This window comes from Manacus candei, unplaced genomic scaffold (genome assembly GCF_025592945.1).
Source record: "Manacus candei isolate 608988 ecotype Guabito, Panama unplaced genomic scaffold, ASM2559294v1 h1tg000084l, whole genome shotgun sequence".
Classification (NCBI taxonomy): domain Eukaryota; kingdom Metazoa; phylum Chordata; class Aves; order Passeriformes; family Pipridae; genus Manacus; species Manacus candei.
The window spans coordinates 1,590,110-1,857,738 of record NW_026138132.1 but is presented as its reverse complement, the minus strand read 5'-3'; the positions used below and the strand labels follow the sequence as shown (position 1 = coordinate 1,857,738).

General features: G+C 60.1%; 19 protein-coding genes across 34 annotated transcripts in view; 8 read left to right on the top strand and 11 right to left on the bottom strand.

Annotated features, from left to right (window-relative positions):
* PIWIL2 (piwi like RNA-mediated gene silencing 2) overlaps positions 1–1,709 on the bottom strand; it is a 10,416-nt gene extending 8,707 nt beyond the window's left edge. For both annotated transcript variants that reach the window (XM_051811814.1, XM_051811815.1), the window contains exons 1-4: positions 1,436–1,709; positions 1,224–1,338; positions 403–513; positions 223–324 (exon numbers count right to left, since the gene is read on the bottom strand). In XM_051811814.1, the coding sequence (XP_051667774.1) occupies positions 223–324; positions 403–513; positions 1,224–1,338; positions 1,436–1,655 (548 nt within the window). In that variant the 5' untranslated portion in view covers positions 1,656–1,709. The remainder of the gene's footprint in view (positions 1–222; positions 325–402; positions 514–1,223; positions 1,339–1,435) is intronic.
* A 599-nt stretch (positions 1,710–2,308) lies between these two features.
* POLR3D (RNA polymerase III subunit D) lies at positions 2,309–5,381 on the bottom strand. The gene is given in 9 exon segments (XM_051811882.1): positions 2,309–2,747; positions 3,010–3,162; positions 3,816–4,063; positions 4,151–4,322; positions 4,398–4,522; positions 4,605–4,750; positions 5,016–5,059; positions 5,207–5,278; positions 5,280–5,381. Coding segments are annotated over 9 exon segments (1,185 nt in total). The 3' UTR covers positions 2,309–2,624.
* A 1,347-nt stretch (positions 5,382–6,728) lies between these two features.
* PHYHIP (phytanoyl-CoA 2-hydroxylase interacting protein) lies at positions 6,729–11,833 on the top strand. The gene is made up of 5 exons (XM_051811865.1): positions 6,729–7,234; positions 8,326–8,509; positions 9,212–9,386; positions 10,228–10,345; positions 10,459–11,833. Exons 1-5 carry the CDS (start codon positions 6,744–6,746, stop codon positions 10,991–10,993), a joined length of 1,503 nt encoding a protein of 500 aa, XP_051667825.1. The 5' UTR covers positions 6,729–6,743; the 3' UTR covers positions 10,994–11,833.
* Positions 11,834–12,954: 1,121 nt separating this feature from the next.
* Positions 12,955–33,083, bottom strand: BMP1 (bone morphogenetic protein 1). Of its 7 annotated transcripts, XM_051811807.1 has the most exons (20): positions 32,851–33,083; positions 24,408–24,521; positions 24,180–24,320; positions 23,968–24,085; positions 23,181–23,359; positions 22,929–23,034; positions 22,476–22,600; positions 20,509–20,624; positions 20,210–20,312; positions 19,241–19,357; positions 19,019–19,164; positions 18,601–18,796; positions 18,396–18,521; positions 18,127–18,287; positions 17,822–18,002; positions 14,549–14,674; positions 14,344–14,471; positions 14,045–14,258; positions 13,714–13,964; positions 12,955–13,458 (listed from the first exon to the last, which is right to left on the bottom strand). In XM_051811807.1, exons 1-20 carry the CDS (start codon positions 32,990–32,992, stop codon positions 13,324–13,326), a joined length of 2,925 nt encoding a protein of 974 aa, XP_051667767.1. In that variant the 5' UTR covers positions 32,993–33,083; the 3' UTR covers positions 12,955–13,323. The 7 variants fall into 7 exon arrangements, with proteins under 7 accessions (XP_051667767.1, XP_051667766.1, XP_051667768.1 ...); XM_051811806.1 differs by having other exon boundaries at positions 24,180–24,521; XM_051811808.1 differs by lacking the exons at positions 24,408–24,521; positions 32,851–33,083 and having other exon boundaries at positions 23,968–24,059; positions 24,180–24,242.
* LOC127481984 (collagen alpha-2(I) chain-like) lies at positions 15,415–17,811 on the bottom strand. Its single transcript, XM_051811906.1, has 3 exons — positions 16,803–17,811; positions 16,309–16,656; positions 15,415–16,064 (listed from the first exon to the last, which is right to left on the bottom strand). The coding sequence occupies exons 1-3, from the start codon at positions 17,198–17,200 to the stop codon at positions 15,740–15,742; spliced, it is 1,071 nt and encodes a 356-aa protein (XP_051667866.1). The 5' UTR covers positions 17,201–17,811; the 3' UTR covers positions 15,415–15,739.
* Positions 33,084–36,655: 3,572 nt separating the features above from the next.
* SFTPC (surfactant protein C) lies at positions 36,656–41,195 on the bottom strand. Its single transcript, XM_051811965.1, has 10 exons — positions 40,992–41,195; positions 40,757–40,903; positions 40,513–40,653; positions 40,324–40,434; positions 40,074–40,169; positions 38,181–38,312; positions 37,522–37,866; positions 37,305–37,415; positions 37,111–37,221; positions 36,656–36,994 (listed from the first exon to the last, which is right to left on the bottom strand). The coding sequence occupies exons 1-10, from the start codon at positions 41,034–41,036 to the stop codon at positions 36,899–36,901; spliced, it is 1,335 nt and encodes a 444-aa protein (XP_051667925.1). The 5' UTR covers positions 41,037–41,195; the 3' UTR covers positions 36,656–36,898.
* A 379-nt stretch (positions 41,196–41,574) lies between these two features.
* Positions 41,575–46,671, top strand: LGI3 (leucine rich repeat LGI family member 3). Its single transcript, XM_051811855.1, has 9 exons — positions 41,575–41,692; positions 41,793–42,192; positions 42,920–42,991; positions 43,076–43,147; positions 43,260–43,331; positions 43,415–43,486; positions 43,674–43,843; positions 43,917–44,081; positions 44,172–46,671. Exons 2-9 carry the CDS (start codon positions 41,978–41,980, stop codon positions 44,987–44,989), a joined length of 1,656 nt encoding a protein of 551 aa, XP_051667815.1. The 5' UTR covers positions 41,575–41,692; positions 41,793–41,977; the 3' UTR covers positions 44,990–46,671.
* Positions 46,672–47,366: 695 nt separating this feature from the next.
* Positions 47,367–52,189, top strand: REEP4 (receptor accessory protein 4). 2 transcript variants are annotated; one of them, XM_051811926.1, is made up of 8 exons: positions 47,369–47,580; positions 48,757–48,829; positions 49,427–49,503; positions 49,641–49,761; positions 50,736–50,849; positions 50,955–51,081; positions 51,196–51,368; positions 51,452–52,184. In XM_051811926.1, exons 1-8 carry the CDS (start codon positions 47,549–47,551, stop codon positions 51,515–51,517), a joined length of 783 nt encoding a protein of 260 aa, XP_051667886.1. In that variant the 5' UTR covers positions 47,369–47,548; the 3' UTR covers positions 51,518–52,184. The 2 variants fall into 2 exon arrangements, with proteins under 2 accessions (XP_051667885.1, XP_051667886.1); XM_051811925.1 differs by having other exon boundaries at positions 47,367–47,580; positions 50,955–51,368; positions 51,452–52,189.
* A 4,724-nt stretch (positions 52,190–56,913) lies between these two features.
* HR (HR lysine demethylase and nuclear receptor corepressor) lies at positions 56,914–69,506 on the top strand. Its single transcript, XM_051811964.1, is given in 20 exon segments — positions 56,914–57,078; positions 62,148–62,648; positions 62,650–63,009; positions 63,600–64,449; positions 65,095–65,272; positions 65,708–65,931; positions 66,014–66,163; positions 66,255–66,341; positions 66,421–66,539; positions 66,655–66,733; positions 66,893–67,056; positions 67,176–67,391; positions 67,471–67,642; positions 67,814–67,889; positions 68,017–68,147; positions 68,241–68,339; positions 68,420–68,559; positions 68,763–68,951; positions 69,047–69,166; positions 69,255–69,506. Coding segments are annotated over 19 exon segments (3,867 nt in total). The 5' UTR covers positions 56,914–57,078; positions 62,148–62,198; the 3' UTR covers positions 69,318–69,506.
* A 962-nt stretch (positions 69,507–70,468) lies between these two features.
* On the top strand, positions 70,469–74,185 carry NUDT18 (nudix hydrolase 18). Its single transcript, XM_051811920.1, has 4 exons — positions 70,469–70,514; positions 72,284–72,469; positions 72,556–72,769; positions 73,375–74,185. The coding sequence occupies exons 2-4, from the start codon at positions 72,314–72,316 to the stop codon at positions 73,971–73,973; spliced, it is 969 nt and encodes a 322-aa protein (XP_051667880.1). The 5' UTR covers positions 70,469–70,514; positions 72,284–72,313; the 3' UTR covers positions 73,974–74,185.
* Positions 74,186–74,262: 77 nt separating this feature from the next.
* Positions 74,263–81,490, bottom strand: FHIP2B (FHF complex subunit HOOK interacting protein 2B). Of its 2 annotated transcripts, XM_051811817.1 has the most exons (18): positions 80,705–81,490; positions 80,347–80,670; positions 80,176–80,254; positions 79,018–79,187; positions 78,160–78,264; positions 77,916–78,038; positions 77,618–77,788; positions 77,334–77,530; positions 77,144–77,252; positions 76,767–76,843; positions 76,500–76,689; positions 76,261–76,415; positions 76,043–76,165; positions 75,867–75,957; positions 75,553–75,696; positions 75,139–75,279; positions 74,961–75,061; positions 74,263–74,864 (listed from the first exon to the last, which is right to left on the bottom strand). In XM_051811817.1, exons 1-18 carry the CDS (start codon positions 80,867–80,869, stop codon positions 74,759–74,761), a joined length of 2,571 nt encoding a protein of 856 aa, XP_051667777.1. In that variant the 5' UTR covers positions 80,870–81,490; the 3' UTR covers positions 74,263–74,758. The 2 variants fall into 2 exon arrangements, with proteins under 2 accessions (XP_051667777.1, XP_051667776.1); XM_051811816.1 differs by having other exon boundaries at positions 77,334–77,788.
* An 86-nt stretch (positions 81,491–81,576) lies between these two features.
* LOC127482032 (actin filament-associated protein 1-like 2) lies at positions 81,577–88,750 on the bottom strand. The gene is made up of 15 exons (XM_051811963.1): positions 88,435–88,750; positions 85,679–85,807; positions 85,502–85,576; positions 85,319–85,395; positions 85,041–85,122; positions 84,751–84,968; positions 84,053–84,232; positions 83,780–83,863; positions 83,503–83,590; positions 83,207–83,424; positions 82,989–83,119; positions 82,583–82,896; positions 82,081–82,230; positions 81,807–81,967; positions 81,577–81,729 (listed from the first exon to the last, which is right to left on the bottom strand). Exons 1-15 carry the CDS (start codon positions 88,748–88,750, stop codon positions 81,577–81,579), a joined length of 2,376 nt encoding a protein of 791 aa, XP_051667923.1.
* Positions 88,742–100,650, bottom strand: DMTN (dematin actin binding protein). 6 transcript variants are annotated; one of them, XM_051811914.1, is made up of 17 exons: positions 100,533–100,650; positions 94,755–94,818; positions 94,450–94,506; positions 93,863–93,937; positions 93,556–93,711; positions 93,368–93,412; positions 93,115–93,226; positions 92,951–93,007; positions 92,712–92,864; positions 92,518–92,627; positions 92,325–92,430; positions 91,700–91,761; positions 91,530–91,578; positions 90,805–90,812; positions 90,502–90,561; positions 90,323–90,403; positions 88,742–90,232 (listed from the first exon to the last, which is right to left on the bottom strand). In XM_051811914.1, the coding sequence occupies exons 3-17, from the start codon at positions 94,465–94,467 to the stop codon at positions 90,119–90,121; spliced, it is 1,206 nt and encodes a 401-aa protein (XP_051667874.1). In that variant the 5' UTR covers positions 94,468–94,506; positions 94,755–94,818; positions 100,533–100,650; the 3' UTR covers positions 88,742–90,118. The 6 variants fall into 6 exon arrangements, with proteins under 6 accessions (XP_051667874.1, XP_051667873.1, XP_051667872.1 ...); XM_051811913.1 differs by lacking the exons at positions 88,742–90,232; positions 90,323–90,403; positions 90,502–90,561 and having other exon boundaries at positions 90,708–90,812; positions 93,863–93,934; XM_051811912.1 differs by lacking the exons at positions 88,742–90,232; positions 90,323–90,403; positions 90,502–90,561; positions 100,533–100,650 and adding an exon at positions 98,567–98,768 and having other exon boundaries at positions 90,710–90,812; positions 94,450–94,525.
* Positions 100,651–104,115: 3,465 nt separating this feature from the next.
* FGF17 (fibroblast growth factor 17) lies at positions 104,116–108,590 on the bottom strand. Its single transcript, XM_051811962.1, has 5 exons — positions 108,559–108,590; positions 108,386–108,422; positions 106,124–106,301; positions 105,120–105,226; positions 104,116–104,403 (listed from the first exon to the last, which is right to left on the bottom strand). Exons 1-5 carry the CDS (start codon positions 108,588–108,590, stop codon positions 104,116–104,118), a joined length of 642 nt encoding a protein of 213 aa, XP_051667922.1.
* Positions 108,591–110,476: 1,886 nt separating this feature from the next.
* NPM2 (nucleophosmin/nucleoplasmin 2) lies at positions 110,477–112,898 on the bottom strand. The gene is made up of 10 exons (XM_051811947.1): positions 112,873–112,898; positions 112,422–112,498; positions 112,164–112,249; positions 111,666–111,782; positions 111,478–111,571; positions 111,273–111,385; positions 111,055–111,083; positions 110,928–110,967; positions 110,697–110,756; positions 110,477–110,541 (listed from the first exon to the last, which is right to left on the bottom strand). Exons 2-9 carry the CDS (start codon positions 112,477–112,479, stop codon positions 110,712–110,714), a joined length of 582 nt encoding a protein of 193 aa, XP_051667907.1. The 5' UTR covers positions 112,480–112,498; positions 112,873–112,898; the 3' UTR covers positions 110,477–110,541; positions 110,697–110,711.
* Positions 112,899–113,680: 782 nt separating this feature from the next.
* On the top strand, positions 113,681–115,692 carry PBDC1 (polysaccharide biosynthesis domain containing 1). The gene is made up of 6 exons (XM_051811948.1): positions 113,681–113,727; positions 113,844–113,909; positions 114,830–114,889; positions 114,982–115,122; positions 115,222–115,333; positions 115,417–115,692. Exons 1-6 carry the CDS (start codon positions 113,701–113,703, stop codon positions 115,515–115,517), a joined length of 507 nt encoding a protein of 168 aa, XP_051667908.1. The 5' UTR covers positions 113,681–113,700; the 3' UTR covers positions 115,518–115,692.
* An 840-nt stretch (positions 115,693–116,532) lies between these two features.
* Positions 116,533–158,659, bottom strand: XPO7 (exportin 7). 2 transcript variants are annotated; one of them, XM_051811797.1, is made up of 28 exons: positions 158,534–158,659; positions 148,590–148,736; positions 146,882–146,975; positions 145,785–145,951; positions 144,827–144,892; positions 141,247–141,351; positions 139,819–139,984; positions 139,229–139,302; positions 137,537–137,656; positions 136,932–137,078; positions 135,756–135,928; positions 134,976–135,169; positions 132,377–132,482; positions 131,245–131,380; positions 130,359–130,432; positions 129,227–129,307; positions 128,714–128,777; positions 127,436–127,544; positions 126,933–127,039; positions 126,357–126,445; positions 124,947–125,054; positions 123,412–123,494; positions 122,504–122,718; positions 121,707–121,845; positions 120,846–121,006; positions 119,668–119,766; positions 119,272–119,399; positions 116,533–118,247 (listed from the first exon to the last, which is right to left on the bottom strand). In XM_051811797.1, exons 1-28 carry the CDS (start codon positions 158,549–158,551, stop codon positions 118,154–118,156), a joined length of 3,264 nt encoding a protein of 1,087 aa, XP_051667757.1. In that variant the 5' UTR covers positions 158,552–158,659; the 3' UTR covers positions 116,533–118,153. The 2 variants fall into 2 exon arrangements, with proteins under 2 accessions (XP_051667757.1, XP_051667756.1); XM_051811796.1 differs by having other exon boundaries at positions 144,800–144,892; positions 158,534–158,640.
* A 1,544-nt stretch (positions 158,660–160,203) lies between these two features.
* Positions 160,204–168,624, top strand: DOK2 (docking protein 2). The gene is made up of 6 exons (XM_051811866.1): positions 160,204–160,594; positions 162,148–162,438; positions 163,649–163,757; positions 164,108–164,289; positions 164,754–165,611; positions 168,613–168,624. The coding sequence occupies exons 1-5, from the start codon at positions 160,532–160,534 to the stop codon at positions 165,609–165,611; spliced, it is 1,503 nt and encodes a 500-aa protein (XP_051667826.1). The 5' UTR covers positions 160,204–160,531; the 3' UTR covers positions 168,613–168,624.
* A 21,061-nt stretch (positions 168,625–189,685) lies between these two features.
* Positions 189,686–211,801, top strand: GFRA2 (GDNF family receptor alpha 2). The gene is made up of 9 exons (XM_051811869.1): positions 189,686–190,023; positions 196,705–197,025; positions 199,540–199,623; positions 202,158–202,506; positions 209,474–209,583; positions 209,694–209,834; positions 209,924–210,099; positions 210,585–210,638; positions 211,416–211,801. Exons 1-9 carry the CDS (start codon positions 189,984–189,986, stop codon positions 211,551–211,553), a joined length of 1,413 nt encoding a protein of 470 aa, XP_051667829.1. The 5' UTR covers positions 189,686–189,983; the 3' UTR covers positions 211,554–211,801.
* The last annotated feature ends 55,828 nt before the right edge of the window (positions 211,802–267,629 follow it).

Genomic DNA, 267,629 nt, shown 5'->3' with positions numbered 1-267,629 from the left:
ACAGGGGCTTTTCTCCCTCCCCTGTCCCCACCCCAGACCCCGCTAAGCCCCCCCTGGAATCCCCCCTGAGGGGGAAAACCCGGAGCTCTTTGCATTGCTGCACCGGGCGCCCCGTCTCGTGGCACTTGGGACACGGAGGGCTCTGCCTGGGGACACCCCCTTCTCGAGGGGCTGTGGGGGACCCCCGAGGGGCTGCGGGGCCCCCCCTGAACCCCCCAGTACCTGAAGGTCACATGGTACTGGTAGACAACTTCGTTCTGGCAGTGGATCCTCACCAAGTTCAGCCCCAGGGCAACAGCGGGTCCCTTTGCCCCTGGGGGGGCCCTGGGGAGGGACACAGGGTCAGGGGTGACCCAGCAGCACCTGGACCCCCCAAAACGCGGGGCTGGGGTCGCCACTCACGGCTGGGGGCTCCTGGGGGGGCGCAGGGGGCCGAGCGAGCTCAGGGTGGGCACAGTGGTGGCTCCTCCAGGGCGGGTGGGCGGCGCGTCCCCTCGGCCTTGCCATCGGATCCTGCGACCCCGAGGAGGGCAGGGGTGAGCCCTGGCACGCTGGGGACACGCTGGGGGTGCCCAGGTGTCCCCCGAAATTCCCCCCTACTCCTGACCCACACCAGCCTGAGAGGGGGGGGGGCTCAAAAGACCCGGTTTTGGGGTCAAAACACAAGAGGTGGCCCTGGCAATGTGGCAGCGAGGGAGTGGGGCAGGAAGGGGTGTGATCAGGCCAGGGGGGTCACTGGTAGAGGGTCCCCCAGCCCCTGTGACCAGGGTGGGTGATGGAGCCACTGGAAGGGCTCAGGGAAAGGGCAGGAGGGGGGATAGAGGGGAACAGGGGAACACAAGGGGATAAAGGGGACAGAGAGGATGAGGGAATAGGGGGGATAAAGGGATAGTGGTGATGGGGTGGGCAGGGGGGATAGAGGGAATAAGGGGCATAAGGGAATAGGGGGGATAAAGGGGATGGGGGACAGAGGGGGATAAGGGAATGAGGGATAGAATGGATGGGGGAGACCGGGAAATAAGGGAATAAAAGTATAGGGGGATGGATGGGATAAGGCAATGGGGGGATAGAAGGGACAGAGGGGATGGCGGGGCTGGAAGACAGAAGGGGACAGAGGGGATAGGGAAGACAGAGGGGGACAAAGGGATAGAGGGGGCCGGGGGGAGTCCAGGAGAAGGTGGGTATTGAGGTTTTAGGGGTTTGGGGTGCCGGGAGGGACTCACTGCCCGCGCGTGGGGAGCGCCACCAGCGCTGCCCCCTTTTCCTTCTCCTCCTCCTCCTTCTCCCGTGCCGGGCTGGGCTGCGCCAGAGCCTTCCCATCGCCCGCGCCGCCACGACCTGCGGGACGAGCGGGCACGGCGGGCTGGGGAAGGGACGGGGGGGGGGCGGGCAGCTCCTAAAGCCCCTCCACGCTCCCCTCACCCCCGCTCCCTACCCAGGGGCCGCTCGCGGGGCCGCTCGTCCAAGCCCAGCCCGCGGAACAGCGCCGGGAGCGGCGACGGCGCGGCGGGGGCGGCGGCGGGCACGGAGGGGCGCTGGGCGAAGGCCGCGATGCCGCGGAGCCCCCGAGCCCGGCCGGGGAGGGCCGCGGGGCCGGGGAGGGCGGCGGGGGCCGGGCAGGGCCCGGGGCCGCGGGAGGGGTGCGGGGGGGCCATGGCCGAGCCCGTTCCCGTGCCCGTTCCCGCGCCCGTTCCCGTGCCCGCTCCCGCTCCCGCCCTGTCCGGGCGCGCCCCTCGCGCGCGCGCGGGCACGCCACGCCCCCCCCGGAGCGGACGCGTCGCTGATTGGGCGGTGGTGGGGGGCGGAGCATAATGAGGGGGCGTGGTCATAGGTGGGTGGGCGGGGGCATGGGGAAGGGGCGTTGCCAGACGGGAGGGGCGGGGTCACACGAGGAGGGGGCGTGGCCAGTGAGGGAGGGGCGTGGCCAGAGAGGTGGAGGGGAGGGTGGGATGGGATAACATGGAATTGGGGGGGTGGGATGGGATGGGATAGGAAAGGAAAGGGGGTAATACGTTATTGGGGGGTAAAAATGGGATGGGAAAGGGGGTAATATGGAATTGGGGAGTAAAATGGGATGGGGTGGGAAAGGGGATAATATGGAATTGGGGGGTAAAATGGGATGGGGTGGGAAGCAGGGATGGGATGGGGTGAGATGCGATGGGACAGATGGGATGGGATGGGAGGTAAAATGGATAGGGCAGGAGGGGGGTAAGATGGAATTGGGGGGTAAAATGGGTGCAGGTTAAGATGGGATGGGGTGGGAGCAGGGGGCAGAGGTGGCAGAACAAACCCAAGCAGCTCCACACAGGGGGAAAAGACGTTTTATTCCATGTTTTATTCCACATTCCTCCCCCCTTGACGTGTGTCCCGCCCCCACCAACGCATCCACAGCCACCAGGGAGCTGAAGGGGGGGACACCCCACGGTCCCACATGCCCAAAAACCCCCCTTTGGCACAGGGGGGGGGAAGCAGCAGCTTTGGGGGGACGCCTCTAACCCCCCACGGGGCTGGGAGGAGGTCGGAGCTGCACAAGACCCCTCCCCACAGCCCAAAGGCACATCTGGGGGGGGCTGAGGGTGTGCAGGGACTGTCCCCACAGGCCGGGGGGGCTGAGAATCCCTCGGCTACCGGTGCCTGTGCTCCAGGAGAGCCTCGAAATCCGGGGAACACACCAGCTTGTGCCTCACGTGGCCCAGGACGATCATCTCGCCCGTCCGGTTGTCCCCGATGCCGACGGACACCAGCTCCTGTCCCAGAGGGGAGAGACACCCCTGAGCGGCCCAGTCCCATGGGAATCCCCTGGGAGAAGGGTGGGGGGGTCTCTGCTGAAGGGGGAAGAGCCTGGAGGTGTCCCCAGGGGGGACCAGCAGGACCCTTCCCCGCTGCTGTCATGGAGAGAGGCAGCACGACCCTCCCCAGGGCACCAAACGGGGTGCCCCCCATACCTGTAGGAAGGAGCAGGGGGTGCCCCCCATACCTGTAGGAAGGAGCAGGGGGTGCCCCCCATACCTGTAGGAAGGAGCAGGGGGTGCCCATGGTCACGTCCAGGGTCACCTTGCCCAGCACCAGCTGCACCTTCCCCGACTTTCGGATGAGCAGCTTCCCCACCTGCCCCTCGGGGAGGTCGGCCAGGGTGCACGTGTTCTCCGCCTGCTTCGCCTCCTGGCACGGCCACCAGGGGAAAGGACAGCGTGGGATACGGGGGAATGGCACCACGGGATGGGGGGGATGTCCCCATGGGATGGGGGGACAGCACGGGATTGGAGGGGAAAGGACAGCATGGGATGGGGGATGTAATGGCACCAAGGGATGGAGGAACAGCAGCACGGGACTGGGGGAGAAAGGACACCAGGGAATTGGTGGAGATGACATCATGGGATGGAGGAATACCAGTGTGGGATGAGGGGGAAAAGAGCACCATGGGATGGGGGAAGATGACACCACAGGATGGAGTGACATCATTATGGGATGGGGAAGAAAGGACACCATGGGATGGGGCGGAAAGGACACCATGGGATGGGGGGGAAAGGACACCAGGGTGGGGATAATGACACCATGGGATGGGAGGGAATCACACCACGGGATGGGAGGGAAGTCACCATGGGACGAAGGAGAATGACACCAATGATTGGAGGGGAAATGACACCTCAGGATGGGGGGGGATAACAACACCATGAGAGGGAAGGACACCACTAAGGGATGGGGGGGCATCCTTATGGGATGGGGGAGAACATCACCACAGGATGGGGGGATGACACCATGGGATTGGGGGGACACGTCACCCCCATCCCACCCCTCCCTCTCCAAGCCCCCACCTGGCTCTTCTCCTGCTTCACCACCACCACCTGCCCGTCCTCGTTGTGCAGCTCGGATTTGATGGGTTTGGAGTCGTGGGTGGGGGGCTGCCCGGGCAGGGTGTCGGGCAGCTGCAGGAACAGCAGCTCCTCCTCGGCCTGCAGGCTCAGCCTCTGCAGCAGCTCCGCCACCGGCACATCCCGCGGGAATCCGGGCGGGCCCTTGGGCTGGGACACCTTGGGCTCCTCGTCACACGGCTCCTCTTTCACTGCAGAGAGGGTGGGTGGGCACGGGGGGGCAACGGGGGGGCTCCCCCAGCCTGTCCCCACTGCGTGTCCCCCCAGTCCCAGCCCACCTTTCACTGCTGGTGGGTCCAGCTCCATCTTCTCCTCCTTGGATCCCGGGAGCCACGGCTGGGGGTCCTCCTGCTCCGCCCCCTCCTCCTTGAAGAGCCACCCCGAGTGGGCCAGCGGGAGCTGCACCGGCTTGTTCCTGATGTCGTTCTTCAGCCCCGGGTCGTCCAGGAACTGCGGGAATGGCAGAGGGGACACTCAGTGCCAGCCCGGGGGGGCACCACGGCCGCCCCCTCCGCGCCCACGCACGTCGTCCTTCTGCAGCATCCGCAGGATCTGCTTCGTCTCCTCGTCCGTCTCCCTCTTCTCCTTCTTGATGTTGATGATGTGGGAAGGGCCGAAGTCGGACACGTCCACGGCCTTGTCCCAGGAGCCTGCTGGGAGAGGGGAGCAGCCCTGGGTGACCCCCTGGCACACCCCCAGACCCCCCAAAGGAGCGGGGGCGGCTCCCCTTACCCTTCTTCTTCATCATCTCAGCAGGTCCCTGCTCGAAGATGGAGTGGGACTGGATGACCTCGGGCCGGCCCCGGCCCCGGCCGTGCCCGTCCCGCTGCCGGTCCCGCTCCTTCTTCTCCTTCTTGACAGAAACATCCTCCCGGGGCCTGTGGAACAGAGATATTTCTGTGGATATTTGTATGGATATTTGCACGGATTTATGAGATATTTCCATGGATATTTGATATTTCTACAGACTGACAAGATCCCCTCTCACTTCCCTCTCCAGACTAACCAGGCCCAGCTCCCACAGTCTCTCATCAGGGAGATGCTCCAGACCCCAAACCACCCTTGTGCCCCCTGTTTTGCCCAGGGGTGGACCCCCTCCAGTCCACCCCTATCATCCCCAAAAACGCTTCCCGGGCTACTCACTCCTCCTTGATCTTCCTGCTGATTATGTTGGGGGTGAAGGTTTTCTGCAGGCAAGAGCAGAGGGAGGGACGAGTCACACAAAACAGCTCCCCCTGCACCCCAAATCCCCCCCCCAGGAGTCCCCAAACCCCTTGTTGGGGAAGGGCACAAAGTGAGACCCCGATTTGGGGAGGGGTGTGGGGGGGACTCACCTTCTTGACACCCCCCAGGGTGAGGTCCCGGGAGCGGATGGAGGGCAGGCGGCCCGGGGTGAGGGGGGGGGGCAGCGGGACGTCTGCCCAGCACCCCCCGAGCCCCCGGGACCCCCGAGACCCCCGGGCGGAGGCTGCCGGGGGAGCCGGAGCTGCCAGAGCTCCCCTCGGCCATCCTGTGGGGAGGGGGCACGGTCAGGGGGGTCAGACCACCCTCCTGCACTCGTTTCAGGAGGGTAGGGGAGTCCTGCACCCCTAAACGGGGCTCAATCATATCCCCCACCCCAACAATGTGCCCTCCCCTCCGCCCCAGGACCCCTTTCCCAAAGGGCTCAGCCCCCCCAGACACCCCCAGACAGGGATTGCTTGTATCCCCCTCCCCAGGGGGGAGTCGTTTGCCCCCTGCACCCCCCAGGACCCACTTGCAACCCCCTCCCCAGCTGTCTCACCCCCCTACTGCCCCCGGACCCCCCCAAACAAGCCCCACTCGTCCCCCCCTCCTCAGGGGTCTCAGACCCCCAAAATCCACTCGCACCTCCCTCCCCAGGGGTCTCAGACCCCCAAAATCAGCTCGCAGCCCCCTCCCCAGGGGTCTCAGACCCCCAAAATCCACTCGCACCCCACTCCCCAGGGGTCTCAGACCCCCCCCCGCACCCCCCAGGACTCCCTTGCCCCCCTTCCCCAGTGGTCTCAGACACCCAGGACCCCCCTTCACCCCCTCCCCAAGGTTCTCAGCCCCCCCCGCTCCCCCAGGATCCCCCTTTCCCACCCCCCCAGGGGTCTCAGTCCCCACCATTACCCGCTATTATCCCCCTCTGCAGCTTTCTCACCCCCCCCGATACACCCCCAACCAGGACTCCCTCGCCCCGCTCTCCCCAGGGGTCTCATTCCCCCTCTCCCACCCCTCCGGACCCCCCTGGACCCCCCAAAAGCCGCCCCCCCTCCGGCCACGCCGCCCCTTACCCTGCCCGGGCAGCCACGGGCTCGCCGCCCCCCACCGCGCATGCGTGGCGCACGACGCGCCCTTCCCCGGGGCGACGCCGCTACCGCCATGTTTGTTGAGGGCGCGCGGGCCTTGCCAGCGAGCCGCCATCTTTGTGGTTGGCGTGTCCCGACCCGGCGTGACGCCGGCGGCGCCATCTTTGTGGCGGGCAGTGCCCAGTTCTCGGGACCGCAGACGGGGGGCAGCGCAGGGGGGATTTTTTTTTAGGGGTGGGGAGGGGTCACTCACCCCGTCATTTAACACCCCCACGGCTTTCTGGGGTGCAGCCACTCCCTCAGAGTCCTCTAAAGCCCTCCAGCCGCCTGTCCCCCCTTCGAGGTGGGCACCCCCCACTGAGAAATTTGGGAGGACGATGAGTTTTTTGGGGTGCTCGCCCCCACTCCGAAAAACGTGTGTCCCCTAAAAAGCGTGTTCACTAAGTGCAAAACACACACCACCCCCCCCTCGGGCTTTGCACCCCCTTTCCCACGGGGGTCCTGAGTGGGTTCCAACATCCCCACTCACCTCATCCATCACATTTTTGGGGATGGATGGATGGATGGGGGGGTGCGGCACAACCGGGACACCCCCCGCATCCCCCAGCCCCAAAAGCGGGAGGGTACAGGCAGAACCTGCCCACCACCCACCCCCAATGTGCACCCACATCCCGCTCTGCCTCCATCACCTGACGCCGCACGCGTCCCTCCATCCCATTGGCAGAACCGGGAGGCTTTTCCTTCCTCCCCCTTTTTCTCCCAGCTCCTTGGATATCTATTTTTCCCTTTTTTTTTTTTTTTCCCCCCCTCTTCTCTCCCTCCTCTGGAGGGTGTTTGCTATTTCCGAGCTGGCTGGGAGGATCCCAGTCGCATCAGCCGCAGGCAGCGACGCGGCACCGCCGGGTACCACCGCGATCCCACCGGCATCCTCCGTCCTTCCCGCCTGGATCAGCCCCGCCGGGGCTCCCTGTCCTGCCGCCCCTTCCATTCTCTCACCCTGCCGCTCCACCGGCATCCCACCGCGTCCCGGCAGCCCCCCGGCACGGCCAGGTAAGGGCCCCACCGGCACCGGGACACCCGGAGCAGCCGCCAGATCCCGGTGGCGTCGGGACAACATCCCAATGGCATCGCTGAGGGATGCCCGGGGGGCACAGGGATATGGGGGGCAGGTGGGGCGTGGGGCCATGGAAGGCTTGCTGAGGGCTTTTTGAGGGGCACGGGGTGTTGGGGACACGGGGACGCGGTGACACGATCCGGCTGGAGCAATCCCGGTGCGGAATTCCTGCGCCACCGCCGGGCACGGGAATGGGGCAGCGAGGTGGCACCTTGTCCCCAGCGCGGTGACCTTCTGCCGTGCCCGAGGGTTTGGCGGGGGGGCGGATTTGTTGGGTGACACCCTGCTTGGGGTGGCTGGGGGGTGTTCAGTGGGGCTGGGGGTGACCCCCGGCTCTGCGCAGATGGAGGGGGGGGGACGCTGGGTGGCCGTGGGTGGCCGTGGGTGGCCGAGTGACAGGGACACTCACGGATGAGCCCGGCGTGGGTGGCCGTGGGCACGCGGGGAGCAGGGGGCTCTGGGTACGTCGGGCACGGCTGCCCCCGCACCAATACGGGGGTACCGGGGCGCAGGGTGGGGGGCACCCACCCCCTCAACCCCCTCTGCGCATCACCCCCTTCCCGCGTCACGGGTGTCACCGCGTGTCCTCCACCCCTCAGAGCGGCTCCCTGGGGGGGGCGCAGCGAAGGGAGGGGAAACTGAGGCACGGGCCAGGGCAAAAAGGCGGATCCAGCTTTTCCAGTGCCCGCGTCCAACCCTCCCCTCTCTCCCAGCACTCCCTCGGCTCCCCTTGTTTTTCTTTCCCCACCCCGGGTGTTGAGCAAACCCCGAAACAGCCGCTGGCGTCGCGCCGGGGCCCCGCGGCACCCGGGGGAGCGGCCGGGGCCCCCGCACCCGACCGGGCTTGTTCCCCGGCGTCCCGCTGCCTGCTCCTGCCTGCGCGCTGCCTATTCCTGGCTGCCGGCCGCTTTTCCACCCCCCCCGGTGCCATCTGCTCCGCCGCGGGGGGAGCGGCCCCGGCAGCTGCCGACGTGGGCAGCTCGGGGGGCTGTTCGGCACCCCCCCAAAACCCGCGCCGTGCCCGCAGGAGCTCAGCCCCTCCGGCCATGGAGCTGCTCTCCACCCCCAAGAACATCGAGATCAACAACATCACCTGCGACTCCTTCCGCATCTCCTGGGCCATGGAGAAGGGGGACCTGGAGAGGGTCACTCACTACTTCATCGACCTCAACAAGAAGGAGAACAAGAATTCCAACAAGTTCAAACACCGGGTGAGCCCGGAGCGGGGAGGGGGGATGTGGGACCCCCTGTCCGGGGTGAGGAGATGGGGTTGGTGAGAGGGAACTGGCTTTTAACCCACTCCCACCCTGATTGGGGTCATTCCCCACTCTGGATACGCTGGTGGAGGGCACTGGGATGGGGATCGGGGGCTGACAGACCCCCTTCCCAAGCCCCCGCGGGGGAGCAGAGCCACAAACCTCTCCCACTCCCCCTCCCCGTGCAGCGAGTCACTAATTCGGGGCCGTTTTTAGCAGCGCCGTTGCCACGGTGATGCTATTTAATGTTTAACATTATTTTTTTCTCTCCTCCCCAATAATAAGGAGTGGGGGGGTGGGATATTTTCTTTCCCCCTCCGTCTCCCGACTTCAGCATCCGCCGTTGCCACAGAAACGGCTCTGCACTGCGGAGCTGCTCCGTGGCCTATTGACACCGCGAGATGCCACCGGGAGCGGGGGGTCCCCGAGACCCCCGCCCTCCGGGGGGGACCCTGCGCCCCCATCGCTGTGTGGGGACGGGGAGGGAGGGACAGAGCTGGGGGGGAGCAGCAGGAGACGTGTCAGCGCGGTGTTTTGGGTGCCCCGAGGTGGATGTTTGGGGGGGGGTCGGTCCCTGGCACCATCCCCTGGGCGCGGGGGGGGGGGAATTTGGGGCGGTGCGATGCTGTCCCGCCTGACCCCCGCCCCCCGGCACAGGATGTCCCCACCAAGCTGGTGGCCAAGGCGGTGCCGCTGCCCATGACGGTGCGGGGGCACTGGTTCCTGAGCCCCCGCACCGAGTACAGCGTGGCCGTGCAAACGGCCGTCAAACAGAGCGACGGGGAGTACCTGGTGTCCGGCTGGAGCGAAACCGTGGAGTTCTGCACCGGGGGTGAGCGGGACACGGGTGGCCCGGGGCTGGGAGGGAGGATGGGGGCGATCCCCGGAGCCGGGAGGGAGGATGGGGGACCTCCCGGGAGCCAGGAGGAGAACGGGGACAGTGCTGGGAGCTGGGAGGAGGAGGAGGAGGAGGACACAGGCAATGCCCGGAGCTGGGAGGAGGATGGGGGCCACCCGAGAGCTGGGAGGAGGATGGGGGTGATCCCAGGAGCCAGGAGGGAGGATGGGGGCGATCCCAGGAGCCAGGAGCTTGGAGGAGAACAGGGGCAATTCTGAGAGCCGGGAGCCAGGAGGGAGGATGGGGGAGGCTCGGAATTGGGAAGATGAGGAGGACTGGGACCACACTGGGAGCTGGGAGGAGGATGGAGGCAATGCTGGGAGCCAGAAGTGAGGAGGGAGTAAAGGAGCAATGCTGGGAGCCAGGAGAGAGGAGGGGATTAATGCCTGGAGCTGGGAGCCAGGACAGAGAATGGGGACCTTCCCAGGAGCCGGGACAGAGGATGGGGTCAATGCTGCAGGTCAGGAGCCGAGAAGGAGGACGGGGATGATCCTGGGAGCTGGGAGCTCGGAGGAGAGTGGGGTCAATACAGAGAACCTGGAGCTGGGAAGAGGATGGGGTTGATGCTGGGAGCTGGGAGGCAGGAGGAGGACGGGGGCAGTGCCGGGATGCAGGAGCCCGGAGGAGGACGGGGGCGATGCCGGGAGCTGGCACAAGCCGGGCCGGTTGGAGCGGCAGCTGATGAGTGGGAGGCGGGAGGTGTGGGGAGCTGCGGGCAGGGAAGGGCTGCCGGAGGGGGATGGAGACGCCCTGATGTCCCCATCGCTGCCCCCAGACTATGCCAAGGAGCACCTGGCCCAGCTGCAGGAGAAGGCAGAGCTGATCGCCGGCCGCATGCTGCGCTTCTCTGTCTTCTACCGCAACCAGCACAAGGAGTATTTCCAGCACGTCAGGTACCCCCAGCCCCCATTCCCCGCTCCCCCCGCTCCCAGGACGCACCCCTTGACCCTGCCTGTGCCTGTCTGTGTGTCCCTCCTCCTCCTCCTCCTCCTCCTCCTCGCGCCAGGATGCACTGCGGGAACGTGATGAAGCCGTCTCTGAAGGACAACAGCGGGAGCCACGGCTCCCCCACCAGCGGGATGCTGCACGGCATCTTCTTCAGCTGCAACACCGAGTTCAACACCGGGCAGCCCCCCCAGGACTCGCCCTACGGCCGGTACCGCTTCCAAATCCCGGCCCAGCGCCTCTTCAACCCCAACACCAACCTCTACTTCGCGGACTTCTACTGCATGTACACCGCCTACCACTACGTCGTGCTGGTCCTGGCGCCCAAGGGCTCCTCCGGGGATCTCTTCTGCCGGGAGCGCCTCCCCCAGCTGGACATTTCCTCCAACAAGTTCCTGACGTGCTGCGTGGAGGAGGGCGAGCTGGTGTACCGCCATGCCCAGGACAGCATCCTGGAGGTCATATACACGGAGCCCGTGGACCTCGCCCTGGGCGTGCTGGGGGAGATCAGCGGCCACCAGCTCATGAGCCTCTCCACCGCCAACGCCAAAAAGGACCCCAGCTGCAAGACGTGCAACATCAGCGTGGGGCGTTAAAGGGGGGAGGAGGAGGAGGAGGAGGAGGAGGAGGAGGCGGGCAGGGCCGGGCAGGGGGACGGGCGCCCGCCCTGGGGGCTTCTCCCACGGACACTGGTGGGCGGAGGACGCGGGTGGGCACGAGGAAGGAGCCGGCGGGATACTCGCCCGGCAGGGAGGCAGAGCCCACCACGCTGCTCTGCGCCCCGAGGGAAGAAGCCTTCATCTCCTGGACTGGCCGACCGGCATCACCCTCGCTGGCGTGAGCCCCGCGCTCTGCCCTTCTCCGCGCAGCCGCTGCGGGACCCCCTTCCCCTCCGGTGTCCCCTGCATCCCCCCGACCCCGGGTCTGCGCAGCTCCCGGGGAGCCCCGGTCCTGCCAGCCGGGACTGGGGCTCCCTGGCCACCCCAGGGGGTTCAGTGGAGAGGCTGGAAGCGCCCCCGGCTTTAGGCTGCTCCTGGGGACAGCGGGGTGCTCAGACAGGGACCCCCCCCCCCCTCCTGCAGTGGGGGCTGCAGCGGTGTGGGGGACCCCTCGTGCTGTCCCTCTCTGCTCTGCCACCCTGTGCTGCCCAAACCGTGGCCCCGGAGGCAGCCGGAGGAGCTGGGGAATAGGGGAGTGGAGCTGAGCCCCCCCACCCCGTGCCCCCCACCCCGCCGCCCCCCGCATGAGCCGTCGGCAGCATGGCACTTGCGTGCGGCCCCCCCCGGGGCGCCCACCCCTTCCCCCCCCCGCGGGGTGCCCACCCCCCCCCCGTCTCTGTGTACCCCCTGCACGCTGTAGAACAACAACTCCCCCCGTCCCCCCGAGCATCCCTGTGCTGTGCTGGAGGTGTTTCAATAAACTCTGTGCGGTCGCCACCGGCCGTGTCGCGCGCCTCTGTGCCCCGCCGGGACCCCGGGCAGTGGCTCCAGACCCCCCACAAAGTCCAGCTCAGGGAAAGGAGGGATGGGACTGGGAGGGGACAAGGTGCTGAGGCGGCCACGGGCAACCCTCCTGCCCTCGCCAGCTCACAGATCCACAGGAAAGTTTGGGATGGAAGGAGATCATCCAGTCCAACCCCCCTGCCCAGGCGGGGTCACCCGGAGCAGGTGGGGGCACATCCAGGTGGGTTTGGAATGTCTCCAGAGAGAGGGACTCCACCCTCTCCTTGGGCAGCTGTTCCAGGGCTCTGCCACCCTCAAGGGAAAGAAGCTTTTCCTCACGTTGTGGTTCGGTTTGTGGCCTTGTCCCATCGCTGGGCACCACTGGGAAGAGTCTGGCACCATCCTCTGGCATCCCTTGGAGAGATATTTGTGGTTAAGTTTATGGGCCATCACTCCTTGTCCTGCCGCTGAAAGGCTGAAACACTCCCGAATTCGGTGCCCTCTTTCCATCATCGGGACCGAAAACCCCTCTGGATGCAAAACCCCGGTGCCCGCCGCCATTCCTCCTGGAAACAGCTGCTCCAGAGCATCCCAGCCCCATCCTGACACCCTCACACCCACACTCTGCGCCGGCAGAGAGCTCGGGATGGAGGGGAGGCACGAGGGAGCACGCGGTGGGCGCGGGGGCCGTGTCACAGCCCACCCGCCATCTGCCACCGGCACGGGGACGCGCCGGAGGGAGCACGCGGTGGGCACGGCACGCGGTGGGCACGGCACACCGTGGGCACGGCACGTGGCACCCACCCACCCACACCAGGGTGCTGCTGGAGGGGTGAGATACAGCGCGTGTGTGTGTGGGGATGAGCTCTCGCCCGCAGAGTCCTGGGGGAATGGGGGGCTCTGACAGACCCCATCGCCCGTCACGGTGATCCCACCATCCCTGGGACACGGTCCGGCTGCTCCTTCAGAGTTGTTGGCTCTGCTCCATCAGAGCCCTGAGGATGGGGGTCCACCCCGAGGATGGGGGTCCATGCAGGGTGCTGGGGGCTCTCCCCCCAGTATTCCAGGCCCATTTTTTGGATGCCGTGGAAGCAAAGAGGCCGGGGCTGCCCCGCTCCAAGTACAAGGGTATTTATTTCATGGGTACAAGAGAGAGACAGCACCTTGTGTGTGTTTTGGGCTCTTCCCGGTTACTGGTTTGTACATTCAGAGCTTCGGCCGGGGCAGGGAAGGGCAGCAGGTCCCACTCGGCCCCCCCCAGCACCGGGGTGGGTGGTTGCCAGTGGGGACCCCCCCAGTGCCCCCCGTGCCGTGGGCGCCCGAGCCCCGGCGCCCCGTGCGAGCGTGTCTTGAGTGCTGAGGTTGGCTGTGTGCTCCTCCTCCGTGCAGTCTGTGCGGGGCAGCAGCGCTCCCCGCCTTCCTCCCTGCCCTCCTCCTCCTCCTCCTCCTCCCCTGCCCGCGGGGGGGGCCGGGACCCCCGGCCCTCATTTCCTCGTGTGCAGCGTGTCCTGGAACTTGGTGCTGGTGTAGCGAAGGTGGAAACCCTTCTTGTTGATGGTGTCGTCCGAGTGGAAGCGGATCATCACGGAGTCTCCGGCCGAGTAGATCTCCTCGGGGGGCTGCGAGGGCAAAGGAAGGGGTGCTCGGATCCGTGGGCATTCCCGGGATGTGTGGGCACGGTGGGAGGGAAGGGGTTTGCAGTGGGGAGGGTGCAAATCATTGCACCATCCTGAATTCCGACGGGGATTTCTCCGCGCTGCTCTGGCTCGGCCTCACCCATCACCCTACACCCTCACACCGCCCTAACCTTCCCTAATCCCAACCCTAACGCTGATCCAACCCCACATCACGTTCCCCCTTCCTCCCCAGCTCACCCCGGAGCCGCAGAAGCGGCCGAGGCGCGGGGCCGTCCCGTCGTAGCCGTCGAAGAGCTCCATGTAGTCGTATCCGCAGTCGGCTTCCTCCTCGATCTCAAAGGTCTGGAAGATGAGCTCCACGCCGAACCCCTCCTCCGCCATGATCACCCACTCGCAGTCCGAGCCCCCCGGGTAGTTGTTGTCCCCGAATTGTGCGTGGGAATACAAGTCCTTGGTCTTCACCTCGGCACGGACCTGGCCCCCGCACACTGGGGGAGAAGCCGGGGTTTAGGGGCAGCCACGCTCTCCCCACGCCCCACGGCCACATTTCCCAGCCCCACGGCGCTACCTGTGGTGTGGGTGGCCTCGAATCCCTTCTTCTGGACGGAGTTGTCGGAGACAAACTTGAGGAACATCTTGTTGCCCGAGGAGACGATGGGCTCGGGCTCCTTGGCCCCGCAGAAGCGGCCGAGCGCCGGGGCCTTGGCGTCCTTCCCGTCGTAGATCTCCAGGTGGTCGTAGGCGCATTCCTGCTGCGCCTCCACGTCCAGCTCCGAGAAGGTCTGTGGAAGGTGACGGATGGAGTTGCTGGCGCTCAGTGGGGCTCGGTGGAGGGCACCCCAGCGCTTCCCACCCCCCAGTCCCTACCAGCTTGACGCGGTGCCCCGGCGTGGTGCTGATGGCCCAGGTACACTCCTTCTTACTGGGGTATTTGTCGGGCCAGTTGGGGCTGGTGATGGTCCCGGAGATGGATGTCACCTTGTGGTCACAGCCGGCTGGCAGGACAACGGAAAGGGTCACAGATGCATGGAATGGGGGCGTCCCACAGGGACGGGGTGCGGGCTGGACCCACCTTCCTTGCAGTCATGCTTGTTGTCGTGCAGCACGAAGCCGCTGCGGCACTGGCACTCGTAGCTGCCGAAGGAGTTGAGGCACTCGTGCTGGCAGCCCCCGTTGTTCTTGGAGCACTCATCCTTGTCTGGGAGAGAGCAGAGGCATCACTGAGCGGGGTGGGAAAACCCTGGAATGGGGTATTCCAGCCTGGCACGGCACCCCGGCCCCCCAGCCCCACGCCCTCCGCCGAGCACCCAGCCAAGCAAGCGCCCACGGCCAGCAGCAAGCAGAGCTCCAGCGTCCTGCTCCCCAATCCAGCCCCATGCAGGGATGGGATGGGTCCTCCTCTCCCGTGGGCTCACCCATGGGTGCCACCATTACCTGCTGCTGGGACGGACGGGGTGAGGGGGGAGGCAGAAAAACACACAGTGACAACCAAAGGTGCACAAGAAAAGACCAGGACGCGGGAGGTCCCTCTTTACTCATCGATAGGAGATGTCACAGACACGGTAAAAATCGGAGGGGTGGGGTGGGGGGGAAGGAAAAAAAAAAAAAAACCAAGGTCAGCCGGTAAACGACAAAAAAAACAAGGGGACGGGGTGCTTGGAAATTAAAAAAAAAAAAAAATTAAAAAAAGTAAAAAAAAAAAAAATTAAAAATAAGGTCAACAACCAGTTCTGTCAAGCAAAAGGCTGCCGGGGGGCCGGCGGCACGGCTCGGCTCGGTCCCGCCGTGCTCCCGCACGGCTCCGGGGCCGCGGCGTTCCTGAGAAAGATGGAGAGGAGGGAGCGGCTCAGGACGGGCCCCGCAGCCGCTTCTGCAGGCGGAACTTCAGGCCGGGCGGGCGAGATTTCGGGGGCTGCAGCTGCTGCTTCTTCTCTGCAAAGAGAGAGGGAGAGAAGGGGGGGAGCGATGGGGGCGTGGGGGCGGCGGGGTCGCGGGGAGGGGGGGGCATGCGGAGCGGCAGCCGGGGAAGCAGCAGCGAGGGGGACACCCCGGGAGCCCCCTCGGCAGCCCGGGGCGAGCGGCTCTGCGGGGAGGAAGAGGAGGAGGAGGAGGAGGAGGCGCGGGGCTGGCTCCGGGAGGATGAGGGTGGGCTTTGTGGGGGTTCCTGGGGGTGTCCAGTCTGGGAATGGCAGTGGAGGGGTCCGGGGTCACCCCTTGCTGGCCGAGCTGACCTCCCATCCCACCACAGTTCCCAGGGTCCCTGTCACCGATGTCTCAGCATCCCCCCCTCCCGAGATGCTCCACATCCCATTTTTTCTCCCCCTCGCTCCCCCTCCCCGCAGGGTGGTGGTTTGGGGAGTGGGAACCAGCAGCAAGCGGCACCAGCCCCCCCCAGCATCCCACTGTGCCAGACAGGAGCATCCCTCCTGGAGCCAGCAGCGAGGGGGGCCCTGCCCCAGCCCCCCCCGGAGGCCGTAACCTGACAGTCTCCTACGTCTGAGGGAGGAAGCGAGGCGGGAAGGCCCGTTTGGGGATGGGAAGGGGCTTCTGGGCTCAGAGCAGCTCCAGCACCGGGGGAGGGAGGGAGCCTGGGCGGGCGAGACAAGAGCAGAGGAGAGTTGGCAGCGGAAAGAAGCCCATCGGGTCGGTGTCTTTAGCCATCCTTTATTCCAACCAGCTTGCTCGCCCGGCATCCACCCGTGCGCTCACCACCGCTCTCCCCCGCGGGCATCCCACGGCCCCTGGCTGATCCTGCAGCCCCCCCGGCGCCTCTCCCCCCGCTGCTGAGACCCCCCCTGTGCCGGGGCTGGGCCGAGAGCCGGGGGCACTCACCTGGGTGCCGACACCGTGGCGGATTCCCGGGCGGACACATCCTTACGCGCGGAGCCCACGGAGCCGGCTCCTGCCTCCTGGAGCCCCGGCCCGCGAGGAGGAGGAGGAGGAGGAGAAGGAGGAAGGGGCCATGTCTTCACCGGGGGAAAACAGGCACCCAGGCTGCCCTTGGCACCGAGGGATGAGGCTCGTCCGGAGCGCAGGGACCCTCCGCGGCTAAAAAGGCGCCGCACGGGAGATGTTTTGCCCCGGGGACGGCCGGGAGCGACCCCGGGGGGGGGACCAGAGGAGGGGCCTCTGTGTGGCAGAGTCCTCCAGGGTGGTCCTGCTGCCGGGAAAGCCCGAGACCTGGGTGTGGAGAGGTGGAGGAGAGGGTTTGGTGGGCTGGGGTTGGGGCAGCCCCTACAGGATCACCGCACATCCCGGTGGGATGAGGAGAAGGAGGGAAAAGGGGAGAGGGGACGAGCCCGGAGCGTGGTGCAGGGGACACTCACCCGGCTGTCCCGTGGTCCCGCTCGGCCACCGGGCTTCCCCAGGGAATCACTTTGTGGAGGGTGCCGGCTCCCGACGGCTGGGCCCCCTGGGCCGCCCTACTTGCCTTGGTTTTAATTAAACAAATAAAGCAAAGACACTCGACCCCCGCTCCGGGGAGCCCCCCCGGGGACTTCAGGGGATGCCAGTCCCGCTGCTCCTGCAGCCAGGTGGCCACAATGCCCCACAAAAACGGCCTTGACGGGGCCAAAATGCAGCAGGAGGGGTCTGGGAGGTGCTGCCAGTCGCTCAAGGTCGGGATGGTGCCCAGGGCACTGTGCCACACCGAGGGGACCCTCTCTTGCACGAGGGCCCCGTGGCAGCCCCCAGCCCCGGGGTCCAGCCCTGGGTGATGCTGCATCCAGCGTTATATTCCAGGTGCCCATCCCTACCCCCCTGAGACCCATCCAAAGGCGACACCACCTCCTGGAGGGGTGGCCCGGGAGAGGAGGGCGGACCGTGGAGCAGACAGGGATAGGCAGGTAATGGTTTTTGGGAGGAGGGAATTGCCCCGGAGGGCTGAGAGGCGGCCGGATGCCGATCCCGGGGAGCGGAGGAAGCCGGTGCCGTGCAGCGTAGCGGGGAGCAGCAGCGCAGCAGAGCGGGGTGTCACCGTCCCCCCACCCCAGCAGCGCCACCTGAGGGGTGCAGCACCCGGGGCCCAGCACATCCCTGTACCCAGCTGGCCCCCCAGCACCCCCTGGAAATCTGGGGGCCTCCCGAGAGCACCCCCGCCGCTGAACTAGGACCCAGTTATCCCCCCAAAAAGAAGGGAAAACTTCCCAAAATGTGCCGCCAGGCAGGCTGACCGAGGCTGGGAGGGTTCAGACCCCACAGGGGTCACCCCACCACCGGGCTGGGACCGGGGGGCTGCACCCCCAGCGCGGGCGAGGGGAGCGTTAGCGGCGGTTTGGGGGCGCGGGGAGGGTCTGCGGGGTGAGGGAGGGCACGGGACGCCCGTGCCGGGGCCGGGCGGCTCTACCTGAGAAGAAATGGGCTTTGAAGCCCTTTTTGGAGACGGTGTTGTCGGACTTGAACTCGATCCTCATGTTGTTGTACTGCGAGGTGATCACGTCGGGCTTCTCGGCGCCGCAGAACTTGCCGTGCAGTTTGGAGTCGGCCGTCAGCCCGCTGCGCACCTCCACGAAGTCGTACTTGCACACCTGGGGGGGCACAAAGCCGTGTCTGCACCCCCTGGGAGGGCGGCACAGGCGTGGAACACGGGGCTGGGGACACGGCAGTGCCACCCCGGGGGTGGTTCCCCAGCAGCGCCCGCCGCCGACTCACGTCGTTGCCCTCGGTCTCGAAGAAGTCGAACTGGAGGGAGATGCGGTACTGGGTGGGGGCCACCAGCTGCCAGATGCAGTTCTTGTTGGGGGGGTATTCCTTGGGCCACCCCGGGCTGGTGATGGAGCCGTTGAGCTTGGTGAGGAAACCTCCGCAGGCGGCTGCAGGGCGGGAGGCACCCGGCGCCCGTCACCTCCCCGGGCTCCGCGGGGTTAGGGACGCTGCGAGGGGCGTCGGGGGGCGTTGGGGTGTTTTAGGGGGTCACTCACCCTCGCAGCGGCGCTTGTCGGTTGCCAGCTCATAGCCAGGGTCACAGGCACACTTGTAGCTGCCCAGGGTGTTGACGCAGCGCTGCTCGCAGCCGCCGTTGTTGGGCCGGGAGCACTCGTCCATCTCTGGGCAGGGCGGGGCGGGATGAGCAGGAAAAGGGGCCGTGACCCCTCTCAGCAAACCCCCCCGGAGCGTCCCCCGCACCTTTGAAGAAGTTGACGGCGAAACCCGCCTTGTTGATGGAGCCGTCGGAGACGAATTTCATCCAGAGCTTGTTGGAGGTGCTCTTGATGTCGTCGGGCTTGTCGTAGCCGCAGTAGCGGCCGATGAGGCTGCTCGACTCAGTGCTGCCATCCCGGATCTCCAGGTAGTCGTAGGCACAGCTGTCGTGCCGCTCGATCTGGTGGGAGGGGTGTTAGGCAGGGGAGGGTCTCGGCCCCAGCACCCCCGAACCCTCCCCGCTGCCCACGCACCGAGGGAAGGAGCTGCGTGGGGAAACTGAGGCAGGGAGGCAGCACGGGGGGATGTGGAGCCAGGAAGGGCAGCCCCCGGCCTGTCCTGGGGGGAGCACCGGGCTGGGGAGACCTCCCCCTGTCCCAGTCTGGGGGAAATGCTGACCCACCTCGAAGGACTGGAAGGTCAATCCCACGTGGAAGCCCTCGGAGACGGTGATTTTCCAGACGCACACCTTGCTGGGCCGATAGTCGTCGGGGTAGTTGGGGGACTGGATGTGCCCGTTGTCCTTCTTCACGTCCCCCCCACAGATGGCTGGAAGGGAGGAGCAGCGGCCTGAGCCCCCCCCGGCCCTCGCACTGACCCCCTGCCCCCCCCTGCTCCCCCCTACCTTCGTAGACAGCGAAGAATCCTTTGCCCACCCAGTTGCTGCTGCTCCGGAACTCGACCCAGAGGCGGCTGTCGGTGGAGATGATGGGCTCGGGCAGCTTGTTCCCGCAGAACCTGCCTGGGGAGGAAGGCGTGCTGGGCTTCTGCTGGCCAGGAACCCTCCTCTTCCTCACCACTCCCTCCTCTTCCTCCCAGCCATCCCCTCCTGGTGCCCCCCGTGCCCCTTTCCAGCCTAAAGCCAAAGCGCTGCTTCTCCCTCTCCAGCTTTTCTGGCAGTTTCACTTCGACTGGTTGTTCCAGGCTCAGCTGGGATTTGGGGAACATCCAGCTCATGGGGACGGGACCGGGATCCTGGAATCTCCCTGGGGAACATCCAGCTCATGGGGATGGGACCGGGATCTTGGAATCTCCCTGGGGAACATCATGGGGATGGGACTGGGATATTGGCAACTCTTGGGAACATTACAGGGACGGGACCAGGATCCTGGAATCTCCCTGGGGAATATCCAGCTCATGGGGATGGGACTGGGATCCTGGAATCTCCCCAGGGAACATCCAGCTCATGGGGATGGGACTGGGATCCTGGAATCTCCCCAGGGAACATCCAGCTTATAGGGATGGGACTGGGATCCTGGAATCTCCCCAGGGAACATCCAGCTTATAGGGATGGGACTGGGATCCTGGAATCTCCCTGGGGAACATCCAGTTCATGGGGATGGGACTGGGATCCTGGAATCTCCCTGGGCAGAGCTGTGCCAGCCAGCTGGATCACCCAGGCTGGTTTCACTGGTGTGGGGGCCAAACTGGGAGCTCCGTTCACCCCAGTAACCCCTCTGGGGGTTAGTTCTCCCCACCCCAGGACTCTGGAACATCAGTCAGGCAGGGATAGGGGCCGAGGGGAGCCCCTGGTCCCGGTGCTGGAGCGTTCCCGGTGGGCAGGAGGAGCAGGCAGGAGGCCCCGGGTTGTTACCTCGCAGCGTGGCCTTTCTCCAGAACCCGTCTCTCACCTCCACGTAGTCGTACCAGCACAGCCGGCTTCGGTACAGGTCCAGGGTGGTGAAATTCAGGATGATCTGAGGTTGGGAAGGAGCAGGAAGAGCGTGGGGTGAGCCCCCCCCGCGCCCCCTCTGCTGGGAGCCGGCGGGAGCCCCCGGACCTGCTCTGCCCGGAGCATCCCGGCCCACAGAGGGATGCTGGGATTAGGGACACCGGGAAAAAAGGGTGGGAGATGTGGGGAGGAGGGAGAGGAGGGCTGGGAGGAGGTGGTACCTTCTCTCCGGGGGTGACCGAGATCCTCCAGACGCAGTGCATGTGGGCAGAGTATCCATTGGGGAATTCCGGGGAGGAGAAGTTGCCCTGGCTGTCCTGGAGTGTCTCCCCGCAGGCTACGAAGGAGAAAAAGTGAAAGTCAGACCCCCGGGGGAAGCCTCCCAGCCCCGCTGTGCCCTTTTCCCATTCAGACTCCCAGCCCTGAGGACTCAAAAAACAACCCCCACATCAGCACCTCGCCGGTGCATCCCCGAAACCTCCGGGGCTCCTGGCAGCCCTCCCAGCCCCGCGTTCACCGCAGGAGCCATCCCGGCCCCCTCTCCGTGTCCCGGCCCGGCTCCACGCCCGAGCTCCGGGCAGGTTTTCCGCGGCTGGAGCCGGCCCAGCGCTGCCATCTGGGAGCCACATGATGCCGGGGAAGCGGCACACGGAGCTTTGCAGGGGCCAAGGCAGCCTCCCCCCCTCCCCGACCTCCCCTCCCGTCGCTGAAAGGTGAAACGGTGCGAAAAAAGGGCCGTTTCAAACCCGGGCTCGCTGCCTTTCCCCCCCCCCCCTCCTCTCCTTTCTTTACAGTGGAAAACAAAAGAGATCCAGAGAGAGCTTTTTGGGGAGGTTTCCTTCTTTTTTTTTTTTTTTTTTTTTCCCCTCTCCTCTTTTCCTCGCTCCGAACTAATCGCTTTTCCTGCTTTCCCCCCCCCAACCTCTCCTCCCCCCGTAGCCCCCGAGGGCGGCGGGGGCCGTGGGGCCCCTCACAAAGGCGTCCCTCTCTTCCACGGGGCCGCTAATTAGCCGCTGGCTAATCAGCGCGTGCGGGGAGCCAAACTCCTCGCAGATGTGTTTGTTTGCCAGTGCCGGCCCCCCCGGAGCACGTGCCTGTCGCCGGGGGGGGGGGACTCGTGCCAGCCCCCTCCCCACCGTGCCCGGGGCGATGGTGCCCTTCAAGGTGCCAACGCCTTGTGCTGGATGCTGGGGTGGGATGGAGGAGGGTCTCGGAGGAGGGTTTGCTCCCAGAGGGTGCTGCGTGGTCAGGGGGTGCTCTCAGGGGGTGCTCTGCTCTTCAGGGATGCTCTCAGGGGGTTTTTTTTGGGAGGGGGGGATGCTCTTCTCTTGGAGGATGCTCTTTGTGGAGGGATGGTCTTTGGAGGATTTTTTGGGGGGAGGTGCTCTTTGGAGGATGTTTTTGGAGAGGTGCCTTTTGGAGGATGATTTTTGGAGGGGACAATCTTGGGAGATTCTCTTCTCTTGAAGGATGCTCTTGGGGGGGATGCTCTGGGTGGGAGAAGCTCTTCTGAGGATTTTTTGGGGGGATGCTCTTGGGGATGTCCTTGGAGGATTCTCTTCAGGGGGATCACCCTTTGGGGGATTTTTTTTTAGGGGAATACTCTGGGGGGGGATGCTCTTTGGGGGGTGCTTTTGGGAGATGCTCTTTTGGGGGATGCTCTCGGAGGACGGTCTAGAGAGGATTTTTTGGAGGGATGCTCTTTGAGGGATTCTCTTGGAGGATGCTCTGGGGGGGACGCTCTTTTGAGGATTTTTTTTTGCAGGGGATGCTCCCTGGGGGATTTTTTTAGGAGAATGCTCTGGGGAGATGCCCTTTTCTCAGAGGAGCAGCAGGAGAGGGCAGCCGAGGACACCTCTGCTCTCATGAGCAGAGCCCCGGGGCTCACCGAGCTCTTGCATCCAAATTCTGCTCACAACCCCCCCAAAAATGCCACGGATGGCAAAAGGCACCTTGTGTGCTCCTCACAGGGCAGGGAGGACCCCAAAAATCAACTGGAAAGAGAGAATCCACACATCCTTTGGCAAGTTTTGGGGCGAAGCAGAGCAGTTTCTGAGAGATACACCCCCAGGCGTGCTCCCCCCCGGCAGTGACAGGGCAGGGGACGCTCCCCCAGGCAGGGGACGGTCACCTGGGCAGGGATCACTCACCTGGGCAGGGGTCACTCACCTGGGCAGGGGTCACTCACCTGGGCAGCGGTAGAGCTTGCGGGCCTGGGCGATGTCCCCTTTGCTGAGCCGTGTCCTCTGGCCGATGGCCGGCCGGACGCCGTTCACGTCGTACTTGGGCAGGATGGTGTCCAGGAAGATGCCCCTGGGACAGGAGGAGGCTGAGCCGGGTGGGAATCCCCGGCCCTGCGGCCGCTCCCCGAGAGGAAGGATGCTAAAAGCAGCCCGGCTAATTAAAAGCAGCCCGGCTAATTAAAGCCTGCGGGCCCGGTGAGTCAGAGGGGATGTGTCCCCAGTGGAGGTGACCGCAGGGACAATTCCCTGCTCTGGAATGGGACACTGCAGGGCCTCATCCTTGCTCTGAGGGAGTTAACCCTGTGAGAGCTGCTGACTGTCCCCTGGGGCTGGGGATGCTGTGACACTGCCCCCAGGACATGAGGGGACACAAGGCCGAGCCCCCCCGGGGCAGGTACCTGGAGAAGGTGTTCCTGGCGTAGTGCATGATGCTGTCGAAGTCATAAGTCTCCCCCAGCGACTCCACCTCCTCCGGCTCCATCTTCAGGAAGTTGTATTCCTGCCCTGGGAAAACAGGACGGGGATACACTCAGGGGGGACCCCAACTCCGCCAGCACCCCGTGGCAGCGATGATGATGCTGATGATGATGATGATGATGATGATGATGATGAGGAGGAGGAGGAGGAGGAGGAGGGAGGCTCATCCCTACCTGGCTGGATGTTCTCCCGGATGATGGAGACGTGGTCATCCCGGTCGGGGCGCGTGTGCTCGTGCCAGAACCCGATGACGTGGCCCAGCTCGTGCACCACGATGCCGAACTTGTCGCAGTTCTTGCCGATGGAGATGGCCTGGGGTCCCCCTCCCCGGCGGCCCACGTAGGAACAGCACCTGGGGGGGGGGGCACTGGGTGAGTCCTGACCCTCCAGGGAGACCAGCCTGGGACTGTGGGAATCCCTGGCTGCTGCTGGGAATCCTCCCTGCTGCTGGAACTTCAGCCATCCTGCCCAGGCGGGGAGCTCGAGCCTCCAGCCTCAGCTTTCCTGGGAGCTGGGAGAGCTCAGCTCCTGCCCCTGGGCTGCCTGGCATGGGATGGCATGGCATGGCAGCCCCAAATCCAGCCCTAAACCCACCCCAAAGCCCAGGGTCCCATCCTGCTCGGTGGAGGGACCCTGCCTGTGCCCTGCAGCCGAGCTGGCCCAGCCCTGCGTTCTGGACCCGGGCTCAGGGTTTGCACCCACGCAGGGGCTCCCATTCCAGGGGAAATCCTTCTCCTAACCACCATCTGCTTGGCTGGGGCCGTGCCCTGACGCGTGAAGACGCCGAGCTCGTCCAAACCCCTGTTTCCTTTGGCCCCGGCCCCGCCTCAAGCCCGGGCTGGTTCCTCACCACCGACCTCAGCCCCCGGCGGCAGCTCCAACACCTCCTGCACCCCACCCAGACCCAAAACCCACGGGGCAGGTGGCCCTGGAGCACCCCCTGGCCCCCCCCGGATGTACCCGCAGGGTCTGTAGGTGAACACGATGTAGCTGTCCTCGTCGTTGCGCTCCAGGAAGGTGACACAGGTGTGCTTCTCCCAGTGCCGCATCGCCTGCCGGAATATGGCTCGCTGGCTGCCTGCGGAGGGGCGGCGGGGGCCGTCAGCCCGGCTGGGGGGGGGGGGCTGAGGCACGTGGGGGGGGATCAGAGCACCCCCCCAGCCCGCACTCACCGCTGAAGTTGCCGCTGATGACGTAGGGGATGACCCCGTCCGGCCACACTCGCTCCGGCCGGGACGTGGCTGCCCGGCGGCTCCGCTGCCGGCCCCGGCTGCGCCGAGGGCGGCCCGGCCGGGGGCTGGTGGAGTTGCTGCCTGCGGGGGAAGGGGGTTCAGCGTGGGCAGCCCCCCACCATGGGGGGAGCAGAGGTGGGTGGAGGGGCTTTGGGGGTGCGGCGGTACCTGAGGAGTTGGAGGGCAGGCGGGTGACGGTGTGACGGGACAGGTCCACCACCCGGTCCACCTGGAAGAGCCGCAGGTCCTCCTCGTCCAGGGCGATGTCGCCCAGGAAGGCGGCTGGGAGGGGAGGAGGAGGTGTGAACCACACCATTTATGTGCCAGGGGACCCCCAACAGGTGCCTCTCCCCAGCTCCCCCACACCTGGCAAGCCCCGAAGAGGAAGGCAAACCCTTCTTCCTCCTCCTCATCCTCCTCCCTCTCGCTCTCAACTGAGCGTGCTGCGTGGCTCCCCCCTCTCCCCTGCAGCTGGAGCCAGCCCTGCGCTCACATCTGGATTGCATAAAGCCCATCCATCACTTTTCAGGGTTTCTATCATTATTTGTGTTGCAAAACTGCCTCTTTTTTTTCTTTTTTCCCCCCCACTTTGGTGGGTTTAGGACCCCCTTCCCGCCCAGCTCCTGCTCCCCCAGCCCGCTGCGAGCTCCGACAGCCCCGGGATGCTCCAACGACCTCTGAGTCATCTGCCAGCGCAGAGCGAAGCCATATGGCCCGGGAAGCTCCTGCTGCGCCCAGCGCCCGCAGGAACGGAGCAGGAATGAGGCAGGAACGGAGCAGGAACGAGGCAGGAACGGAGCAGGAATGAGGCAGGAACGGAGCAGGAATGAGGCAGGAACGGAGCAGCAACGGGACCGGCCGTGTGCCAGGGCTGGGAGCCCCGCTCCAGCACCGGGGAGGGCTGAGATGCTCCAGCACCACAGGGCTGGAGGGCATAACCCTGCACAGCCCTTCCTCCTCCTCCTCTTCCTCCTGCCTCCCCCTCCGTGACTCAACCCCGCGGCTCCCGGCGCCTGGCCGGCCCCGATCCCTGGGGATCCGGCTCCTGCGGAAACGCCGTGGCCGGAGCGCGAGGGCTGGCGGAGGTCACGTCGAGGCCGTGGTGGGGTGGAGAGGGGTTCCTCACTGGATTTTGGGGTACTCGGGCTGAGCAGAGGGTCCCGGGCACCCCCTGCCCTCGCCACCCCCCGGGAGGGGCGGTGATGGGGAGTGGGGCGGCTGGAGCAGCTCAGGGCACGAGGGCGAGCGCTGCCAAGGTCGCGCTCCAAGCAATTAGCAAATGGATCCCAAAAGAGCCACTAATTATCAAGACAAGGCGGGACAATCGGGATAACGCTGAGAGGTCCAAAACAACCGGCGCGGGGTGAGAGGAGCAGCCACGGGATCAGAGGAACAGGCTGGATCCCATCCCTTGGCGTGGCACCGAGCCCAGACCCCACGTCGGTGGAAAAGCCACGTTTTGGGTCCGTCCCCAGCGCTGACCCGGGGGGTGAATCCCATCGGGGGAAGCTCCAGGGTGGAGAGCAGACCTGCGGCAGCGCCGAGGGAAGAGCAAACAAGCCGGGGCCGGCACCTCCCCTGGCAGCGACCTGCGGCTGGCACGGCCAGGCTGCAATTTGAGGGCAGAGCAGAGGCAGGAGCCGGGCCCGGCCTCCCCGCACCCTCCCCGGGGCCGGGAGAGACGTGTCCGAACGGGCAGCGCGGGGGAGGACCAGGGCCGGGGAGAGGGACGAGCGTCCCGTGCCAAGAGCTGCATGGAAAGACAAGGGAAAGTAAGCTCGCTTACAGCCGAGCAAGCGCCGGCGGAGCCAAGTGATATAGAAACCATATGTGAGGGATTTGGGAGACGTGAGAGAGCCGGGCAGGCCAGCCCGGGGACGTGGGGTTGGTTTTCCCGGTGGCTCGAGGCGGCTTGGCTTCCCCCAAAAAAAAACCAAAAAACCCCAGCCCACGGGGGAAGGTGTTTTGCTGCTCCTGGAGGGGCCAGAGGAGCCGTGGGGGTGGCCCGGCAGCGATCCCTGTACGGACACGTCGGGGACAAGCCCAGAGTGTTGGATTGAGAAACTTCCAGGTTGGTTTGGGCTCTGGTCACGTCCTCCTCCCACTCGCTCCCTGTGCACCCGCGGCAGGAGGTGACACGTGGGTTGTTCTGGGGGGGGGTCTCTGCTGATCAACCCCCACTCCAGATGCTGTAAACCCCCCCCCAAGGGGTTTCTTCGAGGATGCTGCCACATTGCTGCCACTTGTCCCTTCCCTGTTTGTGTCACATGCTCCCTCTGAGGTGGAGGGGACCCCCTGAAAGAGAAGGGGACCCTCTGCAAGTGAAAGGGACCCTCTTCAAGTGAAGGGGACTCTCTGCAAGTGAAGGGGACCCCCTGAACGTGGGGGTCTCATGGGCAGGAGAGGTCTCAGCCTCTGCTTGGCAGAACACAGGTTGGAGCAGGAGGGAAACCCGTCACACCTCCAGCACCCGTTCCCTGCATCAAACACCCTCATCCCGCCGGCTCACGGCGCTCAGGAGACCCCAAACCACAGGACAAAGGTCTCCAGCCATTCCCACAGGGATCCCCGTGTCCCTGAGCAGTCCCCAGCCTGGCAGCCCATGGGCTGTGCCGCGGGGGCCGCTCTCTGCTCGGCCACAGAGGTATCGGGGGCAAGGTCCGAGCCACGGCGGTGCCAGCGGGGGACACACGATGCCAGCGGGACAGCCGTGATGCCAGCAGGGAGGATGCAATGCCAGCGGGAGGGATGCAGTGCCAGCAGGGCAGCAGCTCCAAGGCCAGGCGTGGGGCACGGTGGCCCCACCGCCACCCCTGTCAGCCGGGCGAGGAGCGGGACAGGGAGCGGGGCAGGGAGAGCGGGATGACACCAGCTCCGTCCAGGCACGTCCCTCCCACCCCCCAGAACGCAACCAGCCATGTGGGACCTGAGAGGAGGCTCCCACGGAGCTCTTCCCACCCCCCTTTCAGCCGGGAGATAGCTCAGCCCTCCGCTGTTGTTTGACTTTTTGTGCTGTGTTTTCTTTCGGGTTCTTGGAACGGTGACGTAACCCCGGGGCTGAAGCTTTAGACAAACAAGGTTCTTCAGCAGGACCTGGGCCAACCCCCCTCAGCACCTCATCCCGATCCTACAGGCACCTCCTGGCCCGCTGGCTGTCCCTGGAGGGTCCCCGTCCCCCCCTGCCTGGGATGCAGGAGCTCAGCATCCTCCCTCCCGCTGAGCGAGGCACAGCAGGGCAGAGGGACACCCACGGGCCTGACCTCCCCGACATCGCTGGGATTTTGGGATGAGCCTGACCTCGGGCTCCACCAAGGTTGGGAACCGTGTCGCAGGGGAAAAAAAAAATCAGCTGAAATGAGCGGCGGGAAAGGGCCGGGGCGCGAACGCGATGTTCTGGTGAGCAGGGAAAAGCAAACAGAGCCGTGGGGGGGCCTTGGCAGGGCAGATAAACAGGACAGGATCATATTCCAGGTCAGTCTGGGGCAAAGGAGGCTCCGTGCGTGGCACAGAGCAGGAGGGACCCTCATCCCTCTGCAGGCACTGCCAGGCCTCGAAGGGCACCGGGCAGGAGAGACCCTCATCCCTGCGCGGGTCCCACCAAAGGGCACCAGGCAGGAGGGACCCTCACCCCTGCATGGGTCCCACCGACCCTCAAAGGGCAGGATGGGAAGGATGGGAAGCATCCCCTCAGCCCAGCTTTCCCTCCCTGGCTCGGCAGCTCCATCCCAGCTGCTCCGAGTCCTCCTGTGGTGCCAATCCACGAGCGTCGCTCCCGGCGCAGGCAGGGTTTGGAGTGTGGAAGGAAGTAGGGAGAAAGCTGCTCTGCCCCGGCCGGGAACGGGCTTGAGGGCAGCCGTTCCATAGGTGTATCCCGGCCTCCGCCGAGCTGCCGGGCTGTAAAGCCGCGGGAGTCACGGGAGCAGCATCCCACTGGCTCGCAGAGCCGTTAAATATGTGAGGAATGCTCATCGCACCGCCCCTCGCCCCCGCACGGCCCAGCTGCGCGGCAAAACACCCCGGGGCCGCGGCCAGGCGAGCGGGGACCCCACTCGGCCGGGACCGGGGGGGTCTCGCTGGCCCCGGGGGTCTGCCCTGCCCGCAGAGCCCCGGGGAGGAGGTGTGGGTGTGCAGGCGGAGGGATGTGGAGTATCCCGGGGCTGTCGGGATGGGGAAGCAGCCAGGTCTCCCCCAGCTTCCCCCGGTGGCCCTGTGAGACCCCCAGGACAGCGGGGACAGGGTGGAGGAGAAGCAGTGCAGCCCCTCTCCCGGTGCCCCTCGCCGGAGAGAGGGAGCAGCCAGGCTGTAAACGCCGGGGCCAGGAATATTTGCTTTCCCAGAGCACCTTCCGAGCAGCACAGCAGGCACAAAGCAGGAATTCAAGCCTTGGAGGCCAAGGCTGGGAGCCAGGCCAGATCACAGCCCCTCTGCAGCCGGTGGGGAAACTGAGGCACGGGGGGATGGAGCTGGTCAGCACCAAGGGGCACCCCCAAAAGAGCCAGTCCTGCACTCAGCTGAGACCTCCCTGCCTCCTGCTTCCTGGCTGGAGCATCCTTATCCCACCTGGTGCACATCCAGCAGCTGAGGGAGGCAGAGATGCTCAAGCAGAGCATCCAAGGTGAAGGGAGGATCCCCACCTATCCCCACTTCCCCTCCGTGCATCCCTCGGTGGCTCAAGGCAATTCCCATCTCTGCCAACGCTTCCCTACAGCCAAATTCCCTCCCCAGCCCTGGGCACCGGGATTCAGGATCCGAATCCTCTGCCTGCTCCAGGGGATGAAATAAGCACCGTGGAGCCTCCAGTAAACACATGCCAGGTCAGCAAAAGGCTTCCAGGGGCAGGAAAGGTCCACCTCGGGGCAGGCTGGGAGTGGGAGGGATGGTTTGATCACTCCAGGGAAGGATTTTCCTTCTGCTCCTCTTCCGTGACAGCAAATGCAGGAGAAAGCCTCCTCCAGGGCTCGGCGTGGAGGATGCCAAACCTAAGGCATGTGGGAGCCCTGGGATGCCAGGAGTTGTGTGCAGGGAGCAGGATCTCCCTGTGTGCCCTCTCCAAAGCCAGGTCACTGAGGAAAACACATCCAGCAGCACAGATCCCTGTGAAAGGGAGAGCTGCCAGAAAGGAGAATATTTGGGAATTGCTCTGCCAAGGGGATGGGGGGGATTCGGTGCCACATTGGAGGGGAACCTGGTGGCACCTGGAACTGGAGCCCACTGGGGACAGGGATGTGCCCCAACACCCAGCTCTGGACACGTGGGGTATCCCGGGATCTCAGGGCACTGTGCCTGTCCCTGTGCCTGGCTCTGCCAAAGGACACCAGCTCCAAGGGCTCCCAGACCTCTGGGTGTCATCCCCAGGGCTCTGGCTGCAAACATCCCCCTCCTTGTGCTTGCACCGTTCAATCCTGCCCCCACAGCCTCCCCCAGCACCCATTAACTCTTTCCAAAGGCTGTTCCCAGCTCCATAGTTGTGCCAATAAACCCTCCTGAGGCTTGAGATCTTCCCATTGCCTTTCCCACGTGCACAGAGGGGGGATTTGCCACGCAAGGCCCCCCTGGATCAACGGCACAGCAGTGACCAACACCCCTCCTGCAGCCAGGCCATGGGACAGGACCCCCTCTCCCCACAGCTCCGTGGGATGCAGTGGGATTCTGTTCTCCCCAGAAACCCTCAGCAAAGCCACGAGCAACCCGGAGGACACGTTCTCACCCGGAAAACACCCAGCACGGCACAGCCGAGATGCAAAAGATTTGGGGAACCGTGAGCCATCCCCCCTCCTTTCCCTCTATCCCTCCCCACGGCTTTGTTCTCCCCGGGGTCTCCCCGGGGCCACCCCATCCCTCCAACCATGTGTTTTCATGTGTTCCCATGTGTTTCCATGTGTTCCCATGTGTTTCCATGTGTTCCCATGTGTTTCCATGTGTTTCCCAGCCCCGGCTCGGCCGGCGGATAAAGCCTCAGGAAACGCCGTCTCCCCCCCTCTCCACGACCCGCCGGCGTGAATCAGCAGCCGGAGAGTTTCCCAGGAGCCGGGAAGGGAGGGCAGCGAGGAACGACCCCCCTCCCCTCCACCTCCATCCCACCCCGGCCTCGCCGTCTGCACCCCCCCGGGCCCCCCGCCGGAGCGTGCGGGTGATTACACAAAGATAAAGCAGATCCCGGGATCGGCCTGAGATTCCCAAGGTTTCCCGAGCCCTGAGCCGCAGGCCTCCTGCCGGCCCCGGCTCCGCGGGTGGATTTTTGCCCTGCATGAATAAGTGACATATAACGGCTGGAAAATATTTTTGGGCAGCCTGACAAGTGTGACTCCAACCAGTAGCCCGGGCTGGCTACGCCTGGAAAGTGTAATCTAGGTGAAATCTGGGCGGCTGGAGAACTCCAGGCACGGCTGGGAAGCTCATCCACCCGGGAAAGGGGGGCTCAGACCCCCAGCCCCATCCCTGCATCCCGTGGTTGTGCCGGGCGGGTGATGCTGAGCCCCCCAAGGGGAGGTGGGGGAGCAGATCCCCTCCAAAAACCCTCCCTGGGGGGGCTGTGTGAGCCCCCAGAGGGCTCTGCTCCCCCACATCCCCTCCCCTTGGTGATGGAATGCCAGGGGAGAGGACGTGCCAGCCCCCCCAGTTTAGCCAAGCACCCCAAAATGTGCGTGTGGAGCTGCACTCAGGGAGAAGGGTTGGCTCCATCCATCCCCGGGTGCTGGGGGCACCCGAGGGGGCCCAGCTTCCGTCACCAAACTGCTCAGCAACCCCCGTGGACCCCCTGGGATGAGCCACAACAAACGCTGGGGCCGCTCCTCCAGCACGGCCGGGGGGGCTGTGGGAGCGATTCCAGCTGCCTTTCCCAACCGGAGGCACGACCCGGACCCGACCCGGCGGCTGCTCCCGGGCACCGAGACCTGGATATCCTGCTGACCGGGTGAGGGGAAACCGGGGCCACGGCTGATTCCTCCCTCCCTGGCTGCCCCGGGGGCTGGTCCGAGGGCTGGATCTCCCGTTTTGGCATCCTTGGAAGCGACGCGGCGGCACGGGCGGCTCTTCCCTTTCCGCTGGCACCGGTGCAGACAGGGTGGCATCACCGAGGTGGCTGGCGAGCCACGGCCTCAGGACACCTCTGGCGTGAGCTGTGCCAAGGAATCCAAATCCCTCTCTCGCTGCTTCCCTCCCTGGAGCAGCGGCGGCAGCAAAGCCTCAGTGCTCGGCTGCTCCTGGCACTGCCCCAACCTCGGGGAGGGTCTCAACGCCCCAAAATTAAAACAAACCCGCACATGGGATGCCATGGGGGGGGGTCAGGGTGATGCCAAGGCGATGCCAGGCAGGGCTCCAGCTCCAGCTCCCACCTTTGGACCTCACCAGCCCGGCCCTGCGGGTCCCAACGGGGGGAAATCCGTGGCTCGTGCGATGCGTGGCAGGGCCTGATCCCCCCCCCCACCTCACCCCCCCTCCAGGCTCCCGGGGAAGAGCTGCCGTAATTAAATTAGTCACATAAGGATCTCATAAAGGCCAGGACGGGAATGGGGAGGGGGGAACAGCCGGCCCCGAGAGGAGACTCCAGGAGGGGTCCTGGGGCGAACAGGAGCGGGGCGAGGAGGGGCCACCGGGAAGGCCACCGCTAATTAGTCCGGCTCGTCAGAGGGTGAAGCGTCGTCTCTCCCCGCTCAGCTGGAGGAAGCGGGAGAGGAGGGAAGGCTCCAGCCGGCTCTGCCCGGACGGTTTTGCAAGCCTTGCTGTTTCAGCCCGGGAGGGCAGGAAGGGAAGGATTTTTGGCCAGAAAAAGCCCTCGTGTAGACAGAGTTATATCAACAGCCGCCTTCCAGCGCAGACAATGCCAGTACAGAGAAACGTGATCCCCCGCCAGACCCCGGCCCTCGCGCCGGGCTCAGCCCTGCACGGCCCTCCCGTGCCTCAGTTTCCCCCCCCATGCCCCCCCAAAATCCCTCCATCCACTTTATCTCGCGCTGGAACACGGGGATTGTCGTCCCCCCCCCCGCAGCACCCAGTTTGTTCCCAGCCCTTCCAAAATCCGGGGAACAGCCCGGAACCCCCTGTCCCGGCACTGAGGGACCCCAGCCCGCGGGAGCACCTCCCGAGCTGAGCCCGGCCCGGGCGTCCTGGGGGGACGAGCTTTGGCTGCGGGTCGGGAGAGAGGAGGAAAGGCAAAGGGTGCAGAGTGTGGGTTCAGGGATGGGGGTGGGATGGGGGGTGGGATTGAGCCGGGGATGGGTCCTGGGATGGGCTGGGATGGTGAGGGGGGGGGGTGAAATGGGGGCTCCCCGCCGCCTTTGACAGCTGCCAGTACAGCCACGACGAGGGAGAGAAAGCGGGGCGCCGGGCCAGCCCCCCCTGCTCCTCACCCTAAGTACAACCAGATGCATCTCGGAGCGGGACCGGCCGCTGCTCCCCCCGTTCCTCCCATCCCGGGCAGCGGGGACTCCCCGGCCCCGGGGCCAGCGCGGGGCAGCGCTGCCAAGTTCCGCCGTGCAAAGCCCCGAAGTGTGTGCGGGGCACACTCGCCCTCGCTCACACTCGCTCACTTCCACATTCACTCCCACCGGCCCCCCCGCGCTCCCCTTTGTCCTCCCGCCCGCCCCCCGCCGCGCATCCCCCCCGCTCCTACCGGCTTTGCAGGGGTCCTTGTAGTCCAGGGGCTCCTCGTCCTCCTCCTCCTCTTCCTCCAGCACGTAGGAATAGTCCGGGAAGCGCAGGGCCCGGGCCAGGAGCAGGCAGAGGAGCAGCCCGCAGCTCCGCAGCCCGGCCATGGCTCCGGCCGGGTTTTTTTTTTCCTCTCTTCCCTCTTTCCTTCCCTTCTTCGCTCCTTTTTTTTTTTTTTCTTCCCTCGCTCTCTCTCTCTCTCCCTTTTTTTTTTTTTTTTTTTTTTAGGGAAATGAGATCTGGCGGGGGCGGGTTCAAGCGCGGAGCTCGGCCCCTGCAGCCCCGGGCGCAGGGCTGGGAGCGGGGCCAGCGCCGGGGGGGCGGCGGGGATGAGCTGCTGCGGGGACCCGGCCCGCAGCCCCCGCTCCTGCCCCTCCGCAGCCCCTGGGCCCGCTCCTGCCCTCCCCGAGCGCGGGGCTGCCCCGTTCCGTCCCGTCCTGCACCCCCTCGGTGCCGTCTCGTATCCCCCGGTGTCGATCCCGCGTCTCCCGGTCCCTTCCCGCACTCCTCGGTCTCGTCCCGCATCCCCCGGTCCCGATCCTGCTCTCCCTGTCCCATCCTCCAGCACCGATCCCGCCTCCCCCTCGTCCCATCCCGCGTCCCCCGGTCCCGTTCCTGCCACCCCTGGGTCCCGTCCCGTATTCCCCGGTACGGATCCAGGCCCCTCCCAGTCCTGTCCCGCACTCCCGGTGTCCCGGGGACACGGCATCCCACGTCCCCCAGCCCCGATCCTTCCCCCTCGGTGCCATCCCGTGGGATAAGGATGCTGGCTCCTGCCTTCCCTGCTCCCATCCTCCATGTGCCACCTCACTCTGTCCCCTGGCCCCGGGGTGGCTGTGTCCCCCCTTGGCTGGGGTGTGGGTTCCCCTATTCCGGGGAGGGAAATGGGGTCCAGCTGCCCACTCACCACGAGATCTCCAAGTTCCACCTGTGCCCCCACATTCCTGTGTCCCCTCCATCCCATTTCCATGTCCCCTCAGCCTGTCCCCATATCCCCAGCCCTTCCCAGTGTTCCTGTGTCCCCCCATCCCAGTGTCCCTATGTACCCCCAGCCCTTCTGCTCCCCTTGTCCTGTGTCATGTCCACTGTCCCTCCCGTGCATCCCGGGAATGCTGCAGTGGTGGTGAGGGGCGAGAAGCCCCCCCACCGGTGCCTGGCTCATCCCATGGTGCTCCTGAACAAACCCGTCCCTCTCCTCCTACTCACAATCCTCCCAGAACTCCCATCAACTTTATTTTTGTCTGGATTTAAGTGCTCCTGCGTGCGATGACCCCCACAGGGACAGGCTGGATGACATCGGCATCCGGGCTCCGCTCCCTCCCCTGCCCACTAAACCCCCCCAAATCCTCTTTCCCTTTGCTTTCGGGGACTCCCCCGTATCCAGGGCCTGGCTCATTCCCACCAGGAATGACGGGAGTCTCCTTCCCCCCTTATCTCCGGCCGTTATTTTCCTCCCCCGTCAGCAGATCATCCCAGGATGTGTTTTCTCCTTTCTCCTTATTGCAAAACCCACATCCAGCAAAACTTCCCTCTTGGAGCAGACAAATAAACCTCGGAAAGCCGGGCTGGCTCCGTGTCCCCACACTGCCCTCGGCCCACACGGAGCATCCCAGGGCTGGGAATTTGGGGAGCCGGTCTCCCGAGAAAACAAGCAATCCATCCAGGCTTTGGAATACTTTCTGTTTCCATCCCCTGCAGGCCGGGTCCCTGGATGATGTAAATCCATGATGTCAGGATGCAGCCTGAGATCACCCCTTTCTCACGGAGCGCTCCGGGGAGCCGTGGCTTGGTGGGGGAGGCTTTTCCCAGCCCGGGTTTCCCACGCCAAGCACTGGCTCCCGGGATCCAGCTCCCTTGCTGTTGGCCCTGGATGTCACTGACTGCCAGCATTCCAGCCAGGAGCCTACCTGGAATGGGCCCTGTGGGAGCTGGGAATGCTGGACCAGCTCACCTGCATCCCACTGGGCCTGAGCATCACCCGGCTGAGCTGGCGGTGGGATTGGGACGTCCTTATCCCCGGAGCAGGAGCCCTGGGTGGATGTGCTGCACCGCCTGGCACGGGCACACGGATTCCAGAGCTCCTACCTCAACCTGCCCGCCCTGCGGAGCTTCCTTGGCATCCTGGCACGGCGGGTGGGTGATGCCGAGGTGTGGCACTGGCACGGCCGTCGCCCTCCGCGAGGGTGGGGGACGTCCCTGGGTCTCCAGGAGCAGGCGGCTCCAGCCCCCAAAACCTCCACAGCAAAGAGCAGCCAACACCCCAGGATGCACCCTATGGAACCAGGATGCCCCCCTACGGAACCAGGATGCCCCCCTATGGAACCAGGATGCCCCCCATGGAACCAGGATGCCCCCCTATGGAACCAGGACCAATGACCCCCCTCTGGGATCCCTGTGCAGTGAGTGACCCGCTCTGGGATTGTCCCCTGTGTCCACATCCCTCGGTGACACAAGCTGGGGGGGGCTGGCACCTCCTCTTCCCAAGGATGGGATTCCCCCATTCCCAGCACCTCCTGAGGGCTTGGCTCTGATTCCCGCCCCCCTTCCTCAGGACCCCCGAGGTCCCACTGTTCCACAAACCTCCCTGTGCAGGCTCCCGAAACAAGGACACTGGAATTACTGCACAAGGACCTGGGGGTCCTGCCAAGTTCCTGACGGCTCCTTCAGCTCCTCCGGCTCAGGGGGGAGGCTGAGGGGGCTTGGGGGTCAGCGAGGGGTTGGGGGTGGGCACCCCAGAGCTGCAGGAGGCCCCGAATGGGTGCCCCCCATCAACATCCTGGTCCTAGTAACACCTGATCCTCATAGTGCCAGAATCCCATCCTAGTAAAGCCTGATCCTAACAGTACCAGCATCCTGGTCCTAGTAAACCCTGATCCTAACAACTCCTGATCCTAATAACACTAATATCATTCTGGTCCTAATGATGCCTGATTCCAGCACCAGCATCTCAGTCCTAATAATACCTGATCCTAATTTCACTGGTATCTCAGTCCTAATAATGCCTGATCCTAATTTCACTGGTATGCCAGTCCTTATAATGCCTGATCCTATTAATGCCTGATCCCAGAACACCAGCATCCCAGTGAAACCAGCATCTCAATCCTAATAATGCCTGATCCTAATAGTACCGGTATCCCAGTCCTAATAAAGCCTGATCCCAATAATACCTGATCCCAGGAACACCAGCATCCTGGTCCTAACAACGCCTACTCCTCCCTGCACCACCATCCCTGTCCTAATCATCCCAGCCCTAATGATCCCGGTCCTCGGGCAGCGTCTGGTGGCCGTGGCCGCCTTCGGCACAGGCTGTCTCCAGGAATAGCTCCCAGACCTGATTCCTGCCCTCCTCCTTTATTCCAGCCTGGCAGAGGACAGACCCATTTTTCAGGCTGCCGGCCTGGCTCCGGCAGCAGGACGGGGCAGCTCAGGTCAGGCAGCCACGCTCAGAGAGGGGGGGACCCTTCCGTGAGCCCCCCCCCAGGCAGTGGCTGCGACAGAAATCCCCCCAAAACTCAGAGCTCAGAGCCCCGAAACGTGTTTCCAAGGCAAAAAGGAAGGCGGGAGGGAGCTGGCGGGAGCCGGGAGCGAAGAACTGGAACGGAGAATTGTGTTTTCTTTTAAATGTCATGGTTTTTTTTTTAAGCTCGTTTTTTTTTGCACTCGGGTTTGGCGAAGCTGAGAAGACTGAAGTGACAAACCAGCTGTCCCCCCCGGCGCGGCGCAGACACCCACCCTCCGCCCCCGCCCCCGGCACCGCGTGTGCGGGACCCCCAACCCCCCCCCGCGCCCCTCCAACGCTGAGCCCCCCGGCCCCCTGCCCACCCCCGCGCCCCAAAATCGGGGTGGGCGAGGCGGAGGGGGGGAGGGATATCGCTGATGCTTCCAGAGGGGCTGCGGCAGCGCTGTGTCTGTCGGGGGGTGCTGCAAGGCAAAGCCGGCGCTGTGAGGGCGCTGGTGGGTGGGTGCGGGTCCCCCAGCGCCCCCCGCCCACCCTTCCCGCTCACCCAGCGGGGCTAAGCCCAGTAGACGGGGAGGGCGCTGCAGAGGATGCTCGCCGTGGTGCCCAGGAGGGAGCGGTCGGCCAGGGGCAGGGAGATCCTCTGCTCGTCCTGCGGAGCGGGGGGGGGGGGGGGAGAAGGGAAAACGAGGCGGATGCTGCGCCCCAAATCCTCGCCGGGGGGTTGCCCCCCGCGCCCCAGCCTGGCCCAGCCGGGTCACCCCTCACCTGCCGGCGCTGGAAGGTCTCGGCCACCGTGTCCAGCCCCGGGATGTTGTCCTTGTCCACGCGGGTGACGAAGCAGGCGCGGTGCAGGCGGGATCTGTAGCTCACCAGCAGCTGTTTGAAAGTCAGACCAGGGGCGGCTCCGTCTCGCTGCCCCCCCACTCCTTGCCCCCCCCCCCCGCGTGCCCCCCACTCACATTCCTGTAGTCATAGATGACGGTGGCCACGTTCCCGTCCCCGCTGTCCAGGTAGAAGGTGGCAGCGTCCTCTTCCCGGGCCGACCCCCCCCACAAACCCATCCGCAGCACCTGGAGAGGGGTCGAGGGGGGATCTCAGAGCCTGCAGCACCCCCCCAACCCTCCCCATGGGCATCTGGGGGGTCCCTGGTGATGTCACTGGGGGTTGCCCACTCACGGTGTCGGCGTGGCTCCGGTCGACGTGCAGCCACATGAGCAGGGCACCGGCCACGATGACCACGAGCAGCACCACCACCACCACCACGATGAGGAGGCACCGCAGGTGGTGGCAGCCCAGCAGCTTGCGGGGCAGGTAGCACAGCAGGCGGGGGACGAAGCACAGGGACTTCTTGAGGCAGCCGAAGCAGCCGGAGCAGCCGCAGCAGCCGGAGCAGCCGGGGAGCTTGGGGCACCTGCAGCACTTGGGCAGGCAGCAGCACCGGGCACACTTGGCACAGCACTTGGCACAGCACATGGTGCAGGGCAAGCAGCAGCCTGGGCAGCAGCACACCTGCTCCGAGTCCTGGGGGTTTTGGGAAAAGCAGGGGGAGGTGGGGTGAGCGGGATGGAGGTGGGAGGTGGGGGATGCAGGAGGGTTTGGGTGGGATTGTTGCAGGGAGAAGCTGGAATCTCGCTGCTCCTGAGCATCCCACTGTCCCTGGGCATCCCACTGCCTCTCAGCGTGCCGTTCCTCCTATCTCAGAGCCCCTGAGTGCTGGGAATGCAGCATCCCAGGGGCTCTTCCCATCACACCTGCACTGGTGCCTCGCTGGGATGAACAGGGCAAAGCCCTGTGTCCAGCTAGACACGGGGACGTGCCACTCTGCAGGGACTCACCTCTTCTTCCTCCACCACCACCTGCTTCATGCTGCTCTCCATGGCAGCCTCCTCCTCTTCCTCCTCTTCTTCCTCCTCCTCCACCTCCCAGCCCGGCCTGCCCGCAGGGACTGGGTGCTTTATACCAGGGCACTGGGGTGGGGACAGGAGCGGCCCCTGTGAAGGGTTTGGTGTCCCCAGCGGTGCAGTCGGGCTCTGGCATGTGACCCTCTCCACTGGTGTTTGCCCAACGCCCGCTCCCAGCTGGATCCTCCTGGGAACACGCAGGTCAAGAGGCTCCCGGGGCACTCGGGCGAGGGCACTTGTCCCCCGGCACGAGGAGCTCTCTGCTGCCCAGGAGCGAGGGGTCAGGGCCAAAGCAAACCCTCCAGGGTGGAGCATCCGGCCGTGGCTGCGGCCAAGGGGAGACCTGGCCCGTGTCCCTTCGCCAGCTCGGCCACCTGGAGCTGCTTGAGGTGGGCAAAGAGCAAACAGGGCGTTAAAGCTTTCCTGTAATCCACAGGGGTGGGGTGGGAACGGGGTCACCATAGAGTTGGAACATGTCCCTGGTCCTCATTCTTGGTCCTGAGGGTGCTCGGGCACCACTGCCTGTGGCTTTTGGGGCTGCACTGTGGATTTTTTTTGGGGTGAGAGGGGTCCCAGCTCTGGCACGTCACCCCAGCTGGCAGGGGGACACTGCTGTGCCTTGGCTCTGCCCACCCACGAGGCTCTCCTGCAGCTGGGCTCAGGCTGGGACCTCTCTAACCCCCCCTGAGACCCCAACGCTTGCAGTCAGGTGTGGGGTTTGTGTGTGTCCCCCCCACCACCTGTTTCAAGCTGCCTCCTTTCCCAAGGTGACAAAGGACCATGACAGACCCTCCAGTGGCTCCTGGTTGTTTGCTCTCGGATGCTGTGGGAGCCCGTCTTGCCTTCCACGCTCTTGACCTGGATTCTTGCCAGGGCAACACAAGGTCGGGGCATTTTGTGGGGCAGAGCTCTGCTGGCTCTGGGTCAGCACGTGTGATTTCCCTCCTGTTCCCAGCAAAATGTCACCCTCCGGGAGCTGTGACCTCCCCCTTGCTGCCTGTGGCAGTGACTGTGGGGACAACACTGAGTTTGCACCCCTGGAAAGGTCAAATCAACCTCTCAGGGTCTCTTTTCCCCCTCCCAGCTCCACTAATCCTGTTTTCCAGTGCAGCACTTGGAGGTTCCTCCTGAGGTTGCTCCCTGCTGTGGGGCAGAGGGGCTGGGGTGGGTGGGGATGGGGACTGGATTGGGATGGAGGGGAGCTGGAGCAACTGGATCGTGGTGTCTGTGGAGAACCCAGGGCTTGGCTCTCACCAGGGATGTGACACAGACCCTCTGTCCCCATCTGCGTGAGGAGGGGACAGGGGCAGGGACATTTCCAGGAGGGCTGGGAGTGCAGAGGTTGTTCCTGCCATCCATGGGAACAGGGAGTGCGCAGTGAGGACACTGGGAGGGTGGTCTCTGACAGGGGTAGTTGTGCCACTGCCCCCCGTGTCTGAACCCTCCCAGGCTCGTGGCACCCCAGCCCGAAGGATTCACCTTCCCACCCTGCACCCCACAAGGAGACATCCCTGGGACAGCCCCACCACCCCGGGAAGGACGAGAGCAGCACGTGGAGAAGGGGGCAGAGGCTTCACTTCGCAGACAGAAGCAAATCCCAAAGCAAATCCCGCTTTTTTTATTGTGAGTGTCACGTGGGAAAGCCACCGCGGTGCCGAGTGACAACGGATGGAGCACCCCCACAGCGGGGTGGCTGCCCCCGGGATGGGCACAGGGAAGAGGAGGAATGCCCGGGCATCCCAGGAGGCAACACGGGGAGCACAGGGACGGTGACATCGGTGACATCCCCTTCTCCCTGTCCCATCCCACTGGGAACCGGTGCTATGCCCAGTACACGGGCACGGTGCTGCAGAGGATGTTGATGGTGGTGCCCAGGATGGAGCGGTCGGCCAGGGGCATGGCGCTGTCCCCAACCTCCTCAGCCTGCAGGACACGGAACGGAGCAGGGGCTGCCACCCTCGGCAGCCACAGCAAGCCCCCAGCCCCACGTGTGTCCCCAGCTTCCCAGGACGCAGGGGCTGGGACGTGGGTGAGCCCAGTGCGGCTCCATCCCCGCCCCAGCTCCGTCCCCGCTCACCTGCCGGCGCTGGAAGGTGTCGGTGACAGCGTCCAGCCCCGGGAAGTTGTCCCTGGCCACGCGGGTGATGTAGCAGGCGCGGTGCCGCCAGGACCTGTAGCCCACCAGCAGCTGTTGGCAGACAGACCCCTGCTCAGCTCTGCACCACCCCGTGCCCGCCGTGCCCGTCCCCAGGCGCCCCCCGCACACCTTGCTGTAGTCGTACACCACCGTGGCCGAGGCGTTGAGCCCGTCCCGCACCCAGAACGTCCCGGTCCTTTCCTTCTTGCTCATGGAGAGGCGCTGGGGGGTCCCTTCGCCATCCAGCCCGTGGATGGTCATTCGCAGCACCTGCCGGGCGGAGCGGGGTCAGGGAACTCCCAACCCCAACCCTGCAAGGCCGGGGCCGTTCCCAAACCCGCCCCCGGAGCCCGCGGCCCCTCCCTGCCCTCACCGTCTCCGCGTGTGCCTCGGTGATGTGCAGCCCCAGGAGGAGGAAGGCGGCGATGACCACCACGAGGACCACCACCACCACCACGGCCATCAGGACGCACTTGAGCTGGTGGGGGACGCAGGGCAGGCGGGGGGACTCCGTGTACCTCTGGAGAGGGGAGCGCCCGGCTGAGCTGCCGGCGTGGGGCCGGGCACGGCGGTGGGTTGCCTCGGGACGGGTGCTGGGTGCTCCTTACCGGGGGTGCCTCCTCCATCAGCGCCTCCTTGGAGCTGTCGTCCATCTCGCCGGGTGCTGCTGTCCCTTTGCCAGCCGCGGCCGGGGGGATTTATATGGCCACGGATGGGTGGGGGGGAAGCTGTGGCCGCCCCGGCTGCCAAGGTGCCACTTGTGCTGTTTGAAGAGCCAGGGAGGGGACACGGAACCTCCGAGGGCCCTTTCCCGGCACTTGTCCAGCAGCAGAGGGTGGGTGCCAAGGCAAACAGTGGCCAGCACAGCGTGCCCGCCCTCCACACCCCGGCCCGGGCTCTGGCAGCGGCCCCAGCACCCTCGGCACGTCCCCGGGGGTGCCGCAGCCCCGGCTGTGCACGGGCAGCTGCGGGTGTCCCCCCCGGGGGGAGGGCGAGGAGCTGGCTGGGCTCATTGTTCCCATCGGCGCCGTGCCAGGGACAGGACAGATGGACACCCGGGATGGGAGAGACGGGTGCCTGGGACGGGACGGGCGGGCGCCTGGGGCGGGGTGGATGGGTGCCCAGTGCGCCAGAGCGGGCAGGGAGGGAGCTGGCGCGGGCAGCGCTGCAGCGCCGAGCCGGGAGAGCCCCCGCGGTGCCACCCACCCCTGTGGGTGCCCCTCTGTCCCCCGCTCCTGTGCACCCCGAGGGCACCCAGTGGCCGCCCCCCCCCCCTCTCCCCAGCGTGGAACCCCGCGTTTGCTCGCTGGTGAGGACACGCGGCCACGCGCGCCCGGGGATGCTGGTGCTGCCACTCAGCCGCATCCCTCCCTCTCTCCCTCCCTCCTTCCCTCCCTCCCTCCCCGCAGCACAGGAGCATGGTGTGCTGCAGAGCCGCGGGTCAGGCGCCGGCAGCCTCTGCTGACACCATCGCTGCTCCTCCACACTGACGTCTCCGGGGGAAAAAGGAGAGGAAAAGGCTTTTCCACAGCTCCCGGGCACAGCAGGATTGGGAACAGCTCCCGGGATCAAACAGGGATAAGGCCGGGGCGTGATGGAGCTGCGGCGCGGGAGAGGGATGCTGAGGGACCGGCTCCCTGCTCTCCTCCTCCTCCTCCTCGCCGCGGCCTGGCTCTGGCTGCCGGCGGAGGGGCGGCGGCCCCCCCGGCCCCCTCCTTGCCCCCCGACCTGCTCCTGCACCCGAGACACGGCTTTTTGCGTGGATTCCAAGGCTGTGCCCAAGAACCTGCCCCCCGAGGTCATCTCGCTGTGAGTCCCTGGGATGGGGATGGACAGGGATGGGGACAGGGAGCAGGTTATGTCCCAGGGGCTGCTGGCTGCCCGGGGGGGGGGGCAGGGACAGCCCCTCTGTGCCACATCGGGGGGCAAAGGAGGGCAGGGTGGGGTCTGGGCAGTACGGGGGGGATGTGGGGGAGTATCAGGCTGGAGACAGCCCGAGGCTGGTCCCAGTGTCCTGCGGTGGTGGCACACGCAGCCATCCATCAGTGACAGACAGAGCAGGGCTGCAGCCTGTCCACAGCGTGACCTTGGTGACAGGAGCCCCGAGGGGACACGGCTGTGACCTTGGGGACCAGAGCCTCATGGCTGGGGGGGTCCTCACCGGGGTCCCTGGGGATACAGTGGTTCCCTGGAGCCTGGTATGGGTGTGTGTGGCAGAGACATGTGTGTGTACATGTGTGTGCATGTGTGTACATGTGTGTGCACATGCATGTGTGTGTTTACACCCGTGTCTGTGTACATGGCCTCGGGCCAGGGGCTGCCGCAGGGCGTGGGCAGCGTGGGGTGGGTGCCAGCCCCCAGCGCCTCGGCCCCTCTGTGCCCCCCCTCAACAGGCAGAATGGCTGCTGGGGTCCCTCTCCCCCTGCTGAGGGGGCTGTGGTGGCACTCAGCGGGTGAGTGGCACTCAGCACTGGTGCTGGGGTGGCAGTGCCACCCTGCTGCCGTCCCCTCTCCTGAAGCTCCGTCTCTCCGGCAGGACGATGGTGAACGCAGCCTTCACGGAGATCCGGGAGGCAGCCTTTGCCCACATCCCTTCCCTGCAGTTCCTGTACGTCTCCTGCTCCCACAGCCAGGCATCCCGGTGCCCCTGGTGCCCACTGAGTGTTGACACCTCCCCCCTCTCTCTTTGCAGCCTCCTCAACTCCAACAAGTTCTCGCTGATCGGGGACAACGCCTTCGCCGGGCTCTCGCACCTGCAGTACCTGTGTGTGGGGCGGGGATGGGGACACGGGGACACGGGGACAGCCCCCGGGGAGGGCACGGGGAGGGCCAGGGGATCCTCGGGGCGGCCGTGCCACCGTCTCCTCCTGCCACAGGTTCATCGAGAACAACGACATCCAGGCGCTCTCCAAGGGCACTTTCCGTGGGCTCAAGTCCCTGACACACCTGTGAGCACGTGGGGGTCCTGCAGGGGACATGGTGGGGGTGGCTTTACCAGAGATGTGTCCCCATGACCCTTCTTGTCTCGCAGGTCCTTGGCCAACAACAACCTGCAGACGCTGCCCCGGGACCTCTTCAAGCCGCTGGACATCCTGAGTGACCTGTGAGGCTGCCACGGCACCGGGAACACCCGGGACACCGGGCTGGGGAGAGGGTGACATCCCGGGGCTTGGGAGGAGGACCCTGTGTGCTGGGGCCTGGCAGGGATCCCTGGGGCACCGGGCTGGGGAGAGGGTGACAGGGTGACACCCCGGTGGGTGCTGGGGGTGACTCGGTGCCACCCTTGGCAGGGACCTCCGTGGCAACACGCTGGTCTGCGACTGCAAGATCAAGTGGCTGGTGGAGTGGCTGGAGAGAACCAACACCACGGTCCCTGCCATCTTCTGCAGCAGCCCCGGGCAGTTCGAGGGGCAGCGGATCCGGGACCTGGCGCTCAGTGACTTCCAGTGCATCACCACAGGCAAGGGATCACCGTCACCCGTCACCCCGCTCCTGGGTGCCCGGACCCTCACTGCCACCTCTCCCCTCCCCAGATTTCGTGATGCACCAGGTCCTGCCCTTCCAGGCGGTGTCAGCCGAGCCCTTCACCTACGACAGCGACCTGTACGTGGCCCTGGCACAGCCCAGTGCTAGCAGCTGCTCCATCCTCAAGTGGGACTACGTGGAGCGCAAACTCCGCAACTTCGACCGCATCCCCGGTGAGGCAGCGGGCGGGGGGGCTGTTGGGACCCTCCTTTGGGGTGACCCGGGGAGGGCAGAGCCCTGACGTGCCGCGGTCCCGCCGGCAGCTCACTCGGCTGTGCACTGCAAGCCCATCGTGGCGCAGGACCAGCTCTACGTGGTGGTGGCCCAGCTCTTCGGCGGCTCCTACATCTACCGCTGGGACACGGCCGTGGACAAGTTCATCAAGATCCAGGACATCGACAGCCAGAAGGTCCGCAAGCCCAACGACATCGAGGCCTTCCAGATCGAGGGGGACTGGTACTTCGTCATCGCCGACAGCTCCAAGGCGGGCTCCACCAGCCTCTACCGCCTCAACCAGAACGGCTTCTACTCCCAGCAAGCGCTGCACGCCTGGCACCGCGACACCGACGTGGAGTACGTGGAGAACGACGGCAAACCCCGGCTGATCATCTCCAGCAGCTCCCAGGCGCCCGTGATCTACCAGTGGAGCCGGGCGCAGAAGCAGTTCGTGGCGCAGGGGGAGGTGGGGGAGATGCTGGACGTGCAGATGGTGAAGCACTTCAGGTCCAAGCGGGACCAGTTCCTCTGCCTCAGCCGCTACATCGGCGACTCCAAGGTGGTGCGCTGGGAAGGGCAGCGCTTCGTGGAGGTGCAGACGCTGCCGTCCCGCGGCTCCATGGTGATGCAGCCCTTCGCCGTGGGGCAGTGGCAGTACCTGGCGCTGGGCAGCGACTTCTCCTTCACCCACGTGTACCTGTGGGAGGAGGAGAAGCAGAAGTTCGCCAAGTTCCAGGAGCTGTCGGTGCAGGCGCCGCGGGCGTTCCGCTACGTGCCGGCCTCCGACGTGCAGCTCCTGCTGGCCCCCAGCTTCAAGGCCAACACGCTGGTGTACCGGCACGAGGTGGTGAACCTCAGCCTCTAGCCCGGGGTGGGAGCCCCCCCAGAGGGACGCCACGTCCTGCCCGAGGACATGCATGTGCCCGCCATGCCCCACCCCACGGTCACAGCCCGCTCCCAGCCCCAATCCCGGCCCCTCTGGTGTCACCCACCCCCAGGGCAGCCCCCAGACCCACAGTGCCTCAGTTTCCCCCTCCCCTCAGTGCTCCCGGTTTCTCCGTGTGCAGCCACCCCGTGGGATGCAGGGAAGGAGGGTGGGTGGGACAGACCTCACACCCCCGGGGGGCTAAGGGGGCTGAGGGGTCTCTGCCCGCTCGGGTGATGGGCTGAGGGGGGCACAGAGTGAGGGGATTTGTGCAGGAAGGGTGGGGAGCTCCTGGGAATTTGGGGTGTTCCCAGGCTGACGGGGTGCTCCGGAGTGGATGGGATGGCTGAGGTGCGTGGGGTGGGATCGGGATGCCGTGAGGACAACGGGATGCTCCGAGGTGGATGAAGGTGGGATGCCCTGAGGACAATGGGATGGGATGCCCTGAGGACAATGGGATGCTCTGAGCCACCGAGAGGCTCCAAGGATGACGGGATGCTCCAAGCTGGATGCAGATGGGATGCCCAGAGGACAATGGGATGCCCAGAGGACAATGGGATGCTCCAGGCCAGCAGGATGCTCTGAGGTGGATGCCGATGGGACGCCCCGAGGCAGCAGCAGGGCTGCCTCCCATCCCCCTCCGTGCACATCCAGCAGCTCCCTGTGCCCATGGCCCCGCTGCCAGGCGGGTACCCGAGGTGTCTGTGCCCACCAAAACACCCCCCAATAAACACACTGTGACCCCCAGCCCTGCCTGTGTCTGCCAACAGCTTCCATGTGTCCTCCCAGACACTCCTGCTCCTTCCAGCCCTGCCCCACCCAGCATCCCACAGCTCCAGGAAGGGCGAATCCCTCATTTTAGGGCTCTCCAGGCCCCTCCTGTGGCTTACCTGGTGGTTTTTTTCCAGCAGAAACCTTGGCCCGCGGTAGGGGTGGGAAGCAGGAGGTGTTTCCCCAGGGGAGGGGAGTCTCCACCGGACTGGTTTTCCAGGGGAGCTTTTCCCTGTCTCCCAGGGGTGTAAATTTGCATGTGAAAAGCCACCAATTAGGCTCACAAATAGAGATCCTCTCGAGCCAACGAGGGCCCCCCCCCCGGGGCACGGGTGGATTTGGGAAGCAGGTTTGGATCTGGGTGGCTGCAGAGCCCGAACCTGGCGGCTCCCGGGGCACTTCCACACTTCCCTGCCTCAGTTTCCCTCCAGGGAAAGGGAGGATTTCAAAGCCCGGGGAGCACTGCAGGGGGGTTCTGGCCCCTCGGCACTGTCCCTGACCGGGATGGGGGATTTGGGAAGCCCTGGAACACTCCGAGAGCTGCAGAGCCGAGGGGAAGGTGGCCCAGAGAGGAGATTCCAGCGGGTTCTGTTTTCCCCGGAGCATCTTGCAGGGCTCTGCAGAGCCCTGGCCCTGGTTCAGCAGCACACCCGAGAGAAAGGAAGAGAGAAAAGAAATCCTCGTCACCACTCCAAGGGGCTTTGTCCCCTTTCTCTACCTGCTTCGAGCATCACAAAAAGCATCACACCCCCTCCAAACCCCAAAAGAATTCCTCAGCAACGCACAAAGGGGCTTTACCTCCCTCCTTCTCTACCTGTTTACTGCTTAAAAAACTTAATTTTCATAATATTTTTAAAAATATACCTTTAATATTATTATGTTAATTAATAGATTAATATTTAATATTTTAAAGCGATGTTTGGATATTTTTATATGAGGGAATGTTTGCTACATATTTTATATAATATCTCGTATATTAATACATTACGTTTACAATATTAGGAATAATGTATTATTGTATATAAAAAAGAAATATATAATATATGAATTTCAAATATAATAGGAATACGTAATATTTTAATTAAATATATTTTAATAAATATGAAGATATTGATATTAATTAAATATATTTTTATAAACATAAATATATTGATATTTTATATAAAATATTTATTAATATAGAAATATAGAATTAAAAATAACATATATTAATATAGAAATTCTTTATAGATAAAATTATAATAAACAAATTAAAAGTAAAGGTAATAAAAATAAAAAATGTATAAATAAAAAGTAATATACATATGAATTATTATATAAACTTAAAACATTATATATTAAAAATACGTTTTAACATGGACATATTGTATATCGCACATTAATATTTCACGTATTAGAGGAGTTTTTAAATATAAAAATACGATCTGTCAAAGCTCCGGGAACCACAGCGACATTTTTAAGAAGCGCTGTTGCCCTTTTAAGAAGCGTCGCCCTTTTAAGACGCGTTGCCCTTTTAACACGCGTTGCCCCTTTAACACGCCTTGCCCCTTTAAGAGCGGGAGGTGGGGCCCGCACGGCGGCTGCGCGGGTCGGTGCCTCCAACTTTCAACTTTTGGGATTCGTTTCCTCGGGAGGGGTTTTGGGGGGAGCTTTGGGGGACCCCCCAGGGCGGGCACAGCTCCCACCCTCCCTCCCGGCACCGCCCGAGGCTCCGGCCCCGCCCGCACCATGATGTCCTGGATCCTCAGCCGGGTGATCGAGTGAGTGGGGTCCGGGGGGGTGCGATGGGGAGGGGCGCGGGGTGGGGGAGCCCCCGCTCCGCTGTCCCCCCGCCGGCTGTTCGGTTAACGGGAGGTCCCCGTGCCGGTCCCGCAGCGGGGACTTAACGGAGCGGCCCCAGGCGGGGTTTGGGGGGGGGGCGGCCCCAAATCGCTTCTATGGGGGTAACCAGCCCCCTACCGCCACCCCCCACCCCTGAAAATGCGTCCCTGAGCTGCTGCCGAGCCTTCCTGCCCGTCCTGGGGGGCGAGCTCGGCCTGGGGTCCCCTGCATCAACAATTTGGGGGGGGTCCCCTGTATTGCCCCGGAAGGGTCCCTGCATCGCCCTGGAGGAGGGGGGCGTGCTCAGAGGGTCCCCACGTCGCCTTGGAGGGGGTTCTTGCTCAGAGGGGGTCCCCTGCATTGCCTGGGAGGGGTCCCTGCATCAACTGGGAGGGTCCCTACATCACCCAAAGGGTCCCTACATCACCCAAAGGGTCCCTGCATCACCCGAAGGGTCCCTGCATCACCCGAAGGGTCCCTGCGTCACCCGAAGGGGTCCCTGCTAAGGGTCTCCACATCACCCAGGAGGGTCCCTACATCAACTGGGGGGTCCCTGCATCACCGGGAGGGTCCCCCCCCCAGCCCTGACCCCTCCCCAGCCCTGTTCACTCCCCTGTCTCCCCCGCCGTGGCCAGCTGGGCTGGGTGCCCAGTGGACCCCCGTGCCGGGGGAGCCCCCCGTGGGGCAGCAGGGAGCCGTGGGTGCCCCCAGCTCCCCCTCCCCAGGTACAGGAGGGTGTCGGGGTGCCCGGCTGTGCCCGGCACACGAGGTGGGTGTTTTGGGGGTGGCACCCCCGGGATGGGGGTTGGCACCGGCGGGGACTGAGCCCGTGCCCTGCCACCTCCTCCTGCCACCGCCCCGACAGGTCCAGCCAGTCCCCGTGGGCGTGGGAGTGACTCGGTGCTCATGGCCGGCTCCCCACGGCGGCTCCCGGGTGGCTCCGACCCTCTTCCCGACCCTCTTCCCGACCCTTTTCCCGGCGGCTCCGGGGTGGGGGCGGTGCTGGGGGGTCTCAAAGCCCGGCTTTGGCTTTGGGGCCGCCGGCTCTGCTGGTCCCTGTTCCTGCTGCTCTACGCGGGCTGGCCGGGCTGCCTCACCCCCCCTCTGCGTTACAGGCTGGTTTTTGGGATGCTCTACCCGGCCTACGCGTCCTACAAGGCTGTGAAGGCCAAAAACATCCGGGAATACGTGAGTAGCCCCTTGCCCGGGCTCCAGCCCTGCTTCCCAGGCTCCAGTCTCTGCCTTTCCCTGGCTCCAGTCCCCACTGATGGGCTCCAGCCCCTCCTTTCCCTGGGCCCTTCCTGAGCTCCAGCCCCCCTCTTTCTCTGGACTCCAGTCCCCCTTTCCCAGTCTCCAGTCCCCTTTTCCCAGTTTCCAATCCCTCTTTCCCAGTTTCCAATCCCTCTTTCCCAGTTTCCAATCCCTCTTTCCCAGTTTCCAATCCCTCTTTCCCAGTTTCCAGTCCCTCTTTCCCAGTTTCCAATCCCTCTTTCCCAGCCTCCAGTCCCCTTTCCCAGTCTCCAGCCCCCCTTTCCCAGTCTCCAGCCCCCCTTTCCCAGTCTCCAGCCCCCTTTTCCCAGTCTCCAGCCCCCCTTTCCCAGTCTCCAGCCCCCCTTTCCCAGTCTCCAGCCCCCTTTTCCCAGTCTCCAGCCCCCCTTTCCCAGTCTCCAGCCCCCCTTTCCCAGTCTCCAGCCCCCCTTTCCCAGTCTCCAGCCCCCCTTTCCCAGTCTCCAGCCCCCCTTTCCCAGCCTCCAGCCCCCACTGCCGTGCTCCCTGCTCCCACAGGTCCGCTGGATGATGTACTGGATCGTCTTTGCGCTCTTCATGGCCACGGAGACCTTCACTGACCTCCTCATCTCCTGGTGAGCTGGGGAGGGGCCCCGAGGGGTGCAAGGAAGGTGTCCCCCCCTCCCCATCCCTGGGTGGATCTGATGTGGGGTCTCCAGGGCTGGTGTCTGGGGGGAGCAGGGCGTGCCCACGGTGTCCCCCTGTGCCCCAGGTTCCCATTCTACTACGAGGTGAAGATGGCCTTTGTGCTCTGGCTGCTGTCCCCGTACACGCGGGGGGCCAGCCTGCTCTACCGCCGCTTCGTGCACCCCACGCTGGCCCGCAAGGAGAAGGTGAGGGCTCCTGGCATTTTGGGGGGGTCCCCTGTGCCCTTCCTGGGCAGGGTCAGCCCCCTGAGCTGGGCTGGCAGTGCCCCAGCGAGGTGGCAATGCCCTGGGAGGTGACAGTACCCTGGGAGGTGACAATACCCCAGGACATGAGGATGCCCTGGGAGGTGGCAGTGCCCCAGGACGTGATGATGCCCAGGGACACGATGAGGCCAAGGAACATGGCAGTGCGCCAGGACCTGACAGTGCCCAGGGACATGGTGATGCCCTGGGAGGTGGCAATGCCTGGGGACATGGTGATGTTCTGGGAAAGTGGCGTTGGCCTGGAAGGTGACAGTGCCCAGGAATGTGGTGATGCCTTGGGAAGGGACAATGCCCCGGAAGGTGGCAGTGCCCCAGGGACACAGCATTGCCCAGGGAGGTGACAATACTCAGGGATATGGCGATGCCCCAGGAGGTGGTGATGCCCAGGGATGTGGTGATGTCCCTGGGAGGTGACAATACTAGGAATCTGGTAATGTCCTGGGAGGTGGCAATGCCCAGGGACACGGTGATGACGCAGGGAGGTGACAATGCCCCAGGAGGTGATGATGCAGGTGACAATGCCCCAGGAGGTGATGATGCCTGGAAACATGGTGATGTTCTGGGATGCGGTGACGCCCCATAGGGACATGATGCCCTGGGAGGTGACAATATCTGGAGACATGGTGATGCCCTGGGAGGTGGCAATGCCCCAGGACACGATGATGCCGAGGGACTTGGCATTACCCAGGGAGGCGACAATGCCTGGGCACACAGTGATGCCCTGGGACACGGTGATGCCCTGGGACACGGTGGTGCCCTGGGACATGGTGATGCCCTGGGACACGGTGGTGCCCTGGAACATGGCAATGCCCCGGGATATGACAATGCCCCGGGATATGACAATGCCCCGGGACGTGGCCCCGTGCACCCCCACACCACCACGGTTGTCTCGGCAGGACATCGACACCTTCCTGGTCCGGACCCGGGAACGTGGCTACGAGACGATGCTGCACTTCGGCAAGAGGGGCCTCAACCTGGCGGCCACTGCCGCCGTCCAGGCGGCCACCAAGGTACCGGCACCGGGCAGGACCCTCCGGGGAGGGGGCTGTGGTGCAGGTGGAGGGGTTTTGGCCGTGTGGCTCACCCCCTGCCCTCTGTGCCCCCTCCAAACCCAGAGCCAGGGCGCCCTGGCCGGGCGGCTGCGCAGTTTCAGCATGCAGGACCTGCGCTGCATCCCCGACCAGGGCCCCGCGCCCTTCCCGGACCCCCTGTACCTGGAGGAGCAGGACGGCCGCCGGCTGGGTGAGCTGGGGCAGGGGGGGCTCGGGGCAGTGTGGGGGGGCTCAACAAAGCCCCCGGGGGCCGTGCCGTGCCAGCCAGCAGCTGTGGTGTCCCCTTTGTCCCCGCTGTGCCCAGGCTGTGGCGCGGCTCCGCCCGCCCGGCGCTACGAGAGCGACACGGACGGTGAGGATGATGAGGAGCTGTGGTCGGACTCGGGGGTGACCCCACAGCCTTCCCCACGCCGGGATCCCAAGCCCCTGTCCCGCAGCCAGAGCCTGCGCTCCCTGAGGAAGACCCCGGCCAAAGAGGTACCGTGGGAGGGGGACACGCCGTGGTTGGGGTCGGGGGTTGGGGCCAGGGGGGTCCTGACCCCATCTCTGCCCCTGCCCAGGGCTCTTCCCGGCTCCTGCGCAGCCGGATCAGGAGGAAAACGGCCCCCTCGGAGCAGGACAGCTGAAAATCCCGGGAAACCTCTGCCAAAGATCCCGGGAAACCCCTGCCAGGAGCCTTTACACCAGTTTGCTGCTGTGGGGTCAGGAGACCCCATTCCTGCATTCCCTGGGGGGGGAGGGTCCTGTATCCTTGGGGGGGGGGGTTTCCTGCATCCTTGGAGTGGGGGCTTCCCCTGCCTGACACTGTAAATGCCTTCTGTGACCTCTGTGGTGCCTCGGGGAGGGGGCACCACCTCGCTGTCCCCCCACTCTGCTGCTCCCAGTGCCCCCCTCCCAGACCCCCCCAGCTCGGCGCTGGCGCCTCCTCCCCCCATTGGGGTCTGGCCCCCTCCTCCTTTTCTGCCACCCCATAAACACTACACACGCTCTGGGGTCCCTCCCCTCCTGCCACAGTGCCTTGTTCCCCACATTCCCTCTCTCCCAGCAGCCAGGGATGGGATGGGATGGGATGGGATGTGCCTTGTCCCCCCGAAGCCAAAGACTTTTGGGCTCCCCACCCCACCCCAGACACAGACTGACACCCCCACACTTGAACCTGGTGGGGTTGGGGGCTGGTGCCTCACCGTGGCCCTGCTGGGCGCCTCATTCCCAGGCTTTTAACATTCCCCTCTCCCCCCCAAAAATAGGGGGTTTTGTACATGGAAAAAAATAAATAAATAAATGCTGTGTCAGATTTTTGGAGCTGGGAATTGTCCCCTCCCCAGGGGGGTGCAGTGCCTGGTGGGACAGAGCAGCACTGGGGGTGCAGGGGTGATTTTTTTTTTCCCCTTTTGGAGGAAGCTGTATCCTCTGGGATCCATCCAAGATTCCTCCTGGGGTTTTACCCCTCTGCTTTAGGCACGTGGGATCCCTGTAGCAGCCCCAGACTGCTCCAGGGAAGCTTCCTGAGATTGTTTTTCCTTTGGAGGATTGATCCTCCAGGATCAGTCCGAGATTCCTTCCAGGGCATCTCCCAAGGTCTTTTCACCCACGTCTCAGGTTCCAGGATCCCGGGCAGCATCCTCAGACTCCTCCCAGGAAACTGCCCACGATGATTTTCTATTTTTTGGAGGAGGCTGTATCCTTTGGGATCCATCCAAGGTTCCTTCCAGGACACGTCCCAGGGTCTTTTCACCCATATTTCAGCTTCCAGGATCCCAGCTGGCAGCCCCAGACTCCTCCAGGGAAGCTTCCTGAGATGATTTTTCTCTCTTGGAGGACGATTTATCCTCCGGGATCCACTCGGAGTCTTTTCCCTCCCGCTTTAGGACCCCGAGACCCCCAGGTCACATCCCCAAACTTCCCAGGAAGCCGGGGGGTGGGTGCTGGGCTGCCGGGATCCTGCAGTAGCCGCGTCCCCCACGGCGTGGCAGCAGCAGCCCTGACCCTGCCGGGTGTCCCCATGTCCCCAGCCTGACATCCCTCCCTCCGGGATTGTCCCCACGGCCTTGCCCACCCCTCCTCCACCTCCCTGCCGGCGCTCCCACATCCCACCCGGCGGGTCCCAACCCCTTCCCGGGGGGGGGTTTTCCCTGCCTGGGTGGGCACGAGTGGGTCGGGCAGGGTGGCACAAGGTGACCCGCGTGGCCTCCCCTGCCCCCGGGCGCCCGCCTGTCCCCCGGTGCCCCGTCCCTGGCACCAATCCCCTCGCTCCCAATCCCTCCTGCCCTCACCCCTCGGGTCAGCCTGTATTTTTAGCCCTTGGCTGCTTTCAGGGGGGTCTTCCCAGGGCAGGGAGAGCGTCTGTCCCGGGCTGGAGCCCTTCCAGGGCGGGCTCCGAGGGGCGTCCCGGGGCAGGCAGGGGTGTTGGAGCAGCTTAGGTGGAGGTGGCTGGATTAGCCCCGTAAAACTGCCCGGGAGACGATTACTTAAAGCAGCGGAGAAGGAAGGCTGGGTGGGGACAGCAAGGGCCAGGGGGCTGCCTGTAATCCCCCTAAAGCCGCTTAGGGAGCGCGGTTCCTCCAAGGATACAGCCCAGGGAGGCTGCTGGGGCGACCTGGGGGTCAAGGGGTGGTGGTGGGGGTGTCTCCCAGCCTGGGGGACCCCAGGGTGGGCAGTGAGGGGGTGGCAGCGGCGTTGGAGCCCCAGCATTCCATCCCTGGGGTGGGATCGGTGATTCCCGGCTCGGGGAAACTGAGGCACGACACCCTCCCCTTCCCCACCTCCCAAGGAGTGTTCCTGGGAAGGGGACTGGGAGTTTTGGCCGCCCTGCTCTGGCAGGTCCGTGTGTTCCCCGGGGGCTGGAACACGAGGAGGGGATGGGAGGCGGGCGGGGCCGAGGCGGCCCCCGCGGGTGCCAGCGCTGATCCCAGCTGTGTCAGCGCACGGGCCTGTGCCAGGCTGCAGTCAGCAGAGCCCTAATCCCCTCCCGGCCCGCCTGGCACCGCCCCAGCACAGCAGTTTAAGCGCCTGACCTGAGCTCGCCCGCTGCCACAGTCCCCTCCGGGGAGGGGGTGCCAGGCTGAGCCCCGGCTGGCACCGCTGTGGGGACCCCCCACCCCGTCCCACCCCGTTCGTGCCCACTGGGGAGGGGTGAAGTGGGGCTGGGGTGTTGCAGGAGGTCACATAATCCTGGGCTGCATCCCCAGCAGGTTCAGGGAGGGGATTCTCCCCCTCTGCTCTGCTCTGGTGAGACCCCACCTGCAGCTCAGGGGGTCTCCAACATCACAGGGATGTGGAGCTGTTGGAGTGAGTCCAGAGGAGGCCACGGAGATGCTCCAAGGGCTGAAGCCCCTCTGCTCTGGAGCCAGGCTGGAAGAGCTGGGGGGGTTCACCTGGAGAAGAGAAGGATCCAGGGAGACCTGAGAGCCCCTTCCAGGGCCTAAAGGGGCTCCAGGAGAGCTGGAGAGGGACAAGGGAGAGTGCCAGGACGAGGGTGAATGGCTCCCTGCCCGCATCCCTGGGAGCTGGCAGGGACTGGGTGACCCGAGGCTGCTCCCTCTCCCAGCTGACAGGGACACGGCTGGTGCTCCAGGGAACCGTGATGCCAACCCCGGGACCGGCGCTGCCCGTTCCCGGAGGGCAGCAGCCTCATGATCCAGTGCCTTGGCACTGCCAAAGGTCAGTCCCCGGGGGTGCCATGGCCGGGCACTGCGGGGGTGTCACCTTGGCCCTGCTCCCTCCCCCCGGCACTGCTGGGTCAGGTTAAGTGGGTTCATTACTCATTAATGGGATTTACCCTCCAGACCTCCCCTGGGAGCCACTGGGTGCTTGGGGTGCCACCCCCAGAGCCCCCCTGCACCCACCCCTCAGCATCCTCCTCACCCCACCCCTGCTGCTGATGGGGCTGGGAGCCCACTGAGCCCCCCAAAACCCACAGTGGTGGCACTGAGTGACCCCTCCACGCCCCTGCAGCCCCCCCCCCTCTCCCTGCCCCATTCCCAGCTCGTTTTACCCCACTGCAGCCAACCAGGGGGTCTGCTGCCCTTCTGGGGAGGGACGTGTGGGATGCCGATGCCATCCCTGGGGCTGCCCTCATCGCCCTTAAACCAGCTGTTGGGGGGTCCCCGGCAGAGCAGCGCCCTCCCACAGGCTGGGGGAGGGTCTGGACCCCCCGATGCTCGCCGAGGTCCCCCCTGAGCCGTGTCCCCCCCCTCTCAGTGCCCGCTGCCTGAGTCAGCTGTTCGGGGCGGGAGCCATGTGAGGCCGCGCACACATGGCTCCCCGCGCGGCACCGCGCTGTATTTTTAGCAGACGGTATCAAAAGCATAATTATGTCTGTTGTTTAAACGCAGCCTCTTTTCTGGCAGCCCCGGGAGCTCTCAGCTGCCTCCCGCCGCCGCCGCAGAGGGCAGGGAGGCGGGATGTGGAGCTGCAGGCAGCGGGATGCCCGCGGGCGGGGAGGGGGGCTCGGGGAGGGGGGGATGGCGCTGAGACCCTCCCTCTCCCCGCCGCTGCAGGGCAGGTAAGACCTTCCTCCCTCATTATGGGGGTCAGCCGGCACCTCTCGCACCCCCACATCGTGTCCTCAAGCGCGCACATGCCCCCAGGCTGCCGGCGAGCCGCTGGTGAGGGTGAGGAGGAGGAGGATGGCGAGGAAGAGGATGGCGGGGTGGGGAGCGCGGCGGTGGCAGGAGGGGTCGGGGAAAGGGCGTTCGAGGTGACGGGAGTGTGGGAGGACACGGCTGAAGGAAGGCTGCTGCATCCCCTCTCTCCTCCCCGCGGCCGCCTGTCCCCCCGGGGACCCGTCTGTCCCCAGCCAGCCCGCGCTGGCACCGAGCGAGGTTCCGGCTCCGTGTCCCTGCCCTGCCGTGACACCGGAGGTTTAGGGCAGGGGGGGTTTGGGGACCACAGTCCCCCAAGCTCGGGGGGGGAGGCCGGGCAGCACGCTCAGAATGTGCTGGGGACCCCTCTCTGGGCACCGAGGGGAAACTGAGGCACAGCAGCCCAGGGCACCAAGAGAAACTGGGGCACGGCATCACTGGGCACTGAGGGAAACTGAGGCACGGAATCACCGGGTACTGAGGGAAACTGAGGCACGGAATCACTGGGAACCAGGGAAAACTGAGGCACAGCATCACTGGGAACCAGGGAAAACTGAAGCACAGCATTCCAGGCTCTGAGGGAAACTGAGGCACAGCATCACTAGGAAACAGGGGAAATTGAGGTCCAGCATCCCAGGGCACTGAGGGAAACTGAGGCACAGAATCACTAGGAATCAGGGAAAACTGAGGCACAGGATCACTAGGAATCAGGGAAAACTGAGGCACAGGATCACAGGAACCAGGGGAAACTGAGGCACAGAATCACTAGGAATCAGGGAAAACTGAGACACGGGATCACAGGAACCAGGGAAAACTGAGGCACAGCAGCCGAGGGCACCAAGAGAAACTGGAGCACGGCATCACTGGGTACTGAGGGAAACTGAGGCACAGAATCACCAGGAACCAGGGAAAACTGAGGCACAGCATCCCAGGCTCTGAGGGAAACTGAGGCGTGGAATCACCAGGAACCAGGGAAAACTGAGGCACAGAATCACTGGGAACCAGGGAAAACTGAGGCCCAGCATCCCGGGGCAGCGAGGGAAACCGAGTTCCAGCCTTGCCAGCCTGCCCAGCACTCCTGGCTCTCCTTTCCCCGCCCCAGGAGCGGTGCCACCTCGTCACCTGCCTGTCACCGGCGCCGGGGCCACCCGAGGGGCCCGTGCTGAGGGCAGGAGCCCCCGGCTGCTGCCAGGTACGTGCTGCCAGGAGCGCGGGCAGCTGCCAGCCCTGCCTGTGCCGCACGCAGGTGGCAGCGGGCTGCCCGTGTCCCTGGCTGCCGTCCTAAGCCCTTGGCCCCGGGGTGAGCTTTTAATTACATCAAGGTATTTGAAGCTGGTTCCTGGCGCTGGGTAAACAGGAGTCCCGGGCACGTGGGGGGGTGAGGGGGGTGAGGGGGGGAGGCGAGGGGGTGGCACAGGACGGGCACTGTGCCCCCGCAGCGGGGCTTGCCGGGACGGCTCGTCCCGCCTGTCCTCCCCCGGGGGTGGGAAGGAAGGGATGCGGGCAAGGCAGAATCCAGCAGCATCCGCCGCCGCCGCCGCCGGGTCCTGCGTCCCCCCCGGCGCCCCCGCGCTGGCACACGGGCATGGGGGGCACCGGCAAAGGTGGGTGGCTGCGGCGTCACCCCCGCGGGTCCCCTCTGACCGGGAGGAGCTGCTCCATCTCCTCGCTGCATCCCAACCTTCACCCGCGGGGCGACCTGGGGTGGGGAGGGCGGGGGGTGCCGGGGTGCAGCCCCCCGGCCCGCGGTGGGGGGGAGCGGCTCGTCTGTGCCCGGCAGCGAAGCGAGCGGGATTAGCGATGCTTACTCACCTCCCCGGGGAAAAGCGGGAGATTAGGGGCGGGAGACGCGTCCGACCCCGCGGCGGCGGGGCCGTGCGGGGCCGGTGAGGCTGATCCGGGACCGGGACCGGGACCGGGACCGGGGAGGCTGCCCAGGTCCCGCCGTACCGGCGGCCAGGGCTGGAGGGGAGCGCGGGCTGCCAGAGCAGTTGGGCTGTGGCCCTAATTCCCAGAAAGCTGCTCGTGTGGGAGTGAGTGTCCTCCCGTGCCCTCCGCTCCGCCGCAGCCTCCAGACTCCTGAAGGTTTGACGTGGTTTTATTTTTTCCTTCCTTTTTTTTTTCTTTTTCCTTTTTTTTTTTCCCTTTTTTTTTTCCTTTTTTTTTTTTTTTTTTTTTTTTTTAATTTAAGCGCCGGGTGCAGATTAACAAAAGCTCTCGCGGCCATCGCGTCCGGTGGCGCTGGGCACGGGGGGGAGGGATCGGGGCTGCTTCCTCTGCCTGCGCCCTCAGCTTCCTCACCTGCGCCGCGGTGGAGGCAGGTAGGTGCGTGCCGGGCTCAGCGCCGGGGCTGGGAGGAGGAGGAGGAGGAGGAGGAAGGAGGAGGAGGAAGAGGAGGAGGAGGAAGGGCTGGGGCTCTGTGTGTTCGGAGTGAACTCCGGGCAAGCCGGAGGAAGGGTCCATTTTGCCTGAGGAAAAAGCTGGATTTGGGGTTCTTCCCCATCCAGAGGTCTCTGCGGGTCTGGGGGTTCAGAGCCCTTCCCCGGGGGGCCCGGAGGAGCTCTGGCCTAGGCAGGCACTGTGGGCACGGGGGTAGGGCTGGCAGGATCCTGGGCTGCTGGAGCATCAGCAGAGAGGGGCTGTTGGGTGCTGGGACCCCCATCCACCCCCTTCCCCAACGCTGGGGCTTCCCGGGAACCCACTGCCTCACACGGCCACGCATCCCCCCTCATGGTCCCGAGGGGACAGCGTGGGGACAGTGTCCCTCCGTCCCACATCCTCCCAGTGTCTCCCCCGTGCTCCAGCCCCGAGCAGGGCAGGGGTGCCAAGGGTTCTAATTCGGGTGTTTCCGGCCTCCCCCGGCCAGCGCTCGGCTCAGGGGTGTTGACGTCCCTCTGATTTAAGGGAAAACCCAGGGATTTTGGAGCTCTCTGCCAAGCCACCATGGCAGAACCTCCCCGGGGTGGGGATGGGGGGGTGGGTTATCTCCCAGCAAAGCCTGAGCTGGCAAAACTCAAGCCCAGCCTGGACCTCCCCAGATCGCCCCGGGGGACCCTCTGTGGCCGTGCTGGGACGGGCAGGGAGTGCAGGGACCAGCCAGAGGCTGTGGGTGTGGGAGGCAGGCAGGGATCCTGCTCCTGGGATGGGGAGGCTGTGGCTGAGCCCCAACAGAGCTGCCCACAGCGTGGCTACCCCGTGGGGGCTGCACTGGCCCCCAGGAGGCTTCACCAGGGCCTTGGGCTCCCTGGTACGCTGAGGGCAGTGAGGTGTGGGGAGGGGACAGATCCTGGGGATGCTGCCCCAGTGCATGGTGGGAAGTTCCCTGCTGTCCCTCCAGCATCCCCCCCTCCCCCCTGGCTCCCTGCTCCTTGCCCCTTGGGGCTCCCCAGTTTTGGGGTGGTGTGTCCAGTCCTCTCCCCACCTGGTCCCTCCCTCACGACATTCCCAACACCCACAGCCCCCCCGAGACCCGCTCAGCCACACCAGGGTGCTGCAGACCCCTCCCGGAGCCCCTCCCAGCTGCCAGCTCCCCCCTCCCAGCCCTTCCGCATCCATCATTCCCGAGGAGCGCAGGGAGGGAATGGGAAGAGTTTGTCTTTCAGCACCTTCTCATCGCAGGCAGGCGCGGGCTCTCCCTCGCCCCGAGCCCTGTCTGGGTCCCCTCCCTGTTCCCTGGCACCCAGTGGGTGCAGCGAGCAGCACCCCCAAACCCTCCCCTCCATGGCAAGCGGGACTCCGGGGGTGCTGCTGTGGGTTGACCCACGCTGGTGGTGGGATGGGGCCACCCAAACGCCCGCTGGCACGGCCAAATGACCCCGGTGGTGGCCGGTCCCTCAAACCACGTCCAGCAAGGGTTAACCCCGGCTCCCAGCGGGGCAGGACTGCAAGGAAGCTGCTGCTGAGACAGGAGGCTGCCTGAGCTCTGCTGTTTGTCACCCTACCAGGCTCCGGTGGGCCCTGGCCTGCCCTCACTCCACCCTCTGTGCCCCCAGCCCCCCGTGCCGAGCCGTGCCCGGCCATTCCAGGGGAGCCGTGAGCAGGGATGCAGTTTATGTAAGGAGTGCGTGTCCCCAGGACACACACACGTTATATAAACCTGCACGGCACTGCTGCCATCAGCACCACCTCAGCCAGAGCCCAGGAACGGGGGGTCCACCCGGGGGAGCCCCCTGGACCTGCTCCCCCCTCTCCAGGGCCGGAGCATCGCTCGGAAGGAGTGGGCTGTGGGAGCTGGTGGGTTTGGGGTCGGGGTGTCTCGGTGCTGAGGGGTCTCAGTGCTGGGAATGGTGCAGAGAGCACTCACAGGGCACTGGTTTTTGCCAGGGCAGGGATGGGATGGGCGTGATCCTGGTGGGCTGCAAGGATAGGTGTGATCCTGGTGGGCTGCAGGGATAGGTGTGATCCTGGTGGGCTGCAGGGCATGGCTGGGATGGGAGCGATCCTGGTGGGCTGCAGAGCAGGGCCTAAGGGTACTCTCTACCCAGGGCAGGCCCCCTGGGTACTCTCTTCCCATCCCTCGGCAGGATGGCACCACAGAGATGCTGCCACAGCATCCTGGTGCTCCACAAAGCCCCTCCACACCCCTTGGAGCACATCCTGCTCTTCCCACCTGGGGGTCTGCAGGGAGGCAGAGGAACTCTGCCTTCATCCCAGGCAGCCGGAGCAGGGATGGACAAGGCTCTGGATGAAGGTGGCAGCACGGCCTGAGGCCAGATCTCTGCTATTCGGGCAAGAACAAAGGGGTTGGTGGTCCCAGGGGCTCACATCCCATGGGGTGGCCACATGCTCCATGCCGGGCGTGCCACCACCAGCCCCCCCCCAGCGCCAGGACAGGGGGAGTTTGGCCCATCCCGGTGTTTCTCCCATTCCAGTTCGGCCCGGAGCGGGGCGGCTGGAGCCTTTCAGCGGTGACGGGGCGGAACTGCCGAACAAAGGGCGCTTTCTTCACCCGCACGGGGCAGAGCACACCTGCCCTGCCTTGGCACCGCCGCCGGTGCCCCCGGGGCTGGGCGGCTCCGCCGGCACCACGCCGATTCCCGGTTCCCGGGCGTCAGCAGCCCCAGCATCCCTCCCTCCCGCCCGCCCAGTCGCTGCCGGAGCCGGCGGAGGCTGCGGATCGCGGGGAGCGGAACCACTGCCTCGTCCTGCTGTCATGCTCAGCGCTGCCCGGAGCTGAGGGGAAGGTCCCACTCGTGCTGCTCCCTGGGTACCCCTCTCCCTGAATCCCAGCCCAGCGGGACCCCCAGCTCGTAGGACAATAGGCAGGAGGAGCACGGAGCCCCCCAAGCCAATGGATCAAAAACTCCAGCTCCAGCATTCGGAGAAGAACATCCCCAGGGCTGCCCAGGCGGCTTTCTGCCTCCTCCAGATCCCGGAGCCGGACCCCTTCAGCCTGTGGGTTTAGGTGCTCCCACCCTCCCGGCCTTGCCTCTCTGGGATTTGGTGTCACCGGCGGAGACACCTGCTCGTCCTCGGCCTTGGGGTCCCTGATGGACCCTCCAGGTAGCTGTGGGGTGGAGGGGACGCTCGCCGAGCTGTGGGACGGGCTCTTTGTGCTCCTGATGGGATGAAGGACAGGGGACAACGTCACCCTGGGGACCATGGGGGAGCTGGGGGGACCCCAGGGGTGGCCTGTGGTGGGGTAGCCTTGGGACACCAGGGGCAAGGCTGGGAGCAGAGTCCTGGAGCGGGGCTGGATGGGAGAGCCTGGCTGGGTCCTGCCCCTTGGAGGGGCAGGGTGGGTGTCCCCAGGGTGTCCCTGTGGCCCCGGGTGCCCCAGCTCGGACAGGGCACTCCAGGATGCTTCCCCAGCAGTGTGGGAATGGGGACTTTGCCCTCCCTTGGCAGAGGATGTGACGGGGACAGGCGGCTCTTGGGACACAGACTTCTGTCCCCACCCTGCTCCTGTCCCCACCTTGTTCCTGTCCCCATCCCACTCCTGTCCCCATCCCGGCCATGGGGGCGGCTCCGTCCCACCCCGAAGTGGCACTGGGAGCTGGGTGACCTCGTGCCTGTCCCCCTTGGCTGTCCCGGCTGCCGGGCAGGGAGGGGCACCGGGGGACAGGGGGAAGGGATGCCACCACCAGCGCGGCGAGCTCTGACTCTGCACCCCGCGCCTGCGTGTGGCCCGGGTCCCGGAGGAGGGTTAATCCAGCAAAATCTCCCCAGGCATTTCTCCCAGGAGGGGCCCCTGGGAGCGGGGAGCTCCCCCTTCTCTGGAAGCCCTCCTGGGAAGCGCAGCCCAGCCCTGGCCAGAGGCAAATACCTGCGCGGGGCACGGCCTCCCCACGCTGGGTGCCAGCGGCCGGGCGCGGGGCCAGGCTGAGTGCGGAGGGACGGGTGGGCGCGAGGAGCGTCCCGGCCTCCAGCCACGCCGGGATGGGCACAGGAGGGACCGGACGGGACGAGACGGCGAATACACACTCTCCAGACATGTGCCCTCCCCTCCTGGGTCGTGCTTCCCGACGGATGCCGCGGGGCACACGGGAGCCAGGGATCCCCCCGTTCGCCATGCCGGGGAGATTCCCACCTCACACGGCGCGGGGGAGCCGGGGGGTTGAAAGCAGCCCCCCCAGCGACACCCCCAACCATCCCCGTGCCTCGGTTTTCCCGCGGCGCTGCCCGGGCAGGGCTCGGTGCAGTGCCCCGCTGATGCCCCTCTCTCTGCCCGCAGGGTCCGGCCAGCCCGGGACGGCGCTGAGCACCACATGAGTGTGGGAGCAGCATGGCCAGCGACGCGAGGATGGGGGAGACCCCGCCGCGGTGGAGGAGAGCCCCAGACGCAGCGCAGGACTCCCGGGGGATGGAGAGCAGCGGGATGGTCTTATCCCGAAGCGCTGCCGCCGAGCTGGGACTCCCGGGCTACGCGGAGCCCGGCAAGCTGAGCTACGGGATGGAGAAAGGGTGTCCCTGGAGGGGCTCCGAGGGATGTTTGGGACCCGTCCGGGAGCTCGCCGGGGGCCGGCTGGGCTGTCCCTACCCCCCGGCCCCGCCGTGCCTGCGGGACGCCCTGTGCCGCCCCAAGGACGGGGCCGAACTGCCCCCGCTGCTGCCCCCCAGGAACGGGCAGCCCAAGGCGGGCTGGGGGGAGCCCTGCAAGGACCACCCAGGGTCGCGGTGGGCCGAGGCCGTGCTGGCCCCCCTGGCCCTCTACAGCCACGCGTACCACCGCTACCCCCCTGCCCGTGCCGGGGCTGGACCCTCAGCGCCCCAGCGCCGCCGGCAAGCCCCGAACGGCCGCGGGGGACACGGCCGGAGACCCCCCGGCTTTCCGCCACTGCCCCTTCCTCGTGGAGGCCAAGCACAGCCCCTTCCTCCTGTCCTCGCTGCTGCCCGCCGGACTCCCGGCCGACCCCCCGTTCGGCGGCGCGGGGGCGGAGGTGCCGGGGGCGATGGGGGACGGGCGGTTCGGCGGCGTGGACTGGCGCCTGGGCTCCTACGCGCCCGCCTGGGGACAGCCCCTCTACCTGGGGGTCCCGCCGAGATGCAAGGCGGCCCCGACCCCCTTCGACGACTGCTCCAGCTCAGGGAACAAGGTAGGACGCCCCGGAGAGCGTGGATGGTCGGGGGTCCCCGGGGGGCAGCGGGCCCCAGCCTCGCCTGAGCGTTGCGAAAGGCCGCGCTGGCACCCGCACCCAGGGCAGGGCCGGGCAGCCCCCCCAAGAGGGCAAGGCAGCCCCCCCTCTCTCCTGCAGCTCGTCAGGGGGGTCCCAGCGCCCCCCCCCCCCCCCCGAGGACCGGGGTGACACGCCCCTGGGGGGGTGATGCTCCGCTCCGCGGTGTCCCCGCGGGTGATGCCACCCCCGGGGCTGAGTCACGGCGGCAGGAGCCGGCGGGGGCGGCGGGAGGCAGCGCTGCCAGCCCTGGGTGCGCCCGTCGCACCCCGTGCCGCTGCGGCTCCCCATTCCTTTCCCACGCTGCCGCGGGGCGGGGGGGAGAACACACGGGCACCCCCATCACCCCACCGCCGGCGACGGGGAAGCGCCGGGGCAGCCTCGGTGGGGAAACTGAGGCAGGGCCACGGGATGTTCCCCGTCACCCCCCCGCCCCGCAGCGACGCGGGTGACAGGCAGCGACAGGGACCCACAGCCGGGGTGACACCAAACCCCCTCTGCTCCCTTTGCAGGAGTTTTACCCGAAGAAAGAACCCGGTTTCCACCCCCCCGCCAAGGACCACGCGGCGCCGCAGCTGCTGGGCAAGGGCCAGGCAGGGCAGGACAGAGACGGGGAGGGGGAGCCGGCGGGGCCGGAGCCGGCGGGAGCCCCGTGGAGGGATGGGCGAGCCGGGGGCAGCTCGGCGGTGCCCACTCCCTACGCCCGCACGCCTCCCCCCAGCGCCAGCCACCCCCTCTTCCTCCTGCAGCCCGGCGCGGGGGGCTGCGGGGGTCCCTGGGCGGGTGCGCCGCCCCACGGCGCCGATTTTTCCATGGAAACCGGGCCGGGACGGCCCTCGGAGCCCAAAGATGAGCGCCTGGGGTACCAAAGCCTCCAGCCCCGGTCGCCACCGGGAACCAGGGAGCCCAACCCGTCGCCTCTGCTCGCGGACGGGCACTACCCACCGGCTCCTGCCAAGCCGGAGCCCCCCCCAGCCTGTCTCTGCCCCACCCCGGGCTGCGATGGGTGCCCGGGGGTGGGCTGCAGGGTGCCCAACCCCTTCGAGCCCGCCCTGGGCATGCCCGGGGGGCGTTTCCCGTGCCCCCCCAGCAACCACACCAAGCTGAAGAAGACGTGGCTGACGCGGCACTCGGAGCAGTCGCTGCCTCGCCTCAAGGCTGCCCGGCGGGACGGGGGTCCCGAGCCCCCCGGGGAGGGCAAACGCTCGGCCAAACGCCCCCATGGCACCGCCGAGGGACCCCGAGCTGCCAGCGAGGGCGCCGGGGCAGCCAAGAGGGGCACGAAGGCCACCGTGTGCCCTGGGGAGGGCACGGAGAGCCGAGGGGACCCCGAGGAGAGGAGGATGGAGCTGGGAGAGGGAGGTAAGGAAGGAGGGTGCCCGGTGGGGCTGGCGAGAGGGTGGTGGCATCACCCAATCCCACAGGGAACGTTCCATCCCCGTTCCCGGCGCCCACAACACGAGCTGGGAACACGTGAGGGCTGGGAAGGCCACTGTGCTGGGGCTTTCCCTGGCATGGCTTGAGGCTGGCAGTGATTCCCAGGGCAGGAATGGATGGAAACACTCCTCTGGGGCAGCGTGGCACCCTCGGGTGGGATGCCCTGGGAGGTGGAAATGTTCCTTTGGGGCAGCGTGGCACCCTCAGGTGGGATGCCCGAGGGGTGGAAGTACCATCACTGGGTCAGTGACTCCCCGGGGAGGAGTTGGCGTCTCAGCCCTGACCTCTGTCTGCAGAGCTCCAGCCCTACTTTCCAGCCCTACTTTCTGGCCCAGTTTCCAGCCCCCGCCGCAGCGTGACAGTCACAGAGTCCCACAACCCTGGAGTGGCTTGGGTTGGAAGGGACCTTAAAGACCATCTTGTTCCAACCCCTTGCCATGGGTGGGGACACCTTCCACCAGCCCAGGGTGCCCCAAGCCCAGTCCAGCCTGGCCTTGGACACTCCCAGTCCCTCCTGGCTGGTGTGGATGGGGCTCCACGGTGTCCCCAAGCACTCCCTGTGTCCCCCAGAGCCACCGAGCCGGCAGGAGCCGTGGTGCCTGCAGAGCCTGCCCTGCACTGCACTGCCCCCGGGCATCCCCCGCTGCTGTGCCTGTGCCCCCCGGGCCACGGGGGACCCTCAGGGCGAGGAGGAGGAGGAGGAGGAGGAGCCCCCCGAGAGCACCTGCAGGCTGCTGCACTTCCGCAGGTGAGCCCGGGGCTCCTGGGCAGCTCATGGGGTGGGGGGTCCATGGAGCATCCCCTCCCATCACCCCATTTTGGAGCATCCCCTTCTGTTACCCCATTTTTTAACGTCTCCTCTTTGGAGCATCCCCTCCCTTCACCCCTCTTTGCAGCCACCTCTCCTGCCACCCTGCCTTGGGGCACTCTCCCCATCATTCCCATCACTTGAGAGCATCCTGTCTCATCACCCCACTTTAGAACACCCTCTCCCATCACCCTATTTCAGAGCGTCCCCACTTTACACCATCCCCTCTCACCTCTTCACACTGTCCTCTCCTGTCACCCCACTTTAGAGAATTCCCTCCCACCTTTGAGGACCCTCTCCCATCACCCCAATTTTCAACCTCCTGTCTCATCACCCCGTTTCTGAGTCCCTCTCCCGCCCCCCCTCTCCCTGCAGGTTCGCCCTGGGGGACAACGGGGAGCTGAGCGTCGACGGCCTCTGCACCCTGGGGGAGGCCGAGGGGGAGCTGCCGGAGGAACCCGGCCCCGAGCCGGGGGGCAGGAGTGTGGGGAGCAGCCTCTGCCTGGCCAAGTACCTCCTGGGGGTCCTGGGGGACCCCTTCTGCGACGCCGTCCGCAGGGACAGGGACGCGTGGCCGGGAGCCCCCGGCGGGCCCGAGGGTAAGGCGGGACTGGGATGGGGGGGACACCGGGGGGGACACTGGGCACACACTGGGGAGGCTGAGGCCGTGCTTCCCCCCAGGGGTGACGGCCTGGAGGCGGGGGGAAGGAGCCCCCCAGCTCTGCGACGCCTGCCAGCGCGGCTTCTTCAACTCCCACTGGAGCTGCGCCAGATGTGGCTTCCAGCTGTGCCCCGCCTGCCACCGCGGCAGGAGGGAGCCCTACGGCCCCGGTACGTGGGAAGGGGGGGAAGGATGAAAAGGGGGTGCCAGCCCTTGGCAGGGGGGCTCGGTGGGGACGAACACACCCTCTCTCTGACGCAGAGAGTCCAGCAGAGCCGCCCGAGTGCACCCCCGGGGCAGAGCACCCCGTCACGGCCCTGGTCCCCACGCAGTTCGTCCCCACCTGCGGTGAGTGTGTCCCCCAGCCCCAGGACCTTCCCCCCGCCCGCTGTAGGGGGGCTGACACCCCTGTCCTCGTTGTCCCCAGTCCTGACCAGGCTCTGGAAGCTTCTGCACGAGGTCAGGGCCAAGTTTGGCATCGAGTCCCACTGTTCCTGCGGGGAAGGGGCTGCGGAGCAGAGCCCGGCCGAGCCCCCGGGCAGGCAGGTACGGGGGGAGCTGTGGATGGGGGGGGGAATGGGGTGCAGGTGCACCCCAAGCCCTGCACAGGGGGGGTAGGGGGGGATGTGGCTCCCCCCTGATGTCCACACGGGTGTTCCAGGAGCCGCCGGGGGCCGCGGTGCCCACCCTGCCACCCCCCAGCCACGGCCAAGCCGACACCTCCCGGCCCATCAAGGAAGGTAGGGCCGGCTGCGACCCCCCCGCCGCGGGCATGGCCCCGCCCCGGGGGGGTCAGGGATGCTGCACCCCCTCCCCTTCTCGGGGTGCTGGGTAAGGGGGGTGACATGCAGAGGGCGGCGTGGGCAACCCTGACCGTGTTCTTCCCCCCCCCCGAGCAGAGAGCCCCGAGGGGGGGCTGCCATCGCCGGGGCAGCCCCCGGCGCGGGGGGCCGTGCAGACCACCACCCTGTGCGACCTGCTGGCCTCCACCGCCGTGAAGCTGTGCCTGGGGCAGGACGGGGTGCGCATGGCCTTCGCCCCCGTGGTGCCCACCCTGCCCAGCGTGAGTCCCGGGGCGACCAGGGCACCCCCTCCCGTGCTGCCCACCCCCGCCTTGGGCGGGGCCGGGGGGGACCAGAGTGGGCTGAGGGGCTCTCCATTTGCATCCCCCCCCCCTTCCAGGACAACCGCCTGACCAGCATCCTGGACAGCATCATCGCCCACGTGGTGGAGAGGAAGATCCAGGAGAGGCAGGCGGGGGGCGAGCTGAGCCCGCCCAGCCCCCCCGAGCCCCCCGCGTCCCACTGCGTCCTGGAGCCCAGCGGGCTGCTCTGGCTGCACGACCCCGGCCACGCCAGCAACTACAAACTCTTCCAGGAGCACTGGCGGCAGGGCCAGGTGAGCCCCCCATCCCTGGGGGGGTGTGGGGACACCCGGGATCCCCCCAGCCCTGCTGAGCCCCCGCTGCCCCCGGCAGCCCGTGCTGGTTTCAGGGCTGCAGAAGAGGCTGGAGGGGCGGCTCTGGGGGCCGGAGTCGTTCCGCCCAGCCCGGGGGGAGCAGGAGGTGGAGGCGGTGAACCTGCGGGCGCCGGCGAGCCGGGTCCGCCTGAGCAGCCGGGACTTCTGGGATGGCTTCGCTGCCAGCGCGGGTGAGCGGGGCCATGAGTCTGGGGGGTGCCCGGGGTGATTTTGGGGCGAGGTGTGAGGGGAGCCGGGGCCGTGAGTCTGTGGGGTGATTTTGGGGCGAGGTGTGAGAGGAACCGGGCTGTGCCCCCCCGCCCCCTCAGTCCCTGTGAGTGATGCTGGGCTCCCTCCCGCAGCATCCCCAGAGCAGGAACAGGGCGCTGGGGACTTGCTGAAGCTGGAGAGTGGCTTTGGGGACAAGGAGCTGAGCCGGTAGGTGTTGGCAGAGGGTGGGTCCCCCCTCCCTGATCTCCCCACGCCAGTGCTGGGGGTAGCAGGGTGGCTCTGCCCTCACCTGTACCTTGGTGCCCCGGTGTCAAACACTCACCCTGTGCCACAGGACCACCAACCTGCGTGCCAGCCTGCCCCTGCCCGAGTACTGCGGGGCCAGCGGCCGCCTCAACCTGGCCACCCACCTGCGGGGCCAGCGGGGCCGGCGCTGGCTGCGCCCACGTGTCTGTGCAGCCTATGGTGAGCGTGGTACGGGGGCTTCGGGGGGCACCTGGGCCCTCCCCATCCATGGAGATACTCAATGCTCACCCAATGCCCCGCTCCCGCTTCCAGGTGTGCACCCATGGGACCGGAACGTCGGGACCAAAAACCTGGCGGTGGAAGCTGCCGATTCCATCAACATCCTGGTTCACGCTGCGGCGGCACCGTGGGGTACGGGGGGGAGCACCGGAGGTCCCCCCACACCACAACACCCCCCTTGAGCCCTCCCTGAGCCCCCCCTCTGCCCGCAGAGGTGCTCCTGCCCGGCGACACGGATGACATGGATGCGGCGCTGAGGGAGCGGCTCAAGGACGCCGGCGGCCGGCCCGGGGCACTGTGGCACATCTTCCGTGCCGAGGACGCCGCCCGGATCCGGGATTTCCTGAGCAAGGTCAGTCCTGGGGTGACCAGAGCACCCCCTCCTGTGCTGCCCACCCCGCCTCGAGTGGTGCCATTGGATCATCCCCGATCCTGGTGGGATGCAGGGGGGATGAAGGGAAACCCCGAGATGGGGGCTCGTGGGGCCACTGGAGCATCTCTTGTCCCGCTCCGGCCCCCCCCTTTCCAGCTCCGCTCACCCCTGGCACCCCACAGGCATCCGAGGAGCCAGGACAGGAGGGGGCAGCCACGGGGGAGCCCCCCGGGCGCTCCCTGGACCCCCCCGGGCGTTACCTGGACGCGGCGCTGCGGAGGCGGCTGCGGGAGGAGTGCGGGGTGAGCGGCTGGACCCTCCTCCAGTGCCTGGGGGACGCCGTGCTGGTCCCCGCGGGGGCTCCCCACCAGGTAGGCAGTCCCGAACCCCCCTCTGGGGGGCTGCTGTGCCACCCTCCCGTGTGGAAACCGAGGCAGGGCGAGCCCCTGATGCCCCCCTGGTGCAGGTGCAGAGCCTGACGGGCACCATCAGCGTGGAGCAGCGGTTCCTGTCCCCGGAGAGCTCCGCCCGCCTCCGGCTGCTCGGCCCCGATCCCACCGGGACCACACGCCAGCTCCACGCCCGGGTGGGTGGTCTTGGGGGGGTGTGTGTGTGGAGGGGGGGGTCCTGGTGGGTGGTGAGTGGTGCTGACCCCCCCTTTGCACCCCCTGCAGCTGGACGGGATGATCTTCGCTGCCGTGCGGGAGGCGCTGGGGGTCCTGCGGGGCTGCAAGTGAGCCCGTGGAATGCTGGAAGGACGCTCTGATGAGTCTGGGATGGGGGCTGGATGTGGGCCTGGACCCCCAGGGAGCCGGGAGCGGGCACCTCCAGCTTGGTGCTTTGCTCCAGGATCTCCCGGGACGGCTCGGGGCAGGAGGAATAAAGTGTCCACAGTGTGCCGGGGGCACCGGCACCACCAGCACTGCCTCGGGGTCTGCCTTCATCCCCCTTCTTTCTTACTGGGCTCAGGGATGCTCTGGGGGCACCACCAGCACTGTCTTGATGTCTCTTTTCATCCCTCATCCGTTCCATGACAGTCAGGGATGATCCAGTGGCACCACCAGCATCCACCCTGGCATCTCCCTTCGTCCACCATCTGTCCCATTGGGGTCGGGGATATTCCAGTGGCACCACCAGCATCTCCCTTCCATCCCATTGGGGTCAGGGGTGCTCCAGTGGCATCACCAACACCTGCCCTGGTGTCTCCCACTGTCCCATCAGGGTCAGGGGTGATCCTATGGCACCACCAGCACCCACCTTGGGGTCTCCATTCATCCCCCCTCCATCCCATCGGAGTCAGGGATGTTCCAGTGGCACCACCAGCATATCCCTTCAATCCCAGTGAGGTTGGGGATGCTCCCAGTGCCACCACCAGCATATCCCTTCAATCCCAACAAGGTCAGGGATGCTCCCAGTGCCACCACCAGCATATCCCTTCAATCCCAACAAGGTCAGGGATGCTCCCAGTGCCACCACCAGCATATCCCTTCAATCCCAGTGAGGTCAGGGATGCTCCCAGTGCCACCACCAGCATCTCCCCCCCTCCATCCCATCACGGTCACTTCGGCATCCCCCTTCATCCCCCTCCATCCCACTGGGATCAGGGAGGCTGAAACCGAACCGGGCAACCAGCACGGGGCAGTCAATTAGTGCGGGGCAATTAATTGGCACCGGGCAATTAATCAGCACGGGGAAATGAGTATCATGGAGTGCAGTGTGCACCGTGCGACGACCACCGTGCGATGACCAGTGTGTAATTAGCACCGCCCAATTAATTAGCACGACGCCACGCGCTCGCGCGGTCCCTTTAAAGCCCAGCCCCGCCCAGCCTGAGTGACGGCAGGATTAGCCAATAGAAATTGAGAAGCCGCGGCGGCGCGGCCAATGGGCGGCGAGGGCGTGGGCGGGCCCCGCGCGGCGGAGCCCCCGGCGCGGTGAGTGCGCGGCGCATGCGCGGGGCGGGGGGGGCTGCGGGGTCCCTGCGCCCTCCCCGCGACCCCCGGACCCTCCCCGCGACCCCCGGCTCGCTCCCGCCGCACCCGCAGCCCCGCAAACCCTCCCCTGCTGCAGCCTGCAGCCCCTCAGAGCCTCCCCCTATTGCAGCCCACCCCGAAACATCCTGCGCGTTGCACCCTGCAGCCTCCCCGAAACCATTCCTTGTTGCAGCCCCCCCAAAAACATCCTCCTCCTTGCACCCTGCAGCCCCCCCCGACCCTGACTGCAACCCTCCCGGACCCTCCCTCTATTGTAGCCTCCCCTGAAGCTTCCCCAAAACATCCTCCCGTTGCACCCTGCAGCTCCCCCAAACCCTTATTGCAACCCCCCGACCCTGATTGCAAATCCTCCCCGAGCCCTCCCTCTCTTGCAGCCCCCTCTCAAAACATCCTCCCCATTGCAGCCTGCAGCTCCCCCCCAAACCCTTATTGCAGCCCCCCCAAACCCTTATTGCAGCCCCCCCAGCCCTTATTGCAGCCCCCCCGAACATCCTCCCTCACTGCTCCCTGCAGCCCCTCAAACCCTTCTCCTATTGCAGCCCCCAAACCCTTATTGCAGCCCCCCAAACCTTCCCCTATAGCCCCCCACCCCCCCCAGCCCTAGCACACCCCCCAGCCCCTCCTGCCCCCCCCCATTGCACCCTGCAGCCCAGCTCGCCCCCCTGCCCCCCGCTGCCCCCCACCCCATTCCCATTCCCCCCAGACTGGGACCAGCCCTCCCCCCTCAGTGCCCTGCAGTCCCGCCCATCCTGGACCCCCAGTCCCCTCCCAGTTCCAGCCCCCCTGGCACCCCCCAGCCCAGCGACCTCTTCTACCCCAGCCCCGGCATCCCCCAGTCCAGCAGGCCTTACCCCCCCAGTATCCCCCAGTACAGCCAGCCTTCTCCCACCAGTATCCTCCAGTCTAGCCGACCCCTTCCCCCCAGTACCCCCCAGTCCAGCCAGCCCTTTCCCCCCAGTATCTTCCAGTCAGGCCAGCCTTTTCCACCCACTGTCTTCCAGTCCAGCCACCCTTTTCCGCCCAGTATCTTCCAGTCCAGCCAGCCCTTTCCCCCCAGTCTCTTCCAGTCCAGCCAGCCCTTTCCCCCCAGCCTCCCCCAGTCCAGCCAGCCCTTCACGTCCTTCAGCTTCCCGTGCATCCTGCAGTCCAGCCAGCCCTTCTCCTACCGCAGCCCCCCCCGGCTCCCCAAATCCTGCAAACTCTTCCCTCCCAGCGCCCTGTGCCCCCTCTCCCAGTCCAGCCAGCCTTCCCGGCCTGTGCCCCCCCATGCCTCCCCCAGTCCAGCCAGCCCTTCCCTACCGCAGCCCCCCGCGGCTCCCCAAGCCTAGCGACCCCTTCCCCTTCTACCTGCCCCCCTACAGCCCCCTGGGGGTCCCCCCAGTCCAGCAGACCCTTCCCCTTCTGCGCCCCGCCCTGCATCGCCAAGGCCACCGAGCTCTTCCCTTGCTACGTGCCCCCCCAGCCCAGCAGACCCTTCCCCACCTACACCCCCCTCCCCATCCCGCAGTCCAGCAGGCCCTTCCCCTCCTCCGGGACCCCCCATCCCACCCCGCCGTGCACCCCACAATCGCCAGACCCCCTCCCTCACCGCCCCCTCCAGCCCACGCGCCGCCGGGGCTCCTTGTCCCCCCGCCTGCACGTCTGGGGGGTTCCCTCCCCGCCCCAAAACCCCGCCACCCCCTGAGCGGGTGCTCCCCCTCCCCATCCAGCCGCGGGACCACCCCCCTCCCGCCTTTCCCATGGGGGACGCCCCGACGGCGGAGCTGGACGCGGTGCTGGACGGGGGCGCTTGGGAAGTGGGGGCGACTTTCGAGGGGTCCCCCGCGCCCCCCGCGCCCGTGAGCCTGGGCAGGACCGTCTGCTATGTGGTGCTGGCCGTGCTGTTCAACGAGGAGGTGAGGCAGCCCCAAGCCCCCCCCGGGGGGACCCTCGGTGCCCCCCGAAAGCCGCCGGTGCCCAGCGAGCCCCTCGGTGCCCGCAGGGCGCGGTGCTGCTGGTGCAGGAGGCGAAGCCCGAGTGCCGCGGGAGGTGGTACCTGCCCGCGGGCAGGATGGAGCCCGGGGAGGGGGTCGTGGAGGCCCTGCGGAGGGAGGTGAAGGAGGAGTCGGGGCTGGAGTGCGAGCCCGTCACGCTGCTGGCGTTGGAGGAGCGCGGCCCCGCCTGGATCCGCTTCGCCTTCCTGGCGCGCCCCGCGGGTGAGTCCCGGGGGGCTGCGAGGGCACGGGGTGGGGGGGGGGCGCATGGTGTGCCCCCTGCCAGCCCTGTCCGTGCCCCCTGCCAGCCCCGCGATGGGAATTGGCATCCCCTGCCAGCCTCATGATGGATGTCCCTGTCCCTTACCACCCCTGTGACGGGCACTGCCATCACCACGATGGGCACCTGTGTCCCCTGCCACCCCTGTGATGGGAATTGGCATCCCTTGCCAGCCCCATGATGGATGTCCCTGTCCCCTGCCTGCCCTGTGGCAGAGCATTGGTGTCCCCTTCCAACCCCATGATGGCCACCCCTGTCCCCTGCCAGCTCCATGATGGACACCTGTGTCCCCTGCCAGCCCTGTACCAGGTCACTGGTGTCCCCTGCCACCTTTGTGCCAGGGCATCGCTGTCCCCTGCCCCCACCAGCCACCAGTACTGGCATCCCCCCGACTCCATTCTGGGCTATCAGTGTCCACTCTCAGCCCCACAAAGGGGGTCTCACTGCCTCCCCCAGCCCCACCATCACCAGGCACTGCCACCCCCCTGCCTGTCCCGCTGTCCCCCCCACACCCCCCCCCATCCCAGGCCCCTCCCTCTGCCCTCAGGTGGGACCCTGAAGACCCTCGAGGAGGCGGACGCCGAGTCCCTGCAGGCGCAGTGGTGGTCGGGGGACCCCCGAGCGCTGCCCCTGCGCTCCCTGGACATCCTGCCCGTGCTGGACCTGGCCGCCCGCTACCGCCGGAGCCCCCCGCACCCCCCGACCCTGCCCCGCCAGCTGCCCTGTGCCCCCCTCTGCCTGCGCCTCCTGCTGCCCTTCACCAGCACCGCTGGTGACCTGTGGGTGCTGCTGGGCACCGCCGGGACCCCCCACCTGCCCGTGGTGGCCTGTGGCACGTCCCCCCCCGAGCTGCGCGCGGGGCTGTGCCGGCCCGTGCTGCGCCTGCTGCGGGACTGCCTGCCCTGGGACCCCCCCTGGGACCCCCAGCCGGGGGTCCTGGGGCTGCTGGGGCTGCAGCACCGGGCTGGGGGGGCCGGGGGGGCTGATGGCATCTGCTTCAACGTGGTGCTGAGCGCCCCGGGCACCCGCGGGGATGTGCCCCCCGAGCCGTGCGACCCCGCGCTGCGCTGGTGGCACGTGGAGGACGAGGGGCTGAGGGGCCGCATCCTGCAGCGGCTCCGGGCCACGGTGCCCATCCGGAGTTAGTGCCAGGGAAGCCTGGATTTGGGAATGGGACAAGGCAAGGGGGGGTGTCTGAGTGGGACACGCATCCAGGGGTCCCGCTGAAGGTGGGAGCCCTGGGATGGATGTGCTTGTGGGTGCTTTGGGGCAGGTTGTGGTCTGGGGGTGCTGGGACCACAGGTAAAATAAACCTGGCTGCTGCTGCTGCTTCCACCCACCTGGCTGTGGTTCAAGGTGGGATACGGGGTGGGGGAAAAGTCAGGAGTGGGCATTTTGGGGGGTGTTTGGGAAGGGATGGCAGGGCCACAGCGTGTGTGGTGCTGAGCTCACAGCTTTATTAGAGCAGAGTCCCATCACCCAGGGGCAGGTGCTGTGCCAGGGCCCAGCACCAACACACACACACGTCACACGTCACCCCCCTGTGCCACAGCACTGGGGGGGACGAGCAAGTCCTCGCAGCTGATGGGGGGGGGGCACTGCCCCACACACCCCATTATTGCCCCCCCCCCCAAAAAATCCCTGCTGGAGGTTTGGGGGGAGCAGGAACCCACCACCCAGGAGGACACGCAGCACCGGTCGCCTCGCCCCCGGCGGGGCCACATCCTGCACGGGGAGGGGGCGTCACCCCCGAGGTGCTGAGGAAGGACTCGGTGGCTCCTCTTCCTCCTGCGAGGTCCTTCCTGGCACACCACGGCCGTTCCTGGCTCTTGGCAGTCAGGACAGGGCCACTGGAGGCTACCAGAGCGTGGGGTTTGGCCACCCCCAGTGGCCACCGCAGCCCAGCCGAATTGGGGGGGGTCAAGGGGGGCTCAGGGTGGCCCCTCTGGCGGCCCCTTGACCAGGGCGATGGCAGCCAGCTCCTTGCAGAACTCCTCCAGCACCACCACGCCCTTGAAGAGCACCGTGTGATCCATCCTGGGGGCAGAGGAGCAAAGAGGGGGGTTCCCTGGGGGTACAGAGCCTGCCCCCCAAAAGGCACCCCCACCCTCCCAGTGCCCCCCCAGCACTCACTGCTCGCCGGGCACCAGCCCCAGGAGCTGCCGGCGCACCAGGAGCAGCTTGGCCCTGGCCTGGGGCACCCGCTGGAGCCGCTGCATCAGGTCCCCAATCACCTGGGGGGGGTGAAAAGAGGGTTAGGGTTGTCGGGGGGGTGTCCCCGTGTCCCCCCCAGCACGGTGGGCCACGTTACCCTGACGAGGACGGAGAAGAGCGAGCGGCAGCCGGGGGCCAGGCTGAGGTAGGGGTCCAGCAGGTACTCGTGGAGGTGGGGGTGGGGGAAGGCGGCCAGGTGGGACAGCACCGAGGTCACCTGCAGGTTCAGGCTGTAGGGCTGGGGTGGAAAAAGGGGGATGCTCAGGAGCTGGGGCGGGGCTGGCCACCCCCCACCAACATCCCCCAGCCCCTGATGTGGGTCCTGAGCCCATCCCCACCGAGCACTCCTGATGCTCTTGGCCACTTTACCCATTATGGGGGGCACAGGGCTGGCAGTAGCCACATGAAGCCACGGCACCACTCCCTGCTCAAACAACCCCCAGCCAAGACAGGGGCAGTGCCAAGGGGAAGGGCAGAGCCCGGTGGGCACTGAGGTGTACCCAGGGCATACCTGGTCCAGGATCCGGCTCATCCTGTCAAACAGCACCTTGAGGAAGTGACCTTCATAAAACGCCCCTCCAGGGTGGCAGCACTCGAGGGGTCGGGGGGCTGAGGGCCACCCCCACGGAGCCACAGTGGCACGGCACGTCTGGACCTGGCAGGGGGGTGGCAGCAGGTGGGAGACAGAGTAAGGACCACCAGCAATGGGATGGGGACCTCCCCAGGAGCAGGGACCCCCCCCAGGAGCAGGGACCCCCCCCAGGAGCAGGGACCACCACCAGCAGCGGGATGGGGATCCTCCTGGGAAGCCCCCCAGGCACCCACCATGCCCAGGGCATCGTGCACGTAGGTGTCGTAGCCGCCCTCCTCCATGCACGAGGAGGTCTTTGCCTCCTCCGGGACCAGGCAGAGGAAGCTGGAAGAGAGGGGAGAGAGGGAGGCATGGGGAGGGGGACACAGCCCCCGCCCCTCGAGCCAGGGCAGCCCCTCCAAAGCCCTACCTGCTGACCACCTCGCTCACTTGCCCCTTCCCCGCCGGGGCTGAGCCCGGGGGAGGGTTATTTGCTGTCCCAAAGCCGGTGTCTGGGAACCCGTCGGTGAAATAGGGATCCTCCTCCAGCTCCCTGCGGGGTGGTGACATCACCCAGAGGTGTCAGCGGGGTGGGCACTGAGGGGCTGCCCCTCCCTTACCCTGCCCCAGCTCCCCCCCCTCTCTCACAGCCCGTCCTCCTCGGGGTCCGCCTCGGGGGGTCCGCGCTCCTGCCGCTGCAGGTACGCCCTGGCCTCCAGGTTCCTCAGCACCAGGTTGTGAGCCACGTGCTCGTGGGGCTTCCTCAGGAGCTCCTCGAAGAGCCGCAGGCTGGCCAGGCTGATCTGGGCAGGGCGGGATGGGGTGAGACCGAGACCCTCCCCCGGCGCCGCCCCCTCCCCGTCCTCCCGCCCCAAACACGGGCTCACCTCGTCGGAGAGGTGGTCGCAGCGGTCGATGAGCTGCGCTCGCAGGGCGTGGGGGGCGTCCCCGGGGGTCTCGGGGTGCCGGTGCGGCCCCAGCAGGAAGAGCACGAGGCGCTGGAGCAGGGCAGGGGCGCGGATCTGCCGCACCGTCCCCGCCAGCACGGCCGTGGCGCCCAGGACGGCGAGCTCCGACCTGCCAGAGGGGGAAAGGAGACCTCGTTTCCTGGCTCCGGGGGGGTCCTGGATAGAGGAACAGCCTCGGACACTCACATCTGCAGGAGCTGTGGCTGCAGGACGCCCTGGAAAAACTTCTCCTCCACGGCCTCGGTGATGGCGTCGGCCACGAGCTGGGGGAGAGGGAGAGGCTGGGCTTGGGAACCCCCCAGGATGAGAGGGCACAGCCTCGAGCTGTGCCAGGGGAGGTTTAGGTCGGATATTAGGAAGAAGTTCTTCACAGAAAGGGTGGTTGGACATTGGAAGGGGCTGCCCAGGGAGGGGGTGGGGTCCCCACCCCTGGAGGTGCCCAAGGAACGACTGGACGTGTCCCCCTGGGCTGGGGGACAAGGTGGTGGCATGTCACAGGTTGGACTCGGTGACCTCAGAGGTCTTTCCCAAGCTGACCGACTCCGTGATCCCGTGATTCTCACCGGGTGGGCTCCCATCACCAGCTCATCCAGGTAGTCCAGCCAGCACAGGAAGGCAGCCAGGCTCTCCTTCCCCGGGAAAACCCCATCACCAGCAGCGTCCCCCTGCGACCTGCACGGGATGGGGGACACAGGGGGGGCTGTGACAAAACCCTGGTGACCCCTGAGCTCCCCTTCCCAGCGCCCCCCTCACCTCCAGCTGGGCCTGTCCATGGCCAGGACGTCGGCGGGGTCGGTGCCGGGGGGCACGGCGCTGTACAGCTCGCAGAGGTGCCCCGTGAGCAGCGGGCACAGGGCACTGCTCCTCACCAGGCAGGCAGCAGCCGCCTCCTGGGCCAGCCCTGCCAGCACCAGCAGGTTCTCCCGAGCCTTCAGCGCCACACGGCTCTTCTGCGAGGAAGAGGAGGAGGAGAGAGGGGTTGTCACATGGCTGGCAGTGCCCACCATCCCCTCCTGCCACCCCCTGTTTGCCCGTACCTTGCTCCTGCACAGCCCCACCAGGGCGGTGACGAGGTTGCTGTCCCTCTGTGGTGGGCAGGGCTGGGCCGGGGGGCAGCTGGCAGTGGTGCCCGGGGGATGCTCCACACCCTCCTCCCTGGGGCTGTCCGGCAGCTCCTGGGCTCTCCTCCCGTTCAGGACGCTCTTTCCCTGGAGAGGAAGAGGAGCAGCGGAGGAGCCACCATCTTCCTCCTCCTCCTTCTCCTCACCCCAAGCTTTGCAGCTGCAAAAAGGGGACCCCAAATTGTCCCACCTGCACTGGGGGGGGGCTGCTCACCTCCAGGATATATGGCAGCAGGCTGGGATCCTGCTGGATCTTGGAGCAGAGGACAGCAGCGAACTGCACCTCCTCCTTCTCCGTGCCCGAGCCCAGGCGGCCGCTGCTGAGCTGGAGCAGCTTCTGGGGAGGCAGGGAGAGAGGGATGCGGGAATTCTGGGGGCTCTCCCACCCCCTCTCCATGGGCACCGCTTCCCGGGGGGGGGTTGGCAGGGATGCAGCCAGCCCAGGGATGGGACCTCACCTGCACCGGCCTGTGCACGTTGAGGTAGTGCAGGAGGGGGTGCTGGACCTGCCCCAGCACCCGGCTGAAGAATAGCAGGACCTGCTGCCTCATCCCGGGGGGATACTGGGAATGAGACGTGGGGAGGAATCAGACAGAGCCCAGTTACCTGATTTCCCTGTAACTGCCCCAAATCACCCGCTGGCTCACCCAGGGGGGTGCCCCAAAACAATGCATGGACCCCCCCCAGCACATCCCACCTGCCCCGGGCTCCCTTTAACAATCAGGGGTTTAACTCAGTCCTCTGCACTGAAAGATCATTGGGGGATTATTTCCCCTTTTCCCAGCGATGGGGAGTTAAACTCCAGCACCCCAAAACCCCAAATCCTCACAGGCACAGAAAGGCCAGCACGTTTCCACAGCCCACACCACACTTACACCTGAATAAAAATCTATTTATAGGGGCCTCATTATTATTAGCAATAAAGGAGTAGCAGAGCCATGATATTTGGGCAATATTTACTTTTCCAAACCCTCCTCATCCCACAAAGCCAAGCAGTGATGTGCCACCTCTTTCTGCACACACGGGGATGAGATGGGGTGCAAGAGCCATTCAGAGGAGCCCCAGAAAGGATCCCAATGAGGATCTTAAATTGGGGAATCCAAAACCCTCTGAAAAAAGCCAAGTTTCCCCCCCAAAAAGCCAAGCCCCCTGACCGTCTCACGCTTCACAAAGTCCCGCTTCCAGCAAAAACGCTCAAAAATCAAAATTACTGAGTGGCACCACATCAAGGAGCTGGAAAAGACTGCAAGTACTCCAGCTCTGGGGGGGGGGGCTCCTTCCCCCTGGAGCCGTTTTCCCGGCGCTGGGACACCCACCTCGGCCTTTCCCAGCGTGCCCAGTGTCTCCAGGAGCTTGTGCTGGAGCAGGTACTCCAGGCACGGCCCCGTCTCCCCCGCCGGCTGCTGCTTCTCCTCGTACACCAGGATATCCAACATCTGCTTGAGGCGCCAGGGAATGTCCGTCTGCCTGGCCGGGATGCTCTCGTCTGTGGACACAGGGATGGGGGGCTGCGGCGTGTGCCCCCCGCCCCGCTCCCAGGGCACGCGGCGAAGGGAGCGATGCCCGGCTGGGACGCTCTCCAGCGGCTCCCCCCGATCCTTTGCCGGCCCGGAATCCCGCTCCTCCCGGGCTGGGAATGACGCTAGATGGCAATGTGAGGATGGAGAGCCGGCAGCTGCTCCTTCCGCTCCCGGCCTAGGAAGGTGCCGGACATCCCGCTGCCCGTTCTCCCGGTGGGCACTGCCAGCCCTGGAGACCCCCCCCGCCCCGGCACAGCGGGAAGGGCCGAGATCCCGCTGGGAATCGGGGCTGGAGCCTCTGCAGGCCCCGCTGTAGCGCTCCCGGGGAGCGGCGTGTTCCCGGCGGGGACGTGTCCCAGCCTGTCCGGCGCTCCCGGGAGTGTCCGCACCCACCCGAACCCCCCCGTGCTGACCCCGCTGGGGCGCCGGGGGTTGGGGCCGGGCAGGGCAGAGCTCCCCGCGTGGAGAAATCCTTCCGGGGAACGGGAACGGGCGTCCCACGCCAAAGCCCCGCGTGCCAGGTCTGCCACGGGGCACCGGGGTCCCGTCCCAGGGCACAGGGATCCGTCCCAGGACACGGGGTGCTGTCCCAGGGCACAGGGACCCCCTCCCCGGGCACCTTATTCTCAGGCCAAGGACCCTATTTTAGGGCGCAGAGACCCTCTCCCAGGACACACAGTCCTGTCCTAAGACATGGGGTCCTTTCCCAGGGAACGGGGTCCCCTCCCAGGGCACAGGCACCTTATTCCCAGGGCACAGGACCCTATTTTAGGGCACAGGGACCCTCTCCCGGAACACGAGACCCCTGTTCCCACATCACAGGGAGTTGACTCCTACACCACACAGACCCCAACCCGAGGCACAGTGACCCCAACCTGGGGTACAGTGACCCCAACCCGGGGCACAGTGACCCCATATAGGGGCACGGCGACCCTGTCCCCGCACCCCCCTCACCTGTGGCCTCCAGGTAGTAGCCGGTGATGCCCTTCCAGTGCTCGGTGAAGGCTTCCAGCAGGTCCACGCTGGGCTCCCGCTGCACACACCGGGGCCGGGGTCAGGGGCGCACGGAACAACCCCCCCCCCCGGTCCCGTTCCCATTCCCGGTCCCCCCCGGGTCCCCCTCACCGTCTCCACCGCCTGCTGCAGCAGCGCTCCCAGACGGCTCAGCATGGCTGGAACCCCCGGGACCGGTCCCGACCCCGACCCCAACCCCAACCCCACTCCCGGCCCCGCCCCGCTCCCTCCCCCGGCGGCTCCGCTCCGGCTCCCGGCGGGATGGGCGGGATCGGGGCGGGATTGGGGACACGGGGAGGGGGCGGGACTGGAGGAGGGTGGGGAGAGGAGGGGTTGGGGTTGGGGAGGTGTCATAGCCCTGGAACTGCCCCGCGGGGCAGCTCGCGGCGGGGGACGGACCCGGGGCTCTGGGATGGGGATGGAACCCACACACACCTCGCATAGGGATAGGGATGGACCCCACACACACCTCGCACAGGGACAGGGATAAACCCCGTGTACACCTCGCACTGGGATAGGGAAGGACCTCACACACACCTTGCACTGGGATAGGGATAGACAAGGACAGCCCTCCGTGCACTGGGGTGGGGATACCCCTCATAACGCACCAGGATAAGGACAAGGACAAGGACATCCCCCTTCCCCAGCTCTCCCTTTCACACAGCACAACGCATGTTTCACGACATATTTTTTTTTTTTTTAGTCCTTAAAAAAAAAAAAAACCAAAAAAAACCAAACAAAAAAACCACATTTCTCCAACGAAAACCAAGCCCTGAGGAGCACAGCTGTTGGAAAACCACCCAGGGCCCAGCCTGGGTCCTGCCAGCTCCAGGGAATGGAGAACTGGATGCCCCTGAACTGTGTGTGTGCCCCGCCAGCTGCTCGATCCGGGGTGGATCCGTACCCATCCCTACAAATGGGGGTCCTGGGGGGGCTGGGGCGCTGCCAAGGCACAGTTTGCACTGGACCCACAGTGGGGGCAGAGCCAGCAGCTCAGGAAGTTGTACCTGGGAATTCTGTACCCCGAAAACGAGGTGCTGGGACGGGCGGGAACGCAGCGGGGAGAGGCTGGAAACCCACCGAGGGAGAGCTTGATATGTATATATCTATATATCTATATATAAAAAATAGATGTGCGTAGTGGTAGCGTTGATACTGGACGGATAAAAGTCAGATTCCAGGCTGAATCCAGGCCGGTCCTGCACGATCCACGCGCAGCCGGGACACTCCCGCTCCGGCAGCTCCGTCTGCAGGCGGGCGGGGTCACATCGCAGACCTCATCTCCCACTCCTGGAGGGCGGCCCAGGAACGGTCAATCCCCCGTCTCCCCGTGCCCTGGGATCACCTGAGCCCTTCCCACCCCGCCTGGATCCCCGGGGGTACCTTCCTCTTCTGCCTCACGTTCCCCTTCTCCACGATGACGGGTGACGGGGGCGGTTTCAGGGCGCTCCTCGCCGACGTGGTGCGTTTCAGCAGTGGCCTGAGGAATGATCCCTGGGGGAAAAACAGCGGGGAGAGGGTGAGGGCAGCCCCCCAAACCCTTTGCTCTCCCTGCATCCCGTGTCCCCCACCTCGGAGCCGGCCGAGCTGGCGGTGGCAGCGATGTGGCCCTTCAGTGACTTCCCGATGGCCAGGAGGTTCATCTCAGAGCCGGCTTTCAGCCTGCCCTTCACACGGCAGGCCCTCTCCAGCTGTCCCACCTTCTCCTCCAGCTTGGGAAAGGCTCTCTTCCCTGCAAGGACAGCGGGAGCACTGCCAAGCCCGGGCACGCCTTGACCCTGCCAGTTGCTCCAGCGAGGACCAGGCAGCCCCTGGCAGCAGGGCAGAGCCCCTCTGTGACCCTACCAATGAGGATGTCCAGCCCATCCCGAGTCCCTTTCCTCTCGGGCAGTGTCAGGGTGCGCTGAGATTGGGAAAGATCCCTGCTCTGGAGGTTGGGGTTCTCCTTTGCCTGCTGTGGGCTGGGAGCTCTGCTCCGGGGTGCTGGTGGGGGTGCTGGGGAGGAAAGGAAGAGGAAGGATGCTCAGGAGGATGGGAAGGGGGAGGATTCTGGTGAGGAAGGCCAGGGAAAGGATGCTGGGGAGGAAGAGAAGAGGAGGGATGCTGGGGAGGATGGGAAGAGGCAGGATTCTGGGAAGGAAGAGCAGGGAAGTGATGCTGGGGAGGAATGAAAGAAGGATGCTGGGGAGGAAAGGCAGGGGAAGGATGCACAGGATTAAGGACTGGGAAATCATGGCACAACACCACGTTCATGGGCACCACAGCCCTCACCCCAGCCCCCAGGATTGGGGTGCAAGGGAGGACCCTGCTGCACTCTTGGGAGGAGCACCCAGCCCCTCTCACCTGCCTGCGAGGGCCGGGCACTGCCCAGGGCATTGCTGCTGGCACAGGTGGGCAGTGCAGACACGGGTCTCCTGCGCTGCCCTTGCACCGCCCGGTCCAAACTCTGCTGCTGTGGAAGGAAATATTGGGAGAATCCCACAGGCAAGAGGATGGTGGGAGCCCGTCCCCCCACCCCGGGGGTGGCATGAGCAGGTTACCAGCTGCTGCAGCCGCTCTGCGTTGGAGTAGAGGTGCTTGGGGGCCTCGGCTGGCAGGGGGTGCCCAAAGGGGTCATCCATGTAGGTGTTGGGGGTGGGCACACGGCGCAGCATCAGCCCGCTGCGAGCAGGAGAGGGGGCCCGTTAGTTCCCACACCCCGCAGAGCAGCAGGAGGGCTGGGGGTGGCCCTGCCTCGTCCAGAAGCTCCTTACCCGGCAGCAGGGCGGCTGCTGGCATCGCCAGGCCGGGGGGGCTTGCTGTGGGGTCCGTCACCCGCCGGCTCCCCTCCTCCCCTGGCCTGCAGGGTCTTCAGCCAGGCTTCCCTCTCCTCATCTGACCGGGCCTGGCGTGGGGCAGGGGGTTCCAGGCTCAGCGCGTGCCCCCCCCTCCTTGGCAGGAGGGACGTGAGGGCACCGTGGCCGCCCCTCACCTGCAGCAGGGCGAGCTCCCGGCCCCGCTGGGCGATGCGGATGCGCAGGTTCTGGGGGGACCCGGCGGCCGCCCCGGGGGAGACCTCGCAGCCGTCCAGGCGCAGGGCGCAGACGGGGCGCTGGGCAGGGCCGGGCTCGGGGAACATGCGCAGGGCTCCCTGGCGCACGGCACACCACAGCCGCTGCCAGCGGCCCCGCAGCCGCACCGCCAGGAACCCTGCGGGCCGGGAGCCCCCGTCAGCGGCACCGTGAGGGGGGCAGGACCCCCCCCTCGCCCCCTCCCCACGCACCCCACCTCCTTTGGTGTCCTTGCCGGGCTGTGGGCTGTGGGTAGGGCTCTGCCCGGAGCGATCCTGTTCCTCCTCCTCTTCCTCCCTGCCGAGCTGGGGGCCGGCAGGCTGAGAATGGGGGTGCAGAGAGCCCCGACTCTGCGGGTTTCACACCCCACCCCACACCCCAACTCCCTCCCCAAGCCAACCCTTCCTTGGTGTCACCCAGCAGGGCCACCAGGATGTGGAATCGGGTGTGCTCCTGGCCCTCTCCCGTGCCCGGCTCTCCCTGGACAAGCTCACCCTGCTGAGCCTCGAGGAAGGGGATGCCGGGGCGCTGAGGGCTGCCAGCCCCCCGGGGGCATCGCTGCTGACCTCCTCGATCACCTGCCGAGGGAAACGGGGAGCGCTGCACCCCGGGCTCCTGCTCCCCCTCTAACAGGGCTCCAACGCCCCCGGGAAGGGAGCTGGGAGCAGACAGGATCACCCCCAGCCCCCCCGGGAGCACTCCAGCAGGGCTGTGCCCCCGTTTCTCCCTGCCCACCCCGCTCCTGCCCGGCTGCAACACCTCCAAACCTTCCTCCAGTCCTCAGCCTGCTGCCGGCTCTGGAAGCCGATGACCAGCACCTCTCCTGCTGTGCCTGTCACCTTCAGGGCGTGTGGCATCTTCTTGCCTCGCTTGTCCTTGTAGGTGACGCGGCAGCCCCGCAGGTCCAGCTCCAGCACCGGCTGCAGGTCGGCGGCACACCTGAAGCACTGCGGGGGCACGGGGGGTCAGCAGGGCGTGGGGACCTGCTCCCAACCTCCATCCAGCCAGCCATCCATCCATCCACTCATCCACTCATCCATCTATTCAGCCATCCATCTATTTATCCATCCATCCATCCATCCACCCATCCACTCATCCATCTGTTCATCCATCCAGCCATCCAGCCATCCATCCACCCATCCATCCACCTATTCACCCATCCATCCATTTATCCATTCATCCATCCATCCACCCCTCCATCCCTCCATCCATCCACCCATCCACCATCCATCCATCCATCCATCCCTCCATCCCTTCATCCACCCACCCATCCACCCCTCCATCCACCCATCCATCCACCTATCCATCCCTTCATCCATCCACCCATCCACCCACCCACCCACCCCTCCATCCACCACCCATCCATCCAGCTATCCCTCCATCCATCCATCCATCCATCCAACCACAATCCCTCCATCCGCCCACCCACCCCCCCACCCCTCCTCCTCCTCCCCCAGCCCCTCACCAGCAGCACGTGCTCCCTGACGATGAAGAGCTGCTTCGCCCACTGTCCCAGCCAGCGTTTCCTCCAGAGGAAGCCGCAGAGCTGGGCCTCGGGGCGCCCGGGGGGCTCGGCCTCGGGGCTGGTGCCCAGCGGCCACCTCAGGTAGTGGGCACGGTCCGTCACACCCTCCTCCTCCTCCTCGTACGACTCGTAGTGGCTGCTGTCGGTGTCGGCCCCGCCTGCGGGCCGGGGCGGGGTCAGGGGGGTGGGCGCACGCCGGGGCTGGGCGGGGGGCGCGGGGGGGTCCTCACCGGAGCATCCGCTCTGGGGTTCCGCGTCTTCGTACGAGTCGTCGGCCGGTGGGGACGGTGAGACACCCCCCAGCACCTTGTTCTGGGGGGAGAAGGGGTGCTCCAAAGGTGCTGCCCCCCCCCGAGGCACCTGAAGCGGGTGGGACCACGGAGACCTTCCCTCCCCCGCCTGAGTGAGGTTTCAGTGCAGGGGTGGCCACCGGTGCCCCTCTGCCATCGCTTGTGCCGCTGCCAGAGCCCCCCGCAGCCCCTCCATCGCCCTCCAGTGCCCCCCTTACCCCTCCGTGCAGGCTGGGGGCGCTGGCCGGGCGGCACTCGCAGCCTCTCCCTCCCGCTGCATCCGCCGTCCTGGAGCCTGGGGGAAAAGCGGGACTGGCAGCGGCGTTGTGGGGCGGAGAGGGGTCGGGCACCCCCAGCCGTGCGCGGAGGAGAGGGAGGGTGGGTCGGAGCGTGGGACTCACCCGGGCCGGTCCGGCCCTGCGGGGTCCCCGGGGAGGGCGAGAGGCAGCGCATGATCATGTACTCTGCATCCTCTGCTGCGGGGGGAGCGCCCGGTCACAGTCCCGCCCCTGCGCCCTTCCCGCTGCCCACCGGGCACCCACCGGGGGCTTCCCCCCGCCCTCCGGCCCCGCACTCACACGGGGGGCTCTGCAGCCGGGACAGGAGGTCGGACACCGACTTTTTCTTGGCCCGAGCCGCGGCGCTGAGGCTCTCCCGGTCCAGGATGAGCAGGAAGGACCGCAGGTCCGACAGCAGCTTGTCCAGGTCTGCGAGGGGCAGGGAAGTGCCACCGCAGCCACCAGAGGAGGGCGGGCAGGGGCTCCTCGATGCCAGGGGGGTGACGTGCCCCATCCCACTGGTCGTGCCCCCGCTCCAGCACCTGCCCCTGCCCTGCACAATCCCACTATTGACAGCCCCAGGGGCACGGGGGAGGATGAGGAGGGGGGCTGGGGACCCGCGGGGATGAAGGCTCCTCTGTGTGCCCTCACAGAGCCGGTTTGTTCCCGGCTGGGCGAGGGGGAGCCACGGCCTGGGGGCTGCGTTGGGCACACGGAGGAGGAGGAGGAAGAGGATGAGGAGGAGGAAGAGGAGGAGGAGGAGGAGGAGGCCTGGCACGTGGGAGCAGCTGATGAAGGCTGAAATGCTGAGCATTCCCCCACTGCCTGCTCCGAGGGCAGGGAGCAGGGTCAGGGCTCAGCACCCACCAGGGACCCCACCTCTGCCGTGCCAGGAAGGAGGGATGGAGCGGGACAAGGAGCTGCTTTGTGCCGGGGAAGATGGGAATCCTGCAGCCTGTGCAGTGGGATGGACAGTACTGTGTCCACCCCACGGCCCCCCGAGGCGGGGGAGACATGGGGGGCTGTGGGCACAGGGAGAGGGCCCCTCTGTCCCCCAAGGGTGGCAGCTCGGGGTCTGGGCTCCGTGCAGGTGTTTCCTGCACTGAGGGAGCACATGGCAGGGCAGGACATGCAGGAACACCCCCAGCCCCACTCCCACAGAACCCCCTCACCCTGGGCACCTTCACACAGGAAGGGGCAGATGCCCCCTGAGCTGCCCCGGGGTCAGTGCCTGGCTCCCCTCGGGCTCCGTCCTGCCGAGCAGCTGGAAGTGGTTTGCAGGGCCCTGCTCCGGGCTCTGCTCCCTGCTCCCAGCTGGGATCAAACGTTCCAGACCCGCTGCTGGAACCCACCACCTCCTGGCACAGGGTCTGCCCCTCCTCGAGTCCCCCTGACATTTCCCAGCTGGAACAGGGACAATCCCAGCGAAACCACCGCCGGCCAGGACACTGCCCAGTGACCCCCTGCAGTGCCCCAGGTGACCCCGACATCCCATATCCCTAAATCCCATATTTCTCCAGGCTAGCAGGGATGCAGTGCACCCCAAAGAAGGTGCCAGCCCCCAGGGGAGGCGAGGGCAGGTGGGGGAAGGAGCCCACCAGTCCCATGTGTGTTACAGGGGCCACGGGTGAAGCCCCCTGCGAGGTGCTGGCACAGGGGGACCCCCTTCCCCTCCCAGTGTCCCCAGTTTGGGAGCACACACCCTGCCCGGGGGGAGAGGAAACATCTGGCAGTGCAGTGAGGCTGAGCAATGCCGGAGCTGGGCCCAAACATCTGGATTTCCCTGGAAACTGGGGAAGGGAAGGGAAGGGGGGGGGACCAGCTCCCTGGAGGAAAAGTCTGGAGTGGGAGGGGGAGAGCAGGGGCTGCCTGAAGGGACCCACGTGCAGCGTGGGGGACATGGAGACTGTCCCCCCTGCCCAGCGTGCCTGGCTTTGCCCCTCCCTCCCTCTCTCTTCTCCTCCGCCCAGGCCGAATTCCTCGGCAATGACATCTCTGTCCACTCACCCCTTTGCCCTCCCTGCAGCCCCCCCACCCCCCCCACGGCGCTCCCCCCTCGGTGGGGCAGGGAATCCATGCCCGGCCGTGCCCACGGCCAGTGCAGGGCAGGCAGGGGCTGCCCTCAGCCGTGGCCTCGTGCCAGCTGCCTGTGCCGTGCCAAGGGAAAGGCAGCCGGGATGGAAAACATCTGCCTCGGTCTCCAGGGCGGGAGGAAAACGCCTCCCCCCCCCCCAAAACACGGCGTGGTCTCCTAGCAAAGCTCCCTGCTCTCCCACGGGACGTGTCCCGGCACGGTGGCATCCTCATCCTCATGGCATCCGCATCCTCATCCTCGGGGGAGGAGGAGGAGGAAGGCCAGGAGGGGGAGGAAGGAGAGGGCTTGCCCAAGGGATGCCGTGGGAGCGCTCGATGCCTGGGTGATGCCCGCAGCCCGGGGGGATGAGAGGGCTGGAATTCGGGGCTGGCACCTCTGCCCTGCGTCCACGTGGATTTTGATCCGTGCACTGGGGCGCTGCGGGGTGCAGAGGCGGTGGCAGCGGCTCGGGGGGACCCCGGGGGTGGCTCTGGCCCAGCGCGGGATGACTCAGAGGAGGTTGGAGGCCGCCCCGAGCTCTCCTGCCCGCGGCGTGACCCGTCATGTGGGGAGGCTCCAGGCCACGGCTCCAGGGCGGGGACGCTCCCCCACGGCCACTGCGCCCCCCAAAACTGCCCCTGGGAGGGCGCTGGAAGAAGCCCTGGCACCCCCCTCCCTGCCGTGGCATCCCAGTGCTGGGAGGCACCCCGTCCCTGCTCCTTCACCCCCAGCACCCCTCCCGCAGCCCCCCGCACCTTCCACCACCCCAAATCCCCACTCTGCCCCCTTTTCACCCTCTCCACCTTCTCTTGCACCCCTTTTCCCCTTCCACACCCCCCGGGTACCCCCACGCCCAGCCGCACACGCGTGGGCACCCCCACGCAGCGCCCCCCGCACCCTCTACCCTCTTTCCCTCCCCTTTTTTAGGTTTGTACCCCTCCCCTCCTCAGCCTCGCATCGCTTTGTGCCCCCCCCCCCGTACCTCTCTGCCGGGACATGGTGCTGGAGCGCTCACATCGCGGCGGGAGCGGGATTGGGATCGGGACCGGGATTGGGATCGGGACCGGGACAGGGGCAGCGCTGTCCCGGCCCGGCTCGGCTCGCACACGCCCTGAGGGCCCCCAGCACAGCCCGGCCGGGGCGGGAGGAAGGCGGGGAAGGGCTCCGCATCCTCCTCGGAGCACCATCGCCATCTGCAGGGACCCGCGCTCGGGGACAACGGGGGGTCTGGGGGGATTTTGGGAAGGAGGAGGGAGGGGGGGGAAGCAAAGCAGCGGAGCCGGGCCGGGTAAAGCCATTTCACCTTTAATTGTAAGCAAAAAATCACTCTCACGCGGATTCTCCGACACCAGCAAATAAAATAAACTCTAACAAAAAAAAAAAAAAAAACAGAGAAAGTGAATCACTGTAGTCCAGTCCGAAAACAACCCATATTTATATATATATTTATAGATATGTCGTTTGTAGCAGTGAAAGGCAAGTATGGGCCAGTGAATTCCCGATAAATTACATTCTTTACATCCCAACAAGGTCTAGCGGCTGGAAAGTGGCTGGAAACAGAAACCGGGGAGCGTGGGGGGGAAAAAGGGGGGTGCGGGGGGAGAGGGGTCCTGCCCAAAACGTGTGCGGGGAGAGGGGAGGGGTGTGAGGAGGGGAGGTGCTGCCCGGTGCCGAGCCCTGCCTGCGCGGCCGGACGGGGGGTGGTGGGGACAGGGACAATGCCCTGCCCAGCCCCCCGGTGGCCGCGGTGCCCATCGAGCCGTGCCCTGCTCCAATCCAGCGCCCCAGTTCATCGTTGCCCAGTTCATCGCCCCAGTGCCCCCCTGCACGCCCCCAGTGCATCCCCCCTTCCCCTCCTGTACCCCCTCTCCCAGTGCATCCCCCCCCGTGGGCACATCTGCCCATGGAAATGCACCAGGAGCTGCCCCAGGGTCCCACTGAGACCCCCCTCCCCAAATTCATCCCAGATGCTCCCCCTCACCCCCCTCCCAGCCCTGCCCCGCTCCTGCCCAGTGCCAGGGGGGTTTGGCAGTGTCCTTGGGGGTCCTCGCTGCAGCAGCTGGCACGGGAGGGACCCGGGGGGGTGTCAAAAGTGGGAGGGGGGGGCTGGAGCGGGGCAGGGTGGGATGGCAGCCTGGTTTTTCCCGGGAGAACATCAGTCTGGCAGTGAGTCGGCCCCCGGGCTCTTCCCAAGTCTCAGGGTGGGAGAGGGGCACTCCAGGGGGCACAGAGGCACCCAGGGGGCACAGGGGCACCCAGGTTGTGGAGGTTGAAGGCAGCAGACCCCCAGGGAGGAGGGAAACCCCCCATCCAGTGCCCACCCCCCGAAGCCAGCATGCTCCCGGCCGGCTGAGAGCAGAGCCGGGCACTGCCCCTGCCAGTGGTCCCGGGAGAGGTGTAGGGGGGGAAAAAAGGGGGCACAAAGCCCAGAGACCCCCCCAAACCACCCCTCCTGGCTGAACCGTGCCTGCCCCAGGGCGGGGGCTGCCCCATCACCCCGTGGCCAGGCAGGTTCGAGCCCCCCCAAGCCCATTTCCCACGGGAGGAGCGAGGCCGGGAGGGGTGGGGCAGGTCTGGGGGTGTGGGAAAGGGGCCCTAAAAACCGGCTGAGAGCCCTAAAGCGGGTACACGGCGCGACACGGACGGGGCTCGGGGCCGGGCGGGGCTCAGAAGAGGAAGGCTTTCTTCTTCAGCTCGTTGCGCTTCCAGAGGGCCAGTTTGCTGAACTCCTCCGGGGGCATCTCAAAGACCTTCAGGAAATCCTCGGGGGACAGGTGTCTCTGTGTGGGGGCAGAGGGGATGGTGATGGGGTGCAGGGACCCCCCGTTGCACCCCCACCCCCCAAAAAAACCCCCTGGCACGGCCCCTACCTCCAGCCTGGTCCTGTCCACGCCGGGCGGTAGCTTCACGCGGCCTCGGTTCGTCACCATCAGCATCTCATAGGGGTAGATCTGTGGGGGGAAAGGGGGGCACACACGGCTCTAAGACCCTCTCCCAGCCCCCTCCCAGCCCTGTCCAAGCCCCCCAAGGCCCCCCCAGCCCCGCTCACCTTCTGCTCCAACATGCTGGGCAGGGAGTTCCCTCTGTCCATGCGCCCGCGTTGGCCGTTCTGGGGGGGGTAAAACCTGGTGTCAGCCCGGCCCCCCCTCCCCAAAGGGCTGCTCTCCCCCACCTGAACCAATGCCAAGGTGGTGGTCTCCAGCCTGGCATGGCACAGCCCCCCTCCCACCTCCAGCTGGCCCCTGTCCCCTCTGGGATCAGTCCCAGAGGTATCCCAGGTGTGTCCCCCCCCATCCCATCATACGTCACCCTCTCGCTGGGTCTCCGTCCTGGCAGCCAGGTGAGTTCTTACCTGCAGGGCTGGCAAACACAGAGGAGCAGGGCTCAGCCCTGGGCATCCCCTTTGTGACCCCTCCAGCACCCTCCCCCAGGTGATGAGAAGCCCCCAGAGGTTGTTCTCCAGCCTCTGCTGAGCCCAGGTTTGCCCCACACTCCCAATCCCTTGGGACATCCCCACATCCCACCCGAACATCCCAATTCCCCCAGGACAACCCCACATGTCTGGGATGTCCACACATCCCCTGGAACACCCTCCTATCTCCAGGACATCCATGAATCTCTGGGACATTCCCACATCCCTTGGGGCACCCAGGACGCCCCTGCAACTCCAGGACATCCCCACATCCCCACGGACATCCCCACATCCCCTGGGAAACCCCCACAACTCTGGGACATCCCCACATCCCTGGGACATCCCCACAACTCCGGGACATCCCCACATCCCTGGGACATCCCCACAACTCCAGGACATCCCCACATCCCTGGGACATCCCCACAACTCCAGGACATCCCCACATCCCTGGGACACGCCCCCATCCCCTGGGACTCACCCACAACTCCGAGACATCCCCACATCCCCCCAGACATCTACACATCCCCTGGGACACCCCAACATTTCCAGGACATCTCCACATCCTTGGGACATCCCCCCATCTCCTGGGACTCCCCCACACCCCCTGGGACTCCCTCACACCCCCTTTCCCAAAAATCAGCCCCATTCCATGGGCTGATCCTCACCTGGACTGCCCTTCTCGCTCCCCGCCGAGCCGAACTCTGCCGACTGCAGCTGCAGGGGGACAGGGGACAGGGGACAGGGGACAGGGTCAGAGCAGAGCCACCCCCCGAGCCTGTCCGGGGTGGGGCATGACCCCAGGAGTGCGGGGGGGCCGCTGCTGCTGCCCACTCACCCGGGTGAGGGTGCTCCTGCCCGAGGCTGGCAGGGAGGAGCTCTTGTAGCTCGTGTGCAGGGCTGGAAGAGAGGAGAGACGGTCAGGGGGGCAGGCAGGGAGGTGGGAGCTGGCAGGAACATGGGAGAGGCAGGCAGGGACGTGGGAGATGGCAGGGATGCGGGAGGTACAGGCAGGGATGTAGGAAGCATGGGTAGGGATGTGGGACCTGCCAGGGGTGCAGACGGGAATGTGGGAGGTACAGGCAGGGATGCAGGCAGGGATGCAGGAGCTGGCAGGGGTACAGGTAGGGATTGGGAAGTACGGGCAGGGGTGCAGGCAGGGATGCTGAAGAGCAGGCAGGGATGTGTGAAATACAGGCAGGGATGCAGGCAGGGATGCAGACAGGGATGCAGGAGGTACAGGCAGGGGTGCAGGAGGTACGGACAGGGGTGCAGGAGGTACGGACAGGGGTGCAGGAGGTATGAGCAGGGGTGTAGGAAGTACGGGCAGGGGTGCAGGAGGTACGGGCAGGGGTGCAGGAGGTACGGGCAGGGGTGCAGGAGGTATAGGCAGGAGTGCAGGTAGCCAGAGCCGGCGGGTGAGGCAGGGAAGGGCCGGGCTGCGGGATGAACACCCCACGTACACGTGTGGAAGGGCGTCCGGTCCGGCAGCGAGCGGGTTTTTCTCCGGATCGGGAGAGATTTCTCCATCTCCTCCTTCAGGATCAGCTTCCCGAGGTTGGAGGTGACCTGGGGACGAGGGGAAAGCGCGTTGGGAGCAACATCAACACCCCCCCAGCCCCTCCCCAGGCGCCGCCCGCCCGCTCTGCCCCTCACCTTGCTCAGCTCCTGCTTCTGGAGCTCCCGCAGGTTCTTCATCTCCTCCGTCAGGTCCTCGTCCTCCTCCTCCCCTCTCTTGGAGGCCATCCGCCTCCTCCACTCCGTCTCTGCGGGCACAGGGGGGTGTCAGAGCCCTTCCCGGCACCCCACGGGGGTCTCTGAGCGGGATAACCCCCCCCATTCCCACCTACCCACGACGGCCAGGGACGGGGGGCACGGCCAGTAGTCGGTCTCGATCTTGGCGGGCTGGTTGGGGTCGGGGGGCTGCGCCGCCGGGAACTTGGAGGATTCGATGATCAGGTCCTCGATGAGATGCTTCCCGTGGTGGGCGCTGGAATGGTGGTCTGTGGGGTGCAGGGGGGGGGTGAGGCAGTGCCTTTTGGGGCGCCCCATCCCACGGGACAGACCCCACACACACACCCACACTCACCTTTCTGCCGGTAGATCGGGGGCTTCTTGTATATGTTGAGCTCCGTCGTGTCGGTCTCTGGAAGGAGAAAGGGGGGTCGAGGGGTGTGCAGGGACCACCAGGGTGGGTCTGGCAGTGCCAGGGGGGCCCACTGTGGGTGGGGTCCCAGTGCCAGGGGGTCGTACCGGGTCGGTGGAAGTGCTGGACGCTGCTGCGGGTGGAGGAGCCGCCCTGGCGCGAGGCGGGCACGGGGGTGCTGGTGGGGGGCTGCCGGCTCTCCAGCCACTCCCGGATGACCTGCGGGCAAACAGGGGGGAGCAGCGATCAGCCAGACCTCCCCTCCCCAGAATTCAGCATCGCCCCTTCCTCCTCCTCCTCCTCCTCCCCCCCGGAATTCCGCCCCCTGCATCCCAAGCCCCAAGCGGTGCCGTTACTCACCTCCGGAGACGGAGGGGGAGAGATGGATTTGGGAGACAGGGAGCGCTGCAGGGAGGCAAGAAGCATTTTATTCCACTTTATTCCGGCAGCCCCACAGCTGGGATTCCCTCCCCCCCCACCCCATGATCCTTCTCCTTCCCCAAAAACACCCCGGGGGACACGGGCCAGGGGCCCAGGGGCATCCTCACCTCCCGGCTCCGGGGCAGCTCCACGTGCTCCATGAGCGAGTAGGTGAAATGGGGTTCATAAATCATCAGGTCGGGGCGCTCGATGTCCAGGATCGCCTTGTCCTTAGGGATGGCAGCCAGGTCCTTGTATCCCAGGACCTCGTTGTCCATTTTGGCCTGGAAAGGAGGGAAAACACCTTCATTTGGAGAGCAGAAAGGGGATATTTGGGAACATGGCCCTGCCAGGGTGATGGAGGGGGTTTGAGGAGGCGCATTCCTGTCCCCACGGGTGGAGGGATGTGGTGGGAAGGTGGGAATGGCTTCTTACCACGATGCTGGAGGGCGATCCAGGAACGCTGGATCCACGGGAAGAACAGACGCTCCCAGGGGAGGTCAGTGGCTGCTGGATGGAAAAGGAGACATTTTAGGCCAGGAAGGGGCTCAGGGTTGTGTTTGGGAACCCGGGGCGTGGCAGGGGGGCCAGCCATGGTGCCCATGGACCTCAGTGCCCCGGGATAAAGATTCCTTGGGGATTTCTGGCTGGGCACTGGGGTCTCCTTTGCTCCTCTGGGGACAGGGGACAGTGCCTCGGCCAGGACACGCTGCCACTAGATGGTGCTGCCAGGCTGGGCTGGGAGGAGGAGGAGGAGGAGGAGGAAGGCAGAGCCCTGCTAAGGGCATCCCATTCCCACATGTCCTTGGCCACCAGCCCCTGCCCTTGGCCACCAGCCACTGCCTGCATGTCCCCAGCACCCTGCTTGCATCCCCAGCACCCTGTCCTGCACCCCCAGCCCCTGCTTGGGCCCCCAGCCCCTGCTTGGACCCCCAGCATCCTTTCTGGACCCCAAGCACCCTTTCTGGACCCCCAGCACCCTGCCCACATCCCCCAGGACCCTGCCCACGGCCCCCCCTTACCTTCTGTAGTCTTTCCATTCAGCTGTGGGCAGGAGAGGTGGTGTCAGTCACAGGGTCCTGTGGGGACAGCAGAGGGCTGGGGGCACAGCCAGGGTGGGCACAGAGCACCCCCATGTTGGTCAGGGGCTAGGTGCCCACATCCCACCACCCTCCTGCCATGGGGCAGCCCCCCAGACACCAAACCCTAAGGTGGCAGGAGGCTGGTACGTCCCCCCCTGCCAAATATCGCTGTGCTGGCAGCAGGACAGGCTTCCCAGGGGGTGCCACTGTCCCCCAGGCCGGGGGGACAGGCACGGGGCACTCACCGCTGCCTCTGTGGCTCCACATCCCTCTGGACGCCGACACCGGGCTGGGGCTCGGATATTCCCTCTGCAAGGGAGACGGGAGAGGTGACGGTGACTCACAGGAAGGTGGAGCTCCACCTCATCGCCGCCGCTGTCCCTGCGGACCCCGGTGCCCTGCCGTGTGTCCCCTGCCCGTGCCGGCTGCCTGGCGGCTGCTGACGGTGCTGGCAAGCGGGAGCAGCGGGAATGACGCCCTTTTGTCCGGCGGCCTCGAGAAGGCTCCAGCGGGAGCGGGACGGGCGTGCTGTGCTCAGCCCCCCACAGCCCCCCGGGGCCTCGGCCCTCCCTGTGCTTTACACCCACAATGCCGCGCACACAAAGGGGAAAATTCCCCATTCTCCTCAAAACTTCTCCTCTCGGAGGGGGGAGGGAGTTGGGAAAAGCCTCGTGAGAGCCGGGCAACAACAGCGCTGGAACCCTCCGGCCCTGAACCCCAACCCTGGGCGTGGGCTGGGGGGTGTCACCGCCTCTGGGGACCCCAACCCTGCTGTCCCCCAGCCCCACGGCCCCCAGGACGGGCGAATCACCCCTTGTGGGATGCAGAGATGGAGAAGGAGCAGGTCTGAGAAATCTGGGAGCATCCTCCCGCTGCCGGCACGAGGGTCCAGCCCAGCATGAGGAGGCCCTGCCGGCAGCTCCATTCCCCCCCCAACCACAAATGACCCCCATATTCGTCACCGGAGAGGGCTTTTAACCCTCTCACCCCCACCCCCAGCACCTCCCAGCCCCCCCCGGGGGTCGGCAGCGCCGGGGGCCGGTGGGACGGGATGGGCCCCGAGCGCGGCACAAGGCGGCATTGTCCGGGCACATCCATGAGCTCACACTTTCCAGCGGCGGGGCCAGGGCAGCCCCCCGGCCTCCGGTCACACCCCCGGGGGCGTTTGGGACACCGGCGGGGCCGCGGTGGCAGCGAGCAGATGGATGCGACGGCGGAGGAAGCGGCGGGAGGGGGCGCGGGGACGGCTGGATGCGGACGCCGGAGGGGAAGGAAAAACAACCCCGAGCCGGGGGGTGCGGAGAGATGCCAAAAAAACCTGGCGAAGGGTGCCAGGGCTGCACAACCAGCTCGGCCACGGTGTGTGTCTGTCCCGTCCGTCCCCCCCCCCCCCCGCGCTGGGGGACGCGGGGACATCTTATCTGGCGCAGGCAGGGAGCCACCGCCCCGATGGCAGCCGCGCTCCCCATGGCAACATCCAATCTCCCCGCAAGCCCGCTGGCAGGTGCCCCGCGTGTTCCCGAGATAAGCGTGTTTGGGATTTTCCCGGCCAGGAGGGCGAGAGGAAGAGGGGAGGGTGAGGGGGAGCCACGCCGTTCCCCCCTCCCAGGGCGATGCTGAGGGTACCCAGGGAGCGTCGCCGGAGCGGGGAGGGAAAGGAGCTGGGTAGGGAGTCACGGGAAGAGTGGTGGAGGAGGGAGGGAGGGACGGACAGACAGACAGGACACGCGCCGGAGGGGGCTCACCGGGATGTGGGGGTGCTGGTCCCCCCCCAATCTCCTGTCCCCGGGTTGGGGGGGCAGTGGCGAGGGCTGTGCTGCAGCGGGAAGAGGCCGGTTCCCTCCTCCCCACCCCGAGGAAATCCGGATTTGACTTTTCGCAGCCGCCAAAGCCATCAGTGCCCGGCCCTGGGCCAGGGGCCAGGCTGGGAGAAACCCCCCCACTGCCCGCGGGGGAGCGGGCAGGGACCCCCCCCAGCCTTCCTCCCCTCGCCCTCCTCCTCATCCTCCCTTCCTCGCCCCTGCCGCGGTGCGGGGCAGGAGCCCCCCGGTGTCCCCGCAGCCTCCCCGGCTCCCCGCCAGCGGTGGAAGCGGGGGGGACACGCGGGGTCACAAGTTCCCCGAACAGACGGTTCCCGCCAGCCCTGGGAACGGCGTCCGGTGTTTCCCAGCCCAGCCCAGCCCAGCCCCGGCCTCCTCCTGCTCCTCCTCCCGACACAAACCCCAAACAAACACAGCCCGGGAGAGGCCCGGAGCATCCTCCACCGGGGGAAAAACCGAGGCACCGCCGCACGTGGGGCCCCACCGGCAACTTGATCGCGACCACGGGAGCACGTGGGTCCCCGACCCGGTGTCCGGTTCCTCCTTTGTCCTGTTTCTCCCTTTTCCATCCCCGCCGGGGCATCTCCCGGCGGCGGGAGCGACCCCGTGCCTATCGACAGCCCGGCCCATCGCTTCCGTGCCACTGCACCCCGCTCGGGGACCCCGGTGGCCTTAAAAGCCACCAGCCGGCAGCGCCTGGCCGCGGGGTTTTTTCCATCCCCCGGGATGGAAGGTGCGTCCTGCGGCGGGCACGGGGATGCTCCGAGCCTCAGTTCGCCGGGTTGCGGGAGCAGCAACCCGCCCACCCCATCCCGGGGCGGATGGAGACGGAGAGGAGGCACTTCCACCTCCTCGGTTCCTCCCCTCCAAGGAATCTGGGCCAACCCACCCGCTCTCCCGCTCCCTCAGCGCTGCCGGGAGGCTCCGAGCCCTCAGACAAGTTTAGAGCGGGGATACCCGGCCCTCACCCCAAAGCTCCCGGTTGGGGGGGGTCCGGCCCCGGCCCCCCTGCCCCGCTGGCCACGCCGCAGCCCGCTTTGGGCCGCGGCTCACGTGGCACGTAATCTGGGATCAGAGTGGGATTAGCCTGCTCATCCCGCACGCGGAGGGACCCGCTGGGGGTGTGTGCGGAGGCCGCGCCCTCCGGGGCTCCCCGCGGGGGTCTGGTGGTGCCCCCCGGCCCCAAAGACCCCCCCCAATTCTGCCAGCTCTCCAGGAACAGCCCCCAGGGATGCCCAGCACCGGGAACCTCGGGGTGGGGGGGCCCTGGGCACCCCGATACCGGGCATGGGGCTGTCACAGCGAGGTGCCCACCTGGCAGGACACCGGGGGTGTGGCCGGGGGGTCCCCGGGGCCGAGGTGGCAGCTGGTGGCCCAGGTTTTCCCGGGAGAGGCAGGAATTAGCGCTGCCTGAGCACCCACCCTGCACGCCCACAGCCGGGGGCTGAACCCCCCGTGGAGGTGGTTCCATTCCTGGCCAAGAACTGAGAGGGGGAGGCGCGTTTTGCACCCCAAATTCCCCCCTCCAGGTAGCCCCCCGATGCTCCATGGTGGGAGTTTGGCCCTTTGGTGCTTTGCCGGGGGGGGGGGGCAGGAGAAGCTGGTGGTGGTGGGGGAGGCTCCAAAATCCCGTGTCCACGGCAAAACTCCCTGTCCACGGCCAGGGATCATCAAAGCCCTTCACGTGGGGGGTGGGATGGGGAGTAACCCCCCATTTAACAGCGCTGAGACCCCACAAGCTCACCCTGCAAGCAGGGCTGGAACTGGCAGGGCTGTCCCGGCCTCCTCCCTTGGGATACGCGGTGCCCATGGCAATGTCCCCGGGGGAGGAGGGCAGGGGGTGTCCCGGGGGGGTTGTGGAGCACTGTGATGCCCCGGGGGGTGGGGGGGAGCAGGTGAGGTGTCGGCGAGGGGTCGGCGATGGAACCCCCTGTCCCCACGTCCCCGCCCCGGGTCACCGCCCTCCCTATCCCCCCGGCCCCCCGCAAGGGCAGGGAGCAGGGGGGGAAAGGGGAGGACGAGACAAGACATGGGGTTCCTTTCAGCCCTCTCCCCCACACACAAATCCCCCGGGAGAGCCGGCAAAGGGGGAGCGGCGGGAGACGGGAAAGCAAAGACCGGCCGCGGCGAACCGTCCCCCCCGCACCCCCCCGGGGCCGCGCGTATCCCCCACCCGCGTCCGCGTCCCCCCCTCCCGAGCCCCGCAGCGCACGGCCCTCACTCACTCCCTCACTCACCTAGGCGCGGGGAGGGCACCGCATCCCTCCAGCCGCGGGGCGCTGCGGGGGGACGCCCTCGGCCCGCTCCGCTCGCCCGGCCACCCGATCGCGCGTGGGGGCCACCGGGGCTGCGGCGGCTGCGGCGCATCCGAGAGCGTGACGGCGGGGCGGGCGAGAGGGCGAGCGAGCGGAGGAGCGGACGAGCCTATCTGCCACCGCCAGCCCCGCCGCCCTCGCCGCCCGATAACCGCGCCGGGGTGGGCGGGGGTGGGTTGCGTGGGAGGCTGCGTGGAGGGGTGGAGGAGCGCGCGGATGGGTGGGCGGGTGGGTTGCGTGGGTGCCGCTCGCCTCTGCCCACCTCGCTCGCTGCTGGCTCAGTCCCTTTCCCAACAAGGGGAGAATTAGCCGGCATCATGACGAAGCAGTTATTGGCTCCCGCTCCTCCCGCTTCCCCCGGCACAAAGAGGGAGGAAAACAGCGATAACCCGGCCTGCCCCGCTGCCAGGAACTGCCCGGACCCCCGGCACCACCCCTGCAGCCCCCGCTGCCAACCGGGCACGGCAGCCCCTGCTCCCCCTCGCAGCCCCTCGCCGGGGTTTGGGCACCCCCAGCCCCGATCGGGGGAGCTGAGCACCCTGCTGGGCTGTGACAGGGTGTGGGGGAGTGGTGGGGGGCACCTGCCGTCCAACCCGACGCCCAGGCTGGGTTTGGGGGGTGCTGTGAGGGCGGCGCCCACCCCCCGCTGCCCTGGGAAGGGAAATCCGGCAGGAATCTCCATCCGCGGGGCCAGCGGAGCCCAGGAAGGGCCGGGAGGCGCTGAGGACCTGCCAAAATCAAACCCTGGGCTCTGGCAGGGAGAGCTGATGCCCCTCCCCGCACATCCTGAGCCCCCCACATGCCGGGAGTCCTTGGGATGAGCCCCCAGGGCTGGGCTGGGGCAGGGCACGGAGGTTGTGACCATCCCTCATCCCCCTGGAACCGCTGGGAACAGGCCTGGCTGAGGATGCAGGCACCCGGCACGGGAACGGTGCCACGGCTGGACCCCCCCGGGGGCGGCGGGGCTGCGTTGGTGCCGCAGCGCTGGGATCCAGCGTCTATTCCCGGCTCTGTGTGGGAGAGAGCAGCCTGCTGACAGCAGCTCCCTCTCTGGGTCCTCTCCCCAGCGCTCTGCTCCCGCTGTTTGCTGCCTCCGTTCCTGTCCTGGCTCAGGGAAGGGCTGCTGGACCCCCTGGAAGCACGTCCGGGGGGATGCGCTCTCGGGGGGATGCACTGGGGGGGGATGGACACCCAGGGGGATGCACTGGGGGGGATGGACACCCAGGGATGAATAAATACCTGGGAGGGAGGAACACACCCAGGGACGCACATCTGGGGGGGATACACACCCGGGGGGGGGGGATACACACCCCGATGTGAAGGTCTGGGGGGGATACACCCCCGGGGGGATGCACACACGTGTCCTTCGGCGCCAGGGCCAGCCCGGCTCGCCGATCCACGAGCAGCCCGCGATGCCGCCGCGCCCCCCGCGCTGAGGGGGCTCCGCCGGCCCCAGCCGCCCCCCCGGGGGCCGTGCCCATGAATAATCGAGGCCGTGGCCGCCTTCCACCCCCCCCCCCCCCCTCACCACCACCACCACTAACCCAGTTTCTCAAGCATGAAGACGATCGCAGCGGCTGCTCGGGCGGATTCCACCTGCGCCCGGGGCCGCTCGGGCGCCTGAACCCGCCGTGGCACCCGCGGGGGGCTCAGCACCCCCCAGCCCCCAGCCCCGCACCCCGAGGTGCCCGCAGGGATGGAGGGAGGAGTTTGGGAACGCACTTATCCCGCTCCAACCAGCCCCGGCAGGCTCGCAGAGCCCCCCCCCGTCCCCGTTCCCGCTGGGTCACCCCCGGTCCCGGTGGAGCTTCCAAAGCCGGGCCTAAGGCAGGAGGATGCCGGGGGGGTGCTGGGGGGAGTGTGGGGGGCACGGGGAGCGCGGCCCTACCTTCAGGGGAGCCCATGGCCCGCCGCAGGCAGCGCTGCCCGTCCGCCGGGAGCCATCCCTGCGCCGAGCATCCCCTCCCCTGCGCCGCACGGCACGTTGCCACAGCGACCGCCTCCCGCCGCAGCCGGCGGGATGGAGCGCGGAGGATGTGCAGGAGCATCCCTCGGCCTCCAGCCGGGGATGGAGGGGGCGCGGGAGCGGCCTCGGGGCTCAGGGAGGGATGGAGGGGGTGCGGGAGCTTCCTTTGGGCTCAGGGAGGGATGGAGGGGGTGCGGGAGCATCCTTTGGGCTCAGGGAGGGATGGAGGGGGTGCAGGAGCATCCTTTGGGCTCAGGGAGGGATGGAGAGGGTGCAGGAGCATCCTTTGGGCTCAGGGAGGGATGGAGGGGGTGCAGGAGCATCCTTGGGATTCAGGGAGAGATGGAGGGGGTGCAGGAGCATCATTTGGGCTCAGGGAGGGATGGAGGCTGTGCAGGAACATCATTTGGACTGTGTGAGGAATGGGGGGTGTGTAGGACTCTCCACTGGATTCAGTGAGGGATGGGGGGTGCAGGACCATCCATTGGAATCAATGAGGGATGGAAGGTGTGCAGGAGCCTCCCTTGGCCTTGCTGCCCTGCAGGACAGGGCCAAGGAGCATTCCCACATTCCCAGGGGGGATGCAGCCCCTGTGCCCCTCTGTGAAGCAGCTACCCAACCCAAAATTGCCCTGTTGGCCCCCTCCCCCCCGGGGTTCCTGGGTTTGCAAGGGCAGTCACCCTACAGGGGCTGTTCTGGGTGCTCCCCACGTCCCAGGGGACACCAGGCCCTGCCACCCCAGTGACACCCCCGGTCCAGCTCATGGGTCCCCTCTGTCACGGCTGGGAGCACAAGGACCATGGGATTGGGGTGGCAGTGGGGTGGGGGGCTGACACCCCTCACCTCTGCAGCCAGGTGGGTGCTTTGGGGAGTGGGCAGCCCCTCCAGCCCCCTCCAGCATCCTCAGCACCTCCAGCATCCCACGGGGAGAGCAAAGCCTTGGGAAAGGCTGGACACACTGTGTCAGGGAGAGACACCCTCCAGTGCACTTTCTGCACAGAGACATTCCCGTCCCCACCTCCACCCCCCGCCCCAGGTCTCACCTCAAAAAACAAGAAAGAAGCAGTGTGAGGTTTTCTTTTTCTTTTTTTTTTTTTCCTTCTCCTCCTTCCCCAGCCATAATTAAAAAGGACTCACCCTTCCGAGCCCTTTCTATCCCGGGAGGTCGAGAAGAAAGAGAGGGGAGGAAGGGGAAAACCCTGTAAAGAAAAGAGAGGAAGGGCTTGGGAAGGAGAAGAGAGAGAAGAAAAAAAAAAAAAAAAAGAAGGGACGAGAGGGGGGGAAAAAATTAAAGCGGAGATTACACAAAGGGAACTCCTCTACCTTTGAAGCTCGGGCTAAATTGGGGAGGGGGCGGCGGGGGGCGGGGAGGGTCCGGACCCAGTCGGCTCCTTTCTCAAAGCCTTCTCCTTTCAAGGACGTCTCGGATTCCTGCAGGAACAAGGAGCCGGGGCTGCGGGGCCGAAGGAAACGGGAGGGGGAAGGAAAAAAAAAAAACAACCAACCCTCAAATCCCCGCGGCCGCTCGGGCTAATTCCGGCCGCCACACCTGGGCAGCGGCGCTTTGTTCGCCCCTAATTGCCGGGTGTTGCATTTCCCTCCTGCTTTAAAGCTTCATTTAACTCAAACTGTTATAATTTTCCCCCTTCCTTGGCCGGGCTCCCCTCTCCCACCCCACATTGTGCTGGCGGGGCTTTGTAGGGGCTGGGGGAGCTTTGTAGGGGCTGGGGGGGCTTTGTAGGGGCTGGGGGGGGCCCGGTTCGGGGATTAAGGCCCCCCCAGGGTCCGGCTGCCACCGCCCAGGGCATTGTCACAGGGCAAGGTGATTATGGGGAGGGGCACGGGGGGGGGCTGGAGTGGTGGCCCCCAGCAGGGAGAACAGGGGTTGCCAAGCTGGGTACCAGCTATGAGGGTGGTGGGCTTTGGGGGGAACAGGGGGGCACCAGGATGAGGGTGATGCCCTTGGAGGGGGAGAACAGGGGGTGCCATGCTGGTACCACTCCAAAAATGATGCTCTGGGGGGGGGCACAGTGGGTGCCACATTTAGGGGGACAACAGTGGGTGGCAGGCTGGGTGACAGACCAAGGAAGATGCCCTGGTGGGGAACAGAGGGTCCCGTGCCAAGGGCTATCAGGTGGTTATCCCAGTGGTTATCCCAGTGGGTGATGTTGTGTGGGGGAAAACAAGGGGGTACCACTCTGAGGGGGAGAACAGAGGGTACCAGGCTGGGTGTCACAGCGAGGGTGATGCCCTGGTAGGGGGAGAACAGCGGGTACCACACTGGGCACCACACCACAAGTGCTGCCCTGCCCACCAGGATGCAGCAGCCACCTCCAGGACACCAAGTGGGGGGCACAGACAGGGCTGGGGGACCCCTTTTGCAGTTACCTCCATCCTCCATCTGCCCCTGGCACCCCCCCCATCTTCCCTATGCCCAGGGAATTGGGTTCCCCCCATCCCAGCAGGCACAACACCCATGGCAAAGCCTCAGGTCGGGAAGGAAAAGACCCCTCAGGCCCCGTCAGTCTCCACACTCACTTTTATTTGCCTCGGGGTTTCCTCCTTTACACAAAGAAACTCCCAAGTCTAAATCGTTCGAGGCCTAAAAACCGACTCACAAACAGCAGGGCTGGTAAAAACACACACACACACAGAAGAAAAATAAAAATAATCGATAGCAAAATAAAAAAAAAATCACCCAAAGGCGGTTTCTCTTTGGCCTGGTGGGCACCCACACGTGTCACTGGGAGAGGGCACAGACCTTCCCCTCCAATAAATAACGTGGGGGCTGGGGGGGGTACAAGTGCTGGTCCCAGGTCTGTGTGCCCAGGCACTCCCTGGGCAGACAGACAGACAGACGGGCACCCCACGCTCTCCAGCACCTGCCTGTGGTGCCCCCAGGGACAGGAATGTGCCCAGGGGGTCCCAGCCCTTGGTGGCACAGGGACACATCCCTGAGGGCCTGGTGAGGGAAAGGGGGTGAAGGCACCAAAGTGGTGAATGTGGATCCCATGGGATGCTCCAGGGATTCAGGAGCCCAGTGATCATGTCCGGGGGGGGTGCTGGAAGGGGGTGGGCAAAGGCACTGGTGAATGTGGATCCCCCGGGATGCTCCAGGGATTCAGGAGCCTCTGGGGCTGCAGCCACCCGTGACTGTGCTCCAGACCCTGCCCTCCCCGCCCGAGGGGGCAGCCGAAAATCCAGCGTTTTCAGAAAAGCAGGGAACAAACAAACCCCCGGCGCTGGGAGCGACAGGGCAGAGGCTGGCGAGGCTGAAGGCCGCGAGGATGAGGAGGGAAAAGGCACCACGGGACTCTCCAGGGATGCAGCAGCCCGGCGACCACCTCCGAGGGGAGCGGGAGAAGGCGCTGGGTGGGATCGCAGGGGATGCTCCCGGGAATTCCGCCCCGCCCGAGGGGGCGTCTGAAAACCCCGCGTTCCCAGAGAAGGGGGGAAGCCCCCGGGGCCGGGAGCGGCGGGGCAGGGGCGGGTCCGGGGGTGGGATTCACGGGCGGGGGGCGCGGGTGCGGCGGGAGCGGCGGGTGGGCGAGGACGAGCCCACGAACTCGAACTGCTTCTGGCGCTCGGCGTTGGGGAAGGGCAGCTGCCCCCGGTACAGGCGCTTGATGAAATGGGCCTCTCGCTGGTTCTGGCGGCTGCGGGAGGCGCGGCGGGGGCGGCCCCGGCGGGTGAAGGCCATGTACCAGCCCTCGTAGCGCGCGTTCTGGAACGCCGTGTAGTTGTTCTCCAGCACGATCTCGGTGAAGATGCAGTCCTTGCTCTTCCCGTTGGGCTGCGGCCGGGGGGAGGAGGAGGAGGGAGAGGAGGAGGAGAGAGGGCTCTGAGGGTCCGCAGGGATGGGGAGGGGCGCTTGGGGGACTCGAGAGGTGTTGGGGCTCCCCAGAGCATCCCTGGCACCCCCCCAGACTGTCTTTGTCAGCATCCAGCTCACCCCTGAAACCTCCCAAGTTCATCTTTGTCACCCCCTGGACCATCCCTGGCACCTCCCAGACCATCTCTCTCACCCCCAGACCATCTTTCTCACCATCCTAAAAAACCTCCCAGTTCATCTGTCACCCCCAGCCCATCCCTAACACCCCCCCAGACCCTCTTTGTCACCACCCCTGCCACCCCCCAGACCCTCTTTGTCACCACCCCTGCCACCCCCCAGACCCTCTTTGTCACCACCCCTGACACCCCAAAGCCCATTTTATCTCCCCAAGCCCCACCTCTGTCACCTCCCACCCCGTTCCCCAGGGATTCAACCCCAAAGCACCAGGACCAGCTCCCCGGGGGCTTCTCCTTGCAGCACCCAGGGCTGATGGAGGAAAAGGGGGGGGTCAGGCAGAGCCCCCCCAGTGCATCCACATCGCCCATGTGAGTGGGGACAGGGGGACCAGCCCGGTTGGGGATCTCAGTGGGCTCCCAGGTTGAGCTCCAGGGACTGGGGGGACATGCTGGGGGGGCCGTGGGGACACAGAGGGGGCGTGTGGGGTGTCCAGGACTCACTTTCCCGACGAGCTTTCCCCTCCTGCTCATGCAGATGTACTTCTCGCTCTCGGCCCCCTTGATGCGCACGCGGCTCCCGAACGTGTCCGTCTCCACGATGAGCTTGGCTGGGAGCAGAGGATGTGTCCCATGGGGGCTGGGACACCCCCTCCAGCACCAAAATCTCCCCCCATCCTCTTCTCCCTGCCCCCATCAGCCAGGGCAGGGCAGGCCTTGCCAGGGAATCTCCCGATCCAGGATGCCCAAGGGGGCTTTGTTAAAACCCAGCAGAGCCAAACTGGGGGTTGCTGGAGGCACCAGCCCCTCCCTCCCCCTCCAGTGCATCCACACTGTCGGGATTCCATGGGCTCTCCAGGGCCAGGCCGAGTCCAGCAGGTTAATTATAATTAACCCACCAGGTTAATTATCCCCATCCTCATCGTTCCTCCACAACGGTCCCGGCTCCAGAGGGTTGGCAGCGACACCAAACCCCTCACCCCTGGTGGGTCCCGCTGGGAGAATCCAGGGAAAGCCCTGGGAAAGGTGGTGATTCAGCCTCGCTGCTCAGCAGGCTTGGAAAAGCCTTTCCTGAAGTTCTGAGGGATTCCAGCCCGGGGGGTTTGCAGGGCTGGGACGCCCGGGCTGGAGAATCCCATGGGAAAGGTGGTGTGGCCAGGATGGGATCTGCCCACCACCTATGGATATTTCAGAGGTGGATGCCGGGATCGGGCAGTTCTCCCCCAGGAAAAGTTGTTTGTCTCATGCCAGGAAGGGATTAGAAAGCACAAGCCCTGAATATGGGGCTGATAAATCCTGCACAGAGCCAGAGAAATCCACGGTTTGGGAAGTTCTGAGGTCAGGGCTCTTCAGAGCCGAGCCTCTCACCGGAGTTACCCGGGGAGGGAATTCTTGGGTATAAAACCAGCCAGGCTGGAACAGCTCCCCCCACACCATTCCCCCTCCAAAACACTTTGGGAAGAGACGTTTTCCAGGGTGTTCCCATGAGCAGGGCGAGCCCCTCTCACCGAACTTGTTGCCGTCCTCGGCGGTGGCCGTGATCCTCTTGCCGTGGACCTGGACGTGCTTCCCGCTGGTCCGGCTGTAGAGTTGGTATTCCCGGATCTGCCGCCGGCTCAGCTGGTCCGTCATGGCCCCCTGGTCCCTCACGTACTGGTTAAAATTAGGAGACGGTTGGTTCTCCCCCTTTGTTTACAAAGGGAAAAACGGAATCAATTCGCTTCGGGACGGCAAGGGGAGCAGGGGGGAGAGCCTGGGAATGGGCAAAGGGAGCTCCCAGCCCCCTGGTTCCCTTGGAGCAGCAGCCAAGGCTCGTTTTGGATCGGGAATGGGGCGGGCAGAGATCCTGTTTGTTATCCCAGGCAGGAGGGGGATGCAGGGAAGGATGTTCTCCTCCCGGCACAGCCACCCCAGGGATGCTCAGCAGGCCCCAGGGAAAGCCTGGGATGGAGGAGCTGAGCTGGGGAAACCCCCACCGAGTCCCTCATGGTGGGTGAGACCCCCCAGAGCCGGGCTGGGTATCCCAGGAGCAGAGCTGTCCCCTCCTGGTCCATCCTGAGCTTGGAATAAACATCCTGGGCTCTGAGACAGCTCCTGACCAGGCAGGAGCAGCACAGGAGGGTGCTCAGAGGGAAAACAGCAGCTAATTAGGACAGGTGAGGTGGGGAGGGGGATTTGGGGTGGTGGGCAGCCCCCCCCTCCCGGTCTGGATTCCAACCAGACCCTCTCAACACACATCCTAAAGGAAAACTCACTTTAGTCCCGGTGTAAGAGGGGCTCAGGGCAGCACCTGAAGGACCCCGGCCCCAAAACCAGCTTGGAAGGGTCTGTGGGCAGGGGGTGCATGGGGGGGGGACATTTGGGGTCCCACCGGCCCAGCTTGGGGTGCACAGCATCGTCTGGGGGGGGGACACGGGACCTGCCACCCACATCCCTTCCCTGGGAAGGCAGGGGGGGATCCAGCCCTGCACGGAGCAGTGGGATGGTGCCCCCCCCCCCCAAACTCGCTGCCCACCTTTGTGTGCGCCCGGGGACTCATTTCCTGCCGGGAATCTGCTTTAAAGCCTTTGGGGCTGTCGGGGGAGGTGGGATGGGATGGGAGGGGGGGAGCGGCCCCTCTCCATCAAAGGCGCTTCCCTTCCCCTCTCATTTTCAAAGAAATAAAAGCGTTTACCTTGGGAAGGGGGAAAAAAAAAAAAAGGGGGGGGGGGTGGGAGTGTAAAAGAAAGAAAAAAGGTCCCGGGGATGTTTTAATGCCGCGGGGCCGCAGCCGCGGGGGTTTTGTTCGGGCGCTGGAGCAGAGGGTGCTGATATGGAACAGTGGATTTTAAAAGGCGCTGCCTTTCTAAAGCCACAAAAAGCGACGGTGCAGCCCCAGAGGGTGCGGGGGGGGGAGAGGGGAGGGGGTGTCAAACCTCACACCCCCTCCCGCTGGTGGGGGTCCAGACCCCGTTAACCCCCTCGGCAGCAGCTCCCAGCTGAGGGACCCGGCACATCCCCCTGCCCGAGCAGGGCTGCGAGGAACGGGTCACCTGCGGGGGATGGCATCCCTGTCAGCCTTATCCACACCCTCCGGAGGGGCCGGGGGGGCCCGGGGGGGGTGCGATCCCCACTGCTGAACCCCCAGTTGCAGCCCCTCGAGGTCAGTGCTGAGGGGCACAAGCGCAGCTCTGGCACGGACACAACCCCCCAATCTGTCCCTGGGGCTCCAGCCCTGCATCCTTCCATTCCCAGAGCTCCAGCCCTGCATCCCTCCCTGCCCGGGGCTCCAGCCCTGAATCCTTCCATTCCTGGAGCTCCAGCCCTGCATCCCTCCAGCCCTAAAGCTCCGTCCCTACATCCCTCCCTGCCCGGGGCTCCAGCCCTGCATCCTTCCCTGCCCGGGGCTCCATCCATGAGGCTCTGTCCCTGCATCCTTCCAGCCCGGGAGCTCCATCCCTACATCCCTCCCTGCCCGGGGCTTCATCCCTGGAGCTCCATCCCTGCATTCTTCCCTGCCCAAGGCTCCAGCCCTGAATCCTTCCATCCCTGGAGCTCCAGCCCTGCATCCCCCCAGCCCTGGAGGTCCATCCCTGGAGCTCCAACCCTGAATTCCTCCCTGCCTGGCACTCGCTGCCACTCGGGGTGGGCACACACCAGCCCCTGGCAAAGCCCCCCCCTCACCAGGGCAATGGGCACCCCCCCAAAGCAAAGGGTCAGCTTGGGGCCGGGGGCAGGCACAGAACGGGCACCTTCGCCCACCCCGGGGTCATCAAAGCACATCCACCTACCTGTGTCTGACAGGAGAACATGAGGAGCTGGAAACATCTGCGGGGGAAAAAAAAAAAGAAAGAGGGGGGTAAAAACCCAGGGAGTTTCGTTGGGAGTTGGTTGTTTTCTCCTCCCGAGGAGCGGGGATGAGAATAAAGAATAGACGGGGGGTGGCAGCGAGAGGGGCTCTTACATGGAGAGGTTCTGCAGGGTGAGGGGCTGCATGGCGCTGCTCGAAGCCCCCCGGCCACCGGGGGCCACCGGCGGTGCCACGGCGGGCTGGCCGCGGTGCCAGCCCCGCTCCCCGCCGCGGCAGGGCAAGCCGAGGACCCTCCCGCGCCCTCCTCGCCGGGGCGACCCCCCCTCCGGGGGTGTCCGGGGGTCCAGGAGATCCCACGCGCGATGCCAAGGGCTCCGGGGCAGCGCCGGAGCATGGGGGAGGCAGCCGGGGCAGGGGCTTCTCCTCCTCCTCCTCCTCCGGCCCTGGGGGCTGCACGTCCTACACCTCGGGGGCATCCAGGTCCATCCCGCCCCCGGCGCCCCCACCCCATCAGCCTCCGGTCCTGGGGCCGGTGCCGCCGCCCGGGGCAGCGCCCGCAGCCCCCCAGCCCATGGAGCCCGGCCCGGAGGTGGGACCCGGGGGAAGGGGCAGCCTTTAAAGGTGGGGGGAGAGCCCCGCCGAGAGGGGCCGGACCTCTCCCGGGAGGCAGAGGCTCCGCGCAGGGAAGGAGGGTTGGGATGGGGGAGTGGGAGGAGGAGGGGGGGCTCGGCTGCTTGGGGGTCCCCATCACACCCCACCCCACGGAGATGATGCTGTGGGGCGTGGAGAGGGTGCCAGGCCTGCGGGACAGATGCTTTTTGTCACCCTCCTGTCACCAGGCTGCCAGGCACGGGCCCGGCCTGTGCATCACCCACCAACTGCTTTAGTGCTGGGGGGCTCTGAGGACCCCCTCCCCACCCCGACCCAGCAGGTCTCACCTCCCCCTGAGCAGGGGGAGGCTGTGGACCCCTCCAGCAGCCGTTTGCCGGCCCCGGGAGGTGTTAAGTGCCCTATAAATGCCCCGGCAGGGAGCTGGGGTAACCCCTGGGGGGGCTCCAACACCCCTGAGGGGCAGCACGGGGAGGGAGGGGTTTAGTTCTAAAACCACTTACTTGCCTTCCTGCTCGTGCCTCAGCCTCCCCCTCGGTGCCAGGGGGTACCAGACCCCCCGGGACAGGCAGGATGGGGAGCATCAGGGTACCCACACCCCCATCTGCGGGGTGGGGGGCCGCTGATTTAGTGTGAACGACCCAAATTAGATCCCCCCTCCCCCCTGCCTTCACACCTCCAGGGGCAGGAGCTCGGCCCAAACCCCGAGAGCACAAACACAGCAACCCCCCCCCAGCTCCAAAATCCCCTTCCACCCCAATCCTGGGGGCTCAGCACCCCCGGGGGGAGGGAAGGGGGCTGTGCCTCGGCCCCCCCAGCCGCGGGCGATGATTGATAGGCGTGGAGCCGTCATCACTCGCGGTGTGGCCCCCCCCCGGGCTGGGGCAGAGGGTCCCGGGAGCTGTCAGCACAACCCCGGGGGGGGCCCCGCTGTGCAAACAGCCCCTGCGGGGCGAGGAAAGGCTGGAGGGACAGGGCTGCCTGTCACAGCCTCCCGCGGGTGGCCCTCGAGGACAGACACCCCCTTCCCGTCCCCCCCCTCCCCATCCCAGCAGCTCCTCAGCCTCGTCCCAGCAGCCCCGGTGGGTGCAGAGCAGGATTAAACCCCCCCAAGGCCCCCTCCCCTCCTGCCCCACACCTGGAGCAGCCTAAAGCCGCCTTGGTGGGGGGCTCAGGACCCCCCCCGGAGCCAAACTGGGACACGGCAGCCCCCCGGGAGCCGCTGAGGGGCTCGGGACCCTGCCCAGACCCCCGCTGCCTGCAGACCAAGGGCAGGTCAATGGGTTCTAATCGTCTCCCCGCTGCTCCCTAATCCCCCTTTGTCTCCTATTCACAGGCACCACTTGTTACCCCTCGGGCAGCGGGGGGTTGCCCCCGGACCCCCCCGGGCCCCCCAGCAACCCTAACCAGGATGGAGGATTCTCTCACAGGCCCCCCCATTCCCAGCACGGGGAGCCAGGAGTGCAAAATATCCTTTATTTGGGAACGACACCAGCACCAGAGCTGCTCTCTCGGGCTCTCCCGCACCTGGAAAAGGGAAGGAGGAAGGATTTGAGGCACAGGGATCCTGGGATGACCCCGCTTTGGGGGATGGACCCTCCCCAGCCCCACTCAGCCGTGAGCTGGGGGCACCCACAGGCCCCCTCAACCCTGGACATCATCCCCCACGCCCCTTTCCGTACCTGCCACACATCCCATCATTTCTTCGGCGCTGCTTTCCTGCCCCTCCCGGCTCCGCGGCCCTGCAGGGATCGGGACAGGGCTGAGCAGGGACCACCCCCGGCCCAGGGAGCCCCCAGCCCTGCCTTACCCCCCCCTTTTTTGCGTTCCCATCACACATCCCCTTCCCCAGGTCCTCGTGTTGACCCCCGGGGTGAGGGGGGATGCAAAGGGACACCCCAACCAGCCCCTACCTTGCCGGGAAGGGGATCCTCGGGGACGGTGTTGTTCCTGCTTGGGAGAGAAGGGGAGGGCTGGGATCGGGGTCCCAGCAGGGTGGGCAGCCCCTGCTCCAGGCTTTTCCCCCTCCATCATACTCACGGCTCATCCTCCTTCTCCAGCTTTCTCTTCTATGGGGGAGAGAGAGAGGGAGAAGCAGGATGAGGACTCGCTGCAGAGCCTGGGATTCTTCCTCCCCGAGGGATGAAGGTCATGGCTTGTCCCCTCAACAGAGAGGGGCTTGGGGTCCCTGCCCCCCCTTCCCCATGGCATAGGGACCCCTCTGCACCCCTTTACCCCCCACCCGAGGGGGGGCTGACCTTGGCAGCGCCACCTTTCCGGGCGGTTTGGCCCTTGGGGGGCTTCTGAGGGGACTCCTCTTCTTCCTCCTCCTCCTCCTCCTCTTCTTCTTCCTCCTCATCCGAGGTGATCACTGCGGGAGAGCCTGGCTGAGCCCCCACACCCGGGGAGGGGGGTCCCAGGGCAGGGGGAGACCCCAGGGCAGGGGGGGACCCCCACACTCACTGGAGATGTGCTGCCCGCTGATGTAGACGGGCCCCGAGCCGGCTCTCAGGCGGAAGGTGACAGGGGGGGTCAGCTCCACTCCCGCCAGCGTGGCCTGCAAAACAGGGGGGTGGCAGCTCCCCTGGAAGCCCCCCGGGCCAGCAGCCCCTCCCCGGGGCCAGCAGCAGCCCCCTCCCCGGGGCACTCACCATGGGCAGCACCGACGGCTTCAGCGTGGCGAGGGGCACCGGGGGCCGGGCGTCCCCCTCCTCTGCCACCACCTCCACCACGTGGAATTCATCCCGGGCCGACTCCCCCAGGCAGATCTGGAGCAGGGGGAGAAGAAAAATCCCCCCAGGATTCTCAAGGCGTGCAGGTACCCCTCAACCAGGACCCCCAAGAATTTGAGGGGCACCAGGGTGAAAGCAGCCCCCTCCTCGCCTGGCACAGTCTCCACCACAGGGAATTCATCCCAGGTCATCTCCTCCATGGGTAGAGAGAAGAACAACCCCTCAGTGACCCCCCCAGGACGACCCAGGATTTGGGGTGCCCATGGGCACAAGCAGCCCCCATCACAACCTCCATCACCATGGGATTCACCCCGGGCCATCCCCTGCAGGCAGCAAGGAGAACAACCCCCCCTGTGACCCCTCACAGTCCTCCCACGACCCCCAGGCACCCCCCGGGGGTTTTTGGGGGTCACCCACCGTGCGCAGGGCCAGCTGCTGCTCGCAGTGCCAGGCCTCGGGCATCTGGAAGGTGTAGGAGTCCTTCTGCTTGCTCAGCTCACACCCTGCGGGCACAGAGGGGGGGGCACAGCCGTGGGGTGGGGGCACGGGGCGAGAGGGGGGCACCCCAAGGCAGCCCCAAACCCCTCGGGGGGTCCCAGCCGTGGGGTGGGAGCACGGGGTGAGAGGGGGCACCCCAAGGCAGCCCCAAACCCCTCGGGGGGTCCCGGTGCTTACCCCAAATGAGGGACACGGGTTTCTCGGAGGTGCTGTCGCTGCTCTCTGTGAGGGACATGGCTCTGGGGTGTCTGGGTCTGGGGGGACACACACACACACAGAGCACCGTGGTGACCCCCAGCCTGCAAGACCCCCCCTCCCCAGCCCCCTCTGCTCCCCCGGCAGCCCCTCCCCAAAACTGCACGGCGACACTCACCCCCCAAAAAAACCACACAAATGAATTCTCAGCCCACGTGAAGCCCCCACAGACACCAAGACCCCCCCCACCCACCGGGCACTTATAGGGGCAGAGGGACCCCCGCCCACCCCGTCACCCACCCACCCGATCCCCCGTTAATCAGCAGCCGCGTGGGGTTAATTACCCCCCCCCCCGTGTGTTAATGAGCACGGGAGCCCCTCCTCCCCCCACAGGTGGGGGTCCCGCTGAGCCCCCCCCCCCGCGATGTGTCACCGGTCACCATGTCCTGCTGGCCCTGACACGGGTCCCCATCCCGCGTGTCCCGTCGTGTCCCCCCACCCATCGCGTCCCCCCCTCGTGTCCCCCCATGTCCCTTCGTGTCCTCCCACTCATCGTGTCCCCCCCCGTCGTGTCCCCTCCGTCCCTCTTGTCCCCCCGTGACCCTCCATGTCCTTCTTGTCCCCTCCCGTCCCCCCATGGCCCCCGTCCCTCTTGTTCCCCCATTGTCCCCCCATCCCTCCTGTCCCCCCTATCCCTCGTGTCCCCCCCGTGTCTCCCCATGTCCCCCTCGTCCTTCTTGTCCTTCCCCGTCTCCCCATGACCCCCCGTCCCCCCTTGTTCCCCCCTTGTCCCTCTTGTCCCCCCATTGTCCCCCCTATCCCTGGTGTCACCCCGTCCCTCGTGTCCCCTCTATCCCTCTTGTCCCCAACTTGTCCCCCCCTTGTCCCCCTCTTGTCCCCCCCTATCCCTGGTGTCCCCCCCGTCCCTCGTGTCCCCTCTATCCCCCCTGTCCCCCCTGGTGTCCCCCCCGTCCCTCGTGTCCCCTCTATCCCTCTTGTCCCCCCATTGTCCCCCCTATCCCTGGTGTCCCCCCGTCCCTCGTGTCCCCCCCGTGTCCCCCCCTATCCCTGGTGTCCCCCCGTGTCCCCCCGTCCCTCGTGTCTCCCCCGTGTCCCCCCATATCCCTGGTGTCCCCCCTATCCCTGGTGTCCCCCCGTGTCCCCCCCTATCCCTGGTGTCCCCCCGTGTCCCCCCGTCCCTCGTGTCCCCCCCGTGTCCCCCCATGGGCGGGGCGGTTCTGCCTCTTCCGGCGTGGCTGCGATGGCGGCGGCGGGACTGGCGGGACTGGTGAGACTGGGGGGCACTGCCGGGGCCACGGGGGGCCCTGCTGGGGCCCGGCTGGCCGTGGGGGGGTCCGTGTCCCCCCCGTGTCCCCCCCGTGGCTCAGCCCCGTGTCCCCGCAGGGCCCCGGCGAGGCCGCGGCGGCCGCTCAGGCGCTGTCGCTGCCGGCGGAGGCGTTCGGGAACGACGTGAGTTTGGGGGTCCCTGTCCCGGGGGGGGTCCCTGTCCTGGGGGGGGTCCCTGTCCCGGGGGGGGGAACAGTCCTGGGAGGGGAGAACAGTCCTGGGGGGGGGAACAGTCCTGGGGGTGGAGGGGGGGTGTGCAGATTTGGAGTTCCAGGATTGGGGGGTCCCAGCATTGAGAGGTCCCTGTCCTGGGAGGGTTCCAGGATTTGGGGGTCCCTGCCCCGGGGGGGGTGTCCCTGTCCCGGGGGGGGAACAGTCCTGGGAGGGGGCACAGTCCTGGGTGGGGAGAACAGTCCTGGGGGGGACACACAGCCCTGGGGGTGGAGGGGGGGTTGCAGCTTTGGGGTTCCAGGACTGGGGTGTTCCAGCATTTGGGGGTCCCTGTCCTGGGAGGGTTCCAGCATTTGGGGGGCCCTGTCCCGGGGGGGGTCCCTGTCCCGGGAGGGGTCTCTGTCCCGGGGGGGGGAACAGTCCTGGGGGGGACACACAGCCCTGGGGGTGGAGGGGGTATTGCAGCTTTGGGGTTCCAGCATTGGGAGGTTCCAGCATTTGGGGGTCCTCGTCCCGGGAAGGGGGGGGTCACAGCCCTGGGGGGTGGAGGGGAGCCCCAACATTGGAAGGGGTCGCAGCTTTGGGGTTGCAGAATTGGGGGGGGTCTCAGTCCTGAGTGGGGGGGTCCCGGCATTGAGAGGTCCCTGTCCTGGGAGGGTTCCAGGATTTGGGGGTCCCTGTCCTGGGAGGGTTCCAGGATTTGGGGGTCCCTGTCCTGGGAGGGTTCCAGCACTGGGAGGGAGCAAAACCCCCTGAGTGGGAGGAGAGCAACCCCCAGCAGGGGGAGAGGGTCCCCCAGAGGGGAGGAGGGACCCCCCCAAGGGGGAGGGGGGCATGCACAGCCCTTCCTGAGCCCTCTTTTCCCTCGGCAGCCCCGCGTGGAGCTGGCCTGGGCCATGAAGGCCCACCAGCACGCCCAGGTCTACTTCAACGTGAGTCTGGGGGGGCTCACACAGGGCTGGGGGGTCTCCCAGGAGGGCTCTTGGCTCAAATAAATCCCTTTGCCCCCCCTCCCCCTGCACAGCTCATCTCCTCCGTGGACCCCAAATTCCTGAACCTCACCAAGGTGGACGACCAGATCTATGAGGAGTTCAGGAAAACCTTCCAGGACCTCAAAATCGACGTGTTGGACCCCGAGGAGCTGAAATCGGAGCCGGCCAAGGCGGTGGGTGGGAGCTGATCCCCCCCCCTGTCCATGGATTCCCCCCCTCCCCATCTCCCAGGGGTGCTGAGGGGGTTTTTCCAACCCCTTTCCCCACCCCAGAAGTGGCGCCCGTTCTGCCTGAGGTTCGAGGGGGTGGTGGAGGATTTCAACTACGGGACTCTGCTCCGCCTGGATTCCCGCCGGGAATACACCGAGGAAAACACCATCTTCGGTGGGAAACGGGGCAGGGGGGTAGGGGGGGGCTGTGGGAAAGCTGAGCTGTGCTGGAGGGTTTCTCCCTCCCCTGTTTTCCAGCCACCAGAATCCAGTTTTTCGCCATCGAGATCGCCCGGAACAGGGAAGGCTGGAACGACGCCGTTTACAGGGGGAAGGCTGAGGAGCCAAAATCGGGCTGAGGGCAGGGGCAAACTCACCTGGTGTCGAGGTGAGGGGGGCAGGAAGCCCCCTGTCCCCGGGTGAGGGGGGCAGGAGCCCCCCCAGCCCCGCTCTGGGTTGGGAGGGGCAGCAGGGCTGGACCTGCCTCGGCTGCTCCTCCCGCCCGGGCTGTAAATAAATGTTTTTAAAAACTCATCCCTGTGCTGGTGTCAGTGCCAGGACCCCCCCACAGTGGGGCTGGGGGTGCCCCCCTTCCCCTGCACCCCCACCTGGGCGCAGCTTGTTGCCCAAAATGGGCTAAAACATGAGGAATTGTGGCCAAATCCACTCGGGGTTTGGCCAGAGCTTTGCTGGAGGGCAAAGTACCATCCACAACCCCCCCGAATTCCATCTGATTTGGGGGATTTTGGGACATGTTTTGGTGGGAAGAGTCACCCTGCAGCAGGCAGGGGAGGGCTGGGGGTGCTGGGGGGGGATCTTGGGGTTCTGGGGGAAAGGCTTGAGGGGGCAAGGGGAGATTTTGGGGTTGTGGGAAGGTCTTGGGGTGCGGGGAGGGATCTTGGGGTTGAACTCAGAATGCAGGTGAAGATCTCAGGGGGCCAGGGGGAGATGTCAGGGCTCCAGGGGAGATTTTGGGGTGCAGGGGGGGAAAATCAGGGTGCAAGGGGAAGATTTCAGGGTGCAGGAGAAGATCTTGGGGCTCTAGGGGAGATTTTGGGTAAAACCAGGGTGCAGGGAGAGATCTTGGGGCTGCAAGGGAGATTTGGGGGTTTGGGGTAAAACCAGGGTGCAGGGGGAGATCCTGGGGCTGCAGGGGAGAAACTTGTGGTGCAGGGAGAGATCTTGAGGTTCTGGGGAAGATCTTGGGGCTCTTTTGGACATTTTGGGGTTTTGTGTGAAAACAGGGTGCAAGGAGAGCTCTTGGGGCTCCAAGGGAGATTTTGGGTAAAACCAGGGTGCAGGGAGAGATCTTGAGGTTGCAGGGGAGGTTTTTGGGGTGCAGGGGGGGGGGAACTGAGGGTGCCAGACACGTGGTCAGTAGAAACCATTGAAGTTTTATTTGCAGTCACAATGCTTACACTGTTTGCAGCAAACACCCTGACAAGTCAACCAGCATCTGCTCACGCGAAAAAGGGACCCAACACACAATCGCCAGAGGAAAGAAAACAAACAAAATCTTAAAAAAAAACAAAACAAAAAAAATCAACAAAAAAAAAATCAACAAAGAAACCCAAACAAACAAAAAAAAAAAAAAAAAGAAGGGGGAGAAGAAGGAAAATAAAATTAAAGAGTAGGTGGTGTCTGGGAAATAAAATTGAAGCCCTAAGGACCGAGTGTCTGTGGGTAGAGCTGAGCAAGAGGATGCACACGACTAGCAGCAACAATAGTGGGAAAATACAAGGCAAACAGGTTCCCTCCCCCATCAGCTTTCCTCTGTTAAGTCAATTTTGCTATCGATTTCTATCCCGAAAGTTTATGGTGGTGACTCGGAAAAGAACTGGGCTCGTTCCCCAGGGGGGTTCAACACTTCATGCTGGGCAAAACCTTGTTATTAAGAAGCCTCCCTGTGCTGCCCTGAGCTCCTGCTCACGCTGGGGGGGTGGGAAGGGGGAATAAAACAGAACTGGGGGAGGAGGGGAGGGCTCTGGGAGGGGACAGGGGCTACTGCTCCAAAGGGGGGGACAGGAGAGACACCCACGAGCAAGCACGAACGGAGGGTCACGCCATGGCTTCGAGTTCCCAATAACAAGGGCGAGAGACCGGGGGAAATTGTGATTTCAAGGGGGGGCTTAATAAGAAAAAATATACATTTTGGAATTTTACAATGCCTCTTTTTTCTTTTTTTTTTTTCTTTACTTTGTTTTTGTTTTTTTTTAATTTTTTTTTTTAAATTTTTGTCGGGTTTCGTCGCCGTGGTTTGTTTGTTTTTTGTTGGTTTTTTTTTTGTTTTTTAATCCTTTTTTTTTTTTTTAAATTTTTTAATTTTTTTTTCCTGCTTCTCTCTCTACTGTCACTAAATAGATTTCTCTGCACTTTCACACACAGCCACCCCCTCGCCCAGTAAAGCTTCAGGCCACGCTTTCCTCACTCTCATACACAACCCTCACGCCAGCACCGGTGCACCAGGACTCTGTAAAAATTTCAATCACACTGTATTTTTTTTTTTTTTGTTGTTGTCATTTTGTGTAGGTTTTTTTGTGTGTGTGTGTGGTTTTTTTTTTATTTTTTTCCTCTTTTTTTGTCGTTTTTTTTTTCTTTTTTTGTCAGTTTTTTTTGTTTGTTTTTTTTTTAAACTCGAGTCAATATAAACCTTGTTCAAAATGTTATGAAAAAATGTACATGTTTTATACAAGGCAGGCTGCAGCAGAGCGCTGGCGTTTCCACATCCAGGGGTAGGGAGAGACATCGGATTCTTGCACCTGGATTATGCCCTTCCACCCCCTTTTATTTTTTATTTTTTAACCCCACGGAAAACAGAAGCACCTGCCCAGGTAGAGCTCTCAACCTCCTGCTCCCTCCTCCCTCGGGGACGTGGGATCCACAATCCAGCCCTGGGGAAGGGCAGGGATTAGGAAGGGCCTCTTTTCTTTCCATCAGAAACCCCTCTGGGCCAGGCCAAGGAGATGCTGCTCTGTACAGCTGGAGGTGGGAGGTGTCAGCTCATCATGTCGTTGCTGTTCACGCCGTAGGTCGAGTTCTTCATGGAGTCGTTCACCTCCCTCCGGAACGCTGACAGGTTCTGGGTGAACCTGGGGGGGCAGGCAGGGCACTCAGGGACCCCCTCGGGCACAGGGATCCCACTGGGAGGGACCCCCTGCCCAGGACACCCCAAAATCCCACCCTGGCCCTGAGAGGATCATCCAAATGCTCCCTGAGCTCTCAAATCATGGAATATCCTGAGCTGGGAGGGACCCCCGGGGAACAGTGAGTGCAACCCCTGCCCAGGACACCCCAAAATCCCACCCTGGCCCTGAGGGGATCATCCAAATGCTCCCTGAGCTCTCAAATCATGGAATATCCTGAGCTGGGAGGGACCCACGGGGAGCAGTGAGTCCAACCCTCAGCCCTGCACAGGCCCATCCCTAAAAGTCCCACCCTGTGCCCCAAAGGATCATCCAAATGCTCCCTGAGCTCTCAAATCATGGAATATCCTGAGCTGGGAGGGACCCACGGGGAGCAGTGAGTGCAACCCCTGCCCAGGACACCCCAAAATCCCACCCTGTGCCCCAAAGGATCATCCAAACGCTCCCTGAGCTCTCAAATCATGGAATATGCTGAGTTGGAAGGGATTCACAAAGGAGTATCCAGTCCAACCCTCAGCCCTGCACAGGACCATCCCTATAAGTCCCACCCTGTGCCCCAGGGAAGCATTTTTGGGTTGCTGGTGCTGTGTTTGCCCTCTGTAATAACCCTGAGCAGTGCAGGTTACTGGAACCCAGCTGAGAAAAGGGTCATTAAGCACTGCCAATTAATTTAAACACTGCCTGGTCAGCCGTGGGGAAAAAACAAAAAAACAACAAAAACCCAAAAAACTGCCCTGATTCCCTAAAATGGAATCGTGGAACTGAGGCTGGAAAAGCCCTCTGAGGTCATCGAGCCCGACCCTCCACCCAGCAGTGCCAAGCCTGGACCCCCACACGTGGGAAATCCCTGCAGGGATGGCGACTCCACCACTGCCCTGGACAAGCCTTTCCAGGAAGGAATGCCATGGCAAAGCTGCTCCAGTGCTGTGCTGTGCTGGGCAGGAGGCCCCAGCCCCAGCCCCACACTGACCTGTCCCTGTTCTTGGTCAGCAGGTTGCGTTCGATGCCCTCCATGAGGTTCTCGAAGCAGAGGTGCATGGCCTGCTGCTTCTCCGGGGGCTGGCTGTTCACTATGCTGTTCCTCAGGTCAGAGAAATACTGGGAAGACAGGAAAAGGATGGGTTAGTTCCCAGGGGACCTCGGCTTCGGGGCAGGACACGCACAGGGGGTTCCTGGGAGGAGGGAGGGAAGGTGTGACAGCTCTTCGGGGGGCTCTGAGGGGGAGGGAATTGGATTGCTCAGCTCCGAGGGTGTGCAGGGAGGGCTGGACACCCTTCCCTTGGCACGTGCTCTCTCCAAGGCTTCCCAACCATCTGCTGCTCCCTCAGCACCAGCCAAGCCCTGCCATCCCTCCTGGCTCCGTTACCTTCTCGTTGAGCAGGATGAGGCCGAGCAGGGGCCTGGACATGGACCACTGGTTCCTGCAGTCCTCGAAGATGATGATGTTCAGCACTGTCGAGAGCATCTGGAAGAGGGAAATGGGGTTTGGAAGCAGCCCTGGCCATCCCAGCTCCCTGCTCAGCACGGCCCAGGAGCAGCGAGGCACCCCCAGGGCTGGGGGCTCAGGGGGGCAGAGCCCTGAGTGCCAGGGAATCCTGGAATTTGGGGTGGGAAACACCTTTGAGGCTATTTGCAAGAGCGCAGTGACAGGACAACAGGGAATGGCTTAAAACTGAGAGAGAGTCGGGTTAGATGGGATATTGGGAAGGAATTCCTCCCTGGGAGGGTGGGGAGGGGCTGGGATAGAATTCCCAGAGGAGCTGTGGCTGCCCCTGGATCCCTGGAAGTGCCCAAGGCCAGGTTGGAGCAACCTGGGACAGTGGAAGGTGTCCCTGCCCATGGCAGGGGGTGGGATGAGATGAGCTCTAAGGTCCCTTCCAACCCAAACCATTCCATGAGTCCAACATTGTGGGAGGAACTGCTGGAGGACTTCATGAGGTCCTGACACATCCCATCCTGCCCCCAAGGCAGCCAGGGAGTATTGTCTCATCTTCCCTAAACAAGGGAACGTTTGGATGCCCTGAGGAGTTTCCTCTCACCCTGCCTTTCCCTCCACAGCCTCCTTAGGCTCAGGCCAGGATCCAGCTTAGCTGGGCTGGAAGATGCAGTTTCTCTTTTTTAGCCTCAGAAAATACAGTCTCTAGCCCCCAAAAAAGCCTGCTTTGCTTGGCACCTGATCCATCAGCAAGGGTGGAACAATATCCCAATATTCCCTGTTTCCACGTGGGAGTTGTGCTGACACTTTGACAAGTCCCAGTGAGTGAGGCTGGAGAACACCAGAGCTGTGTTTCTCTTAAAGCCAAAAGCTCAGTTTTTTTGGCCAATCTGAAAGGCCAAAATGGTGTTCCTTGCACAGGGGACAACCACATCCCTGGAGCAGGGCTTGGAATCCCACGGCATCACACCTACCCCACGAGGACTGTGTGGGACAGCAAAAAAACCCACCCTGTTTATTCCAGAAAACCCTGGGGGCTGCAGAACAGGGTGTGACATCATGCTGGGCATATTCAGGGAGCTGGTGAGGTTCCAGGGCTCGGGAATTACCTGCTGGATCATCTCGGGGTGCTGCTGCATGATGTGCAGGAAGCGGTCGCTCTCCTGGGTCAGGGGGGTCGTTCTCTTCTTGGTGCTGCGGGACAGTTGCTTGAAGAGATAAGTGACAATGTGGTCCAGGCAGGAGCAGCAGCCCGTGCAAACCATGGTGTCTGCAGGAACAGGGAGAGCGGGAATGTTGGGATGCTGCTGGAAGGGCTCCCCGGGGGAACAGCGACGCTTCTTGGGGGCCTTTTGGGGTCTGAGGAGCAGAAACTGCCCCAACCCTGACCAGGTCAGAAACCTCCTCCCTGGGGTGAGGCTAAAGAATTGGGAATGTACAGCCTGGAGAAGGGAAGGATCCAGAGAGGCCTAATTGTGGCTTTCCAGTGCTTGGAAAGGGCTGGAAGAAAGGTGGAGATGGACTTTGGGCAAGAGCCTGGAGGGGCAGGACAAGGGGAATGGCTTCCCACTGCCAGAGGGCAGGGATAGAGGGGAGAGTGGGAAGGAATTCTTCCCTGTGGCTGCCCCTGGGTCCCTGGGAGTGTCCAAGGCCAGGCTGGAGCAACTTGGGCTAGTGGAAGGTGTCCCTGCCCATGGCAGGGGGTGGCACTGGATGGGCTTTAAGGTCCTTTCCAACCCAAAGCATTCCATGATTCCATGATATTCACAGGGATGGAAGGGACCAGTGGTGGGGTCACCTGGTCCAACCTCTCCCTCCCTCTCTCTAACATTCCACCTTTAACAGAGGGGAAACTCCTCCACCTGTTCTCACAAGGGACATTCCATCTGTTATCCTGAAACTCTCCCAAATCTCTCTCTCCACTTCCAAACCAAATCCCTGAAAACACAACAGAGAGCAGGAGGAATTACCTAGTGCAGTGAGACCTTCTGAAATGGAAGAGAGAATATACATGATTACATGAGGCTCCAGACTGGCTATAAAGTTCATGTGGTCCTGGGTAAGAACTTCCAGCAAGGAATAGTAGGACTGGCTGAGCTTGGGATAATCCTGCAGGGAAAGGAGGAGAGGAAGAGTTTTAAGTCTTCATGGTTACCCTGGAACCATCAGCTGAGGATTTCTAGACCCAACCCTTTATTAATCACCTGGAAAGAACAAACCAACTCCTCTTCCAGCATATTTATGGGCAAACAGATTTTTCCCCCCTTCCTTCTCCCTCAACAAAACCATTCCACATCCAGCAGGTTCCCAACTCTGGTCTATTAAATCCTCTTTCCCACTGGTTGCTGTTTTCTCACAGGAAACTTGGACCTCTCCAGGTGCCAAGTCACCCAAAAATTCAACATCTGGGATACTGGGAAGGAATTTTTCCCTGGGAGGGTGGTGAGGGGCTGGGATAGAATTCCCAGAGGAGCTGTGGCTGCCCCTGGATCCCTGGAAGTGTCCAAGGCCAGCTTGGAGCAACCTGGGCTAGTGGGAGGTGTCCCTGCCCAAGGGATGATTTCTAAGGTCCCTTCCAACCCAAACCTGGGGAATTATCTGGGTGGGGAGGTGACACCCCTCACACAGGACCCGCTGCTGCACATTCCAGGAGCTGCCATTCCCCGCCGGCCCCTTCCAGGGGCGCGAGTTCCCTTCTCTCCGCGATCCCTTTCCCACCCAACCTCCCAGCCCTGCCTCCCCGGGGTGTCCCCAGTGTGGTGCTCACCAGGAGGTCGCTGTGGGGGATGGAGAGCAGCAGTTTGATGAAGGTTTGCAGGGCGTTGTCCAGGGCGTCGTCCCCGTAGAGCCGGAACACCCCGAAGTTGACGTAGCTGCCGCTCAGCGCTGCCTTCAGCATGGAGAAGCAGATGGAGATGCCCTTGAGCTTCAGGGCGTAGACCTGATCCTTGGGGACCTCCCCCAGCGTCAGGATGCGATTCCCTGCACGGCACAGAAGCGGGGTCAGCATTCCAGCACTGCATCCAAAGCCTTCCCACTCAGGGGGGGCAGGAAAACCCAAGCGGAGCCGTTAAGGAGGGGCTGAGGCCACCGAGGATTTATCCCCCAGGTGAGGGTTAGGGAGACTGGTACCAGTGAAAAGTGTGGCTCCTCTGGGATTTTCACAAGGCCATGGAGTGACAGGACAAAGGGAATGGCCTTAAGCTGACAGAGGGGGAGTTTAGGTGGGATATTAGGAAGGAATTCCCAGAGAAGCTGTGGCTGCCCCATCCCTGGGAGTGTCCAAGGCCAGGTTGGACGGGGCTTGGAGCAACCTGGGCTAGTGGAAGGTGTGCCTGCCCATGGCAGGGGGTGGCACTCCATAATTTTAAGGTCCCTTCCAGCCCAAACCATTGTGTGATTTTTCAGGAGAACTCAGTGTATTTGCTGTGGGGACAGGAATGTTCTCCATGGTGTCACCCTCGCAGGGGCCCAGCCTGGTTCCTGCTCACGCCTGACACTTCCTTCCTTGTTTCCCCCTCCTTGCCTGGCCACCCCATGCTTCCAGCAGCACCATCTCCCTGTATCCAAGCATCCCCCTGGCACTGCTCCCCAGCCTGGCTCCTGGAGCCTTCCCAAGCCACGGGGGAGTCCAAGGCAGCCCAAGGCTGCTGGATCCCACCCGGGGGCACTCACCGTAGGTCGTGATCATTTTACTGGTCTCTCGGAAGAGCAGGATTCCATTGGGAGAGGACACATCAAACTGCAGCCGTTGGGATCTGAGGGAAACACAGGGAATGGTTACAGACACGCTGGATTCATCCCAGGGCTGGAGTCAGGCTGGGAGAGCTGGGGGGGTTCACCTGGAGGAGAGAAGGATCCAGGGAGACCTGAGAGCCCCTTGCAGAGCCTGAAGGGGTTCCAGGAGAGCTGGAGAGGGACTGAGGACAAGGGATGGAGGGACAGGACACAGGGAATGGTTCCTGGGAAGGAATTCCTCCCTGGGAGGGTAGGGAGGGGCTGGAGTGGAATTCCCAGAGAAGCTGTGGCTGCCCCTGGATCCCTGGAAGTGTCCAAGGCCAGGTTGGAGGGACCTGGGTTAGTGGGAGGTGTCCCTGCCCGTGGCAGGGGGTGGAACAGGATGAGCATTAAGGTCCCTTCCAACCCAAACCACTCTGGGACTGGAAACTGCAGCTCGAACACAGCTGGGAGCAAAACCAGAGCCACCAGTGCAGGAGCTGCTGGTTCTGGGAGTCCCGGATGCTCCCTGAGTTCCCACCCTGCCCTGGTAGGAAATCCCAACACCACACAGGACACAGGCACTTGGGGCCAGAGGAGCTCTGCTGTGGCAGAAGAAAGGCCCTGTATTTCTCAGATGTCAGGAATATTATGGGATTGAGGCTGGAAGTCAATCAGTCACTGGGATACTGCTCCCAAACACAACCTCTTGGAAGGCCCTGCAGCCCAGCCTGACTGCCCCTATTCAGGGCAGCACCAGCGAGTCCCAGCTTGGCACTTGTGCCCCTGCAGTGACTCAGCCTGACAACTGCATCACAACCAGCTGCCCAGTTCACCTCTGGAATAAATGCCTGGATGGTTTCCAGCCGGGATTGTGCCCCGGCTGCAAAGATGCAGCCTGGCAGGACGCATTCCCAAGAGCTCCCCAAGGCCTGTGCCCGAACCCTGTGTCCCTGGAACAGCTCTGCCCCTTCCCACAGGGTTGTGCTCAGCCGGCTGGGAGCCAGAGCATCATCCTGGCGACCTTCCCGTGCCAGCTTAGACAGCTCCTGAATTATCCCAGCAGCGTCACAGGTCCCTCTCTGCTGGCAGAGAAGGGCTGAGGCTCCAGAGCAAAGTGGCTGCCAGGGGGGAACAAGGTCCATCTGAAAGCAGGGTTTTTAAAAGGGACCAAATTTCCTGCCCCCACCTCCCAGTGCTGCCCTTGGCAATGAAAACATCCAGCGGTTATTGATCGTGTCTCGGCCTGATGGAGCCGTGGGATCCGATCTGGGGGATTTTCTTCCCTGCTGGAACAATCCCAGTTTCCCCCCCACTTCTGTCCCCCCCTCTGGCAGCTTTTGGAGCATAAATAGATCGAAGGAGAGAAAACACAGCAGGGCAGCGACACCCACATGGAGCAACAAACAGGCACAGAGGGAAGGGGCTGAGCCTTCCAAGCCCTTCCAACCCCAAGCATTCCAGGGAATCCCGGCCAGTTTCCAGGCTCCTACCTGTTGTGGACCAGCTCGGCCATGAGTTTGAGGACAGGGGTGGTGCAGGCTGGGTCGTGGTACCAGAGCTCGATGGCTCTCTGCAGGATTGGCATGTAGGAGGGGTAACTGCCAGGGAAAAGCTAAGGAATTCTGGGCTTTCCAGAGGGCAACATTTCCACCAGAAGGCACATTTTGTGGGCTGCACACAAGCCCTGCAGAGCAGCTTAATTAACAGGGTTAAACAGAGATGCTGCTTACTGGGTCTGCTTTATTATTATTATTATTATTATTATTATTATTATTATTAGCATCATCATCATTATCTGATATTATTCTATTATTAAAATATAATTTATATAGTTATGTGTTATTTCTACTGTCAATAAAATTATATATTTATTATTTATATATATATATATAAATATATATATTTTTATTATTATTATCATCATCATGACATTATACTTTTTAAAAATATAATTTATGTAGTTATGTTATTTCTACTGTCGATAAAATTACATATTTATTGTTTATATTTATATATATATTTATTATTATTATCATCATGTGGTATATTATTAAAAATATAATTTATATAGTTATGTGTTCTTTCTGCTGTCGATAAAACCACATATTTATGTTTATATATATATATATTTATTATTATTATCATCATGTGATATATTATTAAAAATATAATTTATATAGTTATGTGTTCTTTCTGCTGTCAATAAAATCACATATTTAATGTTTATATTTATATATATATTTATTATTATTATCATCATGTGATATATTATTAAAAATATAATTTATATAGTTATGTGTTCTTTCTGCTGTTGATAAAATCACATATTTATTGTTTATATTTATTTGACATATTAAATCACGTGATTTAATATTAATTTATTTTTTCATGTAAAAATAATGATCATGACAATAAAAATTACCTGCACACACGAGTTTTTTCTAAGGCAAAACCAGACCCAAAGAAGGTTCTGGAAGGAAGGGGAAGCCCCACAGACAAAGATGTGCCAGTGCAGACACCCTGACCTTCCCCAGGCACAGCAGAGCTGGAGCCCAACACCGTGTCCTTTGGGCAGCCAAAGGATTCCTCACCCAAAGGCCACGGATCCCGCTGCTCCAGGGGCAGCAGGAAATGCTTGTGGTGCTGCTGGGATGCAGGGCAGGGGAGCCTTTGTGTTTTATAGGTCAGAGCCCTTTGGAAAAAGCCCGGCAGCTGAGCTCAGAGCAGCTTTGTAGGTTCACTGGGCTGCAGACGGGCCAAGTCCAACCTATTTAGGGCTCAGAGAAAGGACACCAAGTGCCATGAAAGAGAAGAGAAACCCCGGGCAGGATTTCAGGGGGAAAATGGGACATTTGGATGCAGTCAGGGCTGGCTGCAGTTTTAGGGGAACAGAAGGATACATCCACTCAAACAGCATCATGAAGCTGGTCTTGGCGTTGAAGGCAAAGGCAATTCCCCTCAGATCTCTCACCAAACCCACCAAAGTTCTCTGTGTGGAGAAAGGAAAGGTGTTAAAATAAAATACAGGCATGGAGCAATCCCTGCCTGGCTCCACTTCCCTCCCTTCCCATCCCAACAGCAATCCTTGCCTGGCTCCACTTCCCTCCCTCCCATCCCAACAGCAATCCCTGCCTGTGCTGGAGCCCAATCCCAGCCTGGACAGTCCTTCCTCTCCAGTGCCAGGAGCTGGGACACCACTGGGATATTTCATTCCCAGCAGAGGGAATGCTGGCAGGTGAGTCTCCCTGCTCCAACCCCAAACCACACCTGATCCCAAGGGATACAGGCCATCCCTCCTTCCCCTTCCCCCTGGAAGGGAGGCTCCCACCATTCCAGTATGTATTTCAGAGGGGAGAGCAGCTCCCACTCTGCACAAATGACTGCTCTCTCCTGCCCCTCTGAAAACATCCAGGTCTCCAAGGAAAACAGCAGGGAGGACACGGATAACAGGGATAACAGGGAATGTCCCGACTTACTTTTGCCTCTTGTTCGTTGAAGGTGTTTGTGCTGAACATCTGGGCCACAGTCTCAAAGGCAGCAGTGAGGGGAAGCATGAACTGCTCGTACTGATCCTCATCTTCCCCTGAGAGGGAGAAAAAACCCCAGGAATTTAGGAGAAAATAAATGGTACATCCCTGTGTCCTGTGCCAGACACTCCCCTGGAGGCAGAGACCAGAGGTCTCCAGCCAGGTGATCTGTCACTGCCAAAATCTGACTGACAAGTGGCTTAGAACAAACTGGACCATGTCAGGAAAACATGTGGGATATCAGGATGGAAAAATTCAGCCCCAGGTTTGGTGGCCTGTGCCCAGCAACGTGGCATCAAACCCACCCTCGAGCTTCCTTCCCTTTTTCTTTCGTGGGGGTTTTCCAACTCCAGCCTCCTTTCCTGGAGGGGCTTACAGCTCCCTAAACAAGCAGGGCCCAGCTTCCAAAGCCCAGGATATTGCTCTGATTCCCAGGAAAAGCCCCCAGGTACCTAAATCCACCATGAGCAGACGCCCCAGTGCAGTGTAGAACGTCGTCCGACACCTCATGTCCGTCAGGTTGGACTGATTGTTAATGCCCAGGAAGGAAAAGTGCTCGCTCTGGAGAGGGAAAACAAAGGTGGGTTAAAGAGGAAGAGGCCTCCAGTGGCACCAGGGGAGGTTTGGGTTGGGTATCACGAAAAAATTCTTCATGGGAAGGGTTGTAAATCATTGGAACAGGCTGTGGTGGAGTGTCCGTCCCTGGAAGGGTTCAAACAACACATGGATGTGGCACTTGGGGACGTGGCTGAGTGGTGCCAGTGGTGGTGGTGCTGGTTGATCACTGAACTTAGTCTTAAAGGGCTTTCCCAACCTCAACAGTTCAGGGAACCACCACCCTGAACAGGCTCCTGTGCCAGGGGCTGAGGATCCCAACTCCAGCTGATCCCAGGTTGGGCACTGATGGGAAGCAGCGGGATCCAGGGATACCTGGAGCTGTCCCGGAGCACAGGCCACCAGAGGGCAACAGGCACTGCCTGGAACAGCAAATCCCAGCACTGCCATCCCTCACCCTGGAATTCCCCAGCCCCAGGTGAACCAGGAAGTCTGGCTCTTCCTCTGGAGCAGAGATGGAATCTCTGGAGCAGAGATGGAATCCCCCCCTTTACTGCTGGGGACCCTTCAGGCTGCCTTAAAGCAGCTCTCAGAGAGCAGATTGCCCAGCTACTCTGCCCACATTCTCCATGGAAACAGCAATTCCAGACTGAATTCAGCTTCTGGGCCGAGGGCAGGACGTGGGAATGCCTGAAAAGCTCAGGGAATGCAGCTCCTCATTCCATCAGGCACTGAAAACCCTCTGGAAGGGGCACTGAGTGTCCAACTGCTCCAGCATTGGAGCATCACAGAAACATGGAACAGAATCATGGAATGGTGTGGGTTGGAGGGACCTTAAGGATCACCTTGTTCCACCCCCTGCCATGGGCAGGGACACCTCCCACTGTCCCAGCTTGCTCCAAGCCCTGTCCAACCTGGTCTTGGACACTTCCAGGGATGGGTCTGGCCTGAGTGGAGAGCAGAGCCCTCCCACACTGAGGGCCACAAAATCACAGCCCCTCAGAACCCAACAGAGGTGGGACACAAACCACACCTTCCACAGGCTCATCTGGTACCAGGGAGGCACCTGGGAGCCAGGAAAACTTCCAGAGTGTGTCAAACTGTCTCCCTGGGGATTGTCTGAGCTGCACAAAGGCAGGGGGGGAGAGGGAGGAGGAGGAGGAGGAAGGACTCACCGTGTGATTGTTCAGCATGAACTGCACAGCGCTCAGCTTCACCAGCTTCCTCACGCTGCTGTACGTGCAGGGGGGTTAAGGAAGCAGCAGAGAATCCTTAAAAAATCCTTACAAAAGCACTCCCAGGGCAAAGCTGGAAGGGGATTGTGCCTGTGTTATTCAGGACGTTGTGGATTCTCCTCCATTTGTTTCAAGAGCAACCAAGGCCTCAATGGAGAGACCTGCAGTGATGGGTTTTGTTTACTCTGCCATAAAAAAATTTGCCTGGAGCTTGTGGAAAGGCAGAAGACAGGCTGTAAACTGGCTGTGGGTGGTCAACTCCGAAGCAATTATGATCCAAAATTTAAAAAAATCTACATCCCAGCCACCCACTGCGATCCAACGAGGTGTGGGGCAAACACACCCTGCTTTTCTCACTGCCCAAAAGGTGAAGGGGTTTGGGGAGCTGTGACTCGCTCCCAGGCCACTCTTCCCTCACCCCTGTGCCCCCAGCAGCTCTTCCCAAAAGGATATCCAATGGAGAGGTCGTTGAGCAGCTGCAGCGTCTTGGAGGTGATGGGCTCACACCGACCCCAGTACTTCAGGTTGGTGATGCTGCAAGAGGGAAGAGGACAGGGATGGGTCAGAGGGGGTTTGCTCGGATTCCCCTGGGCTGGGCAGTGGATTCTTGCAGTTTAAGTCACCCCAAAATGCTCAGCTCCACCCTCCACCGAGACCACAGACAGCACAAGCCACAAAAGATCGGTATAAAATCACTGTACTTACATTTGGTTGACTAGAAAATTATCCTTCAGATAATCTTCACTACTTGGGTCCCAAGCTACACTGGCCCATAGCCAGGCCCTTGGAATTCTGGGGCACTCCAGGGCTGGTTTCTGCAGCAAGGGTAAGAGAATTCTGCGGCAGTGACTACATGCAGACGTATGCAATTCTGCACCTGCACCATCCACTGTCAGCTGCAGAATTCTAGTAGCCCTTGCTTCTTCCAGGAGAGCCATTCCATCCCTCGGGAATGCTGCCCAGCCAGGGTTTGTGGGATGAGCAAGGCCCCGTGCAGGTAAAAACGGGGGCGATGCTGAACGACTGCGGGGGGAGCTTTGGGCTGCTCGGCACCAGGCACAGGGCACTGGGTGCCAGCTGCTCAGTTGGTTCCAAACACTCCAAAGGCTGGACAAAAAGCCAGGCTGGGTCTGGAGAAGAGGCCGAATTGGGTGTTGATGGGAGTGGAGGAGTGTTTTTAAGGGAAGGATTCAGGACCGAGCGGCAAAGAAAAGCTTCGGAGGAGCCGCCGGTGCCTCCCCACAGAGCTCTCGTGGCTGCCAAGCGTGGAGTGACCACAGGGGACGTGTGCTGGGAGCTGTCCCCTCCCTGCCTCTGCTTTTCACTGGGAAGAGAATCCGTTCTCCTGGCGTGTGGCTTTATTTTTGTGTCTCGGCGTGGGGGACAAACCAATCCTGGGCGCCGTGCGTGACCTCAGCCCTGAGAAAAGCCTGTAATTCCCTCGAGGAGAGCCAGATGTTCCTAGGTTTTTTTGCTGTTTTTTTTGGTTTTTTTAAGGCTGACCAACGCTCCCTCACCAACATTGCAGTTTTCCTGGTGCAGCAGAGCCTGGGCTCTGGGCTGCCTGGGGAGCAGCAGCACTTACATTTTCCCGATGAACACGCTCAGCACCATCGTCTCGTCGTTGAGCCCCAGCACCTCGGAGAGCCGCCGGTACAGCTGGGGAGGGAACAACACCCGGTTAAGAACTGCCAGGAGAACAAGGAATCCCCCAAGAGGAGCCGTTTTTCCCCTTGTGGAATGATGTAGGGAGGTGTTTGCTCCGGGATTTCCCAGATCTCGGCATCTGATCTCGCCCCGAACCGCTGTCTCCTCTTTCTTGGAGGTCCAGACATTGCACATAAAAGCAGGAGCACTTGGTTTTCCAAGGAAAAGGGGGCATAAAACCCATGCTCCTCCACCTCCAACTACACCCAGTACTTACTGCATTTATCTGGAACTCTTAGCAGCAGTCCCCAAGTCTCTGGGGTAGGGAAGAAAGGTTATGACCAGAAAGGAAGAGAACCCAGTTTGGAGCAATGATGTTCCCATCCTCCGTGGATTTTTTTCATTTAAAACAAGGATATCACACCTCTAAAGAGGCACCAAGGCACCAGCACACCTACAACTGCCTTGGCATGAAGAGAAGGGAGATTTATCTCCGCTTCAGAGCCAGGGAAGCAAGAGAGAGATGAAACTCCGTGGGTGTCTGAGGTGGTCAGAGGTTTTCAGGGAAAACTGAATTATGGTTTCCAGTTCTCAGCTCCCGAGAAGGAGCCAAAGCCAATGGCTCCTTCCTGACGTGGGTATTTCAAAAAACAGCTCAAAAATAACACTTGGGAACAAATCTAGAAATCACAGCAAATGGGACTTGTAAGAATCTCCAGCTGAAGAGAGGAGGAAATCATTAATGCCTCTGGTTTTCCTTTCAAAAAAGCAGGGATCACTGGAGTTTGGATCCCCAAGGAGCCCCAGCCAAAGGCACTGATTACCTTGGAAGACTTCTGCACCTGATCTCCGATATAGATCTTCCGGAACTGCTCGAAGAAGCTCAGCATGGCCAACTCCAGCTTCTCATTCCCAGCCTGGGCCAGGCGGGAATCCGTCAGGTTCATCAGCTGCAGTACCCTGGGAAAAGGTGGGAAAACACACCTTGCTGAGGGACACGGGGAGCAAGGAGGGATTTCTGGGATTGTGGTGCTGTTTCCAGGCTTTTTGCTTTCCAGGGGAATTGTTGTTTTGGGTTGGGAATTCACAAAACTGGTGACAAAGCAGCGCCCAGGGCAGGTTGCTCTGCAGTGTAAAGCTGTTGTGAGGCTTCTCCATCCCTGCAGGAACACCCCCCATGAGCTGGGTGGGGGGATTTGGGGGTAAAGAACACCCCTGCAGCACAACTGGGGGGTAAACCCAAGGATATCCCTTTGGGCAAGTGCCACAAAGCAGGAAAGAAACCCAAATATTAACAGATTTCTGTGGACATTTATCATCTGTGATGGTTCTAAAGGTAACTGAAATATAGATGGGGGTCTCATAATTTCCCCTTTTTAATTCATCAGCCTCATGGGAAGCCAGAGCTTGGACCTGTTGGTCTACCCACAGCTCAGCTTCCACACCTTCACACTTCAGCTCCTTCTCCTATCCTGGTTTCCAAGGGGAGCATTAAGATCTGGACCAGAAAACATTCAGTGGGACTCAAGGTTTTATCCTCACACCCACCAAATAAAGCTTGCACTGGGCCAGGATTTGCAATCCCAAAAATCCCAGCATGTTTTAGGGAACACTGTGAAGTTTTAACTTCAGAACTACAACACTCACAGTTCACTTATGAACAAAAGCCACTTGGGATTATTAACCATGAAAAAAAGACTTCCCTCTCCAACCCAGCAAAGAACCATCATGTATTTAGTCAGTGATTCAACCAAAAAGCCCCTTTTCCATGTTCTTCCCCTCTCAGTTTGCTCCTCACAACCCAAATCCCCCCAATTTAGCCAACGAGCGCCACCGATCCCTCCTTCCCTCTGCTAATTCCAGGGGGTCTGGAGGTGAAAGGAGGGGAAGAACAAGGTGGCAGGGTCAGCAGGGTGGTTTTGGGGAGGGCTCCAGCAGCCAGAGGCGCTTCCCTACCGACAGACCAACTCTCCATCCATGGCATCCTGCTCGTCCGTGCTGGCGAACGACACGCGCCCGCCAATGACCGCCCCGATGATGTAGACGAGCCACGTCAGGCGCCCTGCAGGCAACAGAGGACATGAGAACCAGCAGAGAACCACGAGTTCCACGAGATCTGACCCTCATCTGGGCACACACGGCGGGCACAAGGGGTGTCTTTCTGCTCTGGGGGCTGTCTCTCTCCCCACAGGACTCGGTTATGCACCCTGTGGTGAGGAACCTCTTCTGACGGCCCCTGGCGCTGACCCAGGGCTTTGATGGAATGTGCAGCGCCAAGGAAAAAGGCTCTGGTGCTGTGTTTATGAGACAGAACTTTCCATCTTAATGCTTTCATTGCTATTTTGTGGTGCCCCTGGATCCCTGGAAGTGTCCAAGGCCAGGTTGGAGCAACCTGGGCTAGAGGAAGGTGTCCCTGCCCATGGCTGAGGGTGGGACTGGATGGGCTTTAAGGTCCTTTCCAACCCCAAACCATTCCAGGATTTACTGGGGTTCTTCCCAATCTTCCAGGTCTCCCTGGAAGATTGTCCTTATTCAGAGCTTTCCCACTGCAGAAAGTCACTTCCTTGTAAAAGGAGGTCCTGTGCACTTTAACGTGCCAGCAAGTGTTTATTCCTTCAAGGGATGTGGAGAAGTCAACTTAGATGGGGGTTTTCCCCACAAATAAAGCCAAAAGAAAATAAGGAATAACTGTGTTAAACCAGGCAGTGCCATTTCAGAAGGAAAAGGAACAGTTCCCATACCTGTGCTGATGCACCCAACTCTCCAGGGACAGGGAAGCAGATCCAGTGTTAGAGAGGGGAATAATCCCTGAGCCCCCAGAGGAGCTGCTGTGCTCTGGTCTGTGTTAAACAGCTCCTGACCCCCCATGCTGAGCCCACCTCGGGCTGTGCACACAAACCACTTCAGGCAGTGGCACCAGGTGAAAATCCCACTGCCAGTCACTCTTTACCAACAACCAGCTGGAGGTTTCTGCCCCACAGCCAACGAGGAGGGTCAAAGGAGCACCCACATCCCCCCTCAGGGAAAACAGGGATGGCAGTGCTGGAGGGCGAACACCCTCATGAGTTGTCTCTGAAAGAACAGGTGAGGAAATAGTTATATTTCCCCCTAAAAACAGGAATGGAGTCAGTTATAGGACAGCACTGTTGCCAGCCAGTGAAGAGGGTCAAAGGAGCAGCCACATCCCAGCTCAGGGAAAACAGGGATGGCAGTGCTGGAGGGGGAACACCCTCGTGGCTTGTCTCTGAAAGAACAGGCAAGGAGATGTGTTATATTTCCCCAAAAAAGTCGAAATTGGGTCAGCTGTTGGACAGCACTGTGAGGAGGGTCAAAGCAGCACCCACATCCCAGCCCAGGGAAAGAGGGACGAGCTGGGCAGTGCTGGGTGGGGAACACCCTCGTGGCTCTGACAGAACAGGCAAGGAACACATTGTATTTCCCCCCAAAAATCAGGATGGGGTCCGTTCTAGGACAGCCCCCTCTCCAGCAGGAACACTGGGTGTCCAAACCATCCCGCTCCTTGTGGCAGCGCGGGGGAGATGATCCTCCCTGCTGGGCGGGTTCTCCTGGGAATCCCAGAATCAGCTGGGCTGGAAGGGACCTCCCAGATCATCCAGTCCAACTCTTGATCCAACCCCGCCGTGGTTCCCAGCCCATGGCACTGATGCCACATCCAGTCTCTTCTTAAAAACCTCCAGGGATGGAGAATCCCCCCCTTCCCTGGGCAGCCCATTCCAATGGCTGAGCACCCTCTCTGCAAAGAAATTCTTCCTGATCTCCAACCTAACCCTCCCCTGGCACAGCTGCAGACCCAGCCCTCTTGTCTTGCTGATGGTTGCCTGGGAAAAGAGACCAACCCCCCCCGGCTCCCCCCTCCTGGCAGGGAGTTGTAGAGAGTGAGGAGGTCTCCCCTGAGCCTCCTCTTCTCCAGGCTGAGCCCCCCCAGCTCCCTCAGCCTCTCCTCACAGCACTTGTGCTCCAGTCCCTTCCCCAGCCTTGTTGCCCTTCTCTGGACCTACTCCAGCCCCTCCATGTCCTTCCTGAGCTGAGGGCCCAGAGCTGGACACAGCACTCCAGGGGTGGCCTCACCAGTGCTGAGTCCAGGGGCAGAATCACTGCCCTGGCCCTGTTGGCCACCCTGTTCCTGAGCCAGGCCAGGATCCATTGGCCTTCTTGTCCCCCTGGGCACACTCTGGCTCCTGTTCAGCTCCCTGTCCATCCCCACTCCCAGCTCCCTTCCTGCCTGGCTGCTCTCCAGCCCCTCTGTCCCCAGGGGTTGTTGTGGCCAAAGGGCAGGACCCGGCCCCTGGCCTGGTTGAACCTCATCCCCTTGGAATCAGCCCATGGATCCAACCTGTCCAGGTCCCTCTGCAGAGCCCTCCTGCCTTCCAGCTGATCCACACTCCCCCCCAGCTCGGTGTCACCTGCAAATTTGCTGATGGTGGACTCAACCCCCTCATCTAAACCACCAATAAGGATATCAAAGATATTAAATAGGTTTTAAATGACACCCTCTGGAAGAAAACGGGCCTCTGAGTCCTGCAGCTGGGCTCACCTTCCTGCACAGCCACGTCCATGGGGCTGGCAGTGGCACTCTGGAGCAGCTCCTGGTAGGACTGGGCTGACTGGTCGAAGAGCTGCACGAGCAGAGCACACGTCTTCTCGTACTCGCAGCGCCCGATGGTGGAGAGCTGGTCCAGTTGCTGCTGCACCAGCCCCGTGTCGTCCAGGGGATCCTCCAGCCCGTCCCTGAGCAGAGAGAGAGCGGGTCAGGAAGGGATTTATGGGGTGGAGACGGTCTGTCCAACCACAGCAGGGGGTTTGTGGGGGGTACAGGGTGTTTCCCGGGCACACGGGAATTCCAGTGACGGTGTCGGTGCTTCCATCGGGATGGGAAACACTCGGAGCAACATCCAACCATCCCTGAGGCCACAAACCAGGGGAACAGCAGGGGTGAGGTGGGAAGAGCAGCAGCACCTGGGCTTAGGAACCTCTTCTTTCACCCTTAATGTTTATCTGGGTCTTTTAACATTCCAGGGATGGGGCAGCCACAGCTTCTCTGGGAATTCCATTCCAGGGCCTCCCCACCCTCACAGCCAACAATTCCTTCCCAATATTCAACCTAAATCGATGCCCTCTGTCCGTGGGAAGCCATTCCCCCTTTTCCTGGCACTCCAGGTCCTTGGGAATAAGTCTCTCTCCATCTTTGCTGCAGCTCCCAGCAGGTCCTTCCTGGAAGGCCACGCTGAGGTCACCCCGGAGCTGAACAACCCCAATTCCCTTTGGGAAGCCTTTCCTGCCAGGAGAGCAGCTCCAGCCCTGGCTCTGGCCTCACCTGAGGATGATGTGCACGGATTCCAGGCGGGATGTGATGTAGGCTTTGGTGACCTCGGGGGTGTAGGTCTCCAGCATGTGGGGCTCGGTGGCCTTCACGTAGGGCACGGACGCTGCCAGGCGCTGCCACAGGCTCAGCAGGTAGTGAACACTGTTGGGAGCAAACTCCCAGTGCTTCCAGAGGGAAAGGGAAGGGAAGGAAAAAACAAACCAAACCCAAGGAGTTATGATCTGGATTATTTTACCCGGATTATTTTCATAGGATCGTGGAATTCCTGTCCCCCCCCTCCTCCGACTTGGGAGGGCCATGGGTGGTGCCAGAGGGGTCTCCTTGCACTGGTAGAGTTTCCACGCTGGAAATGCCAGTGGGAACAAGGAATTTGAGGAGTATCAGGTCTGCTGAGCCAGGGGCAGCATCTCTTGGTGTTGAGGGGGATGCAGAGATCACAGAATCTCAGAGTGGTTCGGTTTGGAAGGGACCTCAGAGCTCAGCTCCTTCCACTCCCCATGGGCAATGAACCTTCCACTGGACACAGCAGCACCTAAAAGCTTGAAGGGCCTGGTTGTCAAATTAACCAGGAATTCCAGTGCACACCTGGATTCAGTGGCATCAGCAGCACTCAGGGAGATAATCCCGAGTTCCTGGGATGTGGAGTTGAGCCTCCAGTCCCCAACCACAGTCGAGCTCGTGCTGCACAGCTCCTCACACCCCCTGTGCAGCCTCAAGCTGCTTTCAGATATCAAAATTTAACAAACAAAAGGCATTATCTGAGCTGTACAATGTTCTGAACCCTGCCCTGTGCAGGGGGGTGGTTACAAGCTTGATACACCAGTGGAAAACTCAGTGGGAATACGGCTTGATATCCCTATTACTGGTGATCCCTGCGACGTGAAGTGAGACACAATTCTAAAAATAAGCCTTATTTAACAGGCTGGGGGTTTTTTTTCTTCTCTGCTAGGATTTGGAAAAAGCCTCTGGAGGCATGGCAACTCTGCCTTCCCCCACAGGCTGCTCCAGCTCCATTCAGCAGGAATTCACAGGATAATCAAGGCTACACCGCGGGATTCTCCGAGAGGGGTTTGGGGCAAAAATAACGTAAATGAAGGGGCAGGGAACAGAGCAGGGGGGTGGGATTTTTGTTTCAAGGGGAGACAAGAGAAGGAGAGCCAGGGGTACCTGCAGGCTGGTGACAGTGAAGTTGGCAATGAGCCGGATGACCTCGGGGTAGTTCTCCACCTTCACCAGCTCGCCCAGCTGGTAATTGCTTTTCAACCGCGCCAGCAATCGGCAGAACTCGTGGTAGTTGTTGGGGTCTGACAAGCTCTGAGAGGAAAAAAAGGGGAGAGGAACTGAGGAACAGCTCAGCAGTGACTGCAAGGGGCTCAGATTGTCACAGAACCACACAGGTTGGAAGGGACCTCCACGGTCACCAAGCCCAACCTTCGACCAAATCCCCCCCTGCCCAATAAAGAGGCTCAGGAAGTGCCACATCCACTTGTTTTATGAACACTTCCAGGGATGGCGACTCCACCACTGCCCTGGGCAGCCTGTTCCAATGCCAAAGCACTCTTCCAGTGAAGGAATTTTTCCTGCTATCCAACCTGAACCTTCCTTGGTTGAGAAAAGGAAGAGAGCAGCAGGACATTGCACCCTTCTCCCCTTCGCCAAGTTCTTCTTCCTCCTGTGTCTGTGATCAAGTGGGACACGGACACTGGAGGTATTTTTGGTGGGGAAACACGATGAAGAGGAAGCAGAGCCCCAGTTCCACCTGGAACACCCACCTGGGGGTTTTCCAGTATCCGTTTGACTCCATCAACGAGATGAGACAAGAACTTTGCCCGCTCGGCGTTGTTGAAGAGGGATCTGCGAACGGAGGCGATCTGCACCAAGCAGGACAAAACCTGCAGGGGCACAGGGGGATAAACAGGAAAACAAGGATTAGGACAATCACAGGAGCAGCAGGTTTCCTCCTCGTGACAGGTGTGATGCTCCTCTGTGTGTGACACAACAGCTCCAGGTTTGTGATTTTGTGCAGGAAGGAATTACGGCAGCGGGAGTCACCCAAAGGAACAGCTCCATCCCAGCATCACAGAATCAGGGAATCACTGGGGTTGGAAAAGCCCTCCAAGGTCATGGAGCCCAACCTGTGACTGATTTCCACCAGCCCATCCAGCCCAGAGCACTGAGTGCCACAGCCAGTCCTTCCTTGGACACCTCCAGGATTGGGGACTCCAAACCTCCCTGGGCAGTTCCAATGCCTGACCACCCTTTCCAGGGAGAAAATCCTCCTGATGTCCAACCTGAGCCTCCCCTGGCACAATCTGAGGTTGTTTCCTCTCCTCTTGTCCCTTGTTCCCTGGGAGAAGAGTTCAAACCCCCTGGCTCCCCCCTCCTGTCAGGGAGTTGCAGAGCCAGAAGGTCCCCCCGAACCTCCTTTGCTCCAAACTCTGCTCCCAAAACTGCTGGAATTCCTGAAAATACACTGGGACTGGCTGGGAAAGCTGAGAAATGTAACACAGACTTGGGAAAGTATTCCAGGGGATAAAAGAGTGGCAAGAAACAGAAACCCGAACCTCTGAAATTTAAATCCAGAGGAAATTCCAGGGTGCAGCTGCAGCAGGAAGAGGCTGGTGAAGAGGACTGTGAAGAGCAGGGGCAGTTAGATGTGAGCAGCACCTGCAATCCCAATCCAGAGGCAAATCCCCACCCCTTGGAGCAGTGCAAGGCCTCCCTGCTCATTCCTGCTGGTTCTGGTAGTCCCTCATCACAGGGGCAGGACAATTAAATTGCTCTGGATTTCTACTCATTAACAACAACCAAAAAAACCCCCAGTCTCACACTTCAAACCTCTCATGAATATTTGAGGCTCTAAATTCAGAATTGGCCAATAACCCTCCACCACCACGAGCAGTGGTGTCTCCATGGAAAAAAAAATCCTTCCCTCTGTAGCCAAAGGGCTCGTTTTCCTTGCAGTTTTAATTATGGGAAATATTTATCAGGCAGAGAAATGCCTGGCAGGCAATCTTTTCTTTTTTCTTTTTTTTTCCCCAAGAAATAATTTAACTTTTAGCTCAGTTGTGCTATTGGCCCTTTCATCCAAGTGGGACATGGCCTAGTTTTAAAGTGGGGAAGGAGAAATTCCATCCCTCGGGGTGTTCCCAGACTTCCTACCTACTACTCCTAACGTGCTTTTAGGATCCAGCAGGAGCACAGAGGAAATAACATCAGCTGCATCCCTCTAAAACAGGGCTGAGCAGGCAGACTCCATGGGAGGATAAAATTGGAATTCCAGCACAAAAACTGCTCTGAGGGCAAATCCAAACCCTGTGGATGCTCCTAAAAAACCTTCAATGGCAGCACTTGGACACACGAGCCATCAGGGTGGGGTGAAGTCAAACTAAACCACCAGTGAATTCCCCACATGGATCCCACAAACCCTTCCTGGAAGGGAAGGAAACGAGCACTGGACTTACCAGAGGAGAGAACGAAGGAGGGATGGAATGATAAAGATCAAAAAACAACTGAAGGGTCGAAGAATCCAAGAATGCTGCAACAGAAAAGAGCATTTTACCTCCATTTCCTGCTTTCCACACGGGCCTGGTGCTTATTTTATCCCCAAAGCCAAGTGCATCTGTCACACAAAGCACCCCCAACCCAAGAAAACTGCCGAAGGATTTTGTAGTTTCACGCAAAAAGCCTTTTCCTAGAAAATAAAGGAACCCACTGGCACTTGGAACTGAGGGAGAATGACAGGGAAGTATTTTAAGAACACAATCTGTGCAAGTGCCTGGTGAGAACAGCAAGGATGTGGAGAACAGGTGCCAAATTATGTTATTTATATATTTAAAAAAAAAAAGAAAAACCCAACCAGTTTGCTGCTCTTTGAACTGGGAGGTGCAAGACTGGAAGGGCAGAGGAGTCAAGATGACCCACCCTGAGTGGATTGTGTGGTTTTCCCCCTAAGGAAAAGCTGGATTTAACCTCTGGAATTCCATGCACGTGGTTTTTATGGAGCTCAAGAGAAGGACTGAGCAGGCCCCTGGTCCTCCTGCAGCCCAGTTACCTGATCTCCAACTGGTTGGGATCTGCACAGTGCAAAGATCATCCGAGGACTCGTCCGTGGAGGTGCCGATGAAGTCGAAGTTCAGGCAGTTGTGGGTGAGCTTGAGGAGCTGCATGAGCAGCCCGTGCTGGCTTTCATCATTCAGGTTCAGGTTCTTCCCAGAAGCCTGGAAAACACCACGGGATTAAGGCAGGAAAAGGAGGGGAAAAAAGGAAAATAAAAAATCCAGGTGACAGGCAAGGGTTGAGGTTGGAGCAGGAGGTGGCACCACGAGGGTGGTGTGGCACAGGCACCGGGCGTGTTCTCACAGGAGGGGTTGGCACGGGCACATTCCAGGCTTTCCAGGAGAGGGATAAACAGGCAGCACTTCCCTTCCTGCTCCTGGGGAGCAGCTGCCAGGTTTGATATCCAGAGATAAGGAAGACTCGGGTTAAACACGGGGACACCTCCCGGGAGGGAATCCAATTGGGAATCCAATCCTGCTGCTCCCAGGGAAACCAGGAGCTGCTCCGGGCAGGGAAAACATGGATACCCTCAGCTGACACTCACAACTCCACAGATGTGGAATTTTGGGGTCATTCCACTGCAGTTTAAACACGCTCTGTGCTCCTGGCCAGCCCAGCCACCCTTTGGATTGTCACTCTGGACTTCAAATCAACTGATTCTGGTTTCAAATCGACTGATTCTGGTTTCAAATCAACTGATTCTGGTTTCAAATCAACTGATTCTGGTTTCAAATCAACTGATTCTGGTTTCAAATCGACTGATTCTGGTTTCAAATCAACTTATTCCTGCTTCAAATCAACTTATTCTGGCCTCAGATCAACTTATTCCTGCTTCAAATCGACTTTTTAAAGTTGATTTTTAAAGCAAGTTGACTCAATAATTAGCAGAAAAAACCTGGGGAGCACCAGACAGTCAATATTTATCGTGTGTTAAAATACCTATATATATATAAATTATAATATATATAATGTATATATATATATAATATATAATATTATATATTACAATATATTATATAATACAATATATTATACATGATATACAATATATTATATATACAATATATAATACATTAAAATATTTTATATATGATTTTATAATATTACAAATATAATATTATATATTATCATATATTATCATATAATTATAATATATAATATATTCATGAATACGTAGTATTTTTCTATAACATATAAAATATACTTATTATATATTTTTATTATATTCATTAATAATTTTACTTGGTTTTTTATTGATTTATTTAGACATAAAACTTCCTTCAATGAGCCCAGGTTTTCCTGGAAAAACAAGTCCAGAATCCAGTGTTTAGGATAAGGAAGCTCCTTCCAGGAGGGAATTTCAGCCCCCAAACATGTTTCCCCTCCACTCAGCCCCCAGTAAAGACTCCAAGCCCCTCCTTACCTGTTTCAGTAAACTGCAGGACAGGTTGAAAATATCAAATAAAGAGGAATCCCGGAAGGAAGAGGCAATTTTCCTGTGCTTGGTCAGAGGGTGGGTTGTGTCCGCCTGGCAGAGGGAAAAGCAGCTCAGAACTCCCGGAAAGGGAGCAGCAGAACCAGCAGGAGCCCTGGGGATGCACCAGGATGGGGAGAATTCCATGGATAAACTCCTATTCCTGGCTGGGCAGTGGCTTTTCCACCTTTTCCAACCCTCTCCCTGCTGGGCCGGGTTTAACTCTGAATTTCGGGTTTAATTCCTGATTTAGTTCCAATCTCCCAAATGGGGAGCGGTGTCTCCAGCAGCGCTCGGGGCATTCCAGGAGCTTCCACTGGGAATTCCAAAGGGTTCCATCCTCCCTGCAGGTGCTGGGGACACCCAGGGACAAGGCCCAGCCATTAAAATTCCCCTCCTGAACCCGCAGGAGGGAGAAGAAAACTCCCAGGAGAGCTCACCAGCTCGGACTTTGGGGGGTGGAATCGACCCCAGTCCTGCCCCTCTCCCCGGAGCAGAGGTGAGCACCTGGTCTGGCTCCCAGGAAAAGGGGGAAAAGTGAAGGCATCCTTCCCATTTTTCCCATTTATCCAAACATGGGGTGGCCAAATCCCACCTGGCTGGGACGAGTTACCCGCTGGGATATCCCAGTGGGATGGAGACTTTCTGCAGCCCACCAATAAATCTCTTTTCTGTTAGATTTTTCTGTGCTTTCCTTAAATAATTCTAATTTTTACTTTTTTTTCCTCATTTTTAAAATATATTATTTTTAATAATATTTTTTTTGTAATTTTTGTTGGTTTTGTTTCTGTGTTGGGGTGTTTTTGTGGTTTTTTTTGGTTTTTTCTGAACCTCTCTTAAATTTAAATTTCCAAACACCTCACCCAGTATGGAAGGAACCAGGACCAACCTCAGTTTTCCACACTGAGTTTCCCATCAAACACTCCTGTCCTCATATTTTGGGTGAGCAGGAAAAGCCCTGGAACACCCCAACAGTTGGTGGCAGAGCAAAACTGGACCTAAACTTGTCAGGTGTTTTAAGACTGAATTATTCCTCAGCTCAGACTATTAAAATTTCAGGGTCTTTAAGAAAAAATCTCACTTATTTCTGGCCTGGTGAAAATGAGCATTTTTCTTTTCCTTCACCACAAGGTCACAGGGCTTCAATCAGGGAATTTGGTTTAAATCACTGAACTGGGTTTAAATCAGGGAATTTAGTTTAAATCAGGGAATTTGGCATAAGCAGCCAACTTGGTTTAAATCAGGGAATTTGGCTTTAATTAGTGAACTGGGCTTAAATCAGGGAATTTAATTTAAATCAGGGAATTTGGCATAATCGGTGAATTTGGTTTAAATCAGGAAATTTGGTTTAAATCAGGGAATTGGGCTTAAATCAGAGGATTTGGCTCAAATCAGTGAACTGTGCCAAAATCAAGGAACTGGGCTTAAATCAGGGAATTTATCTTAAATTAGTGAACTGGGCTTAAATCAGGGAATTTATCTTAAATTAGTGAACTGGGCTTAAATCAGGGAATTTGGCTTAAATCCCTGAACTGGGCTTAAATCAGGCTTAAAACAGTTTAAACCAAATTTAAACTCTGTCTTAAATCAGTGACCTTGGTTTAACTCAGTGAGCTCCAGTCCCTCAGCACCTCCAGGCAAGTCTATATAATATATACTATATAACACTGTATAATAATATAGCATTTAATACTATATAATAATATATTCTATAATACTGTATAATAATATATTATATATAAAATATACTACTGTACATTATATATGATACTATTATACTGTATAATAACATATTGTAATATTACCTATAATATTATATTTTATATATATTTATATATCATAATACACTACTATACAATATTATAACATATATATTTAAACCCCAAACTTCTTTCCATCCTTGCTGATGGACACATCCTAATTTATAGGGATTTATATACATATATATATTTAAAAACCAGACTTGTTTCCATCCTTGCTGAAAGGAAGGGAAGGACCAGCCCCTCTGTGGAGATGAAATCTGGGTTTTGCAAAGGAAATGGCAACAGTAAAAAGGCTGGATCAAGATTTAGGAGGAGATCTGAGGGTCAGGATTTGCTCCTTGAGGAATTAAAGTGATTTTGGGGCTCTGAAATGGGTGCAGAAAACGTTCAAATTGGATTTAAAGGGTTTAAATTTAAGGCTGGGGAAGTTCAGAGGGGCTGAACTCCAGAGTCCAGAGGCAGGAACTGGGGAAGGACAAAACCTTCTCCTCCATTCCCAGCTCTGGGAACAATTTAATCACCCTCCAAATCCCACTCAGGGATTCCTCCAACACCTGGATTCATATCCCAGGAAAATTAAAGGTTAGTTACTCAGTAAGGCATTGAAATCAAACCCTTGGTTACTCCTGGTTTTCTTGGGAAAATCAGAGATTTCATGGACATTGTGACCCTCCTGCTGCCTTGAGACCTTCGGGGGAGCTGACTTTGTTCTGGAAAAAGGCTGGAATCCGGGATAGCAGCAGGTAAAGCCACTCATTCCCGCTTCCAACACCCAATTCCAAGAGGCAGCACAACCTTGGAGGGCTCCCAAAACCAAGGAGCCAACCTGGGAAGCACCTGGAAGGGACTGGGCCCCAGGAAACCAGCAGGAGCTGAGAATTCCCTGCTGGGAACTCTGGGAAATTCGGTCCTGGATGGAAAGGGATGGTTGGAAAACTGGCACAGTTTGATGGTCTGAAAACTGGCAGAGTTTGGTGACTCCTCTGCTCAACAAGGAGGGACTGACAACACAAGGGCTCAGTCCTCACTGGGTAGGTCTGGTTTTATCCCTCAGCCCTGCTCTGTTCCCCTCCATCCCAAAAAAACCCCGGAGTGAAAACATGGGAGCAGATGGAAGATGCCAGTGAAATAAAAGGATTCCTCAGGACAGGAAGCCAGTCATTCCCACTTCCAACACCCAATTCCAAGAGGCAGCACAACCTTGGAGGGCTCCCAAAACCAAGGAGCCAACCTGGGAAGCACCTGGAAAGGACTGGGCCCCAGGAAACCAGCAGGAGCTGAGAATTCCCTGCTGGGAACTCTGGGAAATTCGGTCCTGGATGGAAAGGGATGGTTGGAAAACTGGCACAGTTTGATGGTTTAAAAACTGGCACAGTTTGATGGTTTGAAAACTGGCAGAGTTTGGTGACTCCTCTGCTGAACAAGGAGGGACTGACAACACAAGGGCTCAGTCCTCACTGGGTAGGTCTGGTTTTATCCCTCAGCCTTGCTCTGTTCCCCTCCATCCCAAAAAAACCCCACATTGAAAACATGGGAGCAGATGGAAGATGCCAGTGGAACAAAAGGATTCCTTGGGACAGGAGAGCTCGGAGCATCTTCCCCTGAGGGGGGAGCGACTGAAAACAACACAGAGACAGGAGGGAGCCCCCAAAAACAACCCCCCCAGGGTAAAAAACCCCCAAATCAACCCCCAAAAAAGGCAGGACAGGACAATATGAATGAGAAAATTGGACACTTACTTCACTGAGGAAGGCTGTAGCACTTACTTGATTAATCTCATTCGTTAGTTGGGACAGGATTGTCACTCCTATGATGCAGTGCTCGACACTGTCCTGGGGGGCAAAGCACAGCAACAGGCTCAGCTCAGGGTTTGGTTGAGCTTGGCTTAATGCTTGGAAAACTGCTTGGCTAAAAATGATTTATCTTCAGTTTTATCGGGGAAAAAACCCCACCCAAATTTCAAATTTAATTTTTAATTTAAAAATTAATTCGAATTTAATTTTAAGTTTAATTTCAAATTTAATTTCGAATTTAAGTCGAATTTAATTTGAAATTTAAGTCAAATTTAATTTCCAATTTAATTTCCAATTTAATTTCCAATTTAATTTCCAATTTAATTTCCAATTTAATTTGAATTTAATTTCAAATTTAATTTCAAATTTCATTCTAATTTAATTTCAAATTTCATTCGAATTTCATTCGAATTTAATTTCCAATTTTATTTGAATTTAATTTCAAATTTAACTTGAATTTAATTTCCAATTTAATTCTAATTTAATTTCCAATTCAAGTTAAATTTAATTTCAAATTTAAGTCAAACCTAATTTCAAATTTAATTTCAAATTTAATTTCAAATTTAATTTCAAATTTAATTTCAAATTTAATTTCAAATTTAAATCGAATTTAATTTCAAATTTAATTGGAATTTAATTTCAAATTTAATTGGAATTTAATTTCAAATTTCAAATTTAATTTTGAATTTAAATTCGAATGTAATTTCAATTTCAAATCCCCGCATTTTAAATTATAAGAACTAGAAATAAACCCCAGCTCCCCCAAATTTCAAATCCTAAGCACTGATGTGTCCTGGCAGCCCCTCGGCCCGGGAAGCCCCCAAATCCCAAACCGCCAAATCCCGGCCCCGGAATTGCGGAATTCCGGGAATTGCGGAATTCCGGGGGAATTTGGGCCGATCCCCGGGGCCGGCGAGGCCCAAGGTCCGACCTGGAGGAAGCGGGTGACGTCGGTGATGACGTTCCTGAAGACGTACTCGTCCTTCTGGCAGTCGAACCAGCCCAGCTTGGTGATGCGGGCGTAGAGCTGGATCAGCGCCTGCGTCACGAACGTCGCCAGCTTCGGCCTCGTGGCCAGGTAGTTGAGCACATAATTCCCTGGAAAACACGGCGGGACACGGCATCTGGGCGTGTGGAAGTCAACTGGAAGGGGGTTTGAAGGGAGGAGCGGGTTGGAGGGAAAGATCGACCCTTTGTTTGTGGGTTTAAGACCTGGGAAGGGGTTGGAAATGAGGGATTCCCACCCCTCGAGCCTGAGTTGTTGGTGCCATCACTTGTTGGTACCAAAAATCATGGAATTAATTAAAAATCTAAAAATTAAGGTTGGAGAAGCCCTCTGAGATCATAGAGTCCAACCATCAACCCAGGTCAACACAAACCATGTCCAACCATCAACCATTAAACCATGTCCAACCATCAACCACAAACCATGTCCCTCCAAGTGCCACATCCAGACAATTCCAGGGTTAGGGATTCCACCACCAAACATGACACGTGGAAATGAGGTGGGAAGGGGTTTGAAGGGAGGAGCGGGTTGGAGGGAAAGATCGACCCTTTGTTTGTGGGTTTAAGACCTGGGAAGGGGCTGGAAAGGAGGGATTCCCACCCCTCGAGGCTGAGTTGTTGGTACCATCAGTTGCTTGTACAAAAAATCATGGAAAAATCTAAAACTTAGGGCTGGAAAAGCCCTCTGAGATCATCCAGTCCAACCATCAACCCTCACACCTGACAAAGTGTGTGACAACCTCTCACACCTGACAAAGTACCACCTGGCCTCCCCATTTTCACCTTTTCCATGGAATCACAGACTGGATTGGGTTGGAAGGGGGTTTAAAACCCATTTTTCATCCGGAAAAATTCCGGATATTTAGCCTTGAACTCTGTTACTTCCTACGTTTCCCTCGCCTTTCTGAGCATCCCAAACCTCAGGATGCCCAAACTGGAGGTTCCAGGAAACCTCCCAGCCACGGATCAAAGGCCAGATGGTGAATATTCCCAGGAACTTGGGGAGAAAAATTCCATACTTACGGATATCTATTCGCTGCTCCAGCGGCAGGGGGTTGTTTGTGCGTGACACCAGTTTGGTAAGGCAGGTGGCTGCCAGTAACTGGGAGTAGGAGGACTGGGAAGAGGGAAAAACAAACCCAAAACACAAGAGAGAATTTTATTGCACAGTTCAGAGCCAGCAGCAACGAATTTTTAATGGATTTTAAGCTAATTCCTCTGCGAATATTTGAGTTTAAAGCATTCATTTAACTGGCAGGTCTAAATATTCTACACAGAATTATTATTATTATTATTATTATTATTATTATTATTATTATTATTATTATTATTATTATTATTATTATTATCAGCAGCAGCATTATTTAGATGTATTTATTCTATGGTTTTACAGACACTAAAGTAAAACAAATTCGGATTTGAAGAAGGAAAAGCTTAATGAGCAAAAGACAATGGAAGTGCCACTGAAAGCAAAAACAGTCAAAATCTGTGAAGTTTCCTAAAATTCCACACCTGGAATTATCCCAGGAGTGTGTTAAGATACATCAAGAAGCAATTAGAGCTTGCCCTGGGTTGGTAAATCCAGGTTAAAATGTATTTCTTAAGGACCACCCAGCTCTGATCTAACTGATGGAATTCAGGCCCCTAAACCCCCCTGGCTGATCCCACTCCCTAAATTACAGCCAGGGAATGACAGGCATTTTGCCTGTAATATATAGGACTGGACAAAGCTTGGGATCAATGAAGGAAAGCCCTTTATTCCAATATTCCCAAGGTCTGTGGGTACAACAGGAGTCAGATCCCGGAATGAACAAAAACCCCAAATTTGGAGGGAGAATGGATCCCACTCTGGATTAAACTGGGCTTCAGGACCTTTCCTTACAAATACATATCACTATTTGTCCTGAGGTAAACCAGCTCCTCATTCCCACTGGAAAAGCTTCCAATCAAAAGCTTGTTTGGAATCCACTGGGCTTCAAATGTAGGGAGAAGTGAAGTTTTGGGGAAGTTTGTGGAGCCTTTAACATCCGTCTCCTTTCCCTCCTCCCGGAGAACTCGACTCTTCCCAACAGTTTAGTGTTTCCTACTTTATGGACAAGGCTCCAATCTGACAGCAGGAGAGCTGGATGCACGTCCTGCCAAAGGATCACGGGGCACAGCCCTTTGGAACGGGATTTCTGCTGATTCCAAGCGAAAACCAAGTGGCCACTTCCCAGGGAGACAGCTCCGGGAGCCGGGCGGGATTTACTGCCGGCACCATTCCCACCCTTTCTGCCACACTAATTCCACAGCACATGATCCAGCTTTTTTTTTTCTTTCCTCTGTTTTAACCTGCTGGATTATTAAACCAACCCTACAGCAGGGGCAGATTTCCAAGGCAACATTCCAGAAGGAGCACCGCCGGCTTTACCCCCTCGGAATTTCCCTGCACACCCCGTTTTCCCTATGGAGAAGCTTCACTCCCATGGGGCTGGGATTCCAACTTAAAGCCCAGCAGCTCCGGGTGGGAGCCTGTGAGAAGCCAGCAGGGCCCACGAGGCAATAAAGTGCCCCCACAGCAGCAGCAAAATCAGCTTTTTTTTGGGCACCGGCGGCTCCCAAATCGAGATCCGGGAGCGCGGGTGTGGAATATGGAATATGAACACCCCGCTCCAGCCCCCGGGGGTGTTTCCCTCCTCAGTGCCCCCCTGCAGGGTGGATTTGGGGTGGGTTTTGGGGGGGTTTTACGTACACTCCCTCTCTCGAGGAGCAGCTGGCACTTGCTCAGGCAGTCGGGGCTGTTGGTGAACTCCACCAGGGCTTTCTCCGCCTGCAGCCGCGTCGCCGTGTCCGTGGTCTCATACAGCTGCTTGCACAGGTTCTCTAGCTGGGCCAGGCTCTGGAAAACATGGACACACTCCAGTCAGGAACAGGAAGGGGGGCAGGTGAGTTGTGCAGCACCTCAGGGGGGTGTGTTCACACCCCGACGTGTTTGACTCTGCTGATGGCAAAGGGACGAAGACGCTCAGCGCCGAGTTTGGTTCTTCCACTGAACTCCTGGAATTCCCTGCACGGGAATTTCCCAGCCACCTCTCACACCTGACAAAGTACCACCTGGCCTCCCCATTTTCGCCTTTTCCATGGAATCACAGACTGGATTGGGTTGGAAAGGAGCTTAAAGCCCATCCTGTTCCACCCCCTGCCATGGGCAGGGACATCTCCCACTGGCCCAGGTTGCTCCAACCTGGCCTTGGACACTTCCAGGGATTCAGGGGCAGCCACAGCTTCTCTGGGCAACCTGTGCCAGGGCCTCCCCACCTTCACACGGGGGAATTTCTCCCCAGTATCCCACCTATCCCTGCCCTCTGGCAGTTTGAAGCCATTCCCTGTGTCCTGTCCCTCCATCCCTTGTCCCCAGTCCCTCTCCAGCTCTCCTGGAGTCCCTGGAAGGGTCCCTGGATCCTTCTCTTCTCCAGGTGAACACCCCCAGCCTGGCTCCAGAGCAGAGGTGCTCCAGTCCCCTGACAAGTTTGTGGCCTCCTGTGGATTCACTCCAACAGATCCACATCCTTTTGACCTTGGGAGCACCAGAACCAGACACAGCGATCCAGGGGGGGTCTCCTTAGGTGATAATCCTAATCTGCACATTTTAATAGCCAAAAAAAACCCCACCCTCACATGCATCTCATGTCAGACAGTGCCAAATCCCTCACAAACTTTGTTCCTGTTCCCTTTGCCTGGACTTTATGGAATCACAGAAGTCCCCGAACCATGGGAAGGGAAATAAACCCCCCATGCAGATTCTGTGTGCTCAGACAGCTGGAAAAGATCCATCCCGAGCTCTGATCCGGGCAGATGGGCTTCCCCCAGTGAAATCTGAGGTGTCCTAATTTAAAAACAAAAAAAAAAGTGCCTTTGCAGACAGAGGGAAAAACATTCCCAGGGTTTGTGCCTCTGGATCTGGAACCGGGTGTTGTCACCTGCACGTGCCGGAGGGTCCCAGGGGTGAAGAGGGGCCAGCACAGCGTCCTTTTGTGCTGTTATAAAAACAAGGATAACAACCACTGTCTCCTTCATTTTTGGAGGAGAGGCTGTTATGCAAATCCAAGTCCCGGCTGGGATCAGCCGGCGGATCCGTGTTCCCATCAGGGCACAGCCGAGCGCTTTCCCGACACAGCAATTCCAGCAATTCCAGGCCAAAACCACACCAAGGGGGGGATCTCTGCTGCCAGAATCATCACCAGAGGAAAAGGAACACAGAGAGGGACCCTCTGCAACAATGCTCTTACTTTGTACCATATTCCAGAGCTCTGATTCTTTCTTATTCTCTTTTTTTTTTTAAAAAGAATCTCACGGAAAATATTGCTCCAATACTTTAGAGGAACAAGAGAAAACTTTGCCAAGTGCCAGAGAGCACCTGGACAGGGTTTCTGAGCAAAGCAAACCCCAAAGACTCAAACCCCACACAGACAATCCCCAAAAATCTCCCATGAACATAAACCACGGGCCATAAAGCACTGGAAGCCCCCGGACTCCAGTTCAGCTTTTCCCAGCTCCCGCTGCTCCCATCACAGAGCCACTGCCACTTCTTTAAAAATCACTTGGCAAAGCCTCCCCTGCAGGAAGGTGTTGGTGCGGATCATCTTCCCTGGGAGCAACCTGGGCTGGTGGGAGGTGTCCCTGTTGGAATGGGAGGGGATTTAAGGTCCCTTCCAACCCAAACCATTCCACGGGGCCGTGATAACCCTGCCAGCCACTTATCAGCTTGAGAAGCAACACCTTCTGTCCATGGGTGTGGAATCATGGAATCACTGAGGCTGGAAAAGCCCTCCCAGAGCATCGAGCCCACCCTGTGCCCCATCCCCACCTTGTCCACTGAGTGCCACGGCCTGTCCTTCCCTGGGCACCTCCAGGGCTGGGCACTCCAAACCTCCCTGGGCAGTTCCAATGTTTGACCAACCCTTTCCAGGAAGGAATTTCCCCAATATCCAACCTGAGCCTCCCCTGGCACAGCTGGAGGCCGTTCCCTCTCCTCCTGTCCCTTGTTCCCTGGCAGCTCCCCCCTCCTGTCAGGGGGTTGCAGAGCCAGAAGGTCCCCCCTGAGCCTCCTTTTCTCCAGGCTGAGCCCCCCCAGCTCCCTCAGCCGCTCCAGCCTTTCCCCACTCCATTCCCTCCCCTGGACACAAATCCTTGGGAAGCAGCTCCACCAGCCTGGCAGGACAACAAGGAACCACAGCCCACAACACACTAAAACTCTGGTTAAAAAAAAAAAGGTCCCGAGTTTTTAACAATTTTCCACCCCTGTGCACTAATTCCCGGGGGAGCCAGGGAAGGGCTTTCCCTGGAGTTTTGTTCCCACCTCCCAATGCCAATTCCCTGCGACTCCCAGGCCTCGGTGGCTGCTTTTGTGTGACAGTGGCTGTGACAAAACCCCCTTGTTTGTGCCAGTGCCTGATCCGTGCCAGCCTTCCTGCAGATCCCAGTTAACTCCCTCGGAGCCAGAGGGAACAGGGCACAAGGAATCAGCTCCCAAAATCCAAGAGAACAGCCCGTGTGCCAGCTGGAGACCCGGCACCAGGGACACAGAGGAATGGGCACCAAAGCACAGAATTCCTGAAAAAATCCCTCCTGTGGAAAAGGCAGGAAGTTGAATCCAACCAGGATTTAAACGTATTTTCAGTGCCTCTGACTGTGCAGCGTCAGCTGGCCCAGGGAATCCTTCATCCTCCTCCTCACAGGATCCCTGGACATGGAGCTCTGAGGGGATGGGGGGCATTTAAGGACACGAGGAGAAGCACCAAAGCCTAGGAGGGCAACTCTGAGGGAAGGCTGAATCCCAAACTTGGGAGTCCTCATCCAACATTTCCTGCCTGTAAATGGTAATTTTATTTTCTTATTTTAATGTGCTCAAATATCCACAAAAAAAAAACAAAACAAAACAAAAAACCAAAACAACAAACAAACCCTCCCCAGATTCCTGAGAACTGTAATCCAAGGAATAAATTTCTCCTATGGAAAACCTTTCACATGCAATTTTTGGGAATGCCTGACTCCCTTTTGTGCCTTAACTCAACTCTTAGTATTGAGCAGAGCAGCTGAGCTGCCCAGATCCCGCATTCCAGGTGCAAAAATGTTGAATTTTCGGGACATTTGAACACTGGCAGTGACACCCAGGCTTATTCCAGGCTGGAAAGCCACACAAGGCCTCGGGCAGCACCTTCTCCTTCAACCAAGATAAAAAAAAATACCATTGACAGGACGATTATGCTGGGCTGGAGCTCTGGGGGGGCCAGATAAGGAGCAAAGCATGAGACAGCAGGGGCTGGCACAGGGACACTCGGGATCCTGCTGGCACCACGGGCCTGGGCTGGCACGGGATGGGGAGGGATGTGCCCGGAGAGCCCAAAGGAAAACCGGCACTGGGCGGAATTCCAACGAAGCCAAACTCGTGTTATGGGATCATGGAATAGATTTTAATAGATTAAAATCATCCAGTGCCACCCCCTGCCATGGGCAGGGACACCTCCCACTATCACAGTTTGCTCCAGCCTGGCCTTGGACACTCCCAGGGATCCAGAGGCAGCCACAGTTTCTCTGGGAATTCCAGCCCAGCCCCTCCTCGGAAGAATTCCTCCTCAATATCCCACCTAAACCTTCCCTTCTCCAGCTCACAGCTCTGGGAACAGACCAGCACCTCTTATTCCTTTTCCTAACATTTTATGCCTGAGGAATACCAGTGATGGAGCCAGGCTGGGAGAGCTGGTGGCAGTCCCAGCCACGATCCAGGGCAGAGCAGAAACCCCCGAGCGAGCCTTTTCCAGCCGGGTGTCCTTGGACTGTAACTCCCCTAATCTCTGTGTTCCCAAACACTGCCCTGGCGACACCAGGGCACGGGGTTTTCCAACAGAATTCCACCAAAACACCGGGATGACCCAGCCATAACAGCCCTGTCCGGCGGGAACAAAGAGGGAGGAACTGGGAGTCAAAAGGATCGGGGTGGGACACCTCACCTGGGACCTCCAAGGACTTCCAAAATCCCCTTTGGATCCTCTAAAGTTCCCCCTGGGACCTCCAAGGTTCCCTCTGGGACCTCCAAGGTTCCTTCCAGAACTTCCAAAGTCCCCCCTGGGTCCTCTAAAGTTCCTTCCAGGACTTCCAAAATCCCCCCTGGGTCCTCTAAAGTTCCTTCCAGGACTTCCAAAATTCCCCTTTGGGACCTCCGAAGTTCCTTCCAGGTCCCTTCCAGGACTTCCAAAGTTCTCTTTAGGACCTCCAAAATCCCCTTTGAGTCCTCTAAAGTTCCCTCCACGACCTCCAAGGTCCCCTCCGGGATGTCCAAAGTTCCTTCCAGGACCTCCAAAGTCCCTTACAGGACTTCCAGGTGAAGGTCTCCACCTGAGATCTCCAAAATTCCCTTTGAGTCCTCTAAAGTTCCTTCCAGGACCTCCAAGGTCCCTTCCAGGACTTCCAAAGTCCCCTTTAGGACCTCTAAAGTTCCTTCCAGGACTTCCAAAATCCCCTTTGGGCCCTCTGAAGTTCCCTCATGACCTCCAAGGTTCCCTTTGGAACCTTTAAAGTCCCTCCCAGGACCCCCAAAGTCCCCCCAAATTCCCTCCCAGGTGTTGGCTGAGGGCACCAGGAACAAACCTCTCCCTGTGGAGCCCCCCGAGCTCAGGAATTGCTTTTAATCCACCAAAATCTGGATCCTGAACTGCCCCCCTGCCCCATATCCCTCCAGCTTCCAGCTGAAATCCAACATCTCCCGCTGGTAATTCCACAGCTTTGGGGCTGAGTATCCAAACAACAAAGTTTCCAAAGGCACATCACTTAAATAATTCAATTTAAAAAAGGGGAAACGCTGCTGGCCTCTATTTTTAGCCAAACCAGTGTTTCCACCTCCCCAGGTCCACAACATTCCCTTGGGCTATTCCAAGAGAAACCCAAGTCCTCTGTAAGTTTTCAGGGACACGGGGAAGGGGGAAAAGCTGGAAGGAAAAGAAACAAAAACCAGGGATTTGAAGTCATTTGCAGTCAGGCAGCACTTCCCCGAGGGGGAATCACGGATCTCCAGGGTTCCCTCTGGATTCCCAAAGCCAAACTGGGGTTGAGCCAGAAGAAAAAAAAAAAAGGATCCTTTGGAATAATTCAGAAACACGCAAGAAGTGGAAAAATTCGGGATTGGGGAAGGAATTGCCTCGGGAAAGGGTCTGGGAAAAACAATCGTGTCCCCTCGGCACGTGGGAACAGCACAAAGGAGATTCCAACCCCGGGGAGGGAAAGGTTGGAAAACTCTGGGATTGGAAACACCCTAAAATCAGATGGTGTGGGAGCAAAAAATGGGATACAATTCCCTTTTGGGATGCCAGATTCCTGACTTCTCTGCCTCAGCACCTGCCTGAGAATCAGGGAATTCAGGTTGGAAAAGACATCCAAGACTGAGTCCAATCCTTCCCCACCCCAACCATCCCCAGGTGCCACATCCACCATGGAATTTAAATCCCTCCAGGACATCCTCAGGATCCCAAATTTCCCCCATTTCAGCTTTCCAGGACACCCTGTTACCCCTCAGGATCCCAAATTTCTCCCATTTCAGCTTTCCAGGACACCCTGTTACCCCTCAGGATCCCAAATTTCTCCCCCCCTGGAGCCAAGCTGAGCACAGCCAATGATAAAAACCCAAAAGTGACAATTTTTTGATCACTCAGATGGTTTTTAAAATTCCAATTAAAACACCCAACACGATCCCAAAATCCATCCTCATCCCACCACGGACCTTCTCCCCCAGGAACAGCCACGGAAAAACATTAAAGGAAGTGGAAGAAGAAGTAAAAATGGGAGAAATCTGCTTCCAGAGGGGGAAAAAAAGCAGGAATGGGATTCATTTTTGCCCCCAGAGTGATGACAGTTCCCTGCTTTCCCCATCCCTGCTCCCAGAAGGTCCAACTGCCGTTTACAGGAGTTGGAAAAGCCCAAAATATCTATTTCCAGAGCTTTTTTTAAGTGGGAAAGTTGGTGTAGAACAATTTGCTCGAGGGGTTTTCTTTGCAGCCACGGGGATCATCTGATTCCTCCTGCTCCTGTATCCCTGTCACTGCAGCCTTTGTTCCCTGGGAAAGCACCACAGCCAGCTCCAGGCATGCAATTCCCACTAAAAACTGGGAGAGGTCACTCACAATTCCCGTAATTCCTAATTTTTTGGAGATGAAAACACGATATTCTGGTTCATTGGGGCCTTAAAAGTTTGTCTTTTATCCTTTTCTGCTGCTCCACATGGAAAAGTAAAGAACTTTAGCTGGGATACAGCCCAGAAAAATGGGATTGGGCTTCATCATACCAGGTAAAATCCATAAAAAATGGATTTGGGCTTCATCTCACCACGTAAAACCCATAAAAAAATGGGTTTGGGTTTTGCCACAGCAGCAAAAAGCCCTAAAAAAATATTTTTGGGCTTCACCACACCAGGTAAAAATCCCCCAAAAATAGGTCTGGGTTTCATCACAAGTACAAAGCCCTAAAAAACGGTTTGGGGCTTCATCTCACCTGGCCCAAATCCCTGAAAAATAATGACAGTACAACTCCAGAAGTTCCAAAGGCCTGTTCCCACTAAACCAAGGCCCACTCCCAAGGCACATTCCATGGAAACAGCCCTCCCCATCACCCACTGAGGGTGGGCATCTCCCCATGGCACTGGATAACCCCACAGCTGCTGGGATGGGACACGGGGGGTCAGTGTCCCAAATCCAGAGGTTTGGGCTCTGGGAAGAGCCCTCACCAATAATTTCATTTATTGATTAACCCACAACTTCCAGCAGCCACAGAACTCCCTGTTTGGGAGGGAATGTCACACTCTGCTCTCTGCAGGAAAACCCAGAGCTGCAGCTTTTGCCTGCAGGGAAAAAAATCATGGAATCACTGAGTGGTTTGGGTTGGAAGGGACTTTAAATTCATCCCATTCCACTTCCTTCCATGGGCAGGGACACCTCCCACTATCCCAGCCTGGCCTTGGACACTTCCAGGGATCCAGGGGCAGCCACAGCTTCTCCTGGAATTCCAGCCCAGCCCCTCACTGCCCTCCCAGGGAAGAATTCCTCCTCAATATCCCACCTCAACCTTCCCTTCTCCAGCTCACAGCTCTGGGAACAGACCAGCAGCTCTTATTCCTTTCCCTAACATTTTATGGCTAAGGAATATCAGTGATGGAGCCAGGCTGGGAGAGCTGGGGGGGTTCACCTGGAGAAGGGAAAGCTCCAGGGAGACCTGAGAGCCCCTTCCAGGGCCTAAAGGGGCTCCAGGAGAGCTGGAGAGGGACTGGGGACAAGGGATGGAGGGACAGGACACAGGGAATGGTTCCCACTGCCAGAGGGTTAGGTGGGATATTGGGAAGGAATTCCTCCCTGGGAGGGTGGTGAGGGGCTGGGATGGAATTCCCAGAGAAGCTGTGGCTGCCCCTGGATCCCTGGAAGTGTCCAAGGCCAGGCTGGAGCAACCTGGGATAGGGGAAGGTGTCCCTGCCCGTGGTAGGGAAGAATTCCTTCCCAAAATCCAACCTAACCCTCCCCTCTGTCACTCTGAGTCCCTTCAGGAGACAATTCCACACCCCCTTCCAGCTCCAGCTCCAGCCCCACCACTGTTTGTCCCGTTCAGGAGCTCCTGGAGCTGCAGGTGCTTTAAATCCATTTCCAACCCCCTTTTTCCCTCCCGTGGAACATCTCCCAAAGCCCTGCTGTTAAACTTTAACCACGCTGGACACAGAAATTCCAACCCTGTTCCTGCAGCTCCAACTTCCCCTCGCTCAATCCCACATTTAACAAGGAAAACCCGGGATTTCCAGCAGTTTTGGAGCAGCTCAGTGCCTAAACCACAGGTGCCAGGAAGGTAAAGCTCCACCCAGCTCAGGTTTTTAGGGTTTTTTTCTCCCCAGGAAAGCCGTGTTTGGCAATGCAGCAATCCCCTCTCCTCCCCTGGGATCACCCAGGAAACATTTCCCAACACCCTCCCAGGTTTCCCTCCTGAGTTAATAAACTGCTCACCCTTGTGGTTCACAGGGGGAGCGAGTGGAGAATATATTTATTTAAAAAGTTGCAGAGATAATAAATAACTCCCAGCCATTACAGTTTATCCAGGTTTTTGGCCACTATGCAAATCCAGCGCCAGCTCAACCAAAATATTATGCAAAAACACCCCCAGCTGCACCTATTTTTACTTTTTCTGGCCCTCACAGCGACAGCAGTGGCTCCTCAGGGGGTTTGGGCCCTTGCAGAAGGTTTTTGGGGCCTTTTCACAGGGTTTTGGGTCCTTCACAACAGGGTTTGGCCCCCTGAGAGGGTTTTGGGGTCCCTTCAGAGGGGTTTGGTCCCCTTGAGAGGGGTTTGGGTCCCCTTCAGAAGGTTTGGGTCCCTTTCAAAGGGGTTTTAGTCCCCTTCAAATGGTTTTTGAGTCCCTTTCTGAGGCTCTTTGGTCTGCTCACAGGGGTTTGGGTTCTTTCAGAGGAGACTTGGGTTCTTTCAGGGGGTTTTGGTCCCTTTCAGAGGGGTTTTGGTCCCTCCACACCACCCTGGGAGCCACTGCCACCCCTGATTTCCTTCCTGGCTCCAGCACCATGAACTTCTCCACGCCGGGTTTCACTTCCAACGCCCTTTAAAAACCCTTTACCTGCACTCCAAAGTCTTCCACACAGCTGGAAAACAAACCAAACACAGCCAGGGATCCCAAGGATCCCCACAAGGATGGGAATCCCAACACTGGGACCAACTCAGGAGAGGAGAGAGGGACAGGGATGGGGTGTTGGGTTTCCAAGGAGAAAAGCGGGGTCTGAGTTGTCCTTTTCCCAAATATTTCCCGACCAGGAATGCTGTAAAGCCTCACAGTGCCAGCTGGGAGAGGGGGCAAAGGGATCTGGGGGGGACATGGCAGGGATGGGGGAGACCCAGAGAGGGGACAGGGAGATGGGAGGGAGACACGGGGGGGACATGGGGACAGTATGGAGAGAATGGGGGGACACGGGGGGGACACAAGGCGGGGATGGGGGTGCAGAGACGGTGGGAACAGAGGGGACACACGGAGGGCCGGGGGGACACATAAAGAGTCAGGGGGACACACGGATGGATGGGGGGACGGCGGGAACACGCAGGGGAGGGAACTGGGGGTACACAGGGTGGGACACACGGAGGATCGGGGTGGGACACGGGGACACACACGGATGACGTGGGGACACACGGAGGGCCGAGCCGGGGGGGACACACAGTGGGGACACGGCGGGGATGGCGGCGACACAGCAGGCCACACGGAGGGTGCCGGGGGCACATGGAGGGCCGGGGGGGACACACAGAGGGTCGCGGGAACACAAGGATGGACGGGTGGGACACACGGCGGGGCGAGCCGGGGGTAAACAAGGTGGGGACACGGCGGGGCCGGGGGGCACACGCTGGGCCGCACGGAGGGTCGGGGGCACACACGGAGGGACGCCTCGGCCGCGGGGCCTGTTGTGCCGCCGCCGCCGCCGCCGCCGCCGCCTGGGCCGCGCGCGGGGCCTGCCGGGCCTGGCCGTGCCGGGGCTGGGCTGGGCCGCGCGGGGCGGTGGAGGGGGGGGGAGCAGCAGGCGGTGCGCGGCGGGCAGGTCCCCTCCGTGTGTGTACGTGCGCGCGCGTGTGTGCGCGGCGCGGGGATCCCCCCCCGGTGCCCCCCCGCCGCCCTCACCTGCACATGATCCGCCATCTTGCCCCATTCATGCTCCGCTCGCGCCTCCGCCCCCGCTGCGCCGGGCCCGGACCCGCCGCGTCCGCCCCGCGCCGCCGCGCGCACCGCGCATGCGCCGCGCGGGGCACGGGCACGCGCGGCCACGCCCACCGCCGCGGGGGCACGCCCACCGAGGGGGCGGGCCGCGCCCCTCCGCGGACAAGGCGACGCCCCCTCCGAGGGGCAGGCCACGCCCTCCGAGGGTAGGTCACGCCCCCGATGCACTTACAGTGTTCCCCCAAAGGGACAGGCCACGCCCCCCAAGCGGCAGACCGCGCCCCCCCCCGGAAGAGCGGGTCACGCCCCCCCCAGAACGGACATACCACGCCCCCCTCCCCGCGCGCCGCTCAAGCCGCGCCTCCCCAGGTAAAGCCACGCCCCTCCCTCCGAGCCTGCGCGCGCCGTATTTTGGACGTGCCCCCCCACCCCGTATTTGGGCAGGCCACGCCCACCCAGCGCCGCGGAGGCTGCGCGCGGCGCGCCGCGTGTGACGTCACGACGCTGGCGGAGGGAGGAGGAGCGGGGGGGGTTTGTTGACACGGGGCTTAAAGGGGCCGCGCACCCGCGGGGACGGCGGGGACACCCGGGGACACCCGGGGACACCAGTGTGACCGGGGCACCAGCGATAGCAGGGAGGCACCGGTGACACCAATGACACCAGTGACAGCAGAGAAACCAATGACACCAGTGACACCAGTGACACCAATGTGACCAGTAACACCAGTGACACCAGTGTGACCAGGGGCACTAGTGACAGCAATGAGACCAGTGACACCAGGGACACCAATGACATCAGAGAAACCATTCACAGCAGGGACACCGGTGACATCAGTGGCACCAGTGACACCAGTGAGGACATCAGTGACACCAGTGACAGCAGAGAAACCAGTGACACCAGTGACACCAGTGACACCAGTGTGACCAGGTGAGATCAGGAACACTGGTGTGATCAGGGACAGCAGAGACACCAGTGACACTGGGATGACCAGGAACACCAGTGACACCATTGACACCAGTGCCCCCAGTGCTACCACGTCCCTGCACCAGTGCCTTGCACCAGTAACCTCCCAATTACCCCAGCCCAGGGACAAGCCTCGTGCCCCAGCAGCCCCTGCACCAGTGCTCCCAGTGCTCCCAGTACCCAGCACACCAGTGCTCCCAGTTCCCCCAGCTCTATCCCTGCCCCCCATCTCTACCCACTGGGCACTTGTCCCTGGCTGGGTTAACTGGGAGCACTGGTGTGTGGGCACTGGAGTAACTTGGGATGCTGGTGCCGGGCTGGGCTAACTGGAGGCCACTGGTGGGAGGAACTGGGTGCAGGGCACTGGGGCCACTGGGACACCCCTGGGACACCCTCTGGACCCTTTTCCAGGCGGGAAAACCAAAGGAGGGCCATGGTGGGAATTCCCAGTGTCCTGCACCAGTGCCAGGGGGTGGGACACGGGTGTGTCCAGCTGTGTCCCCCATCCCTGTCCCCCATCCCTGTCCCCATCCCTGTCCCCCATCCCTGTCCCCCATCCCTGTCCCCCATCCCTGTCCCCATCCCTGTCCCCCCATCCCTGTCCCCAGCCCTGTCCCCAGCCCTGTCCCCATCCCTGTCCCCCATCCCTGTCCCCATCCCTGGCTCCATCCCTGTCCCCCATCCCTGTCCCCAGCCCTGTCCCCAGCCCTGTCCCCATCCCTGTCCCCCCAGTCCCTCGTGGGGCTCTCGGGGCCGCAGGAAACCGTCGCGAGCGGAGGAAGCGGCAGAACCCAAACCACACGTCACGTGCTGAGCCCGCCCGGCCCTCACACCACAGAGAGAGGGGAGGGGGGAACACGGCCTGGATGGGACCCCCTGGAGCTGTGGGACACTGAGGGACACGGTGGGACACTGAGGGACACGGTGGGACACTGCAGGACACGGTGGGACACTGCAGGACACGGTGGGACACGCTGGAGGATGCCGGAGGTGGGAGGATGGAGGAGGCGGTGGTGAAGCAGGGGGGGATCTACCTCCAGCTCCAGCAGACCTTTGGCAAGGTGAGGGGGTGCGGGGGGCACGGGGGGGCTCGGAGGGGTGGGATATGGGGTGGAATCCAAAGGGATTTGGGTGCTCCCAGCCCTTGGCTCCTCGGCCATCCGTGAGCTCCCCGTGGGGACGGGCAGGGGGACGGAAGGTGCTGGGGACACTTTGTAGGGCCAGGGGGTGGCTGATGTGAGCTGGGGTGAGGGATGTGACCCCCAGAGATGGGGGGTGAGGGATGTGACCCCAAACCTGTGTTGGGTGATGGGTGTGGCCCCCAGACCCGCACAGGGTGACTGATGTGACCCCCAAAGCCAGGGGGTGACGGATGTGACCCCAGACCCACATTAGGTGATGGATGTGACCCCGAGTCTTGGGTGACAGATGTGACCCCCAAACTTGTGTTTGGGGATGGATGTGACCCCCAGACTCACATTGGGTGATGGATGTGACCCCCAGACCCACACAGGGCAGCTGATGTGACCCCCAGACTCACACAGGGTGGCTGATGTGACCCCAAAGCCAGGGGGTGACGGGTGTGACCCCCAGCCTCACATTGGGTGACTGATGCAACCCCCAAAGCCTCTCTGCTTCCGTGCCTGATAAACTCGGGGTTTGGCAACAACTCCCAAAGGGGAAGGAGCTCATGGGCAACTCCAGCTCTGTTCCCTGGTCTCATTCCCCGTGGACACCCTCCAAAGGGAATCCAAATGCCATGGGAAGGGCAGGGAAGGCGGGCAGGGTGCAGGCAGGGCGGGCAGGGCATCCCCTCCCTGGGGCAAGGCAGGAGCACACGGTGCCTGCAGTGCTGGAGGGTGGAGAGCAGGACAGAGGCCACCCCAGCGTGGATCCCAACATCCCATCCCAGGGAAAGGGAGCTGTGTTTTGTCGGGTCCTGGGGGCCCAGCAGGCCCCGGAGCAGGAGCTGCCGTGGAGGATGGGCTGGTTTGGGTGCAGGACTTCCTCTGTCCCCACTTCCCCTCTGGCACTGGGGCCTCCCATCCCATCCCCTGTGAGCCCCGAATTGCTGCTCCGTGGGGGGCGAGCTGGGAACTGTTTAAAAGCTGGTGTTTCCAGGGAAAATGGAGGGAATGAGGAGCTGGAAGCCCTTCAGCAGCAGGGGGGTGGCGTGGGCAGGGCTTTTGGGTGCTGCAGGGGTGGATCTGGATGCTGGGCGAGGATGGGATGCTGCTGGTGCCTCTCCCAGCTGGAAAAGCCTTGCTGTGCCTCAGGGATGTTTATCCAGGGATGTTTAAACCCCAGTTTACCTCTGGTCAGTCCCGGGGCGAGGTGCAAAAACCCCGCCCAGACCCCGGAGGGCTTCCCCTGCAATCTTGAGGGAACAAAAACTCCCGGGAGGGCAAGAAAACCTCTGCAAGACGCAGTGGCTCTTTCAGATTCTGGCTCTTAGGACTGAAAATATTTCAAAAGAACTCTTTATGACTAACCAGAGGTCAGCTGAACTGTGACCCAGACGTGCCTGTTATTTAGGAACGTTGGGGCTGGCCCTTATGACATTTGGGTGTAAGTCACGAGGGCGCATCCCTGAAGTAGATTCTCCCCGTGGCAGAAGTGGAAGAAGTTCTGGGGAGTCTTGTACCGGGAGAGCTCCTGCTCCACGGCCCGCCTGGAGCTGCTGGAGGGCTCGGGGCCGGCGGAGAAGGCCCGGAAAGGCGAGGGGAGCAAGAGGCTGGTGCGGCTGAGCGACTGCGTGCACGTGGCCGAGGCGGGGGGCGATGCCACCTGTCCCAAGGACACCGTCCCCTTCCTGCTGGAGACCACGGACAGGCGCTTCCTCCTGGCTGCTGACAGCGCTGAGGCGGCCGACTGGATCCAGAGGCTGTGCGAGCTGGCATTCCCGGTAGGATAACCGGGATCCCCCAGGGTGGGAGTCAGTGTGGGTGTGACGGGGGATCCAGAGGCTGTGCGAGCTGGCATTCCCGGTAGGATAACCGGGATCCCCCGGGGTGGGGGGGCCCATGGGATCCAGAGGCTGTGCGAGCTGGCATTCCCGGTAGGATAACCGGGATCCCCCGGGGTGGGAGTCCGTGGGGGTGTTGGTGTGATGGGGGATCCAGAGGCTGTGCGAGCTGGCATTCCCGGTAGGATAACCGGGATCCCCCGGGGTGGGGGGGCCCATGGGATCCAGAGGCTGTGCGAGCTGGCATTCCCGGTAGGATAACCGGGATCCCCCAGGGTGGGAGTCAGTGTGGGTGTGACAGGGGATCCAGAGGCTGTGTGAGCTGGCGTTCCCGGTAGGATAACTGGGATCCCCCGGGGTGGGAGTCAGTGTGGGTGTTGGTGTGATGGGGGATCCAGAGGCTGTGCAAGCTGGAATTCCCGGTAGGATAACCGGGATCCCCCGGGGTGGGGGGTCCATGGGGGGGTTGGTGTGATGGGGGATCCAGAGGCTGTGCGAGCTGGCATTCCCGGTAGGATAACCGGGATCCCCCAGGGTGGGGATCCGTGGGGGTGTTGGTTGCCTTTAAAATGGGGGAAATAGTTCTCTGGGCAGTTCTGAGTGTAGGAAGGCAAGAAGCAGCTCTTTGGTTGCACACACACACACACACAGAGCAGAGGCCTTTATGATGTTTGTGACAACATTATATCAATGTAATATCTAACACAATATTTAATTGTGATACCTGGGCGTTGCCTCACGGGTTACACCCATCCCCAAAACCATCCCTCCCGCCGTGCCACCCTCCCGAATTTGAGTCGGTGGTCCTGAAACCACCAGCCTTTCCTCCCAGCCCTCATCACCCTCACCATCTGTGCCCCCCTTCGAGGCTTCTGAGTAGTTTTGGCTTGGCCGTATCCAGTGGGGTGTCCCTGTTACTCCGCATTCCCAGCACATTTTCCCCGATAAAGGTGTTTTTTTCACCTCGCTCAAACCTTTGTCCGCCGGAATTCTTGACAGGGAGCACCAAAGAACAATTTCAGATGTCTTGTACCAAAGGTGCTTGGCTAAAAAGGGGCGAAAGAGCCACGTTGAGATTTTATATCGTGTGGAGTTTAAGGTGTCAATGCCATGCTCTGCCCTCACTCACCAGCCACTCTCTCCCGGGCAGAGGAGCAGGGAGGAGCAGGCAGCGGGCAGGGACGGCCCTCAAAGCTCGCTGGGCACTGATGGAGAGTTCTCCATGGAGGAAAACTCCCTGTACAGCTCCCGGGGCAAAGGTAGGCAGCGGGAAGTGGGGACGGAGCAGCGGGCGGGGGTTTGCTGGGGTGGGAGGCAGCGCTTTATCCCACAGCCCCTCATCCCCACCTGCACCAGGGAGCTTCCTCGTGCTTCCTCGTGCTTCCTGGTGCCGGGGAGCAGCTCCCAGCCCAGCTCCTGGCTGTGTGGTGGGAAGTCTCCTCCCGAAACAGCCCCTTCCTGCTGCGGTTTGGCAGGGCCGGCTTTGCCGCGCTATCGCCCGTGGCCGGAGCCCTCCGGCCCTTATCAGCCGGACACTGCCCCGGCTGGGGAGAGTCCTGAGCCCCCCGGGGTGGGAGGTGCCCATCCCACCCTTTTTCCCCCCCTGCAGCCGGCCTGGAGCAGGAGTTCGAGGTGACAGTGAGGGCCACGCAGTCGTCGCAGCGCTGCCGGCTCTGGGGCCGCTGCATCCTGCGGGCTGGGGAGGAGGCGCTGGAGCTGCGGCACCTCCAGAGCTCGGAGCTGCTCTACAGCTGGCCCTACCGCTTCCTCCGGCGCTTCGGGAGGGACAAGGTCGGTGGGGAAGGGTCTGGAGCACAAGTGCTGTGGGGAGAGGCCGGGGTTGTTCAGCCTGGACAGGAGGAGGCTCAGGGGAGACCTTATCCCTCTCTACAGCTCCCTGACAGGAGGGGAAAACAGGAGGGTCAGACTTTTCTCCCAGGAGATGAGGGCACAGCCTTGAGCTGCCCCAGGGGAGGTTTAGGTTGGACATGGGGAAGAAGTTCTTCCCAGAGAGAGGAATCAGCCCTTGGAATGGGCTGCCCAGGGAGGGGGGGGGAATTCTCCATCCCTGGAGGGGTTTGAGCAGAGCCTGGATGTGGCATCAGTGCCATGGGCTGGGTGACAAGGTGGGGTTGGGTCACAGGTGGGACTCGACAATCTCAGAGCTCTTTTCCAAGCTCAGTGACTCTGTGTGGGTGTGGGCAGAGCAGGCTGGGATGCAGGGATTGATGCTGTGTGTCTGTCCCCCCTCCCAGGTGACGTTCTCCTTCGAGGCCGGCCGGCGCTGCACCTCCGGGGAGGGCAACTTCGAGTTCGACACCCGCCAGGGCAACGAGATCTTCCAGGCCATCGAGTCGGCCATCAACGCCCACCGGGGCCGGGGGGGCCCTGGGGAAGAAGCCCCCCGGCCCCTCGGCCACTCCAGGACGCCCAGCTGGGCGCAGGGGCACGAGGAGCCCGGCGGCCCCAAGGAGCCCGCCCGCGAGGGGAAGGTGCCCAAAGCCAAGCCCCCCGTGGTGATGCCCCCCCTCAGCGGCTGCTCCGGGGCTGGGGAGCCCTCCCGAGGGGCTGATTACCCCTACGCCGAGCCCTGTGATTCCCTCCTGCGGGGGAAACCCGCGGTGCCGGGCAAGAGCTGGAGGCAGGATGCCGCGGCCGGGGCCGAGTGCGAGTACGCCGTGCCCTTCGACACCATCGCCAAAGCCCTCCTGGCCCGCCAGTTCGGCGGCCTGGGGGGCCCCGAGGGGGGTCCCGACCCCCCCTACAACCCCAGGGAGCCCGGGGGGGGTCCCCAGCAGCCCCCCCAGCAGCCCCCCCCGCGCCCCACGGCCGCCAAGCCCGAGCACATCTACGACGAGCCCGAGGGTCTCTCCGCCCTGGCCGTGTACGACGAGCCCGAGGAGGTGAAGGGCGAGGCGTGGAGGCTGCAGGCGGCCCCCGAGGAGCCCCCCGGGCACGAGCAGCCCTACAACCCCCAGCGGGACGACTACGCCGTGCCCAAGAGACCCGTCCCGCTGCGCCAGCCCTTCCTGCTGCAGGGCAAGGAGTGGCTCGGCGACACCGACTACGACAACGTGGCCCTCAAGGTGGCCAAGAAGAGGAACCTGCAGTGAGTGGGGAGGAGAGGAGGAAAGGACCCACCCCCGGCTGTCCCCGGGCAGAGTTCTCCCGACCCCCGCAGAGCTGAGACCCCTCCCAGCTCAGCGCACCCGCGGCTTTGGGGGGGACGGGCATCCCTGAGGAGCGGCGGGGGCACATCTGGGCCGTGCTGGGGCACATCTGGGCAGTGCTGGGGCACATCTGGGCAGCGGCAGGGGCACATCTGGGAAGCTCTGCAGTTGCGATGCGCCCACTGGAGGGCAGTGCGAGCCCACCGTATAACAGCCCGTGCCCTCCGTACAACAGCCCGTGCCCACCGTACAACAGCCCGTGCCCCCCGCTGTGGTCCCCCCGCGGCCCCGGGTGCCAAATCCCGCCCCTCGTCCCAGTCAAAGCTCGGGAATACCAGCCCTGCCCGTCCCGGACCCCCGCGCACCCCTCCAGAGGCAGTGGGAGCATCCATGGGCCTGGGATGCTCAGCCTGTGCCGGCTGGGGATGCACATCCCACACCCCGGGATGGACAATCCCCAGGGATGCCCGTCCCGCCCCCGAGAGCCCCCGTGCCCACACGCAGCCCCCCAGTGCTCCCAGTGTGCACCAGTGGCCGTGGCAGGGCTGTGCCCGTCTGAAGGTCCTGCCACATCCTCCCTCAGCACCAGCAGGGCCGTAAATTCTTGCTGCTTCAGCCACATTTTTACTTTTAATTCTTTTTATAAACCCACTTTCCACCCCCTCTGAGTTATAGACGGAACACTCGGCTTCACTGTCACGGAGGTTTTCGTGGCTGGCTCTGCTCCTCCCAGTACGGACCAGTATGTGGCTGGACACAGCCTGACTTGCTCTGGGTCCTCCTCCTCTTCCTCCTCCTCCTCCTCCTCCTCCCAGCCACCTCCAGCCCTGCCCAGCCCTTCCTTGGGCAGATCCAGCCCCTCAGCCCAGCACCATCCCCAATTCCGTGAATTCACCCACGGTGAATTCCGTGTTTCCCTGGCACAGGCTGCTCTCCCAGGGCTGTGCCAGGCTCTGTCTGTGCCCATCACGCCACCCAGACCACCCTGGAGCCCACCAGCTCCACCAGCACCCCAGAGGGACCTCGGGAGCCACTGCCAGTCCCGTCCCTCCCCATCCCATCAGCTCTTTTCCAGGGAAGGCAAAGACAAGCCATGAATTATTCATAATCTCTCCCAATCAAAGCAACGGCTCAGGTGCTTCAGTTAATTTCCTGGATCCTGAAAAACCCGAAGTGCGGATTTTAATAGGGCAAATTAAGTGCTTTTCATAGTGCACCCTGATTAAAGCTCCGTGTCCAGCGATCCGTCGTGGATCGGAGGGGACGGGACACTCGGGACACTCCGCCTCGGGCAGGTGGCCCTGGGCTCCATCACCTGCTCCAGGTGGGATCCCACGGGGGTGCTCCAGGTGCAGAAACACCTAAGAGTGGTCAAAAATAAAAATAATTAAAAAAAACAACCAAGTCTCCAGCAGTTTTTTTCCACATGGGACCGAGAAAAAAATACGGAGTGAGGCAGATCTTTCCACACCCTGGCAGTGGGATTCACTGAGGGAGGGGGGTTGTTCCTGGAGCCATTCCAATGGCAGCGAGGGGTTATCCCTACCTATCCCTTCTCCAGACCCTGGGCATTCCAGGATCATCCCCCAGCTGGAGCCATGGGGACTCCTGACAGCCCAGTGCCACTCACCGGGAGCCAATTGCTCCAGCACGTGTTATTATTAATTAATTAACGCTCATTACAGTGGTTATTTATTATTAATCAGTGTTAACACAATCCTCACCTCCTCCAGCCCGGCTTCCCGCTGCATCCCTGCTCCTGCCTCCACCTCTGTTCCTCTTCATCAAGCAAAAACATGGAAACAGCTCCTGGACTTCACTTCCGAACCCTACTGGAAGCAGGCAGCCAGGATAACGAGGGATCGCTGGGAATGGCACCATAAAGGAATGGAAAAACCTCCCAGACTTCAGTTCCAAATCCTACAGGCCTAATGGGATTTGTGGTGGGCAGGCAGGATAGCAAGGGATGGCTGGGAATGGCACTGATCAAATTTTGGAGGCGGCAGCCTGGACTGGGTGAAGTGCAGTGGGAGTTTTGGTGCTGGAACAGCATCCCCTGCCTGCCCCATCCACGTGGATGGGGTTTAGGGTGGAAAAGGGAACCTGTCCTGGAATGTTAAGTCCAGGTAAGGAGGATGCAAACCTGGAAAAGCCCTTGGAGGGGCTCAGCCAGGGGCTGGGCTGGGAAAAAATCAATGGCACAGAGGGAGGGAAAGGAGTGGAGCACAAAGCCCCCAGACAAACAGAGAGGTTTAATCTGATTTGGGAGTTATTATGGCTATTGAATTATGCTGATTATAAATCATCCAGGAGCAGGGATCATCAAAACAGGGATTTGTTGGGAGCCTGGAGGGGCACAAATGCTCCTGAGCCCCCTCCCAGCATCCCTCCAGGAGCAGGGGGGAGGCAGAGCTGTGTCCCAGCATGGCAAAGGGCATGGAGCAACATCCCAAGGGAAGGCTGGGCTGGCAGGGATTGGAGGGGCAGAGCGAGGAAAGAGGGCTGTGGGCACCTCTGGGATGGAGGGGATGGGGAATTAAGGATTGGCACAGACCAGGGTGGAGAAAACAGGGAGGATCCCAAGGGAAGGCCGGGCTGGCAAAGCTTGGAAGGGCAGGGCATGGAAACAGGGATGTGGGGCTTCTCCGTGCTGGGGAAATAAGGATGGGGGAAAAAAGAACTGGTGCAGCCCCGTGGAAAAATCGGGGAGGGTCCCAAGGGAAAGCTGGGCTGGCAAGGCTTGGAGGGGCAGGGCATGGAAAGAGGGGCATGGGCAACCCCAGGATGGGGAAATCAGGACTGGGCACAGGCCAGGGATGCAGCCCTGTGGAGAAAGCAGGGAGGATCCCAAGGGAAAGCTGGGCTGGCAAGGCTTGGAGGGCACCAAAAGAGGGGGGCAGCCACCTCCAGGGTGGAGAGGACTGGGAATTCAGGGGCTGAACAGCCGGGACGGGGGATTAAAGAGCTGAACGCCCAGGACGGGGGTGCTGCCCGTGGCCCGGAGATGCCGCTCCCGGGCGCGTCTTTCCTGCCGGCTCCGCGCACCTTGTCAAGGCAGCTCGTTTTCCCATTACTGTCTCCTCGGATTAGGGATGCGCTCGCTCGGCAGCGCCCCCGCCCCGCGCCCATCCCAGGCGCCAGGGAGAGCTGGAAACCGCATTAGAGCCCTGCCGAGGAGCCCCTAATGCCATTAGGGGGCAGGAATTAGAGGTGCTAAATGACAAGCCCCTAATCAGCCCCGGGATTTATGTCAATCACGCTCCCGGAGAGGGGAGGGGCAGGGCCCTTCATTCAGAAAAATTGCCTTAATTGGGAAGGTCTGGATTCTCTCCTCCTGTCTCGTTTGTGGAGCTCTGGAGCTCCTGGAAAGGCTTCTCGGGGCAGGGGAGGGGGATAAATGAAGGTGATGGTGAGGTGTGGGATGAGGAGCGAGGAGGTGGCAAAGTGGAGGGACGGCCAACTCCTGCCTCCCTCCCACCTGCTTTCCCTTTCCCTTTCGGTGGCTTGAGGCACTCCAGGCTGGTTATTACTGGGAATTGGGTCATTCCAGTCCGTGGGGGAAAACAGGTTGGAGAACAGCCCCCGTTTTCCCAGTCTGTGGACTCTCTAAAGGAGCTGGGCCCTGGGATGAATTGGCGATTCCCAGGAGTCCATAAAGCCTGGCTGTGTTGGGAAGGAAGCTGTAAAAGCTGCATGTCCACAGCCGTATTTCCTTCACTCCCCATCGATCCTGTGGCCTCTGCTGCCCAGGGCAGGGCTCTGCTGCCCAGGGCTCTGCTGCCCAGGGCTCTGCTCTGGGCTGATGTGTCGGGTCCCCTCCGAGCCACCGGCATCGATCCCGGGGACCTCGGCCAGCCCGGAGCATCTCCTGGTGCTGGGAGCACATTCCCGGGCTGATTCCAGCCTGGAACAGAGTCACTCGTGCTCTTCCCCCTTTCCATCCACATAAATGTATGGAAATATTCACAGTTATGGCTTCTAGGGGGAATAAACCCCCCCTTGGTTGCTGCTCCCCCCAATCCCCCCAAATCCCCCCCAGGGATGCAGGGCTGGGGGGAAGGGTTGGGAAGTGTCCTCCTGTGGGATGGAGGGATGCAGGGGGGCACAGCTGGGCTCTCCCACTGGGATGTGGGATGAGATCCCACGAGGTGGGAGAGGCTGGTGCTCCAGGCAGAACCAGTTTGCTGCTCAGGCCTGGAGGAGACAAGGAGGGCTCGTGCCCAGGGTGTGGAAAGGTGGTTGCCTCCTGGAAAGGTAATTTCCAGCTGGTTCTGGCCCAGGGAATTGCTGTTCTTGTGGGATCTGGTTGCAGGACCCACATTCCTCCCTGGATCTCTGCCGGTGGGCTCTGCTGGGCTGGGGGTCACCGGGAGCAGGGGGAGGGTTCCCACCCCCTGCCAGGAGCCCCCAAATCCCTTCACAGGATTTTCCAGCCTGGGATATTTGATGAAGGCTAAAACACCAATAAACTATTAGAGCAGTGCTGCCTGGAGCTCTTTGGACAGTCCATCCCCCACTCCCAATCCAGGAATGCCATTAAAGGGATCACCTGGACCCTAAAGACGAAGGGGGAGATGCAGCCAGATCCCTAATCCCAGAGCCTGCCTGGCCCTTCTTGCCCCTCCCCTGCGGAGCCATCCCGGGGCAGGTGGTGTTCCAAAGCCTCTCCTGAATCCAGGGATTTTTAAAAGCCCTCAGCTCCCCCTGGTCTGGGCTGCAGGGGGTGTTTGGTGCCTTCCCTTCCCCTCAAAGGGAACCAAAATAAAGCTGCGGGTGCTTGGCGGGCTCCTCCGCAGGCAGATTCTGTCAGGGAGTATAAATATCCCCCCACCCACCTGGCCAGGCTGTGCCTCAGCAAGGGAATGTGCAGGCACTCCCTCGGTGCTGATCTGCTGCTGCTGGAACCCTGCAGGACTGGGGGGGACACCGGGACAGCTTCCCAGGGAATGTGCCCCATCCCTGGAAATGTCCAAGGCTGGTTTGGAGGAACCTGGGAGAGTGGGAGGTGCCCCTGCCCATGGCATGAGTTGAGCTTTAAGGTCCCTTCCAAGCCAGAGCATCCCAGGATTCGGTGATCCTGTTTTCCCAGCCCTCTGTGGGGGCTGCAGGAACAGCCCTGGGCACTGGGAGTTTGCTGGGCAGGAGGACCAGGACACAGGGAATGGCTTCCCACTGCCAGAGGGCAGGGTTAGGTGGGATATTGGGAAGGAATCCTTCCCTGGGAGGGTGGTGAGGGGCTGGGATGGAATTCCCAGAGAAGCTGTGGCTGCCCCTGGATCCCTGGAAGTGTCCAAGGGCAGGTTGGAGCAACCTAGGCTAGTGGGAGGTGTCCCTGCCCATGGCAGGGGGTGGAATGAGATGATCTTTACATCCCCTCCCAACCCACACCATTCCAGGATTTCGAAGGCTGCTAAAACCTGCCCTTCCCCATCCAGGTGTGTTCCCGGGAAGGATTTGCTCCCTCCGAGGGGATCCCGGCATCCCTGAGCATTCCCAGTGCCTGTGTGTGCCCATCCCTGTGCCACAGGGAGCTGGTTCCTAAAAGCCACCAGCCCAGCCAGTGTCCCAGTGCCTCCCTGTGGAACAGCCACCCTTCCCAGGGACTCATCTCGCCAGGGAAGGAGCCGGGGAGCGGCGGAATTTCCACCCTGCTGCTCTCTGTTATCTCCGCGAAAGGGGAGCCAATTACCAGCAGCTGGCGAGAGCCTAAAATTATTATTAATTTCAAACAAAGCATATGCTCTGTGTTAACGATCCTCCCTGGCGTGGCAGAAGGGCCGATCCCATCCAGATGGCTCCGAGTGCCGTGGGAATGATTCATGCCGGGCTCTGGAGCGGAGCGGAGCTGGGATGGAGGGGGTGGGGGAGTGCCTGGATGGGGTCACCCGGCAGCAGGAGTCACAAACAGCATCTATTATTGCTTGTAATTAAAAATGTAACCCCTGGGCACCCCGTGTGAGGACATTCCAGGGTCCTCCTGCAGGGATGAGGCGGCTCCCGGGGGCGGCAGGTCCGGCAGTGAGCTCTCCAGGGATGGGGAATATCACACCATCACATGGATTATGGGGATGTAAATACAACAGAGGCGCATTAAGGAAGGTTTGGATCCCAGCCAGGGACCTGCTGTCCCACCAGACACAGGTGAAGCGTCACCCCGTGGCTCTCCCTGCAAGGAGGTTCCCCCCCCTGTGCCTTTGCATTCAAATAAAAAAATGAATCATTTTCCTTTCCATCCCTGCACGTGGAGATGGACAGAGAGGCATTTCCCAGCTTGGCTCCAGGGTGCTCTGAGCCCTCTGGAGCCCTCTGGGAAGAGCTGCTCTGCCTCCTTAACCTGCCGTGGGAGATCAGGCTGGGAGGTGCCAAGGCAGAGCTCAGAGCAGCGGAGTTTCCTCTGGGAATCGTGGCAGTCACAGCCAAAAAAACCGGTGTGGAAGCAAAGGATGGAGCCTATTTTTGCCAGGAGGTGGGAGCTGGGTCGCCTTGGCACGGAGGAGCTGCTCCACTCCACTGACCCTGTGGAGAGCATGGACAGGAGCAGGTATCCAGGGAAAAAAAGGTGTGTCCACAGCAACAGGGACTCGTTTGGACGCAGAATCTCCACAAAGAGGGGTTTTCACTTTGGGAATGTCCATCCTCAGCTTCCAGCAAGGTCCTGCTCCTCGGGGAGCTGCTCCCATGGGCATCCCACTGTTCCCCATCAACAGATCGAGATCCTTGAGGGAGGGGGGCTCCAGAAATCCTGCTGGGTCAGCACGGTCCCTCTGGATTAACAACCCCACATCCCCCAGCGTGGAGCATCTCCTGCCTGGAGATGGGTAAGGAGCTCACACTCAGAGACTTCTCAGTCCCACAGAGCCCCCCGGGCAGGGCTCAGCCCCCTCCCAGGACCCCGAGAAGGGGCTTGGCAGGAGCATCAGAGCTCCTTTAAATCCCACAACTGGAATTGGGAGCGAAAGTATCTCCAGGGGAGAGGGGTAAAAATAGCTGCTGCTCTGTGTCAGCAGCCGGGGCTCTGTCAAGGGCAGGGGCGAAGGCTCGTTTATAAATAGGAGGAATTAATTACTCGAGCAGGGACGTGGCGCTTAATGAGGGGCTGGGCTGGCACCAGCACGGAGCTGCCCAGCCAGGGAATCCATGGGAAGGATGGGATGCCATCACCGGGCATCCCTGAGGGTGGGAAGGGCAGGAGGAAGGGGGTTAATTTTAATTTTAGTTTTAATTTTAGTTTTAATTTTAGTTTTAATTTTAGTTTTAATTAAACCCCGTGGCGCTCTGGGAGGGCAGGGGTGGGCAGGGGTGGGGAGGGGCTGGTGCTCCCCCCCCCCTCCCTCCCTCCCCCGTGCCCTTCACACCCTCCCAAATCAGCCCCCCCAGGCACTTCCAGGCTCCTCCCATAGCCTGGAATGCCGGTGAGGAGGATGGAGAGGAAGGAGAACAGGAATAAAGCCCAGGAGGAAGGAGAACAGGAATAAAGCACCAGGAGGAAGGAGAAGGCTGGGGAAGAGGTGAAGGGTGGGAATGGAGCCCGTGGAGGGGATGCCAAGGGTCTGCTCCCTGTGGAGCCTCGGGGGGAGGAGGCTCTGCCGGGATGGGGCAGCCCCGGCTGCCTCCTGCCCTTCCCCCGGGAATCAGGCCGGGAAAACCTCTCCTCTCCCTCCGACCCGCCCGTTTGCAGCCACATAAAATATACCTGGGAGTGCTAACGAGGGGAAGCAGCCGAGCACAACCTCGGAGGGATCTGGTGCAGCAGAAGCTGTGGCAGCCGGGACGGGGTGGAAGGGGCAGAGCCCGTTCCCTGCTCCCCAAACCTCTCCAGGCCATCCAGGGGGGATCCCAGGAGGCAGCAGGGATGCCTGGAGGCCGCAGCACCCCGAGGCCCTGCTCAGAACTGGGGGGAAACTCATTGCATGGAACGTCCACGGTGTGGGGGGGCCCCGAAATCCCCGCAGATCCCAGATTCCCCGAGCCCGGGGGGGCACAGGGAAGGGAGGGCACGGGGCAGGCTCATCCCCGGGGCTGCAGGGCAGGGTGGCAGCTCCCGTTCCTGCTGAGCCAGCCCGGAGTTGATTCATGGCCCCGTCGGTGCCGGGTATTGATGCATAAGGAAGCGATAATGGAGCCGGGGCAGAGCCATCCTCTCCCCGGGATTTATGGGATTTATGGAGCACAGCCGGATCTCCCGACCTTTCTGACTCCCCCTCCGCATCCCACAGGGCTCAGCACCAACTCCTGCCCACGGCTGGCCCACGGCTGTGCCCGGGAAGGTGCCACCCGGGGCGGATGTGGAATCCTGTGACCCAGGCTCTGAGAGCCCCTCGTGCTCCGTGGGGACGAGCAGAGCCCGGGAAAGGGAGCAGAGCCACCAGGTCACGGAATGCTGATCCCACCCGGGCCAGGCCCCAGCGCCGTGGGGGATGGAGGAGCCTGGCAGGCCGGGAAGGGCTGGATTTATCTCGGCTGAGCAGCAGTGGAGCTGTTCGGGAGAGAGCTGGGGGTGTTGGGATGAGTCTGTGCATCAGCATCCCCAGTAATTGAGTTAAAAAGTCAATCAGTGAGTCACAGATCCACTTTTCCATGATTCTGTGCTCGTGGACACCCCAGACTCCCTTCTGTTTCCAATTATCCCGCTCTCAGGGCCCTGCTGCCAGTATATCATCTGTTTTCTCATCATCTTCATCCCATGCCCTGAACACAGCCCTGGCTGCATCCCCTGGTGTGTGGGGCCTAAGGGGAAACGGGGACTAGAACCGTGGAATCCTGGAATGGTTTGGGCTGGAAGGGTTGGCAGGGACAGCTCCCACTGCCCAGGTTGCTCCAAGCCCCATCCAACCTTGGACACTGCCGTGCCTGAGGCTTTGGGCACCCCCCGGGCAGAGCCCCTGGTGCTCCGCGGGGATGGGGAGAGCCCGGGGAAGGTCCCAGCAGAGCCTCCTCCCCGCCAGGCTCCGCAGGGAGCAGACCCTTGGCATCACCTGAAGGTCACCACCCCCCTTGCCCCTCCCAGACCCATTCCCGAGGACCTGATCGCCAATTTTCCCGCTAAGTGCACTTTAACCTCCGGCCCATTATCGGAGCCATCATCCCTTTTGCGTCCCCGAAGCCCCGTTAGTGTCAGAGCCTGCACTTTATGCCTCTGCTGCTCTGGGCTAAGTGCTCCCCTGGCCCCTCCTCGCCAGGGGGGTTCAGGGTTGCTGCACTCTCTTCCTCCTGGATTATTGATCCCTAATTTCCCCCCAGGGGGGATCTACTCTCTTATTGCTTCATTTTTTTTTCCCTGCTCCGCTGCCGAGTCTCCACATTCCCCCTCCCCGTGCCCCAGAAATCCCACACCGATCCCGGTGTCTGCACGAGAGGCCAGGATTGGGAATACCAGGATTTCCAGGGCAAAGATCAAAAGCACGAAGCCGCAGGGGAGGGATGGCTCGGAACAAGCTCCCCCGGGCAGGTGGCAAACAGCGTTTCACCTGCAGAGCGCTGTGCCTTGAGCTCTTTCCTTTGGAAAAGAGAGGGGAAAAAAATACCAGGACCCACCTTTCCACGCCCCAGCAAAGCCCCAAACCAGCCCTTTCCCTCCACATTGGGCCTTTAGTGCCTCCCCACCTCCTCGGTGCCCCCCAGCTGAGGGGGCAGCCGGTGTTCCAGAGCTGGGATTTGGGATGAAAGGCAGCTCTGGGCTGAGGTTCCTCCGGCAGAGACTCGGGTAAGGGCTCCAGGTGCCCACAGCCACCCTTTCACAGTCACCCCCCAGGACAGGAGGAAGGCATCGCCGGCCTTTTCGAGCCTCGTGAGCTGCGAAGTTGGTGAATAACAAAGAAAAACGGGATCCTTGAGGGCTTTTTCCCACCCCACGCGGGACCGGCGCCTCTGCCGTCTCCACCCCGCCCGTCCCCGGGTCCTCCCATCCCTCAGGATCCTCAGCATCCCTCGGCTTTCGGAGTTTGCTTGTTTGTGTCGCCTGTCAGCTCCCTCTCCCCCGCACCCCAGATGAGAGCGGAATGCATGCTAATAAATTCTGGATCGGCGGCAGCAGCAGCAGCAGCAGCAGCACCCGGAGACGGGGAAAAGCTGCTTGAATTACAAAGGGAGCTCTCGCTGCCGCACCTGGATTTGCTTCTCGGCCCCGAGTTCGCTCCCCCCAGGGCGGGGATGCAGAGGGTGGGCAGAGATGCGGGGTGAGAGGCAAGGAAAGGACGGGGTTTGGAGCAGGACAGCGGCGTTGTCACCCTGACTGCGCCCTGTGCTGTCCCCCCCAGGCGCTGCCCCAGCCCCCGGGATGCGACAGCCAAGATTAGGGCTGTTTCCTTTTCTTCGGCGAGGAGCGTAATCCCCCCTTTGAAAGGCGCATCCTGCGCTTGATGCTTCCTGACATTAATATTATCATCTCCAAGCAGCCGCAGAGCCCGGCTGTCGCCTGCGATTAGGGCGCTGACACAGATCGGTGCAAGATTTCACAGGCGGCTCATTACGGCTGACTCGGGCTCCGCTCGGCTTATATAACTCATCTTGCATAAAAACCTGTCACCCGCAGGGGCTGCTCGGCCCGCCCGGCCCCGCCGGGGCTCGGCAGGGGCCGGGGAGGGGGGGATGAAGGTTGTCAGTGCCCTGCGAGGGGGTTCCCGTCTGCTGGAGCAGCCTGGCTGGTGGTACCGGCACGGGAGCGGCTTCCAGGGGCGTGTCACGGGTGTGGGAGGGGGAGAAAAGACCCTCTGGAATTCTGGAGGGGTGAAAGGAGCCTCCCAGCATGGTGGGTTTGCTGGAGAATCTTCCCGGTTACAGCGGTAGAGAAGGATCTTCCAGGGGCGTGTGGCAGGTGTGGGAGGGGGGGAAAGACCCTCAGGACTCGTGTTAAGGGCTGGGATGTTCCCGATGAAAGAGCTGGGGCAGGGACCTCTGGAATCCTGTGCTGGGGACTGGGATGTTCCCGACGAGAAGCTGGCACAGGGACCCGTGGAATCCCGTGCTGGGGACCGGGATGCTCCCGATGCAAAGCTGGAATGGGGAACTGTGGAATCCCATGCTGGGGACTGGGATGTTCCCGATGAAAAGCTGGCACAGGGACCTCTGGAATCCTGTGCTGGGGACTGGGATGTTCCCGATGAAAAGCTGGCACAGGGACCCGTGGAATCCCGTGCTGGGGACCGGGATGCTCCCAGTTCATCCCATCCCTCCGCAGAACCCCCCCACACACACACACCCATCGCGGGCAGGGGGCGGGAGCAGGGCTGGCAATGTGACCCCGGTCCCCGAAGGGCTCATCAGCGGCAGAGCCGGTGTCACCTCCCCGCAATTAATCAGAGGAGTCATTAGTAAATGAAACAACCGCGGCTCATCAGCAGCAAATCGCCTCTCCCGCCAGGAGCGAGGGGGAGCCGGAGGCGAAGGGGCTTAAAATGAGGTGTCCTGTGCCTTTTTTCCCCCTCATTTCCAAACATTTTGGGTTCAAACCTTCCCCCCGGAGCTCCCAGGCCCTGTGCTGGGGGGTGTGTGTGTTGCTGGTTACTCCTCCTCAGGGGATGCTGAACCCCCCCGGCTCCCACAGAGGAGCTTCCCTGTTTCCCCTCCCGCCCCCCCAAAATCCCTCTCTTTGTGTATCCACGTGTTTGCCGTATCCCTTACCGGCAACATTTGGGATCGGGCGGCCCGGTGAACAAAAGAGCTCCGTGAAACCCGAGCTCCCCCAGTTGCTATGTAATTATTTCCACGCTACCCAAGCAATAGGTGGGAATTCTTGCCAGCGCCGATTGTTCCCAGACACCTCGGTGCCGAGCATGCCAGAGGATGGTTGCGGTGGCCAGAACAGCCTAATTAGGGATAAATCATTAACGATGAGAGCCCTGCCTTGCTGGCAAGCTCCAGGCTGGCTCCTGAAAACGCTGCCCTGGCAGCGCTGGGGAGGGATGTGGAGCTGGGATGGGAGGGATGTGATGGTCCTGTGGGGATCACGCTGGTTGTGCCACCTTGGATTCCTGCTCTGCTTCCCTCCGTGCCCCTTCTTCCCTCCTGTCACTGCTAAAACACTGCTGTGTGACACTGCTCCAACACTGCTGTGTGACACTGCTCCAACACTGCTGTGTGACACTGCTCCCAACGCTCAGCCCCGGCCTCATCATCAAATGGGAATTATGGGGAGCAATTCCTGGCGAGGAGAGAAAACAGCCAGTGGGGCTGGGATGGGCTCCTGGGTGGGAAAACGGAGAGTGGGGACAAAACACGGACCATCAGCCTGGAGTAAGAGCAGCCACTTCCCCATCCTAACCCCTGGCAGAGCTCCTGGGCGGCTGATCCAGCTCCTCTTGCCTTGCAGGGAGTGAGATGGAGAAGAGGAGCTGCCCTGAGTGCTGTGTCCCAGCCCTGCTGTGCCCCTTGTGCTGCTCAGGGCAGTGCTGACCCCTCTTCCTGCTGCATTTCGGGAGCAAAATCCCCTTTTCCCTGCGCCCGTGGGGCAGAGATGGAGGTGGGAGCCTCGTCCCCGGCTCAGCCCAGCTCAGCTAATCTCTGCTTGTCACAGCACAGGCCTGCGATCTGCCTCCTAAATCCGACAGGATAATTAAAATCAGGGAGGGAGATGGCTATCAGCTAATTTTTGTGATGCTCTTCCCTCTCCCCGCCTCCCAGTTCTCTTCCCATCCCTCCCGGCAGTCCCTGCCTCCTCCTCTCCCTCCTCCTCGGGGGCACAGGAGGATGTCACAGGACTTGGGGGTCCCTCTGTGCCCCCCACGCTGAGCAGGGACCCTTCCACCCCCCTCCAAGGCTCCTCCCCAGCCCTGCAGGGCTGCAGGAGAATTCTCTCCGGGGGGGAGGTGAAGAGCAATCAATTAGAGACATAAAAAAAGGATAATTTTATCAGTGGAGGGGTCGGGGATGGAGGGGTGGGATCCTGTCCTGGGTAATGGGAGCATCATGTCTCCAATTAAGGTCGGGAGGATCCGTCTGGGAGCCGGGCCCGTCAGGAGCCGACGTTTATTGGGCTGTCAAAGCCAATCTCCTTCAGGAGCTGCTTCCCCGAGCACGGCGGGTTATGGATCATTTATGCCTCTTCTTTTTTATTTTTTTTTTTGTTTTTAATCACAGCACCCGGCTTTGGGTGGGTTTTGCAGTTTACAGCTCGTTTTGTTTCCCCCCCTTCCCCAATGGGAGAGAAATCCAGCGGCACAAAGGGGGATCCTGTCCCACTGGAGCTGATTTTGGATAATTATCATCATTGTGGCCACGCAGGGATCCCAGATCTGGGACCAGGACCATCCCTGGCAACTGGAGAGCGAGGGGACACAGGCTGGGAATGTGGGATCCCCCCAAATCAGCGGGTTTTTGGGGGATGGTGCCTGGCATCCCGCCCTTGCTCCGGCGGGATGTGGGAATTGCCAGCCCGGGATGCAGGCAGAGCTCCAGGCTCCCACCTGGGACACCTGCCAGGCTCTCTCTCTCTCCAGCTGGATGCTCCAGTGATACAAAAAGGGCCTGGAGCAGGGGATGCTGTCAGGTTAATTGGTCATGGCAAGGGCTGGCACCGGCGGGTGACAGGAGACTTTGTCACACACACGTCTCCAGCCAGGACTGCTTTTGCTCCGCTCTCAATCCCGGGGGTGGAGCAGCGTTTTCTCCCGGTTTGCATCCAGCAAAGGAGGAGGGGGAATACTCTCCTCCATGCCTGGCTGCCTCTGCCACGTCCCAGGGGGCCCTGATCTGCTCCCCAGCCAGCGCTGGCAGTGCCACCTCCCCGGGGACAGCCGGGATTGACGCCGGGAGAGGAACTGTTTTTATTTTTATCCCCTCCTTTCAGTGCTCCCGGCTCCCCTACCTGTGGGAAGGGATGGGAGAGGGTTTGAACAGCTTTTCTCCTGATCCTGGGACGTGCTTTGGATCCTCCTGCCCAGGGAGGGGGTCTCAGCTCCCAGCCTGTGCCATCCCACACTCACCCCTCCTGCATCCCTCTGCCTCGGGGTTTATCAGCCTGGTTTGGGGATGGGAATGTGGTGCCTGACCCTCCTTAACATCCCTGGGGAGGCTTCGTGGAGACAGTGGCACCCATGGATGGGGGGGATGCCCTCCCCCAGCATTCCAAGGCATCTCCAGAGCTGGTTTTGGGTTTCCCATGCCTGGGAGCTGGGGGAAGGGGGGGGAGCAGAGCTGAGCCCCCCCCAGGGGAGCAGGGCTGGGGGGCAGAGGCTCATTCCTGGTCAGACACCCCATTCCTGGAATTGTGCCTGCTGGGAGCTGCCCGGGCAGGGTTGTTACAGGATATTATCCAGACCATTTGCATGGGCACCTCCAGGTCATTTCGATCACTTTAAGCTACTTATCTGCCCATTTTCCTCCCCATAATATTTGCCTAATTCGATTACTCTGCAGCCTCAGCAAGCTGCAGGGAAATAATCAGGAGATATTACCCAGAGCAAGTCAACTGGATCCACGTTTCCAGCTCATCCCTCCCCCCCCAGCTCATCCACGGGGCCCTGCCCTTGCTGGGGGGCACTGGGGACACCCCCTGCTCTGGTCCCCAGCGCTGCCACGCTCGGTGGGAAGGCCAAGGACCCTCTGTGGCCCCCCTCCAGTGAGATGCCAGCCCGTGCCAGGGGTGCAGGCACCCCCAGGGTGATCCAAGGGATGCCAGTTCCTCCGAATTCCAGGCGGGTTTGGGACCGAGGTCATGGAGCCGCAGGGAAGGGATGTGATGCTGCTGCAGAGCTGCTCCCAGCTGTTGGGATGGGGTTTGGGGTGGGCAGGAGGGTTGGATGGAGCCAGGGGGAAGGGAAGAGGCTGAAGGACAGAGGGGATGAACGGCTGGACTCGGCCTTTCCCAACCTGAACGACTCCGTGATTCCACGAGGTCGGAGAGGGGACCTGCTGGCCCTGCCCAGCCCGAGCCCCTGGACACAGGCTTGGAACTGAAGGATCCAAATCCACTTCCAGGCTCCTTTCAGCAGCTCCAGGGGGGAGCCCTGGCAGGGCAATCAATGCCAGGGCACTAATGAGGGGCCCTGAGTTAATTGGCAGGAGCTGCTGCCTAAATGAAGATTCTGTATGCGCAGGAGGAGCCGGGAAGGGCCTGGATTGGGATCCAATTTGTGCCTGCAGCAGCCCTGGGAAGCTCAATTAAGCTGCTGTGGCTGCTCTAATCAATCCCACCCCCGTCTCCCCACGGGCTGGGGAGGGGGCTCGGGCCTGGCCCCGATGGAAATGCCATCCTGGGAGCCACCAGGAGCGAGGGATCCGCTTCTCTTCTCAGCGTTTTGCTAATTTTTGGCTTATACATAGAAAAAGCACATGTTTTCCTTCACCAGAGGGAAGGGGGTTCCTGGAAGAGACAGGCTTTGTTTTATTTTTGATGGTGCTTGAAGCGTCATTCCCGAGGGAGATCCGCTTTGAGCCGGCAGGATCTGCTGCTCCGGGGGGGCTGGGATTGTTTGGAGTGTTATCCTTGTTCTTTGTGCCCTCTCATCCCCCCTGGAGGTTCCTCTGAGGAGCTGAGGGGGGACGGGGAAACGGGGTTTGCAGGCCAAGGGTGAAAATGGGGATGAGGATGGGGATGGGGATGAGGATTGGGATGGGGATGGGGATGGAGAGGGAAATAGATGGGAATGGGGATGAGGATGAGGATGAGGATGAGGATGAGGATGAGGATGAGGATGAGGATGAGGATGAGGATGAGGATGAGGATGAGGAGGGAAATGGATGAGGATGGGGATGAGGATAAGGATGAGGATGGGGATGGGGATGGGGATGGAGATAAGGATGGGGATGGGGATGGGGATGATGAGGATTGGGATAAGGATGAGGATGGGGATGGGGATGGGGATGGGGATGGGGATGAGGATGAGGATGAGGATGAGGAGGGAAATGGATGAGGATGGGGATGAGGATAAGGATGGGGATGAGGATGGGGATGGGGATGGGGATGATGAGGATTGGGATGAAGATGGGGATAAGGATGGGGATGTGGATGTGGATAGGGATGAGGATGGGGATGGGGATGAGGATAGGGATGGGGATTGATGCTTTGGGTTCTTCCCCTGGATGAAGCACCTCTGTGCCCCGCCAGGCTCTCCCCTGCTGTACTGGATTCCCCCTGTGGATTATTTTCCCTGTAACCACCCTTAAGAACAACCCAAGGAGCAGGAAAAACACCTCCCAGCTGCAGCACCAGGGATCTGTCCTGCTGAGGAAGAGGATGGCTGGGAGCAGCCACAGCCCTGGAGCTCCCTGGGGGACCAGCACCCACCCCTCCTGCCCGCCCTGAGGGTGGGATCAGCTCCATCACATCCCTGGGATTTATTTATTCCTCTGGGATCTGCAGAGCCATAACCCGGCCCAGCAGCACCCAGCACTGTGCTGAGGAAAGAGGGAGCTCTGTGGGGCTGGCAGAGCTGCTGTACCCCCCCCAAAACTCCCACCCTGAGCAGGGATCCTCACATCCAACATAAAAACATCCATGATTAAGCTCAGCTTCCAACGCCGAGGAAAACAGAAGCAGCAAATCCCAGGCAAATGTCCAGGAGCCTGGACAGCACCAAGAGCCACCCCCGGGGCACAGAGACCCCCTTGGCCGTGTCCCTGGGGGGGTCCCCATCTCCAGGGAGCTGCCGGGGGCACCTGGGAGGTGTTTCCGTGTGGAACACGGGGCTCCCGAGGAGCGGCAGAGAGGAAGTGGCTCCGGGCAGGGATGCTCCTGCCATCCACCCGCCCGGGAGCAGGGCACGGCTATAAATATCCTGCTGACACAGCGGGCAGGGCCGGAGGGGATGAGACAATAAAAATAACCCAGGGATTCGGGGATATCGCCAAGGGCCCGGAGGGGGAGTCGTGTCAGCGGAGCCGGGAGTGGCCGCGGCACCTCCTGCCCCGCTCCCGCTGGGAATGGTCCTGCTCTGCTCCCGCTGGGAATGGTCCTGCCCCTCTCCCGCTGGGAATGGTCCTGCCCCGCTCCCGCTGGGAATGGTCCTGCCCCGCTCCCGCTGGGAATGGTCCTGCCCCGCTCCTGTTGGGAATGGTCCTGCCCCGCTCCCGCCGGGAATGGTCCTGCCCCGCTCCCGCTGGGAATGGTCCTGCCCCGCTCCCGCCGGGAATGGTCCTGCCCCGCTCCCGCCGGGAATGGTCCTGCCCCGCTCCCGCCGGGAATGGTCCTGCCCCGCTCCCGCTGGGAATGATCCTGCCCCGCTCCCGCTGGGAATGGCTGTGGCACCTCCTGCCACTCTCCCTCCGGGAGGGCTCCCGTGTCTCTTCTCCCTGCACCTTCTGCCTCAGCCTTTCTTCCCGAGGCGGGGATGGGGATCCCGCTGTCTATCCCTGTTTTCCAGACGTGGGGGTTTTCCCGGCTCTTCCCAGCCCGAGGGTGGGGCTGCGCTCGCCAGGCTGCCGGGGGAGGTGGGAGGCTGCCAGACACCTCGGTGGGAATAAACATCCACACAACTCATGGAATGCTGTCGCTTGGAAGGGACCTTGAAGCTCGTCTAGTCTCCTTCCACGCCCCAGGAACACTTTCCACCATCCCAGGTTGCTCCAGCCTGGCCTCGGACACTTCCAGGGATCCAGGGGCAGCCACAGCTTCTCCGGGCAACCTGTGCCAGGGCCTCCCCACCCTCCCAGGGAGGAATTCCTTCCCAATATTTAATATCCTAGTATCTTAACACCCGGCACAACCTTACAGCAAATCCTGTCCCCCTGACCCCGAATCCCACCCCAGACCAGCACCTCTTTCCCTCCTTGCCATCCTCTCTCCCCTTCTTTCCCGAGATTTAAACCATCCCAGCAGCTCCCAAACCCACTCCATCACCATCTCCAGCTCCCAGTGCCCGGCTGGACCTTGTGGGGCTTCACCTGGGGGGGAGGGAGGAGCAGGCAAAGGGTGGCTTTGGGGACAAAGGTGAAAGAATCCCCAGGGATGGGGAGGGACCCTTATCCCAGACTCCCTCTGGAGCATCCCTGCCTCTGGCACAGCGGATATGGAGGAATTTCACGACGGGGCTGAGCGTGTGTGACAGTGTGTGACAGGATCTGGCCTCCTCACCCGGCTCTTCCCACCTCATTCCCAGAGCAGCTGCACAGCCCCTCTTCTCCTTCTGCCTTTGCATCCCTGTGCCCTTCATCGGATGGGAACAAGTCCCCGTTTCTTTGTCACCATCTCTGTTCCCTCCATCTGGTAGAAAAAAGTCCCTCCCTCTGCCTTTTCCTCCATCCCTGTTCCCTCCATTGGATGGGAACAAGTCCCTTGTCCTTTTCCTCCATCCCTCTTCCCTCCATTTGATCCCCCTTCCTTTTCCTCTCTCCCCGTGCCCTCCATTTGATGGGAACAAGCTGCTTGCACATGGAAGAGCCTGTCAGTCCATCCCAGCAGGGTCCTGAGCTGAAATCCGGGCTGTCCCTGTGCTGATGTGCCCAGTAAATCCACCCCGTGGGGCTCTGGCAGTGGGAGCCGTGCCCGGACACGGGAGGAGAGAGCAGAGTTGGGGGGGGGGGGGAAAAAGAATAAATATGTTCCTGTGCAAAAAAATTCCCAAGTGCTTCCCTTTCAGCTCCTCGTCTCGCTCAGGTGCCGAGGGGTTTGATGGAAATGTCAGCTGCGATTTGGGGCCGTGCGGGCTGACGGGTGTGTGAGCAGCAGAGCTGACAGCTCTCGGAACGGGGCTGGGCTGAGCCCGCCCGGTGCCACCCGCTGCGGGGCTCTGGATGGCTCTGCATGGCTCTGCCACGGGAGGGGCGCTGCGAGCTCCCAAAAACTCGCTGAGGGCAGAGGAAGCGCTGCAGCACTTTCCGGCACCATCCCAGAATCCTGGGATACCTTGGGATCCGCGGGACTCGCCCCCGCCCGCCGTGTCCTCCAAGCATTTCAGGGATAACCCGGCTCGGGTTTGGGAATCCCTGGCAGGGCAGGACCTGCCCCTGCTATCAGCAGAGTGCCACAGGGCATCGATCAGGATGCCCCCATGCCAGGGCATTCCATTGGCAGGGAGAGCCGCCCCTCCTTGGCCTGGAGCTGGCAGGACAGCGCTGGGATGGGATCCAGAGGGCTCTTGGCTGTCCCCTGGCTCTCTCTGCTGTCCCCTGGCTCTCTCTGCTGTCCCCTGGCTCTCTCTGCTGTCCCCCGGCTCTCTCTGTAGCCAGGCCCACCACCGAGGGCAGGATGAGGCACAGGAGCCACTGGGATCCATCCCCAGCCCCGCGTTCCATCCCGAGGGCTCGGAGCGGGGTCTGGGATCAGCTGAGCCCCTTTCCCTCCCACCCTTCTGCTCCTCCCCGTGCCCCCCGGGAGCGGGGTCTGGGATCAGCTGAACCCCTTTCCCTCCCACCCTTCTGCTCCTCCCCGTGCCCCCTGGGAGCGGGGTCTGGGATCAGCAGAGCCCCTTTCCCTCCCACCCTTCTGCTCCTCCCCGTGCCCCCCGAGCGGGCAGAGCAGTGGCAGGGGGGCAGAGAAGGGGCCGGTTTGCCCGGCAGAAGTTAAAAAGAGGGGAGAAATCAGCTCGGGGAACGGCGGCGAGGGCAAAAATAGCCTCTGCTTCGCCTGTGGCTGTCGGGGCCCATCAACGTCGGGGTGTGCCAAGGACTCCCGGCGCCCCCGGCTCCGAGCTGGCCGCTGGCACAGCCCCGGGATGGGCACCCCGAGGGCACCCGGCTGTGCCCGGGTGAGCCCCGATGGCACCGGCGGATCCAGCCCCTGGGAATCGGCTCCTTGAGCGGAAAAGCCCGGTCTGGCACGGTTTGGAGGGGGAGGAGGAGGACGAGCTGGGCTTCCCCGGCTGCAGCGACAGGCAGGGGGGGGGTTCAGGAGGCAGCTCTGTCCCCGTGGGTGTCCTGGTGCCACACACACGGCTTTGCACGAGCCGGGGTGCCCAGGGTGAGCCTGCCCCGCCCTGCCCACAGCCAGGATGAGAAATGCATAAAACGGTGAGATGGAAACACGTAAAAAAAAAAAAAAAAAAGTGAAATAAAAACGCGTAAAAGAGCAAAATAAAAACGTGTAAAATAGCGAAATGAAAATATGTAAAATAGTGAGATAAAATGCGTAAAAATAGTGAAATAAAAATATGTAACATAGTGAGATGAAATATGCAAAAGGGTAAAATAAAAATATGTAGAATAGCAAAATAAAATACATAAAATAGCCAGATAAAATATGTAAAAGAGTGAAATAAAAATATGTAAACTGGCAAAATAAAAATATGTAAACTGGCGAAATATAAATATGTAAAATAGTGAAATAAAAGTATACAAAAGAGTGAGATAAAAATATATAAACTAGTGAGATTAAAAAAAAAAAAGAATAAAAATAAGAGTCCCATCTGCAAGGAGAGGAGACCAAATCAAGGCCAGGTTGGATGAGTGGCTTGGAGCAACCTGGTCTAGTGGAAGGTGTCCCTGCCCGTGGGACTTTGTGGGCTTTAATGTCCCTCCCCAACCAAACAATCCCATGATTCTATGATTCCATAATGGGCCGAATTCCAGGGTCTTGGAGCTAAGAGGGACCAAGCAGAGGGATCACACCAGTGGCACTGGGAGACAAGAGGTGCTGGTCCTGGTCTGTCCCCGGGCTGCAGAACCCCCAGCACTGGGAGCAGAGGGGAGGCCCTGCCTCCCAGCCATCCCTGGGACACACGGGGGGGACCCTAAAAACTCCCAGAGGTGCTAAAAACCCCCACTGGGAGCCCCCAGTTTGGAGAGCAGAGCCAGGGAATGTGCCCCCATCCCCTCAGCCAGGCATCCCCCTGCCTGAATCCTGTGGGGACCTGGGAGGTGCTCAGGGTTTTCTCGGAGCTGTCAGGATGAGGAGGAGACAGGGAGTGTGTGGGGAGAGCTGGGAGCTGCTCCTGTCCCCCATGGATTACACTGTTAATGCCTAATCCATCACGTTAACAACCCTGACTCCCATTAATGTGATAACGCTGCACAGAATTAAAGCCCGGAGTCAGGAGGGGAAGCAAATCCAACTCATATTAATGGGACTTACAGGGAAGGAGGGGAGAAATCCTCCAGTCCCATCCATCAGTCCCCGGGCAGGACCAGAGCCCGGCTGGAGAGGGGCTGGCCCGGCCCCGAGGAGGGGTCTCCATCCCCCAGGGAATGCTGGAACCCTCAGGAGCAGGGTGCTTTGGAAGCAGGACGTAATTTGAGGTGAGGAGCAGCAACCAGCCACCATCCCTCACCCTGAAGGTGCCCACCCCTGCTGGAGGCACTGGGAGCACTGGGAGCCGTGTCCCTGCAGTCGGCTTTGCTGGTTAATGCTGGGTTGTCATTCCACAGAGGGTGGGAATGAAGTTGTTGGGTTTGTTGTGCTTTTATGGCTTTTTCCCCCCTGCCAAGAATGAACATTTGCAGGGGTTGTGCCGGGGTTGCATCTTGCTCCTCTTCCCAGGCACCACACGGGTCTCCCACGGTCCCAAAAAGCTCTGGCTCCCCCCCTGCTCCCTCTGTGCCTCCCTCCTCCCTCCCACCAGTCCCAGCAGCTCCAGGCAGAGCCCTCTTAGTGCTGGAATGGCTGTGGAAGGCACAGCCCCTCCCGTGTGCCCCCCAAAAGCTGCCAGGGAAGAGCCACCTCCACCATCCCATCCCTCTCCCCTTGTCCTAAAGGGAAAACCCAAAAATCCAACCTCCCCTGCCCCCAAACCCACGGGCTGAGGGGGGAGGCCGACCAGGGGGATGCTTCCCGTGCCGTGCCCCTGATTTAAGGAGCTGCCAGGCTGTAAATTCCCCTGGAATAAATCCGAACTGAGAGGCCAGGTAGCTGCTGGCTGCTCCTGATAAGGCTGGAGCAGGGATGAGCTCCACAGCCAGTGCCTGCAGTGGGAATGCTGCTGGGATTAACCCAGCCCAGGACACAAAGCTCAGGGCTCCTGCCCCATCCCTCCCTCAGGTGGGTGCTGTGGCCGAGCAGATCAACCTGCTCAGGTAACTAGAGGTGGGTGTTCCCACGGGCAGCAGGTCCTGGGGAGGGGGATGAGGGTCTCTGTGGGAACACTGAGGAACTAAAACGCGGGGAAAGCCGAGGGGAAGCTCTGCCTGTCCCTCTTGTGGCAGCTCTGGGGGCAAAAGCCCTCGGGTGTCACCTGGGTGGGGGGCTGAGAAATCCTTCCCTCTGCCACAGCCCAGCCCTGAGCCTGGGAAGGCAGGAGGGGGAGACAGTGGAGAGGCCAAAGAGCAGAAAGGAGAGTGGAGAGCAGATCCCTCTTCTGGCGGAGGGGATCCTTTCCCTCGGCTCGGCTCCGAGGTGCCGCTCAGGCAGGAGCCAAAGCAGGGATTTATTTGCCTTCCTGGGACAGAGGCACCCGGCGATCATCCAGCCCATCAGACCCCTCCCAGCGCAGAGCAGGGGACAGAGGGACAGAGGGACAGAGGGACAGAGGGATCGGCGCACCGGGACTGCCACGCCCCTGCAGGGACACGGCTGTGACACCCCGAGCAGCCAGCCCTGCCCAAAGCAAAGCCCGGGCAGCTCAGGACACCCCTTCCCAGCGCTGGCTCCATTCAGGAGCCGTGAAAGCGCAGGAACATCCTGCTAAGTCACAGCCTACGTGTGGTTTTTTCTTTCTAAAGAGAAGGCGAGGCAGGGAGAGCAAAGAGCAGGCAGAGAATAGGACGGGCAGGATGTTAACCGGGCAGCCTCGCTAATGTGTCTGCTCTGAGCTGCTGTTTGTCCTCCTCCCCTTTCTCTCCGCCTGACCCCTCGCTCTGGAGGATTGTGCTCCTTTGTTCCCTCTGCCAAGGTGATGTGCCAGCTGTTTTCCAAAGGCCCTGGCTCCGGAGAGACGAGGATGTGTGGAAGGGGGGGGCTCAGTGCTGTGCTCCCCAACATCCCCTCCCGCTCCCGAGGCCTTTTATTACCTTGAGGTAGCAAAGCAAAGCCTCCTCCTCCTCCTCCTTCCCGCTTCCTTGGCCAGGACCCCCCATCTCCGGCCCTTGGAGGGCCCTGACCCCAAATATGGATGGAGAGAGGGGTGAGAGGGCTGGGAGGAGGGAGACCCTGCAGTGAGGACCCTGCCCAGGGGGCAGCGGGGGGGGCAGGGTGGTGGCGACCCCCATTCCCAGCCTCGGGGAGGGGGGGGCACAGGGGCTGGAGGGTACCAAGGATGAGCAGGAAGGATGAGCAGGGTGCTGCTGCCAGAGGAGCCTCCCATGGGAATGTCTAATTCCCTGGCTGGCTGGGGTCTGTGCACGAGCACACGTGTGTGTGTGTGTGTCTGTGTGTGTTTGTGTGTGTGTCTGTGTGTGTCTGTGTGTGCAGTTCCTCCTGCAGACCCCGGGGGCACAGAGCAGCTGGGTGGGCTCTCCTGGCTCCCTCCCCCTGGCAGCTGATGCCTTGTCACCTTGTCCCTCTGCCCCTGCAGCCCCGCGGGTCCCCAGGGTGGTCCCCCATCCAGGGAGGAGGCACCTTGTCCCTGCAGCCCCCCCGGGTGCCCCTCTCCCATCCCCACGGTCACCACCCATCCAGGGACCCTCTCCCCTCCCCAGAGCATCCCTCTCTCCCATCCCCATGGTCACCACCCCTCCAGGGACCCCCTCCCCTCCCCAGAGCATCCCTCCCTCCCAACCCCACGGCTGCAGCAGCGCAGGGACCCGGGGATGGTCCCGGGGAAGGAGGGGGAGGACGTTTGGGAAGGGTGGGGGGTCTCTCCTTTGTCTCTGCAGCCGCGGGGCGCCCCGGGGGTCCCCTGTTCAATCCGGGCAGGTGCATCCCCTCGGGAAGAAGGGATGGATGGCGAGCCGGGGAGCCGGGGGAGGGGTGAGAGGGATAAAGACGGTGACAAAGGCGGCGAGCGGGGGGGTCTCCGCACGCCCCCTCGCAGCCCCCCGCCCCGGCGGAAGGAAGGGCGGTGGAAGGGCGTCCGCGGCTGCGCTGCCCCCGCGCCGAGCGCGGCCCCCGGTGCGGGCGGAGGGGGCGGGCAGGGCCGGGGGGGCGGGGAGGGGACGGCGGCACCGCCGGCTCGGCCCCTTCGCCGGGGCTCGGCGGAGCGCGGCCGCCCCTCGCCGCGCCCCCTCCCCGCCGCCCCGGCAGCCGGAGCTCGGCAGAAGCTCCTCCGGGAGCCCCGCGGAGCCGCCGAGCCCGGAGCGCGGAGCGGAGCCCGGCGGGGATGCGGGAGGCGGCGAGCGGCTGAGGAGGACCCGGCTCCGCGCCGGGCGGAGCACACCCCCTTCTTCCCTTCCCTTCCCTTCCAGGATTTGGGATCTTACCTGCTCGCCTTGGGAATTATTATTATATATATATATATATATATATATATATATTATTTTTTTTGATCCATCCCTTTTTTTTTTAAATTTTTTAAATTTTTATTTTATTTTATTTTATTTTTTTGCACACGTGGAGGAGCGCGCGGATTTCCTAACATGATCTTGGCAAACGCCTTCTGCATCGTCCTCTTCGTAGGTGAGTGGTCCCGGCCGGGGTGCCCCGGGCGGGTGGGGGGGATGTTGGGGGGTGGTGGCTGTCGCCTGGCCGAGGTGGCGAGTCCCCCCCACCCCCGGGTGAGAGGCTGCGGGGGCTGAGAGCGGGACCGACCCCCTGCGAGCCGGCGCTGCGGCAGGAGGGGGACGCGGCGAGGGGCTTAACTAAGGGCAACTCGATTCTCCTGTTCCCTGTAAACTTAAAACGGGGAGGGGGACACGGGGGACGCGGGGGACACAACCCCAAGCAGCCCCCGCCGCTGGCAGCGCAGGGAGCGAGCGGGATCATCCACCGGCACAGCCCTGCTCGTCTGCGATCCTTCTCGTCAGCCAGCAGGGATTTGCGTTCGGGGGGGATATTTGCCCCTCTCGCCCCCTCCCACCCGTGTGGTGCCCTCCCAGTGCTGCTCCCCACCCCACCCCGCGCCCTCCCAAAGGCTGGGAACGCGGCGCGGGGAACGGGCAGGGAAAGTTGAGCCCGTGGCGTGTCTCGTGTGCGTGGGGAAGCGCCGTCCCCGCGGCTGGAATCGCGCGTGGTGCCGGGGAGAGGGAGCGCGGCTGAGTTCCCGGGGAGCTTTGTCTGCGCCGGGAGACGCTTCCCATTTATTTCTAGGGCAGCCTCCCACGGGAGGTGCAGCTGGAAAAGGGGAGGGGGGAGACGGGACCCACAGACCGTGCTGGGTTTGGGGTGAAAAGGAGGCAGGTGGGAAATGTCCGGTTTTTTTGCTCTCCTTGCCGTGGCTCCTGTCTGTGCCCGTGTCGTGCTCCCGATGCCATCCCGGATTCCCGGCCCCTCCGTGGGTTCCCGGCGTGCGATCCCAGATCTCTTTGGGTTCCCGGCGTGCGATCCCAGATCTCTTTGGGTTCCCGGTGTGTGATCCCAGATCTCTTTGGGTTCCCGGGGTGTGATCCCAGCCCCCCGTGGGTTCCCGGTCTGTGATCCCAGCTCCCTCTCTGTTCCCGGGTGTGATCCCAGCTCCCTCTCTGTTCCCGGGTGTGATCCCAGCTCCCTGCAGCATCGAGCACCCGGAAAACTCCGCTGAGCCTCTGCTGGGCTGGCGGGCTGTCACCGTCCTGCGGGGCCAGGGAGAAGGGCCAGGGAGCTGCTGGGGGAGACTTGAAGGTTGGCAGAGCCAACCCCGCTCCAGAGGGACGTGGAGCTCGGCTCCGCTCCCTGCCTGGAATGGGGGTGAGGGGCTCTTCCCCTCCCTGCTCCCGGCGCGATCCCGGGGATTGAAGGGGTGCTGTGGGGTGGGAAGGGGTCAGCTGGTGCCTCCTACGCCTCTGTGTGGGGTGGGACACGGGCCCCAGCCCCGGTTTGGGGGTGCCCTCTCCCAGGGAGTGCTGGGGGGCACGAGCTGTGCCCTCTGAGACAGAGAGAAGGGGGCACGAGTGGGGAGACCCCTGGGCAGGGGAGAAAAGGGGGGCTCCAGCCCGGCTGGGGGGCCAGCTGTGCGCATGCCTGAGGCGACGCTGGACGTCTCATGGTGACATTTTGGGGGGCTGGGACCCCCCAGGGGGACAGGGACCTCCAGGGTGCCCCACTGGAGACATCCAGACTGGGGTCCAGCCGCCCTGCATGAAAGCAGGACCCCCCTGTCCCCCAATTCCTGGGTGCCCCAAAGGCTTTGTGGGTGCAGGGGGGGGGGAAGCTGCATCCCCAAATCCCGAGGAGCCGGAGCACCCCGGGGATCCAGGGATGTTGTACCCCCAGGGATGGGGTGACCACCCAAGGGTGGCCCCGTGGGGAGGATCCTGGTGCAGAGAACACCCGGCTCTGCACATCTGGGATCATTCCCAAGGAGCCAGAGCAGCCCCCTGGCTCTGGGAGGCTCCGTGTTCCGGAGGGAGCCTTTTTTGGGGGCGAGTTGAGAGAGGAGAAATATTTCCCTCTCCCGAAGGTCTGTGGCAGAACCAGCAAAAGAAAACGTGTCTTAGAGCTCGGAAAGGAGGCTGCTGGTGTGGGGAGGAAAAGGGGCCATCTCCTTGTGTGCTGGCAGAGCCTTGTGCATCTGCCTGCAAATCCTCGCCGTGCTCCGACACCCCGGAGACTGCCGAGGATTAGCTTGGAATTCTCTGCAGATGTTTTATGGATGGGAGTTTAGGGAGGGTGGCTCTGTCAGGCGAGGGTTTTTAGGGGGGAGGGGGGTGAAAAAATCCCCCCCTGGGTCTCACCCTCCACGCAGACTCCCCACCCTGTGCCTCGGTGGGGCTGCAGGGCTGGGAAGGGAAGGGGGGGATCCAGGAAAAACCCACGGAGGTGGCAGTCGGGGCTGATTCCTGCTGGATTTGGAGGGACCAGGCTGTGCTGTGCAGGCTGTGAGCGTGAGGAAGGGCTGTGCCTGCCCTTCCTCCTCTGTTGGGGTGGCTTTGTGCTCCGGGCTCCGCTGGCATTCCCGGCTGGACAGTGTGGGATGCTGCAGGAACCCTCCCAGGGAGGCCGAGGGGCTCACAGATCCCTGTTCCCTGCGAGATCATGGAAACAAGGTGGAAAAAGCCAGGAGGACGGGGCCAGCTCGCCACCAGCACACATCCCTGCTGGCTCCCAGCGGGTGGATTTACTGTTGGGCTTCCCACTCCGGCACTGGGATGTGCACGAGGATATTCCAGGTGGTCCAGCGCCTTTTGCATCAGGGCAAGGATGTCTCCCTTCCCTACCTGCCTGCCAGCACCTCTGGTTCCTGCCTGGGGGGCCCATGGATCCAGCCAGGAGGCAGGAATTGTGGCTGTTTGGGAAGAGGCTTCGTGGCATCGGCTGGAGAAGATGGAATTTGGAGCTGAGACCTGGCCCAGGGCAGAGGGATTTGGGATGAGCACCAGCTGGATCTGACACCGAATGGGCGAGGATGGCACATGGTGGAGCTGTGGGATGGCTCTTCATACCCCCTGGAGCTGTGGGATGGCTCTTCATACCCCCTGGAGCTGTGGGATAGCTCTCCATGTCCCCCTGGAGCTGTGGGATGGCTCTCCATGTCCCCTGGAGCTGTGGGATAGCTCTCCATGTCCCCCTGGAGCTGTGGGATGGCTCTCCATGTCCCCCTGGAGCTGTGGGATGGCTCTCCATGCCCTCTGGAGCTGTGGGATGGCTCTCCATGTCCCCCTGGAGCTGTGGGATGGCTCTCCATGTCCCCTGGAGCTGTGGGATGGCTCTCCATGTCCCCTGGAGCTGTGGGATGGCTCTCCATGCCCTGGAGTGGTTGCCCTGCAGCCACAGCAGGCTCAGGCTGTCTGGATGCCTCAGGCTGGGCTTTCCCAGCGTGTGAAGCTGCAGAGCCCCTTCCAGCATCATTCCAAAGCACAGTGAAGATCCAGCATTCCTGCCCCCAGGAGCGTTCGGGGCTGCCTGTTCCTCCTCCAGCAGCCCGGGCCGTGTGCCAGGAGTGTGCCTGCACGGATCCTGCCTGCCTCCCGTGTGGAATATAATCCTGACAGGCCAGGGATGGCCTTCCCAAGGTTGGATCTACCGTGGGTTACCCGGACCCTGCGGACCTGTTTGGGATCGTCGGCTGAAGCCCAGGAGGGATCTGTGGGATCTGTTCCTTGCACTGACCACGGGCAGTGGAGCTGCTTCCACCTGGGCTGCTGCTGCTGCCCACCCTGCTCCTTCCCCTGTCCCCCCCCAGGGCCCCCCGAGTGTCCCCTCTGGCACAGGACCCAGGGGGGCAGAGCTGGGTGTGGCCACCTGGCCCTCTGGCCACTCCTTCCCATGGGGTGCGGGAGGCAGGGGACAAATGTCCAGCCCAGGGTGGTGGCAGGGGACAAATGCCCAGCCCAGGGTGGTGGCAGGGCACAAATGTCCAGCCCGGGGTGGTGGCAGAGCATAAATGTCCAGTCCAGGGTGGTGGCAGGGGACAAATTCCCAGCCCAGGGTGATGGCAGAGCACAAATGTCCAGCCCAGGATGGTGGCAGGGCACAAATGCCCAGCCCAGGGTGGTGGCAGGGGACAAATGTCCAGCCTGGGGTGGTGGCAGGGCACAAATGCCCAGCCCAGGGTGGTGGCAGGGGCCCAGCCCTGCCTGTTGGGAGCCCCCCACGTGTCCTGGTGGGCGAGGGGGGGACACGGGTGGCCCTTGTCACATTCCTGTAGGTGTCACTGTCCCCCTGCCAGACCCGGGCTGGGAGCTGGAGGCCGAGATTCCCATGGGATGGGAATATGGGAATGCTGCTCCTCACGGGATGGGAATATGGGAATGCTGCTCCTCGGGGCTCAGGGACAGGTGCTCACCAGGTCCCCCTGTCCATCACCCTCTGGGGGGTGCTGGTGTTGCACAAAGCAGGGCCCCCCCTGTCCATCCCCCTCTGGAGCAGCCCAGGGTGCCCTCCAGGTCCTGCCATGCCCGTTTTTGCCTGTTCTGGGGCTTTCCCTGGAATCTGGCAGTCGGGGGAGTGACAGGAGTGCCCTCCCTGTCCCTGGGGCAGGCTGGGGGGGCCCAGTGCTGCCTGTGCCCAGTCCCCACTGCACCCACAGGGGCTGGGCCCGGGCTTGGCTTGGCAAGGATCGATTCCCAAAAGGAAAAGAGAAGGAGAAGACGATGGGAACGGTGTGAGAGCCGCGGGAATGCCGAGGCAGGAGGGGAGGGCACAGAGGCTGGGGCTGAGAGTGGGCCCGGGCAGCAGGGACAGTTGGCACCCCCAGGGATGGCTGGCACAGTGGGGAGGCAGGAGGCCACCCCAGGGGGAAGAGCCTGTGCCAAGCCACAGCTTCCCTGCCGAGCTCTGGCACTCCCAACCCGCGGGTCAGACGCCCGAAAAATCCCATGATGGGGCTGCAAACGATGAGCAGCTCAAAGAAAAGCCCTGAGAGCAGCGTGTGCAGGGAGCTGGGATGGAATTCCTGCTTCCCTGGGCTCCATGGGGTCCCTGTCCCCCAGCGCCGGGGCTGGGAACGCGCCGAGGTCACGGATTTGTTACGGATTTGCTGGGTTGGTTTAATAGGAAACAGGAGGTTCCTGGGGCATCACGTGGGGCTGGGAGTGGAGAGGTTGGGTTAACCCTCCACCTGCTCATTCCACACCCTGGGGCACCTCTTGGGTTCTGGGGTGCCTGGTGACATCCCTGGGAGTGTCCAGGGCCAGGCTGGATGGCGCTTGGAGCAGCCTGGGATAGTGGGAGGTGTCCCTGCCCGTGGCAGGGGGTGGAATGAGATCCTGGAATCCCAGAGTGGGGTGGGTTGGAAGGGACCCTAAATTCATCCAGTGCCACCCCCTGCCACGGGCAGGGACACCTTCCACCAGCCCAGGTTGCCCCAACCTGGCCTTGGACACTTCCAGGGATGGGGCAGCCACAGCTTCTCCGAGAAATCCATTCCAGGGCCTCCCCACTCTCCCAGGGAGGAATTTCTTCCCTTCCTCCAACCTAAATTTCTCCTCTTTCAGTTCGACCTTTAAGGTCCTTTCTAACCCAAACCATTCCACGATTCTGTGGCACATCCAGGCTGATTTCAGGGGTGATGGAACAATCCTCTCCCTCCCTGGAACAGCCCGAAGGTGTCACCACCAGGAACCTCATCCCAGGGCAGAGGAGGGGCAGGGCCTGAGCTCTGCTCTGGGGGGACCAGGGACAGCAGCCAGGGAATGGCTGGAGCTGTGTCAGGGCAGGCTCAGGGTGGATCTCAGGCAAAGGTTCTTCCCCCAGAGGCTGGTTGGGCACTGCCCAGGCTCCCCAGGGCAGTGGGCACAGCCCCAAGGCTGCCAGAGCTCCAGGAGGGTTTGGATGATCCTCTGGGGCACAGGGAGAGACTCTTGGGGATGGGCCTGTGCAGGGTCAGGGGTTGGACTGGATTCTCCTTGGGGGTCCCTCCCAGCTCAGGATATCCTGATTTCAAAATCTGCTAAAAAAATCATGTTCTTGAAAATCTGGTGAAACTCGAGGCCTCTGTTCCACCAGCTTTCCAAACTCTGGGAGCATTTCTGCACCCCAAGGCAGAGGGGCATGCAGGGGTGCCCAGCTCTGTGGGGATGGACCGGGGTGAGGGTGTCCCAGAGCCCAGCTGAGGGTCAGCACCCATTTACCTCCCACCCTTAACTTCCACCAGAAAAGAATCACCTTACCCTTGGAATTTAGGAAGAAATTCTTCCCAGAGAGGGTGCTGAGCCATTGGAATGGGCTGCCCAGGGAAGGGGTGGATTCTCCATCCCTGGAGGTTTTTAAGAAGAGACTGGATGTGGCATCAGTGCCATGGGCTGGGAACCACGGCGGGGCTGGATCAAGGGCTGGACTGGATGATCTCAGAGGTCCCTTCCAACCCAGCTGATTCTGTGACTCTGTGATTTCTGCACCCCAAGGCAGAGGGGCATGCAGGGGTGCCCAGCTCTGTGGGGATGGACCGGGGTGAGGATGTCCCAGAGCCCAGCTGAGGGTCAGCACCCATTTACCTCCCACCCTTAACTTCCACCAGAAAACAATCCCCTTATCCTTGGAGAGAGGGAAGGAACGGGAGCCGTTCCAACGCAGCGAGGATATTTTAAAATATAACTGGGCACGACCCAGTGAGGATATTTTAAAATATAACTGGGCACGACCCAGTGAGGATATTTTAAAATAACTGGGCACGACCCGGGGTCCCGGCGCGGGGCGGGCGGGGAGGGAACACGACACCTCCCCTCCCCATCTCCGCCCTCCCTCACCTCCATGTGCCCTCCTCTCTGCCCCTCCCCGCCCCAGACGAGATGCTGCGCTGCCTGGGAGCCGCCGCCCCCCCGGGCTCGGCGGGGCAGGACCCCCGCGGCTGGAGGGTGCCCGTGGACTGCGTGCGGGCCAACGAGCTGTGCGCGGGCGAGCCCGGCTGCAGCGCCCGCTACCGCACCCTGCGCCAGTGCCTGGCCGGGCGCGACAGGAACACCATGCTGGCCAACAAGGAGTGCCAGGCGGCGCTGGAGGTGCTGCAGGAGAGCCCCCTGTACGACTGCCGCTGCAAGAGGGGCATGAAGAAGGAGCTTCAGTGCCTTCAGATCTACTGGAGTATACACCTGGGGCTGACCGAAGGTGAGGGCGGGGTAGGGGGTGGGGTTGGGGGAGAGGGGGGTGCTGGCGTGGTTGGAGGAGGGAGGGGAGTCTGGGGGAAATGGGGTGGGTGGGGCTTGGGTAGCTCAGGTAAGGCGGGTGGGCACCCCAAGTGGGGCAGGGGGGTACTCCAGGTAGGGCAGGTGAGCTCTTTTGCCCCAGGTAAGGGAAATGGGCACCCCAGGTAGGGCAGGTGGTACCTCAGATAAGGGAGATGGGCACCCCAGGTAAGGGAGATGGGCACCCCAGGTAAGGCAGGTGAGCATCCCATTCCCAGAGGATGCTCGTGGGGGTTGAGCTGCCCAAGATGGGCACGGGGTATCCCTGTGGAAGGTGTCCCTGCCCGTGGGAGGGGGTTGGAAGGAGATTTTTTTAAGGTCCCTTTCCAACCCAAACCAGTCTGGGATTCTGGGATTCTGTGGGGGAGCTGTGCCTGTGGATGGGAAAGGTGTGCCTGTGGATGGGAAAGGTGTGCCTGAGGATGGGAAAGGTGTGTCTGAGGATGGGAAAGCTGTGCCTGAGGATGGGAAAGGTGTACTGGAGGCTGGGGGAGCTGTTCCTGAGGCTGGGGGAGCTGTACCCCAGCTCACAGCCCCCCTGGGTGAAGTTCCCTCCAAATCTGGGTCAGCACAGGAAGCTGCGAGCCCAAAACCCGTCCCAGAGCAGGAATTACTCCTTAATTGTTTTCTCCCCCTCATTAACAGCCTTCATTGAGCAGCTTCCCAGGGCTTTGCAAGAATGAATGAGGGACGTTTTTAAGGGCTTGCTGGGTACTCCAGGAGCTGTACCTGGAGGAGGAGGAGGAGGAGGTGGGAAGGAAGAGAAGTGATTATGCCAAGTCTTGGGGAGAGGTGGAAGCTCTGGGGCGATCCAGCAGCTCGTTGCTTTAATGTGCAGCGAGGAACCCGAAGCAGATCCTGATCTTGTGCCGTTCTAGCCAAGATTTCGGGGCTGGTGTCCTCCCAGCTGGGGAATGTCCCCTGTCCCTGCCTCCGGGGAGGGCTGCTCTGGCTCCAGCCTCCTTCCTGGGGGTTAATTGTATCTCCAGGCAGGTCCAGTGCCCTTTTAATGCTCCGTAATTTCCCTGGCAAAGCAGCAGGAGTCAAACTGGGGTTTAATTATTCATTGCAATGCACCGGGAGGTTACTGTGCTTAGCAATGCACCGGGAGGTTACTGTGCTTCCTAAACGCGCTTTAATCAAGGTGCTGTTTGTCATCGGAGCACGAGGAAACCCGGGGAGCTGGAGGAGGGGCTGGGAACGGCCTGGAGAAGGACCCTCCGGGCTGCCCGGAGCCTGTTCCCTTCCCTGTGCCCCCAGAGAGCATCACCCTGGGGAGAGCAGGCACGGGGGGACGGGCTGGAACCCCGCAGGAGGTGGAGATGGCTCAGCCCGGCATCCCACCTGGCATCCCACCGGTGTCTCCTCCTCCCAGATTTCCAAGGAATGCCACTGAGGAGCCGCTGGGCTCGGAGCAAACCCTCCTGCCCCGCTCCCTGTCCCTCCTTGGCCACGCAGCCTTTGGAGCAGCTCCCTAATCCCGCGGGATAAACGCTGCTGCCTCGGGCTGGGAAGAACCCCGGGATGCATCCCTGGGACACAGCAGGCTCCATCCCAGCTCCCCAGCCCGCAGGGATCCTGGGGAAGGGATGCCCCAGCACTCCTGGGTCGATGCTCCAGCTGCTGCTCAGCCTCAGCCGGGGCTTTCCAAGTCCGGCCATCGATTCATTTTTACAGATATATATATATATATATATATTATTTATTTTTTCCTGTGGCCGCCGGGGTTTGGGGAGAGCGTTTCCTCTCCTGAGGGCCGTGGCTGGTTGTCCTGAAATCGGCTTTTTTTTTTTCTGGGGTTTAACCCAGCAAAAGCACGGGGTTTTTTCCCTGAAATCCAAGACGGGAGAAGGGGGATCTGCCCCTCAGGTTCCCTCTGGAAGGTGTGGATTGTGGTGGATGAGCCCCTGGAGTGCAGCGTGGGGACACTCTGGGGCTCTCAGAGGATGAGGGTCTGTACCCCTGCACTGAAATATTCCTGTTTTCCCAAGGAACGGGGTGGAAAACCATCTTACAGCGGGTTTTTAGGCAAATGGGGGGTTTGGAACAACAATAAAACAACCCAGAGCTGAGCACAGCCCCTCAAACTTCCAGCCTGGGGTGCCATGGCCAAGGAATCCCAATCCCCTTTCAAATCCCAATTCCCCAATTCCTGGAGCTGCTCCCAACCCCGGCTGGGACAGGGAGCTGAGCTGGCAGCAGGACCCACCCACCCCCTCCCCAGCAGCCAGAGCCCACCTGAACCGCTCCAAAATCAGCTTTTTTCCTCGTGTTTCAGGCTTTTTTTTTAAAGGCTTTTTTACTTCCCCCCTTCCCAAATCCCAGGCTGGTGTGTGTGTGGGGGGGGGGGTTGCCCGTGCCGAGACCATTCCCCGTGTGGGTTTTAATTTGCTTTTCCTTCCTCCCTCCCTCCCTTCCTTCTCTCCTCCCACGGCAGGAGAAGAATTTTATGAAGCTTCCCCCTACGAGCCGGTCACCTCTCGTCTCTCTGATATATTCAGACTCGCTTCAATTTTCTCAGGTAATAAAAGCAACACGCTCTGGCTGCTTTATCTTCCCCGTGCCCGGGGAACACAGACCTGCCACCGAGAGAGCTCCCTGGCAGGGAAAACCTGCAGCTCCTCCCCTCCCCGGGGCTTGTCCTGCAGCTCCTGCAGCTCCTCCAGCTGCTTCCCTGCCCCTCTCTCGTCGCCCATCGCCCCAAATCTGGTGCCCTGGGGGGACACGAGGCCTCCCTGGAGCTGGCTGGGATGCTGGAGGGGGGTGGAGGGGCTGGATCCCGCCTGCTGGTGCATTTTGGGGCAGATCCTCTCGGTTTCAGCCCTCCCTAGGCTGGGATTTAGGTTTTTTTACCTCCCGGCTTCAACCGCGGATTTACAGGGGATTGCTGAGGTTGGGCTGGAGAGGCTGAAATTCCCTTAAATCCCTGATTTCCCTCGTCCCCAGCACCGGGGTGGGGAGGAGGGGGGGGCTCCAGGGGGGCACAGACCCCTTGTTCCACGTCTTCTGGAAGATTTGAGACCCTCAAGATGCCTCATATTTGGAGGGGCTGAGGGGGGACCCTGTTTGCTGTCCCTCCCGGGGGGGGTGGCCTGGAATGCTGCTGGGAGAGGGATGCCGAGCCCTTTGGAGCATCTCCGTGCCCCTTGGAGCATCTCCGTGCCTTCTCCCCCCCTCCCCAGGATCCCAAACTCCACCACCGTCCTCGGCAACTTCTTTTTTGCCGTCCATTTCCATGACAACCTTCCCTCTGCCACCCCCCGCCCCCTTCCCAAATTAGGTCAGCAGTGCCTTGGCTTCTCCTCGCTCTTTCTCCTCCTCACCCTTCCCCCCAAACCCGCCTCGCCGTGGGGTTTTGGGGTAGGGGGAGGATGTCCCCGTGTCCCCAGATGTCGCGGCGTGAACTCGGGGGGGGTCGTGCAGCCCTGCCCGGAGCCCCCCCAGCTCACCTGGGCACCCCCCTGAGCAGAGCTGGGACGGTGCATTCCCCCCCCCTCCCCTCTGCCGGGTTTGAGCCCCCCGAGGTGGATTTTCCCGGGATTGGGATGTTTGGGATGTTTGGGATGAGGCTGCCTCCCCCCCTCCCCGGGATCACATCGGCGTCAGGGCTTCTCCTGAGGGGCCACCAGGGCCTGCAGAGGGGATGCCAAGTGGCCCCAGGTCCCCTGCCCAGCCCCTCAGCCCCCCGGTTTCCTCCCCTGCTCATGAAACTTTCATGGCCTTTCCTGCTTTATTAATGAGCTCCCCAGAAACCCCATTAAGATGCATCCAGGTCCCTGCAGGTCCTGGGCAGGGCAGGAGTGATGAGATGCTCAGGGGGGTTTAGACAATAAGCTGGCACTTCCTTCCCAGAGATCCCAAAATCCCGGCTTTGGGCAGGAGATCTGCTGTTAACCACTTGCAGGGCTTGGAGCAGTTGTCACAGGAACATGAGCCCCTAAAAAGTGGCACTGAGGCCCTAAAAAGTGGCACTGAGCCCCTAAAAAGCAGCACTGAACCCCTAAAAAGCAGCACTGAACCCCTAAAAAGCAGCACTGAGCCCCTAAAAAGCAGCACTGAACCCCAAAAAAGCAGCACTGAACCCCAAAAAAGCAGCACTGAGCCCCTAAAAAGCTGCACTGAGCCCCAGTTTTGGGGAGAGGCTGTGGGGGCTGAGGGGCCCTCTGTGGTTTGGCAGATTATTCTGCTTTGGAGAGGGGCTGAATAATTAATAATTATTCTCTGAATAATTGACAAAGGGGAAGGAAACGTTGCCAGTTCCTGGCATGAATTATGCACTCAGAGCTGCCTGACTGGGTCCCCCTGGTTTTGGGGGGTGTTTAACCCTCCCTGGGCTGGGTGGGGGCCTCCAAATTGGGGAGGGGGGGAACCATCCAGCCCCTTCCCCACTGCCAGCAGGGCAGGGATGGGCCGTGCTGGAGATGCCAGGGGGGTGGCACCGATGCCAGCCCTTCCCCAGAGCATCTCCCCATGTCGAGAGGCATCTCCCCAGGTCTGAGGGCTTCTCTTTAGGATTGAGAGGCTTTTCCCCGGGTTTCAGAGCATCTTCCCAGGTTGGAGAGGCATCTCCCAGTCCCAGCTTTTAGAGGCATCTCCCCACGTTTTTGGGCTTCCCTCAGGGTTTCAGAGCATCTCTCCAGGTTGAGGCATCTTTCCAGCTTTCAGGGTTTCTCCTCATCCCTGAGTTGAGAAGCTTCTCCCCAGGTGTGAAGACTTCTCTTTAGGTTTGAGGGCTTCTCCCCAGGTTGAGACGCATCTTTCCAAGTTGAGGATTCCTCCTAACCCCTGAGCTGAGAAGCTTCTCCCCAGGTTCGAGGATTTCTCTTTAGGTCCCAGGGCTTCTCCCCAGGTTTGAGGGCTTCTCCCCAGGTCTGGGGACTCCTCTTTAGGTTTGAGGGCTTCTCCTTAGGTTTGAGGGCTTCTCCCCAGGTTGAGAGGCATCCTTCCAGCTTTGAGGATTCCTCCTAACCCCTGAGCTGAGAAGCTTCTCCCTGAGTTTCAGAGTTCATCCCCAGACCCAAGACCACCTCCCCACCTCCCTCCCTCCCTCCGCAGGGATGGACCCCGCCGCCTCCTCCAAGAGCAACCACTGCCTGGACGCGGCCAAGGCCTGCAACCTGAACGACAACTGCAAGCGCCTGCGCTCGGGGTACATCTCCACGTGCAGCCGGGAGCTGGCGGGGGCCGAGCCCTGCAGCCGCCGCAAGTGCCACAAGGCCCTGCGCCAGTTCTTCGACCGCGTGCCCGGCGAGTTCACCTTCCGCCTGCTCTTCTGCTCCTGCAAGGACCGCGCCTGCGCCGAGCGCCGCCGCCAGACCATCGTCCCCTCCTGCTCCTACGAGGACAAGGAGAAGCCCAACTGCCTGGACCTGCGGGGCACCTGCCGGGCGGATCACCTGTGCAGGTAAAGGGGCGGGTGTGGTTGGAAGGGGGGGCTGGAAGGGGGGGCTGGAGAGTCCTGGGGGGACCTGGAGAGTCCCAGCTCTTCATGGGCTGATCCCAGTTGTCAGTGGGACCTGGAGAATCCCAGCTCTGCAGGGGCTGGTCCCAGCATGTCCTAGTTAGGTGTGGGACCTGGAGAATCCCAGCTCTGTGGGGGCTGATCCCAGCTGGCAGTGGGAGCTGGAGAATCCCAGGGGGACCTGGAGAATCCCAGCTCTGTGGGGGCTGATCCCAGTTGTCAGTGGGACCTGAAGAATCCCAGCTCTCTGGGTGCTGATCCCAGTTGGCAGTGGGAGCTGGAGAATCCCAGGGGGACCTAGAGAACCCCAGTGGGACCTGGAGAACCCCAGCTCTGTGGGGGCTGATCCCAGTTGGCAGTGGGACCTGGAGAATCCCAGGGGGACCTGGAGAACCCCAGTGGGACCTGGAGAACCCCAGCTCTCCGGTGGCTGATCCCAACATGTCCTAGTTAGGTGTGGCACCTGGAGAATCCCAGCTCTCCATGGGCTGATCCCAGCTGGCAGTGGGAGCAGGACAATCCCAGTTCTCTGGGGGCTGCTCCCAGCATGTCCTCATTAGCTGTGGGACCTGGAGAATCCCAGGGAACAGGGATGGAGCCTCCCTTCGCTGCTGCGAGCGGCAGAGCCGGATCCCTGGGGAATGTGCAGCTCCATTCCCCACCTGGGACTGCTCCACCTCCCCGAGCTGTGGAGGGGTGAATGTTCAAAGGGCAGGAGGTCACACACGTGCCCTGCAAGCAGCCCAACCCCTCCCTGTGCTCCCAGCATCCCAAAAAAACCTTCCTGGCTGCTGAAATCCGCCACTTCCCCCGCGGAGGAGCAAAGGTGGGAGCTCAGGCTCCTGTGCAGTTATGAAACTCATTATTCACCCGGCAAAAAACCCTCCAGGGGCTGGATCAGCCTCGTCAGGGATCTGCCTCCTGCCAGGAGCAGGAGGGGCTTTGCTCCTCTTTGCCATCGGGGTGATGGAGTTTCCCGGCGGAAGAAATGAGAGCTCCGGGTCTTCCTCGGGAGCCGCTGGAAATGTGGGAATTGGGGCTTTCTGTCAAAAAGTAATACAATGAGCCAAGGCCCATGAATAAAAGATAGCGGTGAGTGGCAGCACCTCTCCATCAGCTCGCTCCGAGGGGGGATGCTGCGGGGGAGGGAGAGGGATAACCCGGGCGAGCGGCCACGGAGCTGCCGAGCGTTAATGAGGAGCCTGAACCTGCCTGAGATGGAATTCCAGCTGGAAGAGGTGAAGCAGCAACGGGAGGAAAGGTGCAGCAGCTGCCTGGAGTGTTTGCTCCGAGGTGGAAGTGCGCTTTTCTGGGGTGGGGATGGTGCTGGGGGCTGCCTGGATGGGGGTCCTCGCTCTGCAGGACACCCCAACCCAGAGTTTCGTTGTTTCCAGCAGAGCTGTGCTGCAGCCTCAGGTGTTTTCCCCTCCTGGTGGGGTGTTCCAGGACATGGATGCACTCCTTGGATCTGGGTTTTCAGGGGAAGGTCTCATCCCATCCACTCCCCTCTGGCATCTCCACACGGGAGCGACCAGGCACGAAACCCCTCCATGTCCCCTCATCCCAAGGGATTTCCCACTGATATCCCTGTGTTTACCCAGCAGGTTGATGCTCATCCTTACCTGACAGGGGCCTGGTGAGGGATTGAACTGGAAGCAGATCCCGAGTGTTCCCAAAGCCAGCAGTGACAGGAGATGGGGGATAACACACCTGCCCCGGGCAGGAAGGGGCCTTTCCTCCCCAGAAAAGCTGAGGAGTTGGAAGGGGGACCTGGAGAATCCCAGCTCTATGGGGGCTGATCCCAGTTGGCAATGGGACCCGGAGAATCCCAGCTCTCCATGGGCTGATCCCACTGGCAGTGGGACCCGGAGAATCCACTGTGCCACCCCCTTCCCGGCTTTGTAGGTTATTCCGGGGCACAAATCCCGTTTATTTTCTCCGGATAAATCCATTCCAACGCCCTTGACCCGGCTGACCACTTCAAAAACCAATCCCCCCGGGCCCTTCCCCGCCTCCCCCGGGCTCAGATCGCCGCAATTTGCGCGGCCCTTTGTGCCCAGGGAAGCTTTTCCCGGCGCTCCGGGAGCCCGACGAGTTCCCGGGGCTTTTGTGTCTGATTGCGGCGACCGGCAGGTTTTTGAGCTCCCGGAATGTAAAAAAAACCCCTTTTTCCAAAAAAGAAAGAAAAAAAAAAAAGCACTAACCTCAGCGAAGGAGGAGAGGAAAGGGAAGGGAAGAAGGGGGAGAAAAGAGCTGATTTCAGCAGCTGCAGCTTTGCTGTATTTTTTCATCTTGCATCAGCAAGTCGGGAACACAAATAATCTGGTCTTACACGCTCCAGTGGTGCTGGGGCTGAAGAATTTCCCAGCCTCCACTGGCTGGAGCTCCCTCAGCATCCAGGGGCTGATGGTTCATTGCCTGGAGTTTTTATCCCTGGTTTTTGGTGTATTTAAGGCTGAGAGAGTGGCCTGGTTTTGGTTTATTTAAGGCTGGGGGAGTGGGGGATCATTTCCCAGAGTTTTTATCCCTGTTTTTGGTGTATTTAAGGCTGGGGGAGTGGGGGCTAATGGTTCATTTCCCAGAGTTTTTATCCCTGTTTTTGGTGTATTTAAGGCTGGGGGAGTGGGGGGTGAGGGATCATTTCCCAGAGTTTTTATCCCTGTTTTTCCTGGGAGAGTGAGGGATCATTTCCCAGAGTTTCTCTATCCCTGTTTTTGGTGTATTTAAGGCTGGGGGATGGGGTGAGGGATCTTCCCAGCCCCTCCCAGGGTGTCTGTGCCCATCAGGGAGATATTTGGGCACAGCAGAGCCGCCTCTTTTCGGCTTTTGGGGTCGGGAATGAGCAGAACCGGCCCGGCTGGGTGTTGATTAAACACCGAATTTGGGAACAAAACACTTCTTTTCTTTAAAGCCTTCCCGGCCTTTGTTTAGCAGAGACAAAATGCCATCCGGAATGGATGTTTCCTTGATAAACAGCGGAGCAGCAGCAGCTCAACTTTCTCATTACTCCCTGTAACGAGTGCTCGGCTGTGGGGAAGGAGGAGGAGGAGGAGGAGGAGGGAAAAATTGCTCCTGGATCCAACAGCGGCTCCGGGAGCTGGTGGAGAGGAGCAGTGCTGGAGTTTGAGGGGCAGTGCTGGAGTTTGGGGGGCAGTGCTGGAGTTTGAGGGGGCAATGGTTGAGTTTGGGGGACAGTGTTCGAGTTTGGGGGGCAATGTTTGAGTTTTGGGGGGCAATGGTGGAGTTTGGGGGGCAGTGTTTGAGTTTGGGGGGCAGTGTTTGAGTTTGGGAGGCAATGGTGGAGTTTGGGGGACAGTGTTTGAGTTTGAGGGGCAATGGTGGATTTTGAAGGGCAAGGTTTGAATTTGGGGGGCAGTGATGGAGTTTGAGGGGCAATGGTGGGGTTTGAGGGGCAAAGTTTAAGTTTGGGGGGCAGTGGTTGAGTTTGGGGCCAATGGTGGAGTTTGGGGGGCAATGGTGGAGTTTGAGGGGCAGTGATGGAGTTTGGGGGGCAATGGTGGAGTTTGGGGGGCAGTGGTTGAGTTTGGGGCCAATGGTGGAATTTTGGGGGCAATGGTGCAGTTTGGGGGGCAATGGTGGAATTTTGGGGGCAATGGTGCAGTTTGAGGGGCAATGGTTGAGTTTGAGGGGCAATGGCTGACACATTGCCCCAGCTCCCAGCCTGCAACAACCAGCCTCCAAATCCAACTTTTAAATTAGGAAACCTCTAAAGATGGTTGGATTTGGATTTCTGGGTGGGGGGTGGGGGGGTCGGTGGGGCAGCACCTCGTGGGTGACCCTCCCTTGGGACCCCACATGTGGAGGCAGCTGGGAGGGCTCAGCTCCCTCGAGGCTCCCCGGGCTTTTAACACAATAATAAGTCAATTCTCGCTGAATAATTAAATCGAGAGGCTTCATAAGTATTGACTTAATGTGACAGCAAGTCTATACCGACCCGGGCTTTGCTTATGTAAACACAATCTCCTGTTCGGCTTAGTTAGCAGTTCAATGGGATAGAACAGGCCCTCAATTAAAACCAAATGATGCGTGTGCTTAATTCTTCCCTCCCCGGGTAATGATAGGGCTCGAGCAGAGGCAAAGAGGATAAAAAAAAAAAGCCTTTGAGCCGCTCTTATCGGCGGGGAATCGAAACGTGGTGTCCTGAAAGGCACGTGGAGAACTCCTGACTGAGGAGCTGGGCTGGTTTATCTCCTGATTTTTTTCCCCCCTCTAGCTGGTTTGCCTCTGCTCACCCTAATTTGGGGGTTTCTCCTTCGGTTTATGGTGGGGTTTGCCTTTTTTTTCTGTTTGTTTTTTTTCCTGCTGTCCCCCTGTCCCCGAGCGAGGAACCTGAGGTTGGAAAAGCCCCTCCGAGATCGCCAAGTCCAACCTCACCCCCTCCTTGTCACCCTGCCCAGAGCTTGGGGACTCCCCCACCTCCCTGGGCAGCCCCTTCTGGTGCCTGACAGCCCCTTCCACGAAGGAATTCCTCCTGAAATTCGGGATGAGGGAGCAGCGCCCACCCCACCGAGCCAGGCAGAAATTCAGCTTTCCCCAAAACCCCAACTCGGGCTCCCCTGGCTCCCACCAGAACGGGCCACCCCGCTCCCCAGAGGTGGCACAGAACTTTTCCCACATCAAACCAATCTCCCCATTGATCTTTTTGCTTGTTTTTTCTTTTTTTTTCCCCCCTCTGCTGCCTTTGGTGGGGGTTCATCCACAAAAGCGGGAGTTTTGTCCCGGCTTCCCTCCTTCCTCCGGGGGCTCTTTGAATCACCTGCCCGCGTCTGAGGCTAATCTTTGTTTTATCTCAGCATCTCCCGGCTTCAAAAGGATTCCTCTCCAGCAGGACACGAGGCAGAGGCAGCGCTGGGAGGGGGATGCCCAGCGGGGCCCGCGGGTTTTTCATGTCTCGCCGAGGGTTTTTTTCCGCGTGTTGTCGCAGCTTCTTGAACATCCCCGGCTCTGCAGGGGAGGGGGACAGGCGCCTTTCCCGGCTGCCTCTCCGGGCTCGTGTCTTTTAAAGCCCTTTTCCCCCTCGGTCCCTGCGAATCCCTGGAAAAACCACAGAGTAATCCCGGCATCTTGGGCATGAAATACTCAGGAGCCTGATGCTGCTGGGCTTGGATGGGCGTTGGGATGGCAGCAATTAGCACCCAATTAGGCCCTCGGTCACCAGCAAGAGTCTCCAGGAATCCCACTGCATTCCCATATGGAGCATCCAGTGTGCTGGTCCGGCCCGGAGCAGCCGGGCTTTATTCCCTCCCTTTATTCCCTCTTAATCTGAGGATTGTGGAGTGGTTTGGGTTGGAAGGGACCTTACAGGAATCCCATTCCACCCCCTGCCAAGTTGGTTGCTCCAACCTGGCCCCTGGGAGACTTCCAGGGATGGGGTGTCCACATCGTTTCCCTGTTTCCCTTCATCCCTTTCCCTGGGATGTAGCCCCTGGAACTGCAGCGTTCCTGCTCCTCCCTGGTGGTCCCTGCCTCGGGATCTGGAACGGGGAGGAGGAATTCTGGGGTGGGTGGAAGGAATCTGCTCCGTTCAGCCTCTGCTTCATTTGTTCCCGGTGTTTAATTTGCTCAAAAGCCTCCTGAAAACAAACCATTCCTATTTAAGGAACGAAAAAATGACGCAATTTCCCGTCGGTTCCCGCGGCTCCAGGCAGGTACTGCTGGAAGATTCAATCACTGCCTGGACAAAGCTGACATTTAATTAAGAAGGGAGGAAAGGAAGCTGAGGGAAATAAATGTATTCCTGCTCCTCCTGCGGGGTGTGTGAAGTGCAGGGGGGGGAAAAAGGGAGCCGAGGAGCTTTTCCACTGGGAAATGCCAGGGCTCATCCTCGGGGTGGGAGATTCCTCCAGAGGGGCCACGACTCACCCTCCTGTCTGTCCATTCCATGGCCGAGTCTCCCTGGGAACCTGCAGCCCGTCCTTCTGTCCCCCTGGGCCGTCTGTCCATCCTCTTCTCTGCTCTTCCCACTCCTTCAGGGAATTCCAGTTCCCGACCTGGGGGATCCCTCCCCGTGCGAGGGGTGGGTGTGTGTCAGCCCAGCCAGGTCACGGATACCCCTGGGAATAATCGTGGAATGGCGGAATCACGCAGTGTTTGGGGTGGGAGGGACCTTAAAGGCCACGGGGAAGGGACACCTCCCGTGGAACTTCTGCTCCCGTCGCTCCTCGTGCTGATCCCGTGCAGGAGGGAAGATGGGACGGGGGAACCAAGCCAGGAATCCGACTGAGGGATGGAAATCAGCTCCTCGTGGCCCTCCCTTATTCCTCCTGCTGCTGCTGGTTCTCCCCATCTCTGCTGGTTCTCCCGGGTCAGGTAGCGGGGGGGGGAGCATCTCACCCCCACCCCGCTGCCTTTTGGGGGGGTTTTCCTCCCCCCTCCCTTCTCGACTTCAAAAGAAGAAAGGAAAACTGTAATTCCCAGCCTCAGGCACTTTAATTGCACTCTGAGCTGGAAGGTTCCAGGGGGGAGGATAAATCCAGGCAGTGAAATTTTCTGGCCCTGTAACGACGCCCGGGAGAGGCCAAACGAGGCCGGGAAGTTTATGGGGTCTCTGCCGGTGGAGCAGCGCTTGGAGAGGGCTTGGGGAGCAGGGAGGGATGGAGGAATGAGGGTGCCAGGCTTGGAGGGGGTTCATTCCCTCGGGAATGAGGGCTGGCTCCCTCATCCCATGCCCCCTTGTCAGTGTGGGGCGACAGAGGTGGGACAAGTTTCACCGCCTGAGTTCAGCTCTCACTTAGATCTCCTTCCTTTAATCCCATTTATGTTCCCCTTTGTGTTCCCCTTTATATTCCCCCTTATCTTCCCCTCTATCCTGTTGAAATACCCCCGAGCTGCCCCGTGCTGGGACAGGCGGTGCAATCCCATCCCTCTCCCCCTTCTCTTCCCCTTCCAGGTCCCGTCTGGCCGATTTCCACACCAACTGCCAGGCCACCTTCCAGTCCCTGACCAGCTGCCCCGGGGACAACTACCAGGCGTGCCTGGGCTCCTACGCGGGGCTCATCGGTGAGTGGCAGCCTCGGGCTGGGGAAGGGTCTCCCTCCCACCCTGGCTTCATCCCTGTCCCTCCTCCTCCTCCTCCTCCTCCTCCTCCTCCTCCTCCTCCTCCTTGCCAGGCTTCGACATGACCCCCAACTACGTCGACGCCAGCACCACCAGCATCACCATCTCGCCCTGGTGCTCCTGCAAGGGCAGCGGGAACATGGAGGAGGAGTGCGAGAGGTTCCTCCGGGACTTCACGGAAAACCCCTGTCTCCGTAAGGCGCTTCCCCCTCTCCCCCTGCCCCGCTCCCTCACCCCACCCTGCCGCATCACCCACCCCCCCTGAAACCTCTCCCGCCCCCAGGAAACGCCATCCAGGCCTTTGGCAACGGGAGCGACGTGAGCGTGGCCCCCAAAAACCCCTCTCCCCCCGTCACGGTGCCTCCCAGGGCGGAGAAGAGCCCGGCCCTGCCCGACGACGTCAACGACAGCAACACCATCTACGACACCAGCGTCGGCCCCGCCTGCACCCCCGCCCAGGTAGGGATGGGAGAAGAGAATGGGCAAGGGAGGGGTCAGTGCCCTGCCCCTCGCCCGGGGCAGCATCACCTGCCGGCCCAGCTGAGCCGGTGTGGCTGCCCCGAGCCCTCCTTCTCCTGCTCCGGGGGGAAAACGGCTCCAATTCCGCGTGGTTTTGGGGAAATGTGGAAAATACGTGTTTTCTGGCGCTGGGCTGGGCGTGTGGGGCCGTGTTCTGCTCCTGGGGAGAGGGGTGGGATGGGGTCTGTGGGTGTCCACAGCAGGAGGATTTGCAGCAGGGGTGCAAGGCAGGAGCCCGGCGGAGACCCTGAGCTGCCCGTGGAAAAGGGATGAGCTTTTCTTCATCCTTCTCCTCCTGCTCACCTTTCTCTTTGTGCCTCACCCCCCAGCCATGGGCTCCTAGCCCCGATTTCCACAGGGAAATCCAGGACTCCAAACCCCGGTTCCCATCCCTGCCCTCACCCTTCCTGCCTTCTCCTCCCCAGGAACAAGGACTGAAGCCAAACAAGTCCAAAGAGCAGAGCCTGTGCTACTCAGAGGTGGGTTTGGGGCAGGGAGGGAGCACAGGGAGGGGGATCCTGGCCCTGGGAGCTGTTTCCCTGTGCAGACAGCTCGGGAAGGACACCAGGGATGAGGGAAGGACACCAGGGATGAAGGAAGGACACCAGGGATGAGGGAAGGACAGCAGGGATGAGGGAAGGGAACACCAGGGATGAGGGAAGGACATGGGGAATGAGGGAAGGGAACACCAGGGATGAGGGAAGGGAACACCAGGGATGAGGGAAGGACAGCAGGGATGAGGGAAGGGAACACCAGGGATGAGGGAAGGACACGGGGAATGAGGGAAGGGAACACCAGGGATGAGGGAAGGGAACACCAGGGATGAGGGAAGGGAACACCAGGGATGAGGGAAGGACACCAGGAGTGAGGGAAGGGAACACCAGGGATGAGGGAAGGACAGCAGGGATGAGGGAAGGACAGCAGGGATGAGGGAAGGACACCAGGGATGAGGGAAGGGGACACCAGGGATGAGGGAAGGACATCAGGGATGAGGGAAGGGAACACCAGGGATGAGGGAAGGGAACATCAGGGATGAGGGAAGGACACCAGGGATGAGGGAAGGACATCAGGGATGAGGGAAGGGAACACCAGGGATGAGGGAAGGGAACATCAGGGATGAGGGAAGGACACCAGGGATGAGGGAAGGACATCAGGGATGAGGGAAGGGAACACCAGGCGTTTATCCAGGGATGCTTTTCCCTTGGATGCTCCCACCCCCCCAAAACCCACCCTGCTGACGCCTCCTCTGCCCCCAGCCCCAGCTGACCACGGACACGATGCCGGACCAGAAGACCTTCGTGGACCAGAAGGGGGGATGCAGCCGACCCCGGGCGGGCCGGACCCTGCTCCCTGTGCTCCTGGGGCCCATCCTGCTGCTGGCACCGGGACTATAGAGGGGAGGGAAAGGCCGGCGGGACGGGGACGCTCCCACCAGTGCCCACCAGTGCCCACCAGTGCCCGCTGGCACTCGGCCTCACCCCCAGCTCCTGCTGCGGCCAGGGGGGGGCAGGGACAGACTGAGACCCTCCGGAGCGCCGGGAATGCCGAGGCGCGGGAATGCCGAGGCGGCAGGAGGGACCCTCTCACCGGCGCTGGGACACTTTGGTGGTTTTTTTTTCTTCCTGGTTTCATCGGGGTTGTTTTTTTTTTTTCCCCCTGGTTTTTGAGGGTGTTGTTTTGGTTTTTTTTTTTTTTTGGTTTTTCCAAAGGAGGATTTTCTCTCGTGGTGGAAAACCCCAACCCTGGAATGGGGAAAAGGGGAGGGGGCCGGAGCTGCGAGCGGCGCTGGGGAGGGGGAAATAAAACGGAGCAGAGCTTTTTGGGGGAAGGGGATTTTCAGGAATATCCGCAGGATCCTGGGGACGAGGATTCCGCAGGGGAGCATCCCAGAGGATTGGCTGTGCCGTGGGGAGCCCCCTGTGCAGCTCGGAGGGGACTGGCTGGACCTTTTAACATCATTATGGGGGCTTTTGGTTGGGCTTGTTTTGTTTTTATTCCTCCCCGAGAGTTTTCAAACAGAAGCGAAAAGAAACTTTTGTTGAACTGTGTGGGGTCATCCTGATGTTTTCAGTCTGTCACTTCCAGGGGGAGATCTTTTTTATTTTTCTTTTTTATTTTTCTTTTTTATTTTATTTTTTTTTTAATTTTTTTTTTAATTTTTTTTTAAATTTTTTTTTTTTTTAATTTGAGTCGGGAAGGGATTTGACCCCTCGGGGGGGGGGGGGGTCAGAAATCTCTCTCTGTGTTCCTCTCCCTTTTCTTTTCTATATACATATATAGTGTATGTATATCCCACTCACCTATACCTACATATATGTATGTATATACATAACCAGATGCAACGTGTGGCTTTTTTAATTTCGTTTTTTTTCCCCTCCTTTCTTTTTTTTTTTTTTGGAAAGGCAAAAAAAAAACTAAAACAAAACAAAAACTGAGCTCGGAACGGCGACTTCAAAATGCATTATTGTAAAAGTTTATTTTTTTTAATGACGTCTATGATGGAGAAGACAAAATAATAAAATAAACCGAGACCAACAAAACCCAAGGAATGAAAACAGCCCCCAAAAAGCTCCGATGGAATCTGAATTTTCTGGCCCAAGGGGGGTCACGAGGGGGGGGCCCCTTCAGCTGCAGGAACACAAAGAGATTTTTGGGTCAGCCCAAATATTTTTGCAGCTCTCCAGAACAATTCCCTGCCTGTTTTGCTCCGGGAGACAAGCAAACAAGGAAACATTTCAAAGGAGCTGACACGTGTGGCAGGGAGAGGGGGGTTTTTTTTTTGTTTGTTTTATTTTTTGTTGTTGCCGTTTGGGTTTGGTTTTTGTTGCTTTTATTTTTACGTGCAATAACCGTGGATTTGAAAACACCATCCTCTCGCCTTAACGTTGTTTTTTTGGTTGGTGGGGGGTTTTTTTCCCCCCCTCAAGAGGACCTGTCAGCGCTTTAAAAACCGAAGTGAAGCGTCGAGATCTGGGTCAGGCAAAGCAGCGAGTTGCTCCATTTTTTTTTTTTAAATTTATTTATTTCAGGTTTTTTCACACTTTGCCGCTCCTGTCAGGCGGCGGAAACGTCGGCTCCCATCCAGCTGTGCCCCTGGAAAAGGGGGTGTTGGGCACCTTGGGATGCCACAGTCGTGGAATCGCAGAATCCTGGAGCTGTTTGGGTTGAAGGGACCTCAAAAATCATCCTGTTCACCCCCTTCCAGAGCCTGGGTTGCTCCAATCCCGGCCTGGGACGCTGAAAATCGGAGTGGAGGGACCTGCTGGGCTGTTTGCAGGGAGCTGGGGCCGCTGGGGAAGGGGAGGGATGGGTGAATATTCCCTTTTCCAGCGCGGAAAAAAGCGGAGAGGGCTGAGCCGGGGGAGCTGGCACGGGGAAAATAAACATGTCACGGCTCTCCCGGGAGCTGGGGGCAAAACCAGGCTGCTCCTGCTCCTGCTCCTGCTCCTGCTCCTGCTCCCTGCCTCCTCTGACAGCTCGGACCCTGCGGAGAGTTTGGCTCCCAAAAAACCATCCTGGCACGGAGAGGGGTGGCTGAGGGGGCTCCACAGCCAGATTTGGGGTCCTTCGTGGTGGGGTGACCCCCGACCATGCAGGGTTTGAAGTCTGAGCTCCGTGTTTCCATAGGGAAGGGGATGTAAAACACAGCATGGATTGTTCCTCGGGGTGGTGGCTGGATTCCCCTCTTCCCTGAGAAGGCTGGGAATGCTGCAGGCATTGCTGGGAGGAGGATGAACTGCTCTGCCAGGCAGGGATTCCATCCATCACCCCTGCCCATGGACCACCTGCATTCCCTGCTCAGGACTGTCCATCCTGCATTCCCTGCTCTGGATTGTCCATCCTGCATTCCCTGCTCAGGACTGTCCATCCTGCATTCCCTGCTCAGGATTGTCCATCCTGCATTCCCTGCTCAGGACTGTCCATCCTGCATTCCCTGCTTGGGACTGTCCATCCTGCATTCCCTGCTCGGGATTGTCCATCCTGCATTCCCTGCTTGGGACTGTCCATCCTGCATTCCCTGTTTGGGATTGTCCATCCTGCATGCCCTGCTCGGGATTGTCCATCCTGCATTCCCTGCTCAGGATTGTCCATCCTGCTCCTGGGAGCTCCCCGGGTTTTCCAGCCTAAGGAGGCACCAGCAGGAAGCAAAAAGCTGTGGATGAAGCCGAGTTAAGGGTCCCTCCTCGCTCTGGGGGGTGTTCTGGCACTGCTGGGCCCTCCCCGAGTACGTGCCAGGGACAGGACAACACCTGGAGCTGCTGGATGCAGCAGGATGGGGATGTGACATTCCTGGATGCAGCAGGATGGGGATGTGCCATTCCTGGAGCTGCTGGATGCAGCTGTGTTTGGGATGAAGGCTTTATCCGTGATAAGTGGGACACCTTCATCCAGGTGCTCGAGCTCTCCCAGCAAAGCAAAGCTCTTCCAGCTGGAAATGCTGATCCCAGGGCTGGGACACGGAGCCTGAGACGCAAAATCCCAGCGAATTATCCTTCCCAAAGCTGTGCCAAGCCCTGCTCTGGGAACACAGAGCCTTTCCTGGAAGGAGGACGAGGGGGATGAGAAGCTCTGGGCTCCTCAGGAAGCTGCGAGGACTCATCCTGGGGGATGTTAATGCAGCGTGGAAAATCCTGAGGCTCCTGGCAGAGCCATGGGATGTGCAGAGGATTCCATTTGCATGGAGGTTTTTTTTCTGGGAATGATCCTTTTAGAGGAGCCGTGTGGGGCTGGGAGTCTCTGGCCCCTCTCAGCCGGAGCCAAGCCTCGGCTCATCTGGATTTAGGGATATTTGGGGAACCTTCTGCGGGATGAACTGGGGATTGCAAATGGCAGCGTGGATATCCCTGCTCCAAGGAACAGAATTCCTGCTCCAAAACCCAGCATCCCTGCTCCAAGGAACAGAATTCCTGCTCCAAAACCCAGCATCCATGCTCCAAGGAACAGAATCCCTGCTCCAAAACCCAGCATCCATGCTCCAAGGAACAGAATCCCTGCTCCAAAGCACAGCATTCCTGTTCCAAAGCATGGCATCCCTACTCCAAGGCACAGCATCCCTACTCCAAACCCAGCATCCCTGCTCCAAGGAACAGAATCTCTGCTCCAAACCCAGCATCCCTGCTCCAAAACCCAGCATCCCTGCTCCAAACCCAGCATCCCTGCTCCAAGGAACAGAATCTCTGCTCCAAACCCAGCATCCCTGCTCCAAGGCTGCAGCCTCAGCCTGACCAGAGGAACAGGAACCACCCTGCAGCCCCCCCTGGAGACACAGCCCCGGGAAGCTCCGTGGACCCGATGGCTTCCCAAAGTCCCAGCCGAGTGTGGGACCCAGGAACTCCAGGATCTGCCCCTCCCCAAGGGCTGGAACACACGTGGGACCAGGACTGCCTCCAAACAGGGTGTTTTTTCCCTTCTTTTCCATCTCTTTTTCCCTCTGGACACAAGTTGTTTCGAGGAGCTGCCTGGTGTGTCTTCCCAAACCCCGGAGAACACCCCGAGCCACACATGGGTGGGCACAAACCCCTTCCCAGCCCCAGCCTGTGCCCATCCCCTCTCCACAGCTCTCCCTTCACTCCCACCCACCCCCAGAAGGCCAAACCCAGGGATTAGGGGCAGTTCCTCCCTCTAAGGACAATTTTCCCGCTGTGCTGGTTCGGGGTTCGGCCCCTCACGGCACCACCCACCTGGATTCTGGCCCATCCCACGACAAGGGCAGCACTCAGAAAGACTTTCCCCCCACGAGAGGTGATTAAAAACAGACAGGATGGGCACCTTTGCCCTCTGTAATTAACTTGCTGGTGTCCTTTGGGCTTTAATAAGTGTGGGGTCCCCTCCCTCTCCCTAATCCTCCCTGAAATCAGCTCTCACCTCGGGGCTCTCCTGACACCTCCAGGTTCTCCCTGAGCAGATTCTTTTGCCTCATTAACCTTCCCAAGCTGCTTCACTTCACTAGAAACACCTTTTTTTTTCCTTTTTTTTAAATCTTTTTCACTCTCCACTGGGCTGAGCTTCATTTTTAAAGGCACAAAAATAACCCGGTGACGAGCGGAGGGGCTGCGGGTCAGGGATGGGCATGATGGAACTGGGATGCCCTTGATCCTCGGGCCCAGAAGTTCTCTTGATGCTGCTCCAGCAAGGAGAGGAAGGAAAAAAAAGGAGGAGGATGAAGGGAACAGGGTCCCTTTTGTTAAAGAGGAACAATTCCAGGGAGAACAAACATCTCCTCAAATCACCCGATGTCGTTATCTGGGATAATCTCGGCACAGGCGGAAGCTCAGAAGGTCTCTGACAAGGAGAAGAAACCAGAATTGATTTATTTTCTTATCTTTGATGGAGTAAGTGAAGCTCTGGAGACTCTCCCAGGTCCGGGGGCCTTGGATGACCCCGTGAGATTTAAAGGATTTGGGGAGTGCAGCAGGAAAAGAAGGAGCTTCTGCTTCCATGGGGGGGGAGAGGTGCTTTGGGGGGTGACATGGGGGACACCGGGGAGGCAAAAGGGAGTTTGGGGTTGGGTTTGCCCAGAGCAGCTGCAGCCACTGTCCCTGGGGTGAGGAGGGGCTCAGGGGGGACCAAGGGGCTCACGGGGCTGCGTCACATAAACATGAAAATGGGATTTTCCACCAGCACGACTGAGCTCTACCACCCCCCATCCCAAAAAAAACCCCCTGCATTTCAGTGATTAAGGGGGTAATTCACCCCCCATCCCCCCAAAAAAGAGACTGTGTTTCAGTGATTAAGGGGGTAATTCACCCCCCATCCCCCCAAAAAAGAGACTGTATTTCAGTGATTAAGGGCGTAATTCACCCCCCATCCCCCAAAAAAGAGACTGTATTTCAGTGATTAGGGGGTAATTAAGGAAGGGGCTAAGGAGCCCCCCCCCCAGTGGTCCCAGCTGCAGCGTTTCCAGCGGGAAGCTGGGCCGGAGAACGGACTTTCCCCCAATTCCCACATGGATGGTCCCGTTCCTGCAGCAACTGGAAGCCTCCGAGGGCTTCCCTAATGGAATTCCAGCGGAAAATGGACACGGAATTCAGTCGAGGGGAAAGGGAGGGGGCAGAGCCCGGGGGTGTCGCTGCCAGGGGTCCCTCCCCGAGGGAAGGAACCGTCCCGGCCCCCTCGGGGCTTTTCTGCCCATCCCAGCGTTTTTCTGGGAACGGGATGCCAGCAGGGACGGTGAGGAAGCTCCCAGCTCCGGCGGGAAGAGGTGCCAGGTGTAATTCCTGCTCCCCCCGAGCTCCCTCCCCGATTCCAAACGCGTGTCCCGACACGGAACCCACAGCTGGGGCCAGACCCCAGCGCTCAGAGGGGTCCTGCTCCCGTATTCCCTGTGGGAATGCTGACTCCACCTGGGCACCCCGTGCCGGAATTTGAGGTCGCTGCCCATCCCCTCCCCCTCCAACCACAAACCTGGCCCTTCCTCCAGCACATTCCGGGCCCGTTAATTACAGGAGGGAGAGAGGCTCCTGCTCCCGGAGCCCGGGGATGGTGAAAAATGACAGGGTGTAAAACACGCCTGCGAGATAATTAACTTCGGAGATAATTTCTTCTTCATTTTGACTCAATTACTTTCTTGATATGAGAAAGTGCTGAAAACGCCGTTTCATTTATTATTTTTTTTTTTTTTGATGTTGCCTAAAACAATAATTGAAGAAAAACCACCCGAGCTCTCCCAGGGAGAGCCTCTCCTTCCTCAGATAAAGGAGCCAGGGAATAAATCACGTTTAATTCTTGCTCTGGAGTTCCAAGGTGCAGCTCGGTATTAAAACCCCCGTCCATGGCATCTTGCTTTTGGGAGAAAAAGAGCGTTCTGTGATTTTTTATTTTAGCAAAGGCAGGATGGGAATGTCCCGGGTCTTGCCCTGGCAAAGCAGGGTTTGCTCCGAGGAGGAGACGCAGCTTTGCTGGATTATTTGTACCCCGGGAGGAGTTCAAAGGAAGATTCTGCAGTTGGGACCATCATTGGCCCACCCCCGTGTTCACCCCAGCGCCCAGCCCATCCTGCACCAAATCCTCCAATTCCAACCCAGGAATCCACGAGGATTTCTCCCCGTTTAGCGGGTGGAATCTCCCTTTCCCAGCTGCGATTCCCACGGAAAAAAAAAAGCCATTTAACCTACTCGGAGACCAAAGCACCTCACTTAACGCCGCGCATAAATTCCCGAGCTCTTCCCTCCCGCCCACCCCAGAGCTCCGGGAGCAGCAGGGATGGAGGGGACGGCGAGTTTGGCTCGTTAATGAGTTCACCTTCAGCGTTTGGGCTCGCCGGGGCGTTTTTATCGCTCCTCCCCCGGGGCACCGACCTGTGCTCGCTCCCCCGGGGCTGTAAATCCAGCTCAGCGCTGGCCCAGGTGGCGTTTTTGTATTCCGGGCTCTTGAAGGAGTGAAAAAGTGCCCGTGCTCCTCACAGGAAATGCCAACCGGTGGGAGCACTGAGGAAAAAATAGAAGGGGAAGCGTTTAAGAGAGATTTTTAAAAATAGCTGCTGTTTGTGTGCCAGAAATACGAGTGTACGTAACTGAGGCAGCCTCAGACTCGGGGGGGGGAGGAAGCACTTTCTAGAAAATTGGGTTTAATGAGTTTTTAGGAAGGGCTGGTACTCACTGGAGTGGGTAGTCTGGGGCCTCTGCTCCATCCCTGAGAGCATCCAAGGCTTTTCCCAGTTTTCCAGCCCTTTAAAATACACCTAAACTCCAGGAATTCGAGGCCAGGTTGGACAGGGCCTGGAACAACCTGGGCAGGTGGGAGGTGTCCCTGCCCATGGCAGGGGGTGGGACGGGATGAGATTTAAGGTCCTTCCCGACCCAAACCATTCCAGCATTCCGTGACCTCCTCCTCTCCCAGGATCTTCGCAGGACAGACCAAACCTTCCACTGGATAAAAGGGGATTTAAACCCAGGGAAATCTGCCCTTCTGGGGTCTGTTTGACAGGGCAAACCCCTCGTCTCCCACTAGGAAAAATCACAGGCACCAAAACCCTTCTGTTCAACCTTTGGCCTTGGGAAGAAACACAGGAACAGGAGGGAAAACTCCCGGGCTCTGTTTGCTTTATAGAAAGCAAATTATGGGATGTGCCTGCAATAATTCCCTGCCAGTTGGGATATCCGGTGAGGGGGGACAACTGCAGGCTTTTCCAGGAGAGGAATTCATAGAATCATGGAGTGGTTTGGGTTGGAAGGGACCTTAAAGCCCATCCAGTGCCACCCCTGCCATGGGTGGGGACACCTCCCACTATCCCAGGCAGCTCCTGTCCAACCTGGCCTTGGATTCCTGGGGTTCAGGTGTGTTTTAAAGGGCTGGAAAACTGGGAAAAGCTGTTTAGGACTTGTGCAGTGAGTGGCTGGGAGGTTCTGCTGTGGTGGCCGGGGCGATGCTCTGCCTGCTGCCTGTCCGTGTCCTCCGGAATCCTTCCCGCCTCCTGCTCCAGGGCTGCCTCTTTGCATCCCTGAATTGGCCTCAGTGGGGGAACTAAAACCCAGCACAGGCTCTCCTAATTCCCTGTCTGTGGCTTCATCACGGGAGCAGCAGCAGCCATGGGGATGTCGAGGAGGATTCTGAGCAGGGAGCTGGGAAATCCCAGGATCGAGAACCCTCCCTGGGTGCAAGGAGTTGATGGATCTTGCTGGGGCCAAACCCATCTGGCCCTGAAAGCACCAGCCGTGTCCCCCATCTCCCTGGGGGAGCATGGATGGCTTCCCAGTGCTCCCAGGAAGGGAAACACCCCCCGGGCTGGTTTAGGCGTCCCGGTCACAGCCCTGGTTTGCTGATAAACGGGGCTGGAGGAGCCTCAGAAACCCCATTCCCAGACCTCGGGGCATAAAGGCAGCATTTTCCAGAGCATCATCCACACCCCACACCCCCAATCCCCGGACAAGGGGGCTGGTCCCAGAGGGACCATGGCAGGAACAAGGGCTCTGCTGTTCCCCTCGGGCTCTGCACCCCCCGGGTGACCCTGCCTGCTCATTTTTGGAGCAAATCAAGAGTGTGGGAAGGGGGAAGACGAGCCCTGGAATTTCCAAGCCACATCTCCCGCGGCTCCCACCCCCTCCCCGTGCCCGGGTGATGCCAGAGGTCACCCCGGGGGTATCCAGGGGTCACCCCTCCCCGTGCCCGGGTGATGCCAGAGGTCACTCCAGGGGTATCCAGGGGTCACCCCTCCCCGTGCCCGGGTGATGCCAGAGGTCACCCCGGGGGTATCCAGGGGTCACCCAGTGCACGGAGCTCATCCCAGGGGGCTCAGCCTTTCGGGAAGCAAATCCTGCTCTCATCCAGCGGCTGGATGGGGGGCTGGGAAAACCGGGGCGGGTCTGAGGGTGGTGCCGAGCCAGAGCCCGGCTGCCCCCGTGGCCCCGGCAGCGCGGGGGGGTCCCGCTGCCCCCTTCGGTGCCGGTGTTTACTGAAGGTTTGAATTCCGGGCGCCGGGTGTTGCTGCCCACACACCCCCCCAGTTGCCATAACAACTTTAATTTGTTTTGGAGCCTCCGCTCGCTCGGGGTGGATTCGGGGATATTTTTTTTGTTGTTGTTGTTTGTTTGTTTGTTAATCTGCTTTCCTTCACCCCCGTCCTCCGCCCCAGTCCCTCTTTCCTCCCTTTTTCCCAGCTGTTTCCCTGCATTTCTAAGAAGCAAAAAAAGTCATTGCGTGGGTGCTCGACCCCCGGCTGGGCACCCACGGTCAGGATTTACCCCAGTTAATCCCAGTGCAGCCGCAGGAGTGAAGCCACTGCCTTCCCAAATCCCTGCCCTACCCCTGAAACACGAGGAGACAGATCCGTGTCTGCCCTTCCCCATCCTGCAGACACTGCATGGAAAACCAGGAATAAAGCTCTGGAAAGGCAGGGCTGTGGTGTTGGGACCTCAGGAGGATTCTTTGGGTTGTTTCAAAGGGATAAGTTCAGTTCCACCTGACATATTTGCAGACAGAAGTAAAGGAATTGGGGTGGGAGTGGCTCTGGGAGGGAGCAGGGATGGAAAACGAGCTCTGGGATGTCGGGATTTGCCGAATCCTGAACTCAGCAGCAGTTTGGGAAGAGGTGAGTCCATCCTGCCCAGCTCCCTGTGCTCCAAAGGGGAGGTGAGCCCTGTGCCCGGACCTTGGATGCTCCAGCATCCCCTGGAATATCCCAGCAGTGACCCCGAGCGGTTTGGTGGCTCATCCCACAGAGCTTTCCACGTGGGAAGGGGAATGAGGCCAGCTGGGATGAAACATCTGGGATGGCAGAAGGGGCTGGAACAGTGGGAGTGGGAAGGAACAGAGGGGGATGCAGTAGGAGGGAGATGCAAGAGCCTGGGATAGAACAGCCTGGGATGCAGCGGGAGTGGGATGCAAAGCCCGGGATGCAGTGGGAGTGGGATGCAAAGCCTGGGATGCAGTGGGAGTGGGATGCAAAGCCTGGGATGGCAGAGGGGGCTGGACCAGCCTGGGATGCAGCGGGAGTGGGATGCAAAGCCCGGGATGCAGAGCTGGTGGTGACTCCCTCAGTAGCTGCAGTTTTGTGGCTTCCCATCCACAGTCCCCTCCATCCCTCTTCCATTTTTAATCACCTGGAAAATAACCCCGCTCAGTTCACAGCTCATTGGAGGCCCCGAGCGAGGGCCCATAAATATTTAATGGCCTTGGAAGTGGCACCAACTGGCCGGGGCTTTTTTGCTTTTCCTGGAGTTTGTTCCAGCACTTTTATTCCCCCCCAATCCACAATTTTCCGCTCTCTCCACCCATAAAATCCAGTGGTAAAAGGCGGAGAACTGCTGGTAAAGGGGTTCTAATCCCCAAATTTCTTGGGAGTGACAGACTGGAACCAGCTTCTCCTCTAATTAGGGCAGATTCCTGAGCATCCCAGAGCCTTCCGTGGCTCATCCCAGGAGAAGCCAGGTCAGGATCTGCTCCCCAGGCCGAGTTCCCAGCCTGGCTTCTGGGAGTGTTGCTAAAAAAAGGGGTTTGCACACCGGGATTTCTGCCTGGGAGGGGGTGTCTGGAGCAGAACCCAGCCTGGAATTCCGCCCTGCCCTACTCAGGGAGTTCAGACAGGGATTCATGGATCTTGCAGGGCACAGGAATCACCGGGAATGAGGGAGTTCAGACAGGGATTCATGGATCTTGCAGGGCACAGGAATCACCGGGAATGAGGGAGTTCAGACAGGGATTCATGGATCTTGCAGGGCACAGGAATCACTGGGAACGTGCTGAGCTGGCAGCCAAGGAAAACTCCCATTTCCCCAACCCCTGACAGTCGCCCTGAATCCCAAAATATTAAACAAACAAGTTGCTTTGACTCCCAGATTTTTGTGGGTTTACCCAGGACGTGTTTTCCGCGCGCATTAATCGCTCCAACACGGGTTTTATTGTAACATAATAGATATATTTACTGCACGAGGAGTGACAGCATTTATTAATTATGCACAAGCAGGCCCAGCAAACGGATTTGTTTGCTTTGATGTCTAATGCTGCAGCCTTTTCTTTCTTTTTTTTTTTTCCCCCTGCTTGTTAAACTTAATCAACGGCAATCAAATGCGCTCCCACAAATGAGAGCAAATTAATTTCAAACAAAAGGGGAGAGTATTAGGTAGCACAAATGGAAAGGAAATTAAAAAGGAGCGGCGAGATAGGGAGGCAGGGTAATTTAAATATTGGGTTTGGCTACTGTTTTACATTTTTGGGTGGATGGGGCAGGAAAAGGAAAGGTTTAAATGCCGTGTTTGGTTGCTGGTTTTCATTTTGGGTGGACGGAGCAGGAGTAGGAATGGGGCAGGAATAGGAAAGGGGCAAGAATAGGAAAGGTTTAAATGTTGTGTTTGGTTGCTGGTTTTCATTTTGGGTGGATGGAGCAGGAATAGGAAAGGTTTTAATGCTGTGTTTGATTACTGGGATTAATCTTGGATGGATGGAGCAGGAGTAGGAATGGGGCAGGAGTAGGAAAAATTTAAATGCTGTGTTTGGTTGCTGTTTTTAATTTTGGATGGATGGAGCAGGAGTAGGAAAGGGGCAGGAATAGGAAAAGTTTAAATGCTGTGTTTCATTGCTGGGATTAATTTTGGATGGAGCAGGAGCAGGAATAGAAAAGATCTAAATGTTGTGTTTGGTTGCTGTTTTTAATTTTGGATGGATGGAGCAGGAGTAGGAACGGGGCAGGAATAGGAAAGGTTTAAATGCTGTGTTTGATTACTGGGATTAATTTTAGATGGATGGAGCAGGAATAGGAAAAGTTTAAATGCTGTGTTTGGTTGCTGGTTTTAATTTTGGGTGGATGGAGCAGGAGTAGGAACGGGGCAGGAACAGGAAAGGGGCAGGAATAGGGTCTGAGGGTCTCCCCGTGCCCCTGGGTACAAACCAACCCCTCTCTCCTCTCCCTGAATGTTCAGCACAGCCTTAATTAAAGGTGGTTAATCCACTCCTGCCCCTTGGAGCTGGTGCTAAAGGACATTCCCAGTTCCCATCCCGGCTCTATTTACATAATGCTATTGACATTTGGAGGGGGATATTATGTATGCTGCTTTAATTCACTGTTAAATTAAATTATGGCTGTTTGGGACGCGGTAATTTCTTTTGTTCTAGGAACAGATTGTTTTATATATCTGCCCATATTACCGAGTTATTAATTTAATGATTCCATAATAGCAGCTCGTTCCTCTGGGTAATATAAAGAGGGAAAAGTGGGCTCCGTGCACAGCTCGGGCTGCTGGGCTTGGCCCTGCACGGATTGCAGGGGGTTAGGGATAAAGCTGTTGGGTTTGGGGCGGGACAAGGGGCTCAGCTGGGTCTCCCACCCCTCATCCAGCCCTTCCAGGGATGCAGGATGCTCTCCAAGGATAGAGCAGGATCGGGTCCTGTCCCTGCTCTGCGCCCCCGGGGTCGGGTTTTTCCATGTGCTCAGCTTCCAGCCATGTGCTCCAGGAGCCAGGCTCTGTTTTCCAGCTGCCTGGGAAGGCTCGTGCCCGGATGGATGCGCCTGGAGCAGCTCCCTTGGCTCGGGAACTTCAGCTTTTCCAGATGCTGCTCCCATTGACGTCACCTGGGAAGCAGGAGCAGAGTTTGCCAGGATGGGGAGGGGAGGGAGAGTCACAGATCCCTGGCCCCATCCCATCCCTGTCCCCATCCCATCCCTGTCCCCATCCCATCCCTGTCCCCTCTCTGCTCCTCCCGACCCTCACAGCCACCCCAACCCCCTGCAATTCCAGGATCCCCCCCAGCCCCGGCTGCATTCCTGCTTTTCCACAGTTTTAGCTGATTCCAAGCCCACCCCAGTACCCCTGGCAGCCCCCAGGGCTGGCACCAAACCTGGTGACGTTCCCGTGCTGGGCATTAAGGTCTGAGCTCCCCAGCAGGCTCTCCTGTGTGTATATTTGTGTATTTATATATATTTATGTTTTTTATCCTCCCTGGCACCACCTGCTGCGGCGTGTGGGGGGGAAAATCTGGGAAATTTTGTCCGCCCCCACACTCAGAACTCGAGGAACAGGAGCAGAAGCAGCGCCCTGTGAGCTGCTCTCTGGAGATGGGACTGTGGGGAGGGACAGGACGTGGGGCCAGGGAGGGAGCAGGGGCTGCCTGGGGTGTGTGGCAACAGCTCCGGAAGAATCATGGAATTCTGGGATGGTTGGGGTGGGAAGGGATGTTAAAATCACCCAGTTCCACTCCCCTGCCACGGGCAGGGACACCTTCCATGGGCAGGGACACCTTCCACCAGCCCAGGTTGCTCCAGCCTGGCCTTGGATGCTCCCAGGGATGGGGCAGCCACAGCTTCTCTGGGAATTCCATCCCAGCCCCTCCCCACCCTCCCAGGGAGGAATTCCTTCCCAATATCCCATCTATCCCTCCCCTCAGGCAGTGGGAACCATTCCCTGTGTCCTGTCCCTCCATCCCTTGTCCCAAGTCCCTCTCCAGCTCTCCTGGAGCCCCTTTAGGCCCTGGAAGGGGCTCTCAGGTCTCTCCAGACCCTTCCCTTCTCCAGGCTGCCCGTGTCCATGGATCCCACGGGGTGGATGCATCCAACCCCCAGAGGGGCATTTTGGGGTTTTAGGACTCCTGTCTGAGCCTTGGAGGGGCAGCTGGTGTTGAGTGTTGTGCTGCAGCTCAGAAGGGACCACGAATTAATCTGGGAATAACCTGCTCCCCGTGTCCTACACATTCCCATTCCCCCGGGCAGGCAGAGGGGGATCCCTGCCGGCTGATCCCTCCCTGGAAAAGGCACCTGCTCTGGGGCTGAAGCCACTAAAAAAAGCGTGCAATTCATCCTTTCTGCCCCGATGGTGACTCAGCCTGGCTGGCGAAACATGTGCCTTGTTTTCCAGCGGGGAAGCTCCAGCCAGACACGATCAACTCCTGCCTCTTGTTATTGTCTTTCTTCAGTAGATTAAAGACCCTTTAATGGGCTGTGTTTTCTCCCAGGAAGGTACTTTACTCCCGGCAATCAAGTCACCCCCGTTGTCCTTTTGATAAACGGAGCAGCCTGAGCTCTTTAAGCTCTTTCCTCGGCAGGATTTTTCCCGGGAATTGTGACTTGCCTGCTGCGTTTTCCCTGGATCCCTCCGGGCTCCCCTCTTCTCCCGGAGGCTCTTTATTCCCGGGTGGTTTTTGCATGGAACTACCCACCCGTGGGGCAGCCTGGTGATGGTGCTGACCCAGGTCTGGGGTGTGCAGGGGGGCTGGTGTCCCCCCCAGCTCCTTGGAAAACCCCCGTGATTCCCTTTGACAGCGTTATGGGAAGGAATGGAACTGGAAACACCATCAGTGAGTGACAGGAGGATGAATCGATGCCACTTGTGATGCAAAGATGGTTTCATGTCGCTGCCTCGGATCATCTCCTGGCTCCGGGTCGTTTTTCCTGCCCTCCAACTGTGACATCCAAGGGGTGGGGGAAGATCTCCTGCCTCACTTCCAGCCATAAGGCACAAAATGCTGCTTCCCCCCCCCCCCAGGCTGGAGTGGGAAAACTGGCTGGGCTTGGGAAACTGGAAAAGGAAGAGGCTGAGGTTGGGAAGGGAATCCCAGAAGGGGGGGTCTGCATCCAGCTCCTTCAGGGATTTCCCACTGGAATGTCCATTGGGGTGATGCATTAATGGCTTTAAGCTGAAGGAGGGTAAATTTAGATGGGATATTGGGAAAAAAATCCTCTCTGGGAGGGTGGGGAGGCCCTGGAATGGATTTCCCAGAGAAGCTGTGGCTGCCCCATCCCTGGGAGTGTCCAAGGCCAGGTTGGAGCAACCTGGGACAGTGGCAGGTGTCCCTGCCCATGGCAGGGGGGTGGAACGGGATGATTTTAAGGTCCCTTCCCACCCAAACCATCCCACGATCCCACTGCACCGTGGGTTTGTCGGGATATCCAGCAGCAGCCGGGCTCGGGGGGGGGTGGAGGTTGTGGTTAAGGGCAGAAACGCCACAAAATCGCTTAAACCCGGGAACAACCCGTTCCCAGGAGCCCGGCCCCGACCGCCCCGGCGGCTCCACGACCACGAGAACCCCCCAAAATCCGAGCTCTGGCGCTCCCGACGCTCCTCCCCAGGCGGCTCCCGGGATGCGGCGGTTGGAGCAGCGTTGGAATATTTGCGAAGTGGGGCTTCTTTTCCGGCGACAGACACTTGGAATAATCCGTTCAGGCACCGGCTGAGCTCGCTCCTTCCAAAGGGCCGTCAGGGTGTCACAGGCACTCAGCGTCAGGCGGGCGCGGCACCGACCCCTCGTTAGCTCCCGACGCCCAACACTAAACACATTTTGCTGCTTCGCCGTCTTAAGGAGAGGGAAAAAAACCCTTTCTGACAGCTTGGTTAACCTTTTCCCCCCCCCCCCTTTCTTCCCTTTCTCACTTGTAAAGCGCTGACGTTCTCAGCTGGGGGCAGCTGCGAAGAGCAGAGGGCGGAGGGAACGGGACGTGTCAGGTTTTGTGCCGCCTAAAAATACGGCGAGTCTGGCACGTTCTGCCTCCCGCGGGTAATTAAAACCCCGGGTGCCTGCTGCTGCAAAGGGTAACCCTAATTAGGAGGTGTCAAAGGAGGGAGCGGAGGGGATGAACAGATTCTCTTTGCCTTTATCCCGGCTGTTGCAGGGAGTTTTTATTCCTCTCTTCCCTTTGAAGCTCTTTTTTTTTTTGGGGGGGGGACTTCAGCAGGAAGGAAGGGGAACGGCTTCAAACTGGAAGAGCGGGGTTAGGTGGGATACTGGGGAGGAATTCCTGCCTGGGGGGGTGCCGAGGGGCCGGGATGGAATTCCCAGAGAAGCTGCCCCATCCCTGGAAGTGCCCAAGGCCAGGTTGGAGCGACCTGGGCTGGCGGAAAGCGTCCCTGCCCGCGGCAGGGGGGGGCACTGGGCGATTTTAGGGTCTCGTCCAAGCCAAACCATTGCGGAATTCCAATCCTGCACCACCCAAGCCACATTCCTGCCACTGGCAGGAGCCCCCGGAGCCTTCCCGTCCCCTCTGCCGGGGACTCGGTGCCAGTGACGCACTTGTTTCCTTGCGGAGGAGAAGACCCAAACCAAAGCCGAGGCTCGTCAGCTAATTGCGTTTTAGAAGCAAATAATTGCATGAGTCAAAGCGATTTACTAAATTAAGTCGTTCTGCAGGGGCTGGGGATTTGGGCTTGGGGTTTTTTATACCGAGTGCTCCTGCCGGCCCTGCTGGGAGGGGACGGGGGACCTGCCCCCGCTTCTCGGGGCCCCCCTGCCTGGAGATCCGGGTGGGATTCGGGGGTCTGGAGCTCAGGGATGGGCGGCTGATGTTCGCGGAGGAAACAGCAGCTTCCCCCTCCTGCTGCAGCAGCGCTGGTGCCCAGAGCCACTTGTCCTTGTCCCTTCCCTGCAGCCTCCGGGCTGCGAGCTCCCAAATTTGGGGTCCCCAGACGTGCTGGCCCCACGACCCCCCTCATCCCACCCACCTGCCCGGGGCAGTGGGAGCTCAGACCCTTCCTGAAGCGACTATTTTGCCCCCTTTTTTTTTTTGTTTTTATTTTTTTTTCCGACTCCGGTGACTCATCCAGTTCCTTCAGAGAAAGCTTTTCCTCCTGGGAGCTGTAAAATCCCCGGCAATTGAAGAAACGCAAAAGCCCTTTAAAACAAGGCTCTTCTGGCAAATGCCAGGCTGCAAATCTGGCCCCGGATTTTTTTTATTTTCAATTAAGCTTTTCTTTTCTTTCCCCTCTCTCTCTCTCTATTTTTTTTTTCCCTTTAAAGGCGAATTAATTGATATTTACTCAGCGTGTCAAAATAGCTCCGGTGCGTTGGAGTTGCCTTTTCTCGCCACGTGGCTGGAACGGGGAGCTGGGGAAGGAAGGGAGCTGTTGAGTCAGTGGGGAAGGAATTAAAAGCAGCAGCTCCTGCTCAAGGCCAACTGCGTCCTGCTCCAAGGGATGGGGAGGAGCACGTGGATCGTGGGGAAGCTGCTCCTGGATCCGGGCTGGCCTCGTTTTCCCTCTGCACGAGCCCTGGGAGCTGATTTCCCGGGAAAGTCGAAGCATGGAGCTGGTGCAGGAGGAGGAATGGGAGGCCCTGGTGTGAGAAATAAAAAAAAATATGAGTTTACAGGCCCTTGGTGAAGTCGTGAGGTATCCAGGTCTCAGAGTGGACTTGGGTGTCAGGTTAAGGGGAATGTAAAAACTCCTAAAACTTAAAATCTTGTGATTTGAAGTGACTCTCTCACTCATGTGAGAGTTTGGTACACGGGGGGGTGTTTTCTTTTCTCTCTTTGGGCTAAGAACAAAGGAAGATCCATCCCTTTTGACAGCGGCCAATTAAAAAGAAGGATAAGCCCCTTTTTAGAGAAAAGAAACCTTTTTAGGTAAAAATGAATACATTAAAACTTATCTGAAAAGGGTGGGATTTGGTGAAACTATGAAATGTCTGGAATTTAAACCAAAGGTGCCTTTTTCCCCAGAACTGGGTGCGAGAAAGACCCAACGTGTTGAATAAATTCTTCCTTCTTTCTTTGTTCCCTGAGTTTATGCCATCCTTCTAAATTTAAAAGAGAGGGATATTTCCCACAGGAGAGTTGGATAAACACATCCAGGGATGGAGAGGGGCTGTCTCTGGTAGAGACAGACGTGGTTGCAGGTTGGATGATTCCTCAGCAAAGCCTCTTAGAAACTTTAATTGCACCTATTGATGACATAAAACTGTATTAAAAGGTGCCAGTTACACAACAACATTGATATTTGAAATTATTGTTATGGTTGTTACACTTTCTCAGATGTTATTAATATATAAAAACACGTGGGTGAGGGTTTGGGGTGTGGGAAGGAGGGAGGGCAGCTCAGGGCAATCCACCCGCTGGAATCCTGCAGGGACAGGGATTTCATCCCCCCCAGGTCCTGCTGGAAAGGGAGCAGGGCCCTGGCTGAGCTCCCAGTTGGAACTGGGGCAGTGTCTGAGTGCCCAGGGAGGGCTCCCAGGAATGTTGATCCCAAAAAGCCACAACTCTGGGAACACCAGCCCTGATCCGTCTCCTGGAGAGTCGGGAGTGGGTTGGACAATTAAACAGCAGCACCTGCCTCCCACCAGCAATTCCCTGGCCTCTCCTTGGGCTTTCCCAAACCCACAGCACAGCAGAAAACGTGCAGGATGGGGGGGAAAATCCCTTTGGGATGGAGAGCAGCTCTGGGGCTTCTCTGCAGAGACCCCTGGACCTTACAAGTGCCCTGTGGCTGCAGTTCCCACCCCCTCTGGCAGCTCTGGGCACCCCTGGCAGCAGGAAAATCCAGGGATTTGTGTAATGTCAGCTCTGCCTGGCTCCAGGTGCCCAGCAGAATATGAAAGGTGTAATTCCCCAGTTCCTGGGGTTGTGGCTCTCACAATTAAACCCCTTTTTCTCGGTGCCCTCCTGCCCTCCCTCCTCCTGCTCAGCTCCCCTTTATCTCCCCTCCTTTGTCATCTTTATTAGTCTTTAATCTCCCATCGGAGCCTGGAGTTAAGAGTGGGATTAGGGGGAGGTTTAATTGGATGGCCCTCCCAGCGTCAGGCTCAATAAAAGTTTATGAAAAGATAAAAATCTCCCCGGGTTTTACAGCTCTGGACAGAACAAAAGGGACTGATCAGGGAGGGGAACAAGATCACTTTGTCCACCTCCTATTTTATTTTATTTTGTGGGGTTTTTTGGTTTTTTTTTGTCTGGTTTAATTCCCTCCCAAGCCCCCCGTGCCGGGTGTGTTCCAGGCTGATTAGGGAGGGAGGGATTTGTGGGAGCTGGATGAGGGGAAGCACAGAGTGGCTGCTGCTGCTCCTCGGCCTCTGCCTGCGGTTCCCACTGACAGGAAGATGAATTGGGGCTCTGGCCTGGGAGAAAATCACATTTGTTTCACCCTGGGAATGTGCTGAGGTGCTGGAGGAGCTGAGCAGGGAGGTCAGGACCCGGGGAGAGGGGGCAGGAGGGGCAGGATGTGCCCGCTGGGATGGGAGGGTGGAGGTGGGGTGTGCTGGAAGCACCACCCTCTGCTGTTCCAGTGGGTGCCAGGGCTCTTGTTTAACATCCCTGATGATCTCCAGGGGCCAGGGATGTGTTGCCAGCTTGGAATGTCGATGGGAAGGCACCACGGGGCTGTTCTGGGGGGTGACAGACCCTCCAGCCTCACCCATCCTGGCCGTGCTCATCCCATCCCTGGGATGAGGATCCCACCGTCCTCATCCACCTCCTTTCCAGCCAGGAGATGATTCAGGGCTCTCAGAGGACGCCCAGGGCACGGGCAGAGGATGGATGGGAGCTGACTGAGGCTGCCTGGCTCAGGGGGGAAGGTGGGAATGAATCCAGGCCCTTCATCCTCCACCACCCAGCCCCAAATCTCCCTCTGCCCGATGCTCTCCTTGCACCCAACTCCCAGGAAAAAAAAAATGGGTGCTCCTGGAAGCACTGCCTGGAGCCTGGCAGGGAAAATCACTGCAAATTAAAGTTATGGGTGAATCTACCCTTTTCTGGCTGGTTTCCCTTCTCTCCCTCCCGATGGAAGCTGTTACTGGGGGGAAAAAAATAAAAGGAAAATAAAACCCAAGCTAATCTTCATTATAGCTTTCCATTAGGGTGGTAATTGTTTCCATCCCTGTTAAAAATAATCCAACCAGCTCTGCTTGTTGGTTCCTCCAGCAACTTTTTCTCCTTCTTCTGAAGTAACATATGGGGGGGAAGAGGTGGGGGGGGAAAGTGTGAAGAGAGAGGGCGGAACAAAAGAAGGGCACGAAAATAGAGAAATGGGGGAGAGCAGCGAGAGAAACGGGGGGTGGGAGGCAGGGAAAGGGTGAGGGGAGAGCTCGTGGCTCTCACAGAGGGGTGTGGAGTGAGACACAGCCCCCCAACCTGCTGCGGGGGGGGGTAAAGCACCCCAGAAACAGGGGAAAGGATGGAGGGCCTCGGTCCTGCAGAGAGCATCTCTGGGAATTGAGGGGCAGGGAATGGGGCTGGAGCATCCCTGGGGGCTGGGAATGGGGCTGGAACATCCCTGGGGGCTGGGAATGGGGCTGGGAATGGGGCTGGAGCATCCCTGGGGGCTGGGAATGGGGCTGGAACATCCCTGGGGGCTGGGAATGGGGCTGGAACATCCCTGGGGGCTGGGAATGGGGCTGGGAATGGGGCTGGAGCATCCCTGGGGGCTGGGAATGGGGCTGGGAATGGGGCTGGAGCATCCCTCAGGGCTGGAACATCCCTGGGGCTGGGAATGGGGCTGGAGCATCCCTGGGGACTAGGGATGGGGCTGGAACATCCCTTGGGGCTGGGAATGGGGCTGGAGCATCCCTGGGGGCTGGGAATGGGGCTGGGAATGGGGCTGGAGCATCCCTCAGGGCTGGAACATCCCTGGGGCTGGGAATGGGGCTGGAGCATCCCTGGGGGCTGGGAATGGGGCTGGAGCATCCCTCAGGGCTGGGAATGGGGCTGGAGCATCCCTGGGGGCTGGGAATGGGGCTGGAGCATCCCTCTGGCCTGGGCTGGATGGGATTTTCCCGGGTCTGAGCATCCTCTCCTGGAGTTTTCTTTCGTGTCCCACCCCATCTCCCTCCGGGAATCCTCTCCCCCCCAATCCTGCTGCCGCCTTTGGGAAGCATCAGCCAGCAAACCGATTCCAGGCAGGGAGAAAAACCCTCTCCCTGAATGGAAGAGGACATCAGTTGAGTGCCAGCTCCTCCAGGGACAGCCGAGGGAATAAAGGGACGTTGTCAAGTCCTTTCGGGCCCCAAATTCCCACTTTTTGTGAGGGTTTTGCCAACCCCAGCTGGCTCTGCCCGGGGCCAAACGTCCCGCCGGGGGAAGGGGGGCTGGGTCAGAGCAGGGCTGCGGGTCTGGGCTGGGGGATCGATCTTCGGCAGAGCTGAGCTTTTAAAATGTGCATTTCTTGACAGAATTACTTCGTGCCTCGGCTTTCCCCTCCGCTCACTGTGCTCCCCCTTTGCCCGCCCGTTCTCCTGCTCCAAAAAAAAAGTCTGATGTTTTGGGCACGGCTGGGGGAACCTTAGAGCAGGATTCCTTGGGATGAGGCGGCTCTGAAACCCCCCATTGCTCGGGGGGAAGGTGGAGCTGCCTCCCACCTCCCCTCCCTCCCTGCTTTACTGGGGCGCCCCGAGAAGGCTTTTTTTCACCCCAGAACTTATTCCCTGGCCGGAGAGGCCGCTCCCGGGGGGAGGTGGGCACCGGGAGGGAGCATTTCCAGGGAGAACGAAGCGCTTTTCCCGTTCAGCGCCTCTGCCCGCTCCGTGCCAGCCGGCCGAGCGCTGATGCGAAGGGAAAATCCCTTTTTCTCCTGCCTTGTGGTGCTCGGCAGGGATCTCAGCGGAGCGGAAGCCTTGTCAGGCTGGATCAGCCCGGGAGCCCGTCTGGAGCCGTCTCCCGCCTCCCAGAGCCACCAGGCTCGGCTCTTTTTAAAAGAAAAGACGCAGAAAATCAGCCGGAGAGCGAAGGCTGGTCGAGCGCGGGGCGGGTTTTTGGCAGGGCAGGGGGAGCTCGGTGTGGCCCCTCTCGAGGCAGAGAAATCCGCGCTGAGGCAGAGGCAGAGGAGGGGGTGAAAAGCGGCTCCTCGGGCGTCACGAGAGGCATTAATTGCCGGCGGATCGCTAATGAGGCGCTGTGAGTCAGCAGCAGCGCGGTTTGATCTCGGGGAGCCGGGGAAGGAGCCCTTTGAAACGATGCCCCCGACGGGTTGGGTTTGAAGCTGTGCCAGGTCCCCCGCCAGCCCACGCTGCTGGGGTTACAGATGAGGCTCCCGGAGCACCCTCAGCCCTGCGGTCCCCAATTCCAGCCCCAATTCCCGATGCTCGGGGTGGGGCCGTCAGCGACCCAAAGATCCCTCCAGGATTCCTCGTGCCCGCCCGGAGCAGGGATGCGGCACCCCCGGCTCCTCCAGGGATCGATGCCGGTGTTGGAAAACACGCGGTGAAAACCCGGCCCTGCTCCCGGGTGTTAATCCCAGGCTAAATATTCCTAAAATCATCCGGTCAAACCCTCCCCGGCTGCCCCTCGGCCTCACCCGCGGCTCGGGAGAGAAAAATAAAACATTAAGAGACCCAACAAGAGGCGGTGAAGAGGAGGGGAAGCTCTTTTCATCTGTTTAATGGCTTGTTTCTGACAAGGAGCCTCTGTTCTCTTCCCCTGGAAAGCTTTTAAGAGCCCCGAGAAGGACAGGCAATTACAGGAGGGTTCGTGCACTCGCCGGGGTGTTACAAATCACTCATCGCCGGTTTTTAGGGCTGATTGCCGCGCAGCCGAGAAGGTTTTTGGGGGGGATAAACGGCGGGCTCGGACCCCTCCCCAGCCCGGGGACCCGCTCCGGGCGCGGGGCTAATGGAGCATTAAGTCGTGGAGCTGGAGCGGTGCAATTAGTGAGGGCCATTAGCAGAGAATCACAGAATCAGAGAATCCCAGAATCAGCCGGGTTGGAAAGGATCCCTGAGATCATCAAGTCCAACCCTTGATCCAACCCCAGCCCATGGCACTGATGCCACATCCAGTCTGTCCTTAAACACCTCCAGGGATGGAGAATCCCCCCCTTCCCTGGGCAGCCCATTCCAATGGCTGAGCACCCTCTCTGCAAAGAAATTCTTCCTGATCTCCAACCTAACCCTCCCCTGGCACAGCTGCAGACCCAGCCCTCTTGTCTTGCTGATGGTTGCCTGGGAAAAGAGACCAACCCCCCCCGGCTCCCCCCTCCTGGCAGGGAGTTGCAGAGAGTGAGGAGGTCTCCCCTGAGCCTCCTCTTCTCCAGGCTGAGCCCCCCCAGCTCCCTCAGCCTCTCCTCACAGCACTTGTGCTCCAGTCCCTTCCCCAGCCTTGTTGCCCTTCTCTGGCCCTGCTCCAGCCCCTCCATGTCCTTCCTGAGCTGAGGGCCCAGAACTGGACACAGCACTCCAGGGGTGGCCTCCCCAGGGGCAGAATCACTTCCCTGGCCCTGTTGGCCACCCTGTTCCTGAGCCAGGCCAGGATCCATTGGCCTCCTTGGCACTGCTCATCAGGGGATGCTCAGCAACCCCAAATCATGGAGAGCTCCAAAGGGCAAACCTGGCCAAGAATTTGGGTTTGGCTCCAAGAGCAAACTGGAGCCCTGCAGGGTGGGGGCACCTCCAGGCACTGAAGGGTGGTGGGTGGGGGGTTTTACGCCCCAAAACACTTCTCAGAGCTCAAAAGCAGCTCCTCTGCTCCCTGGCCTTGCCCAAAGTCACCCTGGAACAGTCACCATGAGTGAAACAAATCCAGGGGCAGCTCCAGGTGGCATCAGCTGGAGGGTGAGTTGGAATTGGGATGTGGAACCCCATTGGTTTTGTTGTTGAAAGCAGGAGCAGCTGCCTGGATTTGCAGGGATTTTAAGCTTTTTTTTTCCTTTTTTTTTCCCCCCAGAGATTTTAATCTCCTGGGAAGAAATTCCTGGGAGGGTGGGGAGGCCCTGGAATGGATTTTCCAGAAAAACCTGTGGCTGCCCCATCCCTGGAAGTGTCCAGGGCCAGGTTGGAGCAACCTGGGCTGGTGGAAGATGTCCCTGCCCGTGGCAGGGGGTGGGACAGGATGATTTTAAGGTACTTTCCAACCCAAACCATTGCAGGAGCCTCTAAATTAATTAAGTTTTCCTGATAACGAAACCTGGGGGCTGAACAGTGACACAGCTCTGCAGAGGGGGGACAGAGGGGGAGAGGACCCCGTGTCTCTGAAAAGGTTATTTTTGGCTCCTCTTAATATGCTTGAAAGCCACGGTAATGCTGCAAAAAGCCTCAGCCATAGGATAACTTAATTAAACTTCACTTAAGAGAGTTAAATATTCATTATTTGGCTTCAATTACTGCCTTTGCTGAACCCCCCCCCCTCACTGGGGCTAATTAGTCTAATGGCTGCTCCTCCCCATGACCTGTTTGGGGCTGGGGAGGGGGAATAAAAAGGAGCAATCCAGTGTTTTCTTGGCATCACCCAGGGCTGCTTTGGATTTACAGGGTGGGGGCATTGATGATGTTTTGGCTCCTGCTATGGGAGCGTTTCAGTCTCTCCCAGCAACCTGTGCCACCCTCCTGGGGAGGAATTCCCAATATCTAACATCTAACATCTAACCCTCTGGCAGTGGGAACCATTCCCTGTGTCCTGTCCCCCCATCGCTTGGCCCCAATCCCTCCCCAGCTCTCCTGGAGCCCCTTTGGGCCCTGGAAGGGGCTCTGAGATCTCTCCAGAGCCTTCTGGCCCCGCTCCAGCTCCCCCACCGAGCCCTGGCAGTTCTGAGCCAACGGCTTCCAGTGGAGAAAGTTGATTTTGGGGTGGTTTTTTTTCTCCCCCTTCCTCTCCCACACGGGATTCGCTGTGGTTTTTACTCATGGCTGGGAAATGTGGATGTTTCAATGTGTTTTCACTCGAATCCTAATTCTGGAAAAAGAACCTTTCAGTACTCAGTTGATTTAATTTTATTGTTTTTTATTATTTTATTATTTTATTGTTTTATTGTTTTTGTTATTTTATCATTCTATTATTTTTATTATTCTATTATTTTCATTATTATTTTATTAATTTATTTTTATTATTTTATTATTTTTATTATTTTATTAGTCTATTATTTTATTATTATTTTATTGTTTTTATTATTTCATTATTTCTATTATTTTCATTATTCTATTATTTTCATTATTATTTTATTTTATTCTATTAATTTATTATTTTCTGCCTGTCAGAATTCCCTCCCTCCAAACCCAACACTCCATCCCCCCAAATCCAACCCTCCATCCCCCCAAATCCAACACTCCATCCCCTCTAAATCCAACACTCCATCCCCTCCAAATCCAACCCTCCATCCCCTTCAAATCCATGTGCAAGCTGGTTTTTTTGGAATTTCTTGCGTCAGGGGCTCTCAGCAGGTCCCATCCCCCTCCTGCTGTTCGCCCTTCGCTCGCTCCCCGCTGCCAGGAGGTGACGGACACGTTCCCCCGCTGCCAGCCCTGGATCCTGTCACCTCCCTGGATCCTGTCACCTCCCTGGATCCTGTCACCTCCCTGCTGCTTCCCGGCAGCGGGAACAGCGCCAGGAAAAATGACAATTCCTCCTCGCGCCGCCCCCACCTCCTTGCCCGGGCTGCCAAGGCCCCGGGAGGAGCTTTGCCGTGGGATAAACTGGGATCTGGAAAGCAGGGAAGGGGCAGGGAGGCTGACAGGGAATCCTTATGGCCATAAATAAGCTGGAAAAACGGGATGGGTCGGAGGGAAACGGGGAGCAACGGCAGCCTGTGGGTCCGAGAGGAAAATAACTCATTTCGTGCGCCGTGGAACGAGTTCCAGGAAAAGAATCTGATCCATATGGCAGCTCCCAGCCAAGGCTGGATGCTGGGGATGGGAAAAGAGTCCTTCTGGAGCTGGGGGAGCGCGTCAAGCCTGGCTGCAACATGTTCATTCTCTGTTTACCCTGATTATTTCCATGCGTTGGAGGTTATTTTTCCCACAGAGAGGAGGTGGATGCTCAGCCTTTCTGTTTTCCAGGGGGGATCAGACCTTCATCTCCTCGCTCAGACCTTCACCCTCCTCACCAGAGGAGCACCAGCCTCTGCTGCCAACGTGGGCACCGCCACGGGAAGGATTCCCATCTGCTGGAGGAGGGGGGACAAACCCCCGCCGGGCTGTGGAATTCCCAGGATTTGAGGAGCAGGGTGGTTTTTTGGCTCCGGGCCCCAGTCACTTGTAAGCAAGGTGCAAACCTCCGGCAGCGCCGGCATTCCAGGGCGGATTCATCCAAATTAGGCAGCCCAGAGTGTCCCTGGAGTGTTCCAGGATCCTGCAGAGCCCTCCCCGGGCCCCCCAGGCAGGAGCAGTTCCTGGGAACGGGCAGAGCCCCTCTCCTGCTGCTCCTCGCTGTCCCCAACACTGTCTCCTCTGGAGAGGGGCACTGGGATTCCTCCCCTCCCCAACTCTTGGAGCAGGAGCTGGGGTGGGTGTCCCGGGGCTGGGGGGGTCTGTCTGTGCCCCCCCCGTGTGCCCCAAAATTTGGAGGGTGCTGGTTTTGGGCGTCAGTGTTGAGGTGAATGTCGATTCATCCAGAAACTCCCATTATTCCCCCGGGGCTCCCATCCTCACTCCCCACATCCCACTGGGATCCCACGGGAATCCCTGTGTTTTTTATGGGATTTTTTGGGATTTTTCCCTGTGTCAGGGGTTGGACTGTGGAGCCTGGAGTGACCAGGCAGTGAGGAGGGGACAGCAGGGATGGGGGACCAGCACAGCCCCCCCCTCCAAGCCTGTCCACCCCTTGGCTAAAAATCTGGATTTGAGGATCCTGCCTTCTCTGGGCCGGTGGTTCTCATTATCCCTCTTGCCTATTAAACAATTATCAGTCCTGTTGCACTCCCTAATCGTTTGCTAATCCTTGGATGTGTTTGCTGGCAGCTGGGGGAGTGGGAGCACACCAAGGGGACGATGTTTCCTTCCCAGCCCTGAGGAACAGGGAGTGGGTGCACGTGGGAACGGAAAGAAACTTCTGGGGAATAGAAAAAACAATAAAGAAAGAGGAGAAACTCAGTCCTGAGGGTCTTCCTTAAGGATGACAGTGCTGGGATGTGCTTGGCTACGAGCTGGAAGTGCCCAAGGCCGGGTAGGATGGGGCTTGGAACAGCCTGGGCTGGTGGAATGTGTCCCTGCCCAGGCAGGGGGTGGCACTGGATGATTTTTTTCAGTGCCTTCCAACCCAAACTATTCCATGATTAATAGATTTCCTCCAGTCTGTCCACCCACAGTGCCAAGATCAGCCCGGGGCGGCAGCCAGATGGTTCCCAAACGCCACAGATGGGTGGTCAGAGCAATCCCTGGAGTGTCACTCCTGGAAATCCCCCTCTCCAAGGCAATTTTCTCCCCCCAAAGGTCCCCGTTAATGGGGCTGCCTGTGGGTGACCTTTCAGAGGGAGAAAAATGATGCAGGGCTCAAAAGCCATTACAGCTTCCACCTCTCCCCTCCACCCTCCTCCTCCTCCTCCTCCTCCTCCTCTTGGCTTCTCTCCTGTTGATTGAAGCAGAATCTCCGGGGATGAGTCCAGGGGTGAGCCCAGGAGGTCTCAGCATCACCACTGCTGCTGCCTCCTCACCCGGCCCTGCCCTCCCAGCTGGAGCTGCTCTGTCTCCTCTCTTCCCAAAGCCCTTCCCTCCCTCCCAGCCTGCGGAGGAAGCGGCTCAGGAACTGCTGACTCCTCCGACATGAGCCTTGTTCAATTATTCACAGACGTGTTCTGACCCCAGCCCGACAAAAGGCTCTGCTTCAGCATCTTCCCGCCTGCTCAGCCGAGCGTTCCCGCTCCTGCAGGATCCCTGCGCTTCCAGAGGCTCTGCTGGGCTGCTTTTAGCCCTCCTGTCATCTCCTTTCACCACCTCATTAATGCAGGAGAAGCCGATTTTTCCTGCAGCTCCAGAAAGCCCTGGGAATTCGGGGAACATGCCCAACCCACCCCCCCTGCAGGGATGCTGCTGGAGCCATGTGTGCCTTCATCCCTGGGATATCCGAGATCCATCCTTGGAGCCCAGCTCTGCCATCCCTGGGAGTGGTTTTGAGCCCCAAATTCCACCCCCTCCCTCCCAGATGTGTCCCAATCCGGGTTATTTTGGCTTTGCCGAAAAATCCCCCTGAAACGCCGGGAAAGAACAGAGTGAAGTTGGAGCGTCCCAGGTCCTTGGAGCATCCCAGGTCCTTGGAGCATCCCAGGTCCTTGGAGCATCCCAGCTGGGTGTTCAGGTGCTGCTTTAGCTGCTCTGGCTCCCAGTTCCCATCCCCAGCGTGGGATTTGGTGGATCTCTGCGTCCCCCCCGGCGCTGCTTTCCTGCTGGATCATCATCCCTTATCCCTGTCTCCCTTATCCAGGGGTTTGTGCTGGAAGCTGTAAACGGCTCAGGTTAACCTGGAGTCCTGGCAGATCCTTCCCTGCTGCCCTTGGGATAAAGCTCTGGGAGAATCCCATCTTTCATTAAACTCCTGGACTCTCCTCCACTCTCCAGGGCCGATCCGCAGACTCAGCACTGGTGGGGCTTTAATTCCCATTCCCGGGGTTCCTGCAGCCTTTTCCCTGGGTGGATCCCGCTTTTCCTGGCCAGGGATGAGCTCTAAGGATGTAATTCCCTGTGACAAAGCTTTGGGAGAATCCCATCTTTCATTAAACTCCTGGACTCTCCTCCACTCTCCGGGGCTGATCCACAGACTCAGCTCTGGTGGGGCTTTAATTCCCGTTCCCGGGGTTCCTGCAGCCTTTTCCCTGGGTGGATCCCAATTTTCCTGGCCGGGGATGAGCTGCTGTCTGGCTGTGGAAGCTCCAAACATCCCGATTTTCGAGGTTCTGGAGGCATCCAACACACTCAGGAGGAGTTTGGGGTTTTGGAGCATCTCTGTTTGACCAGATCAGGATAAAATCGATGGATCAGATGGATTTTCTATTTGCTGCTTGGAAAGGAACAAGACCTGGGAGGTTTAAAAAGGGCAGAGAGTCCACAGGACTAATGGAAATCCGTTGAAATCCTGGATTCTGGACACTGGGATAGGACAGAGGAGTTCAGCCAGTGTCCCAAAGACAGCTGAGGGTGCTCCTCCTGTTTATCCCTGCAGGCCCTGCATTTATGGGAATATATATACATAGCTATATATATAAAAATATATAAATAGATATATAAAAATATATATTTTAGATATACAAAATTATATATGTTTCTATATAATTTATATATAAAATATATACAAAATATATATTTATATAAAATACATTTTTATATATTACATATATATAAAAATGTATATATTATATACAAAATATATATATTTATATATAATTTATATATAAAATATATATGAAAAATATCTATTTATATATAAAATATATTTTTACATATATATAATATATAAATATATATTATATATAAAATTATACATATTTCTATATAATTTATATAAAAATATATATCAAATATAGCTATTTTTATATAAAATATATTTTAATATATTACATATATAAAAATATATATTATATATAGAATAATATATATTTATATATAATATATAAAATATATATGAAATATATAGTTATATATAAAATATATTTATATATATATTACAAATAAATATATATATTATATATAAAATAATATATATTTATATATAATGTATGTATAAAATATATATGAAATATATCTATTTATATATAAAATATATTTATATATATTACATATATATAAAATATATATTATATATGAAATAATATGTATTTTTATATAATGTATATATAAAATATATATTACATATATATAAAATATATTTTAATATATTACATATATACAAATATATATAATTATATATAATTTATATATAAATATATATTTAATACATATATTTATATATAAAATATATTTTTATATATTACATCTATATATACATATATATATATAATATGTATATGTGGTTTCCTTATGGCTGGGGGGCTTCCAATGCCTTTTCCCTCCGCAGGGAGCTGAGCTCCCAACATCCCAACCTGAGGTGGGCCCCGAGCTCCCTTCTCCCAGCTCCAAAGGATTTCTGGGATGCCTCAAATCCCGGGGGGGGGGGTTTGTGACCTCCAAATAACCAGGCTGGGAGAGGGGCCGAGGGCCTGGCGAGAAATGCTGATTTCTGGGTATTTACAGACAACCTGCTCGACTGTTCCCTGAGCCCCAGAGTCAAAGGGAACCTGCCCAAAACCAGGGGAGGAATTTTAATGGGGAGAAGCTGCTGGGGGAGGAGGAACCCCCCCTCTCCCTGGCTCTGAGGAGATGCTCACTGTAGTACCTTGTGTTCTGAGAGATTCTTATTTAAAACTCTCCCTTTTCTCATGAACAAAGGGAATTTTTCTGCCTTCACAGTGGTTTTCGCTGAGCCAGGGAGGGGTTGGGATTTTATTCCCCCCCCCTTCCCCTCCATCCATATATATTGTAATTGATTTATTTTGTAATGCAATGCTGTCTAACAGCCACAGACTCATTTGACTAAATTATTCATCAGCAGATTTTTAAATAATGCAGCAGCTTTAGTTTTGGTTTTTTTTTTCCTGGTCTTTATTTCCAGCTCCTTCTGGAGCTGGGGCTGGGAATGGGGATTCACTGGGAATGGGGATTCACTGGGAATGGATATTCCCTGGGAATGGATATTCTATGGGAATGGGTATTCCCTGGGAATGGATATATTCACTGGGAATGGATATTCCCTGGGAGTGGGTATTCCCTGGGAATGGATATTCACTGGGAATGGGGATTCACTGGGAATGGGTATTCATTGGGAATGGGGATTCCCTGGGAATGGATATTCCCTGGGAATGGATATTCCCTGTCTCCCTGCTCCCAGCTGAGCTCTTGGGAATGATGGCTGGGAGGGTGGAGGGGAATTAAAGCCGTTCCCAGAGCTTGGATTTACCCCCTGCTCCAACAGCTTGGAGTGGAGCAGCTCCTGTTGATCTCTGGATCAGGGCATGGAAGTGCCGAGCACAGAGGGGAGCAGGGGAACCTCTGGGAATGCTCTGGATGGGATCCCACATGAGGGTGACCCACAGGAGAGGGAAAAGCACGTGGATGAATCGCTGGGTCCCGGCCAGGTGTCGTTATCCTGGGAGGAGCAGTGGGAAAAGGTGGATTTCCAGGCAAAACAAGGCCTGGTTTCCTCCAGCATTGTCATGTTTCCGTTGTGCTGGAGATCCCAATGAGCCTCTGGATCAGGGAGCTGGTTTGCTTTCCTTTGGAATTGCATCCTGAGCAAATTTCCCTCCCCCAGGAACAGGAGGAGAAAGGAGCGAGGTTTGTTCAGTTTGGGAAGGAGCAGATCCCAGCTCGGGCCGTGGGATGAGCCCCATCCATGGATTTGGCTCCACAGAACCAGGGAAACACCCCCTCAGAGCCCCCCTGGAATATTCAGTGTTGTCTCAGCAGCCTCGGGAAGGGGAAGCACCAAGAACCAGGAGCTGTCGGAGGCTCTGTGGAGTCCTGGAGAAGGGAGGATTTTGGGAATGGAGCTTCCAGCCCTGCAGCCTCCCTGCCAGCCCCGGAGTTCAAAGGCAATTTGTCTGCATGAAATCGGAGCATCCATTAAATGAGGACCTTTGAGGCTCTGGAGAGTGGCAGAGCATGGAAAGGAGCTGCTCTGGAATCAGCCCAGCATGGAAAGGAGCTGCTCTGGAATCAGCCCAGCAGGACATTCCCGAGCCAGGAGCCGGGATAATGTGGAGCTGGGATTAACCCTGGGCTGGGGTTTATTGGGCTCTGGATGGCAAACACAGGCAGGGGAGAGCATCCCTGAGGGCTCAGGGGCTTCACCTCCCCTCACTCCACCCTCTTTTCCCGTGGCAAAGGGAATATCCAGTGTGAGAATTCCGGTTCTGCTGGAATTTCATATCCCCTCGGCTCCACTGCTGCCCAGGGGAGTGCCAGGGTGAGGGTGAGGATGGGCAGGACTGGCCTCTGCCCACCCCACACTCATCTCCCCCATCTCTCCAGGCAGCTTTTCATCCCTTTTGGAAAGTTTGCAGGAGCCACTTGGCGTGTCCTTCCCTTTTTTCCTGGATTCCAGCAGGGGCTGTTAAATGCACTTGGCCTTCAAAGCCCCGAGTTTAAGGTCAGACGCTGAATCTGGAGCTGAAAGCCCTAAAAAGTGGAGCAGAGGGGAAAAAAAGCCCAAAGTTCTCGTTCTCCCTCCCCTGGGGGAGGATTGGGAGTCACTGGATGGAAAACTGGAGCATCCCTGGCATCCCCTGGGATGGCACAGCCTGCCTGGTGACGGCTCCCACACCAGCACAGGGGGAATTCTGGGGAATTAAAAGGCCAAACTGCAGGAGATTTTGATAAATTTTGCTGCATTTTCCGTCTCCTCTCCCCGGCTCTGACGTGGGGACGGAGCCTTTGTGCCCTTTTCCCTCCTCCAGCCCTTTCCATCAGCTTTTCCTTCCCCGGATCAACCCCGAGAGCTGGAACCTGGAGACTCTCCTCTGCTGCTGGGTTTTGTGTTGTTTTTTCTAACGAGCCCAGCCCGATCCAGGAGCTGTTGGAGCGTTTCTGGAATGCTGGATGGGTTTGTTTCCGTGCTGTCAAAGCCACCATGGCACAGAAGGGAAAACTCTTCTCATTTGGGTGATGCCCCAGTGGGAGAATCCAGGGGCAGGTCTGAGCTCCCCAAACCCACACAACCTTTGGTGGAGGAGCGTGGAATCCCAGAATCCTGGAATGGGGTGGGTTGGAAGGGACCTCCAGGACCATCCAGTTCCAATCCACGGAGCAGGGACACCTTCCACTAGCCCGGGGTTGCTCCAAGCCCTGCCCAACCTGCCCTTGGGATGGGACACATCCATGATTTCCCTGCCTTTTCCAGCTGGAGGAGGCTCCACAGAAACCCTGGCACACTGTCCCCAGCTGCCACGGGAATTCCAGCCGCTCCTCCCGTTATTCCCAAGCCATTCAGCAGCTTTTTGTGCCCTTTTGTACCCGGAGCACCCCCAGGGCCCTGCCCCTGATGGGCTGTCAGTGCCTCCACTTTAACCCGGGATGGGGAAGGCGCCGGGATTCCACTGGGAATGAGCTGGAGGGGGGAGAACAACTAAAGCACATTTTATCGAGGCTTTCAGAGGGCCAGAAATGTCACTGGCTCTGTCAAAAGGGGATCAGAGAACAGGGACAAGCCCAACCAGGGGCTGCAGGAGCAGAGGGGCCGGGCTGGGCAGCCCCTGGGGGAGCTGCTGGAGCTGCAATATTTTGGGGATATCTCTCTCTCCTTCACCTGAAATGCCCCCGACTTCCTTTGGGGAATCCTGTCCGTGGAGCTGCCTCCCAGCTCTCCCCGTCCCTCAGGCCCTCCCTGGGCGCTCCCATCCGTCAGAAAGAGTGGAAGCAAAACATTTTTATTGATCTTGGCTTTCCCCTCGGTTCTCCGTGTTCCTCACCAGGTGTTTCCCGTTCCACGTGGGCTCTTTCCCAGGGAACAGCCCTGGCTCTTTCCCCTGGAACATCCCGTGTTCCAGGCACTGCTGGGAACCTCTTGGTCACTGCCCTGGGTGGATTTTTTTTCCAGGAGATGATTTTTTCCCCCCTGGGATAATTTTTATCCCCACGCTGCACAGCCTGGCCTGGAACATTCCCAGGGATGGGGCGACCTCCAGGCCCTCACCCCCCTTCCCAGGAAGGAATTCCTCCTTAATCCCAGCCCTGTTTCAGCTGGAATCCCGGCGCTGGGCTGTAACAAGTGTGTGTTTAATGGCTCACAAATTAACTGCCACGTCTGGAAAAGGCTCCCAGATGCAGGTCCAGCTTTTCCCAGCGGGACATTCCGGCTGCCCGGGAGGAGCATCTGCCAGCCAGGGCTGCTGGGGCAGCTGGGGAGCGTGGCTGTGCCAGCTGGAGCCACGCTGGGCACCCACAGCCAGTGCCAGCCCCAGGCCAGGGGCGTTTCCCGAGGCTCTGGAGAGCATTGCCAGGATCCAGGAGGAGGGGGATGGATGGATGAAGGAGGGAAGTTTCCAGAGGCACTTGGCAGTGGGCACACCCAGACCTGCAGGCACCGAGCCCTGGCACTGCCTTCCCTCTTCCCTTGGTTTTTTTTTCCCGATCCAGTGTTTTTTCCGCTGCAAAATCCAAGGCTTTGGAGGGAGAGCTGAAAACCGAGGAGCAGCCCGGGTGTGCTCGGAGATGCAGCTGCCAGGTTTTTTCACTCACTGCCTGCTGGAGATGGAGTTTTTGGGGGAGCAGAGTGGCTTCCAGGAGCCTGGGAGAGACCCTGAGCTCAATCCCAGCCTCAGTCAGGGAAATCTCAGCGCTGGTTTTCCCCGGGATCACCCCAACCTTGTCACCCCGAGCTCGTAACACCCTTCCTGCCCCCGGGAACACCCAGTTTGGAGCGTTTTCCAGAAGAATCCCAGCTCCTTTGTTGTGCTCAGGCTCTGCCTCAGAGCCCTTTGCTTCCCCTCAGGCACTTTGCTCTTTGCAGGAGCTGCTGCTTTCCCTTCTCCCTGCACACCAGTTGGTGCCATGGGCACCACCTCGGGCATCCCTGTGCCAGCGCTCCGGCACATCCCCGGGATGTCCCAGGCAGGCCTTGCTCCCTGTTTCTCACCCCATTTCCCAGACTGTCCCAATCCAGGATGGAAATCTCGCCCCCCCAGCTGCCTGCAGCAGGTTTGGGGGTGCAGGCTCAGCTCCCACCTCACCCAGCCCGGCAGGCCCAGGGTGGCACAGCCCCGGCTCTTACTCTGCATCCACATCCCGGGGCCTCAGTGTCCCCATTTCCATAATCAGGGAATTATTTCCAGTGATCCCTGGAGAGAGGAGGGCATCATTCCTGCCTGCCAGAGTGAGCTCCAGGCTGCCCCAGAGGCTCTCCCACAGCCCAGGAGCCTCCCCGGGGAGAAATCACAGCCACGGGGGATTCTCTCCGAGCCCCCAAACCAGCGGATTCCATCCCGAGCTCTGCAGGCAGTGCCTGCCCAGGGACACCCTGAGCTGCAGCACAGCCCATTAGCACTCAGCCGAGCTCTGCTGCTCGTTCCGCTCTCCTTGCCTTCCCCAAATCAAATTAAATCTCTTTTATTAGTTCCCTTTTTGGTACACAGCTCCTCGCACAATTAGCGAATCGCTTTCGAGGGCCCCCGAACTTAATTGCCTCGCTCCCTCCTCACCCTCCCAAGCTTTTGGCTTTCATTTCACTTCCACTTAATTTGTATTAGGATCAAGAGAGAGGAGAAACTCAACCAAATCGCCCCTGGCAATAAGGAAGGGAAGGACTGGGGGCTCTGGGAAGGAGCTGGAGCCTGGGGAAGGCTGAGGAGATCCCTCGGGATGCTTTTCCCTGCACGGATGGGGCTGTGATCCCAGTGTGCCAGCGCTGCTCTGCGTGGCAGGGGACACCTGGGACGTGGCAGGGGACACCTGGGACGTGCCAGCAGCTCCTCTCCCCGGGCTGAGACACAAACCCTTCCCTTTCTCTCGGCTCTCAGGGCTTTGCTTTGCTGGTTGATTTTAAGCAAATCGGTGCTTTTTCGCTCCTCAGCTTTTTATCCACCCCCCTGCCCAAGGGGGGTCCTGCTCGGGTCAGGGCTGGGACAACCAGCAGTGAAGCCCCTGCCCTTCCCTCTCTGTGCTTTTTGCACGCTCTGGCTGCATTTCCAGGGGGATATTTGCTCATTAACCACCCCTGATCCCAGCCCAGGTTGGCCGCGGAGGGGTCGATGCCGCCCGTTCCCTCCGATGGATTCCCGGAGCTCCGGGGACTCAGTCAATTGAAGGGAACATAAATCACAGTAATTAAAGTATCCCCCGGCCTGTGATGCAGCCCCCAGGGGTTGGCAGTGGTGTGTGAAGCCCCCCTGGCACTGCCAGCGCTGATTGCAGCTCCTGAGGGCTCCCGGGAGAGGACTTTGGGATAATTGATTCAATGGGCCCTTTTCCTCCATGGATGTCAAAGCCCTGGGAGCAGCAGCAGCAGCAGCGGGGTCAGAGGCACCAAAGACAAGTTTAATTAGCTGCTCTTTTCTCTGCAAGCCCTGACAGAGCCATGGCTGGAGCGTGCAGGGGTTTGTGGAATCATGGAATCATGGAACGGTTTGGGTGGGAAGGGACCTCAAAGCTCCTCCAGTGCCACGGGCAGGGACCCCTTCCACTGGCCCTGGTTGTTCCAAGGCCTGGCCTTGGATATTTGCAGGGGTGAGGCTGCCCTTGGCTGGAGCAGGACCTGCCTTGTTTTCCCAGCATCCTGTTTCTCCAGGATCCTGCCTCTCGCTCCCCAGCTCTGGGAGTGCGGGTGCTGACAAAGCATTCGGGGGGGTTGGCCGGCAGAGATCAGACACACAAACCCCGGGCTGAGCGGGAATGCCGTTTCCCGAGGTGTTCCGAGCCTCGCCGAGCCGATTCCCGCTGGGAATGCCGGCAGAGGGGCACCACCCGCATCCCCCGGAAAGCGGCGGCATCGCCGGTGCCCCGCTCATGAATATTCACGCGGCGGCTCTGCCTTCATCCCGCGCTGCGCAATTATCATTTTAAAGGCTCTCCAGCGCTTATCAGACCCGAGCACGGCGGAGGGAAGGGCTGAGCCGGTGCCTGGGGGGGGCGCAGCGGGGTGCGGGGGTGGGATGCGGGCAGTGGGATGCGGGCAGTGGGAGCAGCCCCTGCTCGTGGCTCCCCCGTCCTCGGCTCCGCGGAGCCGCCGGGCTGCTTTTGGGGGTGGTGCTGGCGGGATTATCCTGCTCTCCTCCTCCCCGGAACGCTGTCGGGCCTGGCCGCTTACCCCGTGTAATGAGCTTGCAAATCCACAGGCGGAAAGCCGGGATAAATCCAGGGCTACTCGAGGATTTGGCCGGCGGCTCCTCCCCGGGAGAGGAGGATGAGGAGGAAGCCGAGCACGGCTCTCAGCCCACCTGAGGGAGACCTCCTGGAGTTGCTGGGATCATTCCTATTCTGGGAAATATCCACTAAAACCCACTTTGCATGAGGCTTCCCCTGAAATTTTTGTGTTTTTTGTTTTTTGGTTTTTTTTTTTTTTTTTAATCCCTTTTGAAGTGAATTTAAACAGCAGAGAGGGAAGAGAGGAGCCAGCAAAGGGGTTGTGTGTTCCCCTCGGATTCCTTCGGGATGCTGCACGTGAGGAACATGCAGAGCATCTCCCTAAAGCCGTTTTTTCCAGGCCCTGGGATCTCCAAGACAAAAATATAAATAACAGAGCATCCTTTGGTTGGTTGTTAATGGCTCCCAGAGCAGGGGGAGCTCTGGCAGCTCCAGGGGGACCATGTGGCTGAAAACCTGGGAGTCAGAGTCTGCATCCACGGGTTTCCAGGCTCTAGTCAGTGTTCCAGCGCTCTGTTTTCCCTGGAAAATGGGTATTTCCCACAGAAACCCCTGGAAACGTCACCCTGCTGGAGATCTCCGTGTTTAAAGGATGGGATTGTGGGATTTCTCAGCCTCCAGCCCCTCCACCCCTGGGGCAGGTTCGGTGCTCCGGATCACCGGGGACCTTCCCAACAGCTCTGAGCTGTCGCTGCTGCAGTGCCTGGAGAAGAAGGGCCACTCCCAGGGGTGTGGAGACCTCCTGGATCGCCCCGGGAAGGTCCCACCTCCCTCCCTGAGCCGGGATGGGCGAGACCCCGGGTTTGGGTCTGTTTATTCCCTAATTAACGCAGTGTTTGTAAACACATCATCTGGATTAGTTCTCTTCCCCCTTCCCTCGCACCAGGCTCACCCTGGGTTATCTCCAGCCCTATCAGGAGGGGGTTTGTTCCTGCCAAGAGAGCTGGATGTTACAAGTGTCCTCTGAATGTGCAATCACAGCAGGCGACTCCCCTTTCCCTCCCTGCCGCTGGATCTTGTCGGTGATTAAGCTCGCTGCCTCATAAATTATGTTTCGCCAAATTGCTACATTAATAAGGGGCCGTGTGTTCTTGGAGGATCATTAATTATAGATACATTTTTATTTTCCCTGCGAAAAAAAATCGGCCCGTGCTCCTCGCTGGGCTGGTCGTGCAGCAGCCCCGGGGGCTGGAGGGGGATGAGGATGGGCTTGGAAGCAAGAGGAGCATCCCTGGATGGCTCCTGAGAGGGGGGCAGGGATCCCCCTGGAGGGATTCAGCTCCAGGCACTGCCAAGGACCAGCATCCCAAATAAACCCCCTGGTCCTGCAGCAGGTCCTGGCAGGGCAGAGCCTCCCCATTCCCGGGATGTCGGGGTCTAATTGTCCCATTCCCATTAATCCTGGGGTCTAATTGTCCCATTCCCATTAATCCTGTGCCTCCCATGGAAACTCTGCCCTGCAGAGTCGTGTTACCATCGTTGGTTCATCACTAACAATCACTTCTTCAATTAACTGCCCCATAAAATCTTATGTTTCCAGCCTCCCCCGGTGTGGTTTGTGCACAGACCCTGCCAGAGGATGGCCCAGGCAGGCAGGAGCCGGGGATTTCTCCTCAGTGGGGGTCACCAGCCCCGGGCTTTGCCTCCTGCTCCTGCCCTGGATGCTGGAGCACCGCCGGGACAACCCCTGGAGGAGCCACGTCTGGAGTCCCACAGCCCGTTTTTTTGGGTTGGAGAGGGTGTGTTTGGCCCCATTCCCGTGCTGAAGGATCCCCTGCAGTGGGGCTGGCTGGAGAACAGGGATAGGTGGCTCGTTCTGGGCGAGAATTACCACTTTTGGCCATTTCCAGGCTGGGCCGAGCCCGGCTTAGCCCTGAACTTGGCCCAAGGCTGGTTTAGTGCTGCACATCCCCACTGATAAACCCCAAAACTCCTCTGTGCTCTAAAGAGCAGGAGGTTCCAGCAGCAGCTCTGCCTGCCGGGGTGATGGATGTGCTGGGGGCCCAGCCAGACCCCCCCATGCTCCAGCTCATCCCCCTGCCCATCCATCACAGGCAGGGCAAAGCCTCGGCCCCTCTCTGATCACACAGAAATATTCACCCCAAAAGCAGCTTTTCCTCCTGCTGGAAGGGGAAAAGGAGAGAGGGAACCCTCCTCCCACCCCAGCACCCGCTGAGAGGGGGAGATTCCCAGGTTTCCCAGGATCAGGGATGTCTTTACCCCCCCCTAAACTGGCTCCTCTTCCCCTCAACTGGGCGTGGAGTGGAAAAGCAAACCCTGGGAACAAGTGTCAGGCAGCAGGTTCCAGCTGTGGCCTTGCAGTACTTAAGGCTGGGCAAATATGTTCTTAATAATCAACTGGTGTTTATTTAATGTACAATAATTCTGCTGCTGAGCTCCAGCGAAACGCAGAGTTAATTAAAAATGCCTTTGCAGTCATTCCTCTGGGGAGAACATTTTCTATTATCTGAGGGGTTTTCTTCTTTTTTTTATTATTTCCTTTCCCCCCCTTCCTCTATTCCCTGCCTGGCCCTGCTGCTGCTCGTTTTATCTCTTCCCTGTAATTCCTGGTTGGCTTTTTACCTCTTCCCTGTGGTTTCTGGTGGTTTTTTTTACCTCTTACCTGAATTCCTGGTGGTTTTTTACCTCTTCCCTGTAATTCCTGGTGGTTTTTTACCTCTTCCCTGTAATTCCTGGTTCGTTTTTTACCTCTCCCCTGTAATTCCTGGTTGGTTTTTTACCTCTTCCCTGAATTCCTGGGGTTTTTTTACCTCTTCCCTGTAATTCCTGGTGGTTTTTTACCTCTTCCCTGTAATTCCTGGTGGTTTTTTTACCTCTTCCCTGTAATTCCTGGTGGTTTTTTACCTCTTCCCTGTAGTTCCTGGTTGTTTTTTTACCTCTTACCTGAATTCCTGGGGTTTTTTTTACCTCTTCCCTGTGATTTCTGGTGGTTTTTTATCTCTTCCCTGTAATTCCTGGTTGGTTTTTGCCACCTTTTTCTCCCTTTCCCTCTCACTGGAGGGAGAAGAAAAAGAACCAAAAAAAAATAAATAAAAAAATCGTTCAGGCTCTTTTTTTTTTTTTTTTTTTTTTTTAATCCAAACACTTTCAAAGTTAATTTCAAAAAAGCTGAGAACACTTGATAGTTTTAATTAATCCTCTGCCTTGGGAAATACAATTTGTGTAGTAGCCAAAGCCTCTCGCTTTCCCCTGGATAGGGATCTCACCCCGGGAAATGCTGATGGATCTGGTGTGGCAGTGATTGCAGCAGAGACTTTATTTTATTCTGGTTTATTTTATTCCATCTTGGAAGGTCCCTGTGTCCACTTCATTTTGGTTGTTTGCTTCAAGGAAAGGAGATCCAGGTTTTTTGAGGGAACAGCTCGTTCACCCGAACTTCAAATCAATTAAAACCAAACCTGAATGGTTTTTTTTTCCTTTTTTCCCCCCCCTCCTCTCCCCAGTAACCATCCAGGTTTAATTCCAGGTGGGAACATGGAAAGTACATGGTGATGCTTTGGGAATGCCACCTTGGGTCCGGGTTCTTTATGATTTGCTGATTCACTTTAATTAATTAAAAGGAGAAGGGAAAGTCCTGCTGCTCTCGGACTCACTGCACATCCCAGGTCAGCAATCCCTGGAATGGTGGAAAACTGCCCTCAACGACCCCTCAGTGCCAGGATTCCTGCCCCAGGGAGGTGTCCTGGGATGCTTCCCGGCCTGGGGAGCACCATTCCCAGCCCCTGGGCTGCAGGAAAAGCATCCCTGTGGGATGGGAACGAAGGGCTCCCGACCCTCCTTATCCACAGCTGGTTTTCCTCATGGAAAGCCGGGTCTGGGAAGGGCAGGACGAGGGGATGGGCAGGTCTGGGAAGGGCAGGATGAGGGGCTGGGCAGGTCTGGGAAGGGCAGGATGAGGGGCTGGGCAGGTCTGGGCTTCCCTGACAAAGGTGGTCACGGAACAGCCGAGGATCCTGGTGTCCCTCTCTCTCTCCCACCGGGAAGGGAGCAGCTCCTGCCCATCATTCCCCACAATCCCGCTCCCAGGGGGCTTTTTCCAGCATTCCAATGTCTCTCCCATAGGGAAGGGAGCAGCTCCTGCCCGTCATTCCCCACAATCCCGCTCCCAGGGGGCTTTTTCCAGCATTCCAGTGTCTCTCCCATGGGAAGGGGGTGGTTTGTGCCCACCATTGCTCCCAGCCCAGCCCCAACCCTGCGCTTCGGAGCCGCTCAGCTCGGGCTGGCATTTGGAAGTGACATTTAAAGGTCAGTGCCAATCTTCCCGCCCGGAGAACGTCGGGGAGACGCCGGGATGGGACCGGGGCTGTGAGGCTGAGCTGCTCCTGCCTCCCCTCCTTCCTCCCCTCCTCCTCCTCCCACCCCACGCTGTGCTCTTCCCTCTCTTCCCCACTGATGGTTTCATTCCCCTTCGAGGAAAGGCATTTTCTTTTTCCCCTCTTCCTTTTAATTTCCCTCCCTCTTTTTGTTTGTGTCACCTGCTGACCGTGTTATCCTGGTGTTGTTCCACCTGGGACTCCCTTTCCCGGATCAGGGAGATTTAGGGATGGTTTTTCCTGGAGGAGAAGGCTCAGCATCACCATCACCATCATCACCATCACCATCATCACCATCACCATCATCATCATCACCATCATCATCATCACCATCACCATCAGATCACCACCATCACCATCACCATCACCACCATCATCACCATCATCACCATCATTATCACCATCATCATCATCATCATCATCACCATCATCATCACCATCATCATCACCATCATCATCATCATCATCATCCTCACTATCATCATCAATCATTTTTATTTTTATTTTTATTTTTATTTTTATTTTTATTTTTATTTTTATTTTATTTTTATTTTAATTTCTATTTCTATTTTTATTTTTATTTTTTATTTCTATTTCTATTTTTATTTTTATCAATCATTTAAAAACTCGCCTCTCTTATTTTAATTTCTTGTCCCTTATTATTCACAACTGAAACTTCAATTTGTTTCGTTTAAATTTATTATTAATTATTTTTAATTATTATTATTATTATTTGGGCTGTTTTCACCTGCATCCAGGGACTTTTCTCCAGCCAAACCCACTCCACATCCAGTCCTTAAGTGAGGCCCCGAGACACGTTTCACAGCACCGAAAAAATCACCCTCAGCTCCCAAAAATAAAAATCACCAAGTCAATACAAATTAAGCAGGAAAGAAGAGCCCGTCTGTTCCCATTCTTTAAAGCAGCTTTCCAGGCAATTCTTCTCCCATCTCCCACAGAAAATTAATAAGAATTCTGCTCCGATGTTCCAGAGGCTTTTGCTTCGGCGGAGTCTTTGAGGCGGAAGGAGGACGGAATGTTTAATTAGTTCCCTCCAGCCCGTCCTGCTCCCACAGCGGGGGGATTGTGGTGCCTTTGGGGGCCCGGGGGCTGGTCAGACACGTTCCCGGGGAAGGAGGGTGGGATGTGGGAATGGGGGGCTGCTTTAATCCAGCTGGGAAGGGGCTGGAGCAGCAGGAGGGGCTGAGGGAGCTGGGGGGGCTCAGCCTGGAGAAAAGGAGGCTCAGGGGGGACCTTCTGGCTCTGCAACCCCCTGACAGGAGGGAGGAGCTGCCAGGGAACAAGGGACAGGAGGAGAGGGAACGGCCTCCAGCTGTGCCAGGGGAGGCTCAGGTTGGACATCAGGAGGAATTTCTCCCTGGAAAGGGTTGGTTAAACATTGGAACTGCCCAGGGAGGTTTGGAGTGCCCACCCCTGGAGGTGCCCAGGGAAGGCCTGGCCGTGGCACTCGGTGCTCAGGTGGGGATGGGGCACAGGGTGGGCACAGGATGGGCTGGGAGGGCTTTTCTGTGACACCCCCCGCTGATCAACCCGCACTAATGAATGGTATGCAAATGAGGTGCCAACCCCGGGCTGCTCCGGGGAGCTCAGCAGCTCCCAGACAGAGCTCACAGGCATCTGCATTCCCACACAGGCTGGCAGGGGGTTACTTTAAACCTTGCAGGATCCTTTTTCTCTCCTCCTTTCCCCATTTTTGTGTTTTCCCCCACCCCTGGAGGTGTCACTCTCATCCCAACATCTTCCCACCCCTCCCCTCGTGCCCATCTGTGCCCTCACCAGCTTCTCTGCAAAAAAAAACCCCAACAAAAACCCCCAAAACCCTGGATCCTGGAGAAGCAGGAGCCTCGGAAGGAAAGGGAGCAGGAGATAAATGGATGTGTCCATATGGAGAAAGGCAAATAGACAGGGAAGATAAGGAGAGTCTGGAATCAAATTAAGAAATTCCTCACATATGTTTGGTTCCATCAGGGCCTCCATTATGCAGCCCGTGTCTCCTGCCATAAATAAAGCCCCTGTTTGCCAAAAAGGACAACAATAATATTGCACTAATATCGTTGCAGCCTGTAAATAAACACGGGGGGGGGGAGATGCCACGGATAATCCAGAGGTCACTTCCCAGCTGGCATCTCCTCCTTTCATGAGGAGAGGGAGAGGGGGCCAGCAGCAGCTCTCTGTCATTTTAATATTTATCAGCGCAGCTCTAATTAAATACCTGCTTTTGGCCGTGGCTGAGAGGGAAGTAAATCAACATAATCCCACTGACACCGCTGGAAATGCGATGATCACTTAGTTCCACCCACCCATCCATCCATCCACCCATCCACCCATCCACCCATCCACCCATCCAGGTCCCTGCAGTTCCTCTCCAGCCACGGAGCTGTGGCAAAACCTTGACAACCCCGTGTATTTTCGCCCGTGCATATGTGTTTATCCCTGTTTAGCTCTATTTATGCACACACATCCTTGCATGTATAATTTCTACCCCCCCCCCACACACACACCCCTCTTTAAAATATTAAAATAAATTACATCTTTTGCGCCCAACGCAGAACATTAATTCTGTTTCCAGGAGATTTGTCAAATCAGTGGTCTGTGTTTGCATAACAAGCTCTTCGGTTACGCCGCGCTGAATATAAATTACCCCCGTTTGTCAGGCTCCAGATCAGAATCCTTGGGGCTGGAGCAGGAGCTCTCCTATTGATTAAGACGTGCTCTCTGTGCAGCTCTCACACCCCAGAGCCACGGGAGCAGCTTCCAAATTAAAAAAAAAAATAAAAAAGGGGGGGCCAAAAGGACCCTGGGACCCCCCAAATCCTTGGCACAGGGGGCTGGTTTTCCCTGCTGTTGGGGTGGTGGGGATGCTCCAGCCCTGAATCCTGCTGAGATGCCTCCAATTCAGTGGATTTGGGCTCATCCTGTTATCCCACACGTGAGAATTAAACACCCAACCCCCAGCCTGGATCTCCTCCTTCCCAAAGCTCCACTTCCCTGCCGTGCCTGGGGTTTATCCGGGGGGATAAATCCCCTCCTCAGCACAGGCACCGCTCAGTGCCTCTGTTTTAAGGAGATAAAACCCTCTGCACAGTCAGGGCTCTGCCTCTGGATTCCCTCATCCTGTTTTCCAGCACTCCCAGGGCTGGTTACTCTCCGGTTTATCCGATTTTACCCCAATTCAGGATCACAAAGTGACCTGGTTGGGCTGGCACCCGAAATCAGGAGGTCAAATCCCTGCCCTGCTCCGGGTGTCCCGAGTCCCAGCAGTGACAGTCACTTTTATTTCTGGGAAAAGGGGATGTTTTAATGGGGGAAAAAAACCAGGCATAAAGCGCCGGAGAGGGAATTCCTGCGGGATGGAGACGCTTCTTCCTGCTCAAGTTGTCTCAGCTCCTTCCCATCAGCTCCAAAATAATTCCTCCTTCCCCCTCCTGCCTGTACAACAAGAAACTGGGAGGGTGGGGAAGGGGTTTCCCAGAGAAGCCGTGGCTGCCCCGTCCCTGGAAGTGTCCAAGGCCAGGTTGGAGCATCCAGGGTCAAGTTGGAGTGTCCAAGGTCAGGTTGGAGTGTCCAAGGCCAGGTTGGAGCATCCAGGGTCAGGTTGGAGTGTCCAAGGCCAGGTTGGAGCATCCAGGGTCAGGTTGGAGTGTCCAAGGCCAGGTCAGAGTGTCCAAGGCCAGGTTGGAGTGTCCAAGGCCAGGTTGGAGTGTCCAAGGCCAGCTTGGAGTGTCCAAGGTGTCCCTGCCCGTGGCAGGGGGTGCAATGAGATGATTTTAAGGTCCCTCCCAGTCCAAACCATCCTGGAATTCCACGATTCATCCTCAGCTCCAGCCACTCCATTCCCTCTGCCGAGCCCAGGAGCGGTGGCACAGTTATTTCAGGAATGGTGGGGAGGTGCCAGGGGACACAAAGCAGGGTGGGCACCTGGGTGGCTCCAGTGGCAACAAAAAAAATCACCTTTACTCTTAAAAACCGGAGTGCCTCCTCCCCCCCAGGCCTCGTCCTGCTGCAGTTTCCAGGAGGCTGCCAAGGAAAAAAAAAAAAGGGTCATTTCTGGCTGTATTTTTAGCACCCCTGGCACCTGCCCATGAGGAAGGAAGGTGAGATCTGCCAGCTCGGCTCATGCCAGGCTGTGGAGCAGCAGCAGATGGGGCTGGTTCCTGGCTGCTGACAGGGATGTGAAGAGAAGCTTAATTTAAAGCTCATTTCGGGAGGGCCTGAGTGCTTCTCTCTCTCTCTCTCTCTCTCTCTCTCTCTCTCCCCGTGCCAGTCGTGTTTTGCCTCGGTTTTCACAGAGGCACTGGGGGGGAACCAGCCACACTTTAATTGTATTTCTTTAATTTTCCCAGCCAGGAGCCTCGAGGCAGAGCCACATGAAAGGGAATTAGGATTCGGGGACAATTCCTCTTTTTGTTTACCTGTTTAAAGTGCGTTCCCTCGGTGCTGCTCCCAGAGAAAGGCAGGGGAAAAAAAACGCTGCAAAAGGGGTTTTAAAGTCTCCCACCGTGGCTGTGCAGAGACAGGGGGGTGTCCTGGGGTGCCTCCTGACACACAGATGGGGGTTTTTTTTGAGGGGAAAGGAGCTCTGGGAGTCCTGGAGGTGAAATATTGAAGGGAAATCAAAGAAGCCTCAGATAACAGAGAGCATCCCTGAGCATTCCCTGCGAATTATCCACCAGGAGACACCCTGAGGAGCAACCCTTCCTCCAGGAACATCTCCCAGGCCGTAAATACTTGCAGGGGAAACGCAGGACGAGACATGATGTGTGAAAGATCGAGGAGAAGATCCGTTGTGCCACGGCCTGGCAATCCTGTCGGGGGGGATTTATGGCCTCGACACATCCCCTGTTCAAAGAGGTGCTGCTGCCTGAGGGAAGGGCTTCAATCCATCTCGGATCCGGAGCAAACTGTCAATGTCATGGTTTGCCTGTTTAAAGGGGGGGGATTGGGATCGAGCCTTTGGGCCATTTATAATAAAAATATAATAAATTGAGGTGTGGGAAAGCCTCGTGGTGCCAGCTGGGTTAATCCACTGGGATCCTTCCCCCAGCGCTTCAGGGATGCAGGTTGGGAGTGTGGGAAGATGCCTGGAAGATGCCTGGAAGATGCCTGGAAGATGCCTGGAAGGAGGGAATGGTGGGGTGACAGTGATGGTGCCTCTCCCCTGGGAATCCTGAGAATCCCCTCCCGCGCTCCCACATCCACGTCTGCGTGTCCTCTTGAGCTTTCTTGCTTTAGCCCAGCCCAAATCTCCTCTTTTTTTCCAGCTCCTGGGCCTTTCTGCTCCATAAAACCTTCCCATGGAGAGGGAATTGGGATGTAAAAACCCGGGAGTGGGATCAACCTGCCAGCCCTGGGCTCACAGGCAGCCCCACCCAGCACATCACGTTTTAACCAGGGCTGGATCCCTGTTTGATACTCCCCTAAAAAGGCTAAAAACAAACCCCAGAGCAAAGGCCAGGCCTTTCCTTGCCTTCCCCCTCGTTCCAGCAGGGATGGTGGAGGGGTTTGGGAGCCTGGCAGCTCCTTCTGGGATGTGCATCCTCCCCCAGCCTCCACCCAGCGGGAAAAGGGGGTCACCCGGCCCTGGTGGGATGTGAGGGCAGCTGGGACTCCCTGGGATTGCTGCTCCAGGAATTCCCAAATCCCTGGGAGCTCCCCAGCTGATTTTTGCAGCGTGGTGGTGGCGGCACAGCCTTTGTGTGCCTTTGGCAGGAGCTCAGGGTTGGGAGGATTTGGGCCGTGCTGGCATCCAGGGATCCTGGCCAGGGTGGGAAAGGTGCTGGGCAGAGATCCCAGGCAGCCCTGGCCACCCGGGAATCCCATAAAAACCAGGAGAGCAGAACAAATCCAGGTGGGGGGGATGTGGAGAAGGCCAGGAGGGTGTTTTCCATGCTCGTCCCCGTGGGATGGGAGCAGCAGCACCGCTCCAGGCCCCCCTTTCCTTGAGCTGCTGGGACATCCTGCACCCCCCAGGCTGGGCATCCCATGGGTACATCCCCCCTTCCCAGCTTCTCCTTCCTCCCCAGGAGGGCTCAGGAGGGCTGGAGAGGGGATGTGGGAGGAGGAAGGTTCTGAACCACTTGGCAAAGTCCCACTCGGGGCTCTGGGTCTAAAATCAATGGATGTGACCCAGAATCCTCTCCTGGAGAGAGAGATGGGGGGGGAAAGCAGGAAAACAATGGTCACATCCCCCCTTCCCAGAGTCCAGAGAGGCCTCCAGGGCCGGGCAGTTCCATGCACGGGAAATGAGGCAGAGACTGGGCACATCCACAGGGAAAACAGGATAAAAGCGACCTTCCCAAACCCGCTGTGGGATTCCAGGGCTGCTCCCCCCCCCCCCCCAAAAAAAATCCCGGGGGTCAGACCCAGGGAGGTCCAACCTGCTCTTCCCAAGCAGGCAGGGTGGGAATCCCCCCCGTGGATTAGGGGTGGCACCCCTGGAATGCTGCTGCGTCCACCTGCCTGACTTTGGGGTGAGAGCATTCCCACAGCATCCCGTGCCCACCCCGGGGAATCAGGGCCCCCCCGCTGGTTTTGCACCTGATTTTGGAAATCCTCTCCCTCGGGGAGTGAGGCTGAAGGTCTGTGCTGTGCTTCACCCCCCCTCCCACCATCCGGATCAAAGCCACCCCCCACCCTCCCCGCTCCTTATTCCCGGCATTCCCCGCTCTCCTTCAAAGGGCTCCCGGAGCGGGAGGACGTGGCACAGCTGTGCCAGGCTTTGGGAACAGCTGCACTGCACCACAGACACCCACACGGGGCTCCTCCCGCCTGGAATAATCCGCATTTTATGGGAAAGCAAAGGGAACTCATGGGGACAAGGGATGGGGGAGGAGGAGGATGGGAGAGGATGGGGGAGGAGGAGGAGGGACAGCAAGGTCCCCTCTCCCTGTGCCACCGAGTGCCCACTGGCCCTGCTGGTCCCTCTCCATCAGTCCTGGATGCCCCATCCCCACCCTTTTGTGACCAGAATTCCAGCCTGGTGCCTCATCCAGGGAATGGGGTGCAGGAGTTGCCATCCCGGGATGGTTTTGTGGGATGTGCCGGGAGGTGTTGGCCGATCCCGGTGTCCCAGAACCCGCCACGCTCCCGGTGCTCCTCCTCGGGATGCTCCAAAGGTCACCTCCAGGGGACAACGGGCAAAAGAAGAGGATGAGGGCCGAGAATCTTCCCTGGGAAGGACGGATGGGCCGGAGCTCCGAGGGTTGGATGGGAGCCGTGGGAGCAGCGAGAGCTGGAGGTGTTCAGAGGAGCAGCTGCTGCTCCAGGGAGCTCAAAATTATGGGAAAAAATGGATTTTCCTCCCCAGCCCAACCCATTCCAGGGCAGTTGTGCCCCAGGAACCTGCACTGAGCTTCCCCCTCCTTCATTCCGGTGACATTTGCATGGGAATGGGATTGAAAAACGGGTTTGGGGGGAACAGATTCCCACCTGTTCCTGCTGCTGGATGACCTGAGGGGATCCTGGGCTCTGGGATGAGCTGCACCCACGTGGATTGGGATGGGTGATGGGTTGGGATGGGTGATGGAGGGATGGGTGATGGGTTGGGATGGGGGATGGAGGGATGGGTGGTGGAGGGATGGGTGATGGGTTGGGATAGGTGATGGGTTGGGATGGGTGGTGGATTGGGATGGGGGATGGATTGGGATGGGGGATGGATTGGGATGGGTGATGGGTTGGGATGGGTGATGGGTTGGGATGGGTGATGGATTGGGATTGATGGATTGGGATGGATGATGGATTGGGATGGGTGATGGAGGGATGGGTGGTGGAGGGATGGGGGATGGATTGGGATGGGTGATGGATTGGGATGGGGGATGGATTGGGATGGGTGATGGGTTGGGATGGGTGATGGAGGGATGGGGGATGGATTGGGATGGGTGATGGATTGGGATGGGTGATGGGTTGGGATGGGGGATGGATTGGGATGGGTGATGGGTTGGGATGGGTGATGGATTGGGATGGGGGATGGATTGGGATGGGTGATGGGTTGGGATGGGTGATGGAGGGATGGGTGATGGAGGGATGGGCCCTCTCCTCCCATATCCCACATCCAGCCCATCCTTCCAGCTGCTCCTCCACTGCCCAAACCCCCTGGAAAACCCCGACCCCCCGAGCTGCTCCTTTGGGATTGCTCCCAGCATCAGTTGGGATTTAATTCCCTGGTTTTGTGCTGCAACAACCCTGGCACTGTTCTGCTCTTCCCCCTGCCTGCAGCTGATCCCTCTCCTTCCCTCCTCATTCCCGGCCCTGATTCCCCCCTCCCTTCCCTTTTATTCCCTCTTTTCAGCTTCCTCACCTGGAACCTGCTACATTTCCTGCTTTATTCTGATTAGATTGTGCCTCAGCCCCGTTCTGCCGAGCCCTTTTTAAAGAAGATGTTCCCTTTGCACAATCACCTAATTATTTACAGTTCCCAGCCATTGTATTTTTTCCACACTCTCTTTCCAATTGATTTTTTTTCCGAGGGGGGGGCAGGAAAAGGAGCTTGATTGTTCCCCCCCAGAAAAACCCATAAAAAATACACGTTGGGGTTGGAGGGTTTTTTTTGGTGTGGGTTTTTTTGGTGGTTTTTTTTTTCTCCTGTGTGCATTTCCCATTTTTAGACAATCAATCCCTGGCCCTGGATGGATTTGTTCCGCCTGTGGGGCTGGAAGGACGGGGGAGGACCTTGCAAAGAGCTGACCCAGAGCAGGAATTTATGAATTATTGGTTATTCCTGGGCCAGAACTGACCCACCACACTGGTTGGCCCCCTGTGCAGCCCCAAACGTGCCCCCTGAGCTGGGTTTTTAATGTGTGAGGTGATTTGTGGTGCTGGGGAGGTTTGGGGAAGTGCTGCTGCTCTTTGGGAAAAAAAAAAACAAAAACCAGCTAAAATTAAAAATATTTAAAAAAAAATCATAAAAGGAATGGTGAACATGAAAATAAGAACTAGAAAAATGTAACTGGATTAAAAAAGTGTAATTGAAATGAAAATAGAAATTAAAATGAAAATAGAATTAAAAATAACATGAGAATTGAAATGGAATGAAATAAATAGAATAAGTAAAATAAATAGAATAAATAAAATAGAATAAATAAAATAAATAAAATAAAATAGAATTAAAAATAAAATTAGAATTAACATGGAATGAAATAAATAGGAGAAATAAAATAAATGGAATAAATAAATAAAATAGAAGTAAAAATAAAATTAGAATTAACATGGAATGAAATAAATAGAATAAATAAAATAAATAGAATAGATAAAATAAAATAGAATTAAAAATAAAATAAAATAAAGTAAAAATGAAAATAAAATTTAAAAGGAAATAAAAATGAAAATAAAATTTAAAAGGAAAATAAAAATGAAAATAAAATTTAAAAGAAAATAATGTTGAAATGGAAATAAAAAAAACCTAATAAAAATGAATATTGAAGTTGAAATTCAAGGGTCCATGTCTTCCCCAAGGCTGCTCTGGATGCCCTCACCCCTTGGTGCCCAGGGCTTGTCCCCTGCCAGGCCTTGGCTTTCCAGGCAGGTGGAGTTAAAAAAAAAAAAAAAAAAGGAGGAGAGAGGGATTTATTTCCTCTCTAGTTCAAGACTGACAAGGACAAAGTTTAATCTAGGACAGGCACCTTGGGATCCTCGTGCTCCAGGAGAATTTATAGGGCAAATCCAGGAGCCTTTGGAATTTATAGGGCAAATCCAGGAGCCTTTGGCTGGGATTGCTTCAGGTGATTGAGGGGAATCAGGAGGGAATCAGGGATGGGAATCAGGAGGGAATCAGGGATGGAAATCAGGAGCAGCCCCAGGAAGTTTCCCTGGCACTGCTCTCCCCTTGGCACTGCTCTCGCTGTCCCTGGGATCGCTGGCCCAGACTGAACCTCTCCATGTGGCATCCCAGCACCTGGAGAGGAGTGGGATTGGAGGAAAGGACTCCCCAGGGTCCTTCAGGGAAGGAGGAGAGGGTGGGTAAATAAGGAGGGGATGCTCCAGGAAGCTTCAGGGGAGGAGGAGATATGGAATAAAGAGGAGATATGGAGTAAATAAGGAAGGGATGCTCCAGAACTCTTCAGGGAAGGAGAAGATGGTGGGTAAATAAAGGGATGCTCCAGGATCCTTCAGGGAAGGAGGAAAGGGTGGATAAATAAGGAGGGGATGCTCCAGGATCCTTCAGGGAAGGAGGAGACGGTGTTGAGCCATGACAAATCCCATCTTGCTTTCTTCACCCATCCCGGAATTCCCACTTCCCTGGATGCTCAGGGATGGGGGAGGGATGGAAGGAAAGCCCTCGGCCCCATCCCGGGGCCGGCCTGGCTGCCGGGGGAGCTCGGGAGGGGAGCAGAAGCCCCGCAGGGCCTCGGGCAGGGCTGGGCTGCTCCGGGCTGGGCTGCTCGGGATGCTCAGGATGCTCGGGATGCTCGGGATGCTCGGGATGCTCGGGATGCTTTGGATGCAGCTGCTGTTCCCTGCCCCTCCCGCGGCTCCCCGGTATTGATTAGACTGCGTCCCGATTCCCGAGTAATTCCAGCAGCCGACGGGCTTTGTTAACAGTCGAGAGGCAGATGAAGTGTGAACAGCAGCTTGACTGGAGGTGGCAGCCAGAAGATGGGAGCTGCCTGTGCCAGGAACCAGCCCAAACACTGCCCGCCTTCCCTGCCAGCAGAAACGGGGCCACTCCCACGGGCTGGGCTCAAAACCTGAAGGATTTGGGGTCTGCAGGGTGTTCAGCATCCCAGCACCCCCTTCACTGCCTTGGGTCTCCTCGACTGGAACTCGTGGAGTTGTAAAATTGCCCCCCTCCTGGGGTTTAATCTTCTCTCTGCTGGGGAAGGTGCCAACTTAAACCATTCAAAACGATAATGTGGGCAGCAGCAGCGAGGCAGCTCCACGCCAGCCCTTGGACTTGGTGCTGGCACAGCAGAAAACTGGGATGAGGGTGGATGAGAAATGTTTTTGTTGACTTCAGCGGGAATTGCACCCCCATGCACTCAGGTCGAGTCTGGTTTCAGCGTTTCTGGAGCCCCTGTAGGAGGGAAAAAGGGAGAAGGAAGAGCTATAATGGGCTGGGAGAAGTGTCTGTGTCCAGCCCCTGGGGTCTTGGAGGTCTCTGGGATTAGTGGCTGGTGCCCTCAAGGCTGTTGTGAAACCCGAATTCCAAAGTCCCTTCTGCAGTCTCTTTGAGGGGAAGGAAGAAAAAAAAAGCCGATTCCACCTTTTGCCCATTTCCTGATGATCTGCCATTAAAATACCAGCCAGGGGACAAAAACAGAGGGGTCCATTCTTTCCTTTGGACAGTGGGGGACATAAATGGCTCGGCTGTTTTGGCTGAAACGAGGTCTTTGTGTGAGGCTGAGGGTTCCTCCCCTCTCCCTCCCTGCTCCCGGCTGGGATTGCTGAGGGGGGACCTTCCCCATCCCATCCCCTTGAGGATCCACCTCAACCCCTGCTGGGCTCATCCCCCCAAAAATCCTTGTTAGGGGAAAGATCACGAGCCTCAGACTTCTCTCCCTTTGCTCCCATTTCCTCTCCTGCCAATGACAGGTCTCTTCACTCGCTCCCAAGTTCAGCAAACACGTTTTTTCTCTGCTTGGAGAGAGGAGTTTTTGTGGCTGAAGGGCTTCCTGAGGGACTGGCTCTGCTCCCTGCTCTGCCATATGGGAATTGGGATGGGAACAGCACCTGCCTCAGCGTGGGCTTCTCCCAGGGCTCCTTGGAGGGTCCCTGTCCCTGCAGATCCCAGGCAGGGATGAATCCCACCCGGGGACACAGCCAGGTTGGAGACGTTCCCCGGGCACTCTGTCAGCTGGCAGAGGTGCCACCAGAGCTAGTCACGAGCTGCAAATCAGGCTTTGCCTCTCGCAGTGTGCCCATATGGGCTGGGGTTTATTTATGAGGCAGGAAGAGCCCGTAAAGGAGAGTTCCCGTGTCCAGGAGGAGCTGATTTATGGCACAGCAAAGCTGAGGCTGTAGCTCAGCGTGGGGAGTGACAGCCCCTGAGTGGTGGCCAAGAATAAATCCCCCAGGTGGCCAAAACACTGGAGCAGGTGAGAGAAAACTCCACCTGGCACACATTTCACAGCCAGGCTGGGGAGGGCAGCGGGAGGGACCTGCCACGCTCCGCTGCCAACTTTGGGCCTTCTTCCTGTGGGGTTTTTTTATTATTTTTCCTCACTTTAAAACATTTCTCCCGTGACTGAGCCTGGCCAAGGCCAGTCCTCCTGGCAGGGAGGTTTCCATCACACCCACCCATGCATGAAGTGCTTCATTAGGTCCCTGTCCCAGCGTGTCCCCGGGGTGTCACCTCCAGCTCCGGGGTTGATCCTGCTCTGGCTGCAGCTCTGTAATCACCTGGAGAGGAGCCAATCCTGGTGCCAAGGGAGCCTGGGCAAGGCTGCAGCTCCCAGCGACCAGCAGGATGTGACAAAGCAGTGACAAGCTCTCTGGGATGGGCCAAAGCTGCTCCATCTGCCCCCAGCCAGACCCACTGCCCGTGGAATCTTTTCCCTTCCCACAGCTGGCATCCCTGGAAAACACTGTGCCACCTCCAGCTCACCCGGGCTTGGGTGACCCCAGCGTGGACTGTCACATGAATGTCACCTCTGGAGCCCTCTGAGCCCGTCATCTGTGTCCTCTGAGCCCACCAGCCGTGTCCTCTGAGCCCACCAGCCGTGTCCTCTGACCGTCCTGCCACGAAATCCAAACCCACAGTTCCCTGTATCCTGGTTTCCAGAGGAAACAAGGCTCAGTTGTGCCGTTATTCCCGTCTCCCGAGGCTCGGGAGCGGCCGATCCCAGTCCAGGGCTCCTGGGAGGGCACTTGGGGTGTGATTTAGGGCACAGACAGCTAAAGGGATTTTCCCCCAGCAGGTGTTTCCACACAGCTCCGCGGTGCCTGCGTGGGGCAACCAAAAAAGAAAGCCAAAAATAAGCAAAAAAAGCACCCCCCCTGCAGTTGTCCCTCTCTACGGCTTTTTCCCAGGTGGAAAAAGGGGAATTAACCTTCCCAGGTGGCTCTGAGGTGGCACAGTGGGAGAGCCAGGGCTGGGAACCACGGCGGGGTTGGATCAAGGGGTGGACTTGATGATCTCGGAGGTCACTTCCAACCCAGCTGATTCTGTAATTCTGTGATTCTGTGACTCTCTGATTCTGTGATTCTGTGAATTCCTGATGCAAAGCCGAGTCCCAAGGGGTGCCCCACGCCAGCAGCTCGAGCTTGAGCCCCGTCTAATTGTTCCCAAACAGGCGAGGAGCCGTTTAGGCGAAAGTTTGCAGAGGGGGCAGGTCGGTGATTCTCGGCAAACGCGGCTCGGGCTGTGGGAGAGCCCCTTCATTTCAGCGAGCAAACAAGAGAGGGGAGGGAGAGACTCCCGGGCCCCACAGAGCCTGCAAATAATGTTTGCCATTTGCCAGGTTTTTCCAGCTTAGAATGCATAAAAAAGGGGGGGAAAAAGCACTCTTCAAAACTTCCCTCCTCAATTTATGGCTCGGCATCCTGCAGCCAAGAGCAAAATGAAATAGGTCCTTGTTATCTCCTCCTGCACCCCCCCAAAGAGACAAGCTGTACGGGAGAAACAGATAATTTCCATCTGCTTTCTTTATATGCTTCATAAAATGCACACTTGCAGGCATGTAAAATATATGTGGCCCGTGTAAATATGTTTAAAGACATCATTTTAGTGATGGCTGGCTGGGATTGCTCGGGAAGGCAGGGCAAGGATCTGCAGCAGCAGCAGCAGCATTGCTCGGTGTTGGGGGACCCTTTCCACCCCTGGGCACCTTTCTACTGTGACCCAGCTCAGCTCCACATCCATGCCAGGCCCAGGGGAAATCCCAGCCTGGATCCATCCTGCCTCCTGTCCCTTTTTGCCCTGCAGCAGCTCAGCAAGGTGAGGGTGGGAAGGGGTTTGTCTGGTGACCCCTGAGCTGCCAGGCAGCCCCTCCATCCCCCAGGGCACCCACACTGCCTGCCTGGCCACTCAGCTCCCAAATCCCAGGGGTTTTCTGAGGAAATAAAGAGGTGGGGAGATGACCCTTTGTGTTCACCCCTCACTCCCACCCAGTGCCTTGCACCCAGGATGACCCCAGGGTGACTCCAGGGTGACCACAGCCAGCACCCAGGGTGACCAGGGTGACCAGGGTGCTGGGCAGAGCTGGGGTTTGCAGTTTTCCTCCAGGATCTCTGCACAGAAACACCTAAAAACCAGTGGGAATGGCCTGTTCCTCTTTGCCACATGGCTGGAGCTGTTCCCTGGACCAGCCACCTCCATTCCTGGGAAGGAGCCCCTTCCCACCCCTCTCACATCTCCCAGGACAAACCACCCCTTTTTTTCCCCTCAGTGACCCCCAACAAGTCGTTTCCCCCGGGAGATTTCCAGGGAATTTTAGGGGTGGTGGGGGTCGTCCTAAATTACAATATGAGAATGAGAAAGTGGAAGAAAAAAAAAGTCTTTTAAGGAGGCAAAGTCGAGCAGAGAAAATATTGCTGCCCTGGGAAGGAGATAAGGAGAGGAGCTGTTTATTCCCTCAGTGGCACGAGGGAATCTTTGAAGCAGATAAATCTTTGCTGGTAATACAGTACTTAAACCAGAACTGACACCTTTTTATATCAATTGCTCAGAATTGCCTTTGTGAGGCTCTGATAGAAAGGCTGCCTGGGCTGCACCTTGCATACCGATGCCTCTCCAACCTGTTGGATAACCTGGATAACCTGGATAACCTGGATAACCTGGATGCTCTGCCCCCCCCCCGGGCCAGCCCTGGGAGCTGTGAGGTCCTGAAATCCCCCTGGGAATCTTGGGTTCGGTCCCTTTTCCTGCCTCAAGACACCCACTGAAGTTTTGAGCAGTGTTTTCCCCCCATTTGGGTGATGATTTTCCTCCTCTGGTTGTGTTTTGTACCCTCTGGGCACCGGCCAGAGCAGTGGAGGAGCGATGGGGGAATATATTTATATTTGGGTGTGTAAACACATACAGAAATGCACATTCCACTGCTTTTCCATGTAAATGTGCTGAGTTTGTGGGCTCCCCATCCCTGGAAGCGTCCAAGGCTGGGGTTTGGAGCAACCTGGGCTAGTGGGAGTTGTCCCTGCCCATGGCAGGGGGTGGAATGGGATGAGCTTTGAGGCCCCTTCCCATCCAAACCAACCCGTGATTCTGTGAACAAAACAACACAAAAAGAAGCAAAAAAAACCCCCTTGGATCTGAGCAGGATCAGGCCAATCCCAAGCCATTCCACGGTTCTGTGATACATATATTGATATTCTCCACAGATCCGTGTATTTCTGCCCAGCTACACCTTGTTTGCCGAGCACTCGAATGAACATCAAGCACCATCCAGCAGAGACAGCGTTTCATTTGGATGATGACACTATCACACAACACAATTTGAAGTACTCTGAACTCCTGAGAGAACAACCTCCCCCCAC

Bases quoted from the DNA above. Each gene is read 5' to 3' on its own strand.
- FHIP2B (XM_051811816.1), bottom strand. From the start codon at position 80,869: ATGTCCTTGTCCTTGTCCTTATCCTGGTGCGTTATGAGGGGTATCCCC. The intron at 79,188-80,175 runs GTGAGGGGGGTG...CTGTGTCCACAG, and splicing joins CTACTACCTGGAGGCCACAG to ACGAGAGCATCCCGGCCAGG. The intron at 76,690-76,766 runs GTGAGTGTCCGA...CCCCTCTGGCAG, and splicing joins CAGCCACAGCTCCTGCAGAT to GTCGGAGCTCGCCGTCCTGG.
- LOC127482032 (XM_051811963.1), bottom strand. From the start codon at position 88,750: ATGGCTTTACCCGGCCCGGCTCCGCTGCTTTGCTTCCCCCCCCTCCCT. The intron at 83,591-83,779 runs GTGAGCTTGTCC...GCCGGCCCCCAG, and splicing joins CTTCCTCGAGGCTCAGCAGG to CTCGGCAGGGAGGAAGAGGA. The intron at 81,968-82,080 runs GTAGGGTCACAG...CTGTCCTTGCAG, and splicing joins TGGGCTGGACATCCTCATTG to GGAAGAGAGCCTTTCCCAAG.
- LGI3 (XM_051811855.1), top strand. From the start codon at position 41,978: ATGGAGCTGCGGCGCGGGAGAGGGATGCTGAGGGACCGGCTCCCTGCT. The intron at 43,148-43,259 runs GTGTGTGGGGCG...CTCCTGCCACAG, and splicing joins CTCTCGCACCTGCAGTACCT to GTTCATCGAGAACAACGACA. The intron at 43,844-43,916 runs GCAAGGGATCAC...TCCCCTCCCCAG, and splicing joins CTTCCAGTGCATCACCACAG to ATTTCGTGATGCACCAGGTC.
- PHYHIP (XM_051811865.1), top strand. From the start codon at position 6,744: ATGGATGGGGGGGTGCGGCACAACCGGGACACCCCCCGCATCCCCCAG. The intron at 9,387-10,227 runs GTGAGCGGGACA...CGCTGCCCCCAG, and splicing joins CGTGGAGTTCTGCACCGGGG to ACTATGCCAAGGAGCACCTG. The intron at 10,346-10,458 runs GTACCCCCAGCC...TCCTCGCGCCAG, and splicing joins GAGTATTTCCAGCACGTCAG to GATGCACTGCGGGAACGTGA.
- REEP4 (XM_051811925.1), top strand. From the start codon at position 47,549: ATGATGTCCTGGATCCTCAGCCGGGTGATCGA. The intron at 49,504-49,640 runs GTGAGCTGGGGA...CCTGTGCCCCAG, and splicing joins ACTGACCTCCTCATCTCCTG to GTTCCCATTCTACTACGAGG. The intron at 51,369-51,451 runs GTACCGTGGGAG...GCCCCTGCCCAG, and splicing joins GGAAGACCCCGGCCAAAGAG to GGCTCTTCCCGGCTCCTGCG.
- GFRA2 (XM_051811869.1), top strand. From the start codon at position 189,984: ATGATCTTGGCAAACGCCTTCTGCATCGTCCTCTTCGTAG. The intron at 190,024-196,704 runs GTGAGTGGTCCC...TCCCCGCCCCAG, and splicing joins CTGCATCGTCCTCTTCGTAG to ACGAGATGCTGCGCTGCCTG. The intron at 209,835-209,923 runs GTAAGGCGCTTC...TCCCGCCCCCAG, and splicing joins CACGGAAAACCCCTGTCTCC to GAAACGCCATCCAGGCCTTT.
- DOK2 (XM_051811866.1), top strand. From the start codon at position 160,532: ATGGAGGAGGCGGTGGTGAAGCAGGGGGGGATCTACCTCCAGCTCCAG. The intron at 160,595-162,147 runs GTGAGGGGGTGC...TCCCCGTGGCAG, and splicing joins TCCAGCAGACCTTTGGCAAG to AAGTGGAAGAAGTTCTGGGG. The intron at 163,758-164,107 runs GTAGGCAGCGGG...CCCCCCCTGCAG, and splicing joins GTACAGCTCCCGGGGCAAAG to CCGGCCTGGAGCAGGAGTTC.
- BMP1 (XM_051811806.1), bottom strand. From the start codon at position 32,992: ATGGCCGGGCTGCGGAGCTGCGGGCTGCTCCTCTGCCTGCTCCTGGCC. The intron at 24,522-32,850 runs GTAGGAGCGGGG...CTCCCCTCCCAG, and splicing joins CAAGGACCCCTGCAAAGCCG to CCGCCTTCCTGGGCGACATC. The intron at 18,797-19,018 runs GTGGGTCAGCAT...CCCTCCCACCAG, and splicing joins TGACCTTCCAGTCCTTCGAG to ATCGAGCGGCACGACAGCTG.
- PBDC1 (XM_051811948.1), top strand. From the start codon at position 113,701: ATGGCGGCGGCGGGACTGGCGGGACTG. The intron at 113,910-114,829 runs GTGAGTTTGGGG...TTCCCTCGGCAG, and splicing joins CGGAGGCGTTCGGGAACGAC to CCCCGCGTGGAGCTGGCCTG. The intron at 114,890-114,981 runs GTGAGTCTGGGG...CCCCCTGCACAG, and splicing joins ACGCCCAGGTCTACTTCAAC to CTCATCTCCTCCGTGGACCC.
- DMTN (XM_051811914.1), bottom strand. The intron at 92,431-92,517 runs GTGAGGGGCAGA...CCTCGTCCCCAG, and splicing joins AGAAGCAGGAGCTGAGCAAG to GTCACCTCCAACCTCGGGAA. The intron at 90,404-90,501 runs GTGAGCGGGGCT...TTCCCCCCACAG, and splicing joins CCAGCATGTTGGAGCAGAAG to ATCTACCCCTATGAGATGCT.
- NUDT18 (XM_051811920.1), top strand. From the start codon at position 72,314: ATGGGGGACGCCCCGACGGCGGAGCTGGACGCGGTGCTGGACGGGGGC. The intron at 72,470-72,555 runs GTGAGGCAGCCC...CGGTGCCCGCAG, and splicing joins CCGTGCTGTTCAACGAGGAG to GGCGCGGTGCTGCTGGTGCA. The intron at 72,770-73,374 runs GTGAGTCCCGGG...CTCTGCCCTCAG, and splicing joins CTTCCTGGCGCGCCCCGCGG to GTGGGACCCTGAAGACCCTC.
- NPM2 (XM_051811947.1), bottom strand. From the start codon at position 112,479: ATGTCCCTCACAGAGAGCAGCGACAGCACCTCCGAGAAACCCGTGTCC. The intron at 112,250-112,421 runs GTAAGCACCGGG...CTGTGCCCGCAG, and splicing joins ACCCGTGTCCCTCATTTGGG to GGTGTGAGCTGAGCAAGCAG. The intron at 111,783-112,163 runs GTGGGTGACCCC...CCCCTGCTCCAG, and splicing joins AGCAGCTGGCCCTGCGCACG to ATCTGCCTGGGGGAGTCGGC.
- FGF17 (XM_051811962.1), bottom strand. From the start codon at position 108,590: ATGCAGCCCCTCACCCTGCAGAACCTCTCCAT. The intron at 105,227-106,123 runs GTGAGAGGGGCT...CTCTGCTCCCAG, and splicing joins CGAGGACGGCAACAAGTTCG to CCAAGCTCATCGTGGAGACG. The intron at 104,404-105,119 runs GTGAGTCCTGGA...CCCCGGCCGCAG, and splicing joins GGGGAAAGCTCGTCGGGAAA to CCCAACGGGAAGAGCAAGGA.
- SFTPC (XM_051811965.1), bottom strand. From the start codon at position 41,036: ATGGACGACAGCTCCAAGGAGGCGCTGATGGAGGAGGCACCCCCG. The intron at 40,170-40,323 runs GTGAGCGGGGAC...CGTGTCCTGCAG, and splicing joins ACACCTTCCAGCGCCGGCAG to GCTGAGGAGGTTGGGGACAG. The intron at 36,995-37,110 runs GTGAGGGGTGAC...CCCGCTCCGCAG, and splicing joins AGACCTTCCAGCGCCGGCAG to GACGAGCAGAGGATCTCCCT.
- LOC127481984 (XM_051811906.1), bottom strand. From the start codon at position 17,200: ATGCAGCATCACCCAGGGCTGGACCCCGGGGCTGGGGGCTGCCACGGG. The intron at 16,657-16,802 runs GTGAGTGTCCCC...CTCCACACCCAG, and splicing joins CGGGACCACGGGACAGCCGG to GTCTCGGGCTTTCCCGGCAG. The intron at 16,065-16,308 runs GTGAGTGCCCCC...TCGCCCGCCCAG, and splicing joins GCCACGGTGTCGGCACCCAG to GCTCCCTCCCTCCCCCGGTG.
- XPO7 (XM_051811796.1), bottom strand. The intron at 125,055-126,356 runs GTATCCTTCTGT...TTTCCCTGGCAG, and splicing joins ATGATGCTGTTTGAGTGGAT to TTACCCCTCCTACATGCCAA. The intron at 121,007-121,706 runs GTAATTCCTCCT...CTGTTCCTGCAG, and splicing joins AGAAGGTCTCACTGCACTAG to ACACCATGGTTTGCACGGGC.